We start from the raw sequence: 288,358 nt of genomic DNA on the forward strand, positions 1-288,358 counted from the left end.
AAAGAGAAAGCCTCATAGGAAAGTTTGATGACATGAAAATGGAGGATGTTGAGAATGCTACTCAATATGCCTCTAGAATGAAATAAGTGGTAAGTGCAATAAGAAGTTTGGGTGGTCATTTGGAAGATGGTATTTTTAATAGAAAATACTTAAGAACCTTGTTCCCCATTTATGCTATTAGAGTTTCAGCCATCCAAGAGCTAAGGTGTGTCCCGGGAAATTAGTTAACTTTTGAAGGAATAGTATGGAGACTTACTACATTTGAATTGTCCAATTTTGAGAACTACAGACTTAAGAATCTTGAATATTCTTTCAAGGCCAAGCTTTCATTAAAAGACACTAAGGAGGTGAAACTGAAGAAGAAGAAGAAGAAAAAGGCAAATTATGCATCCAGTGACAGTAGCATAGATGAAGAAGATGTGGAACAACTAGAAGCACTACTAGCCAGAAGATTTCACAGAGGCAAAGGTAAGCTTCCTATCATTTTTTTTAATTGCAATGAAGTAGGACATATTGCTACAAGATGTACACAAAAGAAGAATTACAGAGAAGGCAACAAGAACAAGATAAAGGCAAAAAGTGCTACATTGTTGAAAAATAAGATTTTGATGAAAATGATGATGAGGTAGTCTATGTAGCCATGAAGGATGAGTCAAATGAAGATAAGGAAACAACACTGGTAACTTGTGTAAACAAGAATGAAAAATGGATTATAGATAGTGGATGCTCACATCACATGATAGGAGACAAAAGTAACTTTATTACCTTTACTGGTACGATGGAAATAGTGTTAGATTTGGAAATGATGCTCCATGCAAAATCAAAAGAAAAGGTTCTATTAAACTTATAGAGAAAATCTCATATGATAATGCATACTATGTTGAAGGATTGAACTACAATTTACTGAGTGTGTCACAATTAGGCAATATAGGTTGCAAAGTAAATTTTGGAAACTAAACTACCAAAACCTATGATACAGATAGAAATCTGATAGGAAAAGGTGAACAATCTAGGAATAATCTTTTTTACTTAGATATGGAAGATGCAACCTATCTTATTGTAAAACTTGATGATGTTTGGTTATGGCATAAAAAGCTATGTCATGTTAACTTTGATAATTTGATTAGCATTAGCAAAAAGAAGAAAGTTAGAGGTTTGCCTAAGGTGAAGAAGCCTGAAAATACAATGTGCAAACAATGTCAACAAGGAAATATGACCATGTCAAGTTTCAAAATCAAAGTCTACACTTCCAAAGAAGTACTAGAGTTAGTGCATACTGACTTATGTGGCCCAATAGAAGTACAAAGCTCCCAAGGAGATAGATACATAATGTTGTTTGTGGATGACTACTCTAGAATGATGACTACCATGTTCTTAAAGAAAAAATCTAATGCATTTCAAATTCTTAAGTGGTATTTGGCTAGGGTTGAGAAGCAAACAGGAAAGAGTTTGAAGTGCCTGAGATCAGATAGAGGAGGAGAGTTTATATGAAAAGATTTTGAGACATTTTTCAATGGCAAAGGAATCAAGAGACAAACATCAACACCAAGAACTTCCCCATAGAATGGGATTGTAGAAAGAAGGAATAGATCAATAATAGACTATGCCAAAACCTTGATAATAGACAAACATTTTTCTCTAAAGTACTAGAGAGAAGTTGTAAGTACTATTGTGTATACCCTAAATCAAGTAAACGTCAAGAATGGTACAAATGCAACACCTTTTGAATTATGGTATGGTCACTCACCCAATGTAAAACATTTCAAAGTATTTGGTTACAAATGCTATATTCTTAAAGATTCTAGAAATGACAAGTTTGATAAAAAAGAGTGATGAAGGTGTATTCCTTGTATACTCCACTAGAAGTAAAGCATATAAGTGTTTGAATACTAACACTAAGAAGATTGTGGAGAGTGCAAATGTAAATTTTGATGAGCATGCAGAAGTCAAAGTTGATGAATGCAAGAAACTTGAAGATTATAGATCTTTTGTATACTTCTATGAAGGAATGCCTACTAAAGATGAAGTTTTCAATCGTGTTGAGAATCAGCAACAAGTTTCAATATTAGTCAAGTCATAGCCAATGAATTCCAAGTTGCATTTAGAAGCCAAGTTGCAGAATGAAGAAAATGCACATTCTAATTTTAAAATTAGTACACATGGAAGAGATGATGAAATAGTTGAAAGAGATATGCACAGTGACTCTGAAGCTGAAGGACCAAACATGAAAAGGACATAACCAAGACTATCCAAATATGTGAGAAGACATCACCCTATAGAAAAAATCATTGGTGACAATGATGCTAGACAAATGACAAGGAATAGACTAAGGAGTGAATCATGTCTGCTAACCAAGATTGAGCCCAAAATAGTGAAAGATGCACTACAAGATAATTAGCATAAAGCTATGGAATAAGAGATAGATTAAATTGAGAAGAACAAAACATGTACTCTAGTTCTTAGACTAGCTGATAAAAATGTAATTGGTACCAAATGGGTCTTTAGAAACAATCTTGATCAGAATGGTGAGATCACAAGAAATAAAGCTAGACTAGTCTGCAAAGGCTATGCACAAGAAGAAGGACTGGAGTATGGGGAAACATTTGCCCCTATTGTAAGAATGGAAGGAGTGAGAACACTACTTAGATATGCTGCTTATAAAGGTTTCAAAGTTTATCAAATGGATTTAAATTCTACTTTTTTGAATGGTATACTGGAAGAGGAAGTCTACATAGAACAAACAAAGGGATTTTTTGATGACAACAACAAGGATATGGTTTGCAAATTGCACAAAGCACTCTATGGTCTAAAGAAAATACCTAGAGTGTGGTATGAGAGACTACAAAAATATCTTATGAAGATAGGATTTGAGAGAAAAAATGAAAACTACAACCTATATATCAAGGTAGATAAAGGTAAAGACATTTTGATATTTGAAATCTTTGTTGATGATATAATATTTGGAGGAAAAGATGTCCTAGGAAAAGATTATGCTAACCAAATGAAACATGAGTTTGAGAAGTCAATGTTTGGAGAAATCAAATTATTTATTGGATTGCAAGTACATTAATTGAAGCATGGCATATTTGTAACGAATCAAAATATATTAAGTAGATACTCAAGACATTTGGCTTAGAAGACTCAAAACCAATCAGTACACCAATGGTAACAGGACATAAGTTATCTAAGTTTCATTTTTCTTTTGTGTGTTTATATCCCTAACAACATCAAAATTTTGATATTATCAAGATCATAACTTTTTTTTTAAATGAGTATGACAAGCCAAATAGGTCTATCATCAAAAATTTAGGTAAAAAATGCAACCCAAATGTACTAGTGCATGTTGCTAGTGGTTTTTTTCAAATTGGGTTTCTACATTAAATCTTAGTGTCAAACTTGTGTCAATTGTATTTATTGTATTTTACTAATTATTTTTTACATTCTATAAGTTTTTTATATTTAGGACAATGGACAACTAGTTGATGTTACTAATAGTTGACTGTAGAGACCAAGCTATGGAATGATAAGATCTAAAGTTATTTAAGTGATTGTTTGTTCAATTGGTGTATTTGGACCTTGGATAACTAATTCACCCCCTTCCACCCCATTTATTCTAAATATTCTAAAAATTAGTATCAAAGCATTGGTGCTTATAGAGTGAAGTTTGAAGGAACTCAATGCTAAATATCATGATGTACAAAAAGGAGGTACCAAAGTTGAACAAAGAGAATTTTCCTACACAAAAAATATTGATGAGGCTACATATAGTTGGTATTGGTGATATTTCACTAGAGTTTTTGGACAATTCCTATGCGAATATAAAACAATCCCTTTGACTTCTCAATAGATGAAAGAAAAGTAAGAACATAATTAGGAAAATTTTTGAGATTGCTTCAGCCCTAAGCTATGTTGAGTATGATATAAAAGAGTGCAAGAATGAAAAGGAAATGTGTGGTAAATTGAAGACCATATGTGGAGGAGATGATAATATCAGGACAGCCAAATTAGAAAGTTTGAGAGGAAAATTTGATGAAATGAGAATGACAGAAGGTGAGAATATAGTTAAGTACTGTACAAGAATCAAAGAGATTATTAATTTTATTTGAGGTACCAATGAAAAGATTGAAGATGAAATATTTATCAGCAAGGTATTGAGAACTCTATTTCCTATCTATTTTATATGGGTTTCTGCAATACAAGAACTAAGATGTACACTAGTTAATGACCTAACTCTAGAAGGTGTAATTGGTAGGCTTACTGCTTTTGAGATGTCAAATTTTGATGATTACACTCCTACTACTATTGAATCTTCTTTTAAATCACAATTGGTTCTTAGCGTGAAAGGAAAAGAAAAATTATGTGAAAAGTGATAGTCATAATTTTGATGTTGAACAAGATGAACTTGAGGCAATGGTGGATAGGAGACTTGGAAGAAGCAAAGGAAAATACAAAGGTAAACTTCCTACAATTTATTTTTCATGTAAGATATCCTAACAAAGAAGATGAGGATGAGATAAAATAAAGATAGTACAAAGGAAGAAGAGATGACCAAGATAGTAGGAAGAACAAGGATTACAAAGACAAAGGTAAGAAATCTTGTTATATTATTGAAGAAGAAATTGACACTGAATCTGAAAGTAATTATCAAGAAGTAGTCTATGTTTCTATGAAAGAAGATTATGAACATGAGAAAAATGCCTTAATATTTTATGTGAATAAAAGTTATAGTTGGATAATTGATAGTGGTTGTGCAAATAAAATGACTGGTGATCAAGGTAAATTTGACAACATTGGACCATACAAGGATGGTTGTGTTAAATTTCATAATGATGTTCCATGTCTTGTGCAAGATAAAGGATCAATAAGACTGATTGATAAGATCAAATGTGATAATTTTTATTACGTTGAAGGACTTAACTATAATATGTCGAGTGTTTCATGGTTGAAAAATCAGGTTACAAAGTTCAATTCTATTACAGAAAGGCCAAAATATTTGATGTTGATGGTAAACTGATTGGAAATTGCAATAAAATAAGAGGTAACTTATTCTATCTAGATTTATCTAATAAGACATGTTTTTTTGCACAACATGAGGATATTTGGTTATGTCATGTAAATTTTGACAATTTGGATGGCATTAGTAAAATGAAAAGAGTAATAAGTTTGCAAAACCTAAAGAAGCCTAAAAATGTTATGTGTAAACAATATCAACTAGGAAAAATGGCAAAGTCTAGTTTCATGAGAAAGACATATTCATCTGATGAAATTTTAGAATTAATTCATAATGACTTAAGTGGACCTATTGGTGTTCATAGCTATTGTGGAGACAAATAATTCATTCTTTTTGTTGATGATTACTCTAGAATGATGACTATGATCTTTCTTAAAGAAAAATATGATACTTTTTAGTTATTTAAGTGTACTTGGCTAGAATTGGAAAGGAGAGAATGAAGGTTCTAAAATGCTTGAGATCTAATAGAGGTGGTGAATTCATTTCCAATGAGTTCAATATATTCTGCAATGATAGACGAATAAAAAGATACATGTCAACACCCAGGACCCCTCTCCAAAATGGAATAGCTAAAAGATGAAATAGATCAATCATGGATTGTGCTAAAATATTAATGTTGGAGAAAAATATGTCATCAAAACACTAGAGGGAAGCTATATGTATAATTGTTTATACCCTAAAAAGAGTACAAGTCAAGAAAGGTACAAATGCTACAGCTTTTGAATTATGGCATGGATATGCACCTAATGTTATTTATTTCAATTTTTTGGAAGAAAATGTTATATACCTAAGGATAAAAGAAATGGAAAAATTGATGCTAATTATGATGAGGGAATATTCCTAGTGTTAGATTGTGGTGATTGATCAGGAAAGTATTATACATACTTCATAGATTCTTTGGAAAAAAAAATTGGGCCCTATTTTATCAAGATTTTGGGTTGACATATAATTATTAGTTCTAACCCTCAATTGATAAAAATACTTGTACAAAAGGGCTTAGGGTTAGGGATTGTTTCATACTTGTGATGGAAAATTGGTTCTTGTGGTAGTATTGAGCTATAAGGGATCACATACTGTAATCATGTTATAATCCCTAGATCATAATAATATTGGACTTGTTGTTTGGTGGACATAGCCTAGGGATTGGGCGAACCACATTAAATCTTGGTGTCTTGTGTTATTTTCTATGTGATCTATTATTTTATGTTATTGGTTATATTTGCATGTAATTTCTGTTTCTGTTCAAGGTTTAATCCTAACAAGTGGTATCAAAGCGAGGTTTTTTTTTCAGTTATCATTTTTAGGAAAATCTCATGGTTAAGTGGAAATCTCACAGTTGAGTGGAAGCAATGGGAAATGAGGGTAAGCTGAGGGTTGGCAACTTTAATAGGAAGAACTTCCAATTATGGAAGGTGCAAATAGAAGACTATCTTTATCAGAATGATTTATGGAAGCTGTTGGAAGGCAAAGCCAAGAATCAAGGATCAATGGCAAATGATGAATGGGATCTATTGGATAGAAAGGCACTCAAAATCATTCAATTATGCATGGCACCATTGATGGCATTTAATATTACAAATGCGAAGATAATAAAAGAGTTAATGAAAACCCTAGTGACATTGTATGAAAAGACCTCCACTTCAAACAAGGTATTACTCATGAAGCATTTATTTAATATGGAAATGGCTGAAGGTGGATATGTTGCAAATTATTTAAATGAATTTAATACTATTACTAGTCAATTATCTTTTGTGGGTATTAGTTTTGATGAAGAAATTAGGGCTCTCTTTATTTTTTGTTCTTTGCCTAAAAGCTAGAATGGTCTGGTAATGGTTGTGAGTAATTTTGTTCTTAGATCTAGTACGCTAAAATTTGATGGTCTGATTGATGTTATTTTGAGTGAGAAAACACATAGGAAAACCTTAGGTGGATCTACATCAGGAAGTGCTTTGAATGGACAAAGTAAGGGCAAAATGACTAAGAGAGGAAGTAATTTCAAAAATCATGAGAAATCAATAGGAAAGTCAAAGGGGAGGAGGTCTCAATTGAGAGGACCAAATGACTATTGGTATTGTTGAAAACTAGGGCATAAAAGGAAAGATCATTGGAATCAAAAGAAAAATGAAGGAGATAAACTAGATGGAGACAAGGAGACAAATGTGGTAAGTAACAAATCTGAAGAGGATGATTTGCTTCTATCTTTAGAAAGTGTTGATGATTCATGGGTTTTAGATTCTAGTGCTTCATTTCATGCTACACCCAATAGAGGTTATTTCATTAATTGTGTCCAAGGGGATTTTGGACTTGTTTATTTGGGGGATACTGAACCCTGTTAGATTGTTGGAAAGGGAAAAGTTAAGATTAAGTTTCAAAATGAGAATCATTGGCTACTACATGAGGTAAGACATCTTCCAAGGCTAAGTAGGAATTTAATTTTAGTAGGGCAACTTAGTGATGAGGGTTACGTTGTTACTTTTAATGATAAAAATTGGAAGGTTTCAAAAGGTTCCCTTGTAGTAGCTAAAGGTGTGAAAGTAGGCACCTTATATATTTGTATAGGTCATATTGTTCCTTCTACTTTAATTGTTTCTAATAAAAATGAATGTTTAGGAACAATTGTTACTATTGAGTAGGGAAAACAAATAGTTGTTGTAAATTCTAATACAACATTGTCACAAAATAGACGTGAGCACATGAGTGAGAAAGGTATGAAAGTACTTCATTCAAAGAAAGTTTTACCAGGTCTAAAATGTATTGATATGGATTTTTGTGAAAATTGTGTGTATGGAAAACAAAAGAGAGTGAATTTTGTAAAGATTGGGAAGGAAAATAAAAAGGACAAATTAGAGCTTGTGCATACTGATGTATGGGAACCGACTTAGGTATCTTCCCTTGGAGGCTTTCATTATTATGTTACATTTATTGATGATGCAACTAGAAAGGTATGGATTTATTTCCTTAGATAGAAATCTAATTGAAGACACAAAACAATAGATGATTTTTAGCCCTTTTTCTGAACATTTGTCTATATCTTGTTAAAACCTATCATCTCTTAAGCCTAGTATTTTGAACCTTTTGATGTATAAAGTATGAATTTATGGCATGAAAATGATAGTTGATATTATGTTTAAAAAGGGGTTCATTATGTTAAATCTTTCTTCATGTATGCTTAACATGGGTAGGTCTTCCTAATACTGAAAAGATTGTGTAATCATTAGTTGAATAGTTAGTGCTTTTCTTATAAATTAATAAATATGAATAGATGTTGTTAGAAGTTTTGTGTGTATCATTGATGTCCGTAGGAATTCAAGTTGAGCAAGAATCAACCGTGTTGAGGAAGCGTTGGTGTTAATGGACTTGGTGGCAAAAATAAGAAGGGAACTATTTTCATGGATGACAAGCAGGACTTGACAAAGTGGTTGAGCAGGAAAGTAAGCATTGAAGCACTCAGTTAAGCATGCATGGGGCTGTTACATATACCTAGATTCCTGGAGGATGGTTTAAGTCAGAGGAAAAAATTTAGCATCCTTTGTGCTCTATATTTGTGGGAATTCAAGGAATAGTTAATGCTTTTATGTTTGCATGTTGTAACAGACTATCCTTCAAGAGGAAGTTGTAAATTTAGGAGTTTTTTATTCCTTCTTTTTAAAAATAAGACCTTGCTTGTATTAGGAAGGTTAAGAGAGGAGAATAATAGAAGGATAGTAGATTGTTGGTTATCTATTTTTTTATGTACCACTGCATATTTGAATGAATATATGGTTTTGCTAAGTTCTTACACTTTTATTTGAGCTTATCTTTCCTTCATTCTTCTATGGGGGTCCACGTAGAAGGTGGAATTTACTTTATTCATTAGGAGTTGTTCAATTTCTAAGCTAAGTGTAGAACTGTTGTTCCTGTAGCCATTGGAAACAAAATCAATTACTATTCCTGCAGCAATAAGTGTATAGGCGAATGGCTAAGTAGTTAAAATCTCCTTCTGAGCATTTGATAACTATCTTTTCTATTGGTAAAATAGATTTCCTTAATAGCACTTGCATTCAAATTAGTAGTGACTTTTAGTGGATATTAGAGCATATACTTTGCAGACATCATCTCAACTTCATGCTCTCGGATTGATATTTAATGGAGATCAGCATAGTAATTTGGTAGTGAAGGATGTCCAATCTTGTAGCTAAAAATGTGTTATATTGGTTAGACATTTTTGGCATCATTGTTGGCGATGGTATCAATCTAGTATTCACTATAGAGTTACCTAGTTAGTTTCATTTTTAGTATTTTGCATGCATAGGAGAAGAGACCATCATGGAAGATTTCTTCCCAACTTCAATCAGGAAGATCTTTTTCCTAAAGAAAAAGAATTATTTGAGAATGTGTTTGTAGAAATACCAAATCAAGAGCACTAACCAACCACATCTGAAGAATCCCTCTATTTAAATAATCTTTTTACTGAGCCTAAATATCAAGATAATCCACTAGCTCTGATCATTTATCAACCCCCACCAGGAAATCCACAAATGACTTCCGCTCAACCTACCTTTCCATTTCCAATCCCCCCTCAACAGGGTAACCAAAATCTAAAGAATATACCCTCTACTGCATTGCCAAAATTTTATGGTCTTATTAGCAAATATCTAGAGACCTTTCTCTTCGAGTTTGACATTCTTCGTCGAAGCTATGATTACACCACAGATGCCCACAAACTAAAGTTGTTCCCATCAACTCTCAAGGAGGCTTCTTTGAGATGGTTTATGAGTCTAGGTGATGATAGACTAGCAAAAAATGAGCAATCTATTCCTTGATAAATATAAGGAATATTGTAGAGGCCATGATTTAAAAGGAGACAACATTTTTAAAATGTCACAAAGGGAGGATGAGACTTTGGAGGACTATGTTGCCCAATTCATGTTTAACTTGCAATGTAATACATAGTATTAGTTAAATGAGGAATCTCAGAAGTGTCTCTTTTTGAAGGGAGTTCATGATAGGAGTATGGAAGCCTTAGACTTGATGGCTAGAGGTGACATTACATAGAAGACATGGGCTGAAATCTAGAATATTTTCTTAAATTATTCTAGAGCAACAATAAAAAAGGTACAAGGTGTAAGAGACTTACTCCAAAAAAATCTTGGTGTAGGAGTATCCAAAATAGAATTTTCAAACCTCCTATCAGATTTCAAGCAAGACATCATTAATGATGTCACTACACAACTAGACACCATGAAAGCATGAAGAAAGGAGGATGTTGATCTTATGTTGGAAAAATATTGTCCTCACTGCAGAGAGAAGCACAACTGCCAATGCAAACCTATTGTTAGTATGGACTTATAACATGTGCCTACTAAGTTTAGGGAAATTGATGAAGATGGAGAAATCATCTATGTTGCTCAATGAAGGTTGTGGGCTCCAAAATCATGTACTCCTCAAGACCCACTTCATAATTATAGTGGTAATAGTCAATGGAAATAGCAACAGCGTAGTCATAATAATTGGCTATAGCCTAACCAAGGGTGGCAACAACCTAACCAAGGTTGGCAGTAACCTCAGCAAGGTTCACAGCAACCTCAACAAGGTTGGCAACAACCTCCTCCAGGTTCTCAAAACTGGCACAACAACATCAGCTAGCCTTGCCACAACCTCTCCAACAACAAGCTTTAATGCCTCCTATAGCCAATACAACCCCTCCCAAACAACCACAAATTCCTACATAACCTATGCCTAACCCAAATAATGTAAAAACCTCAGCCCAACAACAAAGCTATTACATCACTTTGAATGATATTCATCTACGATTTGAAACAATGCTTGCATCACCTCAGCATCCCATTATAACAAAAGTAGATGATACAAATGTTGAGTCAGTCCAAGAACCTACCAACACAATCTCTCCTATAGATAAGAAATCACCATTCCCTAGGAGGTTAGCAGAACAAGTATTTCCAAATGAGAATCAAGTTGCATCAAATTTTCTTGATCAACTCAAGCAAATGATGGTAAAAATCCCCATACTTGATGTAATAAAAGAAGTTCCCATATATTCAAATGCTATCAAGGAAGCCTATGTTAAAACTCCAAGAATGAAAAAGAAAGACCCAAAGACCATTCATGTCCTTGGCCAACTTTCTAATCTTATCCTAGATAACCCAAGGATACCCAAGTATGAAAATCTTGGAAGTCCAGTAGTAACCCGTGCTATTCAAGGAATACAAGTGCAAAATGTCTTGATATATTTAGGAACATCCATAAGTGTAATGAACAAGGAAGTGATGTGCAAGCTAAACATTATTGGTCTTAGAAAAACTCCAACAATATTGCAATTAGCAGATAGTTCTACTATTGTTCTCAATGGTATGTTGGAGGATTTCATTGTTACATTACATTCATGGGATTACCCAATTGATTTTGTAGTTATTTCTCAAAAAACAAGTATTGAGGTATATCCTATCATCTTAGGATGACCATGGTTAGCAACAGTAGATGCCTATATTGCATGTTGATTAGGAAAGATGACCAATTCAGATGGTACAAATACTAAAAACTTAATAATGTATTCTCCTGCTCAGCCTCTACTCCAAGATGACCAAGTTATCTAGCCAAACATGGCAGATCCTAAAATGGACTTGGATTCTATTAAAAAATTGATGATGATCTCAATAGAGTCATCTGTAAGCATCAAAGAAGAAGATGATGTCATTTCCTCTATCATCCTAAATGAGTATGGAGCACAACCTAAGACATCTTCTAACCATGAGTGTGATTTAGACATCATCCTGCCTTTTGCCATTTCACTCTCATTATTCTAAGTCTACATAATCACTACATTCACTCCTTCCACATGAAATAGATTCATCACCAATTGCTCACATCTCAATAGTTGAAAAAGTAGTCAGGAGGACAATTGCCCCAGGGAAAGAACTTAATTTACTTAAGTAAATCCTTATCTCAAGAACAACATCAAGATGCTTTTGTATGGGAATATATAGATATGAAAATTTTGGATGCCGCACTCTATACTCATAGAATCTATATAAGTCCTGATTGCAAACACGTAAGGCAACCTCAACATAGGATAAACCTAGCATTGCGAGATATTGTCAAAAGTGAGTTGCAAAAACTACTTAATGTTGGTTTCATATATCCTATTTTAGATAGTAAATGGGTTTCACCATTGGTTATTGTACCAAAAAAAGGAGGAAAATGGCAAGTTTGCATATATTATAGAGAACTCAACTTGGCCACCAAAAAGGATCATTTCCCATTGCCATTTGTTGACCATGTTCTTGAAAATCTTGTAAGAAAGAAATATTTTTCATTCCTAGATGGGTTCAGTGGCTATAATAAGACTCAGATAGCACGTGAGGATCAGGACAAGACTATATTCCCATGCCCATGGGGAACATTTTCTTATTTTGTCCTACCATTTGGTTCATGCAATGCACCTGCAACCTTCCACAGAGCTATCATTAGTATTTTCTTTGATATATCTATAGACTGTTTAGAGGTATATGTGGATGACTTCACTACATATGGGTAGATCTTTGAGGAAGCCAAATAAAATTTGGATAAGGTCCTACAAAGATGTAAAGACTATAACTTGTCTTCAAACAGTGAAAAGTGTTTCATAATGATGCAAGAAGGAGTGGTGCTAGGGCACTTTATTTCTCCCAAAGGGATTGAAGTGGATCCAACAAAGATAGAAGTTATTCATACATTGTCTATACCAACCAAACTAAAGGAAGTCAAGAGTTTTCTAGGGTATGCAAGGTATTATCAGTGCTTTATTAAAGATTTTAGTCAAATTGTAGCCCCTCTATACAAGTTGCTTCGAAAAGATGTTGAGTTTTTATGGGACTCTGATTGTACAAAGCCTTTCTTGCAGCTTAAAGAAGTCCTTTCGATGACACCAGCCCTCCAAGGACCAAATTGGGAGTTACCTTTCCACATACATACTAATGTCTCAGATCATGCCATTGGAGCAGTACTTGGTCAAAAGCTAGATACAATAGAACATGCAATATATTACATTAGTAAAAATCTTCAGCGAGCCAAATATAACTACATTGTAATAGAGAAAGAGATGCTTGTTGTAATTTATTCTCTAAATAAGTTCAGACATTATATTATAGGATATCAAATATTTGTAGACATAGACCACTCTGCTATCAAATATCTAATGAATAAACCAACAATCTCTGGACGATTGGCCTGATGGTTGTTATTGATGCAATAATTTGACATAACCATTATTAACAAAGAAGGTAAGGCAAATGTTGTAGCTAATTTCTTGTCTTTCCTTCAAACACCTAAGGATCCTGTAGTCATAGAAGATAGTTTTACTGATGAGCATCTCTTCCTTCTATCAACAAAAAGTCCCTAGTATGCTGACATTTATAACTATCTAACCACTGGAAGAACACCCCCATACTTCTCTATAAAGGAAAAACAATTGTTTCCAAAGAAGAGTTTTAACTTCTCATGGATCTCAGGGTTCATGTTTTATATTGGGCCAGATTAGGTGACATGTCGATGTCTCAGAGAAGATGAAACTTATGATGTTCTTTCTTCTTGTCATCATAAGCCCTATGGTGGTCACTTTGCTAACAAAAGGACTACATTAAAGATTCTAAATACATGTTATTATTGGCCCACACTTCACAAAGATCCAGCTCAATATACAAAAAGATGTGACAAATGCCAGAGAATGGGTTGACCAACAAAGACAGCCATAGATAGTAGTAGCACCATTTGATAATAGGGGGATTGAATCTATGGTCCTATTGAACCACCATCAGAAGGAAAGAGTTACATCTTGGTATGTACTGATTATGTTACTAAATGGGAAAAAGCAAAGCCTATGAAGCACTCTCATGATAACAATGTTGCAAGGTTCCTGTACGAGTGTATCTTTACTAGATATGGTGTTACAAGAGAATTGCAATCAGATCAAGGGCCTCAGTTTACATCCAATATGATAGTTGCACTTATGGAGGAGTACAAAATCTACCATGGTAAATCTTCCCCATACCATCCACAAGCCAATGGATAGGTTGAAGTGACAAACAGGGAGTTGGAAAATATACTCACTAAAATAGTGTGCTTACATAAGAAGGATTGGGCAGGTTGACTTCCTGGTGCTTTATGGGAATATCAAACAGCATGGAAATCCACTACTGGGTTTACCCCTTTTGAGCTCCTCTATGGAAAAATAGTTGTCATGACCATCGAGTTTGAACACGAGACTTTGCGAACAGCCTTAGAACTTGATATCACTCTTCCTACAACACAATAGGACCACATATTGCATCTTAATGAGTTAGATGAATGGCACAAGTCAGCTCTTCATAACATAGAATTGATACAAAGATAGAGGAAACAATGGCATGATAAATTTATTAAAGATGGAGAATTCTCAATTGGTGATTGGGCACTCCTATATGATTCACGCTATCAACACCATCAAGGAAAATTTTAGACCAGATGGCTTAGACCATATAAAATTGTTGCACATTTTAATAATGGAGCAGTTCAACTATCTACAATTGATCTAGTCAAATTCAAACTCATGGTTAATGGACATTGTCTAAAGCTATATCATAAGCTAGCCACCCATGAGGAATTTCTTCAACAGTTAAAAATAGAAAAAACATTTCTTCCTACAACCTCTACCTCTGAGTCTTCCACTCAGATGCCTACAACCCCTTGAATCTATTTCAAGGTCTTCATAGTAAAAAAATTGTATTTATGCAGAATTCATTTCTTTTTCATTTCATTCCATCTAATCTTCTTGTCTTCCCATCATCATTCTATGGTACGATATTCTCTTGAGCATGCTTCCTATTGCACTCCAAGTTGATGACACTTAACTTCTCTCCATTTATTCATTTTATTATTTATTTAGAAAGGCATAATTATTTTGATTTGTGGAACTTGCAATCTTTAAGGCCTAGTGGGACCCAATCCATGATAGGTTGGGGGGGTGGGGAATCGAAGTCATAAATAAAAATCATAAACGAAATGAAAATCTGAGAAAATCTTATGTTGGCATGAAGAATGTATGGGGTAAGATCATCTCAGGGATGACCTTGCATCACTTCGTACTTCCTTTGTATGTGTGAAGTAATTAACAAGTGCAGTCATTATTTTATGATTTCATCAGCACATAACTTCTTATTAACACCCCCCATTATGTTAATCCCACCATTTTAAAAAAAAATTAATGGGTGGAGAGCCTCAATGACATGAACCAGTGGACCATAGAGTTTTGTTGGCAGATCCCATGACATGCAATTTATTTCAACAATGAGGCTAGCTGGTATATTGTCTCAGTTTGAAGCAATTTGACCAAGAAATTGTGCTTCAATTTCAAAACATGATGAGGGATGGGTATGCTACTAAAAAGGAATTTGTATAAAATTCATAGAAGAAGTGGTTGCAGAAGTCACTAGGTTACCCACAAATGGGGAGCGATGGATAAAAGACATGGATGTGCAGGCAGCAAAAGAACAATTCTTAGTGCATGGAGATCCTCAACTGGAGGAAAATAAAAATAAAGGTACTTTGTGGTTGTTTCTTCCTCTAAAATTTATCCAGCTTGTTGAATTCATTATAAGATATTTTACTTGTGAAGGAAGATACTCTTATCTACATGCTGTGCATTTTAAAATTTTAAGTGGGTTGTGACATGGTGATCACCCTATGAATCTTCCAAGCTTTCTCTATAATGTTATCAAAAGACAAGCTTCTTATGTCTAGCAAGGTAAAGTCTAGTCAGTGTCCCACCATTTTTTAATCAGGACCATAGTTGATAGGGAATTGACTAGGTGGCACTTAGGAACATGGGAGAATTTCATTAAATTAAAGCCAATGCCACCTGTTGAATCTCCTATGTCACCTATTAATGTTGAAACTCTAGTACTTACACCTACATAGTCACCAGAGCACACAATACCTACTCCTAAACATAATAGTGATCTTGAGGAAATTTTCCAAAGACTAGTTAGTCCTATCAATATTGATAGTGATACGGATTCCTTAGAAAGAATAGTATCTAGGTTTGAGCAATGAGTGGAAGAAAATGATAGTTTACATTCAGAGGAATACCCATCGACTGCTCAAGAAATAGTTTAGGAAATTGTTGACAAATTCCAAGTTAAATTGGCTATTGTGTCTTCTCCTGTAGTTGTTGAGCCATAAGAAGAAGTTGACAATCCTATTTCTCATCAACCACCTGAGGATGACAGCACTGTCGCTGGACTGAGTGTGAATCCTTCTACTAGCCACTTTGATGATAATCATTCTATTGTTTGGCATCATACGCCACCCAATATTCTTACTCCACTATCAACCATCCTTAATGTCTATCAACAATTTTAGTGGCGAAAAGCAAATTGGGATCTAGAAAGGGAACAATTTATCAGAACCATTAAAGAACGGGCATGGAAAATTGAACACAAAGATAATAAAATTAAGGTCCTATAGCAACATGTTACTAAAGTAACAAAACTCATTCTAGAATTCTAAGTTGCAAGTCACCATCTCTTATTTATACATTGTTTTTAAAAGAGAAAATGGTCAATTTTCAACCATCTTGAATTATTTGGAGGTTGAATCATTCCTTGAACACACCATAAGATTTTTATGCAACATATAAATCAGTTCCAATGCCCCTCCAAAATCTTCTTTGTGAATTGTATGTCCATAATCTTGTAGTGCGAGATAACAAAGATTGGAATTCAGTGTTGTATGTAGGAGATCTGATGTAGGGCCACACCACCCGTACCAACTCACAACCAAGATCACAACAAGATGGAGACAAGAGATGACAAAATGCTTCATAAAGCATCCATTAATACTTGAAATTCATTACAATATTCTCCAAATGAAAGGACTCCAAATTCTTACAATTTAAGAGAGATTGCTCAGTAAGAGCTTCTACAAGAAGAGGCTATCCTTCAAGAGGTTATACTCAAAGAGCTTCTACTTCCCCAACTTCTACTTCTCAAGCTTTCTTATAAGAGATTACATTAGAAGAGCTTCATTACAAATGAACATAAGCCTTCCTTAAATAGGCACTTACCACCCAATGCATGATTTATCCACAACATTCTAGAATATCCACAACCTTCTACAATATCCACAACCTTCTAAAATTTCCACCTAAATACAACTAAGCACCACCATGTGGCCCAATTAGAAAATTACATTTGGTTTATGGATCACAACAAATATTAAATGCATGATTTAAGGAACTTTCCACAAACTTCTGAAAATCAACTAGTAATGCCCCTTGATTTATTGCTCTAATTTTCTCAAGTCGAGGAATCCTCAAAATCCATCCAATCACAAAAGTCATCTTCTTCTTTCTCTTCTCCATAATCAAGTCTTTAGAAGACAAATCTAGTGCAACACAAGAACCTTGTGCAAACTGCCTCAGAGTCGGCAATCTGTCTACACAATCAAGAACTTCTTGACAAACTTCACCCAAATCAAGGTCCTGGTGCAAACTGCCTCATGTTCAGTGATCTGTTTGCACACTTAGGAACTCCCACTCTGATACCACTGATGTAGGGCCACACCACCCATACCAACTCACAAACAAAAATGAAACAAGATGGAGACAAAGAGATGAAAAAAGGCTTCATAAAGCATCCATTAATACTTGAAACTCATTACAATATTCTCCACATGGAAGAACTCCAAATTCTTAAAATATAAGAGAGCTTCCTCACTAAGAGCTTCCAACTAGAAGAGCTTACAAAAAAAGAGAGCTTGTCTTGAAGACTTCTACTTCCGCAACTTCTACTTCTCAAGCTTTCTTACAAGAGATTACATTAGACGAGCTTCATTACAGATGAACATAAGCCTTCCTCAAATTGGCACTTACCACCCAATGCATGATTTATCCACAACATTCTAGAATATCCACAACCTTCTACAATATCCACAACCTTCTAGAATTCCACCTAAATACAACTAAGCACCACCATGTGGCCCAATTAGAAAATTACAATTGCTTTATGGATCACAACAAATATTAAATGCATGATTTAAGGAACTTTTCACAAACTTCTTAAGATGCCACCTACACACCTCAATTAATGGAATAACAACTATTTTTATTATTTTTCTATTTATGCCACCTATGCACCTTGAAAATAGAAATTTCTCTTTTCTCCTTTTCTCCTATTTTTCTATTTTTTTTTTATTTTCCTTCTATTATTGTCACTTTCACTCTCCTCCACAATTTTTTTTTATTTTTATTTTTAAATTTAATTTTTCCATGCAAGATGCTCCTACATCAGACTCCCTTGGTAGATAGAAAAGTGTGTCCCACACTTTGATGCCAAAAGAAAGATATACAACCATCTTCATCTTCACTAAAGGATTCCACTTCTTTTTTTCTTCGTTCCTGCAACTTAGCTTCTAATTCATTCACTTGCTTTTGCAAATCAACTAGCAATGCCCCTTGATTTCTTGCTCTAATTTTCTCAAGTCGAGAAATCCTTAGAATCCATCCAATCACAAAAGTCATCTTCTTCTTTCTCTTCTCCATAATCAAGTCTTTAGATGACAAATCTAGTGCACCACAAGAACCTTGTGCAAACTACCTCATAGTAAGTTATCTATCTACACAATCAAGAACTTCTTGACATACTTCACCCAACTCAAGGTCCTGGTGCAAACTGCCTAATGTTTGGCGATTTGGATGCATGCTCAGGAACTCCCTCTTTGATACCATTGATGTAGGACCACACCACCTGTACCAAATCACAACCAAGATCACAACAAGATGGAGACAAGAGATGACAAAATGCTTCATAAAGCATCCATTAATACTTGAAATTCATTACAATATTCTCCAAATGAAAGGACTCCAAATTCTTACAATATAAGAGAGATTGCTCACTAAGAGCTTCTACAAGAAGAGCCTATCTTTCAAGAGGTTATACTCTAAGAGCTTCTACTTTTGCAACTTCTACTTCTCAAGCTTTCTTACAAGAGATTACATTAGAAGATCTTCATTACAAATGAACATAAGCCTTCCTTAAATAGGCACTTACCACCCAATGCATGATTTATCCACAACATTCTAGAATATCCACAACCTTCTAAAATTTTCACCTAAATACAACTAAGCACCACCATGTGGCCCAATTAGAAAATTAAATTTTTTTTATGGATCACAACAAATATTAAATGCATGATTTAAGGAACTTTCCACAAACTTCTTAATAGTTTTCATTCCATTAATTGAGGTGTGTAGGGTGCAACTTAGAAGTTTGTGGAAAGTTCCTTAAATCATGCATTTAATATTTGTTGTGATCATAAAGGAAATGTAATTTTCTAATTGGGCCACATGGTGGTGCTTAGTTGTATTTAGGTATAAATTCTAGAAAGTTGTAGATATTGTACAAGGTTGTAAGTGAAATTCTAGAAGGTTATGGATATTCTAGAATGTTGTGGATAAATCATGCATTGGGTGGTAAGTGCCTATTTAAGGAAGGCTTATGTTCATTTTTAATCAAGCTCTTCAAATTTAATCTCTTTAAAGGAAGCGTCACACCACCCATACCAACTCACAACCAAGATCACAACAAGATGGAGACAAGAGATGACAAAATGCTTCATAAAGCATCCATTAATACTTAAAATTCATTACAATATTCTCCAAATGAAAGGACTCCAAATTCTTACAATATAAGAGAGATTTCTCACTAAGGGCTTCTACATGAAGAGTCTATCCTTCAAGAGGTTATACTCGAAGAGGTTCTACTTCCCCAACTTCTAATTCTAGAGCTTTCTTACAAGAGATTACATTAGAAGAGCTTCATTACAAATGAACATAAGCCTTCCTTAAATAGGCACTTACCACCCAATTCATGATTTATCCACATCATTCTAGAATATATACAACCTTCTAGAATTTTCACCTAAATACAACTAAGCACCACCATGTGGCCCAATTAGAAAATTACATTTGCTTTATGGATCACAACAAATATTAAATGCATGATTTAAGGAACTTTCCACAAACTTCTTAATAGTTGTCATTCCATTAATCGAGGTGTGTAGGTGGCAACTTAGAAGTTTGTGGAAAGTTCCTTAAATCATGCATTTAATATTTTTTGTGATCCATAAAGGAAATATAATTTTCTAATTGGGCCACATGGTAGTGCTTAGTTGTATTTAGCTGGAAATTCTAGAAAGTTGTAGATATTGTAGAAGGTTATAGGTGAAATTCTAAAAGGTTGTGGATATTCTAGAATTTTATGGAAAAATCATGCATTTGGTGGTAAGTGCCTATTTAAGGAAGGCTTATGTTCATTTGTAATCAAGTTCTTCGAATGTAATCTCCTTAAAAGAAGTATCACACCACCTGTACCAACTCACAACCAAGATCACAACAAGATGGAGACAAGAGATGACAAAATGCTTCATAAAGCATCCATTAATACTTGAAATTCATTACAATATTCTCCAAATGAAAGGACCCCAAATTCTTATAGTATAAGAGAGATTTCTCACTAAGAGCTTCTACAAGAAGAGCCTATCCTTCAAGAGGTTATACTCAAAGAGCTTCTACTTCCCCACTTCTACTTCTTAAGCTTTCTTACAACATATTACATTAGAAGAGCTTCATTACAAATGAACATAAGCCTTCCTTAAATAAGCACTTACCACCCAATGCATGATTTATCCACAACATTCTAGAATATCCACAACCTTCTAAAATATCCACAACCTTCTACAATTTCCACCTAAATACAACTAAGAACCACCATGTGGCCCAATTAGAAAATTACATTTGCTTTATGGATCACAACAAATATTAAATGCATGATTTAAGGAACTTTTCACAAACTTCTTAAGATGCCACCTACACACCTCGATGAATGGAATAACAACTATTTTTATTATTTTTCTATTTACACCACCTATGCACCTTGAAAATAGAAATTCATCTTTTCTCTTTTTTTCCTATTTTTCTATTTGTTATTATTTTCTTTCTATTTTCGTCACTTTCTCTCTCCTCTACAATTTTTTTTTTTAAATTTAATTTTCCCATGCAAGATGCTCCTACATTAGAATCCCCTAGTAGATAGAAAAGTGTGTCCCACACTTTGACACCAAAAGGAAGATATACAACCATCTTCATCATTTGCAGAAGCAAGTGAATGAATTAGAAGCTAAGTTGCGGAAATGAAGAGTGCATTACCATAAAAGGGATGTTGATAATTCCTTTGATGCAGAAAAGAAAGAAGATCTAGTGGAGTATCAGACATGTGGTCCAAAAGAAGAACAAGAGGATGAAGAGGAAATTATTTGTCAACCTAAAGAAGATGAACGAGAAGAGGAAGAGCATGAAGATGAAAAGATTGATGAACTTGAAATAGATCAAGATGATTTGAAGATTGCAACAATGGAAGAAAAGTATAGTGCCTTCATTGGAGATCGAGAAAGTGGAGTAGTTGCATACATTTTTGACAACATGAAAGAGGCAAGATAAGATGAGGATGTCAAACAAGTAAATTCTTAATAATCATGGGATGTTGTCTTTGACATGAGTTTGAAAGATATTGATGATGGTCTGCATGAGGATCTTGTTAGTGATGTGTCATATGTAAAGAAAGATTGGTATGGTGTTGATGGGTTTATTATAGGTGTGATTAATTCAACAATATTGGATGAAGATGATAGTTATACTTGGATAGAGTTCATTGCGAAGGATTATTTTCAGCAACAGACACTTGTTCTGACTAGGTGTTGGAAAAGAAGAAAGAAGAAAATATATCAGCACCGGATACTTGTTCCAGCTATGTGTTGGAGGAAGAGAAAATAAAATAAAATATGTCAACAATGGCTACTTCATTTTTTGAATCCATATTCAAAAAAAAATTCCTACTGTGGGAGTCGAATGCAGGAGCATCATGCATCAAGATGTGTAGTTTAGAGCTATTATGTCTTGGATGCAAAATGAAATCGGTCGAGAAAGTTAGGCTACCCCATATAGGGAAAAGGAAATGTTAGAACCATTATACATTCATCTCAAGGTGCAAAATACTCATAGAGTATTCTTTGACTGGATCTCCATTAACAATAACCCTAGCAGTGCTGCTAAAATTCATGATGCATGAGAACAGGCATTCCTAGACTGGGAATGACATTGTTCTATAATTACTCCTAAAGGTATATGAGCCTCTATTCAAAGGTGGATTCGATTATCAGAAGATCTAAAGACAAGGGAGTTGCACTCACCTCAGAACCTAGAATTGGCCACCTATAAGATGCCTAGGTATGTGACATTGGCTAGGAATCAAAAAAGCTTTTGGGTCCCTCTTCACTTTCAGCTACCTATACTACTATATCCCATGCTTGGAAAATATGAATCATTTTTTTATTATAATCTAAATCATGAGCAAAAAAAATGGGAAAGTTTGAAATAGAATCATGGATACTTCAACTATAGGGCTCACGAGTCAAGGGAGAAGATTCCCAATGATCTCATGTTATGGATGTGAATCAGGAACTTGCTAATGTTGGAGGGACCAGCATTAGGGTAGTTGGTGGGAAAATGATAGCACAGAACAATAGATGATTTTTAGCCCTTTTTATGAACATTTGTCTATATCTTGTTAAATCTTATCATCTTTTAAGCCCAGTATTTTGAACCTTTCAATGTATAAAGTGTGAACTTGTGGCATGAAAATGATAGTTGATATTATGTTTAGAGAGGGGTTCATTATGTTAAATCTTTCTTCATGTATGCTTAACATGGGTAGGTCTTCCAATAACGAAAAGATTGTGGAACTATTAGTTGAATGGTTAATGCTTTTCTTATAAATTAGTAAATATGAATAGATTTTGTTAAAGTTTGATGTTTATCATTGATGTCTACAAGAATTCAAGCCGAGTAGGAATCAACTGAATGAGCATGAAAGACTCGCGTTGAGGAAGTGTTGGTGTTAATGGACTTGGCGGAAAAAATAAGAAGGGACCTATTTTCATGGATGAAAAGCGAGATCTAACAAAGCAGTTGAGTGGGAAAGTAAGCATTGAAGTGGTTAGTTAAGCATGCATGGGGCTATTGTAGATACTTGGATTCCTGGAGGATGGTTTAAGCCAAATGAATAAATTTAGCATCCTTTGTGCTCTATATTTGTGGGAATTCAAGGAATAGTTAATGCTTTTATATTTGCATGTTGTAACAAACTATCCTTCAAGAGGAAGTCATAAATTTAGGAGTTTGTTATTTCTTCTTTTTAAAAATAAGACCTTGCATGTATTTAGAAGGTCAAGAGAGGAGAATAATAGAAGGATAGTAGAATTGTTGGTTATCTATTTTTTTTATGTACCACTTCATATTTGAATGAATATATGGTTTTTCTGAGTTCTTACACTTTTATCTGAGCTTATCTTTCCTTCATTCTTCCATGGGGGCCCACATGGAAGGTGGAGTTTACTTTAGTCATTAGGAGTTGTTTAGTTTTTTAAGCTAAGTGTAGAACTGTTGTTCCTATAGCCATTAGAAATAGAACCACTTACTATTCCTATAGCAATAGGTACATAGGTAAATGGCTAAGTAGTTAAAATCTCCTTCTAAGCATTTGATAACTATCTTTTCTATTGGTAAAATAGATTTCCTTAATAGCACTTGCATTCAAAGTAGTAGTGGCTTTTAGTAGAAATTAGAGCATATACTTTGCAGACATCATCTCAAGTTCACACTCCCAGATTGATATTTAATGGAGATTAGCATAGTACTTTGGTAGTGAAGGATGTCCAATCCTATATCTAAAAAGGTGTTATATTGGTTAGACACTAATGTATTTCAAACTTTTAGGAAATGGAAATGCTTGGTTGAAAATGTGACTAGTAAGAAATTAAAATGTCTCAGATTTGATAATGGTAGTGAGTATTGCAATCATGAATTTGAAGATTATTGCTCCACTAATGGTATTTGTAGATAGAAAACTATTCCAAGGACTGGACTGCAAAATGGAGTGGTTGAATCCATGAATAGGACTATAATGAAGTGTGCAAGGAGCATGAGGTTGCATGTTGGGTTGCCCTTATACATGTGGGTAGTGGTTGTCAATACTACTATATATTTAATTAATAGAGCTCCCTCTACTCCTTTGGGTTGTGGTATTCCATAGGAAACATGTACTAGTAAGAAGGTGAGTTATTCTTTTCTCAAAACCTTCAATTGTGAAGCTTTTTCTCACATAGATTTCTAAAATAGAACAAAGCTAGAAGCTAAGTCAAAGAAATGTGTATTTGTTGGATATGGCATTAAAGAATTTGGTTATAGGCTTTGGAATTTTGAAAATCATAAAATTGTAAGAAGTAGGGATGTCATATTCAATGAGAAAGTGTTATAAAAAGATCTGTTGCAGCAACATGAGAAGAAAGAAGATGATTATGTAGTGTTGGATGATACTCCAAAAGCTTATGGTCTAGCCATTCCTCATAATGTGCAACAATAGCAACAACAAATACCACACACACTAGTAAATATTAGATGGTCAACAAGGCAAAGTAGAACTCCAGAAAGATTTTCTCCCTCTTTGCATTCTATTTTTTTAACAGATGCTAGTGAACTTAAATATTATGATGAAGCTATGTAGGTGGATAATAAGATTCAGTGGAAATCTGCAATGAAAGAAAAAATGGACTCTTTGCTGAAAAATAAGACTTGGGATTTATGAAAATTGCTTGTAGGTAGAAAGGCTTTACAAAAAAGTGGGTTTATAGGTTAAAAGATGTAATGTCCCCTTTTTGGACATTTCCTTACTCATTTTATATTTGATAAGTTTTTGATAATAATCCGTATATGATAAAATTTAGTCTATCATTTGCTCTTCTGTTTATATATGTTATTACAAGTGGATGGTCATAGATGGTTGTAACCCTTCAAATAATTAACTACTTGTTATGGTTAGGGTTTAATAATGATTATTAACATATATTTAATAATATATATTAATATATATTATATATGTATAACATTTATTAATTATTTAAACATCCATATTCATAGTGTATCCTTGGGCTTATGGATAATATAAGCCATCTATATAACATAATAATGTTGTCACCATTATTACCATCCTTATTTATTTATTTTATATATATATATATATCATATTGTATTTATATTAATTCTTTTATCCTTATTATATTGATTAATCAATTTACTATTATTAGCTATTAATATTACATAAATTAAATATATTATAATCTTTTATTATTATAATATTTATTTATATATGTAATTCAATTACTATCGGCTAGATATATATTGCATAATTCATTTATTCATTAGCGTATATTACTAATAATGTTTATATTTACTATAATTATGAATTATGACTAATATTTATTCATATAGTGTATCAATATTATTTCTTTGTGAACAATCGATAATAGTGTATGAACTATTATTATATTTTATCCAATTATAGGATTCCCTCTTAAAGTATGATATAAGAATAGGGTAATATATATGTATTAAGGTACATATATACAAAGGCATGATATTAATATATTTAATATAATTACGTAATATTGAAGAATCATTCTAATCAATGAAATGTCAACTTGTTTGATTTTGAATATCAACTCATTTAATATTAGAATAGAGGTTGATGAATAATAATCTACAAATGATGTGATAGGTGTCCTTTTCTCTTGGAGACAAGGACATATTAAAATGTTAACTTAATGAAAAATTATATCATTAATATTAATAATTAATTTATCATAAAATCTTATAAATATGGGGACATGACCAAAGAAGAGGAAGGAGGTAAGAAAAGATTTAAAGCCATGTTAGTTGTAAAAGGATTTGCATAGAAAAAAAGAATTGATTTTAATGAGATAGTTTTTCCTATTATTAAAATGACCTCTATCCGTACTATTTTAAGTATTCTGGTTATTGAAGATTTGCATTTAGAGTAGCTTGATGTTAAAATGGCCTTTCTTCATGGAGATTTAGATGAAGAGATATATATGGCTCAACCATAGGGATTTGAGGTCAAAGTTAAGGAGAACTTAGTGTGGGTGAACCCACAATAGTGGGTTACACTTTTTCGGAGGAAGAAATTCCTCCAAACAAGCGCGGATCAAAAAAATTACCCGTATAGTTTCGATAGAAACTCTTTTTCAAAGTTTCGATCGAAACTAGTTACTTTCGATAGAAAGTAACTGTCGATCGAAACTAACCCGCGTTCATAGTTTCAATCGAAACTTAAGTAAAATTTTGATCGAAACTTTGAACATGCGTTTCCCCATGGTTTAAAAGTTTCGATCAAAACTTTACTTAAGTTTCGATCGAAACTATGAAACCCGCTAGCATAAATAGTGGCGCGATCGGATTCTCTCCTCATTATTTCGATCGAAAGTTGGAGAGAGCCTGGCATCCGCTTTATCGACCGTCTGAAAAAGGTATGAAACATTTGTTTTTTCCTTTTTTCTATTATTTTAGTTAAAATTTATATGTTTTTTCATATATTTTATTGTTTTTTATATATGTTTCTTTGTATATTTTATTTTACTATTCATGCTTAAGCCTCTAATGTTATTATGAATCTCTAAATTAGATCTAAGTATATAATATTTTCTTTTAATTTAAAATTTATTTAAAAATTTATTATTCTAGATGTTCTGAAATGTATTTAATTTATGTATTTATTACAATGTTGAATGATTAGATTAGATGTAAATTTATGGTTTAAGTTACATGTAATTTTACAAATAAATATAATTTTGACTTAGAACCATATAACCTTGACCTAGAACCATATAACCTTGACCTAAAACCATATAACCTCGACCTAAATTCATTATTTAATCTATAATCATGACCTAACCATATAGTTATGTACAATAAACCCTAAACATATATAAGTACTTAATCACATAACAACTCGCCAAGGGATCCAAACAAAAAACTTCTAATACTATTTAAAATAATTTTACTTAAATTGTATTGTACTTTGTTTCATGGATCGAAAATGGATGATGTAAACTATTTTATAAATGTATATTCTTTCAGCCTTTCATACCCTGTGACATGTACAGTGGATGATTGTGCATTCTGAATTAATTTGCCAAGTGGCATTCAGAACAAATTTATATAAATTATTCAAATGGATTGAACTGAAGTCTAGTTAATATTATTTCATGTTGATGTGTTATTTATTTTACTTTTAGTACTTATAATTATTTAAAAATGAAATGTAAATGTGCTCATTAAGGAATTTGCAATCTCTTATGTTTGTTATAATTGTAAATTATTGTATGCATGTTATTGTTTGCTTAGTAAAACTTTTGATTAGTTCTTTGGATCCCTTGGCTAGGCCTCATTTAGAATTAACTATAATGTCAGTTTGTAAATTGAATTTAAAAATAATCTAAGTATATAATTAACTATATTATAATTCAATCACATGTCTTAACTTGGGTCCAGATCCTAAATTAAATACATATATAAGAATGTCAGATATTAATTTGCATCTAGGTAAGAATATAATATACATATACATACATACTTGAAACATATATAACTTAGAATGTGTATGACCTAAAGAATACATGTTACAACCTTTAATTAATAAAAGTTAATTATAAGAACATAACTTGGTTAAATAATAAACAAGTTACATAAAAAAATGTACATCATATAATCTAATGTTCATGTAAAGATTAAATATATTTAACTTAAATTTTAAGTCTTAAGTTCCTTAATGCTAAACAGTAGCCCTAAATTATACTAAACCTAGTCATAATCCTAACTGCAAAACCCTTTAATCATAAATTATAACCCCTAACCTTAGATGCACACTTGAAACCATAAAATTTTTTTAAATCTCAATTTGAACCATAGAGGTCTAAATGATAAACCCCAACATTAAATAGTAAATCATATTAATACTTGATCCTAACTTTAATTATATAAATTTATTTAAACTATGTGTTAAAACCATAATCAAAATTTTTATTGCTAATACAAATCCTAACCCTCAGAATCATACTTCTAGTTCAAAATGATGTAAACCCATACCCTAACCCTCTAACCATACTTCTAGCAATGATCATGTACAAACCTTTAAGCTATAATTGAATAAATGTTAAACCATGACCCTAAATTATACTAAACCCTAGAATCAAGATGTATGTGTACACTAAGATCCTAAAATTTGTTAAATTTAAATGCTAAACTCTAATTTTAAAAGCTAGCTAGATATAAACTAATTTAAGTACTAAACCATTATTCTAACCCTATTTCATAAATTATAATGGTAAGTTCCCTTATCCTAGATGATAAGCCCCAACCCTTATCCTAAATTATAAGCCCTAATCATAATCCTAGATCCATAAATTTAAACCCTGATGTACAAACCATAACCCTAAAAATAATACTAATACCAATGTCAACCCATATCCTAACCCTATAAATAGTACTAATAGAAATGTAAACCCAATGTACCCTAACCCTAGAATCATAACTATAAACCTAAATCCTAAATGCTAACTTGCCTACTTTACTAACCCTAATTGATCTAGACTATAATTTCTACTCAGGTACTTGGGACCTCTGCCCACATGATCCTAACCCTTTAATCGTGGTCTCAATCCTAAATCATAGCCCTAACCATAATTCTAACTCTAACCAGGTAAACCTAAAACTAAAATTTAATTATCCAAACCCTAACCCTAACCTCAAGATCTTAAAATTTAATTTCTAAACCCTTATATTATAAATGATAATTTACGGGCTAAATCATAAGATTATATATATATAATCCATGCACATCATATCAAAAGAATCATATAGAAATGTCATTTATGACATGTCCATCATATCAAAATATCAAAAAATGAGTGATATAATAATTTAGCATTATATCTTAATATTTAACACTAAAATAAACTAACCCCTGGGTCTTGACCTTAAACCAAATTGAATATATCAAACTAGATTGAAAGGTAACCCTGGCCCTTAACTAATTAATATTATACTTATAAACCAAATTGAATTAAACCATGATCATAAATAGGTAATTATATATCCCAAGTTAATAGTAGAAGCCTTGAATTTAACCTTAAATCCTTTCCCCAACCATTAACAAAATTGAACCGTTACCCTAAGATTGAATTGAAATGTTAATTCAATTTATTAACTCTTGTCCTAATTGAAACCTAAGCATGTAAACCTAATCAAATAGTACAAACCAAATTGAACCCTAATCCTAAAACTAATTAAACATTGATATCAAGGTCTCAAAATGATACATCAATGTTATATATATGTACACAAATAGATCTATATATGCAAATAGATCTAACAAGTTTATGTGCACACATATGTCTAAAACCTTTGAACATTCAATCTAACTTAGATAGATATATTACTTGTAGACATGTAGTTCTTAAAAGGTCCCTGAGTTACAAACATTATATATATAACAACATATGTGTTTTAAAATTTAGTTTTCTTTTAAGGTATATGTTCATTTAAGTTTTAGGACTTTTATATATATGTAGACATGTACGTGCATGTTTAATTTTATTAAAACAATTTAGATACAAGTTTTTTAATTTTTTCAAATTGTACATACATATATGTTAATATAAATTTCAAGTTTATTAAATGTCATACATTTTAATTTTAATTTTCAGGTTTACACATTATACACGTACCTACATACATTGACATGGCTGATCAACAACCTTCTATCCCCCCCGAGCAGTCTGTCCCCCTCGAGCAGCCTATACTTGGGCCCGAGCAGCCTATCCTAGGCCTTGAGCAACAGCCTATACCCGAGCCCGAGTAGCCTATCCCAGGCCCTGAGCAGTAGCCTGTCCCCCCTGAGCAGCATCATGTCCCTCGTGATCAGCTATCTATCCCACCTCAGGAGCTCTATGATCGCACTAACCAGGAGATTCATAGACTCTAGGAATCCCTAACTAGTGGCACATGCTCCAGTGTTTATAGTGGTACATGCCAGACTATCTTACGCAGCCTGACATTTATTCAAGATGAGATTCATGGCGCTGCCCCATATTTTGCACATACTATATAGGTTGTCCTTGACAGTAAGAGACGAGAGGTCTCCTCTGGTCTTTCACTCTAGGAGGTGCAGGGCTTGGTGCCCAAAGATGTCCTGAAGAGGGAATGTTTCCCTCATTATCTTTCACAAAAGTATGTGAAGGGGTATTCTCCCCTTAAGTGTACAGATCCATAGATGGTTGCATTGATATACCCACACTTCCTTGCTGCCCATGGTCGTTATCCAAATAATGACCAAATTCCACTCTATTTTGCCCGATAGCTTTATGCAGAGGTTCGCTTACGCAGGGTGGTGAACTACACAGATTTACCAGGACATTTAGGACAAGGGCGTGTTAGATTTGATGATAGGTAGCCAGGTCGTCCCCCACTGGCAAATAGATCGATTGTCGTAGAGAGGGCACCTTCTATTTCCCCTGTGTTAGGTCCATCAGTTGATGAGGCCATGCGTACCACTCAGTTATGTGGGGTCCTTCAGGGAGTTGGAGAGATTGCAACAGCTGTTAGATCTATTTTGAGTGATGAGGTTGGTCAGTATTTGATGTCTCATTGGCGTTCCAGATCATCATCCTATGCTTCATCTTCAAGAGACTTGTACAGTGCAGTAGGCATCCCTTTAGTGGCTAGCTTAGAGGGTCTCACTGGAGTGTTGGCACGAGATACTATGATTGGTTTGGCTGAGGATTTATTAGATACATATAGATTTGTATCAGAGCATCTTGGCATACCCATATCAGATGTTTGAGGTCATGTCCATGGCAGTACTAGGACACATCCTTAGCCATATTCCTCTCATCAATCAGGTAGTGGTCATGGTGGTAGTGCACATGATGATCCATCTGCTAACCACTCTTTTGCTCCACAAAGACATATACATACCATAGACCCTTCAGCCAGTGTTACAGTGCAGGCTCAGAGTTCAGATGTGGGCCTTGATGATGTTGATTTGAGCTTGTTGACCACAGGGTGGATGGACTTGTTGACACGTGATGATTCTACTTCTATGCCATCTCATGTACATAGTCCACTTGGATCATCATTATTACGACATGTTCCAGTCACTAGCCATGGGGCCTGCGTAGATGCAGAGATTGAGCTTGATGCAATGCAACGAAATTTGGATGCATTAGTGGACACGATCGATGCTAGGCAGTCCGAGTATTATCAGATGCCACCATCTACACAGGTAAAAAAAATTTCAAGTTTATGTTAAAATTTCAATCATTTCAAACTAATTTAATTTAGACATGTGCATGTGTGCACATGTACATGTATATCATGCACGTAGATTCAAATGTAATCATGTAGAGAAATTTTAATTTGATGTGTTGCCCGTGCACATGGACAATGTAGGGGGATGTGCCTATTTTTACTCCAGCTTTGATGCCAGATCATGTACGTCGTCGAGACTCATTGGATGATGTTAGTAGTGGACAGGTAATGTTTATTTATGTTTTGATTAAATACATGTACATGTATTTCAATATGACTTTCTCTTGATTAAATGTATGTATGTATTGATATCACTTTCTCTTGAATTTATATATAGGGTTCAGCACATCCTAGTGAGCACCTTGATACTAGTCAGTCTTCAGAGCACGTTGTGAGGAGGTGTGGCGATGATAGTCCTGGACGTGATGATCTATAGTTTTTTTTATCTAGATGATTTGTTGTAGACTTTCATCCAGAGAGACATCCATATATGTTAGATAGACACTTTATATACACACATGATGCATGTTATATTTATATTTGATTTGATATAGATGTACCTAGATTTACATGTCTACATGTGTGCACACTATATTTATATTTGATATTATCTTCTGATAGATCTCTAGATACATACATGTTTTTGTTATTTGTTCTCGAAAATTAGTTAAAATTGAAAGCTCACATGTCAGGTAATTAGTTAAATTGAAAGCTCACATGTCCTGAAATTGAAAGCACATGTCCTAATTAGTTAAATTGAAAGCGTACATGTGTCCAAAAATTGACAAGTTAAGTGAAATAGAAAGTTAAATATAATTAATTTTACAAACTCCTAATTTCATCCTCTTAAGACAAGTGGTGTTCGAATTTCTTTCCCTCAAGGTGCACATGTCAGGTAATTAATGTACACACATGTACATATAAGTTCATAATTTCTATAATTAGTTACTTTAGAAAATTCAAAATGAAAGAGTAAAAGTTCAATTTAGAAAATTAGTTATTCCACGAAATTTCAAATTGATCAAATGATTGTTCAACCAAATTTCAAATAGTTTGAACCAAATTTCAAATTGTTCTTGAGTTACATTTCAAATTAGGAGTTGTTTCTATCTCATATGAAGTGGATCAACTCGTTCTTGGATAACATTTAATATTTTCTCATGATCATCAATATGGAGCCTCCACTTACGTATTCTAGGTCCTTTGACTGGATGAAGAGTTAGACCAGTGGCAATAACATGGTTACTATATTGATATACCTTATTGTTAGGTTGATAATCGGTGAAATGAATCCCACTTTTAAGTACTTTTATTTTCTTCAAATATGTTCCTTGTACAACAACAGAACCTGCACATGTACACATTTAAAAAATACATCAATCTTGAATTTAAGTCAAAGAATTTGAATTCATTAAAAATATAGATACTTGACATGTACATATATACATAATTCAACTATATACTAACCTATGGGAAAAACAATTTCATCACTTATTTCACTCTTTGTTAGCTTCTCTCTTTCCATGGTACAACATAATAAATAATAGCTAGCACCTTCTACATTATTCAATTCTGCTATGACTGCAAAAACATTTCCTACACAAACTTATATATGTCAAAATTCTAGATACACGTCATTTACATAAGTACATATATATAATAAAAATTAACCAAAATTATGAAAAATGTATACATGTACATGATCCAGGTATATATATAGTTCATACATACCAACTTTGATCAATCCTGAAATATGGTTATAATCACTAGAAATCAATGGAATATCATCATAGTTTTCATCCTCAAACTCATTCGTATTAATAACATCTAGTGGCACCAAAGTCCATTCACCCACATATCCACATTCCTTATTAATGCAACCACCATAGTCTTCATCAATACAATTAGGACAAAAAAATGAGTATTCTCTTGTATATAATGACCACACATTACTATTTGTACTCATGACTGAATGCAAAGATCGTGTCTTCTCTACCCTCTTGCATGCATGCATTGATCTTCTATCAACACCTGAATGTGTACACAAGGTCCATAATTTAGTTAGAGATCATCTAAGGTAACATATTAAATATAAATTTAAGATTCAATTTTAAAATATGAACAAATTAATTTATATATACCTGATACCTCCCAAAACACTCTAAATGGTATGACTCGGTCCGCTTCTGATGATGTGTTATCTATATTTGTTGGCACCGAAAAATGTGTTTTACACCACTCAACCACATCATGAGCATTATTAATGTGATATCCTTTATATTTCATTTGATACTTTCTTAAAGCACATTTGATACAAGCTCCTACACCATCATGCTCACCCTTTCCATGTCCACTCTCAAAAAAACTCCAAATGTGTGGTATATTAAGGTATCGATGATATCTACATAATGCATAAAATGGTCTAGCTGATTTAAATTGTGCTGCACATCCATCTAACCATACCAAATGTTTTTCTATTTTAATGTTTTTGTTTTTCAAATATTCAGAAAATGTCTTAAAATAATGTTCCACAAAATGTGTGTCATGTTCTTTGTCATCACTAATATAAAACTGATACTCTTTTTTAATGACTCATGCTTGATTTGTACTTTCCACACCATCCAGATCAATTTGTGCATGTCGATAAGACACTTGAACCATAATAGTAACCTGCTCTATATAGTAGTATTCTGCTTGAAGTTGTTTTTGAGATACGAAAGAGTAATTCTCTGCAAAGTCAACAACAGATAGAATTGTTCCAAGTGGGAAAGTTTCTCTTAGTGTTTGAAATTGTTCTGCTTGCCACTTAGCAAAAAATGCATGGCGTATATATGGTTGAATCAATTTACAAAAATTTGACATAAATTCTCCAGCCGATATCTCATCCTCTACATATTCTAACCTTGTTGATTCTTTTCCAGCTTTTGTTTCTGAATTTATGTACTTATATCTCTTACATTTTACCATCCTTGTCGTATTAGTATCTTCTTCTCTCAAAGGAAATTTAGTCAAGTTACCACATGTTTCACAAGTTCCTCTTATGCAATCTATTTCACAGACACAATCATTTGGTTTATCACATAAGATTGATGTTATGAATTGACTCGGTCGTTTAGGAAAAGTATTTTGAGAAGTTTCACCACTTTCTTCTATCATCTTTCAAAACCCTTCATAGTACAGATCAAATTCAACATGATATCGACAACATGTTTCAAAAGATTTATTTATCTTCACAAAATAGGGCTTCAATCTTTCAAACATTGTTTGTCCAATCTTTATGTTAGGATTTAAATTACAAAATGAGAGATACAATTCATGTTGAGTGACATCCAACCAATGTTTTGCGTGTTGAATATATTCCTTGGGCCCAATCCTCTGCTTGATGATATCTCTTCTATTTGGTGAAGGACAAGTATTATCAATCCAAAATTGAATAACTAAGTTCTTAACTGTTTGCCCAATCATGTCAGATCGAGGAGCTCTATACATTAGTGCCCAATTTCCTTCTAATGTACTATCATTCAAATTGTTTGTCCTTTTTAGATAATGTAGTACTATCTTTCGACTATACCCGAAATGAGATGATAATGAAGAGATCTGTCTATTTTGGGATGTTTTCTTATTTAAAATAGATGTTAGTATCACTCTTCATGCAATGGATTTATCTGCAGATCTAGTTTTTTTCCCAATGGAATGTAACCCTTCCTTAACACTTTCAACAATATCTTTTTCTAGTTTAGAAGTCCTCATCTTTTTTATACATGTATCTATACCCAATAGTCTCAATGGCTCTTTTAATTCATCTTTGAGAAGTGAAATTGATAATAGTTGAGTTTTCTCCACTGTTGATAGATTCTCAAATTGTGCAATTATGTCTTTAGACTTTTTATTCAATTTCCTCTTCGTAGTATGTGTAGGTTGATTAGCATATTCTCTCAATGCTTCCACATCCATTTCAATTAAATGATCTATGTTTCTATGATTAATTTTTCTCTTCAATCTTTGAGCTAAATTAACATTCTCATTTGTTGTTTGATCTCGGGCTGCACAAGAAAAAATGAAACAAAGTCTTAAGATGCAATCTAGATTTAGGGGACATATATGTATACATATATACATGTTTAACTCAAGAGTGAAATATTATGTACTTGATTAAATTATCTAACCTTCAGATGGTCCTTCTTCAATATCCATTGCTTCATCTTCAATTTCCTCATGTCCAACATTTTCATCATCTACTACAATTGCACATGCACGATATAACAAATAAAATCAAGTAAGTTTGTAAGGGGAAATATCGCTCACTAAATTTAAAAATTAAAGATATAAAGTTTGATAGAGACCTAGAATTCTAGAAAGATCTATATTATATACTTGCAAGAAATGCACATGTACCTGTTTGAACTTGGGATGAACCTTCTCCAATGTCGATAGGTTGTCCTGGTTGACTATGTCCTAAATAAATTCATTTATTTAATTTTAATCATAATCTAATAAACCTTAATGGACTATAAATTATTAACATAATTGAATAAAAAAGGTAATTCCCATGCTAAATAAATTCATAATTTAAATTTATTCATAATGTAATATTCACCCTAAGGACTAATATGGACATAATTGGATAAACCCTAATGGCCTAAATATGAACATAATTTCAAATAAACTCTTAATATTAAGTTAATCTAGTAATGCTAATTTAAGATAAATATGATATTCCTAATTGGATTTAAACCCTAATCCTAACTAAATAAACTAATTAAATACATTGGAAAAAAGATTGTGCATGTGTACCTGATCTAAGATAGTATCTTGCTAGCATTTTTTGACGATTTTCATCTTCTTGTTCCTTAGTTCTTCTTCGTGCATATTTACTTTCTCTTTTATCTTTATTGCCCATGTCGTAAATTCTTCTTCCAAAATTTGAAAATAGGTTGAAGTTTGTCAAATATTTCTTTCTACCCAATTCAAAAGCCAATAACTTGATTTCACATAAATGCAAATTGTTAAAAATGAAACTCATATTTATATACAAATTTTTTTTTTTTAAAAACCTCTTTATTAGCCGACTAGACAAAAATCCTAAGGAGCCGACTAGAAAAACACCCCTATGGTTTGCTTCTTTAAAGGGGTTAACCGGCTTTCCTAGTTTCAATCGAAACTAGGTGGATAGTTTCGATCGAAACTAGTAAAGCGGTTTGCTAACCGCGTGGTCAAGCTCCCAATAGTTTCGATAGAAACTAAGAAATTTTGTTTCTATCGAAAGTTTGTAAAATAATTTCGATAGAAACTAAGTTTCTATCGAAACTAGCTAGTTAGAAGCCCCCATGAATAGTTTGAAGTTTTTTCAATGATTTCTTTTCTTCAGAGCTGAATTACCAGGTTCAAATGGAGAACTAAAGACCTGAAATTGTACATGATTGAAGTACTCTAAATTAGCTTTCTAATGACTATGAATTTGGTGCTTTTCAAATTTTTTAGGTATATATTTTTTAACATGAATTAAATGTAGGTTTATTGTAAAAAATAAACTACGATATTCAATGCTCATGGAAAAATAGTAAATATAAAAATAAAATTTTTGAAAAATAAGTACGGTCTCTGTATTTGAGTCACCTTTCAATTAAATTTTACTTTTTAAAAATTGGGTAAATATATAATAAGTTACATGTGACAAAATCCACGTATGTCTAAATTAGTGTTATGCCAACTTTAAACTACAATAAAATATGAAATACTAATGATAAAGATATAAGACCAACTCTACAGTTTAGGTATCGATGTTAACAAACTAAGTTTAAAAGAATCACATTGATATCTATTGTAGGAAAAAAGTTATGTGTGTCAAAAACAGTGTCACTCTTTAAAAATCAGGTTTTTGATATCATACCAATTTTTGTAGGAGAAAAAATAATTCAATAAAATAAATTTTTTTTCAAAAAAAAAAAAATATATTTAGAATCTAGACACAAAATCCTAAAAGACTCTAGTTTACTTCATCTTCAAATTCCTAACCGTTAAACATGAATTTGCATTTGAAAGTGAACGTTTTCTTAAAAATTCAGAGTTCAGTGTCAGTTTAGGCAAAAAAGTGTAACCCACTATTGTGGGTTCACCCGTGTGCAAATTGAAGAAACGTTTATATGACTTGAAGCAAGCACCTCAGCAATGGTATCTTAAATCTATTAGTTTTATGCATGAACATGGATACAATAGGTGTCATTTAGGTTACTATGTTTACTTTAAGAGGTTGGATGATGACAAATACATTATTTTATGTTTATATGTTGATGATATGCTTGTAGCTAGGTCTAGCATGGATCACATTAAGGGGTTGAAACGCCAGTTAGCACATGCATTTTCTATGAAGGATTTGTGAGAAGGAAAACAAATCCTTGGTATGAAGATTTGTAGAGATAGGAAGAATAGGAAATTGATGCTATCTCAAGATGATTATGTTGAGAAGGTTTTTTCAAAATTTCTCTATGGAGAATGCTAAAGTTATCAGCATACCTTTACCTGGTCATTTGAAGTTGACTAAGGAGATGTGTCCTAAGACACAAGAAGAAGAGGATAAGATGTCCAAGGTACCCTATGGTTCAGCTGTAGAAAGCTTGACGTATTTTATGGTATGTACTAGGCTAGATATTGCACATGTAGTAAGAGTCATTAGCAGGTATATGAGTCATCCTAGAATTGAGCATTAGAATGCAATCAAATTGATTTTCAAATATTTGAGAGGAACATCCAATAAGTGTTTAAACTTAATTTATAGGGCTATGTTGACTCATATTTGGCAAGGGATATCGATACCATGTAGAGTATTATAAGTTATGTCTTTACTATTGGTGGGGTAGCTGTGAGCTAGGTTTCTAGGTTACAGAAGGTTAATGCATTATCCACTACAAAGGTAGAGTATGTTGATACTATAGAGGCATCCAAGGAGATGATATGGCTTCAATTCTTCTTGGAAGGATTGGGACATCCTCAGAAGGATAATTATTTGTTTATAGATATTCAGAGTGCCATTCATCTTGCAAAGAATCCAACTATGCATTCAAAGACCAAACACATATAGTTGCAGTACCATTTCATTCGGTTAGTTCTGGAGATGGACAGTTAAAGCTAGATAAGATACATATAGATGAAAATCTAGTGGATATTTTTACCAAGGTGGTGACAAGGGAGAAGTTGACTTCTTCTTTACCTTTGGTTGGTTTTATAGACTAAATAGCAATCAATGAATAGCATAGTCCACGGTGGTTTGATCCAGTGGGTGCCCCAAGTGGTAGTTTTATTGCTATAGGATCAGTCTCCAAGTGGGAGATCGTTGTTTAGTGTGATGACTAATTAGGAAAGTACTATACATACATCATAAATTCTTTGGAAAAAAAAAATTGGGCCCTATTTTATCAAGATTTTGGGCCAACATGTAATTATTAATCATAACCCTAAAGCAATAAAAATTCTTGTATAAAAGAGCTTAGGATTAGGGATTGTTTGATAGTTGTGATGTGAAATTTGTTCTTGTAGTGGTATTGAGCTATAGGGGATTATAGATTGTAATCAAATTATAATCACTGGATTCTAATAACATCAGACTTGCTATTTGGTGGACGTAGCCCAGGGATTGGGTGAACCACGTTAAATCTTGGTGTCTTGTGTTCTTTTCTGTGTTATCTATTATTTTTTGTTATTGGTTATATTTGAATGTAATTGTTATTTTTATCCAAGGTTTAATCCTAACACCTAGGATATTCCACTAAGAGAAAATCTTATAGGTGTTTGAACTCTAACACTAACAAATTTGTGGAAACTGCAAATGTGAAAGTTGATGAATATATAAAAAAGAATGAAGTTGAATGTAATATAGAACTTGAAGAGTACAATTCATTCATATATGTATATAATAGTGATTCAATCACTACACTTAAACAAGAAAAAAAAGTTGTAGGTCATTAGTAGAATGGGAATGTCAAGTTGCAATAGCCACTAATCGAGCAATAGACTATCGGTACAAAGCAATAGGGAAATGATGCTGAGTCATAGACAAAGGAAGCTAAACATTAGGAAGATAATCTTGAAATAAAAACTTGTGTGTGTGTGTGTGTGCGCGCGCGCGCATACGTGCATGTGTGTGTGCGTGCATGTGTGCATGCGTGTGTGCATGTGTGTGTGTGTGTGTGTGTGTGTGTGTGTGTGTGTGTGTGTGTGTGTGTGTATGTGTGTGTGTGAGAGAGAGAGAGAGAGAGAGAGAGAGAGATTGAAATAATTTTTCAAGATGAAGTTGTTGAAGAAAGAAAAATAAATTAAAAAGAGTTTTTTTTTAAAAATATGTAAGAATACATAATGCACCTAAGAAAATCATAGGAGACAAGGCATCTAATCTTATTAAAAGAAAAAGACTCAAAAGTGATAGATGCTTACTTTGTGAGTTTGAGACCAAATCTATAAAAGATGCTTTGGAGAATGAGCATTGGATACAAGCAATGAATGAAGAAATTGAGTAAATTTAAAAGAAAAAAACATGGACACTGGTACCCAAACCTAAAGACAAAAATGTTATTGGAACAAAGTGGGTATTCAAAAACAAGCTGAATGAAAATGGTGAGGTCACAAGGAACAAGGATAGACTAGTATGAAAAGGATATGCACAAGAGGAAGGTGGTGATTATGGGGAAACATTTGTTGATATAGCAAGACTAGAAGGACTTAGAACATTTCTTGCATATTCTTCTTATAAAGGGTTTAAGGTATATCAAATGGATGTTAAATCTGCATTTCTCAATGGAATACTTGAAGAACATGTATACATAGAGAGTCCTAAAGGATTTGTAGATCCTAGCAAGAAAATATGGTGTGTAAGATGCACAAAGCTTTATATAGTTTGAAATAAACCCCTAGAGCATGGTATGAAAGATTTCATAACTACTTTGTGAAGATAGGTTTTGTAAGAAAAAATGATAACAACAATCTATACTTGAAGACTTGCAAAAACAATGAGTTAATGCTATCTAAATTTTTTGTTGATGATATCATATTTGGAGGAAAGGAAGCATTATGAAAATCATTTTTTGGTGAAGTGAAGAAAGCATTTGAAATTCCAATGTTTGGTGAGACCGAATTCTTTTTTGGCTTACAATTATATCAAATCAAGCAAGGGATCTTCATTACTGAATCCAAATATATCAATGAGATACTAAAGACTTTTAGGATGAAAGATTGAAGACTAGTTAGTATAACCATTGTTACTAATCCAATATATAGATCAATGATCGGGAAAATGCAATGTGTTGTTCATAGAAGACTTGATATTGTATTAGAAGTTGGGATAGTTGCAAGACATTCTACAAGTCCTAAGGAAAACCATATGATGGTAGTGAAAAAAATACTAAGATATCTAAAAGGAATAGAAGACTATGGATCGTATTACAAGAAGAAAGATAGATTTGAACGTAAGGTATTTACTGATTCTGATTGGGTAGGAAATATTGATGATAGAAAAGCACAAGTGGAGTTACATTCTTTCTAGGAAAGAGACTAATTTCATGGACAAGTAAGAAAGAGAACTACATTTCCCAATCAATAGTTGAAGCTAAGTATGTGGCAATATAAGTAAATTGTTCAAATATCATATGGAACAAGTAATTGTTGAAAGCTATGAAGGAAAGTATTATTGATCCAGTGGTTATCTATTTTGATAACACAAGTGCTATTAATAGATCAAATAATTATGTAATGCACACAAAGACAAAACACATTTTTATCAAGTATCATTACTTGAGAGAGCTAGTCAAAGATAAAGAAGTAGAATTGGAGTATGTGAATACTAAAGAGAAAATTATAGACATATTCACTAAAGCTTTACCTAAATATGCTTATGAATATCTTAGAGGTAAAATAGAGGTGATTCCCCTACACAAAGATACTTAATAAAATATGGTTGTTTGCATCAAATGGGTATATTAGATTATCTTACAAATTGATGCAAACAGTTCTACTTTAGGAGTTTCCTAAGGTAGTAGTGAAGAAGAAGAATATAATGATGGATTAGTCATGTAAGATGATAGATGAAGAATTTAGAACTAAAATAAGGATATATACATGAAAATATGCATGTGTTGAAGGTTTCTTTGGCATTGTTGTCAAAGAGGGAGAGATTATCAAATAATTATCTAGCAGAGAGAAAGATTATTCAAAATAAGAAGATCAAAATGAATGAGGGGGGTAGTGAAAGCTGGTAGAGATATCTAAGTAAGATGGAGAAATTACTAAGAGCGAGTTCATAAGACCCACTTGAGGTGTTTCCTAATCTAATATGACAGATGAAAACTTATGCACTGCATATGATATTTATAGAAATGATAATTAGAACGAAACTAATAATATTAATTGTTGGAAATATTATGATAGGCTATGTTACTAAGAGGGGAGGGGTGAATCAATAACTTATAAAACTTCATAAAAAATTATCCTTGATTAGCAATTAATCCTTTATGTGAATTTTGATCTAACTATATGCATGAGAAATTGGAAACATGAAAGCATACACAACACTTCAATACACAAAATTTGATGGCCTGCAAACCTTCCAAATAGAAAGTAAAACTGGGGTGGGGTGATACCCACAAGCTTTAGTATTGTAGTATAAAGTTGGCTTGTTAAGGCTTACAATGATCACTTCTGATGATTTTCCTTGTTAGGAGCAATAAGGACTACTAGGTCCACCTTGCAAAAGTATATACAAACATACAATGAAGTACGCAATCAATAAATAGATTTACATAAGACTATTAGGTCTACCTTGTTAAAGGATTTGACTAATCCACCTATTAGGATGAACTAGTAGTTAATCTCTAGTTTGCAACTTGGTTTGTTGAATGAGATTCCTTTGAGTGTACAAATCACCTTGCTGTGATAGATGAATCTTTGTTGCTTCTGATACTATTGTAGCCATTTTAGTTCATTTTTCTACTCCTTTGATGATTACATTACTTCCATACATACATTTTGATGTGATATAATATATTACATATATATCAATCCAATTTGCATAATTAAAAATTCAGTCATAATACAAGTTTACAAAAATATTACAAAGTCGACCAATGTGTATAAGCTCAAGTTCTAAAGACTAACTTGGTGAGGTTCTAATATGCAACATCCACTATCAATGCTTAGCATCATCATGCACTTGGTAGATGTAGAAGCTTGGTCCATACTGATCACTGCCAAGTAGTCTCAAACTTAGTCTACACTAGTGACTCAGCAGATATTATGAAACTTGACATATAAATTGAATCACTTGATTCACACTACATAGCTCAGTCAATGCTATCAGCTTGAGCTTGGTATAAACAGAGTCACTTGGTTAACACTGAGTAGCTTAGTTAACACTAGACTCACATCACATTAACTGCAAACTTAATAAGCACTACACAACTTAGTTTTCACTAGTAAACTTGGCATACACTAAGATAACTACTCATTGCAAACTAAAATCTGTCCAAAGGACTTGATAGCAACTACAAAATTTGGTAACAACTAAAATGCATGGTTAACACTATTAACTATACAATATTCTTGGTATAAGCTTACAATTTGAATAAGTGTATGTCATTATTAACAAACATAACTAGAATGTCAACAATCTCCCCCTTTGGCATTAGTGACAAAAATACTTATCAATCAAAACTGAATTCAAGAATATTCAACAACATCTTTATCCATCACCTTATGTGTCCAACTTGGTAGAGTACACTATTTTTGAAATTTTTCAAAATTGGTTTTGTAAAGGGTACATTTATGTACATGGTAATTCTCCCCCATACATAATTTACAATATACTATACATATAATATACATTTTCTCTACAATCTACAATTTTCTTTGAATTTTCTCCCTTTTTAAATCTTATCCAATCTTCTCCCCCTTTATATGATCTTGTAGTTTCTTTTCCTTTTTGACATTAATGCCAAAGAACTATGCTATATTTACATAGTAATGCCAAAATGAGAAAAGAAATCTTGTATGTTCAGGATAAGTGCCAAAGTCTAGTCCCAATTCTCTTGCAAGACCCTACATGTCTGAAATGCAACCTGCACTTCTACTAACAATTCAATCATGTGGTTTGCAATAGAGAAATTATTGTCATGGATGAGAACTTTTGAATGTGCAATATGCATTTATAGTGCATCCATGTTAGGGAGAATTTATATTTTGAATATCTATCAAAATTGATTTGATTCTTGCTTCTTCTATGTGCAGTTCTTCCTGCATATCTATTAGAAACTTGATCCTATTAAAGTGAGCAAAGCTAGAACTCAGGTCAAGCTGCAATTGTTGTGCACTTGCCTTTAGATATTCATCAATTTTATACAATTTTTCTCTTATTTCTTTTATTAAAATTGATGTATTACATATCTTACCAAAAAGTAAAGATACATTAATGCAAGAGGTTTCTAGACAACCTAAAATAGTAGATATCTCTACTTGATGAATGACAACTTGTTGAGCAATAAGTTCTAAAACTTTATTCTCAAACTTTTTCTCGGCCTTCTATAGTAGTTTGTCCTATCCGTCCAAATCTTCATTATATTTCTAGACTACCTCTGCCAACTAATACAAAATTGGTTGAGAAGTATCAACCTTTATGCTTAGGGCCTCTACTAGAATGTTCTTTGCATCTTTAATGATCTTGAACTCTTTGTTTCTTTCTTCTCTTAGCCTCTACTGCTTGGTTTTCATTTGAATAAGTTCACCAAAACTTTGCATTTGATCAAGATTTAGATTTGGATTGTTCCATTTGGGAATGAAAATCTCCTCATCAAGATCTATATCCTCCTCATTTTCTTTGTCTTTACCAAAAAAAATTGTGCTTGGTTGAGGCTTGGTCTCAATTGTCCTTGCACTTATTGCTTGCATACTAGGAATCGAAAAAGTTTTTGAAATAGTAGGACTTGCTACAAAAATGGATAGTGCACTTATTGAAATAATGGTGGTAGGAATACCTATTATATCCAAAATTTATGTAGAGGGTAGAACTTGTAGCTTGGTAGATGAAGTGCTAGTCCCTATTATCAGTGGAGTACTAAGCTAGACTAGTGTAGAGATTGATTGAATGCTTGTTCTTGTAGTGATGATCATAGTCAATCCTACTAAGGGTGCTTGATGTTATCAATTTTCTGCTTGGAGAATGAAGAAGTGAGGCTATAACCAATGCACCAATCTTAATTGGGTCAGTTTCCTCAACATCTTTTACATCTTCCTCAGTAGCCTCCTACCCCTATTCCTCTTCACCATCTACATTATCAAACTAAGTTACTTCTTCATCATCTTTCTCTTCATCATTTTCTTCCTAATCATCATCATCCTTATCACTTATGCTTACAAAAAAAATTTCTCAATTTGTGAAGAAGATAGACATTCTTCCATGTAGTTGTGGTGTTCTTCACAACATGTTCTATTTCATTCAATAAAATAAGAAAAGTATTGAATCTTAAGGTTAAATTTTCTTCATTTTTCTTTAAAGATTATTTCACCTCCTTGTCATTCAAATTTTTCATAAGCTACCTCAAGGTCTACTCATAAATATCTTTTGTAGTTTACATTTCTTGTTCCCATCTTGGCTTGATTTTGATCATCAATGCATCTAGAATCTACTGAGTAAGTTGATCAAGTGAGTACTTCCACTTACCCATCTTGTATATCAATATATCTTCAATATTCTTTTGCTAATCAATAGTTCTAGTCTCATATTTCAATGCCTTGAAGTTTTTAATTCTAGAACTTGATTCCAATTCTTTCATTCTTTCTTCAAATGTGGGTGGAGACCTCTTGAAAATTATGTCTCCTCCTTCTTTATCTACTTTCTTTCTGGAGGATCTTCTGGTGAACAAAGTAGTGGATGTCTTTGTAGGCTTGGTAATTATTACCTTACCCTTTTTCTTTAGTGGCTCCTCTTCCTCTGATTCTTCATCCTTTTCTTCTTCATCCTCACATTTTCCTTCAATTAACAAAAGAGTAGAACTGGTTTTCAATTTGGCAATCCTCTTCTTGCCCTTGCTAATTGTCTAAGGAAGCTTGATCTCAATTTCAATTCTTTCCTTTGCCTCATCATAGGTTCCAAAGTAAGAAGCCTTGGGATCAACTGGCTCATTTATTAATTCCTTAATTATGTCTTGTGTTTTATCAATATTTACCTCGTATCCTAGAGGATTTATCCATGCAATTCTAGGCCTAACTGCCTAAATATACACCTTGTCACTATCTACCATAAAACAAACATAATCTTTATAATCCTCAACTAGTTTCCTAGGGATTTAGAATATATTATTCATTTTCTCCTTGAATGCATCAAAATAATTGTCCATGATACTTGTTTAATTCTCTCCCATTTCAGTAATGTATTCATTAATTTGATAAAGGACTGGCACATCTTTTTTCCAAATGATAGTACCTTTTAATGGAAAGAATTTCTAAACATAGAAAAATAATCATGTCAATAGTGAGCCAAACTTACATTGATTGTTCTTTGAAGTCCTGATGCTCTCCATGTTTTTGTTGAACTAATTCAATAGTAACTCGACAAGGTCAAGAGAAAAGTTATTGTTGACTACCTTGTAAGCCAAGATCACAACTTCACATGACACATTGTTCAACCTACTAGAGTTGTATATCTTGTGTGTGATGATTTAAATGCTTAACTTTAGTTCCATATCAATCACACTACTTATTTTCATTCCCTTTCCATCCCACTTGGCTAGGGTTTTCTTTTATAGTTCGACTTGACTTAGGGTTTTGGTCATTTTAGCTTTTGATAACATGGGGAGACTGATGATCATGTGGATCATCTTCTTTGTGATCAAAATTGGTTGTTCTAGCCACAACTAACCATTATGCACATTATTAAGGATGTATCTTATTCACTTAAATTTGGAAATTTCATGGTATATGTGGAATATGTGTTAAACCTTTAGCTTCTAGATGTTGGTGTTTAGTTTTCAACACATAATTCTTTCAAACATTCATCCATCTCTAGTGTACCAATATCCTAAATTGTACATTTGAAATGAGAATGTATGTCATTAATCAATAGCACCTTAGGAGGGGTTTGTGATTATGCTCTGCTCAGATCAAGGGTTTCCACAACTATAGGAGTTAACTTGAAATTTGATGCCTTCTATTCTACACCATGTGTAGACACCTAAATTTGATTACATTGCTTTGGTAATCCTATTTATTTATCTCTAAAGGCATCATTAATTAAATTCCTATTTAATTAATCCTTTGCCATCCCCTAGCTGATTAATTTAATTAATCATCTATAGTCCTAATTGATAAATCAAATAACCTATTATTTATCAATTAAATCCTATTCTTCTATCTCATTCCAAAATCCCCATTTATTAAATAAACCTATGTGATAAATAAAATCTTCAAATCTAAAAAGCCCCTAACTTATTCCTAAACCCTCTTTTTAGCCTAATCCACCCCATCCACCCATACTAACTAAGCTTAGTCACTAACTCACCCACCCTCATGAATGCCATCCACTTGCAAATCTCTAACAAGCCTAATCTAATCCTAAACCCAAGCCTAATCCACTCCATAATGTTGTCACATTCCTTAAACAAGCTTAAGACTTTCCTAAGCCAAGGAAAGTCAGCAATCTCAACTCCCCTCAAAATATCCCAACCACTAAGCTTTGAATGCTCTTACAAAAGACATAAAGACTCTTACAAGCTCTTACAAGGTCTTACAAGCCATAATGAAGGGTCTTTATGAAGATATTATCCTTTGAGCCTCCTTTGTTGACTCATCATTCCCCTTTCCTCCATCTACTCACCTTGTGACATGTGTCACTCCCTGATTGGTGCTAAACAAGCACAATCCATGTGCTCCCTTTTGAGTGCATCCTAGCCCTCCTTAAGCTTTCATCTTTCCTTAAATCTTAGCCCTCCATCTCTCAAGCCCTTAGCCTATAAATTGAATCCCCTCCCAAGCCATTTCATCACAATCTTGGAGCTAAAGTTATAATGCCCTTTTGAGAGCCAAAAACCCATCAACCATACCCTTATGATGCCAAATTGAGAGCTCACAAAGCTACCAATTTGCCATTTTTCATCTCCATTGAAGCTAGTTTTTGGGAACCTTGAGCATACATCCCAATCTTTAGACCCATCTACCAAGCAAGGAGCTAAATCCCATTGGGAGAGTCCATTCATTTGGCTCACATTTCCAATTGGGGTTTCCTCTTTAGTCTCTCATTTTATGTTATGGTTTATATGCTAGTTAATGCTTTTGTTTTTGAATAGATTAGTATTACTTGCTAACATATTTCTCATATACACCATGAACCAACATATCTGAACCTATTGTTGCCTTGTTGTTGGTAGTTGCCATCTTCACTCAGTAGGGTTTGAGATAATTTCAAAACTTTTGGTAACAATTCACTCAAATTTCTTGAATGCTCTTGAAGGTAGCCCTCAAAAATTCATAGTGAAAAAATGACTTCAAATTTATTCCTTTTATCAAATTTTTCCATAAATGCCTGGTATAAATGTTAGATCAAATTGAAAAATTGTCATCCACTTTACTTGTGTTGAATACTTGATGGAGTCTTTCATGGCTTGGTAACCACATAAGATTAAGTTATTCCTAATGTTGCTAGGTGAAGTTTGTAACCTAACCTTGCTTAGTAAGGAAGGTAACTAGGTAGTAACTAGTACCTCTTACTCGGTGATCCCTTTGCATCTTGAAAGCTAATATGGATCTTTTGTCCTATCAACTAGAACTAGTTTAGATGTCTTCTTTAGTAGCCTAGTTCCAGTTCTCCTCTAAGAAATAATGTAGAAATAGTTGAGTCACTCAATTCTTGATTGACTTGATCATCATTGTTTAGACATACATTCTTGTAGACTTTGGGACCCATTGCTGTCTCATTTGTTTTCTGATGTTATCAGCTTTTTCCTTTTTTTCATCTTCTATTCTTCCAACATTCATACAATTCTCAATAAGATGACCAAGTTCTATATAGATAAAACATCTTTTGGTAGTATCTCTTTTCCTCATGTGATGCTTTACACAATTCATTCTAGTGTGTCCAAATTCTCCACAGTAACATTTGTACCAAGTTTTATAGTCCCAACCAAATATAGCTTTCACAATTTTTTCTACTAGATTCAATATCTTAGTTTTGCATTATGATTTCTTTATTTACATTGGTGAGCCAATTAATGAAGTCTGCTTGCTGAAGGGATAAGTGTTGAATTTCATTGTTCTTTCCTTCTATCTCTTCTCTTATCTTGTTTTTCTCTTCCATGTCTTCACATAGTCTTATTGACTAAATTTCTTGGTCCCTTATTAGTTTTCTTACTTCTTCTTGAAGATTAATATTCTTTTCCAATAGTTCTTTGATTGCTTCATCATCTTCATTTCAATTTCTTGAATGAATGTCTTCAATTCTTTCTTCAATGTAGAGTGAATCATTCATGTAGATTGCAAGATATTTTCTACTTTTTAGGCATTGAGAGAGTTTCTCTTTTTCTTTCTTGAGTTGTCCAATAACCAATTCCAAATCTAGCTTCTCATTGTTAATAGCCTTGTCAAGTCTAAATACCTCCATTGTCATTGATCTTTACTCAAGCTATTAAACTTTTTACTGAGAACCACAAAGCTATCATACCAATTGTTGAAAATATTATGACAGGCTAATTTACTAAGATGGAAAGGGTGAATTATTAACTCATAAAATTTTATAAAACTTTATCCTTGATTAGCAATTAATCTTTTATGATAATTCTAATCTAACTACATGCATGAGAAATTGAAAACATGAAAGCATACACAACACTTGAACACACAAAATTTGGTGACCTAGAAACCTTCCAAATAGAAACTAAAACTAGGATGGGGATGATACCCACAAGCTTTAGTACTATAGCATAAATTTGTCTTGTTAATTCTTATAATGATCACTTCTCATGGTCTACCCTATTAGGAGCAATAAGGACTGCTAGGTCCACCTTGCAAAAGGATTTACAAACATACAATGAAGTATGTGCTTGATAAAGAGATTTACATAAGACTGTTAGATCTACCTTGTGAGATTTATGTAAGACTATTAGATCTACCTTCTTAAAGGATTTGACTAATCTAGCTATTAGGATGAAGCAGTAGCTGATCAATGATTTGCAACTTGGTTTGTTGAATGAAATTCCTCTGAGTGTACAAATCACCTTGCTATGATAGATGAATCTTTGCTATGCCTTATACTATTGTAGCCTTTTTAATTCACTTTTCTACTCTTCTCTAACGATTACATTACTTCCATACATAAATTTTGATGTGATATAAATATTACATATATATGAATCTAATTTACATAATTAAAAATTTGGCCACAATACAAGTTTACACAAATATTACAAAGTTGCCCAAAGTGTAGAAACTCAGGTTCTAAATACTAACTTGGTGAGGTTTTGATACTTAGAATCCACTATCAATTTTTGACATTGTCATGCACTTAGTAGATGTAGAAGCTTAGTCCATACTGATCACTTTCAAATAGTCTTAAACTCGGTATGTACTAGTGACTTGGTGAATACTGTAAAACTCAGCATATAAAGTGAATCAATTGATTCACACTAGATAGCTTGATCAATGTTATCACCTCGAGCTTAATATAAACTAAGTCACTTGGTTAACACTAGAATTACATCACAATAACTACAAACTCAATAAGCACTACACAACTCTGTTTGTACTAGTAAACTTAGCATACACTGAGATGCTTTGTTTACACTGTTGATCATCACCTTAGTAGTATCTACTCGATGCAAACTAAACCTATCCAAAGGACTCAGTAGCAACTGTAAAACTTGGTAACAACTAAAATGCTTGGTTAACACTATTAACTATACAATATGCTTGATATAAGCTTACAATTTGAATAAGTGTATGTCACTAATAGAAAATATGACTGGAATATCAACAATTAATGAAGGTCTAGTACATTGAGAGTGTTTCTCAAGATAGTTATGTTTTGGATTGTAGGGTAACTTCAAGTATTATTGAGGTGTTACCATTAATTTCAAAGTGGGAGATTGTAGGAAACTACAATTGTTATGTTGTCATTGATGTCAAACCTATTGGTGAGACAATTTTCTATCTAAACTAAGTGTCATATCTATTTGATTAATGAAGAGGATTTGAGAAGGTTTTCATAACAAAAGTATCTAGAGGATAGGTTGAGTTATGAAGAGGAAACTATAAATGGACACTTGATTAGCTATACTTTGACAAGATAGATTGATTTTTTAAATAATTTTGCAAGTGGAGAAGATAGTAATTTTGAATTCTTGAAGGTGTGATCATAGATAGATCAAATGCATAGGCTTGACCAAGAAATAGAGTAAAAGATAAAATAATGTGAAGTACATGTTGAGTGATGATAGTGTCAACCAAGTGCCAAAATAAGCTGAGAAAAATTAGTGTTAATCAAGCATTACAATTGATTGAGTGATAGTGTATGTGTTGAAAAGAAATTTAGTAGTGAATGAGTAACCTAGGGATGATCGAGTGTCAAAACATAGTGTTGACTAAGGAACAATATTTAAATAGTTTATGAGAAATATTAACTTCTAGCCAACTAAGTTGGTTTCTTGGAATATAGAAAGCATATTCAAGATAAGGATCAATGAGTTGGATCATTTAATATTATGAGAGGATTAGGTAAATGACCTATTGAATAAATTCCAAGAGAAGTTTCTAGAAAAGAAGAGAATAAAAAATGGTGATCCGATTCACTATATGTGATGAATATAATTTAAACCCTAGGATCTATAGTGATGTTTAAGCCGCAAAAGATCATTATTTCCTATTTAAGGAGGTACAAGGGAGAACTTACAGTACATATGTGTGTGAGATATGTTCTAGAAAGGTGAAGTAGTTTCTAATGTAATTGACTAGTGAATCTAAGAAGGAGGTTGAGAAGAGGTAAAGAAGTGAAGAGTAATTACTTGAAGGGTTACTAAGAAAATATGAAATGAAGATGACAAAGGAGGCTAGAAAATAAATAATAGTATGAGCTTAATAGATATTTATACATGCAAAGTGATTTGTACTTAATATATTAAAAAAAAAAATTGTTACTTTCTAGCCATTGTAAACAATATTTGAAATCCTTTTATCAAGATTGACCTAACAGTCATATGTAAATCCTCTAATAGGGTGACATTCTAAGGAAATGTTCTAAAGTCCTCTAACAAGATCACTCCTAATAGGGTGATTAAATCCTTTAACAAGGTCACATTTAACATTGTGTTTTGTAACCTTTAACAAGGTTGGCTCCTAACAGAGTTTGCTTTGGAAGAGTGAAAATTAGTGACATGTTGCAGGTAATTTTTCCCAAATTTAGTTTCTATGTTAAATACTGGAGTTAGACTTGTGTCAATTTTATTTATATTATTTTAATAATTATTATTTACATTCTACAAGTCTATTATATTTAGGATAGTGGACAGCTAGTTGATGTTACCAATAGTTGATTGTAGAGACTTGGATGAATTACAAGTGGTAAAGGTAAACTTTTGAGGCAAGGTGGCAGTGAATCAGGAGTTTAAACTTTCACCATTCATATATCACATTCATTAACATACTAAAATAACATGTAAAGTAAATACATTTAAAACATATAAGTAATAAAACACACACACTTGACACTAGATATGATTACCTAGAAACCCTCCAAATGAGAAGGTAAAACTGGGGTGGGGATTATACCAAAAAATCTTGACTACTATAGCAATAAAGTTAAGCCAATTAAGGTTATAACAGTTTGATAATGAATCATGATCTACTCTATGAAAGGCCTGCCCTGTTAAAGGCTTACAAAGATTGTGAAGTCTCACCTTGTTAGAGGATTTCAATACCCTATTAGAAGTGTGCATGGTTAAAGGACTTTAGGTCATTCACTTGGAATGTCACCCTATTAAAGGATTTGGTAAAGCCTATTAGGACTACTCATATTAGGAGATTTAATTGAAATCACTTGTCAAAATGTCTCAACATAGATCTTATAGTTGGCACTTGCTTGCCTAATAACAAATTGCCTCTATCCAATCTCTGACTAACCCTTTCATGATCTAATGTATCAATGTTGTATCCTCTATCCTCTATTCTTCACTTAACTAATTATACAATTCACATTTATTGCTAATTCAACTTGAATTTCTTGTCCATCCTCCAATTCAATCATTCACCCCTTTACAATGCTCTCAATTCTCTTCTCTCTCTTGAAAATTTAGGGCTTTGTCCTCCTTAAGAAGACTTCGCTGACTTAGGGTTAGGTATGAATCTACGGCCAAGATTCATCCATTTTTCTGCTTAAACCTTCCCATTTTATGATTGGCTGCATAGGTAATCTACATGTAGATTCATCCTTATCTTTAAAGAATCAAAATCTATCCTTATGTTGGCTGAAAAATGGTTTACATAGTTGTTTGTGCCATAACAAGACAATATGTCCAATCTATGTTACTCAACATATGTACTTATTGATACTCGAAATATATTGTAATTTTTCTTTTGACTCAGCACTTGAACTTCTCGGCATCTACAGTTCACTCGGCACTAGAATCACTTGGAATGGTCTATCTGCTTGGCACTTGAGTGACGTGGCACTCATTACAACTCAACATGGTATTATATTTACATTTTGTACTTGGTATGTATTACTAGTTTGGCATGAACTAAGTAAATGTCTTAAGTGCGTTAACACTCAATTGTCAAAACCAATCTAAGATAAACAATCTCCCCCTTTGACATGAGTATCAAAAATAGTTGAATATAAATAATCAATATGATATTCTTGAGTATAACATATCCATGAATCAGTTTATATACAAAACTTCAAATTTTCAAAATTTTGCAATAATCTATATACCTCAAAATATATAACTCCCCCTGAGTTAATATGTCTATTATGTATCCAAAAGCTATTCTCCATTCTAAATAGCTTTGTCTCTACTAACTGATACTCTTTGACTTCAATGCACTTATACTCTTTATGCACTACCTTAGCAGATATCTACTTTGCTCTGTTTCTATCTCTGTATTATATTTTAGAAAAAATGTATATCACTGGGTTCAAAATTGATAACTCCCATGTTGTTCATGCTTCCCTTTTTCTTACTTTATTCTCTTTCTTTGTTGCCCACTCTCTCATTTATATCTCTCCCCCTTTCTTACTTACTCCCCCTTTAATCTATCTCACCACTGGGGTTAAAATTGATAACTCCCCCTTTTTGACACTTATGCCAAAGGGGCTATAAACTTATAGTGTATTTTTCCAAGAATGATTTATGGACTTCCATGATTATTTTTAGATTTGTATCCCAATTGTCACATGGAACATCTAATGACTTAACTTGGATAGTGAGCTCTGCTACAAGGTGTACTAGGCCATCAAGTGTAGAAAGATTGGGATCTTATTTTTGCATAGCCTAATTCTTTGTGGAGGATTTCCATGTGTGGGGTGAGAGAGGGCTAAATTTGTATCAATTTATTTCTTATATTAGCCTCTTCTATTGTTAATATAGCTAATTGACCTTGTGATTGAAGCAATGTATGGAAATGCTTCTCACTCTAAGTTGGATTCTTAGGTAGTTGTGTACCTGATATTCTTAGATTCCTCTCTAAGCTTAGAATTCTATGTCTGGTGTCTTGGGTGAAGAGTATGGAATCACAAGGTTTGGTGTACAATGAGAAGATATTCTCAAGTACCTTCTTTTCACATCCTCAACCTTGGTTTCCAAAGTAACTTGTGTCAATGCTATATCACAAGATATCTTTTCATTTACTTTCCCTTGAAACTTTGTTTACAACCATTCCAAAAGTTTGGCATTTGTATCTAGGTCCTCATTATTAACCTTTTCCATAATATCTAACAATTTTTCCTAGAGTGGCTTTGTTTCTTCAGGAGTGGGCAAGTTGAATGCATCTGAAAAGATGTCTTTAATTTCTTGTAGTGCTTTCTTTTGCCCATACTCCTTCATAAGAATTTCTTGGTGCTTCTTTTTCTCTAATGCTTGTTGCAAAATGCTTATTTGATCTATATTCATTGTTTCATGGTCAAATTTTGGAATTATTATCTCTTCATCTAAAGTGATATCACCATAGTGAATTACCTTTTCAACTTTAGAAAAGCTTGATCATGGCACTGAGATCTGCAGGGGTATTGCTTCCATGCTTGGCTTTTGAAGAAGTTTTGTAGGTGAGGATCCATATGTTGGTAAAGTTACCAATGCTTGGATGGCCTCCTACTCCTTTACCTTCAATATTTTTTCTCCTTCTTCAGACTTATCCTGATCTATGACAATGACATGACTTGCATATTGTGTCTTTGCTTTAGGTATGGATGTATCTATCTATCTTGTTTGCTCTATTGCTATCTCTTTTTCTTATAATTTGGAATTATGCCTTTGCTTAATTGTATCATCTTTAACACTTGTGTCAGCCTTGCTATATGTGTCTACTATTGTTGGAATCAGAGGTTGATCACTGGTAACTAAAGAGATGGAAAAATGTGATTCTATTTGCATTATGTTGTATTTGTCATTAGTGACAACACTTATTTGATTTTGAATGGCTACTAAGCTCATCACTCAGTCCATAGTTTATATCGAGCATTCACTGGTTACCTTGTAAGTTTAGCAGTTAAGCAGTTCACATGAAAATTCCTGAAGCTACTAAGTGAATGTGTAGTTCTATAGTGTATATCGAGCTTGCAGTGTTCACCAAATAGATAATAGTTACCGAGCTTCATAGTGTCTACTGAGTTATCAGTTTGCATGACATGAAGTTACTTTCTACCAAGTGATGGATGTATAGTGTCTACCAAGTGACAAAAAGGTAAACAAAGGGTTCATTATTTACCAAGTGACACTATATCTACCGAGTCTCCAATGGTTACCGAGTTCCAAGCTATATTATGTGATTAGCATGGATAGAGCTTTTACTTCTACCGAGTGCATGATGATGCCAAGTTATGCAGTGGATGCCAACTATAAGAAGGTCACCAATTCAGCTTGAAGAGCCCAAGTTTCCTACTATTTGGCTGACTTGGTAATATTTTATTTACCTGTGTTCTAGCCAACCTTGTAATTATAATTATTGAAATGATATATATGAAATGTATTGCACCATTTTGCAATATATTATGAGTATGTAAAGGAACAAACATGTAATGTTTTGAGAAGAGTGAATGTGAATCAACAACAGAGCAGAGTATTTAGCAATGTCATTAAGGAGTAGCAAAGACATATCAGTCATAAGAGGTGATCTTTACTTCAAGATCTATTCAGCAATCAAGTTGTAACTCAGATCCACTATTTCATCCTGACAGCTAAATCAATTTTCTAAATCCTTTAATAGGGTAGACTTAATAGTCTTTTTATAAATCTCTTAACAAAGTGCATACTTCATTGTATGTTTGTAAAACCTCTAACAAGGTGGATCTAGTAGGCCAAATTGCTCTTAATAGGAAAGATCATTAGAAGTGGTCAATGTAAGCTCTAATAGGCCAAATTTATACTGTAGTAGTGAAGTTTTGTGGGTATCATCCCCATCCTAGTTTTACTTTCTATTTGGAAGGTTTTTGGTTCACTAAAATACGGTGTTAATGTGTTATGAATGTTTATCTTTTCTCATGCATGCAGTAGATTAGATGAATGAATGGTGAATAATTAATATGGTTAAGTGTTGAATTGATTTAGAAGTTTTTGAGGTTACTAATTCAACCCTCCCCTCTCAGTAACATAGCTAGTCTTGATTATTTCCAACAATTGGTATCAGAGCTTTGTGGTTCTCAAGATAAAGTTCGATAGCTTGAGAAAAGACAAAGGGCAATGGAGATATTCAAACTTGACAAAGCTATTGAGAATGAGAAGTTAGATCTGGAAATTGCCATAGCTCAACTCAAGCAAGCAAAAGAACATCTTTCCCAATACCTGAAAAGAAGGAAGGAACTTGCAAGACAGATGAATGACCATTAGTGTGTTGAAGAAAAGATTGAAGACTTTTTCCCATCAAGTAGTTCAGATGAAGCTAATGAGGCAATTAAAGAACTCCTAGCAAAGAATGGCTCTCTACAAGAAGAGGTAAGAAAATTGAAAAGAGAAGAAGAAGTTCAATCAACAAGAATGTGTGAAATCTTGGAAAAAAGGAATAAGGCAAGTGAAGACTTGGAGGCAAGTAACAATGCAAATCAAAATCAATCCTTTCAGCAAGAAAGTCTTATCAATCGGCTCTCCAATGCAAATGAGGAAATCATGAATCTAAGATCTGAAAATTAAATCTTAAGGAATGATTTAATCACTGAAAGATAGATCAATGAAAGATTGAAAGTAGATCTAATTTCTAAAAAGAAACTCAATGAAAGGATGATGAAATCTCAAGAAGATATGGATCAATCAAATCAACAAAGTGAGCAGAATCTTCATAGGCAAAAAGGTAAAGTAGGACTTGGTTACAAAGAAGAAGGTGAATCTTCCAAACAAGGTTCCCAAAGGAATCAAAGACCTACTTGCAATCATTGTGGTAAGCTAGGCCATACATCAAATAAATGTTGGAGCAATGGAAAAGAAAAATTCAATGGAAAATGCTACAATTGTAGTAAACATGACCATAAAGCTAATGAGTGCAAAGAAAAACCAAAATTTGAAGGCAAATGTCACAAATGTAAGAAACAAGGTCACAAAGCATCTGAATGCAGATCCAAACCATTCAATCCAACTGAACAAATTGTCAAAGTAATATTTGGTTTGGATTACAATACTTTGTGTAGATGTCTCCATTATGGAGAATATGGACACATTGGCATAGACTACACAAGGCATCACTTGAGAAAGAGAGATTCAACAATAAGATGTTATACATGCATTGAAATTGGTCATATAGCTAAAAATTACATGAAGATAAGAAGAGTTGAAGATGAGAAGAAAGCTAAAGCTAATAACATCATAAATCAAATGAGATAGTAATGGATTCCTAAATCTACTGAGAAGAATAGTTCAAATGATGGAAATGTCACTCAAGAAGTGGGTGACTCCACCATTTCCAATTAGATTCTTTGAAGGAGGAACTAGAACTGTATCTTCAAGCCATATCATGAGCAGTTCTAAATGGAAGAAAGAAGAAGATCCAAATCAGTATTTTAGATACAAAAGGATCACATGAGTTCAATTCATATCGAACAAGGTTAGTCATAGACTCGACTGAGCTAGGTCGAAAGAAGTAAAGTTTTGTTTGATCACCGAGTCACAAGTTTCTATCGAGCTAGTAAGTGGATGATAGTCTATCACGCACTATTTCAGTATGGTACCTAGTGTTAATGGAAAATTTTCATCAAAAAGCGTAGAATTCAACTTCATTTTCACTACATCTTTAGTATTCATAGAGCTAAGAGATTTCCTAGTGCACACAAGCAATTCCAAGGGATTTCGAGTGAATTTTCGGTGAAGAATTTTTTTGAAAATTTCCATCACTTACCAAGCAGCTATGACATCCACAAGCACCAGTAGCAACAAGGTAAAAAGAGGCTTAGAAATGTTAGTTAACGGCATGGAGTGGAAAGCTCTGAATTTCAAGCTAGTTCCAACAGTTACAGAGGCACTTCAACCTAATGGTGTGCAATCTCAAATTCCACCAAAGGTACTTCTAACTAATGATATTTGCACTCATTTCAAATATCCTATTCAAGAGATAGGAACCCTAGAAATGGATAGTTCTTTAGAGGAAATGTGTTTTGATGGTTCACTTAAACTCAAGCACAAGCACTTAGAAACAAAAGGGTCAACCCATATCACACACCTTCCAAGGAGTTTTCAAATAAAATGGATTAGATACATTCTCAGTCATATGCACAATGATCCATTATGGTTAGAGCAGCCCATGTTAATAACCAACAAGATGATTCACAAGATAATTGGCCTTTCCATGTTGAACAAAGAAAAATCTACCAAACCCCTAGGTCGGGATGAACTCCAGAAGAAAACCCTAGCCGAGTGGGATGGTAGAGGTTTGAAAATTAACACCATTTATAATGTGGAGTTAAGGTTTGGTATTAATGTAATTTCCCACAATATTTATAGCTCTAGTCATTTAAATAGCATGCCATGTGTGGCAATGGACCTAGCATTTAAGGTTGTAAAGAAAAATATGGAATTTGAGTTGTCAGAATTACTACTGAAGTAACTAAAAAATAATATGGATAGCATCTAAACATCAAAGAATAACCCTTGTAAATTTGGTTCTTTGTTGACATGTCTTTTCTTTTATGTACAAAAATTATTTCCATCTAAAGGTTCTATTGTTTGGAGAAACTATGTTCTGATTTTATATCAGATAAATGAGTTCATTGTAGAAATGGGTGTAAATTTTGACAATATTATGAAGATTTCAAGGAAAGAATGAACAAAAGGTTCAAGATTCCTCCTAAACTTGTTGAGGAATATAAAGATGATGTGTGTTTCCTGGTTAACTATGATAGAGTATACATTCAGGAAATCAAGCCCCGAGTTGCATGGGTAAAACCTCTCCCTTATGAGGTCAATATTGATGAAACTAGGGACATTATTGAAGCATTGATAAATGAGCCTATAGACCCTAAGCAACCAGTTTTTGGCACATATGATGAGGCAAAATCCAAGATTGAATTGTAAATCAAGCTACCTCAAGCAAATCAGCAAAGGAAAGAGGAAAATAGAAAAGATGAAAATTGCCACTAGCCCTCTAATGCTTACCAAGGGAAAAGGAGAGGATGAAGAAGATGAAGAAGGAGGAGAAGAAGAGCAAGAATCAAAGGAGGTAGAGCCAAACAAGAAGAAAGGGAGGATAATCATTACAAAACCTCCAAAGGCCTCCATAGCTATTTTCACTAGGAGAGGCAAAGGCAAAGGTGAAGTTATGCTCAACAAGCCCCTAATTATCTTCTAGGAAAGATTGAAATAGATGAAAGAAGGAGTTGGCATCACAAACTTCAAGGCTTTAAAGTTTGAGACAAGGACTAATGCTGAGAAGATGCCAATTGAGGAGCCAATACTTACCAAAATAGGAAAATGGAAGTATTCCCCGAACTAGATTGCTCCCCAAATCTCAAAAGAATTGTTAATGAGATTGCAACCAAGGTGGGAATCAGCTGCACAAATAGCTAAAGATATTTATGAATAATCTTTGAAGAAATTATTGCCTAATCTTATAGATGTAGAAGTGAAGGCAGCCATGAAAAATAATGAAGGTAAAATGATGATTAGATTCCATACATGTTTGATTTTAATCAAAGATATTGAGCATGTTGTTAGAGATGCAACAAACATGTTGAATAATATCTATCATCTACATAAGCCTAGTGATGATCTAATGGAGATCAAGGATGATGAAGAGGATAACACTCCATGTGTTACATTTGATGTTGAAGACTATCAAGCACTAAGGGTTGATGATGAAGAGAAAGAGGAAGAAGTTGAAGAGGAAGATAAGGAAGAAAATGAAGAAGATGATCCAATGAAAATTGTAGTAGAAGTCATTGCTTCCCTTCCTCAATCTCCACCTAAGCCAACAACATCATTAGGGTTGGAGTTAACTTTAGCTAGAATGATTGCAACTACCTTAGAAATATCATCCACACCTACTACCTCTTAGCTCCAAGTATCTACAATGGAAGTGTCTATCACTTCATCTACTAAGTTGCAACCCTCTTCATCAGCTCCCAAGAAATCTACTTCAGCAATATGCATAGTTGCCAGTTCTTGAATTGTGTCAACTTCTATTACAGCTTGTTAAGTAAGTTTGCTAGTTTGCTCTACAATTTTGTCAACTACAGCTTTAACTCCACTAGTTTTTGTTCCCGTTAGTTCTCTAGTTGGATGTGTTCTAGTTTGTACACCACCTATTGGTACTTCTTTTTTAGGAAGCACGTCAGTTTTGGATACAATTGGTACTTCTTTTAGTTTTCCTTTAGTTGGACCAATCCAAGTTTTTACTACTAGCCCAACCACTTCAACTATTGTTTCCATTTATAAGTCCAAGGAAGTAAGCACAGAAGTAAAACCAAATACTCCTCTAAAACTTGTGCTTATTGGAAAAGCAATTGATGAAGACATTGACTTGGACAAAGAAATTTGTATTCCTAAGATAGATCTAGATACTACCATAGCTAATGAAATGAGACTGGTTAGTCATCTTTTAGAGCGAAAGGCAAGGTAGGAGCAAATTAGAGATGAGAGAGACAGAGAATTTAGAATAATTGAGAATGCTAAAATTATAATTACTAAGGCTATAGGTGTTGATTTTGACTCATCTCAACACATTTTTTTACAATTAGAAGAGGTAAATAAGTCCAATGTGAACACTTCTGGCCAAGAGAAGCTCATTGAAAAGATAGAGAAGAAATTTGACAATAAGGTGCTTGAGCACATTGCTCAGCACATTGCAATAAATCAAGTAGAGATATCCACAATTTTGAGCAACCTTGAACAATCCTTCACAAATGTAACATCACTTTTTGGAAAGCTTTTTGATGTTACCAAGTATACCAAGGATATAAAGGAAAAATCAAATAAGATTGATGTGGACATGAAGGCTAGTGCTCAAAGGCTACAGCTTGACCTGAGTTCAAGCTCATCACATCACATCACATGAAGGTGAATTTTTTGTCAAAAATGTAGGTAGAGTTACTTAGAGAGGAAGCCAAGATCTGGTCTACGCTTATTGATATCCAAAATATGTTCCTTCCAGTTATGGACACAATGTAGAAACATATTGCATATTCAAAAACATTAGTCCAAGATAACAATTTTTCAACAGCAGATCATATGATTGAACTTTCTGTAGAAGTTCAAGTGGCCCTCTCCACCTACAAAATTTTGCAAGATAATTGGGATAAGACATTGGCTCTTATTCTCAAGGTACATTCCAAATTTCTCTCACATTTTGATGTCTCTATTTGAATATATTACATATACCCTTTGGTATTATTGTCAAAAAGGGGGAGGGTGAAGATAGTAAGATCACATGGGAGTAAAGAGATAGTAAGAGAATTATGGAGAAATAAGGGAGAAAATAGATTGATATATGTATCTGATAAAAGCTATGTATATATTATGCCATGTGTATGGGGGAGATATGTAAGATATGTATCTATAGCAGCTTTACAAAGATTAATTTTTAAAAATAAAAAATCAGAACATCAATGTACATAAGTTTTGCCTCATAAGTGTTTTTGTCACTAATGCCAAAAGGGGAGATTGTTGGCATTATGTTGTATTTGTCATTAGTGATAACACTCATTCGATTATGAATGGTTACCAAGCTCATCACTCAATCCAAAGTTTATACTAAGCATTCATTGGTTACCTTTTAAGTTTAGCAGTTAAGCAGCTCATACCGAGCATTCCTGAAGCTACTAAATGAATGTGCAATTCAGCAGTGTATACCAAGCATACATTGTTCACTGAATAGATAATAGTTATTGAGCTTCATAGTGTCTACCAAGTTATCAGTTTACGTGATATGAAGTAAATTTCTACCAAGTGATGGATGTGTAGTGTCTACCGAGTGACAGAAAGGTAAACAAAGGATTCAATATTTACCAAGTGACACTATATCTACCGAGTCTCCAATTGTTATTGTGTTCCAAGCTACATTGTGTGATTAGCATGGACTGAGCTTCTACTTCTACTGAGTGCATGAAGGTGTCGAGTAATGTAGTGGATGCTAAGTATCAAAAGGTCACCAAGCCAACTTGAAGAGCTCGAATTTTCTACTGTTTGGCTGACTCAATAATATTTTGTTTACTTGTGTTCTAGTCGACCATGCAATTGTAATTATTGAAATGGTATATATGAAATGTATTGCACAATTTTGGAATATATTATGAGTATGTAAAGGAATGAACATGTAATGTTTTGAGAAGAGTGAATGTGAATCAGCAGTAGAGCAAAGTATTCAGCAAGGTCATTAAGGAGAAGCAAAGACATATTAGCCAAAAGAGGTGATATGTACTTCAAGATCTATTCAGCAATCAAGTTGTAAGTCAAATCCACTATTTCATCCTGACAGCTGAATCAATTTTCTAAATCCTTTAATAGGTTAGACTTAACAGTCTTTTTATAAATCTCTTAACAAAGTGCATACTTCATTGTATGTTTGTAAAACCTCTAACAAGGTGGATCTAGTAGGCCAAATTGCTCTTAATAGGGAAGATCATCAGAAGTGGTCAATGTAAGCCCTAATAGGCCAACTTTATACTGTAGTAGTGAAGTTTTGTGGGTATCATCCCCATCTTAGTTTTACTTTCTATTTGGAAGGTTTCTGGTTCACTAAAATACGGTGTTCATGTGTTATGAATGTTTATCTTTTCTCATGCATGTAGTAGATTAGATGAATGAATGGTGAATGATTAATATGGTTAAGTGTTGAATTGATTAAAAGTTTTTGAGGTTACTAATTCACCCCTCCCCTCTCAATAACCTAGCTAGTCTTGATTATTTCCAATAGGTTCTTATGTATTCACCTTATCCCTTGTAACCTCAGTTACTACCTTTTGAAGTTATTCTACACCTATCAAAATTGAATTTGTGCATAGTTGTGCTTGTACTGTAGATTGATCTAGAATCTTCTTCAAATCTTATGTTGTTAAGTGTTAATGTTCTAAGATGATGCATCAGAGACATCCTTGACAATGATAGTTTCTGCAGGTATACTTGTGTCATGAGGAGGACTGGCACTCAGCATTTGTGTGTCTTGCACACTCTATTCCTCATGTTGTTGTTCATCTATTTCCATGTCAGTACCCATCTTTTCAATCTCCTCCTTTGTATTTCTCTCTTCCTTGCTATCTTTTTTATCATCCTCTTCTTTATCATCATTTTTACCCTCAAATGGGTCCTTCTCTCCTTGCTTCGCTATAGTTAATCCATAGATTAATTACCACATTTGAGTGGATTTCTTCACAACATCTTCAATGTCATTTTGGAGAATGCTAAAGGCTCTATACTTTGGTGTGAGTCTTCCTCCATATTTCTTATTGCCTTAGCAATTTGCCCTTTTTTAAGTTCTGGCATCACTTGGGCCAAAGTAGTTTCCCTTATTTTCTTTTCCAAATTTAAACAATAATGCCATTTTTTCTCAACTAAATCATATTATGGCTTGGGTACTGAGTTAGCAAATCCTAATGGAATATTCTTCAATTGGACATCATTTCATATAAGGCTTCTTCTACTAACCTTGTCTCCTCTTTTCCCAAATTATCAAAATTTACATTCTTAAGACCAGATAAATCTACATTATTTCTGATATTTTCACACAAATTTTCAAGATTAGAAAGTGTTGTATGATTTACCACTTTGAATTGGCTTGTATCTTTTGATTCAGTTCTTTCCTCATCTAAATTAGGTTGAGCAATGTATTTTCTTTTGTGCTTCTTCTCCACTTGGCCTCCTTGTTCTACCTACTTAGTTTTCTCCTTGGCCTTTTGTGTGGTGGCTCAAGTGCTTGCTCTGGTGGTAGGTGTTCTTGGCTTTACTGGACTTGGCTTAGCAACTTTCTTTTCTTTGGCCATAGGTTGTGCCTTGGCCTTTCTTTTCTTAGGCTCAGCATGTGTTGGTGCTTCCTCAACTTCTTCTTCCTCAACAACCTCTATTCTCTCTTCTTGTTTGTCCTCACCCATGCCTTGGGTTAATGCAAGAGGTTCTTTAGTGTGTTTATGTTCTTCCTCTTCATCCTCTTCATCTCCTTACTCTTTAGCACCCTCACCAAATTTTTCCTTAAGTGTCTTCACTAGTTTATCCTTCTTCTTTAGTGTAGAGGCTATCTTTAATTCCATTTCCACTTTTGACTTCATCACATCATAATTGCCAAAGATTTTAGCTATTTTATCAATTTCCTTAGCTAGAAGTGTAGTAATGGATGTTGAGGATTCATCAACATTGATTTCATAACCTAAGGGTCTTAGCCATCTTACCCTAGGAGTAGTAGCCTCTATATATGTGTAATCAATGTTTACAAGAAAACATATATCATTGTAGTATTTTTCAACCAAGGAAATGGGTATTCTCATCCTTTGCTTCATAGACTTCTTAAAGTATTCAAAATAGCTTGTCATGATAGTTTCAAAATTCTCACCCATCTGCTCAATGTACTCATTTATTTGAGTAGCAACTATTCTGTTTGTCTTCCATCCCATTTTTCCAAAAGATGGAAATGTATTTTGTACATAGAAAAATATGCAAATTAGAATTGATTCAAATTTTCAATGTGCACTCTTAGTCTTCCTTTCTACTCCAAGGTTTTCCATTATTTATTTTAGTTGAAGCTTAACTAGATCATAGGTATGATCTTTCTTCATAATTTTGTATCCCACATCTATTGCAATATAGGGTACATTGTTTAATTTGCTAGATTGATAAAACTTGCAAGAAATGATCCTTATTGCAAAGTTTATTTGTGGATCTATGATAGTGTCAATTGTCATTCCTTGTTTCTTCCATTTTTCTCATGTATTCTACTCTATTGCCTCTTTGGAATCACTTTGTAGAGTCTTTGGCCAATCTACGGTTGGGAAACTAGTCAGCTTGTGGATTATTATCACTGAAATCTTTTTTGGTCCTCCTTCTAGCCATAGGGATCCATTATGAATTTGGCTTAGTACTATTCTTATCTAGTTAGTTTTAAATATAGTAGGAAATTCTAGGGCACGTGTAAACCCTTCCTTTCAACAATTTTGAATTCTTCTTTCAAGACGTTGTTTTTATACAATCTATCATGGGCTTCCCTTATGTCCATGTCACCTATTCCTCCTATCTTACAGTTGTAGCATTTTTTGACATCTTGGACCATAATGACTTTTGGGGGAATCATGGACAACATGCCTAAGGGTTCTTGTTTATAAGAAACATCTAGAATTGTTTTGAAATTTGGTTGTTTTACCTCATTACTGACTAATTGGACATTCAAGACCTCTTTTCCTTCTACATTTCTTGAGCTTGATGCCATTATGACAAACTAGGGTTTTTACAAATGCAGACTGCATGGCTCAACTTGTGAATAAATACCTTCAAAATATTGTAGAATTGGTGTGAAATCATCACTAAGATCTTTTTGAATGCCTTGAACAAATTTCTAAATCACCTTCTACTCCTTTAGCTATTTCTTGAATTTGAAATGATGAGAAATGAGTGAAAAATGACCATATACCCTTCAAAAAACCCTTGCAATTAATGCTTAGTGCTTGTGTAGTTGTAAACTTGACATCAACATGATTTTAGAGTCATTTGGCATCCATTGATATTACCATCACTCGGTAGTTTCTATAAACTTGACATCAACTAGATAGTCTGGCAACTCGGCAGTAACTAGTATTCTACTCGACATCCATTTTAAAAGTTTTTCATGCTGAACAACAACATGAAAACTTAAAAGTTTAATCCTGAATTTTCAACAACATCTTGCATCTTCATTCATGCTAATGTAGTCTTTTCATTATTGACTTCTTTTGGACCTAATGTATGATATAATATTTTTAAATATCAGTCACACATACCTCTTGTTTGCTTAGTTTGATGAGGTGTGACCACTTGACCCATTGGGTGAAGTGATCCCTTCTCCATTTGATGTACTGCAACCATCTTTCTTCTTCCATGTCTTATTCATTTCATTCCTAATGTGTTTAACATCTACCTTGCCTTTGTCTTTATCAAACACACAACTTCATGCTTTTGACCTAGTTGGACAATGTTTGCTAATATGGCTAGTCTTCAAATAGCTAAAGCATGCGGTTTGACTCAACCACCTTTTGTAGTTACCACTGAAGTGAGTCCCAATACAATTCTTAGATATGTGTCTATATTCTTAGCAATAGTGGCAGATATATCTTGTATTGTAATCCAAAATATAAGAGTTTCCATAGCTTCTTACCTTTGTTGGCTTACTTGATGACCACATAGACTTGATTTGCATTCAAAGGCTCTATGTCCATACTTCTAACAATTGTAGCAATATCCTTCAAATTTTGGTGCATGCATGGTTCTAGTTCTTCATTCATGAGCCTAATGACCTTGCTTATTGCACTTATGAAAATTTCCCATGTTCTTAGGCTTGACATTTTGATTTGCATTCTTGCTCCTACACACATTATTAGTATGTCCTTTCTTTCTACAATTATGACAAGTGAGTTTGGAATTCTCACCTCTATTATTCCTTTCTTTAGTAACTTTGGATAATTCTCCTTCAATACTTTTGTAGCCTAGTTCTAAAGTATCTCTATTAGATATAGGGGATCTCAATAATTGCTCAAAGTATTTGATGGCTTCATTTGGCTTGTTGAGACTTTTAGAAAATTCCTTTTCTCTTTTTAGGCCATTTTGCACTTGTTCATTTTGCAACTTCAATTTAGTTATCTTAATGCCCTTGACATTCAACTCATGATGAGTATTCATCATTTGGCTCAAGGTGTCAAATTGCATGTTTGAGATCCTAGATAGCTCTGTTGACTTCTCTTCCAATCTATTTTCAAGAATTCTTTTGTCTTCTTCAATCATGGCTTTGTCTTCCATGGATTTCTTCTTTTGTTCAATTACTTCACATAGTAGTATAGCTTGTGATTCTTCCTCCAACTTGAGATTTCTTATTTCTTTAGCTTGGATTATATTCTTCTCCATTAGATTTGCAAGTGCTACATCAAACTCACTAGAGTTACCATCTTTAAATAGCTTTGTGGTGTTGATCTCTTTGTATTGTGTGGCATTCTCTGCAATGTCAATTTCTTTCCTTCTCTTCAAGGAACTCTTCAAAGCATCTTTGGTTTCATATAGTTGATGCAATATAAGATGTATCTCAATCTCCTAGTTCTCAATGGTCTTTCCCAATTTTTAGACTTCTATTTTAAGATCTTTCCTCTAAGCTTCAAAGCTTCTCTTTTAGAGAACTTGGTTGTGATACTAATCGTTGGAATTAAAGTGGGAAAGGTCAACTTCAAAGGTGGGGGGGGGGGGGGGTGAGGGAGGGCGGGGTGGGTTGAATCAAGAGTTTAAACTTGGACTCATAAAACTTTCACCATTCATATATCACATGTATTAAAATGCTAAAATAACATGTAAAGTAAATGCATGTAAAACATATAAGTAATAAAAAACACACACTTGACACTAGATATGATTACCCAAAAACCCTCCAAATGAGAAGGTAAAATTGGGGTGGGGATGACACCCACAAATCTTCACTAGGACAACAATAAAGTGTAGCCAATTAAGGTTACAATTGTTTGACCATAAAAGATGATCTACCCTATTAAAGGCTTACAAAGACTATTAAGTCCCACCTTGTTAGAGGATTTTAACACCCTATTAGAAGTGTGTTTGGTTAAAGGACTTTAGGTCATTCACTTGGAATGCCACCCAAGTAAAGGATTTGGTAAAGCCTATTAGGACTAGTCCACCTAGGAGATTTAACTAAAATCACCTATCAAAATATCTTAGCATAGATCTTGTAGTTGGAACTTTCTTACCTGATAACAGATCACCTCTATCCAATCTCTAACTAATCCTTTCATGATCTTTTGTGTCAATGTTGTATCCTCTATCCTCTATTCTTCACTTAACTAATTCTGCAGTTCACTCTTACTACTAAGTCACCTTGAATGCTCTACAAATTGTCTTTTTCACTCCTCTAATTTTGATCATTCATCCCTTTACAATGCTCTCAACTCTCTTATCTCTTGAAAATTTATGTCTTTTTCCTCCTTAAGAATATTGAGATAACTTAGAGTTAGGTATGAATCTATGGCTGAGATTCATCCATTTTGTCGCTTAAACCTTCCCATTTTCCAATTGGCCATGTTACCATGCTTTTAGCACCCACATTCTAAACTTTCAAGTCATTTTTTTAGAGGAAAATTTGGTTGGCTTTAATTTTTGATGATGGTTTATGAACTATGACTTGTGAAGAAAATAGTGTTGTAAAGATATGTTGAAGTTGAACCATCAAGTTCAAAACTTCAAGTTCAGCTTCAACTTCAACTTCAGGTTTGTAGAATTGAACTTGAACTTAAAATTCAAGTTCAAGTTTTAATTTGGTTTTCTTCAATTCAAAAGAGTGGATTTTGACTTTAGAGATGCATTATTTGAGGTCTCAGTTCAGAACCATTTTTAGAAGCCATCAGTTCAAAACTAGTTTAGACTCATCTTGTAAAAAATGAGATACCCATGGATATAAGGCTTGATTAGAGACTATAAAAGATCCCAATAAATTCAATGTTTTAAAGGAATCCCATTCAAAAGGTCGTAAAGGGGTTATAAACCAATTGCATATGAATCTTCACATGGGTCATTGAGAAGACATGTTACAAAGATGTCATCATTTGAAAAAGTAAAGAATATGCATGTTAGATGAAGTGCCTATGACAAAGACACTAGGTCATGATTACAACATCCAACCCTTCTAACACCTATAGATTTTAAAGACTTGAGTACGTATCAGAGCCTTAGCCTACCCAATAGAGATCTTTAGCAATGTTTGAGCTGTTTGGATAGATTGTTGGTATACAACATAGAAATGCTTGAATATTTGAATAGGGTGAAAGATCTTGTTATAAAGTCACGATGATAATTACTATTATCATAAGGAATCAAAAAGGATGGATTTTATTGGAAGATTCAAGAGATATTTGTAAAACTTAAATAGCAATGAAAAGTTTTCAAGCTAAATCAAAATATTGGGCATGTGGCCTATTGTCAAGTTGCCAAATCCCCTCAAGATAATTGACAATGTATGGGACCTATAAGCCAGCCTCAATAATCAATTGTAAAGTCTTGACACCATTACAAGATGTGTCCTTAGTGATTGAATAATCTATCAATAGAATCAAGGGTTCATAAAAGCCCATGGAGCAAATAAGTCTACAAATTTAGTTATGAGATATGAGCAGGTCACGGGGGATGCATGAGAATTGTTTATCAAATTGTTAGGATAATATATGTAATAAGTTTGGTGAAATTTCATGAGTTCATGGCATCATGTCCAAAAATACATGAGGTTTGATAGAGTGATCAAACAAAAAATGATGATGATGGAAAAAAGAGAATGCCTGAGAATTAGTTAATTTGAAGGATTGAAAGGAAAAACATGGATATATTGTGTGGTTTAAAGTAATGAAGCCCATGCAATGCAAGGGAGCTATTTTATATGGTATCAAGGTTAAATATCACCACATACTATCCATTCAATTGAATATTGATATGGTTGTGATGATGTTGAAAAATGCAAATCCTTTGACCTAGGTAATCATACTTCAGCACAATTGCCAATTTCTCTTCTTATCGGCATCTAGAATCTAGTATGAGACATAACTACCTGCAAAGATAAAAAGGCATGTTAATGGCCTAATGATGTAGATGATATTGAAAGTTTTATCAACACAGAACATTAGAATCACCTATAGTACTCATGAACTATTGGATAGAATGCTTAGCCCAAAAAAAAATGTCTTGACAAGTCTCATCCCTCTTTTCCATAAAGTCCTTGGTAAATGAAGAGAACACACACAAATTCATGTTAGATACTCGGTAGATTGCCAAGAAAATCTTCCCCAAACCTGACTCTCCAACATCAATCACTAAACACATGCTAAGATGAATCTGATGACCCAAATAGGGGATTGAATCGAGCTCTCATGTGCTACTAGTTAAAAGATGAATGAGCAGTATCGATAAATGTTTAGCCCTTTTTGGGAATAGAAAGAACACTCTTTTGCATGAAATATGTTGTCAATCAGTCAAAAAGGAATCCAAGCATCATCCCATTCTCCAATTGAGAAAGTTTAAAAGCTCCTATTCTAATGAAAATTATAAGGGGTTGAGGTTCAATTCATAGAGTACCTTTGACTCCTAGCACTTGCAAATCAACAAAAGGTCTCACTCGATAGAGATGGGGAAAAGTTATGAAAGTGTTAGTTTTCATCAATTCGATAACAAGTGTTATTAAAGCATAAATACATAGATGTACAAAAAAGAAGAAGAAGAAGCTAATTATAATAACTAAAAAGTTATAGGAAAATGAAGTGATAAATAGGCTAAAAAAAGCAAGAAAATGGGTTCTTCTTTTCCAATCTAGAAATTCTATAGCTACTAAAATAAGGGAGAAGACACTTTAGTTTTGTGATAGGGGAAGGAGATTTTTCTTATGTAGATTGGTTGTAATAGGGGGATAGAGCAATATTATTGTTGTTTTATCATGTTTCTGAAATAAAGAGGGATATGTATATGTTTGATCTTGAGGTCATGTACATTTGTATTTTCGATTTGGAAGGATTTCAAGTCCTTTTATTTCTATTTTAGATGCAGTCCTTTATTACTACATTGCATATGATATATGCAATTTTGTGGTTATGTATTCACACTTTTGCATAAAGATATTTATAGCTTTCTCCCTCTCTCATAATGTTAAAGACTTGGTAAATAGTCCTATGGCTATTTTTTGGTTTTTCTCTCATAATCAACTTAGCAATTTGATAATCACATTTGTTCCATATTGATGGATGAATGTCAGAAAACCCTTCATGTCTTCAGGTTAAAGAAATAACAAGATATCACATTTATTGAATATCTTTTATGAGGGAGTTGCACCTCTCAATTGAGAGGAAGATTATCAATAAAATGATAATCTATCCATTTGTTAGTGCATTTTGTTCTTCTTTTGAAGCATATTGAGTTGTTCTTTTCATTTCTATCCGAAGGACAAAACTATTCACTAACAGGCCACATGTAATTGCATACAGAATCTACATGTAAATTTGTCCTTATCTTTAAATAATTGAAATCTATCCTTATGTTGGCTAAAAAATGGTTTATATAGTTGTTTGAGCCATAACAAACAAATATGTCCAATCTGTGTTAGTCGGCATATGTAGTTACTAATGCTCAAAATATACTGTGATTTTTCTTTTGACTCAGCACTTGAACTCCTTGACATCTACTATTCCCTCAAAACTTGAATCACTCAACATAGTCTATCTACTTAATACTTGATTGACTCATCATGTGAGTGGCTCAGCACTCATTGCAACTTGACATGGTCTTATATTTGCATCTTGTACTTGACATGTATTACTAGTTCGGCATGAACTAGGTAAATGTCCTAAGTGTGTTGACACTCAATTGTCAAAACCAATCTGAGATCAACAAGACAAAGTTATAGAATTACAAGATAAGAAGTTGTTTAAGTGATTATTTCTTTAATTTGTACATCTAGATCTTGGATAAATGATTCACCCCCCTCCCACTCAATTATTCCAAATATTCTAATAGGTTCAAAGATCAAATAACCAAAGTGAAATTTCACGAACAAATTATTCATAAGAATAATCAAGACTACAAATGGAAGAAGATTATCATCAACTTGAATTCCCCTCAAGATTCCAGTCTCAATTGGGTCAAGATAAATACCCAAGTTCATGGAAGATCTCTTCACTACCAAAAATATCATGGAAAATAAAATTAGACTGCAAGAACAAAAAGTTTAATGAGAAGATTTATCAGAAGTTGAGGAAATTAATGAAGATGAATTGAAATTTTAGAATAATCTATCAAAATTGTTCAAACTCTAAAATATTGAATATCAAGAGATATTTCTCATTGTAAAAATATGTATCAAGTCTATGAGATAAGGATGCTAAGGTGGTAATCATTCATCTTCAACCAATCGGGAAACCCCATTTGTACATGTCTAAGCATAATCAATCAAATCAAGTTAAATCAAATTGTTGATTGATCTATCAAATCATTTTAATTTTCATATTATCCCACAAGTTGGTTCTTCATTGCATCTCAAGAAACATCTAACACTAATAATTATTATTTGGATTAGGGGATTTTTGAAAAGATATTGTCCCTTGATCTTGAACTAACCTTGGTCACCCATTGTAACGCCTCACTTAGGAGCCCAAAAGAAATAAACCTAATATGTTACAAAGTTCACTAAACTATTTTTTTTCCTGGATTTTATACAACATCAAAGTAACAATGTAGAAGCAATATACACAAATACATCATTTACACATGCTATTATAATATAGATGTCATTCCTCAAGGGTTTCGTCACATTGTGTCACATTTAAGATGTTTTATTAATTGATTAAGTCTTAAGTACAATGTCCATAATCATAAACATATAACATATTAACCTCATAAGAAAATGCACGAGTACAACTGATACAATGAAATGCATCTAATAGATAGTATATGATGCATATGTTGTAGGGTATGCACGAATAGATACAAGTACATCACCAATAAATATACCACCAGAGGAAAATAAAAAACCTATGGAGGAGACATAGGCTACATACAAGGGAGTGTCATCACATGGTCAAACTATTTGAGTTACCTTGGTCTAGTTTCTCATTAGACCTTGAACCCTCAAGTGTTGAGTTACCCTGGTGTAGACACTTAAAATTGTCCTAAATACTATATTAATTTATTAATATTTCCCTTGACATTATAACTAATTATTTATTAATTAATTATATTTTTCATATTCTTCTACTTATTTAATTAAATTTATTTAATTAAATAGGTTCATTTCCCTAATGTATTTAAATATTTACCCTCTAATGTATTAAATTCATTTAATGCATAGTGATCCATAAATCCCCTTTTAAATAAATTCTAATTTATTTAATTTACACTACTTTATTAAATTCTTTAATCTTGTGATTAAGTTAAATTTATTTAATTTGATTCTAATCCCATCCTAAAACCTAGTTTAAACTCATCACTTTCATCCTTCTAAGCCTATCCATTAATTAATCTCACTTTATTATCCTCAACCTCTTTTAATCACATCTTTAACAACTAAGTGATTGCTCACACATGTGTGAGCAACACAAGGCTCAAGGAGCCTCCTTTCATTAAACTCTCTAAAAAGGTACTCTTACACCTTTGTCCCCCACTCCTTTCCCCAAGGTTTCTCACACATGTGTGAGCACACCTTGAGCCCCTCAAACATAAAGGTTCCTTTTGAATTTTACATGGCTTTTCCTTTAGCCTATGTGTCTCACTTGTGGCACCTATGTGGATGCCACATAGATGCCACCTCCCCAAGGCCTTGACATGTCCCTCATTTGCATTGTTATCATGCTAGTATAGTTCTAGAGATTTTAGATATTTTATAGATTGTTACTAACCTTTGGTAGTTGCTAGTTCATTTGTATGTGCATTGTTAACCTAGTTTATTTCTTCCATCCACATTAAATTTTATTAAAGTGTTTTGAACATGGTTGTATCCATAGCCATTTTTTGAAACACTCTCCTCATTTCTAGTTAGCTCATACACTTTGTATTTCATTTCAAACATATTGGGATTTAATAGTTGTGTTTGGGAGAACATATTTGCATCCCTCCAATCTAAATCACACCAACAAGGCCTCGTATGGGCACCTTTGTTGAGCTACTTTGAGGTTGCATGAGGACATTTCTTTTCAATTACATTGAGTTCTAAAACTCAAGCATAGTAATAGTTGTATTTTGCTTTCTTCTGGATATTTGATATACATGTGTAACTAATTTTTTCATGTTTACATGTGCTCCTGACAAGTTATGTTTTCACATATACATTTTGGCACACCTAGTGGGACCCATGTCCCTTTAAACATTCAAATTTTAAGCTAAAAATCATTCTTTTTTTTGAAAAAATTTGTGGATTTTGAATTTTGTTCATGCACACTATTGTTTGTACAAAAGAAATGTCATTTTCATTTTTTAGTGTCCCCGCCATGTAAAGTGTCATCTCTTCTATGTAAATTGGTGTCTCCACCATGTAAACTAGCATCTGTGTTGGTAAACTATCATCCTTGCCATTGAACTGGTGTCTGTGCTGGTAAACTAGTATCTCCACTATAGACTATCATCTACATTTTCCCGGTAACCCATTGTTTTGGCATTTGTAATTTTCCAATGACTCTTAGCTTTTTTGTCTACGATATTTTTGGCAGCTACAAGTTTTGTCATTTGCATGGTTTGGCATCTTCAACCCTATTCTATTGTCTATGACTATGAAGTGTAAGTAAAAGGTATATCATATTGGTTTGTGTTTTGTCACCTACAATTTTATCATCTTTTTTGTTTGTCATCTATGCCTACATTTATGTGTATAAAAAAACAAAAAAAGTTAAAATAAATTTTCCCATAGTTAGATTTCATCTTTAGGATTTTGTTGAAGCTAATCAAGTTGTTTATTGCAGAATTACAGATGGAAGCATTTTAGAAACATCTAATTGTGGTTTCCTACAAAATTTTCTTAATATTTTATTTCTCTTGGGAATGAACTTGAATGATTAATCATTTGTCTTTGAATGAATTTTTCACTTAATGGGATAAATCAAACACACTTTTGAATGACTAAACTTAAACCAAACAAATCTAGTCTTGAATACATAATCAATTGAACAAAACCTTTCATTTGGATGAATATTTTTAAAATACAATCTTGAATGCCTTAAGTAAATTCACAAACATTTTTGTAATGAATGCTTAAATAGTTAACATACAATCTTGAATGCATAAAAGTTAAAGAACAATGCTAGGATACACATTTCAACTTGGGTTTAAAATGAATCTTATCAAATCTTGAATGCTTAAGGTTCAAAGAACATTACAATGAAAATTTTCATTTGGTGCTTAAAATGTACACACACTCAATCTTGAATGACTTAAAGGAATTGACTCTTTCCTTATCAAATTTTTTATGTTGACAATGCTCAATTTTCTTATGTTGGAAAACTCTCAATTTTTATTATGTTGATGAAATTGTCAAGTTGGAAAGAACATTATATGTTATAAATATGAGTATCTTCAACAATAGATTACAAAATCTAAAGTTTCATTGGAAAATAACAAGTGTCTTTTAAATTCCAAGGCCACTTACATATTCCCTCCTCTCGTGCCTCTAGGTGATCTTGAGTGCACAATAAATAAGTGGTCTTGTTTTCATTTTTAGGAGGCTTGCTCGAGGATTTCATCACCCCTTGGGATGACTTCAACTCTAGCATTCTGGTGGAGTATAATTATTGAGTGGTGAATCGAAAGACACCTCTCTTGAAAGAAAAATCTTGTCACTCTTGGCTAAGCCCCAAAGAACTTTATACCTTTGGGAAGTCTGGTTACCATCTCCTCCTAGCTATGTGGCATTATTTTCTTTCATCTAAAAATTTGGGCCTCATGTAACTTGCATATATTGAGGACACCCCTAACTAAGTTTCTATATCCTAGTCAAAACCTTATAGGATTGTTGGTGTGTTCAATGTGCTAAGTGTTCAAAAAACCTCTCCATTTGAAGGGGACACACCATCTAAGATTTTTCTTACATATATATTTCATTGCATTCTTTGCATGTTATGTTTCATAAAAAATCCAAAAAGATCATAAAAGTTCAAAATCCAAAAACATTTCAAAATTACAAAAGAAGCTCTTTTTTTTTCTACATCACTTCTTCTATTCATCCATTTCATCACAATTTTCAAAATCTCAAACATCATAATCATGTCCTAATCTTCTTAATTATTCAACCAAATTCCTAATCTTCATCCTAGTCATGATTCATAATCCACATCAAGATCCAATTCCCTCATCCAATGATTCATCCTCATGATTCTTAATTCAATCCCCTTGTCAAATTCATTCCTTTCTAATCAATTCTTAATTCAATCCATTTTCATCTTCATCCAAAATCATTCAATCTTTCTTCATCTATTCAGATATTATTCTAATTCAATTTTCATAAAATCTTCTACTTTGGACTTAGGAGCACCATCATAATCCTTGGACTTTAATCCTAGTTATCTTGAATAACCCAAATCTTTTCAAGGTTATCTCAAACCTTTATCCAATATCAATTCAAATCAAGTCAAATCCAATAAATATCAAGTCAAATCAAATCCAAATCAAATTAAAACAAAGTACAAAATTTCTCCTAGTCTCAAGTTCATATTTCATTTCTCATTAAATCTCTCACCACTCCTCATCTAATCTCAATCGATAAGAATTGGCTTAACCAAATGGTTGGGGACCTTCAAAGGCAATATGGAGTCACACATCTAGCAAGAACCCCATATCAAATCAATCCTCAAAATTGTATGTCCAGTCCTAATCCATCTCACAATCCTTATTATTCTACCTTTGACAATGGAAATCCACCTTATTAACCTTCAACCACATACAATTCCTCAAAAAAAAAATTCATTGCCAAAGAAATTGAAGAACTCAAGAAATATATCTTGAGCCTAGCAAATCAAAAGAAACAATCTACCTTCCAAGACATATGTCCTCTTCCTCGATGATTTGAGTACCATAATCCTCATGTCCTATTCAACCCAAATCCTCCATGTAGTTCCCCATACTTTGAGATTAATGTCCAAAACCATCATCGCAATCCCCTACCCATGCCTCAACCTCCATGCAATCCTAATCCTCAAAAATCAACATCATTACAACCTTAAAATAGGTTTATCTGACTAGAAACCTTGTCTAAGTACAAAACTAAAAATAAAGTGATCCAATCACCCAAAGTCATACACCCAATTCCATCTCAAGAACTAGTTCCAAAGCATGCCATTATGGATTCCTTTTCTCCTTTAGATATTAGCATTTTTCCATCCCACTATTCCTTTATCCCTCAAGATCCATTTATCCCTCTTAGTCCATCTCATGATCCCCTTCCTAATCAAGATCAAGACATTCCATGTACCATGCACATTACTAATTCCATTCCATCTCAAGAGTTAACATCCATTGATCCTCCACTTCATCAATATTTTCCTTCCACTTCATCCACTATGATTCCTCCATGTCAAGATGAATTACTCCATCTCATGGTTTCATTCCCTCCAGGCCATTATATGATCCTATCCCACTAGATGATCCAATAATTCCTTCCATCCCACTACATGACCCTCTTTTAAATCAAGATCAAAGAACCCCTTCATGTGCATTTCATGACCCCAATCCATATCAAGATCCTATTATCCCTCAGAATCCCCCTCATAATCCTAATCCTCCACATGAGCTTGTCACACCTATCCAATCCACTCATGAACCACATATACATGGACTCGCATCTTGTATTGAAAATGATAAGTATCCATTTGAAGAAATAATGTCTCAAGATTTTGGTACACATTCCACTCCCTCTAAACCTAAAATTCCTTCATCTAGACCTAAATATTACCATCATCCATATTCCAAGTCTATTTTGGACCCTTATATCCATATTCCCATTCCTTAATTCCATCCATTTTGGGTCCTTATGTTCCAAAGCCAAACCCTTCATCCATTTCTTCCATTTTGGATCCCTACATACATGCATCTACCATATCCAATTCTTCCACTTCATCCCTTCATATACCTATTAAAGATCAACAAAGGCACACATCCTTGAATTTCTTCCAATGTTCACCATCCATAAGCTCTCCATCCCATTTTTCCTCATGTAGTCATACCATGGCCAATGGAAGAAGATTGGATGCCAAAGATAAATTGAATAAAGCCAAATATCCAAAAAATTCCAAGGGTAAACATATCCCATCTAAAAGACATGATCAAGAAAAGAAAAATATGATCAAAAACAAAATCAGAAGGCCACAAAGGCTAACGATAAAAAGCACAAAATTTATGTGGATTCCAAAGCTACTTAATGAAGCAATGAATTTGAAAGAAAGCTTCAAAATGGCATCCAATTTTTCTAATCCAAAGGCTTCCCTCATTCATAATTCTCAAATCTTCCATTGACCAACTCTATTTTGGGTCCTTATGTTCCAAAATCCACCATCCTAAATCCATCATCTCCTTCATACATTTTGGTTCCCTATATCCCAAAATCCAAACTTTCTCCTACATATCCTCCAAAATTTTGTCCTTTTCATCACCCTTCAAGGTTTGTGTCAATGAAAATCTTTCCATCTCTTTCATTTACTCACTAACAAGTCTTCCAACCTAGCACCTATCAACCATGTCTTCCTCCCAACCACTCCACCCTCTTAATCCAAACTTTTTCAAAAGACTTGATTCTTTTTTTCACTATCCTACCAACATCTATAAGAAAATGGTCAAAATTCCTTTAAAATCAAAATAGAAATAAATATCAAGGGATACTATCCATGTATCTAGATGCTTGAGTCATCCCTTTGTATCCAATTTCTTCCAATTCCACTTATCCATCAATTCAATTTTCCTCTTCCACTTGAACTCTACACTAGGGCAAGCTCCCTCCATATTGCATTGCATTACATATCTTCCATACTTTCATCTATCATTTATAATCATTTTCCATCTTTGATCTTGAATATCCTATTTTGTTCATTCCTTCACGCTCACTTTTCATATCCATTCATTATCCTACATATTTCTAGCCACTTTCACATATTTGATCTTGACACCTTATCCATGTCTTGCATCCCATAATCCTTCGCATTTTCCTTTCCTCTATCCTCCATTTTTATGCCTACATACTTACATCCTTCTTTCATATTTCCTTATTTCATACCCTCCCTCCCATATCATTATCATTATCCCTATTTCATACTCTTCATATCATTATCCCTATTGCATACCCTCCCTCCCATATCCCTTATTCATTCCTCTTTCAAGCCTATGTTCATGATCAATCCTAGAGGCACAACAACAAAATGTTTGTATATGCTTTGGAAATACACATGCCTCCCCTTCCTCCATACAATAGCCTTCACACCATCTTTCCATGTTCATGCATCCTTTTCCACCATATTTCCTTAAATTATTCTATCCTTGGTATGAGGCATTTTAACTCCTTTGAAACATGGTCCTTGACTCCCCATTGTCCTATACTAGATCCTTTGGTACCCCATATTGTTCCACCATTTAGATATCCCTAGCCTTTGCATCCATTTTCCATTCCTTGGATCTCCCTTGTCAATGGTCTCAATCTAGTCATTTTCATCAATTCAAACAATTCATTTATCCCCTAATCTAATCAAATTCCCTTCTTCTAATCATTTCATACAGATCAATTCCATAATCAATTCCTTCATTTTTCCATCTATTTGCATATACCTTGATCAAATTTCTAGTATTCCATTTAGTAAAATTTCCTCTAGAGAGCATTTATCCCTTGCTCTCTCACATTCCCCTTCCATTCCAATTCAATTCATCCATCATCTTATCATATCATATCCAAATTCTTCTATTCATCATCTAATCTCATAATGTTGAGCTTCAACCCATCAAACTAAGCTTATCAAAATAGTGATTGCAAACAAAACTTAAACAAATTCACACTAAGACTAAATGCTTTGAGAACCTTGTTCCTTTCATAAAATTTCTAGTGAACAATCACAAACATTTCAATATAATTCAATCAAACAATCAATTTTCCTCTTATAGGATGTATCCTTCCTACACAAGCTTAACAAATTCACCATCAAAATAAAGTTCATGGAAAGAATTATTGATTGAATGACTACTTGGTCATTAAATCTCTATTGGTAGATGTCATTTTGTGTGTTAGTAATAGCCTTTTATAGTGTGCCTTGATCTTCCATATTTTTGTATCACCTAAATGGCTCCAACTAACTACATATGTCATTTTTTTGATACTTTAGTACATGTATGTTAGTTTCAAGTTATGATTATGCATTGTTCACTAGGGGCAATGGGTTAACACACTTTACACCAAAGATCCCTAAAAAGACTTTTCAGTGTGCCTAGACCTCTCCAAGGCGTATATGACATTTGTCCCATTATGACTATGCAGACTACAGCTATCATCCTAAAGTATTGATTGTGTTGAGAGTCTAGTCCATGCAAAGGAATCTTGTCATCTATGCTTCTATAGCATTTGGTGCATAACTGCTCTTGCAATATCAAACTAGGGTGTGCTCTCCCATATGAACACAACTGAATCCCATGCATTCATGTAGTTCAGATGCATTTAGATTAATCAGTATCTAATTCACCCTGCTTCATTCCAATCATACGAACAAGTCATTCAAGGCCTTCTTTTAAGCCTTTTTGTTCCCCTCTTCCTTCTCATGTCTATTTCTATGAAAATGGGACATAATATATTCCTTTTTCACCCCATTTCCTCAAGGGAGAACCCTCCTCCCTTTTCATTGCTATGTCATGACTCTTTCCACTTCCCTCCTCACTGGGGCAACCTATATTTTCTTTTTTGTGATATAATATCATCCTGACATCATATCAAAGAGGGGAAAAATGTAGACACTTAAAATTATCCTAAAAACTATATTAATTTATTAATATTTCCTTTAACATTATAATTAATTATTTATTAACTAATTATATTTTTCATATTCTTCTACTTATTTAATTAAATTTATGTAACTAAAAAGGTTCATTTCCCTAATGTATTTACATTTAATTTAAATACTTCCTCTCTAATGTATTAATTTCATTTAATGAATGGTGCTCCATAAATCCCCTTTTAAATTAAATTAAATTTAGTTAATTCCCTCCACTTTATTAAATTATTTAATCCTATGAGTAAGTTAAATTTATTTAATTTAATCCTAATCCCATCCTAAAACCTAGTCTACATCCATCACTCTCATCCTTCTAAGCCTATCCATTAATTAATCTCACTTTATTATCCTAAACCTCTTTTAATCACCTCTTTAGAAACTAAGTGGTTGCTCACACATGCATGAGAAACACAAGGCTCAAGGAGCCTCCTTTCATTAAACTCTCCAAAAAGGTACCTCTTACACCTTTATCCCCCACTCCTTTCCCCAAGGTTGCTCACACATGTGTCAGCACATCTTGAGCCTCTCAACCATAAAGGTTCTTTTTTAATTTTGCATGGCTTTTCCTTTAGTCCATGTGTCTCCCTTGTGGCACCTATGTGGATGCCACATAGATGTCACCTCCCCAAGGCCTCTCTCTAACCTATAAATAGAGCCCTTGTCTCAAGCATTTGACATCTCCCTCATTTGCATTGTTATCATGCTAGTATAGTTCTAGAGATTTTAGAGATTTTATACATTGTTACTAACCTTTGGTAGTTGCTAGTTCATTTGTATTTACATTGTTAACCTAGTTTATTTCTTGTATCCACATTCACTTTTCTTGAAGTGTTTTGAACATGGTTGTATCCATACCCATTGTTTGAAACACTCTCCTCATATCTAGTTAGTTCACACACTTTGCATTTCATTTCAAACATATTGGGATTCAATAGTTGTGTTTGGGAGAGCACATTCACATTCTTCCAATCTAAAGCACACCGACAAGGCCTCTTATGGGTGCCCTTGTTGAGCTACTTTGAGGTTGCATGAGGACGTTTCTTTTTGGTTGCATTGAGTTGTAAAAGTCAAGCATAGTGTTAGTTGTATTTTTCTTTCTTTTTTGATATTTGATATACATGTGCAACTAATGATTGCTTATTTACACATGCTCTAGACAGGTTAGTTTTTCACATATACACCTAGACTGGCCAATCTGGACCTTGGACCCTTAATGTGACATGTATGGAACCAGAATAATCTCTCATTAAGACAAGAAAAATTAGTCATACCTCTCACTAGGTATCATCCCATTGTTGAGATAATGGGTGTTGCACACATTGCATAATATTGTTATATTTTATTATTTTATTTTATTATGTAATCTTGTATCAAGGAGAACCTAGATGCACATACAACATGGAAGGATTTCCATGAGATATACTTAATGAGTTGTATTGTAACATTGTGATAATGTTTCATGTAATTATTTAATATTGGGAAAAAGAATTAAATTTCCAATATTAAATGTGGGATCAATGGTTTAGGTAGCACATGGTTTATGTAATACTACTTGGTGGTTTTGTGGGACTTGCTACTATATAAGTAGCCACAAGGGTAGTTATTGTAGCGTGAGAAGATAGAAGGGAAAAAATGGAAAGAGTCAAGTGAGACAAGGCTTCACAAGTTAGACAAGGGAGCATTTGTGAAGTTTGGAAGCATGGCATGGGATGCGTGGATTCATACTTGTTCACATGGATTACTTGGTAGTGGCTATTGTATTTTTGTTGAATAATACATGGTGATGGATGGTTTTGGGGGTTGGGTTTTTCTCTCAATGAGGGTTTCATAAGGTATATCTTGTGTCACATCGTTTTGTGAAAATGTTGTCTATTCTCTTGCATGTGGAATTTAATTTTATATTTATTTTAGATCTATAATGAATTATGTGAAAATGGTTATATCTTTTGTTGCAAGTTTCTTTACAAATGGTGCCAGAGCTATGGTTTTATTATTGTAACCCTAGATTGAATCCATCAGAATGCATGAGAGGTTAAAAGAGAGGGCAAGATATATGAGCTTTTATTGTAAATCTAAGGGTTTTGGATTTGCTATTATGATGGGATATTGGTAGATTTTGGGCATGTGAAATTGTTTGACAAAAGGATTTTTTGGATATTTCATTTAAATGAGGGTTTTAGGGGGAGCTTATAGAAATGACCTCCTAGGTAAAAAGAGACCTCACTTTTGGATCTGAGTTGACATTTTCATAAATTTTGATATATAATATGCCCTAGTTTGGCCATGTTCAAATTTAATCCACGATGGCCATCAAATTTAATCCCTTCAAAATTTTCATTGTAAAAAAAAAAACATAGTGAAAATGATAAAAAGATTGTCTTAAAATGGCCATAACTTTCTCTTAGGACATTAGATTTTGGACTTCTTATAGGTGTTGGAAAGTTATTTTACAGCACTACAACTTGGTGTAGGTTTCATTTTATGATTTTGACATTTTTTCAAGTTTTAATAGCTTGAAAGTAAGATGTTATTCATTTTAAGTGTAGATTAGGGCATAACTTGGGCATATAGAGTCAAATTTTGGACTTCGAGTAGTCAACAGAAAGCTCTTGGAGAGCTCTACACATTGGTTCAAATTTGGTAAATGTTTGGCATGGTTTATTTGGTGATGTATTAATCTGAATAGTTTATGATATATATTGACTATGGTAGCATTGTAAGTTTATGATATTGTATGTTTAGAGATTTAAGATTTGATGTTATTGTATACTCAATTCATATATCAAATTGGTCTCATGATGACATAATTATTAGTATTTGGTTTGGACATGTATGATGACTTGTTAGATTTACAAGTTGTGATGTGTTGTAAGTGGTCCATACTTACAGGTTGTATATATGGTTTGGTTATGGGTTATCTTTGCCTATTGATTTTTCATTATTGATGCATATTCAAATTGGTGGCTTGGATTTGGGTTGTCTATGTCCTAAGTCACATGATTTTTTAATTTTTCTTTATGTACAAGGGATGAGATATTGTTACCAAGTATAGTCATGGTGGAGGATTATGGTTGACTATTTTATACTAACAAGTTGGACACTTTGAGAGTTAGATGCTTGGTTCATGGATGTGATCATGGTTCCATAGATTTTGGCATGACATGATTGAATATATAGGTACATCCTTGATGTTCATTGGTTTGGATTCATGATTTTTTTACGGTGGTATATCTTCTTGGTTGAGAATCATGGTTATTTAATTTCTTTTGAGGAGCTCATGATGTGCACTTTGAGTTCTTTGATGGTTTTATGCCTTGGTTGATTCTCATGGTTAAAGTATTGTTTTTTATCATGATGTCATGGATAGCTTAGATACACAATTTAGTGGGAGCTTGTGACAGCACAGGATTAGTGTCTAGTTTGGTTTGTATCTTGTTGGTTTGAAGATCTTGGTTTCACTTGGTACTAACACTTTGGTTGTGTGAGTGTAGACCTAGACGATCTTCATGTAGGAGATGGATTTTATGATTCCATGGGTTACTTACTATCATATTAAGTGGAGGTCTTTGCATTGATATATTTATTGAGTGTTTGGAGATGTTGGAGGTTTGTCTTAGATCTTGTTGCTGCAAAAGTGTTTTTAACATTTGTAAGGTGCACTTATTATCTTCATGGTGTGTGAAGATGGTTAGATCTTGATGATTCATGAGGTTCTTAGTTATCTTCATGGTGTGTGGAGATGGTTGCATCTTGAGAAATCATAGGGTTCTTGGTAAAAGTGTGTTTTATGCTTTCATTTGGCATGATATTCTTGGTGTGAGGATGGTTTGATTATTATGTCATGATATACTCTTGATATGCATTTAGATTTTTGACATGTTATAATATATTCATGTGGAGCATGTGATCTCTTTGGTTGAGATGGTAAGATCATGTTGTCATGTTTATGTTCCTAAGGCCATGGTTGGAACTTTGACCTTGATCTCAGTTTATTTTCTTGGTATTGAGTACATTAATCATAAACTAGATACTTCATGATGTTGCTATATTGCATTTGGAGTTGGCATAGATTGATTGGTTACAAGTGCTCATGGATACTTATAGATAGTGGTGATGTTGATTTATGTTGTATTAGGGAAGTATTTGTTGGGACGATTGATGTTTTTAGTAGGAAGTCCGAGGGGAAATCACTTGATATGGACTTGAGAGGAGATTGTTCTTATATGAGTTTTGGTTGAAGACTTGGATATCTTGACAGGCATTCTCATTCCCCACTCTTGGTCTACTCAGCGGTTTGCTACTTGAGAGGTATAGCTCATCATTTCTCTTAGTTTGTCTTTCACAAATATGGATCTTGAGCTATGGTACATGAGTTAGTTCTGGAGGGTTCATTTGAGAGATAGTTTAGCATTGGTTATCTCTTTTTTCATATTTTATTATGTTGGTTGAGTTTGGGAGATGGTTTTATATTGGGCATATTCCTTAGATTAGGAATGGTTATTCCTTGGTTTAGGAATGGTTTATGAGTTTGATCTTCATGTTAGAGGCTTACATCCATGATTAGTTATATGGTATGATTTGGGTGTTGTTGAGGCTTCTTGTTGGAGTTATATGGAGGAGATCATACTTGCATAGTTTACATCTAGAGGTGTGTGTAGAAGAATATGATACAGGTTATGATTTTGCATGATTTCTCTTTGATCTTGGTTATCTTCTATGATGTTTGGTTTTACTTACATTAGATTTGAGATTGGTTAGAGATTTTGATCACTAATTTGTGTTCATGTATGTTATGCGAGAGATGACATGGTTATTTCTTTATCTCTTCCCTTTGTTGTTTGTGGAGAACTTGGGAGAGTGTTGGAGACTTGTTATGAGAGTTGTTCTTGCAAGTTATTGGTTTATGTATTGTGGATGTCCTTGAGACTACATGGATTCACTTCTTTGAGATATTGTGAGTGGATTGGTTATAGATTTGACATTATCTTTTATAGTGGGAGCTTCTTGGTATATATGTGGTAGGTATTTCTCTTGAGGCTTGTAATTGCAAGCTATAGATTGGATATGTTGATGATGTGAAATTCACTTGGTATACTTTAGGAGGTATGGATAGTTGGATGGATTTGGCACTTATTGTGGGTGTTATTTCAACTATGGATATTTTGATAACTATGGATACATGTGATTACATTTGGATCAGGTTTTTGTTCTTGGCATTTTAGTTGTTACAGAATTTTATGATCTTCTAATGCAATAGGTTGGGTGGTTTTTTCTTTGGATGGCTTCTATCTATGTCTGGTGGTAGTGGCATAATAGGAGGTGGCATCATTCATGTTTGAGATGTTGGATACTTTGATTTTGTTGTGGGTACCAAGATGGAGCAAATGGTGTACTTTGATCCATGTTGGTGGATGTGTTGGGAGCAATTTCCCTTGTTCATTTATGTGGCCATGGATTGACCCTATTTAATGTATACAACAAGTGGGAGATTGTTGAGATAATGGGTGTTGCACACATTGCATAATATTGTTATATTATTTTATTTTATTTTATTATGTAATGTTGTATCTAGGACAACCTAGATAAACATACAACATGAAAAGATTCTCATGGAATATACTTAATGAGTTGTATTGTAACATTGTGATAATGTTTCATGTAATTATTTAATATTGGAGAAAAGAATTAAATTTCCAATATTAAACATGGGGTCAATGGGTTAGATAGCACATGGTTTATGTAATTTTGTGTAATACCACTTGGTGGTTTTATGGGACTTGCTACTATATAAGGAGTCATAAGGGTAGTTGTAGTAGTGTGAGAAGATAGAAGAGAAAAAAGGAAAAGAGTCAAGCAGTACAAGGCTTGACAAATTAGCCAAGGGAGCATTTGTGAAGGTTGCAAGCATGGCATGAGATGTGTGGATTCATGCTTGTTCACATAGATTTCTTGGTAGTGGCTATGGTAGTTTTTCTTAATAATACATGGTGATGGATGTTTTGGAGGCTGGATTTTTCCCTCAATGAGAGTTTCCCAGGGTATATCTTATGTCACAATTTTTTGTGGGTATGTTATCTATTCTCTTGCATGTGGATTTTGTGTTTATTTTAGATCTATTATGGGTTTTGTGAAAATAGTTATATTTCCTTATGCCTTTTCCTATCCTTAGCCTATACAAGCACACAGGGCATGGGTGAGGCACATCTCTAATGTGTCTTTTTAATGTATCTCAAGGAAAAAGGGTTAGGCAAGATATTTTAATTACAATGTTATAACTTATTACACAAATTATAATAGGTTACCCTAGTACTGATTGCTTTGGGTCCTAGACCCCTATTGCAAGCTACTCCTAAAGACATGTACCTAAACAACCTCCTCTAAGCACATACACCATAATTGTGTCTCATACTAGAACACTCATAATGATAGAACTGAGTTCCTTAACAAGAAACCCAAAAACATATTTTTGTTCTCAAAACCCAAGTCATCATATTTTCTTGCCAAATAGATCTCATAGACATAAGCCTCAATTTTAAATCATGAAGTACATCCTAACAACTAGTCAAATAACCAACATAAAAGAAATCATAAAAGATGCCTCAAATGCACATCCAAATCCAAGTTTGGCCACCTAAATAGTTCACATAAAAGCCATCACAAACTAAAATATCACATTAATTTTTTCCAAAACCCATAACAACACAAATACAAGAGAACCTCAAATAAACACACATCAAATAATACAACGTTTCATCGAATGATTTGGATTATATTGTTTTTAGAAGTTTTGTTTGATTATATAAAGGATATATAAGTGTAGATAAATTCAATTTTTTAGTTATTAAATAATGTTAGCATTAATTATTATTATTTAAATTAATAATATTTAATAATAAAGATAAAATATTTTTAAAGTTCAAAATATTGAGTTTTTATGCATTTTCCCTATGTAAATCAGCTAGTAATTTAAATGTTATAATCTGATATGGAATGATCCAGATTTGTAACCTATATCAATGGAAAGATAATTTAAATTCTCACATTTTTCATTACTACCAGTCCTAAACAAAAGTATATTTGAATGGTGTCAAAAAATGAATCTTCATAGTAGCACTATTCATATTTGAAGGTTACCAGTTTAGAAGAAAGAGCATATCTTTTGTTTGAACCATTGGATCTTAATGAAAATCAAGAAAGGTATTCATAATAGACTTATTTACAATCACAAAGATGATATTTTGGTAAGTATATATTTTACAAAAGTTATAAATGACTGTTCATGTGTCTCTAGTTGAAGAATCAAGCTCAAATGGGCCTAGTTTTAGCATGACAGTCAATATTTGATCATGTCTCTACAAAAAAATCATATGTGTTCAATAACATCCAAATGGGTGTCTAAAAGTATCTTGAAATTTTTGAAAAAATATATTAAATAAAAGTTATAACAAAATCACATGTTTCAAACCCTCAAACTAACACACAAGTAACTGGAAACAAATTTATTCATAATTAGGAAAACAAGTAAAGATAATAATTCCAAAAAAAATCACAAAGAGTTTGTAAAACCTCTACTTTCAAACACCAGGTTGATTTGTTAAGAAGAAGAAAAAAAACTCAATTGTAGACTTTACTTCCAAGCTATGAAAAAAATCTTTTACTTCAAAATCTGAATGCATGACCTATAACTTGTCTCCTAAAATCTTCATTCTAAATGATCTTATTTTTCTCCAAAAATCTTCCCTTTCAAAATAACATAATGACCTCTTAATAAAGAAAATTAAAACATAAAACTAATAAAACTGAAGTTTCTAAAATAAGTAAACTTACAAAAGAAGGTAACTCAACTAAAATAAAATAATACTTTTTCTTTATCTTCTTATATTTTTAAAAATAAAAAAAATCACTTTATTTATTTCTAAGAAAATAAATACATAATTTCTACTTTTTTCCCTTCTTTTAATATTAAATAAATAAATATTCTAGTTATTTATTTACTTTCTTTTCACAAAATAAATTTATCTTTAATAATAAGATAAATAAATATCCTTTCTTTTAAATTAAATAATTTATTCCCCATTCAAAAAATCTTATTTTAATTTTATTAATTAGTGTATAATTAAATTGCAAATAAATAGTTTAATCATTAACAATAATTAAAGCTCACTAATTATGTGCAACTCTAATTTTATTATCATTGATTAAATATTCATGATAAATCAATATTTAGTATTTAATATTTTAATTTCTCATTTTTCCAACTTTCACATTTAGACTTTTTAATTAAGTCTTGTAAATAAATTAATAAACAAATATTTAATTAATTTAATTCCTAATTAATTAAATATCTTGATATAATAATTTTTCCTCCTATTTAAATAATTTTTAATAATTTTAATATTATGTGATTGATCTAAATACCTGAATTAAAAATTTTACCAAATAAATAATATAGTCAAATCCACATAAGCAAAACCATTTAAAATCCAAACTCAAACAACACATAGAAAGACAAACTTGTGGGTTTAAAATGGGGTAGAGAGTCAAATATGAGTCCTCCTTGGAGGACAAGTGTTTAGGCTATGGCTGGCATTGGACCTAATCATTATCTTCTTATTCTTATTGTTGAGTTATTGTGATAGGGCATGCTCGTCCTAGCAATTCAGGGAAGTTAATGCCCGCTGCTTGCAACCTCCATAAAAGAAAAGGATATATATATATATATATATATATATATATAAGCTAGACAAACAATGGCAGGGAGTGGTATATTGTGTAGATCCTGACTAGTAGGTGACTACTACTCCCTCCCTTGACCACATCAGACATGTCAAACAAAAATTAAAATAGGCACACAAACCATACACATGCAAGTATGGGGTAAGTACCATAAAGAATCACAAGTCAACTCATCAAATGCTCAAATATAACAATGCATTACTATGAATGTAAAATAGTCATCATTAAAGACATATCATCTGACATCATTATGAAAAAAATCATATTTACTAAGAATCATTAAAGAAACATTAACACGTAAGTAATCATAATCATTATACAACACGTGAAATATAATCAACTATATAATCATAAATGATTATTTTCAAGTAATAAAACAACATCATACCATATATCTCTAAAACTAACACATTTATGAAATAGGCCTAAAAGAGTTCAACATTGTTGGTGAATAGATTTGTCTTTAAATAATAGGAAATGAATGATAAATTATATGCCCACAAGCCACAAGACAAATGCAATTTCCCAACAGTTGAGGAATTTCCACTTCTTTAAGTCCTCTCTAAAATTTGGTAAGGTTCAACTTCTTTATTAGATTTTCAATCAAAACTACCTTTCAAATTAGAATTACTTTTAACTAGAAACTATTAAGGCTTCCTATCTATTCTTGGATAGGACAATAATTTGATAAACAACAATTAAATAAACAAGAACACATACAAAGGAGAGAAAACAATTTTTCTATCAACTACCTCTTGAAAAAGAAATTAAAATTAATATTCATTTGACATGAAAAGAATTATCTAGCATCAAAGGAATTTCAACAATCCAATATTGATTGAATACTAAATCAAAATATTGAGTAAATTCAAAGCATAACATCCTCGAACATTCAACCATTGCCTTTCAAAAAGAACAATACTATTCAGATACAATTCTAGAAACTTAAAACATTTGCATAACTATAAAATTCAAATAAAGTGGTCACAATATGATAACCATCAAAAACTACCAACCCTTAACATTACTAAGTTTCAAACTTAAATAGAGAGCTATCTGAGAATCTCCCTAAAAACTTAATTCTCGAATTGACAAAAGTAGTTATGAAAACCAACATAAAGGGTATGTAGACCTAGAGTTTAACTTTTAAAAACATAACCTAAAAGTCTTGGACGCAATTTAAAAGAAAAACATTAATCATGTGTCGATTGGTCAAGTGGTTCCTCTTCCTCCTTGTAGTGCCTACCCCTAGTTAACTTTTTTTTATTTTAATTCTAAACTCTTTTAGGCCAACTAATGTTTATGCTTGATGATTAGTAACATTTTTTTGTATATTATTAGTTATTGTTCTCATACTCAATTGATTATATGGTGAGACTACTTTGGTAATAGTTACTTCATGTATGCATGATTGTACTTCGATGATGATGATTTATAGTGATTTAGTTATTTGATGATGTTAGTTAAATGGATTATTTGTATGTATATTCTATGGATACTTACCCCATACTTGCATGTGTGTGTGTGTGTGTGTGTGTGTGTGTGTGTGTGTGTGTTTTCTTTATGTATGACATTTCTGATCTGGTTAAAGAAGGGAGTCATAGTCACCTACTAATTAGGATCTACACAATGCACCACTTCCTGCCATTGCCTATTTATTTTAGAATATATGTGTTTGTACATGCATGGATTTTATGCAAATTGTAGGTACCAGGTATCGACTTCCCTAAATTGCCAGGATGAGTGTACCCTATCACAATATCTCAATGGTAAGAGAGTAGAGATAAATTTTTGAGTCCAAATCCTAACCTTTAAAACCAATTATCCTAGAAAATTAGGACAAGTATCTTAGATGATTACCCTTCTAAATTCATCATATGTCATAAATTCACAATTATAACTCTTGAGTTTGATCTTGTATGTTGTATTTTTTAATGGATTTTCATATTTCGTCTTGTAGGTCTTTGGTATTTTTTTGTTAATTAAGTTAAATTAAAAGATTAATTAAGGATTTAATTTAATGAAAAATTACTAAGATAATTTCAAATTTAAGTTATATTTAATTATTTGAAAAATTAATTAAATAAAAAGAATTGAGTTTAAAGAGAAATTTCTAGTTCTAATTTTAGAGTGTAATAATATTTATCTAATTTAATAATAATATATTTAGGAGATCATTTTTAAGTAAATGCTAAATATTGTTATTACTTAATTTAATAAATATTATACTAAAAATTCTTTGAAAATTAATAAGAGGGAGTAGGCAATTATTTAGAATTGTAGAAAGCTTATGCATGAAATTAAAATATAATAAATTAATTAAAAAAAGGGAAAGCAAATAAATTTAATAAAGATATTTTATATTGCAAAAAGTGTGTATGAAAATGTAAAAGATAAGTAAATAAATAGTTAAAAGATTGTGATCAATGAGTTCCCCCGCGTGGTTGCATAATTAATGCCCTGGATTTAGGGGATAACTCCATATTAGAGATAGGGAGCTCATTTCACTATTTTTTTTGGAGAATGAATTTTTCAAAGAGAAGGTTTTGAGAGAAAATAAAGTTCTCTCACAATCTTTGGGTGGTTGCGTATTAGCATCAAATTTAGGTAGAATCTTGTGCTTTGTTTGCATAATGAATTATATTTTTTGATATTTTCTATCTACATCGTGTTTGTTGAATTGTTTTTCCAAAAAAAAATTGTGATGAATCTTTCAATCTCTCATTATGAATTACTATTATTCATATGAATTCTTCTGTATATGAGGATTGAAAATTAGGAAACCTTCGTTCCATGAATTGAATAGTTGTTGATTGAGCAGAGTTAGTTTTGAAAAGAAATCAATTTTAGATTGAAAATTTGACTAGTTGATATGGGTTTTCCTATCAGATTGAATTTTCTATGTTTATTATATATATATATATATATATATATATATATATATATATATATATATATATATATATATATATATATATATATATATATATATATATATATATATATATATATATATATATATATATATATATATATATATATATTGGGGGGGGGGGGGGGGGGGGGGGGGGTGGGTGCAGGAGGGGGGGCTTGTTTTAAAAAAATGAATTATATTCAAATATATTTTAAAAGAAAATCAAAATAAAATATGAAAGGAGGCAAGGCCACCAAACTATCACCTCCCTTCTTATCCCCTCCTCGATGGCGAATGTTGCCACAGCTACTCACAGTAGTACTGTGATAGCAACAATAGAACCTTGTATTGTTATTGCGGCCACAAGATGACTATGGCAGTAGCTGACCATTGAAGGCTAGGCCTAAAACACACATTTACTTACAGTTTTTATAAATTTGTTTTATAATTTTTATTAAAATTTAATTATTATTTTATTAATAATTACTATTAATTATTTTATTAATAAGTTTTTATTAATTATTAATTTTAATTAATTAATGAATTCTTATTATAGTTTATTTTAATTAGTTATTAATGGATTTTATTAATTTTTTTGTTAATTATTAATTAAGTAATAATTAATAATATATTAATATAGTTTCCTTTATAATTATTAGTTGAATTTAATTAAATGAAGTTTAATTAAATTTTTATTAATGATAAATATTATTGAATAACGTTTATATTTATTCATTATGTTATTATTTAATGATTTTTTATTTTTTTATAATATTGTATTTATTTTATTAAAATAATCATTAATTATTCAAATATTAATTTAAAATAATTTATTTATTAAATTATTAAAATAATGAATTATTAATTATATCATAAGATAAGGGCATTTGTGCAATATGTCCAAATATGAGAATGGGTTGAGTTGTAAGGGTAAAGTTGTAAATCTCATCTACTCAAAAACTTACATTGAAACAAAAATTTAAACCTTACTATAAACTCAGACTGTGTCTTCAAATCAAACCAAACTATGTATTACACTGTTTATTAAGTGCTTTCTTGTATGTTAGATTTGGGGAATGGACTAGAGAGTTGACTAATCCTAGGATGTTTACCAGAGGCTCGAGAGTTCTATGTTTGTGATGTCATGATGATGATTTAACCTTTTGATCTTTTTAACTCAACCATGGTAATGTGTCTAGTATGCTCTATGATGAGTTTGGATCTATTGCTCATTATTTCTTTCAGTGTCCTTCTGTGAAACTGAGATGAATGGTATGACCTATTTGACTTAACCTTTGAGTCTTTGATTAGTTATTTTCAAGATGCTTTCCAATTCCTTGTGAAGGGCTGGGGTGTTATTTTGAATTGTCTTTTGATGCTTTCCAGTCACTTGTATAGGGATAAGGTGAAATTGTGATTCTTTGATTTTTACTTTTATGAGCCTAGGGTAGGTAATATGTATGTTAAGTTGGGAAGTGGCTTGCAATGGAGGCCGAGGCCCTAAATAGGCTGACAAGTAATCCATTGTAAGTAGTTAATAAGTGAAAACACTACACTAAATAAGAATAAAATGAACCTAATAAGGGTCTTTGTCTTTCCTCACCTACACCTTGAGTACTAGTATAGACTAGGATGGGAGTAGAGAGGACACTTGGTTGTGACCATGCATCATTAGTATGTCTTGTTAGTACAAAAGGATACTAGTGCCACATAGAGTCACTAGGGGGGCGAAGGATTAAAAGACTAGCTGGGTAAGCCTAGAGTTGGTTCGTGTGATGACACTTGCCCACTAGCAGTATAGATTTCCTATGTATCTTTGTTTGCCTTTGGGTTTAGATGTTGATTTATCTTGGAACCTTTGAGTTAGATTACTTTTAGGGTTTTCCTTGACCTATGTTACTTTTGTTTTTTTGGGATTGATGTCCTATTTGGGACTTGAGACTATCTCCTCAACACGGTGGGAGTGGACCTTTTTGGGCTACAATGAGGTCAGTTGGTAGTGCTTTTTACTTTTATAATTGAGATCCATTCATAGATGTCATGACTAGAGTTTCTTGTTTTACATTTCCTTTCATTCTATCTTTGTGTATTATGATGGATGGTTATATCTATATGATGGATGATTTTACTTATTGTATTGTATTTTGTTTCATGGATCTAAAAGGGATGATGTAACCTATTTTATAAATGTGTATTCTTATAGCCTTTCATACCCTATGACATGTACAGTGGATGATTGTGCATTTTGATTATTGCCAAGTGGCATTTCGAACAAATGTATATTATTTAAATGGACTAGACTTGTAGTTATTATTTCATGTGGATATGTTATTTATTGGAATTAATATTATATAAGTTTAAATGTGATTCAACATCTTGGGATCCTTAAGGAATGTAATCTATTATGTTTTCTTATGTATTATTGTATGTTATTTCTTTCACTACTTTACAATTGTTGCTATATGTTATTGTAAAAAAAATGTTTGTTAAATTTTGTAAAACTTTAGGTTAGTTCTATTGGATCCCTTGGTGAGGTGTTACACTCCTCATCTTTAGCATCGCCCTATCCACATGCCAACTTCCATGTACTAAATGCATTCATGAATTTGGTCATGGCAATTGTATTTGGGTTTTTGATACTCAGCAGATGGTTCTTCCAGATGTCTTTATCCAGTTTCATCTTGTTCTTGATATCCATGTAACTGGGGAGTCACTGAGTGCACATTCCTAACATCACTTTGCTTTTGGCCACTTTGGACAAGTCAAATCATGTGAGATCAACTTTTCCTTTTACAAAGTTCATATGTTCTTCTTCTTGTTTGGTCATGATCTCCACATCAAAACCTCCCTCTTAAAGAGGACTAGAAAAAGTTGAGTCGATGGATTGAAAATCTCTACTTACCTCTTGACTAATGCTTTGAATTCTTTTTCACATGACTGCATCCTAGAGGTTTTAGATGTGTAATTGGATACCCTCTAGGATATATTCTTCCTTAGAACTTGAATCAGTCTTCCATCTACATGTTACAATGAGTTCTCCTTAAGGAACTTTTCTAGTCCAAAGTCTTCCACTTTTACCAATTGGGTCACCATGGTTGAGAATTTATTGACTTCTCCTTTCCAAATCTTAGATTGAACATAGGATTCATCAAGTGTGACTCCAAGCAGAGAAACAATTTCATGCAAATTTTGTGAGTATAGAAACCTTTTTTGTTACTACGCTGATCCAACCAAAAACTATAGATGTCATCATTTTTCCTTTCTTTAAATCCTCTAATAGTGGTTGATTTTCAGGAGCATTAGAATTGAAGGCAAGTTTTGATTGATTACTAGAGACTAAACTCTAACCTTTTGATAAATTTATATATTCATCCATTGCATTATTCTCAGATTTCAACTTCCTTTCAATTCTATCTTTGTATGATTGTAGCACAATTTTCTTGGTAGATGTCTCTATGTAGTGTTCTTTCATCTCACAGTTCATTACCCTCAAATCAGTGTGAGTAATTTCAAAGTTATTCTAGTAGAACTTATTGGATCCCTCCTTTTGATTGTAGGTGGTTATAGCTATACTTCTCCCCATCATACTATCAAAGGTTATCTTGGTTGTGTTGTTTGTCCTCTTAGGCTTGTGAATCTTGTCAATATATTTTCTCACAATGTCATCAATCGAGAAAGAGATTGGAACTAGACTCCTCTTCCTATTTACTGAAGCCACAAGCTAATTAGAGGTGGTAGCATCTCATTGTAATTCAATATCTTTTTAGGAGTGCCTACAACTTACACCCTCGGAGGGGATGAACCCACTATCATTTGGACTCTCTAGCTATTATCAATGATCTCACTACCTTGGTCTTTATCTAGTCCATTGCCTACCTAAATCACCTGGTGGAGCTTTACTGGTATTGAAATTTTAGTCTTCTTGTTAGAACAAACTTTCTACACAAGAGGGGGATTGTAGATCTTCTTCTTAGAGATCCTTGATGACCTTCTATTACCTGCAATTGTAAGATCAACATTAGAAACAAGGTCAATCTAGTCATTTGCACACGTATCATTTTTCATTCTCAACCAAGACTTTGTCTTTTCAATCACATTTTTTGTTCTTTCAAGAACATTATCTTCTTCTTTAGAATTCCAATCTATAACAATTGTGTTATAATTTACTGGTTCAATTTCTTGGGAAGTTGGAATGTCTATTTTGTCTTTGTCTATGTCTATAATATCTACACCCAATCCAATTGAAAAAGATGAATTTTTGCAATAGTGAACCTAGATAATCCCCTTCTTTTGACTTCTAATGCCTTTGTACAATCTTCCCAAAAATCCTCCACATTGGAGACACGTACAGTCCTTGCATAAGTGCCAACTAGGTTATGGATAATTCCTTTGTTGTTAAAATCTAGCCTAGCTTAATAGGAGCCAAAACCAAATTTAATCAAGTCAAAACTTATGCACACTACATCTTCCATGTTTTCACATGTCAATTTGGCTAGCTTAAGTGGGAAAATAATATTGCAAGCCTCTTCAACCAAGAATTTGTTTATTACGATGACTAAGTGTCTAGCTACTTTTGCAAAGACAAAGAAATCAAGGGAAAATCTAGGAAGACATATAGGTTCTTCATCAAAACCTTCTAATCTGAAATAGGTAAACCTTGGGAATTGGATGTGCAGCCCACCAAAATATTGGATGAGTTTCTCAGACTCAAGTGACAATATGTGGTGAAAGGGACTTCTCATATCAAAACATAACTTTCCAGAGAAGACATCATGGACCTTTCTAAAATCTTCCAAGACTTTATCTTTTTGCAATAAGGGACAATAATTATATGTATGATGTTCTTGGTCCAAGGTTCATGTGGAAAATGTTGCAAATATTGAGTTGTAGCTAGCATGTAAACCAAATAAGATGACATGAAAAAGTTCTTTTTCAGATTTAAAGTGCATTTCAATTGATCCCTAAGAGAGCTAGCTATTAACTCTACCTAGTCTAGAAATTGTGAACCTTTTAACACAATTTGAATATAAAACTACATCTATTCTTCAAAAATAGAGACATCAGGAGACCCACAAATTATATGCAATAGAACCATTATGTCTTGGACATAAGTGGTCATTAGGCTTTTCTTCAAGGTTTTGGGTAACCTAGAACCACCTTAATAGAAAGACTCAATCTAGCTTTTTGCTATGGTGTTCCTATAAACACATGCTTTTTCAAAAAATCTAGCCACAGCCAAGGCAGGGGTAAGGTTAGAAAACTGTTGTTCTTCCAAGTTGAATAATCTAGACTTAGTCTCCCTATCAACATTCAACAAAATACTTCCATATTTCTTCAATATATTCCCTTTAGATATATTATACATATGTATGCACTCTTGAATCAGTTTTGGGCAAGGATAAGTTGGTGGGAAAGTGGAGGCCATGAGGAAGTTAGTGTCCAACACTTTAGTGGAAAAAGGTTGGACCAGTCTCTCACACAATATTTCTATAACACTTCCCAAATCAACTCCTACAAGTATGTATTAGCTACTATAGGGGATCTACATTGTAAACTATTAGTATTCCCAAACAGGTGTTATGTGGGCTTCATGATTTAGGAGCTTTTATTTGAATTTGAAAGCAAAGAAACAACCACAAATATGCTTTTCTCAAAAAGTGGGAGAAAAATAACTAGAAAATAGAAGGATTACCTGAAGAGAGATGATCATTACAACCTATGAAAGAAGGCTTGCTTTCTTTGATTTTCCTACACCTAATTTTCTTGGGCAAGAAAAGAAAATTTATGTCCTCTTTTTAAAGGAGAAAACTTTCTTTAGTTGCATCTCAAAAAAGAGGAAAATGATCATTAATTATGCAGAGGATAGAAATAATTTTGGCATGCCACAAAGGAAAGGTGACTGGATAAATTGGGTACTAACTTTAAGCTGGGAGACAAGTACTTCAAATAATTACTCCTCTTTACATGTGCCAAATCTTTATTTCCACACCTTTTAATAAAAGCTTTAGAGTGATCATTGATGATGATCTTACTTCATTGATTAATTGCTTGTACTTACCTTAAGATCATGATATCATCAATAGTCATGCCATACATGACAAGGCATTCATTTTTTGTGTGTCCTACACATTGTGTGCATATCCTGCATGTTATTTGGGCCCACTAGAGAATATTGCTTTGAGAAACAAATGAAGCATTGAACTCGTGAACTAGTTCATTTGGTACAAAGGGTTCAAGGTAGCTTAGTGCTCTCCAAACTTGGTACAAGAGGTAAAAAAGGTTCAAGGTGCATGAGAAAATTTTCATCTTATACCAAGGGATTTTTGAACTTTAATAAGATGGTGTTTTGGAATAAATCATTCCTGATCAAGGTTTTCTAAAGGAAGGAATTGGAAAATAATTAGCTTGAGGAAAGGATTAACCAAAAGGATGAGGTTGGATAGAGATGAAAATTTCATATACCTCATCTTGTATTTGACTCTTTACAAAACCAATGGTTCAAACCAAAAACGATTGAAAATCAGAGTGAACCATAAACAAAGAATAAAAATGGTGACTCTAACAAACATATATAATATAAAGAAAACTACAGATGGGAATTACATCCATCTTAATTTTAAAAATATAAAAGGCCAAAGCCTTATTATTGTATGGGAGAGACTTTCAACATTAAAATCATTTATCTAATGCAAAGTAATTGCTAATTTATTAATTCTATTTGGCGTGATAGGGGACCCCTAGGTGTCCCATGAGTGGGTCCCTCTATTCCCTTAATGGATGCCATGATGTTCTCACATTTTATATAGAAAGGAAGTGATTTGGTGGCACCACTAGTAATACTAAATTATCATCTCTAAGTCCTTGGTGCATCAATAGTCTAAAGAAGATGTGGATTTTTATTTATTTTTTCTAGGGGGGAACATTCATGGGGTACTCTTCTTTGGAGTATTTCCTTATTTCCACATTTTCTCACTTAGATTAGGAATTTAGTTTATGTTGGTTAGAAATAGTATTTAAAGGGAAAATATTTTGGATGCATCTTTGCTAAACTTTCTTTAAAGACAAAATTACTCTAGGCTCTTTTTGATTTTATGTTTTCCTTACAATTTTTAATCTCATATTTATGAGCTTTAATTCAATTACTAATTTAATATTTATATGCATCGATGGATGTGGTCAATAGAATGGTAATAGTTTGAATAACATACATTTATCTTAGCAAATTGCACTATTTTGGTTGATCAGATGGATATGATAATTTTTGTGGAGTCACAAAGAAATTTGTGATCTCTTGCATCATAGGAGTGGAATATATTTCTAAACCATTTTATTTTATATTAACTTTCTTGGTTGAAAGTTGAAATTGTTAGCATGAATGCTAATGGTATTTGAAAGATTTGATGAGAATAAATACATAGGTCTATTAGAACACATAGATGCAAGAACTTTTCATAGAGAAGAAAAAGAAAAGAGAAGGCAAGGGTTTGGCTCTAAAAATATGCAAGAATATATGATCAAACTGAAAGAATAAATGAAAATATAGTGGATCAATCCTAATAAAGGAGATCATAAAACCATAAAAGGCGAACCCTAAGAGGTAAAAGAAATTTAATAATTAACATTTAATTATTAAATAGAAATGCATGTGCATAAAGTGAAATATTAAGTAGGCAGTAAAGGTAATTTAATAAATTAAATTAAAATAATCCTTTACTCTAACTCCCCCCCTTAAAATAAGAAACAACTCAATTACAAAAATGTAGTAAAAGAAAAGAAACTATAATGTTGTAAGCATAAATGGGTCCCAACAACATGACCTAATGAGGTAGCCATCACAACCAAATCTTTGAAAATTTAGAGAAATAGGGAAAACAATGTGGGAAAAACCCTACTCTAAAAATAGATAGAATAACCTAAAAAATAGATAAAAAGGAAGAAAGGACTCATCAATGAGACCACCCAAGGACAACTTCCTTCACCCAAGAATAGAATTTAGCTAAAGATATTGTGGGGATGCAAAAGGTTTAGTGAAGATATCTACAACCTACTCGGAAATGGGAATATACTCCAAGCTAAGAGATTTGTCCTAAATCAAATTTCTAATGAAGTGCATATGAATCTCAATGTGTTTGGTCCACTAATGCTCAAATGGGTTGTGGGAAAATGTGTATAGCACTCTGATTGTCACACTAAAGAAGGGTAAAACTAGCATGGGGAAATCCAAACTCTATCATCAACTATTGAATCCATAAAACCTCTTGACTATCTAACACAAATGCCTTGTATTTAGCTTCCATAGATGATAGTGCATGAGAATGCCACTTCTTGTAAGACCATGCCATAGGACTAGAAAAAAGATAGAAAAAAAGCCACAAGTAGACCTCCAATTATCAATATCACTAGTCTAATCTAAGTCTATATAACCAACGTCGTGAGGATCCCCTAATGTGTAGTGAATGTCATAACATGTAGTACCTCGTATGTACCTCAAGATATGTTTATAAGCTATTCAATGACTCTCATGTGGATCATGTGAGAATTTAGAAACAAATCCAACCACAAAGGATATATTAGGATATGTGTGTGTCAAGTACAACGAACTACCCACAAATTATCTATATAAAGTGGAATCTACTATAGGAATAGTGCAAGTAGTAGATAAAACAACACCCAACTAAAAAGGTGTGGGAGCATGCTTGCAATCAAGAATGTTGAATCTCTAAATCATATCAAGAGCATACTTCTTCTAGAATGTGGCTATCCCATCCAAAGACTAAACAATTTGTAGGGCCAAGAATTAGTGCAAAAGTCCAAGGTCTATCATCTCAAACTAGTCTCTCAAAGCTCATTGAACACTCTGAATCATAGAGGATGAGGTTCTTTTAATAATGAGATCATCAAATATAGAACAAGTACCAATATATTAGCACCATGATGTTGAATGTATATTATAGGATTGAAATGACACTGAGTGAAGTGTTAAGCAAACAAGAAGGAATCCATCTTCTCATACCAAGCCCAAGGGGTTTGTTTGAGACCATATAAAGACCTCCAAACTCTACATACCATAGAAGATTCTTGCACCAAAAAATGAGGTTTCTCCATATATATCTCCTCATGTAGCTCTCCATGCAAAAAGACAATTTTCATGTCCATCTAAAATATTGTCCATCCCTAAGAAGCTGCAAGAGAGAGTACAAGGCAACTAGAATTCATCTTGGTGATAGGAGAAAAGATCTTGGAGTAATAGATACCCTCAACCTGTGAAAAGCCCTTCACAACAAGATGTTCCATGTACCTATCAATAGAATCATCTACAAAGTACTTGGTAGAGTACACCCACTAGCACTGAACCAACTTTCTTCCTTTTGAAAGAGGAAAAAAATACCAAGTGTGTTTCTTCATCAGAGAAGAGTACTCATCCATAGCCCTATCCCACTCTGAGTGTCATGTTGCCTATAAAAAAATTGTGGATTATTTGAAATGACATGACTCAATAGTATAGTGCCAAATATCTTATCACAAGAGTAAGGAGAATCTAAAGAAACTAATGTCATAGGTGCAGCTACATCAACAATATTATGAGCCCACTTAGGAACTCTCTAAAAATTTGGTGGAGGTGGAGAAGGAAGATCAATATCAAGATCATCTTGAGAGGATACATAATAATGTAGAGGGGAAGAGATAGGTCTAGGTAGTGAGGGAGAAGCTGGTGATGGGGGATCCATCTAAGGATAAGGATCATCAAGCTAGACATCTTGCCAAAACAAGACCTCTCTAGAATTAGAATCAAATAACCTATATGCCTTCACATCCTCACAATAGCCAACAAAGATGAGTAGTCGACTCTTCCTCTCCATGGATTTCCTTTGAGCATCTGTAATAAATGCCCAAGCCCCACTACCAAACATGTAGAATGTAGAAACATCAGGCTTGATATGAGTCCAAGCCTCCTCAAGAGCCAAATGTTGCAATGCCTTGTGAGGCGTTCGATTCAAAATATGGTTGGCACAATTGATAACCTCAACCCAAAATGAAGAACACATAGCTCAAGACTATATCATACAATTGGCCATCTCTTGTAATGTCATGTTATTTCTCTCTATAACCCAATTCTATTGAGAAGTATGGGGAACTTTGAATTAATGTTTTAAACCATGCTTAGTGCAAAAATATCTAAAAGACTAATTCACATATTCCTTTTCATTTTAGTATGTGTATGCATGATAGAAAGACAAAATTACTTCTCTAAAAATGTCTTAAAGATTTAAAATGAATCAAAGACATCAGACTTGTACTTCAAAAAGTACACCCATGTGCATCTAGAGAATTCATCTACGAAGGTAAGCACAATTTGAGCACTTGAAAAACATAGAGTTGGGAATGACATAAGATCACTATGTGTAACACCCCAACAAGGGATCCAAAAGAATTAACCTAAATTTTAGTAAGTTTGCCAAACAATTTTTTTATTTATTTTTTACATGAAAGATAAACCATTCACATCGAAGACCTAGTAGCAGAAGCAATAACATACATACAACTAAAAGCATACATAAGCATACATAACAGGTTACATTACTTAAGGATCCCAAGACATTGAGTCACATTTAATCTAAATGAATACTAAGTCTAACAACTACCACACCACATGAAAGAATAATTAAAAGTCCATAGTCCACAATATACATTTGTTCTGAATGCCCCTTGGCAAATTAAATTCAGAATGCTCAATCATCCACTTTACATGTCATAGGGTATGAAAAGCTTAAAATAATATACATATGTAAAAATAAAGATACATCATCATCTCGAATCCATGATACAAAGTACAATAAAGTAAATGAAACTATTAACATACATGATACATCCATCCATCAATAAAGATATAACAACCATCATAAAAGATAACCATCCATCATAAAACACAACTAACTAAGTGTGTGGTTCCTCCCAACCATCAATAGCATCATTAGACCATCATGGGCCCTGGCCATCCCTCCACATGTAACATTCCAAGTCACTGAAGAGATCATCGGTATTATCATTGTAGGAATGTCACTCCTAAAACATGCTACTACATATGCATAAAGAAATCTAACATGCTACAACATACGCATAAAGAAATCTAACATGCAAGAATAAAGGATAAGATGATCCTACAAAATAGATAGCATCATCTATCACATCTTAATCAACAATATAAAGAAACATATTAGTAAATAACATCCATCATAAGATATAACATCTATCATAATGATCCAAGAATGGAATGAAGGTAAATACCAATAGAGAATGCTCTAGCCACAGTGTCTTGGATGGATCTCAAATGGTAAGAGTGAAAAAGCACTACCACCCAACCACATGGAACCTAAATGGCCCACTCCCACCACGCTGAGGAGATAGTCTCAAGTCCCAAATGGGATATCAAATCACATAACACAAGATGAAAAATCACATAACACAAGTACTCTCTAAGTCCAGGAATCCTAAAAGTATACTAACTCAAAGGTTCCAACACACAGGTCAACATCTACTCCCAGAAGTACAACAAAGACACGTAGGAAACCTACTATGTAAGCAGGAAAGTGTCATCGGATGAATCATGCTAGAGTTACCTTGGTAGTCTCTCAATAGACCCTGGCCCCCTAGTGATCCCTATGTGGCCACTAGTATCCTCTCATACTGATGAGGCATACTACAGAATGCAAGGTCATAACCAAGCATTCTCTCTACTCCCATCCTAGTCTGTACTAGCACTCGAGGCATGGACGAGAACATAAAATTCTCTTATTAGGTTCATTTTAATCCTCATTTAGTGTAAATGTTTCACTTATTAAATAACTTAAAATGAGTTACCCTGGCAGCCACTTAGGGCCCTAGCCCCCATTGCAAGCCACTTCCCAACACTACAAGTAGATAACCTACCCTAGGCTCAAGAAATCACAAATCACAAAATCACCTCAGCCCTATACAAGTGATTGGAAAGCATTATAAAGATAATCAAAATAATTACATTAGTTCTCCATGAGCAACTGAAAAGCATCCAATGATAATCATAATATCCATCGGTTTACAATGAGCAACCAAAAAGTATCTCAAAGTAATATTGATCGAAGACTGCAAAATGGTCAAGTCAAACATGTCACAACATGACATCATCAAAATCAAAACAAACACTCTAATCCTATCAAGGCAACTAGAAAGTAACCCAAGTATAATTGATCGATGACTCAAAAATGGTTAAGTCAAGTATCTCAAATACATACACCTCAACTTCACACAAGAAGACTGGAAAGCAATAACAATCAGTAAATATAAACATCTCATAGAGCATACCATCACATTACCATGGTTGGGTTTAGAAAGATTGAGATCAAAGAACATCAACATGCCATCACATTCGCATAACTCCCAAGCCTCTGGTAGATGTCCTAACTAGTCAACACTCTAGGATCACCCAAACCCAAAACATGGATAGAATAAAGAACAAGATACAAATACATATTTTAGTTTTCTTTCACAATCACATGGTTAAGCCAAATATGAGGTTTCAGTTTCCATTTCAAGTATACTTCAAGTGTATAAGATTCTTCATTTAATTTAACAGTCAACCCATTTACCTCTTTGAAAATAAACATAGAATTATCACCCCATTATTTTAAAACAATTGTCTAAAATAATCAAAAGATAATTATTTACTTGTATAAAACATTGCACTAGCACCCATTGACTTTTAATATAATTATTCACATTATTTTATTAAAATCAATGTTGCTAAATGAATAAAAATTCTCTTAATATCTAATCCAATTTCTCCTAAAATAATTAAAGGATAAGTAACCATCTAACATTTAAATTATTAAAATAATACTCTTTGAATTTCAAGAAATTCATCTTAACTCTATTAAATCAATATTACAATAATTTCAATGCTTGAATTAAACAACTTCCCTCATTAATTAATCTTAATTAAATCATATTAATTAAGTTAATTAATAATGTACATAATTTTGCAGTCCATGACTCCTTATCATTTTAATAATACTTAATTAAAACTTAATTAAATATTATTAAAATTTAAATCACTTAATTTTAATCATTATAATAATTGTTTATTATAAGTCAAATCATCACTAAACAACCATTATAATATCTAAAATTATTTATTTACATTTTATAAATCACCATCTTTTAAAATATTTAACATATATTAAATAGTATTTAATATACATAATAAGATTAACATTAAATAATATAAATTTTTATAAATTTTATACAAACTAATCTACATATAACTTAAACTTAATTACAATAATAATAAGCATTATAAATATAAACATATGTACATAAGAAATTAAAATCGCTGCCACCCATATGAAATAAAAGGCCGCCGGCTAAATTCTTTGGTCGTGCGGCTTACCTTATAGGCTCCCCTCGTGCAGTACTTAGCGACAGTCCACCGTGATTGTACTCTATGACAGTAATGATGCAGGTACACAGATTGTCGTCGCCAGGTGTGAAGGGGTAGGGTGTGGGTGTAACCCGCCCCTCCCAAAATGAATTTAATTTTTATTTTTATTTTTTATTTTATATTAACAAACATTTCATAACAAGTGTTTGTCATAAATTATATTCTTTTCAAAACATTTTTCCAATATAACAATTTTTCAATATAAACATTTCTTTCAAAATTTATTTCAAAATTAATCAACAACATATTAAATTTATATATATACATATATGTAAATATATGTGTATATATAAATTTATTTATTTTTATTATTATTATTTTTATTTTTAAATATCATTTGTAGATATAATCTGATAGAGAAATTACAACCAACCATTCAAATCTTCAACTTAGAATTTTTCATTTATCCCCTCTCAAATCTAATCTCTCCATTTCATTTTGATTCAAACCTAGAGCCAATTTAAAAACTAATTTCTTTCATCAATGGAACGAGGGTTTTCTAATTGAGTTTTCCCATGATTTCTTCACACAAAGAAAGAATCAACATGCATACCCAAAATTCCACAATATAAAATATTCAATGCAAGAATTATCCAACAGTCATTTAGCAGACACAATGAAGAGAGGAAGATAGAGAGCATAATATAATATGCAAAATAATCATGAGTGCCTACTTGGACACTAATGCTAATTCGCTACGCCTCATAAATCTGTAGAAAAATCCCTTCCTTCTCCAACATTCACAGCTCCTCCAAGAATCGAACCCCCAAGTGACTAGAAGCCTGTAGAAGCATATAGAAGCATGTAGAAGCATATGAGCATGTCGAAGCATACCAGCTTGTAGAAGCCTATGAGCATCCCATACACACTAGGAGAGCCTATATATAAAGACCTCTAAGATGCATCTAGAATGTGTCTAGAAAGACTAGAAGATAAGCATGACAACTAAGCACATAACTTCCATGATAAGAAGATAAACATGATGTGTCTAGAATGTTGTAGACATCATGTGCTCAAATAATGTGCTAACTCCTAAATGTAGACAACACGTGCATAATTAGAGTGCAAACTCATGTGTTGTCAACATGAAAACTCACAAGAGTTTGCATACTCCTATGTGAATTAAAATAATTCATGTTAATTTATTTAATTAAATTTCTTTATTTAATATTCACTTGACTCTTTTTTAAAATTAATTTATTAATTTTAAATCTCATGCACTCACTTTATTACATCCACTTGTTTTATCCTAATATATTTTAATCGCATGCACGCATCATGCAATCTAGAATCTTTTAATAATTTTAATAACTTTTCCACTTTTAAATTTATTTTTGAACTTAATTGATAAAATATGTAATAATATTATTTAGCACTTATTTAAAAATGAACTCTAAATATATTATTATTAAATTAAATAAATATTATCACGTTCCAAATTTAAACTTATAACTTTCATCTCCAAATTTAATTCTTTTATTTAATTAATTTCCCAATTAATTAAATAAAATAAATATTAAAATATAATGTTAATTTTCCATTAAATTAAATCTTTTAATTAGACTTAATTAATAGAAAATACACCAAAGACTCATAAAATAAAATACAAAAACCCATCAAAGCAAAACACATACAAAATCAAACCAAAAGGGTTAATATCACGAATTACGTCATTCAACGCATTCAGAGGGTACTCAACTCAGATACTTGTCCTGGTTTTCAATTAGGACAAATGGCTTAAAGGGTTGGGATTTGGACTTGAGAATTTATCTCCGCTCTCTTACCATTGAGATAATGCAATAGGGTACGCTCACCCTGGCAATTCAGGGAAGTCAATACTCAGTACCTACAACCTGCATAAAATTCATGCATGTACATACACAATATATACTAAGCTAAACAAGAAATGGTAGGAAGTGGTGCATCATGTAGATCCTGACTACTAGGTGACTACGACTCCCTTCCTTAACCATATCAAAAATGCCATACATAAAGAAAACAAACATGCACACCATACACATGCAAGTATGGGGTAAGTATCCATAAAAAAACAAATAGGATAATAAATCATCTAATTAATCATCATCAATAACTAAAATCACTAAATAATCATCATGCAAAAATGAAATTTAAAGTACCAAGTAATCTCATCATATATCAACTGAATCTGAAACAATATCTGATAATCTCAAAATAATGTCACTAATCATCAATATACAATTGACCTAAAAGAGTTTGGAAATGATAAGAAAATGCGACCTAGGGGTAGGCACTACACTGTGTATCAACTCCAATGGTGTCTTGGCACATGTAGATCTACTTGCTAGAAATAGATCTAAGTGATTTTTTCCATGTGCACAACCTTGACAAACACCATTAGTACAAGAGATATGAGATAGCCTAATCACTAGCTCTTGTCTACTCATCTATTGTAGATATCTATAGTCTACATGGCTAGAATGTTCATACAAAAGATTGCTCACTATGTTGGCATGTACAATAAGAGAAACACCTATAGAATTAGAGCTCTCAAAGCCATCAAATTAATACAAGAAACATTCTAATCAACACTCCCAATAGCAACAACCAAGTTTGGATCATGGAGATGTCAAATAACCACATCATGTGGTGAGAACTCAATTATCTTACCAAAGCCAAAATTACAATTTGAAAGAAACATAGGAGGTTCATAGAAATGGTCGAAACCAAGAGAACATACTATAGGGAGCAATCCTCTAAAGAGATAGTGCTTGAAATTATAACTAAAATATCTATTGAGTCACCAATTACAATTTTTTTAGTAACACCCTAAGAAAGTGAGGTAACCAAATCAAGTAAGTATGTCATATGGTGGGAAGAACCTTAATCAATAATTCAAGTAGTTAAAGAAGACTATGCTCATACAGAAAGGGCATTTCCTTTCCCTGAAGGAGGTGGTGGCTTCGAAGAAGAAATACTATGTTGTTGCATGGCCTCCTTTGAAGCCTCAATACATTTCCAATACTTCTAAATTGGATGTCCTTCCTTGCCACAAAAAATGTAGGGATCACCTATAAACTTCTTAGTCTTGGAGAAAGACTTGCCAGAATTAAGAGGTTTACCCTTTGTAGTGAATTTTTGAGCATCTAATTTAGGAGAAGGCTTGGAAGAACTCTCACTTCTTGTTGTATCTACTTTGGGCTTTGGTTTCTACTTTGGCTTCCCTGAAGATGTATGAGAAACTAATGCCTAGTTCTTTTGATCATGTAAGAGTATCCAACTATGTAAGATTCGACTACCCTCTAGTCAAACGATCATAGAATGCCTCAAAGGTGGGCATGGTAAATCTAGGACCCAAAGCACCCATAGTGGAATCGAAGGTAGAAGAGAAAATCAAAAAATTTCCATGAAGCTTTGACATAATTAGATAAATACACTCTTTATCAATATTCACTTTCCCACAATCATATAACAAAGATCTTTGTTCTTTAAACCTCATCATAAAAGCCTCACTAGAGAGAAAATAACTTGGTACAAGTGATGTAATCTTTGCCTTAATTTGAAGTGCCCTAAACTCATTAATGGTACCAAACAAGTCGTTGAACTTGGCCCACATTTCTTGAGGGGAATTTAAACCATAAAGATGAAACTACAAGTTGTCTAAGACATTCAAACAAATCAAACCCATGACCTCATCCATCTTATTCCTATGTTGCATGATCTCAAAAGGCCTCTATAAAACTAGTTGTACTTCATCTAAATAAGACCACAAACTATTTGAATGGAGAAGTCATGTCATACAAGTTGTTTATGTGTGATAGTTATGTAGGTTTAGAGGAACTAGACAAGAAGAGGTCTCAACCGTTTGTTTAGAAGGTGTTTATTTCTAAATATTTCTAGTTTACTTATGTAAATGACAAAAATAATAATATAAAACACCTCCCACAATGCAAAAAAAATGAACCCCAGATGCTAAAAATAATGTATATACAAGAAAAGAGAAAAAAAGATTCAGTTTAATATCACGTATACCTATTGAAAAATAATGACAAAAAAAATAGATAATCTGGAGTGTTCTCAAGAAGATCTTTCTAATGCTTCTTTCAAATTCAAAAGTGGAGCTAAAATGAGCAAGTTATACCTCCCAAAATGTTGAAAGGATCATCAGACTTTGACACAAAAAATAGGTACCAAACTAGAAACAAATCCAAAAAATACCTTCACCATGACATCCATCTTGGCATCACCTTTTCAAGGATATCTTTTTTTCCCAAAAGAAATATCATATGTTCAAGTTATCATGAAAAAACTACCAGGTACATTGTAATAGTAAAAATATTGCAAAAAATAAAGCTGGCACCCAAAGGCTAGCCCCCTGGATGCACACATGACTACAAGCAAGTGTTTGGGGGTTTGATGGCCTGGCCCTGGTATGCAAGTGGTAGGTGGAGCACAGGCAATGCACAGGCTTCTCTAGGGTGGCATGACCTCTGTGCAGTGACAATAGCAATGTTGCGATACTGCAATGTTGGTCCTATGATGATACCTTTTTAATAATGGGAGACTTATTTTAAAACATATAATTTATATATGTTTTTTTTTTAAACTTAAAATTTGTATCTCGATTTGGGTGACAAGAATTGTACAGCCCTAATATGTAAAAGAATTTTTTATCACCAGTCAAAGGTATTCAAAATCAAAGTATTTTATATGGAAATAATGGTTTTGACACACTCTAAATCCAACTATGATGTCTATTTGGACTAAAAGAGCTCCAAATTTTAGAAACCACCTATTTCAACAAAAGATCACTAAAAAATACTAGAATTTATCCAACAAAACCTCATTCCTACTTTCTTCAATAAACCCAAACAAGTTTTAGTAGATCTAGCTCTAATACCATGAAGGATTTGATGAGAACAAATCCATAGATCTAGTAGAACACCCTGCATGCAAGAACCTATCATAGAGAAGAAAATGACAAGAGAAGGCAAGGGTTTGGCTCTGAAAATGTGCAAGAATATATTATCCAACTTAAAGAATAAATGAAAATACAATGCATCAATAATAAAGGAGATCGTAAAACCCTAAAAGGGAAACCCTAAGAGGTAAAAGACAATTAATAATTAATATTTAATTATTAAAAGGAAATGCATGTGTATAAAGTGAAATATTAAGTAGGGAGTAAAGGGTTTTTAATAAATGAAATGAAATTAATTCTTTACTCTAACAGTATTTCTATGAGAGAGTATGTTAGCATTGTTGGAGACATGATTTGAGGATCATCTATTGCATTCATGATAGATTTTGTGATTGATGTCAACATATGTGTTATTATATGTAGTTTGCCAAAGTTATAGAGGAAGATTTTTTAGGGTATTCAATGGTCAATGACTTATGTTTTGCACTCATAGATATATATTCAAGGATACTGTAGTTAATTTCACATAAGGAAATATGAAGACAAAATAGAGCTATACTATTTTTTCTAAAGGTAGATTTCAAAGACAATTTTTGGAAAGCAGTTGTAGGTAAATCAATTATATCTTTTTATTGAGATGGAATTTAGTTTAGTGCATCTAAATGATGGTCAAAGAAATTCTTAGAATTCTATGGTTGAGATAGAGAAATTAGATATGTAGTTTATGTCAACTAATTGAAGACTGTTTAGAGTATTATTTACTGTGAGCTATCTATTGTAAAAATCATTATGAAAAAGAGCATAATTATAATGCAATTTGTAAAGTAATATCTCAAATATATCTTATATTATTATTGTAAATTTTTGAAGTCTTTTGAATGAATCAATACTAGATATTATGAATTGGTATAAAGGAAAGGTCATTTTCTTGTGCTAGTATGGCCTTTGATTAGTCAGATCATATGCAAACTTGGATGCAAATTTCTCTAAGGTCATAGTAGAGTTTCAAGATGCTAAAATGCAAGAAGGTGAATCTATAAGAGGCTACTTTGTTATATTATTAAATAGTGTTGTTGGAATCAATTATTTTGGTTTAGAATGAAGATGAAATTGTGTGGAAATTTTTGATAATATTGACACCTTCTTATCATCAAAGGGCACAAGTGATTGAACAAGTTATTCCTTGGAAACTGAACTTTACATACAAGACTCTTCTTGCAAGATTGAAAGCATCAAAATTATGGATGAAATAGAATAAAGAAATTCCAAGAGTAGAAACATCTTTTAGTGTATAGAAGGGAAGACCTATGCTAACAAGAAGTGCGAGTAAAAGTGAAGATTATGCTAGTAGTAGCCAAGCAAAAGAATTTTAAGATAAGAATATTGAAGGGCTTGCCTTGCTTATGAAGAGAGAACCTAGAGGTATCAAAATTATTCTTCTCTTTTGGACATGTAAAGAACTTCATCATTATTCTTGTAAATTTCCTAAAAGAGAGAATTTTAAGACTAAAAAACCTTACAAATCAAGAATACCTAAGGGTTATTTCTATGTTAACAAGGATGATGAACCTAATTGTAAGATGGTAAATTTTCTAGATGATAATGATGGTGAGGATGAAGAAATGGGAATTTTTGGTATTAAAGAAGAAATCCTTGAAAATGTAACAAATGAAGAAGTAAAAGAAGAAAAAGCATTAGTTTCGTAGATTGAGAAAAGAAAGTCTAATTTGATGATAGTGGTTTTTGTCATCATATGAGTGGTGATATGAATAAATTTGTGGAATTTAATAGTTATGATGGTGGAGTAGTTAGAGTTGGAAATAATGTAGCATGCCACATAAAAGGAAAAGGATCTATTACTCTTAATGGAAAGAGTAACACTGATGATGTTTATTTTTTGGATAGTCTCAAACATAATATTTTGAGTGTTGAATGACTATTTGACAAGGGACATCAATTGCAATTTACAAAGAAGACTTACATTATCAAGGATAAGAATGACACATTGATTACTAGTGATACATGAATGAGAGTTAATATATTTGATTTGAACCCTATTGAAATGACATGTTTAGTTACTAAAGTGGATGATAGTTGGTTGTGGAATTAGAGATTCTATCATATCAATATTGATAACATTTTGAAGGGTCATACTACATTTATCTTTAAAAACTTACCTAAAACTATGAAACCTTGTAACATGACACATGAAAAGAGTGTGTTGGAATTACAATAGGAAAGGTAAACTTCTAAGAGGGGGGGTGAATCAGTAGTTTAAATTTTGACCCATAAAACATTCACCACACATCCATCTCATACATTCAATAAATAATTTGAAATAACATGTAAAGCATGTACATATAAATTGTGTAAACAAGTAAGCATTCACACACACACACACACACACACACACACACACACACACACACACACACACACACACACACACACACATATGACACCAAATATGATTAGCTAGAAATCCTACAATGATAAGGTAAAACTAGGGTGGGGATGACACCCACAAATCTTCACTACTATAGTAATAAAGTGTATCTAATGAAGGTTACAATGATTGGTCATGAAACATGATCAACCATGTGAAAGTTTTACCCTATTAAAGGATTTCAACACCATGTTACTAGTGTACCTTGTTAAAGGACTTTAACTCACAATTAACTAAGCACCTTGTTAGAGGATTTCAATATATCCAGTTAGGACTACTCTGTTAAGAGATTTAACTAATTCATCTACTAGAATGACTCAACATTGATCCTATCGTTAGAATTGGTTTCTTGATAATAAATCACCTTTAAACTGATGTATTCTTGATCCTTCTTGATCAAATGTCTCTTTGTTGTATACTATTCCCTTCTTCTATTCTCTTTTAACTGATTCTAAAATGCAATTAAGTAAGCACCTTGTTAGAGGATTTCAATATAGCCAGTTAGGACTACTCTGTTAAGAGATTTAACTGATTCACCTACTAGAATGACTCAACATTGATCCTATTGTTAGAATTGGTTTCTTGATAATAGATCACCTTTAAACTAATGTATTCTTGATCTTTCTTGATCAGATGTCTCTTTGTTGTATACTATTCCCTTCCTCTATTCTCTTTTAACTGATTCTAAAATGCAATTTTAGTTCAAAATTCTGTCACCACCATGAATACTCTATTTGTGCATGCAAACTTATCTCTTCACTTCTTCCACACACATATGAAGTTTAGGGTTTTTCCTCCTTAATAAGATCTAGGTAGCTTAGGCTTAGGTATGAATAAATGTTTTTGATTCATCCATTTTACCGCTTAAACTTTTTCTTTATCTAATTGGATGCATGTAATGCATTAGGATTTAAACTTAAGATTTGTCCTTATCTCCAAAGTATCATAATTCAATCTTTAAGTCAACTCAAAAATAGTTTACATAGTTATTTGTGCCATTACAAACAACTATGAAAAAATTATGTTACTCACCATCTGAAGTCTCTGATGCTTGGCATATACTAATTTATATACTATGACTTAGCATCTGAATGACTCGGTATGCACTACTTTCTCAACTCCTATATCACTCAGCATACAGTATTTTCTTGGCACTTGAGTGACTCAAAAAATGAGTGTCTTGGCACACACTATGGATTTGGCATGTTCTATAATATACATGTTGTGCTTAGCATTTACTACTTGTTTGGCATGAACTAAGTAAATGACTTAACTGTATAGACACTCACTTGGCAAAACCAATCTGAGATCAATAGGGTGTGTGTTGGGAAAATAGAAACGTAATTCATTTCCAAGAAATAAATTTATTTCTTCAGCAAAGTTGGAGATTGTGCATACAAATCTGAGTGGTCCTACAAAAAATAAAGATTTTATAGTTAAAAATATTTAATGATTATTTTTGATGATTTAACTAGAATGATGTGGGTTGCATTTTTTAGATGTAAATCTAAATCTTTTGAGAAATTCAACATATTTATGAGTAGAGTGTAGTAGCAAAATGAGATACCAAAATGGGATAGAAAAAAGAAGGAATGGATATGCCATAGTAAATGATTAATTTCATTTCATTTATTAAATTACCTTTACTCCCTTCTTAAGATTACCCTTTATGCATATTCATTCCCATTTAATAATTAAATATTAATTATTAAATGTCTTTTACCTCTTATGGTTTCCATTTTAGGCTTTAGGATCTCCTTCTATAAATCCAAACACTTTCCTTCTCTTCTCTTTTTCTTCTTTGTGATAGGTTCTTACATGCACATGTTCTACTAGATCTGTGGATTTGTTCTCATGAAATCTTTCATAGTATCAGAGCTAGATTTGTTGTAGCTTGTTTTTATTTGAAGGAAAAGAGGAAAGAGGGTTTAACACAATAGATCTAGCATTTTTTAGGTTTTATTGGTGTAAATAGGAGGGTCTCTAAAAATTGGAGCACTTTGAGTCCAAAAAGACCTCATGGTTGGATTTTGAGCACATCAAAACAAATATTTCCATATAAAACATTTTGATTTTCAATATTGTTGACTGATGATGCAAAAAAAAAAATTTCCTTCTATAGTTGTACTGATGCAGTACAAGGTAGGAGAATCCCAAAGGAGATGTCCTAGCCCCTAGCAATAAAACCACATAGGGAAAGTTACACAATAGCAAGAAGCAACAATGCAAGATCTAATACCAAATTACAATAGTTCATTCATAAAATATAACTGATTACATGCAATATGCCTGCTTGTAAGGCCTTCTAGGTTAGGGCTAAATACAAATATCAATTACAAAATTAGTTCTACAAGATCCAACAAAATCCAACTTACAACCAATCTCAACTAGTCTAGATCTATAACATAACAACAATCTAGAAGAAAACCACCAAGGAAATCTAAACTTGTGCTCACAAACCTACCAAGAAATCTCCTTTTTTTCCAACCATAGCCCTAGCTCTTCTCTTCAAATTTACATCTATCCTTCCAACTTCCAAAGACCCCTAACTATACTAATCTAAGCCACAAGTCAATCCAAAACACAAATTAAATACAAATACATGAATTAAATGCCACAAGTTGGCCTGCAACAACAATTAAATGTCTAGAAATTGATATCTGAGTAAAATCATGATATCTCCTAGCTCTGATTGAATTAGAACTCATGCTTCAACCGTAGGTAGAAATCTAGGTCCTCTATAAATCCTTAAATATGCAAGGCCTGATTCACCAAGAAAAAGTGTAAAATCTCTCATTCATTAAGGAAAATTAGTTACACGCCTCGCAATGGGCACCCAAAAACTAGAAAAACATAGTTTCAGTAGCAAGGTTCAAACAATTCAAACTTCAACTTAATCCATCCAATATCTATGAAATCATGAGAAAAGGTTCTCGGATGTGTCTCCAATACATCCCTAATCATGAAAACATAGCTCCACCAAAATCCAAGCTCGATGCTCCTCAGCACCTAACCAAAATCCTTTCAAACATGTAGGATTATAGGAAAGCCTAGAATGCTCTTGCATCAGACACCCTAGGTTCAAAAAGATGTTCTAGTAACTAGAATAATATCTTCTAGGATTCATCACATAAATTCCAAATTGGTTCTTCATATACACTTCCTCCAAGTCTTCAACTAGAACACTCTTTCCCCTTTTTTTCTTCTTCTTCTTCTTCACATATACCATAGGTGTTCCATAAGTTTGTTTTCCATGATGATCCCCAACCCTCTTAGAATCTACCAACTCAACTCAGCTGCTAATACTTAGGTTCCTCCTACCAATCTCTTCATTCTACAAAGGAATTAGGGAAAACTTCCTACCACCTTTCTCAATAGTAAACACATTCTCGACACAATCATGCATAGCCCTGCACTCATACTGCCAAGATCTAACAAGTAATACAAGACAACTATTCATATCAACAATATCACACAACACTTGATCCTTATACTGCCCAATCTAGAAATTAACAAGGCTTTGCTCCCTCACTTCCAAAGCATGTTCACCTTGCAACCAGCCAATCCTATAAGGATAAGGATGTCTCATTCTCTTCAAACCAAGTTTTTGAACCATCTCTTCACTACCAAGGTTATCAGTACTACCACCATCCACAATTAAATTGTAGACTATACCACTAGACTTACAACAAGTTTTGAATAAACTAGTCTTCTGACAAGAATTCAATGTCTTCTCACCAATCAATACTCGTCGAGCTAGTAAACTCTTTCCTCGTTAAGGTTGACTGCCCTGGACTTCAACCTTATTCACAATAGCAATTTTCCTACTAATTAGGCATTCAAAAGATCTGTGCCCTTCTTGACTACACTTGAAACAATTACCTCTAAACCTACCTCCACCTTTCCTCTTTTTCTGATCAACAAGTTTTGGTACACCTTCTTCTTTTGGTTTAGCTTGTACTGAACTGTCTTGATTCTCCTTCCCTTGAGAACTACTTTGATTCTTCATCTTTAGCTTCTCTTCTACTCTCAAAGCATACTGATAAGCATCCTCAACCGAAGAAATATTCAGCATACCAACCTCATCCTAAATATTGAATCTTAAACCATTAATATATCAGGCTACCTTCTCTTTTGACAATTCTCTATGCCCAGACCAAATAGTCAACTTGTAGAACTCCTCTATATAATCTTTCATAGTCATATCCCTCTACTTTAGATTCTACAATTTCTTAAACAACTCAAGTTCATAATCAGTAGGAATGAACTTAGCCTTCAATTTAGTCACCATCAATTTTCATCTAGTGATCTTTATTTCACCTTCCACCAAAGAGTAGCATGTCCCTTCAAATTAGTTTGTGCCAACCTTACTCTAAGTGGATCCTCAATATCTTCAAGCTCAAAGTAGTCTTCCAATTCACCAATCCAATCAATCATGTCTTCAGGATTCAAAGTACCCAAAAAATTAGAAACCTCCATCTTATGCTTCAACTTCAATTGATATCCAGGTTAAGCAAGCTAACCAGCTCTATTTCCCATAGGTCTCTCCATATGATCAATTATGGCCTCACCACTTGATTCAAAAAATTCAAAGTCTTCAAAAGCTTCCTCATAACCATCTTTAGTACCCACATGTCTAGGTACACCACCTAAAGCACTTACAATTTTAGTAATCATGTCACTCTTTGTCAATGCAATCTTAGATCTGAATTCTGCTCTCATTTTCTCTAAGATCCATTCTTTTATAGTATCACTAAGATTAGTAATTGCCTTAGGGTACAATATTATTGGAGGAATCTTCCAAAATTTTAGCAAACCCTAAGTAATAAATCCACCAATCTAGAAGATCAATCACCAACAAGATCAACCTTCTTCAACTCAAGTCCTGGTATAGACTACCTCAGCTTCAGTGATTTGTCTACACACTCAATAACAACCTTTTCTCTTAGACAACCTAACATAGTCAAGGAAAGAGAATCCCCGAAGGAGATGTCATAGTCCCTAGCAATAAAACCACATAGTGAAAACACAACAGCAAGAAGCAACAATGTAAGATCTAATACCAAATTACAATAGTTCATTCATAAAATATAACTTATTACATCCAATATGCTTGGTTGTAAGGCCTTCCTAGTTAGGTCCAAATACAAATAGAAATTACAAAATTAATTTTGCAAGACCCAAAAAGATCTAACTTACAACCAATCTCAACTATTCTAGATCTATAACATAAAAACAATCTAGAAGAAAACCACCAAGGAAATCTAAACTTGTGCTCACAAGCCTACCAAGAAATTTTCTTGTTTTCCAGCCATAGCCCTAGCTCTGCTCTTCAAATTCACATCTATCATTCCAACTCCCAAACTCAATAATGACTAAAAGACTCCCCAAGACCCCTACTTATACTAATCTAAGCCACAAGTCATCCTAGAACACAAATTAAATACAAATACATAATTTAAATGCCACAAGTTGGCCTGCAACAATAATTAAATGTCCATAAATGATATCTGAGTAAAATTATGATATCTCCTAGCTCTAATTGAATTAGAACTCATGCTTTGAATAGTAGGTAGAAATCTTGGTCCTCTACAATCCCTTAAATATGAAATACTTGATTCACCAAGAAAAAGTGTGTAGCCTCTCATTCATTAAGGAAAATTAGTTACATGATTTGCAATAGGCACCCAGAAACCAAAAAAACACAGTTTCAGTAGCAAGGTTCAAACAATTCAAACTTCAACTTAATCCATCCAATCTCTAGGAAATCATGAGGAAAGGTTATCCAATGTGTCTCCAACACATCCCTAACCACAAAAACGTAGCTCCACCAAAATCCAAACTTAATTCTCATTAACACTTGACCAAAATCCCTCCAAACATGCAGGATTGTAGGAAAGCCTAGGATGCTCTTGCATCATGTATGACCCTTAGCATATGAATCAAGGTGAAAATTTGAAAAAATAATAATATTTTTAAAAAAGTTTTCATTTTTTTAAAACACAACATGTTTTTAAAAATGCATTGTTTTGTAGCCCAACCACTCCTCTAATACCATGGGTACCACCCAATGGCCACCATCACCTGACCTCCACCACCGCAGCCTCTACATGGCCCTTGCACCAACCAACCACCGCTCCATAGCCACCTCCACCACATCCTGCCACCACAACTCCACTCACAAGTCACTAGCCCCTATTTTTTGGTGAGCAATCCTAAATTGGCCCAAGGGGCTAAATTTTTACCTGATGAGGAATTTTTTGAGTTTTTTTTTTCCTTTTAAACCTACATGGGGTTTTCTTGCAACATCTTGAGCATACAAAGGCATTTTTTGGAAAACAATATATCATTGGAAAGTTGATTCTAAGATAGACACATTGGAGAAAAATTTAATGGTGAATGTTTATAGTATGGTACATATTTTTCTAGTCAAATCTAGATGATTGTTCTTACATTCCAGTGGGCCTATATTGTCCTTTTTTCTCAATTTTTCAATCTGGAAAAAGAATTAGAAAGATCTCTTCAAGATCTTTCCATATTCTTTATTATTTTCATCATAATTTTTCAAAGGTATACATGATTCTCATTTGAACATTTTTTCTCTTCTCATCATATAAGCTTTCTTGCTAGTTGTTGGGGTTCATTTCTTTTGCATTGTGGGGGTGTTTTATATGCTTGTTTATATCATTTACATCAGTAAGCCAAAATTATATTTAAAAAGCACCTTCTAAAAAATAGCTGAGACATCTTCTTGTCTAGTACTTTTGACCCCACATAATTAACACACATGGAGAACCCTAATGACATGGGTTCTCCATTCAAAAGGATTCTTATCTTATTTAGGCAACGTTCAACTAGCTTTGTAGAGGGGCTTTAAGGTCATGTAGTACAAGAACAAGATGGATGAGGCCATGGGGCTAATTTCTTTGTAGGAATCTAATAGTTTGTAATTTCATCTTGATGGGTGCACTACTCATCAAGATATGTAGACTATGTTGGAGGGCTTATTTGGTATAATAAATGAGTTCAATGAACATTGTATTGAAGTAGATATTACATCACATTTACCTAATGCATTTCCCTCCATTCAGGACTTTCTGATGAAGTTTAAACAACAAAGGTCTTTGTTACATGGTTGTGGTAAAGTAAAGATTGATAAGGAATGCATTTATCTAATTTTGTCGAAGCTTCATGAAGACTTTAAGATTTTTGCTTCTAATTGTTATTCCACTATGGATTCTTTGGGTCCTAGATTTAGCATTGCCACATTTGAGGTATTTTTTGATTGATTGACTATAGAGCAGGCCAAGCTTACATGGTTTAACTATCTAACAAGATCAAAGAACTAGGCATTGGTTGCTTAGACATCTACAAGGAAACCAAAGTAGAAACTGAAGCCCAAAATAGATTTAGCTAGTACTAAGAATTCCTCCAAGCCATATCCTAGATCATATTTTAAGAAATCCACTCTGAAGGGAAATCCTTCAAAGTTAGGTAAGTCTTTCTCCATGACTAATAAGTTTATAGGTGATCCTTTTTATTTTTGTGGCAAGCAAGGACATCCACTTTCCAAGTTCAGGAAACATCTTGAGGCTTTAGAGGAGACCATGCAACAATACAATATTGCTTCTCTGAATCCACCACCTCCTCCTTTAGGGAAAGGACATTCTCTCTCAGCACAATCTTTTCCTTCTTCTACTTCTTGGATCATTGATTTAGGTGCTTCCCACCATATGAAACACTCACCATATTTGGATACCTCACTTTCTCATATTATTACTACACAGATTGTAGTTGATGACTTTGCAAAAGTTTCATTTTCATGTTTTGGCACTATCTCTTTAGAGGGTGGTTCCATACAATATTTTATATTAGTTCTAGTCATTTCTATGAACCTCTTTTCTATCTATAGGTGTTTCTCTTGTTTTTCATGTAGAAATAGTGAGAAAACTTTGGCATGAGTATTTTTGCCATGTCAACTATAGATATCTATAGTAGATGAGTACATAGGAACTAATGACAAGGTTGCCCCGTATCTCTTGTACGAATGGTGTTTTTCAAGGTTGTACACTTAGAAAACATCACAGAGATCCTATTCTGACATGTAGATCCACATATTCTAAGGTACCATCAGAGTTGATGCACAATGATCTTTAAGAATTTCTCACTCTATCTTTTTTTGGTGTTGATATGTACTTACCTTCATAGATGACTTCTGAAGATAGAGATGAGTGTACTTCTTGAAGTACAAGTACAATGTCTTTAATTCTTTTTAAATATTTAAGACATTTTTGGAGAAGTAGTGTGGTCTTTTTTCCATGTGTGCATAGACTAACAATAGAAGAGAATATGTGAATCAATTCATAGTTCCCCATACCCATCAATAGAAAGGAGTTTCTGAGAGAAAGAACATAACATTATGTGAGATGGCCAATTGTATCATACAATCTCAAGATATGATACCTTCTTTTAGATTTGAGGTTATCAATTGTTCCAACTATATTTTGAATTGGATGCCTCACATTTGACTCCTAAAGAGGCTTGGACTCATGTCAACCTCAATGTTTCTACATTCTATACTTTTGGTACTGAGCCTTAGGTATCTATTCTATATGCACACTAAAAAGCCATTGAGAGGAAGATCTAACCACTCATATCTTTGACTATTGTGAGGATGTGAATGTGTACAATTTATTTAATCATGATTTCATGGAGGTCTCTTTTTAGTGAGATGTCCAATTTGATGAGTGTTATCCTCAGATGGAACCTCCATCACCAGCTTCTCCCTCACTACCTAGTGCTCCTCCTCTTCTCTATATGATTATTTATCATTTGATGATGATTTTTATTATGATCCATCCTCCCCTCCCCCCCCTAATTTTTCATGAGTACCCAAGTGGGCTCATGATACTGTCGATGCAATTGGACCTATGGAAGGAGATCCTTTAGATTCTTATTACACTCATTCTTAGACATCTAGTACTAGAATTTTGACTCATGTGATTCCAGATGATCCATAGAGTTCTTCACATGCAACAAGACACTTAGATTAGGAGAGGACTATGGATGAGAAGTACTCTTCTTTGATGAATGTTGGTGTCAATAAGAATTTACCTATTACACTTTACTTAAGTTTACTTAGGTTAATGCATTATTTTATTATATTGTATTATTTCTTAGGTGAAACACTTAGGAGTTTGCATACTCTTATGAGCTATCATGTTGACAACATTGGAGTAAGTAACTCTAAATTAGTACATGGTGTCTACAACACTAAAGTTTGCATAATTAACTAAGTTGTCATGTAGACAACACAGTTATTCACACTCCTAATTTAGCGCATGATGTTTGCAACATTATTTTTTGTGCTATGTCATTGTAGGCTTATCCTCTCATCATTGCATGTACTCCTATGCATAACGGAAGATAACTCATATTTGGTGGACATGTGTCTAGTTGTATGACTTATCATGATGTTGATTCCTATGCATTCTAGAAGCATTGTAGAGGCCTTTATATATAGGCACTCCTAGTGTACTTTCATATATTGAATGAATATTATATCATCATTCTGATCATACTCTTTTGGTCTACTATTGTGCTTGTGTTTGAGTTCCTTGGTCTTGGGTGAATTTTTTCCTAAGGCAAATTCTTACATAGTATTAGAGTTATACCAAATTCTTACATGGTATCAGAGCTAAGGGAGATTCTCTTGACATAGCCATTTGAGACCATTCTTGCTTTAGCACCTCAACCCAGATCTAGAGAATCCATTGATATTGGGAGTGTCTAGAGCCAAAGTAGACCTCACCATTGCATCTGGAATGCCAATTTGGTAAAATTTGACTATAAATTTTATTATTCAAAAATAGTCAAAATTGAGGAAATTTTTTGTTTTGCAAACCAAAACCCAATGGCCCGATTTGCAAAATTTCTATAATCATTTTAGATCTTTAAATTTAAATTTCAAATCTACATTTTTTTCATCTACATCTCTACAAATTTTTTTGGATCTACATCTACATCTCTACAAATTTTTTTGGATCTACATCATTTTTTGACAAAAAAATTGGCCATCAGGCCAATAGGAGAGATTTTTGCAGGTGAAGATTGAAGCTTGCTAGTGCAAATCAGATATTTGCATCACATTCAAAAGGTCAAAAAACCCACAAATCAGATATTTTTCATCCAAATTAGATATCTAAGGCCAAATCTAGAACCATTTGTTTTTTGGAGGCATGATAGTGGCAATTCAAGAAAAATAATTACAACAATAATTTTCAAATAGTGATATCTCCCTCATATAGATTCCTTTTTGCAAGCAATTTTTTTTTGTTTTTGGGTGGAATTTCATGATCTACACATTGGTGTAGGTGGTTTGAGATCTTTGTTCCTAAATTTTTTTGCAACTCACAAATTCCAATTTTTGCCACTTCAAATGCTTAGTATGGGCTCATTTGGACACATAATTAGGTTCCATTTTTTTTGAAAGTGCATTTTTTTTGTTTAATTTCAAGCTCTATAATTAGATTATAGGTTCTATGGAGAAAAATAGTGGTTTAGAAATAGGCCCTAAATTGGCATATAGCTATCACACTAAGTTCCAAATCATACATTGGGGGGGTTGATTGATTATTTCTATATTTTGAGGGGTCCTTACATTCACTAATCTCATGGAGGAGTTTTGCTTCACATGTCGGTTTGGAATTAGACCACCATTGACAAAAACGAACTATAAAAAATGTAGTGCTTTAGTCATTGATCATCTAAGAAGTGAGCATAAGGAAGTATTTCCTTATTTATGTTCCAATGAACTGATATTTGACATTGAAAGACAACCACCTATTAGAAAACTCTTGTATATTATTATAATGAATATGACTAATGATCCTTGGCATGTCATTAAAAAGCTCATTCACCCATATGATACGTGGATGGCTCTTTGGGAAGCATATGGAGGTCCACAAGTCCCTCCATTTTGTGAGGATATTCTATCCCCAGTCACTCTCGTTATGGTACCTCCAACTCTAGTTGAGATCCCACCTCTTGATGCTCTTCTTGCTACTACTAATCCAATTCCAGCCATAGATGCTTTTGATTTAGTGCAACAAGAAATTACATGTCTTCCTACTTTAGCTTCATGGAACAACTTCCTTCTAGACATAGAAAAGTTGTTCATGGAGTCTCACATTGAAGATGTGGGAGGCATCATTGATGATATTCATCTTCTCTTTGTTGAGGAAAATACTTCATCCATTGCCATAGTGATAGGTCTAGCATAGGAGGGTACACCTAGTCTTCTAGCTCTAGCATTAGTGGATGACTTCTTAATAGATATTTTAGGTTTGTTTGTGGACTCATACATATGAAATTTGGAAGACATCGTTGATGATATACATCTTCTCTTTGTTAGAGAAGATCCTTCTTTAGTTGTTGTGAGGGCTCACTGTGACCCTCATATCCATTCTCTACATGATCGATCTTCACAGGTTGATGTGATTATGGATCCTTATGTATAGCAGTTGTAGGAGGTCTCTTTATTAGTTAATGATATAGTAGATTCTTTGGGACAAGTTCTACATCCATCCTTGCTAGATCCAACATTGTTCTTTTTAGCAACATTAGAAGGAGCAATAGTCAATATCGGCATAGGGACAATTGAGTAGGTTTCAGAGGAATCATTAACCATCAAGATTCTTTCTACACATAGGGGAAACATCTCCTATGTACCTATGATATTGTTTATTCGAAAGGGGAGGAACATTATTCAGCAGTCTTGGATCAACTTCTACATCAGAGTAGCTATCATTGATTGGTACTCTACATTGGAAGGGGGGGGACTAAATTGTCTCTCTTCTTAACCTCTCTTTTGGGGGGAACCCTTTCCTCTTTTTGGATTATGTTGTTCTCATATTTCTCTATTATATATACTTGATGTATGTCATAATGGGGGGGAGGGGGGGTATTGATTACTCAATCCATCCATACATCTTGTCTTTTCATCTCTCTTTTTAGGGGAAGGTTTTTCCCATGAGGTTTTCCCTCTTTCTCTACTTTATGAGAGATTGCATTGCATTATGTACATGGGTTCTTAACATGGTCTAGTAGCTAGGACTCATCATGCATTTCATTTTAGCTTTCATAAACTTAAGTGCATTCCCCTAAGTTGCACTTAAGAGAGGGTGTTGGTGTAAATATGTATTTACTTATTACACTTTACTTAAGTTTACTTAGGTTAATGCATTATTTTATTATATTGCATTATTTCTTAGGTGAGACACTTAAGAGTTTGCATACTCTTATGAGTTGTCATGTTGACAACACTAGAGTAAGCAACTCTTAATCAGCACATCGTGTCTACAACACTAGAGTTTGCATAATTAACTAAGTTGTCATGTAGACAACATAGTTATTCACACTCCTAATTTAGCACATTGTGTCTACAACATTATTATGCATACTACACCATTGTAGGCTTACTCTCTCATCATCACATGTACTCATGTGCTTAATGGAGGATAACCCATATCTAGTGGATATGTGCCTAGTTGTATGAATTATCATAATGCTGATTTTTATGCATTCTAGAAACATTCTAGAGGCCTTTATATATAGGCACTCCTTGTGTACTTTCATATATTCAATGAATATTATATCAGCATTCTAATCATACTCTTTTGGTCTACTATTGTGCTTTTGTTTTAGTTCCTTGCTCTTGGGTGAATTTTTCCCGAAGGAAAATTCTTACATGGTATCAAAGCTATACCAAATTCTTATAATGAAGAACCACACTTGGTCTGAGGGTAAAAGTACAAAGTTGTGTCATGTTTCAGGATGACTTATTAGAATGATTGAATTTGAGTATTTCTATCTTTAAAAAAAATTTGTTCAAACATATGATCTTGATAAATTTATTCTAGCTAAGTTATATATGGTATCACACTTTTCGAATTGGAAATATCTATTAAATGCATATTTTATACTAGTTAGTATCTAATTATTAAAGAAATACAATTATTTCAGAAAACTAACATTTCAATAACTCTTACTATTCTTTATGATATTTTTTTAATAACATATAAACACCATTTTATAGAGCACAAAGTGAAGAATATTCTCATATAGAGTTCATACTATTTTAATTAGATATAGTATATTGTAATTAAAAAATTCTACAAGTACATATTTTAACACTCCAGAAGATGTCTATTTTGAGAAAGAAAAAATACTTATATATATATATATATATATATATATATATATGATGTTCTAGAAGAGAGAGTCCTCTTCCAGAATCTATAATTTTTCATTTGATTGGAAAATATTTATTTTGAAAAATGTGATGGGAGATGAAAACTACTGATTTGAATTTAAACTAATATTTGGATCATTAGAAAAGAGAAAATATAGGTCTAAAGCCAATTTTTGTTTTTGATTACTCTAGCTAGAGATGTTATCTATAACATAATCTAAGATTCAAGGGAAATAAGTTTATTTCCATGTAGTTTTGTGGTGGGAACTAGACCCATAATTTCTAAAATTTTTTAGCAAATTAAAGTTATCTTTAAAAAATAAGAAAATATATAATTTCTTATTCCAAATAGTTATTAAAAATTATAATCCTAAACCCCATTTCTACACATTTCATTAGTTTAGTTCATTTTCAAATTCTAAATAATAATACTAGTTTTATGTCATTGAAGGTGAACAACTATACTTTTGTTAGCCTTTTCCTTTGTAAAATGGTGACATGGGTTTGTGATTTTATCTAGGATCCATTTCCTCTTCCAAAAGGAAGAAAGTTGGTGCAAGTACAGGTGCAGGTGCAGGTGAGTGTATCATACCAAGTATGTTGTAGATGGTTCTATTGATAGGTACAAGGTATGTCTTGTTGTGAAGGGCTTGTCATGGGTGGAGGGTATTGATTACTCTAAGACATTTTCTCCTATTACCAAGATAAATTCTATTCACCTTGTACTCTCTCTTGTATCTTCTTAGGGATGGACAGTATTTCAGATGGATGTGAAGAGTGCATTTTTGCATGGAGAGCTACATGACAAGATATATATGGAGTAGCCTCTGGTTTTTTCTAAATACTCTTTTATGGTGTGAATATTTTATAGGTCCTTCTATGGTCTCAAACAAGCCTCTCAGGCTTGGTTTGAGAAGATGGATTCCTTCTTACTTGCATCACACTTCACACATTGTCATTCTTATCCTATAGTGTACATTCAATGTCATGGGACTAATCTATTGATACTTTTTCCATATGTTGATGATCTTATTATTATAGGAAGCTCACCCTCTATGATTCAAAGTGTTCAACAATCTTTGAGTGATCAGTTTGAGATTAAAAAGAATCTTTGACTTTTGCAGAAGTATGCTCTTGATATGCTTCAGAGATTCAACATGCTTGATTACAAGCATGCTCTTACACCTTTTCATTTGGATGTTGTTTTATCTACCACTCTCTCTACTCCTATAGTGGATTCCACTTTATATAGATAGCTTGTAGGTACTTTTTTGTACTTGATACACACATATCTTGATCTTTCTTTTGTGGTTGGCTATGTCTCTTGATTTCTCACATGATCCTCATGAGAGTCATTAGCAAGCTACTACATTTATTTTGAGGTACATTTGGGGTACTTCATGTTATAGAATTTACTAAACATCAAGGGAAGCTCACATTGTTGGTTATACAGACTTATATTGGACCAGTGATATTGATGATCAAAAGTCTACTTATGGCTTTGTTTCTTGTCTTGGTTCGGGTCCTTTCACATGGTCTTAAAAGAAGTAGCATGCTCACACATTATCATCTATAGAGGAAAAATACAAGGAAGCTATGTTAGCTAGTCAAGAGGTTTTATGGATTCAATAGTTGATGATAGATTTTGGATTTCCCCTTACTAGTTCCACCTTTCTTTGGTGTGAAATTCAAAGTGTTATACACATTTTCCACAACCCAGTTGAGCATCAACAGACCAAGAACATTAATATTCATATGCACTTCATCAGGCATTAGATTCAAGATGACTCTCTTATCTTGGAGTATATTCCCACTACTGAGAAGGTTGTAGACATCTTCACTAAACCATTTTCATCCCTATGGTATCTTAAGTTGCCTTCTATGCTTGAGGTGAAGGAATTTGTCATTGGAGAGTCTCAGTGATGATATCTTCTTTCTTCTTTTTTAATACTTCTTCTAACTCTTTCTAGATTAGGGTTTTTTCCACTTGGTTTTTCATATTTCTTCATTTTTTAGTGATTTGTTTGTGCTAGGTACCTCATTAGGGAATATTGTTAGGACCTATTTATGCTTTTAGCATTGTAGTTTCCTTTCTTTTTCATGCATTTTTTGTAGCTTTATCATTTCTCATCTTAAGGGGGTGTTAGAGTAAAGGATTAATTTCATTTCATTTATTAAATTACCTTTATTCCCCTCTTTAGATTTCTCTTTATGTATGTGCATTCCCATTTAATAATTAAATGTTAATTATTAAATTTATTTTACCTCTTAAGGCTTTTATTTAAGGTTTTATGATCTCCTTCTATAAGGATTGATCCATTGTATATTTTTACTCATTCTTTTAGTTTGACAATATATTCTTTCATATTTTTAGAGCCAAACTCTTGCCTTCTCTTTTCTTTTTCTTCTCTATGATAACTTCTTGCATGTAAGTGATCTACTAGATTTGTTGATTTTTTTTCATCAAATCCTTCAAGATCTATGACTAAAGTAGCTATAGCAATAATGTTTGAGAATAATGTATCACATATATTTTGGAGAGAGGTAGAAAACACCACAATATACACTATGAACAAAGTTTATATTAGACAAGACGCTAGTAAGACACCTTATGAGTTTTTTAAGCCTACTATGAAATATTTTAGAACCTTTGGAAGTAAATGCTAAATTAAGAGAGATGATGATATTGGAAAGTTTGATGCTCGAAGTGATGAAGGATTGTTTTTGTGACATTTATTGAAAAGAAATGGATATAGATATTTTAATCAGAGAGTAAAGAAAGTTTTTGAAAGTGCTAATGTGAGAGTTGATGAGAGATTCATTATTCAAGAAGGGATACTTGATTATGATTCTAATGGAGGGACTAATTAAGAACTAAGAATAAAAATATTTACAAGGAATTATTTTATGAAACTAACACTAATTTGTAGACTAAACTAAAAAAATAAAATAAAGAGAAGATGGAATTACCAAGACTTGAACCTAATGCAGAAATCAAAGTTGATAAAGTAACACCTAGTAGAAATGTGGCAAAGAATCATCTTGTTGAATAAATCCTTAGAAGTTTGAACAAAGGAATTATGAAAAGAAATATACATGTACAATTTTATTTAATTTCTCAAGTTGAACCTAAGAATGATGATGAAACTTGCAAAGATGATCATTAGATTAAAGCTACGAAAGAAGAATTAAACAAATAGAAAAAAGTAATATTTGGAATTGGTTCCTCGAACTATAGATAAAAATATTATTGGAACTAAATGGGTATTTAGAAACAAAATAAATGAACAAGGTAAAGTTGCGAGGAAAAAATGAAGATTGGTTTTTAAAGGATATTCACAACAATAAGGAATTGATTTTGAAGAAACATTTGGACCAGTAGATAGATTAGAAGAAGAGAGAATGTTTTTGATAGATGTAGCTAACAAGAGCTTTAAAGTTTATCAATTGGATATCAAGCCAACCTTTCTTAATGGGGCACTTGAAGAGGAGGTATATATTAAACAACCTAGTGGAAATTTTCATTAATAGATGAGAAGGATATGATTTGCAAATAAAAAGGGCATTATATTGACCAAAACAAGTACCTAGAGCTTGGTATACAAGATTGGATGAGCACTTGACAAATTTTGGATTTGTCAAAGGTAATACTAATAGTAATTTTTGTTTAAGAAATAATAAATAAGGATTATTAATTATTGTATTATTTGTAGATGAAATTATTTTTGGAGGTGATGATGAATTCAATAAGACAATTTCAAAAGAAATAAAGAAAGAATTTGAGATGAGTATAATTGGAGAGATGAAATACTTATTGGGATTGTAGATTGTAAAAAGGAAAGAAGAATTTTTTGTATAACACACTAAGTATCTAAGATATTTTCTATAAAGATTTGGGTTGCAAACTTATAAACATGTTAGAAGACCTATGGCTTTTAATTGGATGTAAGTTATCTAGCAAACATAAATCCCCTAGTTTTGAAAAGAAGAAATACAAATCTATGAGTGGTGGACTACAATATTTGACACATACTAGACCTAATATAGCTAATGTAGTTGGAATTGTGGCAAGATTTTAGGAATATCCTAAAGAGACACACTATGTAGCAATAAAAGGAATTTTTAGATATTTGAAAGAAACCCCTTATTATGGCCTATGGTATGATAGATCACACAATTCAAAATTATGTGTATACACTAATTTTGATTGGGTAGGAAGTTTAGATGATAGAAAGAGCGCCAATGGTGGATCATTCTTCTTGGGAGGAAGCATTGTTTCTTGGCAAAGAACAAAATAGAGTTGCATTTCAAAAAGTCTAATAGAAGAAAAGTATGTTGCAGCAATAAAAACTTGTAATCGCATTATTTGGATAAAGAAAATGTTGAAATATATTAGAATTGAGTTTAGAGATCCTATTATCATACATTGTGGTAATACAAGTATAATGAGTATGTCAAAGAATCTAGTATTACATTGAAAGAAAAAGCACATTTCAATTAAGTATCACTTTTTGAGAGAAAAGATAGAAAACAAAGAGATCAAATGTAGAAAATAGTAGATATATTCACAAAACCTTTGGTTAAGGACACATTTGAGTATTTAAGAGGTATGCTTGGGGTTATGCCCCAACCAAATTCCAAGTAGACGATGGAAAGATTGCATTAATCTAGTTGGTAGAAAATCACTGTATCTTTTTACTTGGACTAGATGCTTGATGCTTCAGCTATTGGGGAGTATCAATGTCCGAGCTAAGTCATTAATGACTCATTGTATTGGAATTTAATAGTGTCTTTGAACACTTGATCTTGAACAAATTGTTTTGGAAATGATTGAAGTTAGAAAATTGACATATTGACATAAATTTTTTAATAATTTCAATTGGAAAGAGATGTGTACATGAAAAACAAGCTTTGAGGGAGAGAATACTACATAAAGAACATTGATTGATGTAGATGCTTATGTATGGAGGGGATTAGGAATATTGGTTATTGTATGGTTGTGATTTGAACATGAAAAACTCTTTATCACCTATCTAAGTCAAACATGTATATTTACATTCATGGACAACATAAATGGGGGAGTAAAGGTAGATGAGGAAGAAATATATTTGGTATTCATGGAACTTGGTTATTTTTCATCTATGTTGTTATCAATCCCAAAGGGGGAGATTATTAGCAAGAATGTTAATGGTATTCCTATGGGGGAGTATGTTAGCATTTCTGGAGACATAATTCAATGGTTATTGTTGATGCTAAAGAAAATATTTTATTATATATTATTGAAAAATACTTAATCATTTACAAGGAAGATTTGGTTAATCAACACTATGATTGAGTCACAATAAAGGCTAAGCTACAAAGGGAAAAAGTGCACAAGTTCAATATGTGTGAAGCATATAATAGTCACCAAGAATTTAGTAGTTGTCCAATTATCTAGAAGGTAATACACGATATAAGATGAGATCCACATGAGCTAATTAATATAGAGAGGAAATAGTTTAAGCTGGGTGAAGTATATGTTGAGAATCAGTAGCAAGAATCAAGCATGATTGAGTGTCAGAGTTTATGTGTCAAGTTATGCAGTTTGTACATATGATTTTGGAATGACACAAAATATTACATAAACCATTTTTTCAAGTTGTTTTCATGATTCATGTCCCCTATATTTTTCAAACTTCTAGGATTAAGTTGAGTCAATGTGATGTCATGTCTATGTCTAGATTGTCTTTAAGAGACTTCACTTCTCATTTATTCCTTTGTGTACACCTATATGGGCATTCAAAATAAATCTAGTACATTAGTTCATATTAGCTGGTTAGGTTAAGAGGGTAAGTTTATGCATTTCCCAGATGAGAAAAAAGTTGTTCAAAAACTCTAACTCTATGATCAATTATTTCATTGAAGGCATGATACATCTGAAGGAGAAGATCACACTTACATTTAGAGTAGATGATAACTAAAAGAATTTGAATCAAAGCATAGGACCAAAGTGTAGATCACAAGAACATCATGGAAACTAGAGAATTCGAATCAAATGCAAGAGAAATAAATAAATCCTTAGAAATGATGAAAAAACTCAATCAAAGGTGGTGTGACTTTCTTTAAAATCCAATCAATGGCTTATATTTAATCCCCATGTCTATGTTACAAAATCGACAAGTCAAATGGATCAAAGAGTAAATCCAAATTTGTTAGATGAAGACCAAATCGACAAATGGCATTTTAAGATGGGATTATAAAATTAGAGATGTATCTTTCTAGCTGTCGAATCATAAAGATCAACGATCATTGCATTTTCACCAATGAATTTAAGGTAATGTAGAGTTGATATTGGGAAGTAGCGAAAACCATTATTCACAAGGTCATAGGAGGTTAAAGATGATCTAAAGTTAGTGTCGTGACAGAGTGAAAATTCATTGATTGCATAGTCATAGGTGGTTAAATGAAACCCAAAGTTAGCATAGTGAAGTAGTGAAAGCTAGTGATCACATGGTTGTGGGTGGTTAAAGATGATTTAAGGTTAGTATTTAAACCTAATAAAAGTAGTGATAGTTAAGCCAAATAGTTATCACATGGTTGCAGGTGGTTAGAAGTAATCCTGAGTTAAAGCAACAAAAGAGAAAAAGTGTGTATCCACGTTGTCACAAGGTTAAATACAAAGTTAAGATTTCAAGTTGTGACCTAGAAAATGTAGTAACAATCAACCTCAAATGGTCATTGAAAGGTCATAGGTTAGAAATGACAATTAATTTTAATGTTGCAAAAGCATGATCATGGTTAATTTTGTGGTTGCCACTAAGTCACTACATTTAGTAGAATGGATACATGTTAAGTTGCAACCCAGTGAAAATTATAATTTTGTGTGGTCATCATTATATTTTAGGTGGTTAAAGGTAGTCTAAAACTAGGGTTGTGAAGCTCAAAAAGCCAGTAATTGCATTGTCACTTTGAAGGATTTTAAACTATGAAACTACAAAGGGTACATAATAGTTAGAATCTCAAGTTGTCGCATGGTCACAAGGAGTTAAAGTTAATTTTGAGTTTAAGTGGGGAAGCTATAAATAGTAAACCAAGTTAGTCATCACATCATTGCATCAAGTCAAGTCATTGTATGAATGATAGTTGCAACGAAGTTGTTGGAAATATAAGAGTAACTAAGAGGGGAGGGGTGAATTAGTTACCACTAAAATAAATCCTAGATCCCTTAGATGTCAATGTAAATGAAAAGTTTGATTATACTATATTATGTTGTAACTTGACAAACACACATGCATTTGGCTTACACTAGAAAATGTTGCAACTCAAAAAACATTGAAATAACTTGAAAACTACTTAACATGAAAATGTATAAGATATTATCTATGATTAATCTTACTTAAATTAGTTTCATACATGTAAATGGAATAGTATGAACACAATTGACACTAAGATTTAACGTGGAAACCCAATTTTTGAAAAACCACCAATTGCAACTAGTTACTAATTTTCACTCTTCTAAAGTGAGCTCTATTAGGAGCCAACCCTCAAAAAGGTTAAAAAACACATTGTTAGGTGTGATCATGTTAGAGGATTTAATCACACTATTAGGAGTGGCATTGTTAGAGGTCTTTAGACACTTCAAATAAAAATGCCACCTTGCTAGAGGATTTATAAATAGTTGCTAAGCTAACTTGGTTAAGAGATTTAGATCATTGCTATAATGGTTAGAAAGTAGTAATGAGATTACCTAATTTCTAATGCAGTTGAATTGCTTATTATAGATCTCAATTTTGACTTGTATAGTTGAGCCCTTCCTAATCGAATGTATCTTTGTAGCTCAACAATGATATTCTACATATTCTTCCAATTCTCTTCCTCTAAGAATCTTCAAATCTTCTATTATGTTTCACACATTCAATCTTCAACTTGACCTTATATTTATATCTGACACATTGTCAAGTCAGTTTGAATACTATTGAAAATAATTGATTAATTGTGTACTATCTTTGATGTTGCAAAAAATGTCATATCATTTCTAGTAAGTGCATGCCAAGCTCACTTTGGTATTGAAAATAGTTTCCTATGGTTGTGAGCATTCCAAATTTTTCCTAGTTCAAAAGATTGTGTCTACTAAGTTCACTCAATCGTCAAAGGAAAGTTTGTAGAATTTGAGTGTTAACTGAGCTCACTCGGTTAATGGAGAAAATGTTGGATGGGACTAGTGTTAACCAAGCTCACTTGGTTACCAAAGGAACTTTGTAAATATGCAGTGTTAACCAAGTTTACCTAGTTAACATAGGAAAATCAGTTTGAGTTAGTTTCTACCAAGTAGGGTTAGCTAATGAAGGATTTTTTTGTTTTGGCATATTGAGTTCAAGTGATTTAGTTGTTGGTTCTAGTCAAATAAGGAGAAAAATATTAATTATTCTAAGAAATATATAAGTAGACTTGACAATGTGTAAGATATAATATAAGGTCAAGTTGAGGATTGAATGTATGGAACAAAAATAGAAGATTTAATGATGCTTAGAGGAAGTGAATTAAAGGATAAGCAGAATATTTTTGTTGAGCTACAAAGATACATTTGATCATGAAGAATCAAGTATACAAGCCAAAATTGAGATTTATAGTTAGTAATTCAGTTGCATTAAAAATTAGGTCATCTAATTGTTACTTTCTATCCATTGTAGTAGTGATCTAAATCTCTTAACCGATTTGGTTTAACAATTATTTGTAAAACCTCTAACAAGGTGATATTTCTAGATTGAATTGTCTAAAGACCTCTAACAAGGCCACTCCTAATAGGGTGATTAAATCCACTAATAGGGTTGCAACTAACAGTGTGTTTTGTAACCTTTAATAGGATTGGTTCCTAACAAGGCTCACTTTAGAAAACTAAAAATTAGTAACTATTTGCAATTGGTAGTTTTTCCCAAATTGGGTTTCCATGTTAAATCTCAGTGTCAATTGTGTTCATGTCATTTCTTTTACATGTATATAACTAAGTTAAGTAAGATTAATCATAGATAATATCTTAAATATTTTCATGTTAAATTAGCTACTAAGTTATTTTAATGTTTACTAAGTTACAACATTTTCTAGTGTAAGTTGAGTGCATGTGTGTTTGCCAAGTTACAACAGAATAGAGTTTAATCAGAGTTTTGATTTGTATTGACATCTAAGGGTTCTAGGATTTATTTTAGTGTTAACTGATTCACCCCTCCCATCTCAATTACTCCTCTTATATTTCCAACAATTGGTATAAGAGCTTCTTGGTGCTTACAGATAAGATTTCAAGGACCTAAGCTAAAGATCGGGATGTCTTAAAAAAGGGATATCCCAAAGTTGAATAGAGACAACTTTATAGTATGGTAGGAACTTATGAAGTTGCATCTAGAAACCATCAGTGATTTAGGTTTGAAATACTTAAACATTGCTTATAAGGCTCCTACTAGTACAATGTATGTAAAATAAATTTTTGAAAAGAAAAACAATAATATCATGATGATTGACATAGCATCGACTCTTAACTATGCCAAATTTGATGAAGTCAAAGGATGTGCTACTACTCATGAAATGTGGATGAAACTAAAAGATATCTATGGAGGTGATGATAATGTAAAAAGATCCAAGGTAGAAATCTTGAGAGGCTAGTTTAATTAGATGAAAATGAGAGAAGATGAAAACATTGCAAAATATGTTGATAGAATCAAAGCTAGTGTGAGTGCTATAAAATCCTTTTGAGTAACAATTGATGATGTAACAGTGGTAAGAAAGATACTCACCACCCTTCTTCCTATCTATGCAATCAGAGTGTCTACTATTCAAGAAATGAGGTGTGATCCAAATAACAAGATAACTTTGGATGCACTAGTTGGAAGGTTGACAACATTTGAACTAGATAATTATGATAATTACATTCCTAGTTCTAGCAATATTGAGTCTACATTTGAAGCCAAGGTATCACTCAAGAAGAAAGCCAAAAGGTCTAAAAGAAAACAATCTAAAAGTGAAGAGGAAGATAGTTCTGACAGTGATCTTAAAGCTATTGAAGCATTACTTGTAAGAAGGTATCACAAAGGCAAATTAATGTATAAAGGTAAAATTATTTTAATCTTTTTCTCTTGTGAAGAAGTTGGACACATTGTTGGTAGGTGCTCAAACAAAGAAGAAAAAGATGAAAAGAAGAACAACAAGTTCAAAGGAAGGGAGCATTTCAAAAACTACAAAGACTGCAAGGACAAAGGTAACAAATCATGTTTCATAGCTAAAGTTTAGATAGTAGTAAAGATGATGAAATGGTATATATTGTTGTAAAAGATTAATCTAATGATGCAAGAGATAAAATGGTGTTTATCTCTCATGTTAGCAAAAATGATACTTGGATTATTGATAGTGGTTGCTCACATCATATGACTAGTGATGATTAAAATTTGAACACATGGAACATTATGATGGTGGTAGTGTGAGATTTGGAAACAATTAGCCTTGTTGCATAAAGGGAAAAGGATTTATTTCACTAACCAATGAACTTAGATGTGACAATGCTTATTAGGTTGAAGGTCTAGAGCATAATCTACTAAGTATGGCATAGTTGAATAACATTGGATTCAAGGTGTAATTCATGAATGGGAAGGCCAAACTAATGGATGAGAAAGCAAATCTAGTTGGTTTTGGTAAATAAACAAAAGGTAATCTATTCTACCTAGTTCTAAGTGAAAGTTCATGATTTATTGCTCAAGTAGAAGAAATATGGTTATGGCATAAAAGGTTATGTCATGTGAACTTTGATAATCTTGTCAAGATAAGTAAAAATAGAAGAGTAAGCAGTATTCCTAGTCTAAGGAAACCTAATATGGGTCTATAAAAAAATTGTCAAATTGGAAAGATGGGAAAGACTAGTTTCAGAAACAAGAACTATGATTAAGAAGAAGGCTTGGAGTTAGTTCATATGGATATATGTGTGTATATGAGCAATGTTAGTATGCTAATAGAAACCAAATTTAAATAAAGCTTCTACAAACTAAACAAAATTCATAAACTTCAAGATAGACTAAGATGAGCTCTTAATTGAGAATATGAGCCATTAATGGACTCTCTCAATAAGAAGCTCTCTTGTTGAGTATCTTTATCTAAATGGATAGGATGTATGCTCAATATGCTTCCAAAGGCTTCAATGGATGATTGTGGATTTTTGGTGTGGATAGATGGCTTTAGAATGGATTTGGGTCTCAAAATAGCATTATAACTTTACTTCATGGATTGTGTTATTTTGTAAAGGGGAAGGATCCAATTTATAGGCAAGAGGCTTGAGGGATTGAGGGCTAAGATGCAAGGATGGGAAAAAGCTTATGGAAGGCTCAGATTGCATGAGAGGAGAGCACATGGATTGTGCTTCCTTATAGCCAATCAAGGAGTGACACATGTCACATGGTGAGAGGATGGAGGAAAGGGCAAGGATGAGTCAACAAAGGAGGCTCAAGAGATAAAATCTTCATAAAGACTCTCATAATGACTTGTAAGAGCAATAAAAGGGCTTGTAAGAGTCATTTATGACCTAGTGGACTTCATAAAGTTTTATGGTTGAGATATTTTGAGGGTGATGAGAGCAAATTTGACTTGGACTTGATTAGGAAGGTTTTAAGTTTTCTTAGGCTTGTGCAAATGATTAGAGGATGGATTAGGATGGTTTAGGATTAGCTTAGGGATAGGCAAGTGGATGGCATTTAATGAGGGTGGGTGAAGGAGGAGATATTTGTTAACTTTGGCTTGGGTTAGTAAGTCTTAACCCATGTTTAGGGAATGTGACAAGGTTAGGAGGGGATTAGGATTAGGTTTAAAGACACCTTCTAGAAGAGTGTAGATTTTGGAGGAGGATAAAGACTTTCTAGAATAGTCTAGAATTTCCTAGGATGAGGATGAAGACTTTCTAGAAGAGTCTAGAACTTCTTAGGATGAGGATAAATTAGATTTTTAGGAAATAAATAAAGTTTTATTTATTTCAAGGGTTTGGGTTGAGGAGATATTTATTAAAACTTTTTTAATAAACATGAGGATTAATATTTAATTTTAATTAAATATTTTGAGTTGGGATTAAGGGTAGGAAATGATGGGATTAGCCTTTAATCAAAATTAAAGAAGGATTAGAAGATTTTGGAAGAGGTTATTGGTCATAAGGAAATTGGCCAACTTTTGGGAAAAAAATAAATTTTTTATTTATTTTAGGATTTTTGGTCAATTTATTAATTAAATAATTAATAAATAAGGAAATAATGTTTAAATAAGATTTAAACATTTTTGGGAGGGATTCCTTAATTAAATATTTTTAATTAAGATAAAAGGATTTAATGGCATAAAAATTAATTAATTAATTAAATAATTAATTAATTAATAAATGATGATGTCATCAGGACTTTTTTAGAAAATAAAAATACTTTATTTTCTAAAGGTTTTTAGGTGTCTACATTTTGCCCCTCTTTGATGTGATGCCGCAAGTGGCATGGCATCAAAGATAAGAAAATAAGATGCCCAAGGCTAGAGCAGAAGAGGAGAGAATGGACTATGAGATGCCCCCTCAAGAAGGTAGCGAGGAGAGAAAGCGAGGCTCAATGGCTTCTTGAAAAGTACAAGAATCTGAGATGAGAAAGGAGACTCAGATTGGCAAAGAGAAGGGGCTAAATTAGCTCAAACTCTCACTATGGGAGAATGATAAAGGAGAATCAGATGCACAAGAGGAAGCAAGCTTAAGACCTTAGGGAAGGTGGAGGATGAAGGAGCAGAGCGCTATAGAAAGGAATCTAGGATAGGGATATGGATGAGGGGATTATAAAGCTGATGCAATAGGATTTCAAAGAGTTAGATTGGCGGAAGATGGGTTTCGGAGATCCCTAGGACTAGGATTGTGGATCTCGAAAGATGAGGCTTGGTGGGTTGATTTGGATTGGTGGATCCCTAAGACTAGGATTGTGGATCCCTAAAGCTAAGAGTGATGAGTGATTCAAAGAGATATTGATGCATCAGCTGGGGTAGGAGAGACGGATGCTGGATATGGATGGGGGATAATGGAGATGAAGGAAAACCATTGAAGCTTTTTGAGTGGGGGGATACTTCAAAGAGAAGTACCACCATGTAGTTGAGCACTAGATTTGCTATAGGACTATTGGTTAATTGCCAAGGTTACCAAGAACATCAAGGCCTTTTCACCAACCATCCAAAGGACTGACAAACTAACTCAAAACAAACACACAAGGATTGCCCCAGCATCACACATGAATCCTAGAGGAAGCAGCGTGGAAACGACACTGGAGAACCCACAAGCAGAAAAGAAAAACAAATGAAAGACCTGATCAAGACCTTATGCTCTAATTGCCCCATTCGCAGCATACCATGATATGGAAGATCGTGGCAACCTTGAGGAGGGAACAAGGAGATTGCTTGGAAAAGATACTTCAAGACCCAAAAGGGAAGATCCCAAATCAAAAGAAAGTGAAAATCCAAAAGAGAGCCGTTTGCCAACGAGATGGGTAGGACAAGGCACTAACGGACCAAGATCAAACATGAGGAAAGCTATATCCTGCAAGGACCTATTGGAGAGCACCGAAGCTGGTGGATTTGGATGAGTGATGCATCTGGCAAGCTAAACTAAGAAAGATAACACTTTGGTGACAGGAAATCTAGCTAAAGGATGCGTTGGAATAGCTAACCAAGATGTGTGATGGGTGCAAGATGCTGATCAAGGATGAACTGACATGAACGCTGGATAGATACAATGGTACTAAGTTAAAGAGGATGTACAAGCTGATGGACCAAGATATGTTACAAAAGTACAAGTTTGTTCATGTTTTGGTTTTTGTGAGATGGAAATGTTTGTGAAGGATGGGATGTCTATAATAGGTGATAGGTGGATAGGTAGATGGTTTGCGAAAAGCTTAAGGAAAATGGAATTCTTTGGGTGCATGTGATAGGATACAAGCTAGGATACAAGATTATCTACAATTTGGAGTATGGTACAAGCTTTGGACAAGATTTGGATATACAAGGTATGGTACAAGATTTACAAGGTATAATACAAGCTTTGGTACAAGATTTACAAGCTGTACAGGAGGTATTTACAAGCTTCATCAGATTTTGGATATTTGGTTGGAACACCAAGGGAACAAGCAAGTGTGTCTTATGGGATGGTGGGTAAATGGATGAGGGATAGGATAGTGATAGATAATAGATTAGTCTTTAGTACACAAGGCGCCTGAATTACCAGGTTTTCACCAAGGTACCTATCCAAGGTGCTTGAATTGCCAAGTTTTCACCATTGGACGCTTGTTTCTCTTTACTATTTTTTTTTCTTTTGTATTTTTCAAAAGCTTGGTATACCAAGGATCTTCAAGCATAGAACTTCTTGAGATGAATGATGTTAGTAGGATCATTCAAGAGTTCTCCTTCTGGTGTAGATAGCTGATAAGCTCCAGAGCCAAAGGAAGCAGCGACAACATAAGGACCAAGCCATGTAGGTTCAAACTTGCCTTTCTTTTCTCGATCTGCTTGGACTTTCATATTTTATTTAAGGACCATGTCACCTGGCTGAAAGTGTCATGGAAGCACCTTCTTGTTGAAATTCCTTTTGAGATGAGTTTGATAGACTGTGAGATGATCATAGGCTTGTTGTCGCTTCTCGTCTAAGAGATCTAGCTGGGTGAGCCGAGCTACTCTATATTCTTCATCTGATATTTGCCCTTGCAAAGATATGTGCAAGGAGGGAAGTTCAACCTCTATAGGTAGTACTGCTTCAGCACCATAGACTAGGGAGTATGGAGTTGTGCCTGTGGATGTACGAAAGGAAGTTCGATAGGCCCATAGGGCTGGATTTATTTGTAGGTGCCAATCACGGCCGGAATCATTGACAACTTTCTTTAGAATTTTGAGGAGGGTTTTGTTAGTTGCCTCTGCCTGGCCGTTACCTTGTGGGAAATATGGGCTAGAAAAGCGGTGATGGATGCAGAGGGAAGTGCATAATTCTTCCATGTTGAGATTTTCAAAGTTACCTCCGTGGTCAGTGAAGATGGTGGATGGGATGCCGAAGCGGCAAACAATGTGGTACAAGATGAACTTGGAGACCTGAACTCCTATAGCTGAGACTAGGGGGACTGCTTCCACCCATTTAGTGAAATAGTCTGTAGCTGTTATTATCCATTTATGTCCATCAGATGAGAGGGGTGTGATAATTCCAACTAGATCAAGGCCCCAACAAGTGAAAGGCCAAGGTGGTGCAATAGGTTGTAGATCCTGTGCTGGAGCGTGCACAAGATTTGCATGTTGCTGACATGGGAGACACTTTCTGACAAAGTCACAGGAGTCTTCTTCAATGGTAGGCCAATAGTAGCCTGCTCTAAGGATTTGTCGCGCTAGGACAATACCACTCGTGTGGGCACCGCAAAGTCCAGAGTGTACTTCCTTTAACACCATCGCGGCCTCATTTTGGTCTAAACATCGAGAGAGAGTATCGTGATAACCCTGACGATATAGGGTATTGGCTATGATAACATAGCGGGATGATTTTTGGATGAGGTTCTGGCGTTGGGTACGTGTGAGGTGAGGGGATATGATACCATCGTTAAGGTAAGCGTGAATCTCATGGTACCAAGGGGATTGGGAACCAACCAAGATACAAACACAGTTTGAATCCTCATTCGCATAGGCGGGTGTGAGGAGCTGCTCCACTAAAAAATCATACTGTGTAGCTACTTGGGGAATTTCCAAGAGCGAGCCTATAGTAGCCATAGCATCTGCTGCTTTGTTCTGTATTCGAGGCACTTGTGTAAATTGAAGCTTTGTAAAATGTTGGGTTAGCTGATCAACTAGCTCTTTGTAGGGTAATAGCTTTTCATCTTTGGTTTGATATTCATTTAGGGCTTGCTTGATGATGAGCTGAGAATCGCCAAAGATTTGTAGCTCAAAAATGTTCCATTCTACGGCTATCTTTAATCCTGCTATGAGGGCCTCATATTCAGCTATATTGTTGGTGCTAGGGAATTGTAGCTTGAAGGCTTTTGGAATGTAATCTCCTTGAGGTGTGACCAACAATATTCCTGCCCCTGATCCATGAGATGTGTATGAGCCATCAAAATAAAGTTTCCATGGGGGTTGTTCTTCAATTAGACAGATATGCTCATCTGGAAATTCTGTGATCAACGGATAAGCATCTATTAGAGGTGCATCAGCTAGGTGATCTGCTATAGCTTGCCCTTTGATTGCCTTTCTATCCACATACTGGATGTCAAATTCACTAAGGAGCATAACCCATTTGGCCAAACGGCCTGTAAGTGCTGTTCTAGAGAGCATATACTTGAGAGGGTCAATCTTGGAGACTAGTTGGATGGTATGACTTAGCATGTAATGGCGAAGCTTTTGAGTTGAGAAGACAACTGCCAAACAAGCTTTTTCCATAGGAGTGTAATTGAGTTCATAACCAACTAGGGTTCTACTGATGTAGTAGATGGCTCTTTCTCTGTTGTAGTCATCAAGCTGTGCTAGAAGTGCCCCTAGAGCAGTAGGTGTTGCTGATATGTACAAAATTAGGGGACGACCAGGAATTGGTGGAACCAAGATAGGGGGATTGATGAGATACTGCTTGAGATGGTCGAAGCTGCGCTGACATAAAGGATCCCACTTGAAGTTCTCATCCTTCTTTAGTAAATGTGAAAATGGTGTACACTTATCTGCAAGCTGGGAGATGAAGCGCCGAACAGATTGGAGCTTTCCTTGAAGAGAGCGAAGTTGTCGCAGTGTTTGGGGAGGAGGCATGTCTAAGATAGCCTTGACCTTCTTGGGGTCGATCTCTATACTTCGTTTAGAAACTATGAAGCCTAGAAGCTTGCTAGATGTGACCCCAAAGACACATTTCTTGGGATTCAGCATGAGATGATATTTGGCTAACCTATCAAAGACTTTCTCCAAGTCAGCAAGATGATCCATGAAGGTATGAGACTTGACCAAGATATCATCCACATAATCCTCCAAAATGCTATGGATGAGATCATGAAAAATGGCTGTCATAGCTCTTTGATAGGTAGCCCCAGCATTCTTTAGGCCAAAAGGCATCATGTTGTAGCAAAAGGTTCCCCAAGGGGTAGTGAATGCTGTCTTATGCTGATCCTCTTCTGCAATCTTGATTTGATTATACCCAGAAAATCCATCCATGAGGGACAAAATTTCATGTCCAGCTGTAAGATCTACAATCATATCTATGTTGGGCAAGGGAAAATCATCTTTTGGACAAGCTTTGTTAAGATCTCTAAAATCAGTGCAGATTCTGATGTCACCGGAAGGTTTAGTGACAGGGACCATGTTGGAGATCCACTCTGAGTAGTCGATAGGTCGGATAACCTTAGCAGCTAACATTCTTTCTAATTCAGCTTTGACCAATAATGCCACCTTGGGGTGCATTTTTCTAAGCTTTTGTCTGACGGGCTTGATCTTTGGATCAACTGCAAGATGATGAACTACAAGCTTTGGATCAAGTCCTGGCATGTCCTGATATGACCATGCAAATCGGCCAATATTCTCTCTTAAGACCTCAAAGAGGAGGTCAGCTTGGTCTTTTGATAGCGATGCAGCAATGTGAACAAGTCTGGGGATCTCTGAAGAACCAATGTTGACTTCTCGAGTATCCTCAATTAGAATAGAAGACACCTCTGGTCGATTATCTTGAGGAGGCAATGCTAAATCCTCATGTTCTTCTTGTGGCTCTGGATTTTCTTGCTGAGGGGTTCTCTTCGTTGCCTTAGCTAGTCTCAGATTCACCTTAGTTCCAGTTTTGGGTGTATCAGAACTAGGTTGGGGATTTTCTCCAAAATACCCCTTGGGATCTAGCTTGTAGATATAGGCAGAATCTGGCTTTGTTTTCTTGTGAGGAGTTTCAGCTCCCATGAATCTTAGAAGTGCTTCCTCTGATGTGAACTCATCGATGTGTATGACACTTGGTTGGTCCCAATCTATGAGTTGTGGATGGGCGAGTGGTAGGTCAATGAGGTGGATGGATAGTTCTTGGAGAACAGAGTCTCCGAGGGAGATTTGGTCTAGGATATCATCGTAGGCTCTCTTTTCAACTTCCTCAGGAATGTCTTCAATTTCAACAAGGTCGCGGTGAATGTTTGAAAAAGCGTGACCGTTCTCATTGGTGCCCCCAGTTGTGGGTATGCCAAAGCCAAGACCTGACTTCGATTCCCACTTGTGTGTGTCGATGGGGCACTGCATGCCTCTTTCTTCTGGTCCTAGACCACCACCTTGATAGTTCCATTTGTCAGTGATGAGCTTATTTTCTTGGGGATACTTTTGGCTGAAGTGATCAAGGCGTGCTTGATTTCTTTGAGGTGCATCCTTATGTAACCATTTGTTGATATCTAGAGTGAGCTCCTCATGAAGAGGGATTTTTGAGGATACAAAGGTTGTTGGGCCAAACTGTTTGTATCGAGGAGGTGGAATTTCCTTAGCTTTGTGATATGTCGGTCGTCCATGGGCATGTGGATCAAGTGGGAGTGCCCCGACAGCAAATGCATCTGATAGACTATACTCTCCACAACCTTTGTTATTGATCTTCACGGTAGACAGGGTAGAGGCAAGGATGGTTTCTGGGTCATTATAAGTGTGGGATGAGCTGGCGATGGATGTGCCGATATCAATTCCAGGGCAATGGTTTGTATATGAAGCTTCAACCGCATTGCAGTAAGCAAAGGGTTCTGGATCGGCGTGGATGGTTACCTCAGTGCCTTGATGCGGAAATTTGATGCACTGATGGTAAGTGGATGGAACAGCTTTCATGGCATGAATCCATGGGCGACCGAGGAGGATGTTAAATGGTAAGTTTAGATCAATAACATGGCAGAGTGTCTCTTGGATGACTGGCCCAACCTTGATTGGCAGCAAAATAGTTCCTTCTGTGGTTCTTTCCAAGTTGTCATAAGCTTTGATGGTGATAACCTCACTGATGATATCTGCCTCAGTATACCCAGCTCATTTTATGAATTTTAGGGTGCAAATATTCAAGGCTGATCCATTATCTATCATTACTCTTTTTACAGCAAAGTTGGATACCATGATGGCTATGCGAAGCGGAAGGGTGTGATCTGGGTCAACCACGGGTATGTCGGTGGATTTGAATGATAGGGCACATGAGGATGAGAGGTGTCCAACAAGATTATGAAAATTAGTAGCATTGATATCAGAAGGGACACGAGATTCTATGAGAGCACTGTCAAGGATGTTCTTGTACACAGGACTAGTGCGAAGAAGGTCTAAAATGGAGATTTGGGCTGGCATGTTCCCAAGGTGTTCCAAGATATTGTACTGGCTTTTTGATGGAGCTGATGGTGTTGGTGTAACAGGTGGGCCTGCAATGTTAAATTGCGCTCTTCGAGTGGTGACTGCACACTCATTGTTTGGTCCTTGGATATTGATAACATTGACGGAAGGCTCTTTCTCAGATATACAACCTATAAGGCTACCATAGTCTATATAGGATGAAGTGTGGTCATTGTTCTTCCCATGCTGTTGGTTTGGGTGACGGTTGTTGGTGTTGTTGTTGTTGGTTTGGATAGGTGCTTTTCCAGGATTTTGGTTGTGGTGTGGAGGAAAAGCATTTTGATAGATCTATAAGCCTGCATTGGGAGAGGTTTGGGCACCAACAGTGATTTCCTTCCGATCAATGAGGTCCTGCACATAGTCTTTCAGTTTCATGCATCTGAGGGTAGTGTGACCTTTTACCCTATGAAATTTGCAGTACTCATTATCTTTGTACCATGCAGCTTTGGATTGGCTTGGGTCAATTTGTTGGGTAGGAGGAAATTTGATGAGGTTTTCTTTGACTAATTTCTCAAAAATGACATCCAATGGCTCACCAAGGGGTGTATAGTTTCTAGGTGTAGGTTGGAATCTAGGCTTTTGTCCTGCAGCTACATTGATGGCATTAGCTTGATTGCTAGACCCTTGAAAGTTGGGTCTTGGAGTGTGGTTTTGATAGCTTTGGTTATTCTGTTGTTGGTAGTTGATAGCTTGTTGATTTTTTGGTTGATATGGTGGGTTGGACTGGTTGTGAGAAGGACCAACAATATTCACATGTCTGGTGTCAGTGACGCCATCTGTTGCAACGTGCTTGTTTTTGTTCCAATACCTAGACTTGTCATTGGAATGTGATTGATTTTGGTTGGCTTCCTTGTAAAGCTTGACCACACCATCTTTAATGAGTCCTTGCTCAAGGATCATTCCTTTCTCTTTGATATCTTTGTAGGTTTGTAAACAATTCATGGTCATGTGGTGAGCCAAGCTAGGATGGGCATTATCAATAAACATTTTCACAACATGGCGTTCTGGCAAGGTGCAGGATATGCGGGTGGTAAGGGTTTTCCATCTTTGCAGGTATTCGGCAAGGCTTTCTCCACCTTTTTGCTTGGTGTGGACAAGATCAACTATTGATAGCTCTGTTTCAACAAGATGGGCATATTGGGCTACAAATGCCTCAGATAATTCAGCAAAGTTTTTAATTGTACCATAGGGGATTCTATAAAACCATTCAAGAGCTGGTCCAGCTAAACTTTTGGAAAAAAGGCGCAAGAGGAAGACATCATTGTATGCTACATCCTGGCAGTGCATGTAAAATTCGTTGATATGTGTGACAGGGTCTCCTTTTCCTCTGAATTTGTCAAATTTGGGTACCTCAAAGTGTTTGGGAAATGGTGTCATGGTAATGGCTCTGTCAAATGGGTAAGGACACACATTCTCAAACTTGAATGTCTTCGGATCATTCCCTTCTTGGATGGCTTTCAGAGCTATCTTCATTTGCTCCCATTCTGAATTGATAGGTGATGGCTGGGGTGCCCCCAATGTAGGAGTGCCTTGAGGTAGGTATGTACTGGATGGGGCCACTGAATATGGATGGCTATGAGGGATTTGCTGATAGGGATTGTACATTGTTTGGGCAGCTGCATGGTGGATGACAGGTTGCTGAGGGGGAGGTGGCGCATATTGCTGCATGTTCTGCGAGGCTTGCTGTTGATATGGGATTTGAGGTTGGGATTGAGGAACATAAGCTGGCTGTGGGATAAATGGATTGCTTTGTGGAGGTAAGGTATAAGATGGTTGAGAGGCTTGGGGAAAGGATCGGGGGGCTTGTGGGGTTTGACCAATATATGTGGGTTGTGCCCCCATTTGGGATGGTATCTGCAAATAATTGGTGGTTGGCTGGGGTGGTGGATTACCTCCTAGAAGTGGCATTGAAAAGTAGTTGGTAATTGGAGGTAATGGATTAGTTGGTGGTGGAGGTGGTGGGAATTGAAAGCTTGGGAATGGAACTGATGGGGTTTGATAGCTTTGTGGTTGGATTTGGAAGCTTGGTAGAGTGGTGGCAGGGGCTGGGGTCACTTGGGAGCTTGGTAGAAAATTGGTAGTAGCTTGTGGGATTTGATAGCTTTGTGGAGTGAGGGTAGTAGCTTGTGGATTTGTGGCTAAAGGTATTGAGCTCCCAAGACCTAATGGAAATGATGGGATTGTGTGTTGGGCTGCAGTGAACAAGCTGGGGGTGTTGAAAGGTTGATTACTTGGCCCCATGGGTGGCATCCCTGTTGTATATTGCTGAGGTTGGCCAAAGATGCTAGCACTGATTTGGGAGATGGGTGGATTTGGAAGGCTGGGTTGGGGAGCAGCAGCAGCAATAGTGAAGGGGGTGAACGGTGAGCTGTTTTGGGTAAAGGGGGTTTGGAGCGGAGAGGTATGAACCAAGGATGGAGTGGTGGTGGCTGGGTTGGCTTGTGGCATGGAGATTTCAACTTGGGTGGATGATGGTATGTTTGGGTCTGTTGGATCATATGGATTGGCTGGAGGCTCTTCTTTTGGCATATATTGAGGATAATTTGGATCATAAGAGCCTATGGGTGGTGGTAGCTGCCCAAACAATGGGTGAGATGGATCTGATAATGGAGGGGGTCTTCCAAAGTCAAAGGTTCCTACATTTTCCCTTCGAAAATTAGCCATGATTGTCTCTTTGTTCTTGTCTATAATGGCATTTACCAATACTGCATTTCCTGGTTGGTTCATGAAAGCTTCAATGTCAGTACGTGATGGCATAGCTTTCTCTGCGCTAAAGGATGGCTGACTACTCAAGGGGGGTGAGGCTGTTCGATCCAAATGATAGGGCTCCATTGTTTCTTTCTTCTTGGCTAAGCGAGTGACGGGTGGCATAAAAAATGCTCTTAGGGATGAGATGCAATAATGCTGATGGATGCAAAAGGGGGAAGGCTTCTCTATGCAAATGATTTCCTAGGTTAAGGCAAAGCTATACGACAAAACCTAAGGAGGATTGGGTTGGAGATTCTAACTTCAAAGATATGTTGCCAAAGCACGAAAGGTCTGCTTTCCTATGTGTAAGCTTGGTGGTGATTGTGTCAACTTAAGGATAGACCGATGATCCTTTAGGAAGAACACGAGATTGACCACTTGTGGATCCCAACCTTTAGCTCAAGGTGATGAGGGATAACAAGTGACAAAGCTGGATCACCCTAGACAAAGCTCTGTCAAAGGGATAACCTTGGTGAGATTGATGGATTTGGAAGATTTTAGGAGTGGCAAACTTTTGGCAAAAGTGACAACAATTGTGAAGGCTTGGATGTGAGGTTTTGATTGCTGGCTAGATGGTTTGATTCTAAATGAGATGGATGAGCTAATAATGCTTAAGGGGATAACCTAAGATGGCTGGCTTTTCTACAAAAATGACTCTAAAGTGAAGCTTATCCAAGAAGATGTGGAGAAACAAGGGTGTCTAATCATAGAAATCATGCCTAGTTGGTAAGGCATAAGCAGGATTAACTCCTGGATGTTGGCTAAATTTGATGGTGTGCTCTAACCAGGCCTCTTGAAGTGCTTCGTCGGTAGCTTTTGCCTCTACTTTGTGGAGTTTGGCAATTCGTGGGCTTGGTGTTATTTCTTTTCTCTTGGCTGAAAGTTCTTGGTATGCTAGAGATGGTTTGAGTTTAACTTTGTGGAACTTCTGTTTGGGTTTGGGTTGCTCTGACATCAATTTCTGAATTTGCTTGGCTTTGAGAGATCTTGGTTGTTTTATTTCAACTCATTCAACTTCTGGAATAGGCAGTGACTACGCTAAGTATGCCCTAAGCTAGGATTGACCAAGTTTGGCAAACATTCATTCAACAAATAAAAGATCAAGCAATAGATAGAAACAACCAGATAGAAGTTTTTGATTCTCAGAAAGTGATACTTGTGCCAAGGAGTGTGTATGTTCTACAAATGTTTCGATCAGTCACCTCAAACACATTAACATCCTAGATGGTTGTCTACAAGGCTGACAGTTGGTTTAGCTAAGGAGTCCTCGATATACCCAAGGTACGTGAGGCCCAAATCCGTAGATGAGACCAAAAAGATGTCACACAGTCGAGAGGAGCGGTAACTCACTTCTCCTCTTTCACTTCTCAAGGGTATAAAGTTCCTTGAGGCTTAGCCCGAGTGACAAAATCTTGATCCCAAGAGAGGTGTCTTTCGATTCACCTTTCGATTCTTATACTCCGCCAGAACGCTAGAGTTGAGGTCGTCCAAGGGGTGATGAAATCCCCAAGCAGGCCTCCTAAAAAGAAACAAGGCTTTGGATCCTAATCTTATGCACCCAAGATGGCCTCGAAAGACGACAAGGGGAGAGAAGACTTGGATGACCTTGGGCTAAAAAAACACATTTGTTCTTTTACCAACTGACGCTTAAGTTTTCTGATCTAGACTTTGCAAGCACTCATGTTTAAGATACAATGTTTATTCCAACTTGAAGCGCCAACAAAAGTAAATCGATCGAAGAATGAAAACAATAAGAAGAGTTAGGGTCAAAAAAAGCAAACTCGCGCGCCCAGAGGCCCTCCACATCAAGTATCGATTAATTTTCTTTAAGGCATTCAAGATTGAGTGTGAGTTTGTTTTAAGCCCAAAACAAAAGTGTGTGAGATTCGATTTCAAGCGCGCGCCCGGAGGCTCTCCACGTCAGTTGTTGTTCAATTTTAGTGCCCAAACTTGAAGTGTGATCGATTTAATCTAGAGTTTTGATCATTTAAGAATTTTGATAAAGTTAAAGCAAAAATTCAAAGACCAAGTGAGTGAGTTAGATTGTGGAACATTTAACACCTTTTTCAAGTAGACCCATCCCCATAAATGGCGCTGAGATTGCAACCAATGGTTAATATTTGATGGGTGATTAGAAAAGAGGTGAGTCCAAGGAACTACTCAAATTGATTTTTGCAAATTTGTATTTTAACTTAACAAGTTTTCTTAAATGTCCAAAAATCAAACTTTACCTAGATTGCATGTGGAAAAGAGATTTGTTTTGTTCAATTTTTAGAAGCTCCAAATGAAGTGTTTGATATTGCAATAGTTAATTGATCCTTAGAATTCAAGATTGGATTTGTTGTTTTAACCATGCATTCAAGGAAAATTTGATTTTAATCCATGGCATTCAAGAGTGATTTTAGCAACATGCATTCAAAGAAAAGTGGTTAAACATTCAAGTGTTTTCTTTTGAGCATTCAAGATTGAGATTTTGTGTGTTGTTTTAAGAACTTTGAAGTGCTTTGTTTTAACCTTAGATCATTCAAGATTGTTTTGGACTCAAAAGTGAAAATGACTCTTTGGACTTTGGTTTTCATTCAAGATTTTGTGTTCTAGTTTGCATATTTTAAGCCCAAAAATGATATTCCTAGATTGTTTTGATGCATGAAAATCCTAAGAAACATTCAAGATTTTGCAATAAGACATTTTTTTGGAACAAATAACAAAGCTTTTAGGACAATTTTTGGCAACCATTTAGGACTCTTAGTTTTCATGAGATTTTTTAAAAGAACTTTAGTGTGCACTTAGTGTTGATTTTGAACCTTTTGAAATGGAAACTTGAAGTTCTTTTTAAATTCCCAAAAATGAAGTGTTCCTAATTTTGCATGAATGTATCTAAAACCTTGATGTTGCAAGGATGCAAATGATTAGATTGGTTTAGTTTCACTTGTTAAAAGATTTTTTCTTTTTTTGCAAATTTTTAATTTTTCAATGGATTTAAGTATGATTTGGGGGTTCATTTTAAGCACTAAAAAGAAGTGTGTATGATTTTGCTTTCTTAAAAAAAAAAATGGCCAAGATCTCCCACAAGAAGAAGAAGAAGAAGTAGATGGAATAAGAAGAATATAGACAAGAAGAAGAAGAAGAATTTCAAGTTCTTTGTCCACCTATAAGCTTGAAAAATCTGCAAACACTATGAGATAGATTATGAGTTCCTTTGTCTTCTTCATGCTCATGTGGACCTACAAAACCAATTTATACAATCCTACCAATCACAAAAACAAGAAAAATTAGCCAAAATCAGCAAATGACATACAAAACTTGACTAAAAAAGCTAATGAAGATGACCCATGCGGGGTCCCACCGGGCGTGCCAAAATGTATATGAGCAATGTTAGTATGCTAATAGAAACCAAATTTAAATAAAGCTTCTACAAACTAAACAAAATTCATAAACTTCAAGATAGACTAAGATGAGCTCTTAATTGAGAATATGAGCCATTAATGGACTCTCTCAATAAGAAGCTCTCTTGTTGAGTAGCTTTATCTAAATGGATAGGATGTATGCTCAATATGCTTCCAAAGGCTTCAATGGATGATTGTGGATTTTTGGTGTGGATAGATGGCTTTAGAATGGATTTGGGTCTCAAAATAGCATTATAACTTTACTTCATGGATTGTGTTATTTTGTAAAGGGGAAGGATCCAATTTATAGGCAAGAGGCTTGAGGGATTGAGGGCTAAGATGCAAGGATGGGAAAAAGCTTATGGAAGGCTCAGATTGCATGAGAGGAGAGCACATGGATTGTGCTTCCTTATAGCCAATCAAGGAGTGACACATGTCACATGGTGAGAGGATGGAGGAAAGGGCAAGGATGAGTCAACAAAGGAGGCTCAAGAGATAAAATCTTCATAAAGACTCTCATAATGACTTGTAAGAGCAATAAAAGGGCTTGTAAGAGTCATTTATGACCTAGTGGACTTCATAAAGTTTTATGGTTGAGATATTTTGAGGGTGATGAGAGCAAATTCGACTTGGACTTGATTAGGAAGGTTTTAAGCTTGCTTAGGCTTGTGCAAATGATTAGAGGATGGATTAGGATGGTTTAGGATTAGCTTAGGGATAGGCAAGTGGATGGCATTTAATGAGGGTGGGTGAAGGAGGAGATATTTGTTAACTTTGGCTTGAGTTAGTAAGTCTTAACCCATGTTTAGGGAATGTGACAAGGTTAGGAGGGGATTAGGATTAGGTTTAAAGACACCTTCTAGAAGAGTGTAGATTTTGGAGGAGGATAAAGACTTTCTAGAATAGTCTAGAATTTCCTAGGATGAGGATGAAGACTTTCTAGAAGAGTCTAGAACTTCTTAGGATGAGGATAAATTAGATTTTTAGGAAATAAATAAAGTTTTATTTATTTCAAGGGTTTGGGTTGAGGAGATATTTATTAAAACTTTTTTAATAAACATGAGGATTAATATTTAATTTTAATTAAATATTTTGAGTTGGGATTAAGGGTAGGAAATGATGGGATTAGCCTTTAATCAAAATTAAAGAAGGATTAGAAGATTTTGGAAGAGGTTATTGGTCATAAGGAAATTGGCCAACTTTTGGAAAAAAAATAAATTTTTTATTTATTTTAGGATTTTTGGTCAATTTATTAATTAAATAATTAATAAATAAGGAAATAATGTTTAAATAAGATTTAAACATTTTTGGGAGGGATTCCTTAATTAAATATTTTTAATTAAGATAAAAGGATTTAATGGCATAAAAATTAATTAATTAATTAAATAATTAATTAATTAATAAATGATGATGTCATCAGGACTTTTTCAGAAAATAAAAATACTTTATTTTCTAAAGGTTTTTAGGTGTCTACAATGTGGACCTATTGGAATAGAAATTTATAGAGGAGATAAGTATTTTATTCTTTTTGATGATGATTATTCTAGAATGATGACTATAATGTATCTATAAAAAAATTGGAAGCTTTTCTATAGTTTAAGTGGTATTTGGCAAGAGTAGAGAAAGAAACTAGAAAGAAACTAATTTTTTTGAGATGAGACATTGGTTGTGAATACATTTCCAATGAGTTCAATGAATTCTACATTGAAAAATGAATAAAGAGACAAGTATCAATCCCTAGCACACCTCAGTAGAATGGTATAGTTGAAAGAAGAAATAGATCCATCATGGATTGTGCAAGAACCTTAATGATAGAAAAGAGTGTTGTAATCAAATACTAGAAGGAAGTACTCAATGCTTGAGTGCATACCTTGAATAGAGTACAATTGAAGAGATACTCAAATCAAACTCCTTAAGAACTATGGTATGGCTACAAACCCAATGTAAGTTACTTGAAAGTGTTTGGTAGGAAATGTTATATCTTGAAGGAATCTAAGAAAGGTAAATTTGATGTCAAAGGTAATGAAGGTATATTCCTAAGATATTCTTGCAGAAGTATAGCATACAAGTGTTTGAATCTCACTACTCATAAGGTCATAGAAAATGCATCTGTGAGAATTGATGAATTTGGAGAAAAGAGTGAAGAGGAAAGCAATAGAGAACCTTAAAATATAGAATATTTTCTTACAATGAACCTGACATAGTGCCAAATCTATTTGGAATTCAAGAGGCCTCACCTCCCAAGTCCCCAAAATCTCCAAAAGCTATTTGTAAGAAATAATGAAATTGAAATGAACTAAAATGAAGAACAATAAATTAATATAAGAGAGTTTGTAATGAAAATAGTTACCATACTTTACATGAGTTTTCCAAGATCAACACAAGAGAGGAGACAAAAATTTTGAAAGGGGAAAGCAAAGAAAACCCCTTTTGAATTATATGAATGAGGCAAATGCCTAAGAATGAAGAAAGAGAGAGAAGGAGATAATGTGCAGCCATAGGGCTCATTACATGAACTACATCGTGATTGTGTGTTCTACAGAATGAGAGAGAAGCATCTCTTATAAAGAGATGAGAAGAGGAGTTATTTGTAACTCCCTTGTGAATGATTGCCACATTAATAAGTGTGTGCATAACAAGTGTCATAATCCTCTTAAGGAGGAATAAACTATTTTCCTTAATAAAGGAATTACAAAAAAGACTTATCCTCACATGTGGACTAGAGGACAAACAACATAAGGGATACCTTGGTTTATCCCATTTAATAAATACAACCAAGGAAAGATTACAAATTCTAACACTATTGAGTTGCAACTAGTGTAACCTGAGTCATAGTTTGAAGGACTCGAGTCATAGTCTAAAGCTACCGAGCTAGTCCTAGAGAAAATTGAGTCTGATGAACCTGAATCATAGATAGTGGGACCCAAGCTTGATATAGAAGATCATGAAGAGGTTAGTGGAACAAATTCCAAATCCAAAGCACCTATGCTAGAAAGATATATTAAAAATCACCATACACCTAATTAGATCATTGGAGACAAGTTATATGGAATAATGACAAGAAATATATTGAAAGGTACATGTTTGCTTGCTGAATTTGAACCTAGAAATGTTAAAGATGCTTTGGATAATGAAAGTTGGATTGAAGTTATGAATAAATAAATCAAATAGATAGAGAAGAATAAGACTTGGAATCTTGTTCCAAGATCCAAGGATAAAAATGTAATTGGCACAAAGTGAGTATTTAGAAATAAGCTAAATGAAGATGGAAAAGTCTCAAGAAATAAAGCAAGGTTAGTATGTAAAGGTTATTCTCAAGAAGAAGGTATTGATTATGGTGAAACTTTTTCTCTTGTTGCAAGAATAGAAGGTGTTAGAACTTTACTAGCATATGCAATACATAGAAGATTTAAATTATACTCAAATGGATGTAAAATCTCAATTCTTGAATGAAATTCTTAATGAGGAAACCTACATAGAACAACCTAAAGGTTTTGTAGATCCTAGCAAAAAGGATATGGTCTAAAAATTAAACAAAGCATTGTATGGTATCAAGCAAGCTCCTAGAGCTTGGTATGAAAGAATTCATAACTACTGATAAAGATTGGTTTTCAAAGAACAAATGATAACAATAGTCTGTATACCAAACAAGGACCAAACAAGAAGGTTGTGTTGGCAAAAATATGTGTGGATGAAAATTTACTTACAAGAAATGATGACTTATGCAAGGTATGTTAACAAGAGATGAGTAAAGAATTTGACATGTCTATATTTGGAGAGATAAAATTCTTTGTTGGATTGTAGATCTAGCAAAAGAAAGATGGTATCTACATAATGTTACAAATTAAGGAATACTAAGAGGGGGTTTTTGTTACCAACTATATATTATTAATTACTTTGAACCATTCTTAATAAAGTAAAAAAGTAATTTTGAATAGTAGGAGTAACCATGCATAAAGTAAACTCATAACACTATATTTCGTTAACTAGTGAAACCCTGGCCAAGGGAAAACCCTGGTGGGGATGATACACACAAGATGATTTACTAATATAAATGTTTCTTGTTAAAGGATGGACCCCATTAGGAGTCTATAAACTTATTTAGTACATATGAGTCCCTATTAGGAGACTTTGAATCCATTATAGGAGATTCCAACCCTGTTAGGAGTTGTGGTACAATGTGTTTAAGAAGATCTCATTGTCCAAAAAAGTAATTAAAGTTCCTCGAATACATAAGTATAGATGTTGTGCCTTCTTTCAGCTGATCTCTAACCTTAGCTTGATCTTGGATCACAAAACTAGGTTATCAAAAACTCACTTGTGCATATGATACAAAACTTTGCATTCACAGCTTTCACATGTTACTTCATAATAATCTCACAAGATGTCTTTGCATAAATACCATGCCTTTTCACAAATTTTTGCTAGGTCAGCTAGGACCAAAGTAAAATTTTCCAACTTAGAGTAAACATCTAGGATTTTGTCCCTAATTGGTCAAGTAATTATTTTGTAAACAAATTAATTCCTTTATGTTTCATTTTGATGTTCTGTAAATCTTAATTATCTCTTTTCTGTATTGTTTGTACTAATGTTTGAGGTTATACACATCATCATCAACATATGTAATTTTTTCCATATATCTTATTTCTTAAGAATAACATCATATAAATAGTTGCATATAAAACAATATACTATTGTAAACTATTTCCATACTTCGATAATTTTATGAGTACCAAAAAGTTAAGTGTCTTTATTTTTGAGGTTTTCTACAAGCATGTACATCATGTGTTGCCATTAATGACAAAATTTACATATCTACATATAGGAAATTGTCAGCAATCTCCCCCTTTGGCATTGATGGAAACAAAGTAGGAAAATTGGCTAAGTATCAAAGGCTTTACAAAAACTTACAACATTACTATACTTACCATTTATTACAAATGCTTCATCTTTATTTATTACAAGTGATCCCCCTTTTTCTATGACTAAAAAATAGATAACTTACAATTTTCTCATATAACTTATCCCCCTTTGAAAAAAATGACAAAGGTCAGAATGTTAAAAAAATAACTATCAAAAAGTTCTATCTAACTACTATCAAAAACTATCAAGATTTATGTCGTGTTGTCTCAAGCTAATATCATCTTCATACAATCTTCAAAATTTTCCTTTATACTATCCATAGCTTTCACCCATGTGTCCTTGACTACTTGGACAATAGTAAGAATTGCACATAAGGCATATGATGTAATCTCAACTACATTAAGGTCACAATATATGAAAATGGAATTAGTGTCCTTTCCTTTAACACATTCCTCCAATTGTCTCTCAATTATTGATAGTTTCATAGCTATAGAGTCTCTAAAATCTAATAATCTTCACAAAAATTTCTCTTTTTCAAGTTGCAATTTCCTAATGTTAGTGTGAACACCAGAAATTTGTCCTTTAAAATCATAAACTCTACTAGAGGGTTGTTGTAGCTAACTTGTTAGAGCTTCTAGCTCACTCTACTTCCCTTTCATCTTATTATCAAAATCTTTAGTCAACCAATGAGATAAAGTACATTTTACGTGCAATACCTTTCCATCTTGTTGACATCTTCAGAGTTCCTTTATATAAGTATCAACACTCACAAAATCATTCTTTATGTTCTAACAAATAGTGCTAAAAAGATTAGCATCATGAGAAATTTGAGCCTTAGACTCTTCAACATTCAAAAAATTATTAAATTCATCATCAAATGATTTTACTAATGTGTTGGCTCTCTAGTCAAATCTGCTTCTATATGTTTGGCTGTCATGAGCCCAAATTAAAAGGATATAAGAATATTTAAATAACATATTATATAATGATCATAATTAAGAATAATAATATTAAAGTGAAATATATTATAATCTATTATATAATAGTGATATATCTGACAATATAAAAATAAAACAATATATAAGATTATAGCATAATTGTAATGTAAAATATTATATTACAATTATAATATTAATGAGTTAAATAAATTTAATAACAAACAAATATTTTGATTATAATTGATAAACAAATATAATAATTTTTAACTAATACTATATATAATAACTGTATGGAAACAATACAATATAATATGATTAATTGATAACATTAAAAATACATTACTATTAACTATTGATATAATGATAAATAAATATATTAAGTTCATTAAGTATGATATAAGGTTATATATGTTACCATAATATAATGTAATTTTTATATATATCAAAATATTGATATAAGAATGATGTTATGTAAATATAATATAAAATAGTAATACATCCAATACTATGATGTATACTTATTTGAAAAAGAATAAATAATACATATAATCATTTACTTATATAGACATAATGGTGTTTCTCACAATTTAATAATCATTATTAAGTTAATAACAAAATAACATAAACAATAAATGTGATAAAACAAAGCGTAACAAGTGATAATACAAAACCTAGTTATATTTCCTAAAGCATTGTGTCTCTTCCATGTAAGGGCATGACCCACATACTATGCATTATATGTATAATTAATTATGAGGTTGACAAGGTATGGAGGATGGGGCATTGAATCCCATTACAAGATAAAAATTGGCAACATATGGTTTTGGAAGGAAAAAAAAGATAGTTGGATGAGCACAAAGTTCAAGATTCAGATGAGTGATATCCAAATCAAATTAATTGAGGATGGAATAGAATAAAAAAGACATTACTGATCCATATAAGACTAAAAATAAAGAAATTTGGAAATAAAGGTTTCCTCACCTTGACTGGATAAGTTGGACAAATGTTATATAAGAACCGAGCAAATCAAGGAAGAATTGCGAGTGCAATGTTAAGCTTAAGTGAGCTCTATATTCAATGTCAATGAACAAGTTGGTCAAATTCATGATAATCAATTGAATAGAGAATTACATTGGGGATAAGATATAATCACAAACAAGGAAAATTAAAGTAAGAAGATATACTTTGTAAGATTGAAGAATCTCCCCATCAAATAGGATAGAACGATTATCATTGAAAGGGAAAGAGCGCGAATAGAATACAAATACAAGACAGGTGGTTATCTGATTGAAAATATGGAAGAAGTTATTTTCTTGATGACATAGACCCCATCCAAACATCAAATGTACCAACACTACAGTGGTCTTGGTGAGACATTGTCATAGAATGAGATAATTGAAATGCTTTATCAAGTTATTAATTGACAAATGTATCTGCCTCTATAGATAAAGTTGTATGGCAGAATTGTCTTCTCGAAGATGATAGTTGTGCGGTCTCATTTCCTTTAATGGTTATAGTATACACTAATAATAGATTTGATGGTAATGCATTAGAAATTTTCAAGCCAATACAACAGGTGGTTGTAAAGACAAATTCACAACATATATCAAATTGTATAGCAAAGATGGCTCATAGGGTAATGCGCATACCTAATATTGCTAAATCAGAGAAAAGATGGCAAAGGATATAAATAAAAAGAAAAAAGTCAAAAAAAAATGAATGACCCCAAAATGGGTCATTACAAGTGGTATCAAAGCTAATTTTCCTACTAGCCTATAAGATTAGTATAAATTCACTCTTGTGTCCAATTGATAAAATCATTTTTACAGCTTGTAGTTAAGGTTGTTGTAAAAAATATGGCGGGCACTAACAAGTCCTTGTCAGGAATACACTTACTTTGTATAGTTGGTTGTTATCAAGAAGCTTTCTCATGACTTCAATATGTTTGTTGTTGGGTAGATGCCAAGATACTAGCTACATCACATTTTGAAGGATCTGATTATGAAAGAGTATTGCAGAGATGGGTTGATCATGTCTTCTATGATGAACATAGCATTTGGAGGGCACTCATTCTATATCTAATAGCTGATGCTTTACATAAAGCTTTGGAAGTTCTCCGTGATTCACATGAACTTGACATAGCAACCATGTTTCTACTTGCTTTCCATAAAATCAAAGCAAAAATCATGTCTAAAAGGTCCGCAGATGGAAGAGTTATTGCACTAAATTTTGACAATTGTCAAGGAGATGCCAAGTCCCTAGATTTGTCCAATGAAAAGAACACAATGAATTCTTCCATTTTTTTACTACTTAAACAATTTTTACTTAACATGAATAAACCCTAACTAAGAAAATAGGAACCATACAACACTCTGAAATAATAAAAGTAATTCATCATGAAATCAACAATGAATTTTTGATTACATTGATAGCATTTAAGTAATAATTTCACCAAATATCTTTTTACAAATGATTTGAACATTAAGGCTTCAAGTATAGTGAATGACACTGAATGATTCCAAATCAACAACCCAAATTATTTTAAATAAACCTAATAGGGATTTTGCCTTAATTGGCCCTTGCAAGCATTAAATGTTGACCAATGAGAAAATTGCAATGCATTGAATACATACTCTTGAGGATGGACCAATGAGAAAATTCAATGGGAAAACCATCAAATACTAGTCAAATATTAGATAAACTTAGTTGCAATAGCAATAACTAAAATCAACAATAGCAATTGATGATTTCTCTTTCAAGCTCACGAACTCAATGAAGTGACAATAGATTAATGATCACCTACCTTCTATATATTAATAGAGAATACAAAGGATTCTAGTAATTTTTTACAATTCCTAAAGGCAGTAAAGAGGAGGTTTGTACACATAATTTATGATTGTTCATGTAGTAATGGCATCATTATATGTACTCTTGAATTCAATGAGAAATGTTAAATGCACATGTTGAAATAGACATCATCTAGCAAGATGAAAACTTAAAATGAAATATTCCTTAAATAACACTAATTAACTTAAAGTTGACAAGTCAATTCATATTGCGATTCAAAAAATTTACATTCTATGAGGAATTAAGAGGCAAATGGAAACTTCAAATAGATATAAAAGAAGTAAAATAAAAATATATATAATATGTTTCACGTCTATTTATAAATACCTAATTATATGAAGTTCATAGCCATAGAAGATAAATCATAGGAGTTGTTAAATTATCATTGAATTTCCTTCACTTGAGTTGGGAAGATAAGTATAGATCTATTCAAGTTTTAGGGCTAGAGATCATCAAAGAAAGCTAAGGTCAACAAAGGTTCATACTGAGTAGTTCATTGTCTATGCTGATATTCTTGATAAGCTCCAGACTACTGCACCATGTGCCAGCTAGATTAATTGTGGATATTATGAGGAAGGTGTTGGCAACCAATAAAGCATACAAACATATTTTTATCTAGGCAAAGACTCAAAGAAAATATAAATGATTAATGGCTTTTCAAAGGCATTTGAACAAGGACCTCTTCATAGAAGGTAAGTAAGTATATTATATTATTATTATGAAATATTAATACCATCATGCCTACAATGATCTATTAACACATCTTGTATTAAAAATAGTGAACATTCAAATACCTATGATCCATGGCTATATTGGAGAATTATGTAGAATGCTAATTAGTTATGACATTAATTAATAGACAATTGTTTTCAATTATAATATTAATGTCAAAAGAAATGAAGGATTAAATAAAATTTTGTTAATGTGAAATATATTATCCTTTAAGTATTATCTATTCATTCTAGTCTCTCTCTTATTCTTTATTTTCTATTAGAATTATGTGCTTTGATCTTTTCTTTGAGAATGTTCTTGCAAGAAATGAGGGCGATTAAGATTCAAAGGGAGAATGCTGATGGTGTTATTTAGCTAACCTTGAATGAACCTGATCATATTGATTAAGAAGGTGTAAACAATGTTGAGATGGTTTCTCTAATAAGTTGTCATGGTTAAGAGGACTATGATCATGGGCCTATCCCCTATGTTTATCATGAGGAAGTGATTACTTCCAAATGATTATCACTTGTATTTGTAGAAGTTATTGAAATGTGATGATCTTTAAATTACTTATATATTATGATGGATATCATATGATGTCTATGTAGATCATGATAGATTATACTTTGCATGATAGATGTGAATATATAAACATGAAAATTAGATAAATATCAAATTAAGTGGATACATGTATAATATATTAAGATACATTCCTAAGGAATCAGGACAACATTAGGAACCTATTTTAATTATAGTATAGAGAGTCTATCTCTCGTCCAAATTACAAAATCTTAAGATAGGGAGTTGGTGGAGGGAGAGGCGAAGTAATTTCAGGCACGTCATGGATATCCTCTAGGGAACCACTTGTAGCCTATTTCACACACCCTTTGCACCATAAATCTACCATCTCAAGATGATCGTAATAAGGAGAGAGAAAGATTCATGTGCCAAATAATTATGTTCATTAGATTAACACTCATTTTCTCATCCACATTAGGATCTCTTAAGATAGGGAGTTGTGGAGGGAGAGGCAGAGTAATTTTGAGCACATGACAGATATCCTCTAGGGAATCGCTTGCAACCTATTTCACATGCCTTCTGCACTATAAATCTACCATCTCAAGATGATCATAATAAGGAGAGAGAAAGTTTTCTATGTAATATAACAAGAAATCTTTCAAATGAACTAAGTAAATTAAATTTAACACTCATCTTCTCATCCACATTATGATATCCTAAGGTAAGGAGTTGGTGGAGGGAGAGGTAGAGTAATTTCAGGAACATGACAGATATCCTCCAAGGAATTTCTTGTATCTTGTTTCATGCACCCTCTACACCATAAATCTACCATATTATGATGATTTTAATAAGGAGGGAAGGAATTACCATAAGACTCATCTTTCTTTGGAGCTATTATATGCTAATAATTATTTGTGTGTGCAAGATCCATGATCAAAAGGCATATTCAGGAAGTATATTTTAAATCCTTCCCTTTACTCTACTTCATTGTGAAAATTAAATTATAGAGAATCAACAAAGTATGCATGATGTGTCTACATCATGTATGCTTTGTGCCTTCATTACATCATCTGTCTTCATCGTGTATGCTTTATGTTTTCATGCATTCGCATGTCTACTTCGTGTTTGCTTCGTGTCTTCTTGCATTAATGTGTATACCTCATGTCTACTTTGTGTCTTCATGCATTAATGTTTATAAATTGTATATATTTATATTTCATACTTTTATTAGCATAATCATTCTTTTAATAATCTAAAGTAAAATGATCAAGGAATAGGTCATTGATTTTAAGATTATAGGTTGAGTAGAAATTAGGAATTGGTTGAGGGCAAGCAATTTGAGGAAGGGAGGACTTGTCATGAGCCCAAATTAAAAGGATATAAGAATATTCAAATCACATATTATATAATGATCATAATTAAGAATAATAATATTAAAGTAAAATATATTATAATCTATTATATAATAGTGATATATTTGACAATATAAAAATAAAACAACATATAAGATTATAGCATAATTGTAATGTAAAATATTATATTACAATTATAATATTAATGAGTTAAATAAATTTAATAACAAATAAATATTTTGATTATAATTGATAAACAAATATAATAATTGTTAAAAATACTATATATAATAATTGTATGGAAATAATACAATATAATATGATTAATTGATAATATTAAAAATACATTACTATTAACTATTGATATAATAATAAATAAATGTAATAAGTTCATGAAGTATGATATAAGGTTATATATGTTAGCATAATATAACGTAATTTTTATATATATCAACATATTGATATAATAATGATGTTATATAAATATAATAATAAATAGTAATACATCCAATACTATGATGTATACTTATTTGAAAAAGAATAAATAATACATATAATCATTTACTTATATAGACATAATGGTGTTTCACACAATTTAATAATCATTATTAAGTTAATAACAAAATAATATAAACAATAAATGTGATAAAGCAAAGTGTAAAAAGTGATAATACAAAACCTAGTTATATTTCCTAAAGCGTTGTGTCTCTTCCACATAAGGGCATGACCCATATACTGTGCATTATATGTATAATGAATTATGAGGTTGACAAGGTATGGAGGATGGGGCATCAAATCCCATTACAAGATACAAAGTGGCAACATATGGTCTTAGAAGGTAAAAAAAAGATAGTTGGATGAGCACAAATTTCAAGATTCGGATGAGTGATATCTAAATCAAATTAATTGAGGATGGAATAGAATAGAAAAGACATCAATGATCCATATAAGCCTGCAAATAAAGAAATTTGGAAATAAAGGTTTCCTCACCTCAACTGGATAAGTTGGACAAAGGTTATATAAGAACTGAGTGAATCAAGGAAGAATTGTGGGTGCAATGTTAAGCTTAAGTGAGCATTATATTCGATGTCAATGAACAAGCTAGGCAAGTGCACAATAATCAATTGAACAGAGAATTACATTGTGGATAAGATATAATCATAGACAAGGAAAATTAAAGTAAGAAGATATACTCTATAAGATTGAAGAATCTCCCCATCAAATAGGATAGAATGATTATCATTGAAAGGGAAAGAGCATGAGTAGAATACAAATACAAGATGGGTGGTTGTTTGGTTGAAAATATGGGAGAAGCTATTGTCTTGACGACACAGACCCCATCCAAACATCAAATGTACCAACACTAGAGTGGTCTTGGTGAGACATTGTCATAGAATGAGACAATCGAAATGCTTTATTGAGTTAATAATCGACAAATGTATTTGCCTCTATAGATAAAGTTGTATGGCAAAAGTGTCTTCTCAAAGATGATAGCTATGCAATCTCATTACCTTTAATGGTTATAGTATACACTAATAATGGATTTGATGGTAATGCATTAGAAATTTTCAAGCCAATACAACTGGTGGTTGTGAAGAAAAATTCATAGCATATATCAAATTGTATAGTAGAGATGGCTCGTATGACAATGTCCATACTTGATATTGCTAAATCAGAGAAAAGATGGCAAAGGATATAAATAAAAAGGAAAAAGTCAAAAAAAAAATGAATGACCCCAAAACGAGTCATTACATTGGCTACCAAAGTGTTATGTAATTTGTTAGTCACCTCCATTAATGTCCTTTGTAGACTCTTAACTTTCATTTTCTTCTCAACCAACTTGGTTAAAGATGAGATCAAATTAGATTGGTCATCATCATCACCTATAAGTTTGGCATGAGATAGTGGAGTGGATGAACTAGATGCTTTAGTCTCATCTTCCTTTTGTTTCTTCTCTATTGTCTACCTTGTTTTTCTCTCTTTTTCTTCCTTCTCTTTTTCTTTCCTTTCTTGTTCTTTCTTTTCTTGTTCTAGCTTCTTCCCTTCCACAAGAAACTTTAGCTTAGTTTCTTCAACCTTTTTATTTTCCTCTTCTAACTGCCTTTTCTCCTCCTCAATTGATTTTAACTAATCTTGAATGTTTTTAGAATTGGACTTAGGCTGATTAAAAGGATCATCTTTAGTATTAATAGTAATATTAGTTTGATCAATTTGTATTGTATCACCACTTATTGATACTTCCAAAGTTTCCTCTATAATGGTAGGTGGTGTCTTTAGCTCAATCATCATCTTGTTGATGGCTTTAGTTGTTTCACTTCTTATGACATTCTTCTCACCTCCCATAAATAGAAATGGCCCCATTTTACTTCCTAAGTAAGGTACTACATTTTTAATCATTTTCCTAATTTCTTCTTCATCATCAATTTTGCACATAGTTCTTATCATGGATTTCTAAAGTTCCATGTCTTCTTCACAAATTGGTGCCTTCTTTACTATAAGTCTATCATAGACTTACTAATTCAAAATGCTTTCAATGTCTTCAAGTTTCAAATTTTTAAGAATCATATATCTCACGGTCAATGTTCTCTTTCTCAATATCATTGTACAAATCATAAAATGTATTCATTTGTACAAAGTTCCCTTCATTGGAAATAGTTTTGTTAATCTTTTCTATCTTTGGTTTCTAGGGTTGCCTTGTTTTACCTACTAGTTGTTTAGAAATAATAATCTTTTTAGGATATTTAACTTCTTGTTCCTCTTCTTCTTCCTCACTGGAATCTACAATTGTTAACAATGCTTCCTTCCTTTTCTCAGGTTGAGTAGCTAGTTGCTTAACTCTTTTTGACTTATGAGTCTCAACTTCTACTAGCCTTTCAGGCTTTCTTTTGGGCTTACTAGGTTGCTTGGTTGACACATCAGCATATGGGATGCTCTGCTCTATAGGAGTAGTTGCAATGGATACATCTAATGCTTGACCAACTGATAAAGGTGTCACATACATCATACCTTGCTCACTAGTTTGTTTTAGTTTGTAGATAGTTTTTCTGAATTCCTATGATTCTTCATCTGGCGTACTAGCCTCAAACAATGCTTTCTTCATCATAGTCTCAACCTTCTTCTGAGATTATTTTTCTAAAGATGCCTGGTAAGATGACTAAGTTAACTCTTCATATGTTCCAAATCTATATAAAACTTGGTCCTTTCTGAAGTTCAACAATAGATCAATGTAACCAATAGCTATATCATCACTCAATTCATAACCTAAGCATTCAATAAATGTTTCCCTTGGTTCTATTTCTTCAACATAAGCTAGGTTTGTAGCTACAATAAAACATATGTCATCTTTAAATCTATCAACAATTGCTAGTGAAATTCTAAATCTTTGTTTCATTTCATTCTGGAATGTTCTCATAATCAAATTACCACTATCCAAGATTTTATGTATATGATGCCTTCTAAATACATCTTTCACTACTCATAATCTCTGTAACTAATAGAAATGGAAATCTTTTAAGTACATGAAAGAAAATATGATTAATTAGTGACTAAAATCTAAATACACCATTCTTAGTTCTCTTAATCTTCTCCATATTCTCAAGGAGTTGTACTCTCAAAATCTCACTCAAATTTACTTGTTCTTTCTCAATACAAATCTTGTAGGATGCATAGATAAAGCCTACTAAGAACTCATCACTCTTAGAACATGGACAAATAGAATATGCAATGATTCTACTTAATATTCTGACATCATGTTGTATAATGGCGTTGATAATCATTGCCTTGCCATTATAAACTACTTTATTATTGAGTTCAACTTTCTTCTTGACTAATTTCTCACCAATGGGTACACTACCTTGTTTTCTAAGACCTATAACCTCATGAATAAGGTCAAAAAAAATGTCAACTACATTGTCTCCCATCCAAAACTTCCCATTATAAATTTTCCTTAATATAATTTGAGTTCATTCATTGTTATCAAGTTCATGGTAGAAGTAATATTAAATAAATCTAAATATTTTAGATGTTTGAATCTGGGCTTCATAGACATATCATGTTTGAAAAAAATTTCCATATCCTTGTTCATAAATTTACCTCCAATAGTTTTAAACTTGCTAGACAAATAGCTTCTTATGTCTTCCAAGTAAGCGACATTTTTCAGAGTTGTCAATAGAGCTGAATTAAGGTTTCCTTTTAAGGCTTTTACAAGGACAACCTTCAATTTGGATCTCTCGATATCCTCAACATTATGGACTACTATCATATCTAGGATTTTACTAAATAGAAATTTATCAAAGAAATTATGTGTGAAAAATGATAAAATACCATATTCTGAAGTAAGGTTTTTCTCGAAATCACTTCTAAGTGCTCTAAGATTCTAAGATGATCAAAATGTAGAAATAATAAAGTTCTTATTCCATTTATTTAACCAACTCAAACATGCATTAATTGCATACTTTAGCTAAAAAAGCTCTTAATTTCATTATAAAATCAAATATCTTCTCAAAATTATTTGTCCGATCTTCAAATGCTACCCGAGGTTAACCATAGTTTCTTTTCATCGTGACAAATCTCTACTAAACTTTTCTCCATGAATTTTTTTGTAAAAACATAGATTTCATCTTCTATCATAAAATAAAAAAATTTCTGTTATAATAGTAACTTGTATTTCCTTCGTAAATTGTTTTGGTAATTTCCAAATTGCAAGCAAGCTTAGCTACAATCTAAAATCATCTAGAAACATTTTTTCTCAACCTCACTAATCATAGTTTGGTCTCTAAATGAAGTTTCAAATTTTAGTGTTGTGAACAAGCTTAATTCAACTTAGTTGAATCAAACTCAATTATTGACTTCAATTTTCCTTTCTCTGCATCATCTAACTTTTCATCAGATCCAATAGTTAATTCCTTTACAAATGTTTCATCAAGTTCTTCTCAAAGTTCATTGACTATATTTCTTTGATCTTCATTATCTTTCTTAGCTCTAAAGTTCCTTTCATGATTCCTTCTATCATTTTCAAAGTAAGTTTCTTTCATTTTTCTTTCTATCCATTCTATAGTATTTCATTATATGTCTAAAGTTGTTGCATAACTAACATACTAGGGTTATGCTTCTAGGATTCTATTGATCAATAGGTACTTGATAGTTCTGGACTATGTCCAAAGTTGTTTTACACTTATATCACATGGTCTTCTTTCTTTCTTCATAAGGTCTTCTTTCTCTTGATGTTCTCTCATTAGATCTTCTTCTATTTGGAGGTTTAGTATTTCTAGACATTCTACTATTCCTTTTATCATTATCATATTTAGGCTTCTTACAATCAATTGTATTATGACCAATACCATGACAATAATGACAATAAAAATTCTTAACATGATTAAATGACTTATTTGCACAATCTCTTTTCATATGACCTATTTTATTACATGAAAAACACTTACCTCAAAATTCATACATGGTTTCCTTAGGAGATTCCACTTGCTTAGGTTCATCCAGTTTCTCAATTCCTTGTCTTTTATAACTTCTTTAGGTTTATTAGAAGATTGACTAGATTCAATCTTTTCATCAGATTTATCTTTCTCTTTCAGATCTAATCCACTTTCAAGTTTCTTTGCAGACATGTCAAATACCAATCTTATCATAGGTAGGTCTTTATACTATCATTTGTTCATCAAGCTTTTCTCTACTAGAGTAAAACTTCTCAAGTTGTAGTTTTCTCTGAGTTAGTTCACCTTTCACAATAGGGTTGTACTTATGAAGTTCTTCATGGTCTTCTTTAATACTTCAAGTTTAGATGTCCTCTTTGCTAGATTGGTTCTAAGATCTAAATTCTCAATTTTTAAATCAAATTCAACTTTTCTAGGATCATTCCTCAAAGTCAACTTTAGATTAGTAATCTTCAATTCATGCTTCAAGATCTTGTACTCTGTTTTGAGCTTTGAATATTCATCATCATTAATTTTACATTTAGTAGATTCAAGCTTGGATTTGAGATGTTCAATCTTGTCCTTTAGTTCTCCAATGTACACTTTGGAGTCTTTATATCTATTTTTTAGCTTATCTCTTTCTTCATTAAGGAGATCAATTTGTTCAAGTGCCTCTTCAAGATTCTTCATCAACTATTCCATATCCATAGGGATCAAACTCAAGTTTTTAAGCCTCTTCTGAGGAATTGTGCTCTAATTACCAATTGTTAGAAATAGGGAATACTAAGAGGGGGGGTTGAATCAGTATTCAACAAACTTTTTGTTACCAAATGGATATTATTAATTACTTTAAACCATGCATAAGAAAGTAAACAAGTAATGTTGAATAGTAAGAGTAACTATGCATAGAGAGAACTCATAACACCATATTTTGTTAACTAGGGAAACCCTAGCCAAGGGAAAACCCCAGTGGGGATGATACCCACAAGATGATGTACTAATATAAATGTTCCTTGTAAGAGGATGGACCTTGTTAGGAGTTTATAAACTCATTTAGTATATATGAGTCCCTGTTAGGAGATTCCAACCCTATTAGGAGTTGTGCTATAATGTGTGCAAGAAGAGCTCACTACCCAAACATGCACTTTCAATTACAAGAAGAGCTCACTACCCAAACAAGTAATTAAATTTCCTCGAATATAGAAGTATAGATGGTGTTCCTTATTTCAACTAATCTCTAACCTTAGCTCAATCTCATATCACAAAATTAGGTTATCAAAAATATGCTTATGTATATGATACAAAACTTTGTATTCACAACTTTCACATGCTACTTCACAATATTCTCACAAGATGTCTTTGCATAAAAACTATGCCTTTTCACAAATTTCCACTAGGTTAGCTAAGACCAAAATAAACTTTTCCAACTTAGAGTAAACATCTAGGATGTCATCCCTAATTGGTCAAATAATTATTTTGTGAAAAAAAATTTCTTTAACTTTAATTTTTTTTTCTATAAATCTTAATTATCTCTTTTCTGTACTATCCGTACTAATGTTTGAGGTTATGCACATTAGCATCAACATGTATATTGTTCCCACATATCTTATTTCTCAAGAATAACATTGTATAAACCAGTTGCATATAAAACAATACACTTTTGTAAACCATTTCCATACTTAGACAATTTTCTAAGTACCAAAAAGTTAAGTATCTTTATTTCTGAGGTTTTTTACATGTGTTTACATCATGTGTTTCCATTAAGGACAATATTTACATATCTACGTATAGTCAATTGTCATCAAATTACTCAATCCAAATATATCAAAGAGATACTAAAGAATTTTGGAATGAAAGATTCAAAACCTATTGGAACACCTATGTCTACTAGACATAAGCTTTACAAAGATGATAATTCTAAAGAAGTAGATCAGACCACAAATAAAATAATGATTTGAAAATTATATTATGTAGTGCATATAAGGCCTGATATTACATTAGCAGTAGGTATGGTGGCAAGATTCTTAGAAAATCACAAAGAAAATAAAATCATGGTAATTAAGAGAATCATGAGGTATCTAAAAAGTACTAAAGAATATGGTTTGTGGTACAAAAAAAGAGGCAATTTGGATTTGAAACAATTCATAGATGTTGATTGGGTAGGAAGTTTTGATGACAAAAAGAGAAAAAGTGGTGGAGCATTCTTTCTCGGTAAAGACTAGTGTCTTGGACAAGAAAGAAGTAGAATTGTATTTCTCAGTCCACAATAGAGGTAGAATATATGACAGTAGTAGTTAATTTTTCAAATTTTGTTTGGTTCAAGCAACTATTGGTCAGTATGAAGATAGAGATCAAGGATCCAATGGTTATATTTTGTGATAACACTAGTGTAATTAATATATCAAAGAATCCTATAATGCATACCAAAATCAAGCACATTTCTATAAAATATCATTTTTGAGAGAATTGGTACAAGATAAAGAGGTAAGATTGGAATATGTGAATACTAAAGAGAAAATTGCAGATATATTCATTAAGACATTACCTAAAGATGTATTTTTGTATCTAAGAGATAAGTTAGGGGTTATTCCCCTATCTAAAGCTCACTAAATATAGTTTATTGATGCATTAACTAGAGCATGTTGAAGATCAGTAAGTTAATCTAGTATTGACAAAGGCACATTGCAAATGAATCAATACATTAGGTACATTGATATTCACTAAATATTGTCTTTGGCATGAGCTATCAAAGAGCTAGAATTCTTTTGTCACATCTCATAAAAATTTTATCACTTCAATAAATATTAAAGAGGGAGATATCAAAGAAGGAAAGTTTTCTATCAAGAGAAAATATTGAAGACAAAGTTTTGCTAATAAAGGGAAAAATTGGAGACAGGGGGAGTTCACACTAATAGAGGGAGTTCTCATGGATGAGAATAAGAATGGAACCAAGGATATGCTCCTTACTTTATTCTTTCTCTAAAATTTTATTGTATTATGGCATGTTGTGTCACCATCAATGTCAAAGAGGGAGATTGTTGAAAATAATTGATTAATTGTGTATTATCTTTGAAGTTACATAAAATGTCATATCATTGCCAAACAACATATGTCAAACTCACTCAAGCATTGAAGATAGTTTCCTATGTTTGCCAAGCATTCTAGAGTTTTCTTAGTTCAAAAGAATGTCTCTACTAAGTACACTCGATCATCATAGGAAAGTTTGCAAAAGTTGAGTGTTAACTAAGCTCACTCGGTTAATGAATAAAATGTTGGATGGGACTAGTGTTAACTAAGCTCACTTGGTTACCAAAGGAACTTTGTGAATATTTAGTGTTAACTAAGTTTACTTGGTTAATATAGGAAAAAAAAATTCATTTAGTGTCTATTGATCAAGGTCAGCTAACAAAGGATTTTCTTATTTTCACAAATTGAGTTCAAGTGATTTTGTTGTTGGTTCTAGCCAACTGAGGAGATGAATATTAATTATTCTAAGTTGTATTCAAGAAGAATTGACAATGTGTAAGATATAAATATAAGGTCAAGTTGAGGATTGAATGTGTGGAACAAAAATAGAAGATTTAATAATGCTTAGAGGAAGTGAAATGGAAGGATAGGCAAAATATTCTTATTGAGCTGTAAAGATACATTCAATCAGGAAGAATCAAGTATACAAGCCAGAATTGAGATCAATAATTAGAAATTTAGTTACATCATAAATCAAGTCATCAAATTGTTACTTTCTAACCATTATAGCAGTGATCTAAATCTATTAGCTGAGTTTGCTTAACAACTATTTGTAAAACCTCTAACAAGGTGGCATTTCTAGATTGAATAGTCTAAAGACCTCTAAAAAAGCCACTCCTAACAAGGTCATTAAATCCTCTTATAAGGTCACACATAACAGTGTGTTTTTTAACTTTTAACAAGGTTGGTTCCTAATAGGACTCATTCAAGAAGAACGAAAATCAGTAACTAGTTGCAATTGGTAGGTTTTCCCAAATTGGGTTTCACATTAAATCTTGGTGTCAATTGTGTTCATGATATTTATTTTACATGTATATAATTAAGTAAAGTAAGATTAATCATAGATAGTATCTTAAATATTTTCATGTTAAAGAAGTTATCAAGTTATTTCAGTGTTTACCAAGTTACAACATTTTCTAGTGTAAGCCAAGTGAATGTGTATTTACTGAGTTACAATAGAATACAATTTAATTAGTTTTTTTATTTGTATTGACATCTAAGGGATCTGGGATTTATTTTAGTGATAAATGATTCACCCCTCCCCTCTTAGTTACTCCTCTTATATTTCCAATAGAATACAACTTAGAATAATTAATATTCATCTCCTCAGTTGACTAGAATGAACATATAATTTAATTGAACTCAATATGCCAAAACAAGAAAATCCTTTGTTAGCTAACCCTGCTCAGTAGACACTAACTCAAAATGATTTTCCTATGTTAACCAAATGAACTTAGTTAACACTTCATAATAATGAAGTTCCTTTTATGATCAATTGAGCTTGGTTAACATTGGTTCCATCCAACATTTTCTTCATTAACCAAGTGATCTCAATTACCACTCAACTTCTACAAACTTTCCTTTGATGACTGAGTCAACTTGGTAGACACTATCTTATGAACTTAACAAACTTTGGAATGCTCAATAGACATAAGAAATTTTCTTCATTTCCTAAGTGAGCTTGGCATATACTAATTGGCAATGATATGACATTTTGTGAAATATCAAAGACAATACAAAATTAATCAATTGTTTTCAACAATATCCCTCTTCAAAATTTATGGCAACACAACATGTCATAATAAAATTAAATTTTAGAGCTAGAATAAATTAAGGAAAATATCCATAGTTTCATTCTAATTCTCATCCATGAGAACTCTGTCTATCAATGTGAACTCTCTTTGTCTTCAGTTTCTCCCTCTGTCAGTGAAACTCTATCTTCAATGTCTTCTTTTGATAGAAAAATTTATTTCTTTGATATCAAACAAAGTTCTCCTTCTTTTATATCTCCCTTGATGTCATCTCTTGAAGTGATAAAATTTTTGTGAGACATAATAGCAAACTTCTCTCTCTTTGACATCTCATGCAAAAGACAATATCCAGTGAATATTAATGTACCTCATGTACTGATTCATTTGCAATGTGCCTTTGTCAATATTGCATCAATTAACTGATCTTCAACATGCTTTGGTTGATTAATCACTAAACTTCTTTTAGTGAGCTTTAGATAGGGGAATGACTCTTAACTTACCTCTTAGATACAAAAATACATCCTTAGGTAATGGCTTAGTGAATATATCTACAATTTTCTCTTTAGTATTCTTATATTCCAATCTTATCTCTTTATCTTGTACTGATTCTTTCAAAAAATGATACTTTATAGAAATGTGCTTGGTTTTGGTATGCATCATAGGATTCTTTGATATATTAATTGCACAGGTATTATCACAAAAGATAACCGCTAGATCCTTGATCTCTATCTCCATACTTTCCAACAATTGCTTGAACCAAACAATATTTGAATAATTAACTGTTGCTACCGCATATTAAATATAATTTTTCTTCTTTCTTGTCCAAGACACTGGTCTTTTACCAAGAAATAATGCTCCACCACTTGTGCTCTTCTTGTCATCAACACTTCCTACCCAATCAACATTCGTGAATGCTTTCAAATCTAAATTGCCCCCTTTTTTGTACCATAAACCATATTCTTCAGTACCTTTTAGATACCTCATGATTATCTTCATTGCGATCATATGGTTTTCTTTGGGATTTGCTGAGAATCTTGCCACCATGCCAACTACTAATGCAATATCAAGACTTGTGTGCACTACATATTGTAATTTTCCAATCATTGATTTGTATGTGGCTTGATCTACTTATTTGCAATCATCATTTTTGGAAAGATTAAGTCCAGTAGACATAGGTGACCCAATAGGTTTTGAATCTTCCTTTCCAAACTTCTTTAGTATCTCCTTGATATATTTGGATTGAGTAATGTAGATACCATCTGTGTTCAGCTAGATCTACAATCCAACAAAGAACTTTATCTCTTCAAACATAGACATCTCAAATTCTTTACTCATCTCTACTAAAAATGCCTTGCATAATTCATCATTTCCTATAAATAAAGTCTCATCCACAAATATTTCTACAAAACACAATCTTCTTGTCTAGTCCTTCTTTGATATACAGACTATTGTTATCATTTGTTCTTTGAAAACCAATGTTTATCAAGTACTTATGAAGTCTTTCATACCAATCTCTAGGAGCTTGCTTGAGACTATACAACACTTTGTGTAATTTTTAGACCATATCTCTTTTGCTAGCATCTACAAAACCTTCAAGTTGTTCAATGTAGACTTCCTCATCAAGAATTCCATTCAAGAATGTAGATTTTACATCCATTTGATATAGTTTAAATCCTTTGTGTCTTGTATATGTTAGTAAAGTTATTCACACCTTCTAATCTTGCAACAAGAGAAAAATTTTCACCATAGTCAATATCTTCTTTTTAAGAATAACCTTTACATACTAACCTTTCTTTGTTTCTTGAGACTTTTCAATCTTCATTTAGCTTATTTCTAAATACCCACTTTGTGCCAATAACATTTTAATCCTTGGGTCTTGGAACAAGAATCCAAGTCTTGTTCTTCTCTATCAACTCTATTTCTTCATCCATAGCATCAATCCAACTTTCATTATCCAAATGATCCTTAACATTTCTAGGTTCAAATTTAGCAAGCAAATATGTACCTTTCAATTTGTTTCTTGTCATTGTTCCATCTGACTTGTCTCTTATGATCTAATTAGGTGCATAGTGTAGTATGACATATCTTGTTAACAAAGGTACTTTTATTTAGAATTAATTCCACTAAGCTCTTCATGATCAACCTCAGGTCCTATTGTCTATGACTTAGGTCCATCAAACTTGATTTTCTTTGGCACTAGCTCGGTAGCTTCTGACTGCAACTTGGGTCCTTTAGACTGCAACTCGAGTTGCACTAGTTGTAACTTGATAGCTTTTGGAAATTTTGGGGACTCAAGAGGTGAGGCCTCCTGAATTCCAAATAGATTTGGCATTTTATCAAGTTCACAGTAAAAAAATCTTCTATAATCCTCGAGTTCTCTGTTTCTTTCCTCTTCACTCTTTTATGCAAATTCATCAATTCTCACATGTACACTTTCTATGATCTTATGAGTAGTTAGATTAAAATACTTGTATTCTTTACTTCTACAAGAGTATCCAAGGAATATGCCTTCATAACCTTTGACATCAAATTTACCTTTCTTAGATTCCTTCAAGATATAACATTTGCTACCAAATACTTTCAAGTAACTTACATTGGGTTTGTAGCCATACCATAGTTCTTGTGGAGTTTAATTTGAGTCTTTCTTCAACTATACTCTATTCAAGGTATGCATTATAGTACTAATTGCTTCCTTCCAGTATTTGATTGCAACACATTTTTCTATCATTAAGGTTCTTGCACAATCCATGTTGGATGTGTTCCTTCTTTCAGTTATACCATTTTGCTAAGGTGTACCAAGGGCTGATACTTGTCTCTTAGTTCCTTTTTCAATGTAGAATTAATTTAGCTCATTGGAAATGAATTCATCACCTCTGTTTGATCTCAAAAATTTCAATTTCTTTCTAGTTTCTTTCTCTACTCTTGCCAAATACCACTTAAACTTTTGAAAAGCTTCAAATTTTTCTTTTAGATATATTACAGTCAGCATTCTAGAATAATCATCAACAAAAAGAATAAAATACTTATCTCCCTTATAACTCTCTATTCCAATAGGTCCACATAGGTCTGTATGAACAAACTCGAAGACTTCTTTTGAATGATAGTTCTTTCTTTTGAAACTAGTCTTTCCCATCTTTCCAATTTGATAATTTTTGCATAGACCCATATCAAGTTTCCTCAAACTAGGAATACCTCTTACTATTATGTTTTTTCTTATCTTCACCAAAGTGTCAAACTTCACATGACATAATATTAATGCCATAACCAACTTTCTTCTACTTGAGCAATAAAACATGAACTTTTATTAAGATCTAGGTAGAATAGATTGCCTTTTTTTGTTTTCCAGACCTAACCAAATTTCATTTTCCATCTAGTAGTTTGGCCTTCCCATTGGTTAATTCCACCTTGAATCCAATGTTATTCAACTATGCCACACTCAGTAGATTACTCTTTATTCCTTCAACCTAGTAAGCATTGTCACATCTAATTTCATTGGTTAGTGAGATACAACCTTTTCCCTTTATGCAACAAGGTTCATTGTTTCAAAATCTCACACTACCACCATCATAATCTTTCATGTGTTCAAATTTTTATTTATCACTAGTCATATGATGTGACCGGCCAATATCAACAATTCATGTATCATTGTTACTAACATGAGATATAAGTACCATTTTATCTCCTTCATCATCAAATTCATCTTTTATAGCAATATATATCATTTCATCATCGTCACTATTATCTAAATGTTTAGCTATGAAACAAGATTTCTTACCTTTGTCCTTGTAGTCTTTGTAATTTTTGAAATCATTCTTGCCTTTGAATTTTTTGTGTTTCTTTTCATCTTTGTCTTCTCTATTTAAGCACCTAAAAACAATGTGTCCAACTTCTTCACAAGAGAAACAGATTAAAAGAATTTTACCTTTATATTTTCCTTTGCCTTTGGGATACCTTCTTGCAAGAAATGCTTCAATGGCTTCAAGATTGTTGTCATAACTATCTTCCTCTTAACTTTTAGATTTTTTTCTTTTAGACTTTTTAGCTTTCTTCTTGAGTGATACCTTGGCTTCAAATGCAGACTCAATATTTCTAAAACTAGGAATATAATTATCATAGTTATCTAGTTCAAATGCTATCAACCTTTCAACTAGTGCATCCAAATTTATCTTGTTATTTGGATCACATCTCATTTCTTGAATAGAAGACACTCTGATTGCATAGATAGGAAGAAGGGTTTTAAGTACCTTACTTACCACTGTTACATCATCAATTATTCCTCTAGAGACTTTTACAGCACTGACACTGGCTTTAATTCTATCAATATATTTTGCAATATTTTTATCTCATCTCATTTTGATCTAATCAAACTAGCCTCTCAAGCTTTCTCCCTTGGCTCTTTCTACATTACCATCACCTCTATAGATATCCTTTAGTTTGGTCCACATTTCATGATCAATAGCATATCTCTTAACTTCATCAAATTCAGCATAGTTAAGAGCTGATGCTATGTCAATCATCATGATATAATGATTTTTATTTTCAGCAATTTCTTCTATAGACATTTTACCAGTAGGAGCCTTATAAGTACTGTTTAAGTATTTCAAACCTGAACCACTGATGGTTTCTAGATGCAACTTCATAATTTTTTTTCATGCTTCAAAGTTGTCTCTATTCAAATTTGGGATCTCCCTTCTGTAAGACATCCTAATCTTTAGCTTAGGTCCTTTAAACCTTTTCTGTAAGCACCAAGAAGATATTATACCAATTATTAAAAATATAAGAGGAGTAACTAAGAGGGGAGGGGTGAATTATTTACCACTAAAATAGATCCTAGATCTTTTAGATGTTAATACAAATCAAAACTCTAATTAAAAGTTATTCTATTGTAACTTAGCAAACACACATGCACTCAACTTACACTAGAAAATGTTGTAACTCAGTAAACACTGAAATAACTCAATAACTGCTTAACATGAAAATCTTTAAGATATTATTTGTGATCAATATTACTTAACTTATTTACATTCATGTAAATAAAATATCATGAATACAATTGACATGAACATTTAATGTGGAAACCCAATTTGGGAAAAACCACCAATTATAACTAGTTACTAATTTTCACTCTTCTAAAGTGAGACCTATTAGTAACCAACCCTATTAAAGGTTATAAAACATGTTGTTAGGTGTGACCCTATTAGAGGATTTAATCACCCTGTTAGGAGTGGCTTGATAGTGGTCTTTAGACACTTAAAATAAAAATGTCACCTTGTTAGATGATTTTTTAATAGTTGTTAAGCCAACTCGGTTAAGAGATTTAGATCATTGCTAGAATGGTTAGAAAGTAAGAATGAGATGAGTTGATTTCTAATGCAACTAAATTATTGATTATAGATTTGAATTATGGCTTGCATACTTGATTCTTCATGATTGAATGTGTCTTCACAACTCAACAAGGATATTATACTTATCCTTTCAATTCGCTTCCTCTAAGAATCATTAAATATTCTATTATGTTCCACACATTTAATCCTCAACTTGACCATATATTTATATCTTACACAATGTCAAGTCTTCTTGAATACAGTGTAGAATAATTAATATTCATCTCCTCGGTTGGCTAGAACCAACAACTAAATCACTTGAACTCAATATGACAAAACAAAAAAATCCTTTGTTAGCCAACCCTACTTGGTAGACACTAACTCAAAATGATTTTCCTGTATTAACCAAGTGAACTTTGTTTACTATGCATAATCACAAAGTTCTTTTGGTAACCAAGTGAGCTTAGTTAACACTAGTTACATCCAATATTTCCTTCATTAACCGAGTGATCTTGGTTAACACTCAACTTCTATAAGCTTTCCTTTGATGACCAAGTAAACTTGGTAGACACTGTCTTCTAAACTTGGCAAACTCTAGAATTCTTAGTAAACACGAGAAACTATCATCATTGCCTGAATGAGCTTGACATACACTAATTGGAAATGATATGACATTTTGTGTAACATCAAGGATAATACATAATTAGTCAATTATTTTCAACATAAGTGACATGATAAAAATTAAAAAGGGTTTTCATGCTTTAATCATGTATCACTGATAGGAAATTGATGATAGAGATTTAATCCTATTGTGATCATTGAGATTCAGATTATATGGATTTGGTGCCAATAGATCAAAGAAGAATATGAACCATTATGAGAGTTTCTAATTATTTTGGCTTTCATTCTCTAAATTGAATTCCAATCAATGACTATTAGATTTCTAAGTGATTCAAGTGCTCTGTTAATGTAACTAATAAATTTGTAACTAGCTAATAATGCTAAGAGGGGGCCTATATATCTAGTTTTATAAGTTAATAGAAAAGATTGGAAATTCTATCCAAATTTTCCCCCTACATTTCTATCTATGTTGAGTGAGAATCAAAGAGTTATATGGAATGAAGGATTTATCTGATGTTTACAATTAGGTAATGTGGTGTTCTGATTCCATTTAGGATTAACATGCCTAGGTTCCCTTCATTGTCTCCTTTAGTTGAGCTAACCTTGCTTCTTAGAATAGTTTCTATGGGATTGTAGGACAAATGATTTCAGAGCTAGTAATTCCTTTTTAGATTCTATTTTGGTAAAGGGTTACTAGTTAAGATGGATTCCATTTAATCTTTTATGTGCATCTTTTCTCTCTCCCTAGATTTCATTTTAGTAGGACTAATCTTCATTTATATTAGATTATGAGTAGTATTAAAAGGGCATCAAGGTAACTTGTGATATCCATTCCAATAGGTGTTATAGGTTTCCTAAATCTATTCCTAGTTTATCCTCTTTTTCTCTTCACCTAAGAGCATACCCCCCATCCCAATGATCTTTTAAAGACACAATTCATTTCATATCTTGCATATAAGGGAGTTGTGCCTTATAATTCAAAGGGCAATGATATAACACATACATTGACCTATTTGTTCATGGCATCCTTTTGTTTCCTCACATTCTGGGCATCTCAAGTCAAGGTAAAGCCAAGTTAGCAAGAGGAACAAATTGTTAACTAACACAAGTATATAATGTATTTCTATGGTCAAAGTAAAGATCAAGGAGGTCATTATGTATTTAATTTAGTATCACTAATCCCTATGCATTATAAAGAACCAATTATAAAATAGAAGAGCTTAAGTGACAAAGGGATGAATGACAACCATTCATTATGATCTAGAAGATTCTTAAGATGACTATATAATCAAAGTTTCAAGGTTGAATATGTTGTTTCAAGTTGAAGGAATGAGTGTATGAAAAGCTGAATGAGAATTAGTGAGTTTCAAGTGTTGAAGGACTAAATACTACCAAATAGTGCAATGAGTAGATAATGCAGAATAGTCACATTAAGGTGATCATATATTGGAGAGAGAAGACTCATTATCAAAAAATTAGTGTGAACCAAAGGATCAACGTACTATCACATTCCAATCAGTCTATCCAGTAAATCTCTTGACAGAGTAGTCCTAACATACCTATTGTAAATATCCTAGAAGAGTACTCACTTAGTTGTGAATTATAAATCCTATTGTAAAGGTAGACTTAATGGTCGTATATGCTTTTAGAAGAGAAGACCCCTTAAAAGATAGATCATTAGATGTGATCAAATTGTAGTCCTAAGAGAAACTATATTATTATAGTAGTGATTATTTTGTGGGTGTCATCCCCACCATAGTTTCACCTTCATAATCAAGGGTTTTTGCATTACCAAATATTGTGTCAAGTGGTGTTTACTTTCTTATGTGTTTTGATCATGTTAGTATATGTTAGATATGTTATTACATGATTGATTAAAAGGTTAAGGTAAATGAGTTGTATGGTGAATTATATTTAGTATGGTTAATGGTTGAAGTGGTAAAAAAAAATTAGAGATCCTAATTCACCCTCAATCCCCTCTTAGCATCTCACTTTTCCATTAGAATTCTAAATATTGGTATTAGAGATGAGATCTATAAGTAAGAATTCTAACCACTTGAGAATGAGAGGTCTTAGATATGGAAGCCTACAAATTGGAAAAGGTGATTGAAAATCATAAGCTTGATTTGTAGATTGCATTATAAAAAGATAAGGTAGTGAAAGAGGAACTAAGGAAATCCTTGAAAAGAAGGAAGGATATGGAAATCCAAAAAAAAGACACACAATACTAGGAAGAAAGCATTCAAGATTGTTGGCACATTTTAGGTCTCCCCATTTTAAAGCTCCTTGGTGTATTTTCAATGCAAAGTTAATATCTAGGTTCCCCCTAGGTGACTTTCTTCTCATCAATTCCATAGTGCCTTCCCTTTCTATGGTTTTCTAGGATTTCCCTACTCCATTACCCTCCCTACACCTCTATGTGGGATTTGGTAGTTTCCTCTACATCATGGTCTTTGATGTTCTAGGTTGGGTGGGTTTCTATTTAAGCATCTTCTAAAGAAGAAGAGAGTCTTTTATACAATATCATTTTATCTACAAGGAAGTGCTCCCTTTAGTTTCTAACTAGTTATGACATTGGAAAACCCCATTGATGAAGACCCCAAAGATTACAACACTAAAGGTATACACTAACATTTTCTCATGCTAAATTGAAGAGATGGTATTAGAAGAACACTAAATTAAAGGTTTGAGATTAGAAAAGTGAAGATACCAAATAAAATTCTCATTTTTTGCATCAATGCAAAGTTCCAATTGTTCATGTGTTCTTCATGTGGAAATGAAAGCACTTAGGTGTGTTTCTGAAGCTTTGGGAAAAAGAGTTTAAACTTATATTAGATCTCAAGACCCCTCCTATCTTGCTAATATGAAATTATCACACTTTACTAATCATAGGTTAATGAGAGCCATTGATCCTCCTCAATGTAAAGATAACCACCTAAGAGATAAAGAGGAAAAGCAAGTACAAATGTTGGAATTATTTCAAAGTGTTGAATTCTTTGGAGAGTATGTCCTCTAATGGTTCTTTTCTGACGAAAAGGGGTATACAAAGCTTCTCTTCCAAAGGATATAGAGGATAAAGGATCTCAAATTCATATGTGAGATTATTCTATGCTAGATTAAGGTTTCTAATGGAGAAGTATGAGGAGTACAAACTCGATAATGAGAGGGAGACATCATAAAAATGGAGAATGTATGCATTGTGTAGAAATTTTGAAATGAATCTCAATCAGTCATCTACCAAAGAGAAGGATAAACTATAATTTTGCTAAGTTTTCAAACCTTGTAAAATACTTATGTATTTTGAAGCCAAAAATAATGGATTAAGTCAAAGCCCAAGAATATACCTTTAGAGATTCTATTTTCTAGCATCTCTAAAGACAAAGGGCAATGTGAAGTATAAAGTTAAGCCTAAAACTTAATTAAAAGGACTTCAACCCAAAAGAACACATTTTATAAAGGAAGTCCTTGCTTTGAAAAATCATCCAAACTACTCCACCCCAAAGCTTAAAATAATATATTGCATTTCAGGGTTTTCTTGAAAGTGCAACGCTCCAAAACATAAAAGGATAACATAAGGAAATAGAGACTCTCAAGAAAATATCATCTCCATGTTGTTGGGTCTCCAAATGCTAAGTCTACTGGATAGGAAAATTATGACAAGATTCTAAAGATGATAAGACACTGATTCTGAAATAAAATTCATTAGTGCTAGTAAAGACCATATTTGTGAGGTTTAGAGATGATTCTCATTGGCAAAGAGGTAGTCCTTTCACTATTTGTTGGAATGATTACCTCTTGGATAAGTTCTCAACCCCAAATAATTTTTCTAGTAGGAGAATTTGCTTAACCATTTTAGATACATGAATTATTCATGGCTACAGTTGAATAGAGCATCACCTGTATCTGATCGAGCTACAGAACCTAGTAGAAAATTTGAAGTTGTAAATAAGGATAGTGAGCTGAACTCAAGCATTACCACAAAGAAAGAATGAGTGACTGATGCACAATAAGATTTTTAGACAACCTATAGTGCATAGGAGAATTAAGGATAAATATAGATGCATGTAAAGCCATTACTTTAGAATAGAAATACCAGCAAGTTGGATGTTTGGTCCTAAAGTGGAAGAATCTCATCTTCTCTACTTCTCTAAGATACTTTTCTATAATGGATATCTTTTATCATCCCACCTATTGATATTTATCTCCATTCCATCTTCTCTTTTTGGAAATACAATAGTTGACATGTAGTGACCAAGTAACAAAGGGCCTATAAATGTAACCTTATTTGAATGAATATAAATTGGTAGTTTTCTACACAATCTTCCTTTGGTAGCTAGGACTACTGAGTGAGACTCAAAGTTGTAGAGAGGTTTTATTAATAAAGGGGTTGGGAATGGTCTAAATCTTGGTAGCTTATTGGGATAAATAGTTCTAGTGATTGATTTTCCCTTTGATTATTTCATTTTCACCTTATTGTCAAGTTAGGCTTGTTAGTCTGATTGAGGATTGGAATGTGAACTGATTGGAAAGTCACTAATAGTGGCTTTCACATGGATTGGGATCAATTTAAGTTAGGAAGCATTCTAGTTTTCATTGTTTCTGCATTCACATAGTTTAGGTAAATGTAGAAGTAGATAGTAGTTCTTTTTAGGAGGGACCTTGCCTTGCCTTTCCTTAGTATCAGTTCATAATGTAACCCTCCCTTAGTGTAATGATGTAACCCTCACTTCATGATGTAAGTGAACCAGCACCAATAGGGGCCCCTAAATTAGACCATAAAATTTTAGGGTAGGGACATCTAAAATAGAATTAATCCTAAAATCTAGCTAAGTATCCTATAGTTATAGGTTACTTGGTTATTCCTCTATTTCTCTCAGGTTAAGAGTGTAACTTTAAGTTAGGACCAATCCACTACAAATCTTTCTAGAGGGGATCTATACCCATAAAATTCTAAGGTCTTTTATAAAGAAGCTACCTAGACCTAGTCTATTGGTATCAGTTTATTTCTTTAGTTTTGGGCAAAGAGTCAAGGCTAAGACCATTTTCAAAAAAAGAACATTCTATTATCCAAAAAAAATTTGTGACTCCAATAGGGATAATCTATGTGATTTTTTGGTTATTAGTTGATGATGTGTTTCTTTATTACCTAGTAATTTCAAATAGTTGATTCAAATCTAAAGGCTCCTCCCTGAGGATGGAGGATGGCAGCTCTATTTAAAGGACTTGTATCTATTGGTTTAGAAGGTCTATTTTTCACACATGACCATGGTGGTTTCTTAGCCATGACAACCCCATTTTGGTTCACTTTCTCTATCATCTTACACCACCCTACCAAAGGGATCAAGAAAGTACTTTCCTAAGTTTTTAGGAGCAAAGGATGAAGAGCCTTAAGTGTTGCATGCATAGTTCTTGGAGTTGTAGATGAAAATATGTTTGTAAGACCCTTTTTTGAGTCACTTATTGGCCTAACTACTACATGATTCCAGTACTTAGAGAATGGGAACATCATAGGATGAAAAGTGTTGGAAGGAAAAATTCTTGGTAGATTCAAACTAGTAGTAGATGTATGTGCCCTTTTGTGTAGCTTCATCCAAACAAAAAAAGGGGGAAAATGAGGTGATACAAGAATTTATGTAACATTTTTACCAAAAATTAGCTTGTATCCCTTGTACAAGTAGGCCCAACCTAGTGAATCCAATCACAATATTTATCAAAGCTATGGACCCGTAGGTTGGATACTATCTCAGATAGGATAAGGTGTGTAATCTTGAACTTTCCAAACAAGAAGCTATTAAAATTGAAGATGATTTTGTATTATCAAGATGGATAGAGGAAAATAAAAGTATTAAGATTGCTCTAGTATAAAATGTTCAAAGCTCTAACTCTCAATTCAAAAAGCATCAAAATATGAATTTGATAATCTTGTATCACTCATTTACAAAGTAGTGATATGAATGCTAACCATCGCATGGCCGAAAAATATCACTTTTCCTATAAAGAAGATACAAATGTTAAAAAAGTGAATTATGAGTATCTTTTTTCGCAATCAACTCATGTTACTCATAGAGTATTGGCAAGTGAGGAGACCACCATCAATGAAAGCCCCATTCTTGGTAATGCTTTGAGTTTCAAAAATTTCATTTCTGGTTGTGATGTTTAAATTATGGACTATGATGATCAGGAGCAAGAGGAAAGGGATGATGAAAACATAACTAGGAAGGTAGCCCCCTTTTTGTCTTATAAAGTCAAGGGTTCCATATCTGAAGATGAAAAATATCCTATCATTCTAATCTCCAGCATGGATAAGGAAGAGGATCAACATGAAGCCACTCAATCCCTTGAAGATCAATTATTGATAGGCCCATCTAAAGAGCTTGTAATCTTGAATAAGATGGATCTTTTGAGTAATGTTTACTTTCCATAAATAGAGAGTTTCAATTTTGATGAAGGAACTCATCTTATTTTAGAAAACTTGCAAGATAAAAATAATCAAGCTTGCAGCCAATCAGAATATGAGGCTTTTGGTTTCAATGAAAGTGTAATAGAAACTCCAAAGGATGGTACTTAGTTTAATAAGAATCAAGAATTAGTTGACACTCTTTTACAACCTAAATATGAAACCTTTGATGTTACTTGGGAATTTTATTCCTCAGGCTAGCCTATAGTCAAATCTAAAAGCCAAAATTTTGATTTCTTCTAGTGTAAAGTCTTTTCTAAAAATGGAGCTGATGTATTTTATATCATAGACTCTACAAGTATGGGAAAAATAGAAAGATCTAAAGCACTTACATTATTTGAAGATGAAGAGTTTATTAAGACATTGCACCTCCAAGCATCTTTAGCCCACTCAAGAGATCATTCTTTTCATAAGGGGGGAATCTTCAAGAAATCCTTGGGGGCTATCAACCAAGAAAATAAAAAATAGAAGGATTTAGGTTTGGATCTACTAGATGCATTAATGTTCGATAAAGTTTTTTAAGATTTGGTTATAATAAGTCATGATGTATATATTCCTAAATATGCTGACCCTATGATGGATGAGGTTTCTTCTTTCTCTTAAAAGGTCACAAATGTTAACAACTAGTTAAAGGGTTAGGATCTTGTGGATAGTAACTAGACCAATAGTATAATCCCCCCTCTAGTGATGGTTAAGCCAAATATTCCAAACTCATAGATTAAGAATGAATCTCCAAGTTCTTCATTAAATATTCTAAAGGGAGAGGAGGTATATGATGAAGTATGGTTGTTTGGATTGGAATGGTTATCCAAAATGTTTATGTATTGTAGTAGGCTAATTGGAGTCAGCATGCAAATGCTTGTAGGAGTTATGCTATGGAGATGGAACCCGATATTGAGAAAAGGTTCCCATTTTTCCCAATTGGTAAATGGTTTCATGTGAGTACTAATTCCTACTAGTTTTAAGGTGAGAGTTTTCCTGCCTCTATAAATAGTCATTTAGTTGGTGTGTGCTTATCTTGGCTTCTTGCTTTACATGTGTTTGTGTTGATTTCCCTTGCTTCGTACCACCTTATTACTTCTCAACACCCTATGCTAACTCATGACTTTGTAACCCAATGGATAAGGCACTAGTTTATGCCAATTCAAGGTGTGTTTATCTATATTATAGAGAAGGGTATGTTGTTGCTATTGTATTTTCTCTCTATTTTTTTCTTTGTATAGTTTTTTGCCAGACTCTTGAGAAAAATGTAGAGGTCTAGGTTCCTACTCAAGCATTCACATGCCTAAGTCTACAAGTCTAAGCCAGCTATTAGCAAATTTTAGGTTTCCCATTTTTAAGCTCCTTGCTTGGTGTATTTTTAATGTAAATTTCATGTCTAGGTTTCCCCTAGGTGACTCTCTTCTCATAAATTCCATAATGCCTTCCCTTTCTATGGTTTTCTGAGAATTCCTTTCTTTTTTTCCCTCCTTACACCTCTATCTGGGATTTGGTAGTTTCCTCTACATCATGGTCTTTCATGATCTAGGTTGGGTGGGTTTCTATCTGAGTATCTTCCCAATAAGAAGAGAGAATGTTCTACAATATCATTCTATCTACAAGCAAGTGCTCCCTTCAATTTTTGACCATTTGGTTGATCTCCCTTCACTGGTGAACCCCATTGAGGAAGATCTTGAACATTACAACACTGAAGACATTTGCAAACATTTTTAAGGCTAAATCAAAGAGAGGTTATTAGAATAATACTAAGTTAAATATTTGAAATACAAAAAGTAAAGATACAAAATCAAATTCTCATTTAGTGCATCAATGTAGAGTTCCAACTATTAGTGTGTCCCTTCTATGGAAATGAAAGCACTCAAGTGTTTTTCCAAAGCTTTGGAAAAAAATGTTTAAACTCAAATTAGATCTTATGGCCCTTTCTTTCCCACTAGTATGAAATGATCACAATTTACTAATCATGGGTTAACAAGAGTTACTAATCCCCCACAATATAAAGAGAAGCATCTAGGAGATAAAGAGGTAAAATGAGTACAAATGATGGAAATATTTATAAGTGTTGAATTATTTGGAGAGTATGTTCTCCAATGGTTCTTTTTTCTCCAAAGGGGTATTTGTGAAGCTTCCCTTCCAAAGGATATAGAGAATGAAAGATCTTGAGGTTATTATTCTATGCCAGATTGAGTTTTCTAATGGAGAAGTATATAGAGTATGAACCCCATAATGAGAGGGAGACATCATAGAAATGGAGAATGTACATATTATGTGGAAATTTTGAGATGAATCTCAATTATTGATCTACCAAAAGGAAGAATAAACTGTAATTTGGCTAAGTTATGGAACCTTGTAAAAGACCTATGTGTTTTGAAGGTAAACTTGATGGACTAAGTCAAAGCCCAAGAATATGCCTTCAATGATTCTATTTTTTGTCTTCTCTAAAGACAAAGGGCAATGTGAAGTATAAAGCCAAGCCAAAAACTTAATTAAAGGACTTTGACCCAAAAGCACACATTTTATAAAGGAGGTCCTTGCTTCAAAAAATCATCCAAACTACTCCACCCCATAGCTTAAAAGAATATAAATAATTTTGGAGTTCCCTAGAAAGTGTAGTGCTCCAAAATGTAAAAGGACAATGTATGGAAATAAAGACTCTCAAGAAAGTATCTTTTCTATTGGGACTCAAAATTGAAGCCCTGATTTTGAGTACCATTAAAAAAATCAAGTCCTAAAAATGCTTTTTGGTGCATATGTACCTAGCTATACTTGTGAGGGCTAAAAGGTGTTTAATGTTTCTAACACCTTGCATGTAGTATATCCACTCATCCCATAAAGATAAATTTCCATTTCAATCCATTCTGTGAAGTTTCATTTTTTAGCAATGTCCAAATCTGCATTTTTATTGAAGTGTCAAACAATGTATAGGAGCCCAGTTTGCCTATGAATATCTTTTACCTAGAAATGTTTCATGAAACACTACTTTGGGAGTGTTTAGTGTCCATACCAAAGAGCCTATGTTTCATATTTTGTGTTTTTTTGAATCCATTTCACTAGGTTTTGAATCCTTCAAAGTTGGTATTTTATTGTTGTCATGCTGATGTGAATTGTTCAAAATTTTGGAAGGCCCTATTTGACTTGTTATAACTTTGACCTAGTTGACAAAAATGTGAAAATCCCTTTTTTGTTGCATTCTATAGGTCAAAGACTTGCTACATTTCAATTTTGAGCTTCTGACGAATCTATTTGATCAGCTTTTAAATGTGATTCCAAAAGCAATTTATAAAGTTTCACTGGTGTCAAAAGGTGCAAATTGGTCAGTCCCCCTGTTCATCATGTTATAACTCAAAATCCATGATAGATGAGATCAAATGGATTGTACCACTACATCCTACTCTAAAAATATTTTAAGTGTGTCGATTTGCAAATTTTGATGAATCTGTCTATACACTTTCCCAAGTCCTTCCATTTGAGAAAACATTTTTCTACTAGTGTTTCCATTCTACAAATTTTGAGTATCCCACTTTCACCATTCACCAAATTTGTCATATTATTCTTCATGAGCCCTAATCCTAGATTTATATTGTCCTCATGATAGGGAACAAGTTCCCCAATTTTTGTGCCTCGAAGTGTCAATTTCCCTATTTTCAAAGCCAAAACAAAATGAGTTTTTTTGTTTTTTGACATGTTTTCTTGCAGACAATTCTAAGAGGGCAAATTTGACGGTCAATATCTTTTGACTAAGATTTTTTCATGAGATGAGATTTTATGGGGTAAGAGTACACTAAGCAGAGAATTAGTGTGTCTATTTTAGAGCCCAGTTAGGTGTTTGGATCAGTTTTCAAAGATGGTCAAAGAACCTTCTGGCATTAAATTGATAGTTTGTTGATTAAGGATAAAATGAGTTTTAATTGGTTGTTTAGTGGTCAAACTTGATTCAAATCAGTATGACAGGATCAACGGATCAGTTTGGAACATCAGCCAACCAAAAATTTAAAACAAAATTAGTTGAACCCATTTTGGGCCTAACTAAATTCATCATATTATTAAAAGGGATGGAATCTTCATGGTCAGAAGGATGTCATCAGAATGTGCACTTATCATCAAATTTTGTTTACACAAGATGTTTTGGTTTTCTCAAAAGTTTTGAAAGGATCAATGAAATCAAAAGTTTTAAAAGATAATATGCAACATCATTTAAAGAGATTAAGCAAGGGATCAAGTTGATGGAGTATTGTCCTAAAAAACGTCATCCCTATAACTAATCATGCATATTTCTTGATCCTTTTTCTTCAAGAAGATAGAATCCAACTGAATAAATATAATAAACATATTCCCATGTATTGATGTTCACATTTGCTCCCATGTGGGGGTCATTCAAAAATAATGCTGACATGGAAAATAGACATATGCAATCTCCAAAATTTGATCTGGTCATCTTAGAAGAAATTTCAATGGCTCCAAGGAAGAGAGGTGGCTCTACTACAACCTTCTAAAAATTAAAAGAAACCTAATTCAAAAGATGTTCACAAGGATACAAAGGTAGAGCAGAAAAAAAACCACCTCAAATCATGTAGAGGAAGAAAAAACCCTAGCAAAAAAGCCTAGGAGAAGTCCAAGAACTACATCTATTCCTTATGGACAAGAGGTTGGAGAAGAGGTGAAAGGTCAAGTAGTTATGGAGAATAATAATTTAGAGGATATTGGCAAGTTCGAAAGCATTCTCATTGAGCACTGTAAACAATGCTAGTATTTCAAGGTGAGGGCATTAAAGGTGAAAAAGGAGCTAAAAGGTGTTATTCCTAATGTGGAAGTAATAATCAATCTAAAAAAGCCAAGAAGAGGTTCCTTTGAGATTCATGATGGGGAAGGAAATGTATTCCTTTCTCTCTAGGACATGCCAAGACCTTTCACCAAACAGAAACAGTATGATTTAGATAGAAAATTACAAAGCTAATTGAGAAGATATAAAAGGTAGTAGAGTAGAACCCTACCAGCCCCACGAGGCATCCCACAGGTAAATGTAACTTTCAATATAGATGTCAACAACATCTTGAACATGATAGTAGAGGACAAGATGGCAGGAGTGAAGATTTAAATCACCATCACCAATGAAAAGGGGCAACATATGAAGAGGAAGACGCAAAGGCAGAGGATGATTGTCTCTTAGAATTAAAGAACACTAGAAGTGGTAGGGGAAAGTTCAAGCCAAAAATATGGAGGCCACCATTTTTTTAAATGGGGTGTTGGGAGTGATGTCTCCTTCATGATTGTGAGTAGATCAAAGTGTAATGGAATGAGAGTAGATGTCAAAAGCAAACATCCTACATATGATGTTTCCCTCGACTTTATTATGTGTCGCTACACAAAGAAAGGATCTAAAAAGATGCCAACACATGTAGTAGAGCAAGCCAAAACACTTTAGAATGGAGCCCCACATTTCAAACCAAATGTAGGCTTTTAGTAGGGTGGAGCCATTGAAATGGGTTGCTATGTATAAAGAGAGCTCAATTCTGCAATAAGGGGGTAAAAAAAAACACTCACAATGTAATAGGCAATTTTTAATTTGTTTTTATATCCAAGCACCATATAACATAGTGTCTAACAAGACATGGGCTTTTGTAAGTCACAAAGCTAGTGCATGGTAGATCCTGACCAGAGGGAAGAAAATTTTGAATGCTTGAACATGCAAACCAAACATGTTGAGATGGCAAAGCAAGAAGTAACCAAAAAATTTCCAAATTTTGGTGGTTGCCATGTCACCACTGGAAAATGGGAGGTTTCATCGATGATGACATGGTGACCTCCTAGAAAAGTAGAAATCCAGTAAAATTATGGGAGCCACTAAAAATCTAACAAGTGGCACTGTTTAAGTGGCCAAGGGAGGTATAAGGAGAATTATTTTAAAAGAACAATTATTTTATTTCTAGTTTGAGTGTTCAATTTCCAAAATTGAAAATTTTGTTTTAAACAATGAATTTTCTATAGTTTAAACTATAGAAATATTTAAATTTTTCAATTTGATTCATTTAAATTGCTATGTTCATAGTCCTGGGCTAGTTTTTCAAACGGCTACTAGGGAGGCATTTTTCACTCAAAGTATGGACTTCAATATACTATTGGAACTAGGAGGAGACAAACTTTTTGATTTTGGTGTTGCTTTTTGCATAGGTCATCACTAGTGCATGCCATAGGGGATTTTTTATTTTCAGTGGGATGCTCAATTGCAAGTAATGATTTCATCAGTGCAGTTACATAATTTAGTTGTGATACGCTTGATATGTTTGGATGGCTCAATATGTTTGAAATTTGATACATAATGATGTATTTTGCCTCTATTATTTCACAATTTGCATGCTTTTTGATGGAACCATTTGGAGATTTTTGTATTTTTCAATTATTATGTTTCTTCCATCAAGTGCTGGAGATATTTTATTCTTTTGGGAGACAAAATGAGGGAGGATTTGAGTTACAAGTTGAGGGGAGAGATTAGAGAGAATTTTTAACTTCTTGAGGAGGTTTTCCAAGTGGACACATGTTAGACACAGAATAGATCTGGGAATTCATTCTCTTCTATATCATTCTCTTTCTTTCTCATTTGTAGGTGGTTGGCAATTTTCAGTATGAGACCACATTGTTGGATCCATGACTAGGATTTTGCCAAATTCTTCAGCAGATATTTCTCTTGTATGAATAATAGTAGTGAAGAAAATATAGTTAGTTCTCATTTGTTAGGCATTTCAATATTTTAATTTCATACATATGAATGTATAGTTTCAAGGAAATGAATACAAATGAGCAAGAATCTCTTTAGTTTCATTCTAATTCTTATCTCCTATGTTTCTAATTTTCAATCTTATGCAGTTTGAGGACAAAGAACTAGGACCCATTTGCATCCCCTTAAGGTTGTATGTCTGATGTATAATTCTATTGGAACAAAGGGCCAAGTAAATGCTTGACACGTTTGACAGGGTTGCTGGTTATTTGAGAAGGATACTTCATAAGAAGGAGATCTTTATGAACACTGATATCTGATTCACAAAGTGATAAGATAGATATGATATCTGGGTGTATGGAATACATCATTGATATCACAGATGTATGTGTTTAATTTGTGGAATTTCCCAATAGATAAGGCATTGATCAACTATAGGATCAACTTGTTCTTACTGCTGCATATTTGGGGTTTTTGCTGAAATCAACATCATTAATCAATTTTTTTCCCTTTAATGCTGAAGAACCGAAAAGGAATTAACCCTCACTTTGCTTATGGGTTCATAGGTTGTGATTTTTAGCTATTTCATTCCTATTTTATTGCATAAGTATTAGAAGATATAAGGGTTTCATCTATTGTTATTTGGTTCAGATTATATACTTAACTACACTTGTACCATATACTAGAACATCAAGGTTAACTTGCCTAGGTTTTGTAGAGCCTAAAGTGAAGAAGGAGTTATGCCTTATAGTTGGCCCAAGATTGCAATCAAGTGCATCCATCATAGGAATTTTCTAGCCTTAGATGTATTGGTCTATTTTCTTGGTTAATTTCAAAATTGTTAAATCGGGAGCCAACAAAATGGTGACTCTGCTAGGACTATATTGAATCTAAATGGTATACAAACCTTGAGAATTTGAAAAGAGGAGATTCTATAAAATAGGAGAAATGCATGAAAAAAGTTGCATTAGTAAGTTATCTAATGTGTTTTCCAATTTGTTTACTCAAATATCATGCACACCAGTGATGCTTTGTTCAAGACAGTAATATCATTCAAGGTTGAATACAAATTGTATTGCTACTAGGTTTTATTTTCAATCAGTTCAGCCTGATGTTGTTTTCAAAGTACTATTGTAAATTCAAAGTTAGAATTCTTCAAAGGTGTTTTCTTTCTTCAAAGTGTTTGATGATTTGCAAGTCCCATAAGTTGAAAGGCCAGTTCAAATTTCTCATGCTATGAATCATGTTTTGAAATCTTTCTCACAAATTTTGAGTGGTGACTCTCTAAAAAGATCTATGTACTAGTGTCGATTAGTTCTATATAAATGTTTTCAAGAGTTTTTAGATGGATTATGCAGATCTACAAGTTATGATAAGGTGTAAGAAAGAACAGAGAATATATGAGTTCTTGACTGATGAGGTTTGAAGTGTTGTGTTTGATCTACTATCATAAGAAATTTGAATGTTAAGAATGAATCACAATAGTGATTTCATTTGGTTCTCCTCAAGGAGATGGTGGCTCTACTTTTTTTTAATCAGTGGTGTGAAGATTTAAAGTTTGCACCTGCACCAAATCAGAAAATTAAGGTTTATGCAACAACACATAAAGGTATTTTTCCACTTTCATGAGATTTCCCTTCCATGAAAGTAAGTTTTACAAGAAATTCTTCATCAAGTGGTATTTTTAGCACTAATTAGGAGAATGGTTTGATACATCTCAGAAGACTTTGTGAAGGATAGATTCAGAAAATGTTTTTATATTTTGAAGTATGTTTGGAGTATGAATTGGTAGAGAAGCTTTTAGATATGCTACAAGTAATAAATTCTGAAAGTAAATGTGGTGAATGAGTTTTAATTTTGTAAGAAATGGCAAATTTCTTTTCACCTAGCATGTAGTCCATGGATAAGAATTCTAGATCTATTTCTGCCAAGAGATACATGTCATTAGTTTTTTATGGCATTCATGGTTTCCCAAATACTATGTCATATGATCTTAGAAATTATTTGCCTAAGTTTAGTGGGAAAGATGAAAATTCAGCCAGTCATCATGTTCAGATGTTCAGTGATTTGATTGGTGATTTTGAGATTGTTCATGAAGATGTGCATATTAAGTTGTTTATTGAAACTTTAGAAGGTGATGGTAGGGATTGGTTTTCCTTTCTACCAGAATGTTTTATTTCATCATGGGATGAATTACTTTCAGCCTTCATGAAGCAATTCAGGGAAAGAGTAAGCATCTCTAATTATTTTGAGAAGTTCTAGAATATCCAAATTAGGAATGGTAAATTAGTTCCTAAATTTAATATCAGATTTTAAAAAGTTTTAAATGATATTCTTGAAAGTTGTAAGCCAAATGATCAAGTATGTCTAGTGGTTTATCTTGATGCATTTGACAAGAAGATGAGTTATCTATTAAGAGATAAAGAGCCTGAGACTTTCCATCAGGCATTTATGATAGTGATAGAGATTGAAAACAATGTAAAGTATGGCTTAACTAAGAGTCACTTCTCTAGGAATGTCTACTGGAAAGATGAGGTTCAAAGGAAGAATCAATGTCTTAAAGAGTGTTTGATGCTAGATCAGCAAATAGGTACCCTTGTTGTTGTAGATAATTTTGTTGAAGACTCAAAATTAAAAACATGTGAAGATGAAGTTTCTTTTTTGCAAAGAAGAGATGATTCCATTCTTGCTTAATTGAATGCACATGTTTGTAGTATTACAGTAGTAGATGACAAAGTTAGTTCACTTGATCAATTAGATATGCAAGATATAAGTCTAGTTGTCCCTTCTCCCATTGATGTATTGCATTGTATTGAGAATGTTGGTAACCTTGAAGTTGAAGGATGTTCATCTCAATATGAGGATGAAGAAGCTAAAATTTAGGTTTTAGGTGATGAAAGTAAAGTTGCTGATTTGACATATTATGAAGAAGCATCATGTGAAGAAAATGATGAGAGTTGTTACTCGAGTCAAGAGAAGGATAGTGATGATACATGTTCATCTTCATATGAGTCTGATGCAAATTGGGAAGAAGAAATCAATGATGGAAGTAAGTACTCTTATGAAAGTAAAGGTATGAGTTCTTTTTCTAAATTTGAAAGTGAAGTTCCATTTTAGAATTATACAAATCAGCTTGAGGTTGAAATTTGTGAAGAAGAGTTGTCTACACAATATGAGGATAAAGAGATCATTTATAAGGACAAATTGATTAGTTGTGAAGATGCATGTAGTAGTAATCAGCAATATGCAAATGATTATGAGATTAATGCATCAACACCTATTGATAAAATGAAGGATGATTGGTTTGTAAGACATTTGAATCATCTTAATGAAGACAATGCAAGTAACATGGATTTATATTCTACATGCTTCATTGATGGAGTGGATGGTGTATCTCCATATGATGATTTTGACTTTTCTGCTTCATATGCTAAAAGTGTTCATGATAGTGATGTTAGAAATGGTTTCAAAGTTTTCACTAATCCATTGTATGGTGAAGAGTGTAATGTTGATTAGTACATTGCTTTTCATAATTTATACAAAGGAGTTTTTCATGGAGTTGTCAACCAGCTTTTTTAAGAGCACATGGAATGTTCAGATTTAGTTGAGGATGAGTTTAATGATGATATGTTGTCTTATTGCTATAAGAGGTTAGATTGTTCTTCTTCCAGATGTGACAGTGAAAATGATGATGTTGCATCTCATGAGATTGATAATAAGGTGTTTGACAAAGTTGTTATTGAAAATTAGCATGCACCTTGTAGTAAGTTCTATGGTGAATATTCTAATGCGGTGACTAATCCATTTGTTCATTTCAAAGAACCATGGGAGGACTCCAAATTAGTTTCAAATGTTGACATTGATGAAATTTGTGAGTACAAGTCAAATTGCTCATTTGAGTACCATCCAATTATACACAAGGATACACGATTTCAAGGTATGTGTGACCTTTTTCCCCAAGTTGAGTATGAGGTTTTCATATTCAAGAGTGATAGCATGCATGATTTAGTAAATGAAGAAGATTTTGAGTTTGAGTTTGATATTTTTGAGCATATTGATCAGAACTTACATAATGAGCAAGTTGTTGAGAATGAATCTAGTTTTTATATGTATTATGAAAGCGAAGCTATAGACTATGTTTTGCCAAATGAGTTGATGCTTAATTCTAATCTAATTGGTGAAACTAATAGAAGAAATAGTTCTGCCTTAACTCATCAAAGTTTTAATGAAAATCAGATATATGAAAGAGGTAAATAAAATTTTTGAAGTTCGGTGGCCCAAGGCCATCGTTTCTACATTTTAGGAGTAGTTGCTTTTGCTTTCAATAAAGCTATTTGAGAGAAGTTCTTTTTTCTTTCAGGTTGTGGTCTACTTCTTCCAAAGATTTGAATCCTTGTCATGCCCACAAGGGACATCCATCCCTAGACAGAGCCACTATTGGGACTCAAAATCAAAGCCTTGATTTTGAGTACCACTAAAAAAATTAAGTCCTAAAAATGCTTTTTGGTGCATATGTACCCAGCTATACTTGTGAGGCCTAAAAGATGTTTAATGTTTCTAACACCTTGTATTTATTATATCCACTTATCCCATAAAGATACATTTCTATTCTGAGCCATTCCATGAAGTTTTGTTTTTAGTAATGTCCAAATCTGCATTTTTGCTCGTGTCAAACAGTATAGAGGAGCTCAGTTTGCCTTTGAATATGTTTTACCTAGAAATGTTTTATGACTCGTTCCTTTGGGAGTGTTTAGTGTCCATACCAGAGAGCCTATGTTTTAGATTTTGAGTCATTTTGAATCTGTTTGACTAGGTTTTGAATCCCTCAAAGTTGGTCTTTTATAGTTGTCATGCTAATGTGAATTGTTTAGAATTCTAAAAGGTTTTGTTTGACTTGTTATAACTTTGACCCAATTGACCAAAATAATAAAATTCCTTTTGCATTTCATTCTAAAGGTTAGAGACTTGCTACATTTAAATTTTGAGCTTCTGATGAATCTATTTGATTAGTTTTCGAACGTGATTCCAAAAGTAATTTGCAAAGTTTCACTGGTGTCAAAAGGTGCAGATTGGTTGGTCCCCTTCTTAATGATGCTATAACTCAAAATCTATGATAGATGAGATGAAATGGATTGTACCATTGCATCCTGCTCTAAAAATATTTTAAGTGTGCCAATTTGCAAGTTTTGATGAATCCATCTATACACTTTCCCAGGTCCTTTCCATTTCAGAAAAATGTTTTTCTACTAGTGTTTCTAGTCTACAAATTCTAAGTAGCCAACTATGACCATTTTCCAAATGCTTCTTTTTATTCATCATGAGCCCTAATCCAATATTTATATTTTCCTCATGATAGGGAACAAGTTCCTCATTTTTTATGCCCCCAAGTGTTAGTTTGCCCAGTTTTCAAAGCCAAAACAGAACGTGCTTTGTTGTTTTTTGACATGTCTTCTTGCAAGCAGTTCTAAGAGGGAAATTTCAATGGTCAATATATTTTGATTGATATTTTTTCATGAGATAAGGTTTGATGAGGTAAGAGTACATAGAATAGAGAATTAGTGTCTCTATTTTCAGAGCCCAGTCAGGTGTTTGGATCAGTTTTCAAAGATAGTCAAAGAACCTTCTGGCATTAAATTGATAGTTTGCTAATTAATGATAAAATGATTTTTAATTGATTTTTTAGTGGTCGAAATTGATTCAAATCAATATGATGGGATCAATTGATTAGCTTGGAACATCAACTACCTGAAAAACAATTTTTTTTTAGCTAGACCCATTTTGGGCCCGGCTAAATTCATCATATTATTAAAAGGGGTGGAATCTTCCTGGTTAGAAGGATGTCATCAGAATGTGCACTTATCATCAAATGTTATTTACATAAGATGCTTTGGTTTTCTTTAAAGTTTTGAAAGGTTCAATGAAATCAAAAGTTTTAAAAGATAATATGCAACATCATTGAAAGAGATCAAGTTTTGTTAAGCAAGGGATCAAGTTGATGGAGAGCATTTTCCTAAAGAAGGGCATCACTATGACCAATCATGCATATTGCTTAATCCTTATACTAGGGGAAGATAGAACCCAACTAAATGAATATAATAAACATATTCCCCTATATTGAAGTTCACATTATATCCCATGTGGGGATCATTCAGAAATAATGTTGACATGTAAAATAGACATTTGCAATCTCCAAAATTTGATCTGGTCATCTTAGAAGAAATTTCAATGGCTTCCAGGAAGAGAGGCGGCTCTACTAGCGTACAACCTTCTAAAAATGAAAAGAAACCCAATTCAAAAGATGTTCACAAGGAGACAGAGGTAGAGGAAAAAAAAATTAAAAAAACCACCTCGAATCATGTAGAGGAAGAAAAATCCCCAGCAAAAACACCCAAGAGAAGTCCAAGAATTACGTCTATTCCCAATGGACAAGAGGCTAGCAAAGAGGTGAAAGGTCAAGTAGTTGTGGAGAACAATATTTCGAAGGATGCTAGCAAATCCAAAAGCATTGTCATTGAGCACTATAAACAATGCTAGTGTTTCAAGTTGAGGGCATTAAAGGTGAAAAAGGAGTTGAAAGGTGCTATTCCTGATGTGGAAGTAATAATCAATCCAGAAAAGATAAGAAGAGGTTGCTTTGAGATTCGTGATGGGGAAGGAAACATATTCCTTTCTCTCTAGGACATGCCAAGACCTTTCACCAAACTAAAACAATATGAATTAGATGGAAAAATTTCAAAGATAATTGAGAAGATAGAAAAGGTAGTGGAGTGGAATCCTACTAGCACCACGGGGCATCCCTTAGGTAAATGTAATGTTCAACGTAGATTTCAACAACATCTTGAACATGTTAGTAGAGCACAATATGGTAGGAGTGAAGATTTAAATCACCATCACCAATGACAAGGGGTGGCATGTGAAGAGGAAGAAGCAGAGGCAGAGGATCGTCGCCTCTTAGAATTAAAGAACACTAGAAGTGGTAGGGGAAAGTGCAGGCCAAAAATATGGAGGTTGTTGTTTTAAAAAAAGGGTGTTGGGAGTGATGTCTCCTTCATAATTTTGAGCAGATCAAAGTGTAATAGGAGGAGAGTAGACATCAAGAGAAAACGTCCTACATATGATGTGGCCCTGACTTCATTATGTGTCACTATTACAAAGAAAGGATCTAAAAAGATGCCAATGCATGTAGTAGAGGAAGCCGTAGAATTTTAGAATGGAGCCCCACATTTCTAACCAAATGTAGGCTTTTGGTAGGGTGGAGCCATTGAAATGAGCTACCATGTATAAAGAGAGTTCAATGCCGCAGAAAGGGGGTAAAAAAAAGCACTCACAATGCAATAGCCCACATGTGTTGTATGGATTCTTTTTAATGTGTTTTTATATCCAAGCACCATATAACATAGTTTCTAACAAGACATGGGCTTTTGTAAGCTACAAAGCTAGTGTATGGTGGATCCTGGTCAGAGGGAAGAAAATTTTGAATGCCTAAACACGCAAACCAAACATGATGATGTAGAAAAGGAAGAAGTAATCGAAAAAGTTTTGGATTCCAGTGGTCGCCATGTCACCACCAAAAAATGAGATGTTTTGTCGATGACAACATGGCGACCTCCTGAAAAAGTATAAATCTGGAGAGTTGTGGGAGCCACTCAAAATCTGACAAGTGGCACTTATTAAGTGGCTAAGGGAGGTATAAGGAGAATTATTTTAAAATAATAATTATTTTATTTCTAGTTTGAGTGTTCAATTTCCAAAATTAAAAATTTTGTTTTAAAAAATGAAATTTATATAGTTTAAACTATAGAATTTTTTTTAGTTTTTTCAATTTCATTCATTTAAATTGCTTTGTTCATAGTCTTCGGCTAGTTTTTCAAATAGCTACTAGGGGTCCATTTTTTGCTCGAAATATGGACTCCAATATACTGTTGGAACCAAGAGGAGATGAACTTTTAGATTCTAGAGTTTCTTTTTGCATAGGTGATTACTGGTGCATGCTATAGGGGGTTTTGTATTTTCAGTGGGATGCTTAGTTATAGGAAATGATTTCATCAGTGCAGTTAAAAAAAAATAAAGTTGTGATATGCTTGATATGTTTGGATGGCATAGTATGTTCAAAATTTGACACATAATGATGTGTTTTGCCTCTAGTATTTCAAAATTTGCATGTTTTTTGATGGAACCTTTTAGAGATTTTTGTCTTTTACAATCAATTGGTTTTTTCCATCAAGTGTTCAAGATATTTTATGCTTTTGGGAGGCAAAATGAGGGAGGATTTGATTTACCTATTGAGGGGAGAGATTAGAGAGATGTTTTAACTTCTTGAGGAGGTTTTCCAAGTGGACACATGTCAAACACAGAATAGATCTAGGAATTCATTCTCTTCTATATCATTCTCTTTCTTTCTCATTTGTAGGTGGTTGGGAATTTTCAGTATGAGACCCATTGTTGGATCCATGACTGGGATTCCACCAAATTCTTCAGTAGATATTTCTCTTGTATTAATAGTAGTAGCAAAGATAATATAGCTAGTTATGCAAATAGAGGGGTAAAAATTTATTAAGACAGAAAGGAATACAACAAGGAGAGCTCAAAAAGGAGCTCGATCCTGAGCAACAAGATCATCAAATTCTTGCACCATCTCAAAGGATAGTTGCCCCCTATCCCTAATATTCCAACCCGGATCATGACTAGAAGCCCATTTGGCTAAACAATCAGTAGGTCTATTCCATTCTCGTGGAATATACTTGAACCTAATGAACTGAAAAGAGGAAGAGAAGAAAAGAATCTGCTTAACAACAGTGGCCAGCTGCCAACTAACATCCTCAAGCTCTTGCGAAGAAAGCATGTTCACCACCACCTGGGAATCAGACTCACAAATAATCTTACTCCATCCCCACAAGCAACACTATTCCACAGCATATAAAATAGCTTGAGCTTCCATGAGATTGTTAGTATAATCACCGTTATGAATTGAGAAGAAAAATTTAACATTCCCAGAACTACAACGAGCCACTCCGCCAATACCAACCGGACCAGGATTCCCATGAGAAGAACCATCAGTGTTAATTTTCAAAACTCCACAGGGAGGAGTCCAGTGCCAATCCCAATTAACCCGACCCTTCCTCTGATGGTGAAGCTGCCTGGACATAGAAGGAAACCTATGAGCCACAACCCCATCCTGTAGATGAAAATTGAGGCGATTACAGATAGCGAGATCAACCGGATCCATACCCCCATCAAGCTCACAGTTCACAAGAATAGTTTCCTGGAGAGAATGTGATATTTTCCACCAAAGATGAAAAACACCAAGCCGAACATCTTGGAATATGCAACAATTCCTCTCCAACTAGATATGCCAAAGCATGAAAGATGGGCTAGCAATCCAAGAAGCATGGAGAGAAGAAGACTTGGAGGGAACACTACCCAAGCGAGCCCAGAACTCAGGCAAAGAGGAAGCATGCCAACAAGAGCAACCCCAAGCGCTCCACCAAAGGTGCCATATTTGAGTAGAATAGGAGCAATGGAAGAACAGATGGGAGACAGAATCCTCTCCATTACCACACAAAACACAATAAGAGGGGCCTTGAAATCCACATTTATAAAGATTATCCCAGGTAAGAAAATGGTTGTGAGCCACTAGCCACATGAAAAAATTGCACTTGGACCAAGAAACTTTATTCCAGACTTGCTTCCACCAAGGGACCTCAGCATCCCCAAATAATTGTCTAGTTATCTCCTGATACCTAGCAGAGACATGATATTTACCAAACAAGGTACCGCCCCAAGCCAATACATCGGGACCAAGCAAAGAGGAACACTCTCTAGAGGCCAGAATTTGAGAAAGCTCCTGACGATCCATGTCTGTACCTCCAAGAGGCCAATTAGAGGAATGCTTCCATCTATAACCAACAACAGGTCCCAATTGATAAGGAGTCTTGTAATGAGCCACTTTATCCCATCCAGCGGTAAGAAAAGAGTCACAAAGAGGCTGAAGATGAGGGTATATGGATAAAATGGAAGGGAATCCATCCCAAGCATCAGACCAAAACAAAGCCTGAGAACCTCCTTTACATATCCAGAACAGACCCCTCTTCACCAACATCACACTTGTCTTCAAAGTATGCAAACCATTGAGCCACGACCTTCAAGAGGAAGTGCAGAAATAGAGCAAGGATCAGCACCATGAAAATATTTATGAGTGATAATACGAGCCCAAAGTTGATCCTGTCCAGAGCACCATCGCTAATAAAGTTTAGCAGCCAAAGCTTGTCTACTCAATAGAGCAGAACGAAGACCAAGACCACCCTCCTTTTTAGGCCTACAAACAGTTGCCCAATTAACCAAGCTCCATTTAGTACTACGCAAATTACCACTCCAAAGGAATTTTTGAGAAAGAGCATCAAACTCCTTGAGAAAGTAAATAGGTGCAGCATGAACCATGCTTCTATAAGTAGGAAGAGCTTGGTTAACATCTTGAAGAAGAGTAACTCGGGCAGCAATAGAAAGCCATCTATGAGTCCAATGATTTACCTTATCCTGAAGCTTGGTAATCAAATTTTGCCAGAAGAGACGTAGCTGCCTGGAAACAGCAATAGGAATGCCAAGATAAGTCAAAGGAAGTGAACCTATCTGAAACCGTAGGATACCAACAATCCTATGCTGAATAGAATCAGGAGTCTTAAAAAAGTAAATGAAAGATTTGTGCTCATTAACTTTCTGGCCTGAAGCTGCTAAATAAATGTCCAAAGCATGTCGAAAGGCTTCAGCTTCCTTGATCCTAGCAAGACCGGTAAGAGCAAAATCATCAACAAATTGAAGATGGGAAAGAGAAGGTAAGCCATACTCCTATCGCCAGCCTTGAATAGAATTTTGGGACACCTGATGCTTAATGAATCTGCCCAAGCCCTCAGCCATGATGATGAATAGATATGGGGAGAGAGGGTCACCCTGGTGGAGGCCTCTAGAAGCACCAAATAGTTGTGAAGGTTGACCATTAATAAGAATAGAAAAAGAGGCAGAAGTAACGCAACTCATAATCCAACTCACCCAGTCAAAGCTAAATCCAAAAGAAAGAAGAATACTCCTTAGGAAGCTCCATTTAACTCTATCGTAGGCCTTAGCCATATCCAACTTAACAAACATGGCTCTCTCCCTTGAAGTAGCCATAGAGTGAATAGCCTCAGTAGCAATAACCACCCCATCCAAAATTTGTCTTCCAGCAACAAAACCACCTTGTTCTTCTGAGATAATAATGGGAAGCCACCTTTTCAGTCTCTCAGCAATCAGCTTAGTAATAACTTTGTAGACCACATTACATAAGGAAATTGGTCTAAAAAACTCCAATTGATTAGCACCCTCTCTCTTAGGAATAAGAGTCAAGAATGTAGAGTTCAAAGCTCGAAGCATCTGCTTGCTAGCATAAGATTCTTTAACCACCTCCAACAAATCATGATTAATGATGTCCCAAAATTCCTGAAAGAATTCAACTGGAAAACCATCAGGACCAGGAGCCTTCCCCTTAGGCATGCCAAAGACCACCGCCTCCAGCTCTTCCAAAGAGATAGGACGCATGAGATAATCATTCATTTCCAGAGTGATAAGGGAAGGAATACAGGACAAAATAATATTTTCTTCATTATTAGCAGGAGGAGAGTCCTCAGAGAAGAGGGTAGAGAAGTACGAAATAGCCTCCTGGAACAAAGCTGGCAAGGAATTTTGTTGGATACCTTGAGAATTAACCAAAGAAGAGATAGTGCTCTTATTCCGGCGGGATTGCACTGTTTTATGGAAAAAGGCAGTGTTTCGATCACCCTCCTAGAGCCAATCAACTCGAGCCTTTTTCTTCCAAAAAATTTCCTCTTGAAGTTCCCATTCTTCTAGAGCTCTAGAAGCAAGGGATTCAGCCTGGCCAAGATCCTCCGAGAAACCTCGATCTCTAATCTCCCTTGTGATGACATCAAGATTTTCTTGAGCAAGCCTCTTCATAAAGTGAAGATTCCCAAAGCATTCCCTATTCCATATCTTGAGCTGCCTTTTAACATATTGAAGCCTTTTAGAAAATGAGAACATTGCAGTACCATATGTAGGGGCACCATCTTTCCACCAACAAAAAACTAAATCATGAAGAGAGGAGTCACGAAGCCACATCAACTGGAACTTAAAAGGAGGATGCTTTGGAACATAAGCCCCTATAGCGGAAAATTTTATTGGCCAATGATCTGAACCCCTCCAATCAAGGATTTCTGAAGAGATAGTAAGGGTGCCACTAAGCCAGAAGCAAGAAACAAGAAATCTATCTAGGCATTCTGAGATAGTAGCAACACCAGTCCTACAATTATTCCAGGTATAGAGGCCATTAGAAGGCTTAACATCAGAGAGATGCAAAAGAGATATGTGTTGCCAAAGAAGAGCAGAAGAAGGCCCCAATCTAGCCAAACCACCATGCTTCTCTTCCAGACTTAAAACTGAATTGAAGTCCCCTGCTAACACCCAAGGATGATAAGGATGACAATTTCTAACATATTGAATATGTTCCCAAAGTTCGTCCTTTCCCACAAGATCGACAGGTGCATACATATTAGTAACCATGATTACCTCCCCTGAGTCTAGAGCAGAAGCTACCATAGAGAGAGCTGAGCGAGAAGACATCCAGCCAAGAGGAGAAATTTTTTGAGGATCCCAAAATATAGCTAAACCACCAGCACTGCCTGTTGCCCCAACACACTGGCATTGGCCACGAGACCAAATACTAGAGGCATGTTGGACCATAGACTCCATAGAGAGCTTAGTCTCTTGGATACAAAAAACATCAGGATTATGATCAACCACCAAGTTATGAATAGCCTTTTGTCTAGGGATGCTATTCAACCCCCTTACATTCCATGAGAGAATAATCATCATTGGGTAGATTTGGGAAAATGAGAATCCAAAGGTTTCACTGAACCAGACTCAATCAATATATCTCCTATGAGTTTAATCTTCTCTTGGTCTATTTTGTGCCCACTCCTTAGAGGGGGAGAAGAAGAAGCTCGCTTAAAGGGTCGAGGTAGCAACCCCAAGGGGAGAGGAGATCCCTTTCCCTTACCTGATGGTAGCACATCCTTAACCAAGTCAGCCAAAACAACATCATCATCTTCCAACACTGTAGGAGTCACCAGAGCCGCTGTCACAGGAGCTACAGGAACCTCACAATTCTAATATACTAAAACTTGAGATGCCCCACAAGCTTCATTAGGAACAAATCTCTCATCTGGGCAAGCTGGATCAGAAGAGATAGGAGGAGGAATACCCTCCTCTAGAACCATACTATCCAGCACCACAAAACGGTTAAAACCTGAATCAGATAATCTTTCTTTCAAAGGCCTCTTTTGACCATGTCCCTTAGCTCGAGGACAAATAGGGGTAAATCCATCCTTATCCTGCATTGGAGCCTTACCCTTACCTGTAGCATCTTGTGGATTCATCCCCCTGGTAGTATTAACCATTTGAGATTCTCCTTTCCCTATAGTATCTGCCAAACCACCAGCATTTCCAGCTGTAGATCGATCCACTCCTTTGAAACTCGAGTTACGGGGGCACTTCCGCAGTAAATGACCATACTCATGAAAAATCCGGCAACGGAAAGGGAGGGATTCATAATCTAACTACTGCACCCAAGAAGAATCCCCCAGACAAATTTCCAAAGAATCTGGTAATGGGTTATTCAAATTAATTTCAACTAAAATTCTAGCAAAAGAAATAACCTTTTTATCGAGGGTTTGATGTGCGATTTCAGCTGACTTCCCCAACAAAGCAGCAATTTGTCGAAGGATGTCTTCACGCCAAAATTCCAAGGGAAGACGAGGCAAGCGAACCCAAACTGGCACTGTTGAAGGGAGATCATTAGCGGAATTAAAACCTGAATGCCAAGGTTTGACAAATAACCCCACATTGTTGTAGAAATAAGGGCCTCCTTCAAAAACATGATCACGATCAGACATGCAAGAGAATACAACAAAAAAATAACTATTCCCTGCCAACATAATCTCCATATCGCCTTCCACCTGCCAAGAGCGGCGGATCCATGCCTCAAGAGCGGATAGGGAAATTCGGATTCCAAGAAATTTGCATATCAAAGCATGCTTGGTCCAATAATCAATGTCCTCCATTACAGCCATTGGAGGAATAACCAGAACAGGGCGATCATGGCTACGTGGAAGACAACCATTAACTTTTTTCAGCTTGGAGCTCTCCCCTGAATAAAACAATTCAAATCGCATTGCATGCATAGTTGGAGAAGAACCATCTGTTCTCACCAACGGAGAAGAAATCCCAGGCCCTACCATGCAAAAAATAAAACCCCCAATCCAAAATTGACTGCAGAAGATCTCCAAAAACACCGACGCAAATTATGTCCAGTAGCTAACAATCCAAATAGAACAGAAAAATAGTAAAGATCAAACACCAAGAACAGGCTAGGGGAAAAACCCTAGCCCAGCCGGCAGCCAACGCTTCTCAAAGACTCTATCCACAACAAAGCTTTAAAGTTTGTTCCTAGTTCCAATAGTGCCAAAAAGGGTTTGTGGTAAACCTAGTGTGACTCGACAATATATATATATATATATAGCTAGTTATGATTTGTTAAGCATTTCAATGTTTTAATTTCATGCATCTGAATGTATAGTTTCAAGGAAATGAATACAAATGAGCAAGAATCTCTTTAGTTTCATTATGATTCAAGTCTCCTATCTCTGTAATCTGTAATCTTATGTGATTTGAGGACAAAGAACTAGGAACGATTTGCATCCCCTTAAGGTTGTATGTCTAATGTATTTTTTTTTTGGAACAAAGGGCTAAGTATTTACGCTTGATGTGTTTGACAGGGTTGTTGGTTATTTGAGAAGGATACTTCATAAGAATGAGATCTTTATGAACACTAATGTCTGATTCACAAAGTGATCAGATATATCTAATATCTGGGTGTATGGAATACATCATTGATATCACATATGTATGTGTTTAATTTGTGGAATTGCTTAATAGATAAGGCACTGATCAGTTACAAGATCAACTTCTTCTTACTATTGCATATTTGGGGTTTTTATTGAAATCAACATCATTAATCAAATGTTTTTCCCCTTAATGTTAAAGAACTAGAAAGAAATTAACCCTCACTTAGTTTATGGGTTCATAGGTTATGATTTGTAGCTATTTTAGATTATATACTTAACTGCACTGGTACCATATATTAGAACCTCAAGGTTAACCTGCCTAGGTTTTGCAAAGCCTAAAGTGAAGGAGTTATGCCTTATAGTTGGGCTAAGATTACAGTCAAGTGCATCCATCATAGGAATTTGCTAGCCTTAGATGTATTGGTCTGGTTTCTTGGTTAATTTTAAAACTATTAAATCAAGAGCCAACATTTTCCACCCCTTGGGCTCTCCAAATGCTAAGTCCACTGAATAGGCCAATTGTGATGGGATTCTAAAGATGGTAAGACATTGATTATGAAATAAAATTCATCAATGCTAATAAAGGCCAAATGTGTGAGGTTCAGAGGTGATTCCCATTGGCAAAGAGGTAGTGATTTCAGTATTTGTCGGAATGATTACCTCCTAGCTAAGTTCTCAACCCTAAATCAATTATGTGCCAAGAGAATGTGCTTAATCATTTCAAACACATGAATTATTCATGGTTGCATTTTAATAGAGCATCACTTGTATCCAATCAAGCTATAGAACCTAGTAAACAACTAGAAGTTGCAAATAAGGATGGTGAGATTAACTCAAGCACTATCATAGAGAAAGAATGAGTGACTCGTGCACAATCAGATTTTTAGATGACCTACAATGCATAGGAGAATTAAGGACACATATAGATGCATGCAAGACCATTACTTTAGAATAGAAATACAAGCCAGTTAGATGTCATATCCTAAAGTGGAAGAATCTCATCTTCTCTACTTTTCTATAATGGATAACCTCTGTCAGTCCACCTATCTATATTTAGATATATTCCTTCTTCTCTTTTTGGCAATACAATAATTGATGTGTAGTGGCCAAGTTTCAAAGGGCCTATAAATTTAACCTCATTTTAATGAATACAAATCAGCAATTTTCTATGCAAGCTTCCCTCGGTAGCAATTTTATAAAAATTTTGGGAGGATTTAAGTCTTGGATTCTTGAAGACCTTGAGAATTCTCTTAAAATCTAATTACTTGCTTGGTTCTTGATAATTAATGCTTTCACTTGATGATGGATCTCCTAGTTATCAAAATGAGAAGATATGGGTGTTTATATACATGTTTCATCATTTCAGGTCTTAAAAACTAAGTACACTAACCAAAGGATTGGATCTCCTCCTAAAACCTTAACATCATGCTCTAGGGTAAATCTGGACCTAGAAACCAAAGGATGGGTTCCCATTGGTAATATGTCCCATGAAGAATTAACCAAAATTTGGTATGAGTACCCAGGAAATAAGGTATATGTAGGAAATTTGAGTACAACTCATTCTAAGGTCAAGATAGCTCATGAAGGCCAAACATAATGATATCAGGCCTAGGAACTATGAAATGGATTTTTTTATTAGATATAAAATAGAAGAGAACACTTGTAAATAAGGGCCAACCTCATGTTTTGAAGGGATTGAATCAATATAAGACCTATAATGTTGATTTGAAGGTTCAATAAAGGTTAGGAGAGTGTGCAATCAATGTGGGAACCCATATATACTAAAATGTGGCTAAAAAGAGGACCTAGTTAAGGGTTCTTACTATTTAGGAGTATATTTAGTCCCTTCTTTCATGAGAGGGTGATTTCACCTCATGATTATTATAAATTAGAAGAGAGTAAGATAAAGATCATTGAAAAAACTATAAAGAGATAAGTTTAAGGATACAAGACCTTAAACTAAGGATCTTAACTTGTACATCCATATGTAAGTACACATATAACAACAACAAAAGTTTGAAGCAAGTACTAAGTCTCTAAGACAACTATTTGAAGAGATAACACTACAAAAAATGTTTCAACTACTAGCATGATGGTCAAAATGTTATTACGAAAGAACAAGTGGTCATCTAAAATGAAAGAGAGATCACACATAAAAGATAAGCCAAAGCTACATGATCTAACTCACTAACACATATATGCTCAATCAAAGAAAGAAGAGAGATGGACCATGAATCCCATAATAGAGCAAGTTTTATTATGCACTAGTTGATTTTTGAGAGAAGAAGAGGATGATAACAATAGGCAAGAAAGTCATTTTATGCTAGGTCCATAAGTGAAATTTACATTTATTTATAAATTTAAAGGATAGAGTTAAACATAATCTTGGAGGGATTTTTTTTCCTCAACATCTTAAGATTTCAATTTGAAATCCTAACATTTTCATGGCATCCAAAACCATATAAACTTCTTCAAAAAAAATACCAACTAAAAAAATCTCTAGTCCTTAAAGAAGTTTGTTGATATCCACCACAATCCCTTTAACATATTAGTTTACCCTAGGCATTCCTTTGATAACATCTATTATGAGTTTAAAATCACCTTATATAGGTTAAATCCAAATCTTGATTCAAAGGAAAAGTTTGACACCCCATGGTAAATTCACCTCAAGTAATCTTGATTATTTGTGTTTCCCTCAAGATTACTTATATAGGCTTCCACCACCTCACCAAAGTTTTTCCTTATAACCCCCTCTCCCTGTCAAAAAATTTCTATATGATCTTTTTGTAATGTTATTGATATTTACCACCCATATATACGAGGAATCTATTTAGTATCTTTCGTCCTCAATCTATTTGAATTATAAAACCTAATGTAAGAGCCATATATACTCCAATTCCTAGAAACATTGTCATCTATATGAGTAGAAGGAAATGATGGGCATGGTTGGATAGTAAAAAAGTATTTTCCATAAGCAATTTTTAGAAGGATCTAAAGACTTCTCCAAATGGATTTTCCAACCCATAGAAAATCATGTTCTTCATTTCCTTCCATATGATCCAACTAAAATGGGAGGAGGATATGCTTCCATACTTATGTAATTAGAGGGTTATGTGTAGTCCCAACAAATCAGCAGCTAACTATTAGACATCTCCATTCATAACATGAAGAGCTTCTAGCTTCCACAATATCAAACTCCATAACAATTTTGTTTAGTTACAATGGATTAGCAAGTGGGGAATATTCTCAAACTCATGTTTGCATAAAATTCAATAATTAATGAAAAATCCACACTTAATTAGATTGTCTTGTGAGCATTTATTTTTGCATTAATTTCCACCAAGAGAAATTAATGTTAAAAATTACTTGGAGGTTTCCAAACTTTCTACCAAAGTCTGTAATGGTGTCTTCCTTTTGTGATATAATGTAAGAAGTTCTAATGAAAATAACCTTTGAGATTCTTATTCAAGATTCATAAGAGGAGGGTTTAAGAATTTGTGAAGTCTAGTAATGTTGTCTTTTTAAAATGAATTGTTATTTTCAAGAATTTGTATTTCTAAAAGAAAGATCACAAGTTCCAATGTCATAAGAACTACAATGTGAACTCTTACTAATATTTAAATTACAATTAGAAGAATCTCCTCTCTAAGTGTGAATACTATATAAAATTCATTTCATTCTAAGATATTTTATCTTTGCATGCAATTTGAATAAGAAAACATTTTAATCTTTGAAATAGTTTAATATCAATAAATACATTTTATTTATTATAATATATTTTTGAAGAAGGAATTATTTCTCCTCCAATAAAATTAAGAGGCTCTTTAATTAAAAGTAGAACAAAATTATTTGAAACAAAATAAAGAAATACTTAAACAATAATTAATAGAAACTAAGTTTTCATACTAAATTATATCAATTAAATAAACTATTCAAATATATATATTGAATTTTGAGGTAGATTTTTTTGATTAATTATATGTATTGTTATTAATTATTATTGTTTATAAAGGTGGGGGGTGGGCAGAAATGTCACTTCTATTTTGGATGGTGACTCAATACAAAGATTAAAGAAGATTTCAAACATTGTTATCCGAACATTTTCAATGTGAATTGTGATAGTCATCTAAATAGTTTTAGATAAGACATTTTTTTTATTTATTAGTGGAGAGGCTCTTCAATAGCATAAAAGACCTTAAATCTCTGAAAGACCAAAAATTTGTTGAATTCCTGAAATCCGTGAAACCCAGGCAACAATTTTCAACACATTTTAATTTTCTTTTAAACTATTTTGAAAAGAGTGTAGAAATGTTAAAATAAACTAATTTTATAACCAGACACTTAACAACTTAACTATTTTCCCAATTGTATAACAATTTTCATATTGTCTTTCACAAACCAAATGATCTATTTTGTTTCTCTTGGTTATCCTATCAATAAACATCAGATTTCACACATAGTATGTGATCCGCAGATATCATATCTCTATTAAAAAATGCTAGGAATGACATACAGGTTGTTTTACAAACACTATTGTCTTTCTTTGTTTATTTGAATGCAATCATTTTGCAAGTGTAACATACAAACTATACTTATTTTTAAACAAATGCGGGTCTATTTTATGTTTTTCATATTCAGTTGATTAGTTCTTTTAGGTCTTTTTCTTTCCAACCAGAGAATCAATAATATTAGTTAACTAAAAAGAAATAAAACACACCGTGAAATATATTAACAAAATGAAACTGAGGAATGATACATCTGAAACAGCTTGATATTGTATTTAATTATTCCACATTCTATTATTTGTATCTATGATTTTGAATCTATACCAATAGAGACTATTAGATCTGAATATAGAGTTGATCAGAATAGAGCAAGGGCATTGAACAGATGATAGCTTTGAACAAGGATGATGGAGTCTCTGAGAAGCGTTGGCTGTCGGCTAGGCTAGGGTTTTTCCCCTAGCCTGTTCTTGGTGTTTGATCTTTACTATTTTTCTGTTCTATTTGGATTGTTAGCTACTGGACATAATTTACGTCGGTGTTTTTGGAGATCTTCTGCAGTCAATTTTGGATTGGTGGTTTTATTGTTTGCATGGTAGGGCCTGGGATTTCTTCTCTATTGGTGAGAACAGATGGTTCTTCTCCAACTATGCATGCAATGTGATCTGAATCATTTTATTCAGGGGAGAGCTCCAAGCTGAAAAAAGTTAATGGTTGTCTTCCGCGTAGCCATGATCGCCCTGTTCTGGTTATTCCTCCAACGGCTGTAATGGAGGACATTGATTATTGGACCAAGCATGCTTTGATATGCAAATTTCTTGGAATCCAGATCTCCCTATCTGCTCTTGAGGCATGGATCCGCCGCTCTTGGCAGGTGGAAGGCGATATGGAGATTATGTTGGCAGGGAATAGTTATTTTTTTGTTGTATTCTCTTGCATGTCTGATCGTGATCGTGTTTTTGAAGGAGGACCTTATTTCTACAACAATGTGGGGTTATTTGTCAAACCTTGGCATTCAGGTTTTAATTCTGTTGAGGATCTCCCTTCAATAGTGCCAGTTTGGGTTCTCTTGCCTCGTCTTCCCTTGGAATTTTGGCGTGAAGACATCCTTCAAAAAATTGCTACTTTGTTGGGGAAGCCAGCTGCGATTGCACATCAAACCCTCAATAAAAAGGTTATTTCTTTTGCTAGAATTTGTGTTGAAATTAATTTGAATAACCCATTACCAGATTCTTTGGAAATTTGACTGGGGGATTCTTCTTGGGTGCAGCAGTTAGATTATGAATCCCTCCCCTTCCGTTGCCGGATTTGTCATGAGTATGGTCATTTACTGCGGCAATGCCCCCATAACTCGAGTTTCAAAGGAGTGGATCGGTCTATAGCTGGAAATGCTGGTGGTTTGGTAGATACTACAGGGAAAGGACAATCTCAAATGGTTAATACTACCAAGGGGATGAATCCACAAGATGCTACAGGTAAGGGTAAGGCTCCAATGTAGGATAAGGATGGATTTACCCCTGTTTGTCCTCGAGCTAAGGAACGTGGTCAAAAGAGGCCTTTGAAAGAAAGATTATCTGATTTAGGTTTTAACCATTTTGTGGTGTTGGATAGTATGGTTCTAGAGGAGGGTATTCCTCCTCCTATCTCTTCTGATCCAGCTTGCCCAGATGAGAGATCTATTCCTAATGATTCTTGTGGGGCATCTCAAGTTGTAGTATATTAGAATTGTGAGGTTCCTGTAGCTCCTGTGACAGCGACTCTGGTGACTCCTGCAGTGTTGGAAGATGATGATGTTGTTTTGGCTGACTTGGTTAAGGATGTGCTACCATCAGGTAAGGGCAAGGGATCTCCTCTCCCCTTGGGGTTACTACCTCGACCCTTTAAGCGAGCTTCTTCTTCTTCCCCTCTAAGGAGTGGGCGCAAAACAGACCAAGAGAAGATTAAACTCACAGGAGATATATTGATTGAGTCTGGTTCAGTGAAACCTTTGGATTCTCATTTTCCCAAATCTAGCCAATGATGATTATTCTCTCATGAAATGTAAGGGGGTTGAATAGCATCCCTAGACAAAAGGCTATTCATAACTTGGTGGTTGATCATAGTCCTGATATTTTTTGTATCCAAGAGACTAAGCTCTCTATGGAGTCTATGGTCCAACATGCCTCTAGTATTTGGTCTCGTGGCCAATGCCAGTGTGTTGGGGCAACAGGCAGTGCTGGTGGTTTAGCTATATTTTGATATCCTCAAAAAATTTCTCCTCTTGGCTGGATGTCTTCTTGCTCAGCTCTCTCTATGGTAGCTTCTACTCTAGACTCAGGAGAGGTAATCATGGTTACTAATGTGTATGCACCTATTGATCTTGTGGGAAAGGAGGAACTTTGGGAACATATTCAATATGTTAGAAATTTTCATCCTTATCATCCTTGGGTTTTAGCAGGGGACTTCAATTCAGTTTTAAGTCTGGAAGAGAAGCATGGTGGTTTGGCTAGATTGGGGCCTTCTTTTGCTCTTCTTCGGCAACACAAATCTCTTTTGCATCTCTCTGATGTTAAGCCTTCTAATGGCCTCTATACCTGGAATAATCACAGGACTGGTGTTGTTACTATCTCAGAACGCCTGGATAGATTTCTTGTTTCTTACTTCTGGCTTAGTGGCACCCTTACTATCTCTTCAGAAATCCTTGATTGGAGGGATTCAAATCATTGGCCAATCAAATTTTCCGCTGTAGGGGCTTATGTTCCGAAGCATCCTCCTTTTAAGTTCCAGTTGATGTGGCTTCGTGACTCCTCTCTTCATGATTTTGTTTTTTGTTAGTGGAAAGATGGTGCCCCTGCATATGGTACTACAATGTTCTCATTTTCTAAAAGGCTTCAATATGTTAAAAGGCAGCTCAAGATATGGAATACAAAATACTTTGGGAATCTTCACTTTATGAAGAGGCTTGCTCAAGAAAATCTTGATGTCATCACAAGGGAGATTAGAGATCGAGGTTTCTCGGAGGATCTTGGCCAGGCTGAATCCCTTGCTTCTAGAGCTCTAGAAGAATGGGAACTTCAAGAGGAAATTTTTTGGAAGCAAAAGGCTCGAGTTGATTGGCTCCAGGAGGGTGATCGAAACACTACCTTTTTCCATAAAACAGTGCAATCCTGCCAGAATCAGAGCACTATCTCTTCTTTGGTTAATTCTCAAGGTATCCAACTGAATTCCTTGCCAGCTTTGTTCTAGGAGGCTATTTCATACTTCTCTACCCTCTTCTCTGAGGACTCTCCTCCTGCTGATAATGAAGAAAATATTATTTTGTCCTGTATTCCTTCCCTTATCACTCAGGAAATGAATGATTATCTCATGCGTCCTATCTCTTTGGAAGAGCTGGAGGCGGTGGTCTTTGGCATGCCTAAGGGGAAGGCTCCTGGTCCTGATGGTTTTCCAGTTGAATTCTTTCAAGAATTTTGGGACATCATTAATCATGATTTGTTGGAGGTGGTTAAAGAATCCTATGCTAGCAAGCAGATGCTTCGAGCTTTGAACTCTACATTCTTGACTCTTATTCCTAAGAGAGAGGGTGCTAATCAATTGGAGTTTTTTAGACCAATTTCCTTATGTAATGTGGTCTACAAAGTTATTACTAAGCTGATTGCTGAGAGACTGAAAAGGTGGCTTCCCATTATTATCTCAGAAGAACAAGGTGGTTTTGTTGCTGGAAGACAAATTTTGGATGGGGTGGTTATTGCTACTGAGGCTATTCACTCTATGGCTACTTCAAGGGAGAGAGCCATGTTTGTTAAGCTAGATATGGCTAAGGCCTATGATAGAGTTAAATGGAGCTTCCTAAGGAGTATTCTTCTTTCTTTTGGATTTAGCTCTGACTGGGTGAGTTGGATTATGAGTTGCGTTACTTCTGCCTCTTTTTCTATTCTTATTAATGGTCAACCTTCACAACTATTTGGTGCTTCTAGAGGCCTCCGCCAGGGTGACCCTCTCTCCCCATATCTATTCATCATCATGGCTGAGGGCTTGGGCAGATTCATTAAGCATCAGGTGTCCCAGAATTCTATTCAAGGCTGGCGGTGGGGTAATGGCTTACCTTCTCTTTCCCATCTTCAATTTGTTGATGATTCTGCTCTTGCCAGTCTTGCTAGGATCAAGGAAGCTGAAGCCTTTCGACATGCTTTGGACATTTATTTGGCAGCTTCAGGCCAGAAAGTTAATGAGCACAAATCTTTCATTTACCTTTTTAACACTCTTGATTCTATTCAGCACAGGATCATTGGTATCCTACGGTTTCAGATAGGTTCACTTCCTTTGACTTATCTTGGCATTCCTATTGTTGTTTCCGGGAAGCCACGTCTCTTCGGCAAAATTTGATTACCAAGCTTCAGGATAAGGTAAATCATTGGACTCATAGATGGCTTTCTACTGTTGCCTGGGTTACTCTTCTTCAAGCTGTTATCCAAGCTCTTCCTACTTATAGAAGCATGGTTCATGCTGCACCTATTTACTTTCTCAAGGAGTTTGATGCTCTTTCTCGACAATTCCTTTGGAGTGGTAATTTGCGTAGTACTAAATGGAGCTTGGTTAATTGGGCAATTGTTTGTAGGCCTAAAAAGGAGGGTGGTCTTGGTCTTCATTCTGCTCTATTGAGTAGACAAGCTTTGGCTGCTAAACTTTATTGGCGATGGTGCTCTGGACAGGATCAACTTTGGGCTCATATTATCACTCATAAATATTTTCATGGTGCTGATCCTTGCTCTGTTTCTGCACTTCCTCTTGAAGGTCGTGGCTCAATGGTTTGGCATACTTTGAAGACAGGTGTGATGTTGGTGAAGAGGGGTCTATTCTGGATATGTAAAGGAGGTTCTCAGGCTTTGTTTTGGTCTGATGCTTGGGATGGATTCCCTTCCATTGTATCCATATACCCTCATCTTCAGCCTCTTTGTGACTCTTTTCTTACCGCTGGATGGGATAAAGTGGCTCATTACAAGACTCCTTATCAATTGGGACCTATTGTTGGTTATAGATGGAAGCATTCCTCTGATTGGCCTCCTGGAGGTACATACATGGATCGTCAGGAGCTTTCTCAAATTCTAGCCTCTAGAGAGTGCTCCTCTTTGCTTGGTCTGGATGTATTGGCTTGGGGCGGTACCTTGTCTGGTAAATATCATGTCTCTGCTGGGTATCAAGAGATAACTAGACAATTATTTGGGGATGCTGAGGTCCCTTGGTGGAAGCAAGTCTGGAATAAAGTTTCTTGGTCCAAGTGCAATTTTTTCATGTGGCTAGTGGCTCACAACCGTTGTCTTACCTGGGATAATCTTTGTAAACGTGGATTTCAGGGCCCCTCTTATTGTGTTTTGTGTGGTAAAGGAGAGGAGTCTGTCTCCCATCTGTTCTTCCATTGCCCCTATTCTACTCAGATATGGCACCTTTGGTGGAGCGCTTGGGGTTGCTCTTGTCGGCATGCTTCCTCTTGCTTCCTCTTTGCCTGAGTTCTGGGCTCGCTTGGGTAGTACTCCCTCCAAGTCTTCTTCTCTCCATGCTGCTTGGATTGCTGGCCCATCTTTCATGCTTTGGCATATCTGGTTGGAGAGGAATCGTCGCATATTCCAAGATGTTCGGCTTGGTGTTTTGCATCTTTGGTGGAAAATATCACATTCTCTCCAGGAAACTATTCTTGTGAAGTGTGAGCTTGATGGGGGTATGGATCCGATTGATCTTGCTATCTGTAATCACCTCAATTTTCATCTGCAGGATGGGGTTGCGCCTCATAGGTTTCCTTCTATGTCCAGGCAGCTTCACCATCAGAGGAAGGGTCGGGTTAACCGGGATGGGCACTGGACTCCTCCTCCCTATGGAGTTCTGAAAATTAACATTGATGGTTCTTCTCATGGGAATCCTGGTCCGGCTGGTATTGGCAGAGTGGCTCGTTGTAGTTCTAGGAATGTTAAATTTTTCTTCTCAATTCATAAGGGTGATTATACTAACAATCTCATGGAAGCTCAGGCTATTTTATATGCTGTGGAACAGTGTTGCTTGTGGGGACGGAGTAAGATTATTTGTGAGTTTGATTCCCAGGTGGTGGTGAACATGCTTTCTTCGCAAGAGCTTGAGGATGTTAGTTGGCAGCTGGCCACTGTTGTTAAGTAGATTCTTTTCTTCTCTTCCTCTTTTCAGTTCATTAGGTTCAAGTATATTCTGCGAGAATGGAATAGACCTGCTGATTGTTTAGCCAAATGGGCTTCTAGTCATGATCCAGGTTGGAATATTAGGGATAGGGGGCAACTGTCCTTTGAGATGGTGCAAGAATTTGATGATCTTGTTGCTCAAGATCGAGCTCCTTGTTGAGCTCTCCTTGTTGTATTCCTTTGTGTCTTAATAAATTTTTACCCCTCTTTTTGCAAAAAAAAAAGAACTAAGAAGTCAAATTTATTTATCTACTATTCATGTCTTTTCCCAAAACCGTTCTCCTTCGTTTGAATTTCTGGTCTTCCTTTTAATCACTTCCTACAATTTTTATAACAATTTCTTCCTTTGCAAAATGTATTTTATGTTTGAATGTTCTAAAAATATAAGGAAAAGGATTTCTAGCTTCAAGATAGAAGGAAACAGATTCCCGCTTCAAGATTGATATCTTTCATTTTATAATCCGCTCTTAATAATTGTATTCATATTCCTCTGTATTCAAATCGGTTCAAGCTATTTGTAATATATCTATATTTTTCATATTTACAATATTATTTAATCTGACCTTAAAATTCAAAAAGAAAGAAACATGTATTTCTTCTAAAAATTCAAAAAAGTGTTTAAAATAGAAGTCTTAATAATTTTTACTTTTTTAAAAATAAACTTGATTTTAAAAATAGAAATTGAATGTTATTTTTAATTTATTTGATTTTTTAAAACAATTTTTTAAATAAATATTGATTAAAAAATTAGAAATTAAATGTTATTTTTTTTGTTTCGATCGATTGAAATTAAGACCTCCACCGTTGTGTTGTAGGCTCTTGCCTAAATGTTATTTTTAATTCATTTGATCATTTTAAAATAAATATCAAACTCTATAAAATTTATTAAGTTAGAATAATGAAGAAGTCATGTTATTCAAATAATCATGTTTGAATTATTTTTAAATGGATATCTTAACTTTTATTTCACTTTGAGATTTGATTGATAGATTTCATTCTTGTCCAATTTAGAAATTTCATCATTTTATTACAGCATTATTAATATTCGCGTTGCAGTCCTTAGAATCAAATTATAGTTGTGATTATGTTGATTTATCCTTATTTGAAACATCTATATCTTCATTTACTTTAGTAAATCTTAGTACCATTACAAATCATCTTTTGTATCATTATAAAATGCAAAAATCCTTATCTATATAATAAGAACAATGTAAATAAAAAAGATCTTTAAAATGTCAATGAACTTTTCTAAAATATATATATGTTTTATTTGTGTAGATTTTTGTATAGAAAAGTTTTAAAAAAAATTATATAATTATATCTAATTTTTCAATCAAACAAAACTTTAGATACATCAATCAAAAAATATATTTTTAATTAATTGGGCTTCATTTAATAGTAAACCATATCAATTCATAGTGGATATGAGGAAGATGGGAGAAAGTAAGAAGGGGAGGTTAAACTTAAGAGAGTAGAAAATGGAGAGGAAGAGAGGCATGAGGTAAAAGTGGATAGTAATGAGTGGAAGGGCGGGGGGGGGGGGGAAGAGAGAGAGAGAGAGGGGTTGATAGAGATGATTATAGGGGGAGGAAGATAGGAGAAGGGGAGATAAGGTGGAGAGAGGAATGACCTGGGTAAAGATATGAGATTGAAAAGAGAGATGTTAATTAGGGTATAGAATAGATGAAAATTCTAATGTGTGTGTGTGTGTGTGAGAGAGAGAGAGAGAGAGGGCGGGGGGGGGTTGGGGGGGGCGGAGGGGGGCAGGGGGAATGAGGCAAGAAGAGAAGGGAGAGAAATGGGGAAAAAAAGGTATAGGGAAAGAAGGGGAATGGGAAGATAGATAGCATATTTGATAATTAAGGAGAGGGAGAGAGGGAGAGAGGGAGAGAGGGGGGGGGAGAAATTAGGCAAGGAAATGGAGAAAAAGTGAATGGGTATAGGGAAAGATGAGGTAGGAAAAGAAGGGGAATAGGAAGATATATGGCATAGTGCTTAAGTGGATAATTAAGGCCGGAGAGAGAGAGAGAGAGAGAGAGAGAGAGAGAGAGAGAGAGAGAGAGTAGTCTAAGAGGAGTGAGTGAGAGATGGGAAAGAGAGATAGTAATTAGGGGGAATACATGGTAAGAGGAGGGTTAGAGAGTTAAATGAAGAAGGGGAAGTGGTAGAGATGGTGTAGAGAGAGAGAGAGAGAGAGAGAGAGAGAGAGAGAGAGAGATGAAGCAGGGAGAATATAAATAAGGAATAAATTATTGGACATAAAAATTACCAACAAATAATTTTTTTTGGTTCTTCATGTAGGTATGCAAGTGCTACTAGCTTACATATTATCTATAATATATATTGGCAAGGTGAGAGTTCAAGGCTATAATTTATTAATAATTGATAATAAACTATATATTATAAAAATTAAAGCCTTGATAACTCTCGACTTCCCTATATATATTATAGAATATAAGTAAGCTAGTTAATAAATAAAATATATTCTAATTTTTATTGTGTTTGGAAAAAGAAAGTCTTATTATGTGTTGTATCACTTTTTGAATCATCACATTAGTTATTAAACAAAAAAAATTCTCAACCAATCACTACAAAAATTAATAATTTTTTAGAGTTTACATGCACATACTTTAAGTTAATAAATTATGAAAATTATTTATTGATAAAGTGATTGGTTATGAAAATTTAAGTCTTATATACACAAATTCTAAAATAGAAGAAGAAACAAAAAAAAAAAAAAAATTACCAAATTTAATAATATATAATTTTTAATTAATAATAGAAAATATATTTGTTAAATTAAAGGGAAAATGTCTTATCAACTATTATTTTAATTAACAGTAACAGATTTCCACAATCCATTTGTAAAGTACTAAGCTTTCTGGATTCGATTGTGTGTGTTTATTTCATCAACGTTTCGGATCACACTACATGATCCATCATCAGGCCAGCTACTATTTGATCTAACTCAACATAAATTGAATTCTTATTCAAACCCTTCAAATACATGATCTCTACATGCATCTAATGAAAAAAAAATAAACAAAGTTATATAAGTTTGTCAAATTATTTGACAATTACCATTTTAAAAATATATGAAATATAAATCTAAAATGCCTTTAAATCTTACCCACATGTATATACTAAACATATGGGATCAGTGAGTACCTCCTCTATGGATAAGACTACTAAATATAGATCCATTCCATCCTAAACTAAAACAAGTAATCCCTAGCCATACAATTTGTAAAGTGAAATATTTAAATCTTTCACAATAGAGTGTGGTACTTTATTTGAACTGTTCAACCGTCATCTAGTCCATAATAAGAAACAATAAAACTTGGATGAACGTGTGGTTGAGGGAAAATCTCATTTAAAATAAGATTACGGCCTCACTTTAGCTTTTGGGAAATGGAAGAAAAAGCATGTGGCTCAAGAGTAGAGCCATGTTCACATTTAATTGAAGCCTTTTGTAGGAAAAGACCTCCAAACACCCTTTAGAGCGACGGTGCTTCCATTCCTAAACTATCGATTTTTTCACTAGCAGAAATGTTTTCTTATTCGATTAAGAATAAAAAAATTAAATATATAACTTAGAATATAACAAAGGAACAATAATAAGAATATGGAATTATTGTTCCTTCAAACAGACCATCCATCTAGCAAATTGAAACTATAAATCATCAAAGTACTAAATACACAGCTTGAACATTTCATTTGAATTGTTTAGCGTCTATAGATCTTGTCTTCTTTTCTCCTGTTAGAATTATAAGTTCAAATTGATGAATGATTTCATTCGTTCATATAATACAATTCGGTTTCCATTTATTTATTTTCAGACTTTTTAGATTTTCATTTATGGTTTTATAATTAAATTATGTAATCATATTGGATTATATTTAAATCAAATTAATTTAAAAAACTTTGGTATAATATTAGAGATGGAAATTTTAATGTTTTCAATTTCTAATGAGATGTTTCTAAAATCTTAATATGACGTGTATAATTATAATTGTTCTAGGTATACTTATAATTGTTGTAGGTGTAATTAAGTCTTATTATTCATTTACTTTATTTTTAAAATAATTTTTAAATGTCAATTGAATGTCTTATTTTAGAGTTGTTCAAAGTTTATTTATTGTATTTCTATTATTCATTTTCTTAATGTGTCAATTTATCAGTCTATTAGTTACGCCGAGAGGCGTTCTATACAATGGCAGCACAAATGCCCAGCACGAGAATATGCCAAGATTCCTATCAATAAAAAAGAATTGGGAGCAGTTACAAACTTCCAAATTAAATATTAAAAAAGAATTCCCGAAATAATAGCTGGCCGAAATAATAGGAAGCCAAATGGAGGCCGAAATAATAGGCCCGAAAAAGTAGGGCCCGAAAAAGTAGGACCCGAAAAAATAGGGCCCGAAAAAATAGGGGCGAAATAATTTCAATATGATTTTTTTTTTTGTTAAATATAATTTTGCATGCACATTCATGCTTTTTTTTTGCGGGGAGTGGGGGAATTTGAAACAAATTCGTGGAATGTGAAGAGACGTCTGTTGGGGGATATGAGGAGCCTCTCAGAAGTTATAAAACCAAGGCTCCTCATTTCATTTTCATTTTATGTTTTTGCAGGAAGGAAGAGGTGGAGGTTATTGGAGGATTAGATTGGAGTTTTTGAATAGGAGTAAATTGAAGTTTTGGAGTAACATTTTTGCAGGTGAGATTTCTATTTTTTATTTACATTTTCATTTAGATTTAGATGTAGATGTAAATTGAAATTCAAAATTAGTTATAATATTCTACTTTGATTTAGATTTCAATTTTAATTAATTTCAATTTGGTTGGCTCTCCTCCACAACAAACAGTGTATTGTGTATTTAATGGGTGCATTGGAATGCAGATTATCAGCCTAATGGCCAATCTCCAGTTTCCTCCACAAGCAAACCAATCTCTGGAAAGATCCCTCTTCTGAACCGAAAGGATGTGGCAGATTTCTTTCCTCCTCGGCCTCTGAAAATAGAGAAAATTCCCAATATAGTTGCTGATTTTCGAAATGCTGCCAGGAATGCAATAGATGCAGGTATGTTTTTTTATTCTGATCTATCTTGGTTTGAAGAAGAGAATGTTCCTTTTGTTGACATAATTAGTCCTTTTACGAACAGGGTTTGATGGTGTTGAGATCCATGGGGCGCATGGGTACCTTGTGGACCAGTTCATGAAGGATAGCGTGAATGATCGAACAGATGGCTATGGCGAAACATTGAAGAATCGTTGCAGATTTGCACTTGAAGTTGTGGAAGCAGTGGTGGAGGAAATCGGAGCAGAGCATGTGGGAATTCGGCTTTCTCCATTTTCGGATCATGCAGAAGCGTATGACTCAAATCCAGAGGCACTGGGACTTCACATGGCAGAGGCTCTGAATAAATATAAGATATTGTACGCTCATTTCTTTAAGCCCAAGATTGATAATTCGCAGACGACAATAGCGAGTGAAAAGAGCCTGATTCCCATAAGAACAGCATTCAAGGGAACATTTTTGGCTACAGGGGGTTATGATCGGGATGATGGTAACGAAGCTATTTCCAGTGGCAAGGCAGATTTGATTGCTTATGGCCGACTATTCTTGCTAACTGATATTTCTATTGTATATTCTCATGCCCAGCACGGAAAGTTTTAATCTATATAGTTTATTTTGTGCATTTAGTGCACAAAATAAAGAATGCATATGCAATCAATTTTTTTATCAATCTTTATGATAGCTTTTTTTTTTTAAATAGAAAATAAAAAATAGAAAATAGAAATTATTCTTTTATGTATGTAGAAAAAAATTAGAAAGATTTTATGTATGTAAAAAATTAAAAGAATTCTATATACATCTAGATTTTTTGAAAAGAATTCTATTTACATCTAGATATTTTGATTGAAATAACCATAATGTAAAAAAAAAATATAATATAGAAATGTTAATATATGTATGTAGAAAAAATTAGAAAGATTGCATGCATCTAAAAAAATTCTATTTACATCTAGATTTTTTTAGAATGGAAAAAAATGGATAATAGAAATATCAGTTGCATGTTTGTAGAAATAAATTAGAAAAACATGTATCTAGAAATTAAAAAGATTCTATATGTGTCTAATTTTTAGATTTTACTTTATTCTAAACTAATTATTGATGGAAATATATTTTAAAAATATTTATGTAGTTTAAAGTTTAGATTTTAATTAATTTGTATGCAAATAGGAAAAAGAATAAATATTTTATATATATGTAGATTAATTTCTATTTTTAAAATTTACAAGTAAATGTGTACTTTATTCATTTAAAGTAAACAAGTTTTTAAGTAATATATTTTTATTTTAGAAATATATTAATCATAATGTTCATTTATTATTACTTATTTAATATACTTACTCTCAAATCTAAGACAATAGAAATGATATTTTATTAACTTTGAAATGGGGAAGTGTTAAGCAAGTTCGTTTACAAAAATACCAAAAATATATTTGGTCTTTGATCAAATTGGAGTTAATATTAGAAATATAAATATGATCATTAACAATTAAGCTAAATTCAGTTCAAAACAATAATATTATTTAAATTTAAATAAATCTTTTTGAAAAGAATTCTATTTACATCTACATATTTTGATTGAAATAACCATAATGTAAAAACAAAATATAAAATAGAAATGTTAATATATGTATGTAGAAAAAATTAGAAAGATTGCATGCATCTAAAAAAATTCTATTTACATCTAGATTTTTTTTAAATGGAAAAAACTGGATAATAGAAATATCAATTGCATGTTTGTAGAAATAAATTAGAAAAACATGTATATAGAAATTAAAAAGATTCTATATGTGTCTAATTTTTAGATTTGACTTTATTCTAAACTATTTATTGATGGATATATATTTTAAAAATATTTATGTAGATTAAAGTTTAGATTTTAATTAATTTGTATGCAAATAGGAAAAAGAATAAATATTTTATATATATGTAGATTAATTTCTATTTTTAAAATTTACAAGTAAATGAGTACTTTATTCATTTAAAGTAAACAAGTTTTTAAGTAATATATTTTTATTTTAGAAATATATTAATCATAATGTTCATTTATTATTACTTATTTAATATACTTACTCTCAAATCTAAGACAATAGAAATGATATTTTATTAACTTTGAAATAGGGAAGTGTTAAGCAAGTTTGTTTACAAAAATACCAAAAATATATTTGGTCTTTGATCAAATTGGAGTTAATATTAGAAATATAAATATGATCATTAACAATTAAGCTAAATTCAATTCAAAACAATAATATTATTTAAATTTAAATAAAATAAGCCATGTTTACTTTGAAACATCAAACAACTAATTAACTAATACAATAATTAAAATAAATGAATCTATTATGACATAGAAAAATATTTTCGAAGTATAATTTCTTTGTTTTTGAATCAATATGAGTTTTTTTTTCTACTTGAAAAGATAAACCATCCTAATTGTCATCCTTAGTTAACCCTAACAACAACCCCTACCTTAGCCCTAGCCCCAACAATGATGTACAATATAACTATAATCCAACATTAAACTATAATTATAGCACTAAAACATATCCCTATTGATATTCTAAACTCTAATCATAACGAAAATCTTAGTCCAAACCATAATCTAAACCAAAAACCTACACACTAACATTGGTTATAGTTCTAACCCTAAAATCTAACCCTTAACCATAATGTAAAAACAAACTCCAAAATATTGATCAAAATCCTAAACCTACCTATATGGATAACCATGATATTAAACTCTAAATCCAGTCCCAAGGTCCTAACCATGGTGTAAACCTATAACCGAACTCTTAAAAAATTTACTAATCCCTGATCCTAATCACATTCCCAACTTTAAACTTGAACCATAAACCATAGTTGTAACCATAATCATAAACTTAAACAAAACCCTAACCCTAAAGGTACAATCATAAAATTAATAATAGCTTAGACCCTAATCCTAGCACAAACCACAATCATGACCAAATATAAATCTTCACCTTACCCCTAATCATAATTTCAATGTTAACCCTAACATTAGTTTCAATCCTACCATGATATGAACCCTAATATAGACTTCACCTTGATCCTCACCCTAATCTTAAGTCTAATTAAACCCTGACTAAAACCTAATCTAAATGATATATCTAACTATAATCCTAACTTTAATTATCATACAATCCAATGCTAACCCTCATGTATATTTAATCCCTAATCTTAACTCTAAATATTCTATAAACTCTAGAATTGACCTTGATTCTAACCATAACCCTAAAATCTAAATTGTAACCATAGCACAAAAGGTGGGGACCCCCACTACATGGCACAATTCTGGGTCTTGGAGCCTCGCGAAAGCACTACAGAGTGAGGAAATGTCAGAAAGGTGACATGTAGTAGCATGACACAATTTTGGGCTTTAGAGCATTGCAGAAACAATGCAGCGTAAGGAGGCGCTAGAATGGAGACTCATGGAAAGAAGAGGAAAGACATTCATGTTGCTAGCAAAAAACTATGAAAAGAGATAACATGATGTCTTAACCTTCCACAAAAAATGCAAGGTTGATCCCAAGGGGGAATTTGGTTCCCCAAAAATGAATGATGGTCATCGATGAAGGTCTTCCTCTCGAAATAGATGGCATAGATGCATCGTGAATCCTCACCAATGAAGGATTAAATCACAACCGTCGATGTAGATTCTCCCCTCAAAAAGGATGACTGAGATGCAACAAGGAAACTCCTCCCAATGAAGGATTAAATCACATTCGTCGATCAAGATTGGCTTTATTTCCAATGGATGATTAAGATGTAGTGAAGAGATTCCTTCCAACAAACGAAGAAGATAGCACAAAAGGTGTGAACCCCCTCCATGTGGCACAATTTTGGGTCTCAAAGACTCATGAAAGAATTGTGGAGTGAGGAAATGTTGGAAAGGCAATGCGTGGTAGCATGATGCAATTTTGGGCTTCAGAGAATTGAAGAAACAATGTAGCATGACGATGCATCAGAATGGAGATGCATGGTAGCATCTTGTGCAATTCTAGGCTTTAGAGTGTTTCGAAGACACTAGCGTATAAAGAAAAGTTAGAATGGGAATGCATGGCAACATCTTGCACTTTTGGGAAGATGGGAAGATAGCTCGCGAAGAAATAAGAGTTATCGAATCTCGCAGCATGAATCAACCCAACCAAGAAAAAATGATCCAGCGTGGTCAATGAAGAAATCGAGCCAACACAAAATGTTAGCCGCCAAATTTAGCGATGTTAACCCTCTGCAAAGAACCTATCCCATTTAAGGTCTCTCAGATCAGACATCAGTGATGGGTTGAATAGGGGAAAAAATAGCACACAATGCCCTTCTAAATGAAATTCTAAATGTAACACTAATAACCATGGTCCTACTTCTTTCCCTAACCTTATCCATGAGCGTGGGAATATACATATTATTATATAGGGCACCTTATATAATAATAAATATAATCTAAAATCCCAACCCTTACTCCCCTCCTAAATATAACTGTGACCATAAGAAAACTTCTAAATATAACCCTTCCTCTAACTCTAGCCTTAACCATGAGCATAACCCTAGCCTTAACCATGAGCATAACTCTAACTCTAGATCTGACTCTACCATAATTGGACACTAACCCTAACCCTAACCTTAATTTTGATCCTAACCCAAACCCTAACCCTAACTCTAACCTTAACCTTGATTCAAACCTTAACCCTAACCCTAACCCTGGCCTTACTATAACCCTAACCCTAATCATAACCATAACCATAACTCTAACCCTAACCTTAACCATGGCCATAACTCTAACCCTAACCTTAACCATAAACATAACTCTAATCTGAACCTTAACCATAACTCTAATGATAACCATAACCATAATTCTATCCTTGACCTTAACCATAGCTCAAACCCTAACCCTAACTCCAACCCTAACCCTAATGCTAAGCCTAACCCTAATTCTATCCCTGAGGTTAACATTAACTGTAATGTTAACTTTGTCCCTAACCATATATCTATGTATGACTATAACATTTTACATTACAATATCCCAAAAAAAAAAATTTTTTTATCTAAATTAAATTCCTTATATTAAATTAAAAGATATATTTGACTCAAACCCTATCCCTAACCCTATCCCCACTATAACCCTAACCATAACCATAATGATGACTCTAACCCTAACCTTAACCATGAGCATTACTCTAAACCTAACATTAACCATAAGCATAACTCTACCCCTAACTCTAACCCTAATTCTAACTCTACCATAATTGGATTCTAACCCTATCCCTAACCCTAACTATAAGCATAAGTCTGACCCTAGCCTTAACCTTGAGCATAACTCTAACTTTGGATTTGACTCTACCATAATTGGACTCTAACCTTAACCCTAACCTTAATTTTGATCCTAACTCAAACCCTAACCCTTTAAACTCTAACCTTAACCTTGACTCAAACCTTAACCCTAACCCTAACATTAGCCTTACTATAACCCTAACACTAACCCTAATCATAACCATAACTCTAACCCTAACCTTAACCATGACCATAACATTAACCCTAACCTTAAGCATAAACATAACTCTAATCTAAACCATAACCATAACTCTAGCAATAACCATAACCATAACTCTATCCCTAACCTTAACCATAGCTCAAACCCTAACCCTAACTCCAACCCTAACTCTAATGCTAACCCTAACCCTAATTCTATCCCTAAGGTTAACATTAACTATAATGGTAACTTTGTCCCTAACCATATATCTATGTATGACTATAACATTTTACATTACAATATCCCAAAAATAAAAAATATATTTTTAATCTATATTAAACTCCTTGTATTAAATTTTTAAAAATATTTTGAAGCATAATTTTATACTAACTTCATACAACTCTAATTAAAAATTAATTAACAATTTTATAGTAACCTTATCAAAATAAAAAATAAAAAGTAAATATTTTTCCTATTGCGTCGCGACTGCCACTAGCTATATATACCTCTATATATATATTACGCCGAGATTAATCGTTCTCAAGGTGCCTATTTTTATTTTCATTAATCCCAACTTCGATTAAAATAACTTTGGGATTAAATAAAAATAGGCGCCTCGAGAACGATTAATCTCGGCGTAATATATATAGAGGTATATATAGCTAGTTTTATTAGAGCTGTGTTAATGATTATAATTTGGACCTCATTTTTCACTAAAGAATTATTAGATTATTTTCATTTGACTTCAATATATATAATTTTTTCTTTTATGTTCATTTTTAATAATTTAATATTAAAAAAATACCATATTTTTCATACATTGATAATAATTTTACAGAAGTGTAGCTGTAAACATCTTAATTCTTTTTTAATTTGAAAGAACTTTATATTTCTTTTACAACTAATAATCAATTATGATATAATTATGATATTTCAACAATCAATTATGATATGACTATGATATAATAATTGAAATGACTTAAACTCTTATTTTTTTAAAAGTAAAATCATTACTTCTACTTTAATCTTTTTATATGAACTTTATTACTAATAGTTAAAAATATAATAATAAAGTTGAAGTGACCTTAATATTTAAAAATAAGCTAAGAAAGATTGAGCTATGACATACAAATAGTTTAATCACAATTATTTCTTTAAAAATGATTAATTTGTTTTAAATGATTATCTTTGAGACTACTTTATTCCTTACACCTTGACATTCAAATGATTAAATAAGAATAATTTATTTTTAAATGATTAACTTTGAAATTAATCTATCTTTAAATTACAATTTAATTGAAGTCATATAAATATGATTTCCTTAAAAAATATTAATCATCTTCAATTTAATTTTATCAATCATAATAGATTTTTAATAGTCATTAATTTAAAACTTTTTAATCATAATAGATTTTTAATAGTCATTAATTTAAAACTTTTTGTATTATTATATGTTTTTTTATTCAACTAAACTCTAATTAAATATTTTAAATATAATAATTTATTATAAAATATTTTTTTCCTTGTTTACAAACATAGTAATTAATAATTAATTGCAATAAATTATAAATCAAATATATGATTGTCTGAACTATATTTTAAGATGATTTGAAACATTTTTAAAGTTGGTGTATGACTGGACATAATTTGCGTCGGTGTTTTTGTAAATCTTCTGCAGTCAATTTTGGATTGGGGTTTTATTGTTTGCATGGCAGGGCCTGGGATTTCTTCTTCGTTGGTGAGAACAGATGGTTCTTCTCCAACTATGCATGCAATGCGATCTGAATCATTTTATTCAGGGGAGAGCTCCAAGCTGAAAAAAGTTAATGGTTGTTTTCTGCGTAGCCATGATCGCCCTGTTCCGGTTATTCCTCCAACGGCTGTAATGGAGGACATTGATTATTGGACCAAGCATGCTTTGATATGCAAATTTCTTGGAATCCGGATTTCCCTATCCGCTCTTGAGGCATGGATCCGCCACTCATGGCAGGTGGAAGGCGATATGGAGATTATGTTGGCGGGGAATAGTTTTTTTTAGTTGTATTCTCTTGCATGTCTGATCAGGATCATGTTTTTGAAGGAGGCCCTTATTTCTACAACCATGTGGGGTTATTTGTCAAACCTTGGCATTCAGGTTTTAATTCTGTTGAGGATCTCCCTTCAACAGTGCCAGTTTGGGTTCGCTTGCCTCGTCTTCCCTTGGAATTTTGGTGTGAAGACATCCTTCGACAAATTGCTGCTTTGTTGGGGAAGCCAGCTGCGATCGCACATCAACCCCTCGATAAAAAGGTTATTTCTTATGCTAGAATTTGTGTTGAAATTAATTTAAATAACCCATTACCAGATTCTTTGGAAATTTGTATGGGGGATTTTTCTTGGGTGCAGCAGTTAGATTATGAATCTCTCCCTTTTAGTTGCCGGATTTGTCATGAGTATGGTCATTTACTGCGTCAGTGCCCCCGTAACTCAAGTTTCAAAGGAGTGGATGGTTCTATAGCTGGCAATACTGGTGGCTTGGCAGATACTACAGGGAAAGGACAATCTCAAATGGCTAATACTACCAAGGGGATGAATCCACAAGATGCTACAAGTAAGGGTAAGGCTCAAATGTAGGATAAGGATGAATTTACGCCTGTTCGCCCTCGTGCTAAGGGTCGTGGTCAAAAGAGGCCTTTGAAAGAAAGATTATCTGATTCAGGTTTTAACCGCTTTGAGGTGTTGGATAGTATGGTTCTAGAGGAGGGTATTCCTCCTCCTATCTTTTCTGATCTAGTTTGCCCAGATGAGAGATCTGTTCCTAATGATGCTTGTGGGGCATCCCAAGTTGTAGTATATCAGAATTGTGAGGTCCCTATAGCTCCTGTTGTAGACACCTAAATTTGATTACACTATTTTAGTAATCCTATTTAGTTATCTAAAAAGGCATTATTAATTAAATTCTTATTTAATTAACCCTTTGCCATCCCCTAGTTGATTAATTTAATTAATCATCTATAGTCCTAATTGATAAATCAAATAATCTATTATTTATCAATTAAATCCTATTCTTCTATCTAATTCCAAAAATCCCCATTTATTAAATAAATCTATTTGATAAATGAAATCCTCAAATTCAAAAACCCCTAACCTATCTCTAATCCTCCATTTAGCCTAATCCACCCCATCCACCCATACTAACCAAGCTTAGCCACTAACTCACCCACCCTCATTAATGCCATCCACTTGCACATCTCTAACATCCCTAATCTAATCCTAAACCCAAGCCTAATCCACCCCCTAATGTTGTCACATTCCTTAAACAAGTTTAAGACTTTCCTAATCCAAACCAAAGTCTCCCCTCAAAAAAACCCAACCACCAAGTCATGAGTGCTCTTACAAAACATAAAGACTTTTACAAGCCCACTCATGACTCTTACACCCATCTTCCACACTCTTCCCTCTTCCACACTCATTCCTCTTACATCCCTCTTACATACTCAACCCCACTCATCATGCCCTTAACCAACCCTTAACCCTACCCTCTCACACTCATCCTCCTTGTGACAAGTGTCACCTTCCCATTGGTGCTAAACAAGCACAATCCATGTGCTCCCCTTTGAGTGCATCTTAGCCCTCCTTAAGCCTTCATCCATCCTTGCATCTAAGCCCTCCATCCCTCTACCCCTTAGCCTATAAATTGAATCCCATCCCAAGCCATTTCATCAACAATCTTTGAGCTAAAGTTACCATGCTATTTTGAGAACCAAAGCCATCAATAGTACCCTTATAATGCCAAATTGAGAGCTCACAAAGCTACCAATTTTCCATTACCCATCTCCATTGAAGCAACTTTTGAGCATCTTGAGCATACATCCACAGCAAAAGGACACATCTACAGAATCAAGAAAGCATGGATTGTTTTCTCTTGTGAGGTTTGCACTTCTTGTTTGCTTTCTTTGTCTAAGCATATATGTGAATTTAGTTTTTGGTTTGTGAATGTTTACTTTATTTGTTAATGTTCTTTGCACACTGATTCTGGTTCTACACATGTGACAGAGGCTCTAGTGACTCCTACAGTGTTGGAGGATAATGATGTTGTTTTAGCTGATTTGGTTAAGGATGTGCTACCATCAGGTAAGGGCAAGGGTTCTCCTCTCCCCTTGGGGTTGATGTCTCGACCCTTTAAGCAGGCTTCTTCTACTCCTCCTCTAAGGAGTGGGCGCAAAACAAACCAAGAGAAGATTAAACTCACAGGAGATATATTGATTGAGTTTGGTTCAGTGAAACCTTTGGATTCTCATTTTTCCAATTCTACCCAATGATGATTATTCTCTCATGGAATGTAAGGGGGTTGAATAGCATCCCTAGACAAAAGGCTATTCATAACTTGGTGGTTGATCATAGCCCTGATGTTTTTTGTATCCAAGAGACTAAGCTCTCTATGGAGTCTATGGTCCAACATGCCTCTAGTATTTGGTCTTGTGGCCAATGCCAGTGTGTTGTGGCAATAGGCAGTGCGGGTGGTTTAGCTATATTTTGGGATCCTCAAAAAATTTCTCCACTTGGCTGGATGTCTTCTCGCTCAGCTCTCTCTATGGTAGCTTCTGCTCTAGACTTAGAAGAGGTAATCATGGTTACTAATGTGTATGCACCTGTTGATCTTGTGGGAAAGGAGGAACTTTGGGAACATATTCAATATGTTAGAAATTGTCATCCTTATCATTCTTGGGTGTTAGCAGGGGACTTCAATTCAGTTTTAAGTCTAGAGGAGAAGCATGGTGGTTTGGCTAGATTGGGGCCTTCTTTTGCTCTTCTTCGGCAACATATATCTCTTTTGCATCTCTCTAATGTTAAGCCTTCTAATGGTCTCTATACCTGGAATAATCGCAGGACTGGTGTTGCTGCTATCTCAGAACGTTTGGATAGATTTCTTGTTTCTTGCTTCTGGGTTAGTGGCACCCTTACTATCTCTTCAGAAATCCTTGATTGGAGGGGTTCAGATCATTGGCCAATCAAATTTTTCACTATAGGGGCTTATGTTCCGAAGCATCCTCCTTTTAAGTTCCAGTTGATGTGGCTTCGAGACTCCTCTCTTCATGATTATGTTTTTTGTTGGTGGAAAGATGGTGCTCCTGCATATGGTACTGCAATGTTCTCATTTTCTAAAAGGCTTCAATATGTTAAAAGGCAGCTCAAGATATGGAATAGGGAATGCTTTGGGAACCTTCACTTTATGAAGAGGCTTGCTCAAAGAGATCTTGATGTCATCACAAGGGAGATTAGAGATCGAGGTTTCTCAGAGGATCTTGGCAAGGCTGAATCCCTTGCTTCTAGAGCTCTAGAAGAATGGGAACTTCAAGAGGAAATTTTTTGGAAGCAAAAGGCTAGAGTTGATTGGCTCTAGGAAGGTGATCGTAACACTGCCTTTTTTCATAAAACAGTGTAATCTCGCCGGAATCAGAGCACTATCTCTTCTTTGGTTAATTCTCAAGGTATCCAACTGAATTCCTTGCCAGCTTTGTTCCAGGAGGCTATTTGGTACTTCTCTACCCTCTTCTTTGAGGACTCTCCTCCTGCTGATAATGAAGAAAATCTTATTTTGTCCTGTATTCCTTCCCTTATCACTCAAGAAATGAATGATTATCTCATGCGTCCTATTTCTTTGGAAGAGCTGGAGGAGGTGGTCTTTGGCATGCCTAAGGGGAAGGCTCCTGGTCCTGATGGCTTTCCAGTTGAATTCTTTCAGGAATTTTGGGACATCATTAATCATGATTTGTTGGAGGTGGTTAAAGAATCCTATGCTAGCAAGCAGATGCTTCGAGCTTTGAACTCTACATTCTTGACTCTTATTCCTAAGAGAGAGGGTGCTAATCAATTGGAGTTTTTTAGACCAATTGCCTTATGTAATGTGGTTTACAAAGTTATTACTAAGTTGATTGCTGAGAGATTGAAAAGGTGGCTTCCCATTATTATCTCAAAAGAACAAGGTGGTTTTGTTGCTGGTAGACAAATTTTGGATGGGGTGGTTATTGCTATTGAGGCTATTCACTCTATGGCTACTTCAAGGGAGAGAGCCATGTTTGTTAAGCTGGATATGGCTAAGGCCTATGATAGAGTTAAATGGAGCTTCCTAAGGAGTATTCTTCTTTCTTTTGGATTTAGCTCTGATTGGGTGAGTTAGATTATGAGTTGTGTTACTTCTGCCTCTTTTTTTGTTCTTATTAATGGTCAACCTTCTCAACTATTTGGTGCTTCTAGAGGCCTCCGCCAGGGTGACCCTCTCTCCCCATATCTATTCATCATCATGGCTGAAGGCTTGGGTAGATTCATTAAGCATCAGGTGTCCCAGAATTCTATTCAAGGCTAGCGGTGGGGTAATGGCTTACCTTCTCTTTCCCATCTTCAATTTGTTGATGATTCTGCTCTTGTTGGTCTTGCTAGGATCAAGGAAGCTGAAGCCTTTCGACATGCTTTGGACGTTTATTTGGTAGCTTCAGGCCAGAAAGTTAATGAGCACAAATCTTCCATTTACTTTTTTAACACTCTTGATTCTATTCAGCACAGGATTGTTGGTATCCTACGGTTTCAGATAGGATCACTTCCTTTGACTTATCTTGGCATCCCTATTGCCGTTTCTAGGCAGCCGCGTCTCTTCTGGCAAAATTTGATTACCAAGCTTTAGGATAAGGTAAATCATTGGACTCATAGATGGCTTTCTACTGCTAGCCAGGTTACTCTTCTTCAAGCTGTTATCCAAGCTCTTCCTACTTATCGAAGCATGGTTCACGTTGCACCTATTTACTTTCTCAAGGAGTTTGATGCTCTTTCTCGACAATTCCTTTGGAGTGGTAATTTGCATAGTACTAAATGGAGCTTGGTTAATTGAGCAACTGTTTGTAGGCCTAAAAAGGAGGGTGGTCTTGGTCTTCGATCTGCTCTATTGAGTAGTAAATTTATTGGCGATGGTGCTCTGGACAACATCAACTTTGGGCTCGTATTATCACTCATAAATATTTTCATGGTGTTGATCCTTGCTCTGTTTCTGCACTTCCTCTTGAAGGTCGTGGCTCAATGGTTTGGCATACTTTGAAGACAGGTGCGATGTTGGTAAAGAGGGGTCTGTTTTGGATATGTAAAGGAGGTTCTCAGGCTTTGTTTTGGTCTGATGCTTGGGATGGATTCCCTTCCATTTTATCTATATACCCTCATCTTCAGCCTCTTTGTGACTCTTTTCTTGCCGCTGGATGGGATAAAGTGGCTCATTACAAGACTCCTTATCAATTGGGACCTGTTGTTGGTTACAGATGGAAGCATTCTTCTGATTGGCCTCTTGGAGGTACAGACATGGATCGTCAGGAGCTTTCTCAAATTCTGGCCTCTAGAGAGTGTTCTTCTTTGCTTGGTCCAGATGTTTTGGCTTGGGGCGGTACCTTGTTTGGTAAATATCATGTCTCTGCTGGGTATCAGGAGATAACTAGACAATTATTTGGGGATGTTGAGGTCCCTTGGTAGAAGCAAGTTTGGAATAAAGTTTCTTGGTCCAAGTGCAATTTTTTCATGTGGCTAGTGGCTCACAACCGTTGTCTTACCTGGGATAATCTTTGTAAACGTGGATTTCAGGGCCCCTCTTATTGTGTTTTGTGTGGTAATGGAGAGGAGTCTGTCCCCCATCTGTTCTTCCATTGCTCCTATTCTACTCAGATATGGCACCTTTGGTGGCGCACTTGGGGTTGCTCTTGTTGGCATGCTTCCTCTTTGCCTGAGTTCTGGGCCCGCTTGGGTACTGCTCCCTCCAAGTCTTCTTTTCTCCATGCTGCTTGGATTGCTGACCCATCTTTCATGCTTTGGCATATTTGGTTGGAGAGGAATCGTCGCATATTCCAAGATGTTCGGCTTGGTGTTTTGCATCTTTGGTGGAAAATATCACATTCTCTTCAGGAAACTATTCTTGTGAAGTGTGAGCTTGATGGGGGTATGGATCCGGTTGATCTTGCTATTTGTAATCGCCTCAATTTTCATCTACAGGATGGGGCTGCAGCTCATAGGTTTCCTTCTATGTCCAGGCAACTTCATCATCAAAGGAAGGGTCGGGTTAACCGGGATGGGCATTGGACTCCTCCTCCTTGTGGAGTTCTAAAAATTAACACTGATGGTTCTTCCCGTGGGAATCCTAGTCCGGATGGTATTGGCGGAGTGGCTCGTTGTAGTTCTGGGGATGTTAAATTTTTCTTCTCAGTTCATAAGGGTGATTATACTAACAATCTCATGGAAGCTCAGGCTATTTTATATGTTGTGGAACAATGTTGCTTGCGGGGATGGAGTAAGATTATCTGTGAGTCTGATTCCCAGGTAGTGGTGAACATGCTTTCTTCGCAAGAGCTTGAGGATGTTAGTTGGCAGCTGGCTATTGTTGTTAAGAAAATTCTATTCTTCTCTTCCTCTTTTCAGTTCATCAGGTTCACGTATATTCCTCGTGAATGGAATAGAACTGTTGATTGTTTAGCCAAATGGGCATCTAGTCATGATCCGGGTTGGACTATTAGGGATAGGAGGCAACTGTCCTTTGAGATGGTGCAAGAATTTGATGATCTTGTTGCTCAGGATCGAGCTCCTTGTTGAGCTCTCCTTGTTGTATTCCTTTCTGTCTTAATAAAATTTTACCCCTCTTTTTGCAAAGTTGGTGTATGCTTCCAATAATTGACTAGAACCTATTACAAATTAAATATGTGTTTATTTAAAATATTTTGTTTTCGTTTTGTTTTGTCTACTTACTTCACTTCTTCCATAAACAATTCTAAACTTATTTGTAAAATATATATCAAATTCGTCATAGTTAATAAAAATGAATATAATTAAATATAATATTTTTAAAATAACTTTAAGATCTTCATAAATAATAATTTTAATATTTAATATTTTATTTATTTTATATAATTAAATAAAAAATTAATTAAGATTTATTGTATGTTATATATTTAAATAGAGATAGGCAAAAACCTACAACTGTGAGCCTCTCATGTGGGAGGTCTTGGATTCAAATCTACCTTCACTTAACATATAATAATAATTAATTTCAACAAATAATAATTAATCTACGCTTCGACCGTTTACGATAAAAAAAAATATTTTTTAATATATAGTTCTTATCATTTTGTTCATTTCACTAGAATATATAATGATAAAATAATTTTAATTATTATTAATACACAATTTTAATTTTATCAATTATAAATAATATATTGAAGCACTCAAATAACCATCTTCAATAATTGTACTCCATTAAACACCGTTTTTCTTAACAATTTTTAACATAAAGCAATATATGACTAAAAATAGATTTTGAACAATAAAATAAAATTAATATCTACTTTTGTAAAGCAAATGAGGTGCAATTTAATAATTTTAATAACATCTACCATTTTTCAATATAAAGGAATGTAATTTGACCATATTTTGGCATCAAGCATTTGATGTTCGTCATATTTATAATGAAATATTTGTATAGAAATATTCTAAGATACGATTTTAATATTATGTACATTTTAAATAGATTAGAATATGATAAAATAAGTTTTCAATTCTTGGGAATATACAGTTTATTTTTATCAATTGCGAATGACATTTTATCAATTGTGAATAATATATTTAAGTCTCCCTCATTGATTTATAGCTCCAATCAAAATGTTACCCCTCTTTTCGAATATATACATATCCAATTTTGTAATCCAACTGAAGCATAATTTGCCAAGTTTGATAGCATTTACCATTTTCCAACATAAAGGATTGCAATCTGACCATGTTTTGACATAAAGCATTTCATGTTTTAATATTGAATTAATCATTATGGGTGCGAGTGGCACTTAATATTTTCAGCTTTTAAACAAATAAATAAATGCTCGAAAGAGTCCAATATAGATCCCAAATGGCAGAACCATCTTCATTATAATCTTTTACCAACCATATGTACACCAATAATAATTAATTGTTGGGATTCATTCCTTTGTGAATGCTAGGAAGCGAAAGGAACCAAATCTTCTGCAAAAACATACGAGACTGTGTCTACAACCCATGACGGAGATTCACGGCATTCATCTTCACACTCATCAAATTCAGGCATTAGAGAAGATCGGCAGAGAGGGCACGTATTCTGATCATGATCAAGCCACTTGTCCAAACAATCCCTGTGAAAAATGTGACGGCAATTGCAGAGCTCTCTGATCTCATCATCGCACTCAAATGCACACAAACATACGGCACACATGAAATCCTCCTCAACTGCACAAAATCTCTTCGAGACCTCACCAAACATGGCAACAGGCAAGTGCTCTCTTATGACTTCTGCCGGAAAAGAAGAGCCGGAAGAACTCTCACCGGGGTCGGAGGTCTCAGGTTCGAAGATCTCAGCGAGCCCTACGTATTTCAAAGCACAAAAGAAGACATTTTTCAAAATCGTCAGCAGAAATGCCGCGTGCACAAGCAATCTGGGGATCACAAGAATATACTCTCCTGCGAGGAATCCCATGATCAAAGAACCTCGCAGAAAACAAAAAGGACAACTTCTCCCAGGGAATCGAGCCCGAGACCTGGGCCGACGGAAACCCTAGGGAAAAAGGACCGATCCAGTCAAAATCTTGGCAGAGTGTACTCAAACAAAAGCTCAGCAGCATGAAACCCTAACCCTAACAGCATCAAAACCAGCAAGCTGAGCGCCGTAGACAAGAAAATCCACACTCTATTTTACAAAACCCTAACTCTAACCGTGCAATAACTCTGCAAAAACACTCCAAAACTTCAGCAGTAGGATCTAAATTTAATCTGACCAGAATTTCTTCTTTTTTTTATCTAAATCTAATCTGGCCAGATAGTCTTCTTCTTCTTCTTTAATCTAAATAATTTGACCAGAATTTCTTCTTCTTTGATCTAAATCTAATCTGACCAGAAATTCTTCATCGTCCTTAGAGAGATCAAATGAACGAAGCGGGGGGAAGCTGAAGGAGAATTTCTGCGCAATTTAAAGGCGATCGGAGGCTTCCATGCCAGCTAAGACTTCTCGTATCATCCCCACAAAATATAATTTTTTAAAACCTAACAGCTGTTTACATGTGAAGCTCGCTATTACAAGTAAAACTGTGAACTCCACTCACGGATTTTAAAATACATTCTTTGTCAGTTTATATTTTGTAGTGCCAGCTCAGAGCAATGAGCGTTCGACGCGTATGCAGTGTCCGTGCTGGCAGGCACCAGCAGGGCGGGCCCACCTTCAGGAAAGTTGGAATGGCGACTTTTTTTTGGGAAAAAATATTTAGGAGTTGTCAGTTTTGAAGAGAAAAGAAGGGTCCTTTGCTTAGTGCTGTCCCAAAGTATATTCTTTGTGCCTTTTGGATACTCATGTGTCCCTTCTCACACTCTCTCTCACAAGCCGGCCAAGGGATTTGTGATGTTAAAAACTTAAAAGCAAAGGCAAGCCCCTAGGAGGTTCACTAGGACCCCACATCATTTTCAACTTCATAAAGAACGGTAGAGAATTTCATTGTTTATGGAAAGTTTTCTACTAATGTGGAAACAACTACTTTTGAATCAATGAGCATAGTTTTGACATAAGCTTTTTCTCAACTCTACCATAGTTCTCGAGGGGTTTACCACGCTAAATCTAATTATTGTGAGGATATTTTAAGACTTAACTTGTTTGATCCAATTATTACAAAGGATAAGCTAATATTTTTCATTTTTTTAGTACAGGCAATTGAATTTGTTAAAAGCGATGGTTTGTATTATGTTTTTAAAAAGTTGTTCTATTTTGTTATAGAGGTGATGCCTACAATACTATAACAACACTACAGTGATGTTAATAGAATGAAATTCCACACAAGTTCACTATGATCCCACTTCATTTTCAACTTCATAATGAACGATAGAGAATTTCATTATTTAATATAAGTTTTCCACTAATATGGGAGTAATTGTTTTTCAATCAAGCAACATAGCCTCTACCTTTTCAGGATCCATTTTCAAAGTGCCCTTTGAGGTGACAAAGCCCAAGAATGTCAATTATGTCAGCATAAATGAACATTTTTCAAGATTTATTAATAACTTCTTTTCATGTAGCCTTTGAAGGACTTGTTCCAAATGCTTGATATGTTCTTCCTTTGTTCTGTTAAAGATCAGTATGTCATCTAGATAGACCAATACAAACTTACCTATGAAGTCATGAAACACTTCATTCATCAGCCTCATGAAGGTGCTAGGGACATTTCGTCAACCAAATGGCATGACAAGTCATTCACATAATGTTGCAAGCATGAATGTTGATGATATTCCTATTGGGGAGTATTGTAGGTATATTACTATGATGATATGTTACATTCATGACTGAGTTTGTCATTGATGTCAACATAGCAGTTTTATGTGGTGTTTGACAGAAGAACAACGGAAAGATCAAGTTGGTACGGATAGCTAGCTGAGTATTATAACTATCTAAGGTTATGGGAAATACATCTAAGTATCTAGTATATGTAGTTAACGTCGGGAGAAGAAATGATAAGTTTGGAAGAAGTTATGTAAGTTTTGGTGATGTTTGTTTTGAGATAGAATTTATAGAGGCATGTTGTAGTAAACTTGTCATATCTCTTAGCAAAGTTGTTATTCTGAGAATCAAGGTTGAGGACATGAAGAAGACATGTTGACGATGGTATGGTTGAGATTGCTCGTCATAATATTGCATGTACAGAAAGTTATTTAAGTTGCAAGATGGAAGATTTATGTTATCGTTAAGTGTAACGTGTTCTTAATATGGTCCTATAATAATCAATTGAGAAGGTCTACAACCAACTCAAGGAATTGTTTTGAGGATTCAGTATAAAGGAAGGACATTTTCCTTTATCAAGTATGACATGGAAAAGTAATTGTGTAAGCAATACAAGTGCAGAATACGAAGTTGAGCATAGCAGAGCGGAAGTGAAGGAAACTTCATTGTTGAGGTTTTGTTGAGTGATCCGAGGTTTGATATTTGGATCTAAGGTTCGTGACCTAGTCTACAAGGTCTGATGGTGATTGGTTTGATTGACAGAACAAAGGAAAGAAGAACATAATAGTAAATTACATGTTTGAGTAGTGAGCTCTTCTTGTAGTTAAAATTGCATGTTTGGGTAGTGGGCTCATCTTGCATACATTGTACTACAACTCCTAATATGGTTGGCACAACTTCTATTAGGGTTGGAATCTGCTAACAGGGATTCAAAGTCTCCTAACAGGGACTCTATATACTAAATGTTGTAATAGACTCCTAACAGGGTCCATCCTCTAACAAAGAATACTTATATTAGTACATCATCTTGTGGGCATCATTCCCACCAGGGTTTTCCCTTTGATCAAGGGTTTCCCTGGTCAACATATCTAGTGTAATTGTCTATGTGCATCTTATTATGGTTGTTGTTTACTTTGGTTGAATGGATAAGTTTGTTTAAAGAAGATAAATATTTTAATTGTTAGATAACTAATTCACCCCTTCCCCCTCTCAGTTATCTTGGTGGACTATTGTTTCTAACAATTAGTATTAGAGCATCAGGTCCTTGAAGATAAAGTCTAACAACTTTGGGAGATCCATGGTGAGCATGTTTAGGAAAGATAGTCCTGAATCTAACAGAGGAAATTTTGACACTCGAATGGTGGAAATTCTTGGTGAGTTATTAGAATTGTGTAAAGAGAAAAGTATTGAGTTTTCAAATCTAGAATCCTTTTGTTGTATACAAAAGAATAGAAGCCCAAACAAAGATAGATCCAAATCCAAAGAAGACATAAAGATAGAGGAAGGTATTGATCTACTTACAAAGAGAGAACTACAAGATATGAAAATTTTTGCTTGTTGGACATGTAATGAGTTTGGTCATTTCTCATCTACATGCCCTAAGAGGGTAAGGGAAACTAGAAAGAGTTCACTTTCTGATGAAGATGAAGAATTTAAAGCAAGTATGAAAAGATTCTTGAATGATTGTGATAAAGATAATGAGCTTAAATTAATTAAAGAAAAGAAAGTAGTAGAAGAGATAACTTTGGTAGCTATTGTTGATCCTAAGGCTAACCATGAAAGTGTGGAAATCATCATTAATGATATGCAGAATGGGTATCAGATTGAAGAATTGGGATCTGATCCTAGAGAAGAAGAAAGAGTTGAGTTGAAGGCTCCTGAATAGAATGGCATTGTGAAGAGAAGGAACGAGTCAGTTATAGAAGCAACAAGAACTATGTTATCTAAGAATGTATGTATCCAAGACATTTTGAAGAGAAGCTATAAATACAACAGTCTACACTATGAACATATTGTAGATCAAGAAAGACACAAACAAGAACCCTTATTAAATATGGTTTACTCACTCATCTACAGTTAAGTATTTCAAAAAATTTGGGAGTAAGTGTTATATCAAAAGAGATGATGATATTGGAAAGTTTGATGCTAGAAGTGATGAAGTTATGTTTCTTGGTTATTAATTGAAAAGAAAGGCTTATAGATGTTATAATAAGAGAATTAAGACTATTATGGAAATTGCAAATGTGAGAATTGATGAGAAATTAAGGATACAAGAGAATATTTGACTACAATTCAGATGATGATGTTGTCACTATGCTAAGGAATGATGAGATATTTCTTGAGACTAACAATGATTTGCAAAATGAAGGAGAGCCAAGGCAAGAACAAAGTTGAGAACCTTCAGTGGAGCTAAGAGTTGAGATAGAAAATCCTACTTTAGGAAAGAATATGATAAAGAATCACCTATCTGAGTAGATCATCAGAAGCAAAGACAAATGTGTGATGACAAGAAGCAGAGTCAATGAAGAACTATGTTTGATATCTCAAGTTGAACAAAAGAATGCAGATGAAGCATGCAAAGATGATTATTGGAAACAAGCTATGAAAGAAGAATTGGATCAGATAATAAAGAATGAGACATGGGAATCAGTTTCCAGACTAGCAAACAAGAATGTGATAGGAACTAAATGGGTATTCAAAAAGAAGATGAATGAAAAAAGTGAATTTGTAAGGAACAAAGTAAGATTGGCATGTAAAGGCTACTCACATCAAGAAGGGATAGATTATGAAGAAACATATGCTCTAGTGGCTAGAATAGAAGTAGTAAGATTATTCTTAGCCTATGTAGCACAAAATAAATTCAAAGTGTATCAAATGGATGTCAAATCAACATTTCTGAATGGAGAACTTGAAGAAGAAGTGTACATTGAGTAGCCTGAAGGATGTCCTTTCATAGAAGACAAGGACATAGTATGCAGACTGAAGAAAGCATTGTGTGGCTTAAAGCAAGCACCCAAAACTTGGTATGCAAGGTTGGACAAGCATTTGACAAAGCTTGGATATAGAAAAGGTATGATAGATAGTAATCTCTATTGGAAAGAAATCAATAATGGTTGGATGATTTTGGTAATATTTGTTGATGATATCATATTTGGAGGAAGATTGGTTTCTCGGCTAAGCAAGAAGCATAATTGCACATTACAAAGTACAATAGAAGCAAAATATGTGGCAGTAGCAAACAATTGCAATCAAGTTGTTTGGATGAAGTAGATGCTAAAGGATATAAGGATAGAAATTAGTGAAATTGTTGTCATAAACTATGACAACACAAGCATGATAAATATGTCTAAGAATCTAGTATTACATTTGAAGACTAAGCACATTTCAATTAAGTATCACATGTTGAGAGAGAAAGTTGCAGAAAAAGAAATTAGACTAGAGTATGTAAGCACTAAAGAGTAGATTGTAGATATATTCACTAAGCCTCTTCCCAAAGAGACTTTTGAGTATTTGTGAGGTATGCTTGGGGTTATGCCCCTTCCTACATCAGAGTAGAAGATGCAAGAGTGCATTAGTCCAGTGTAACAAAGAACTATTGTTGTCTAGATTGAATGTTGATGCTTCTTGCATGGGGGAGTATCTGTGATGGACAGAGTCATCTAGGACTCTTCTTGGATGTTATTTTGAATAGTGTCTTTGGACACTTGAGCTAAGTAAGAATCAATTGTTGTAGAATTTGATGTAGTAAAGTTGGTTATTGAAACCTTTGACATTGATGTCAATGAGGGAGAAGTATTGCATGAAAAACATCATGACATCATGAGGGAGAAGATCATGAGGAAGAACATCATGGGAATAAAGAAAAGAAGTACAACATGGAACGATAGCTTGATAGAAAGAACATCAAGGTAATATCAATAAGGGAGAATGATTGATGAAGAGGATTTGAAAAGATGATGAACAGTCTTCTGTTATAGTCTTGAAACTAGATGTTTTTCATCTATGTTACCATCAATGCCAAAGAATGAATGTTGATTAAATTCCTATGGGGGAGTATTGTAGATGTGTTACTATGATGATATGTTGCATTCATGACTGAGTTTTTCATTGATGTCCACATAGCAATTTTTTGTGGTATCTGATAGAAGAATAGTGGAAAGATCAAGTTGGTAAAGAGAGCTAGTTGAGTATTATAACTATCTGAAGTTATGAGAGATACATCTAAGTATCTAGTATATGTAGTTAATGTCACAAGAAGAAATGATAATTCTAGAAGAAGTTATGTAAATTTTGGTGATGTCTATTTTGAGATAGAGTTTACAGAGGCATGTTCTAGAAAACTTTGTTATATCTCTTAACAAAGTTATTATTCTAAGAATTGAGGTTGAGGACATGAAGAAGACATGTTTATGATGACATGGCTAAGATCGGTCATCATAATATTGCTTTTACAGAAAGATATTTAAGTTGGAAGATGGAAGATTTATGTTATTGCTTAGTGTAATGTGTTCTTAATATAGCCCTATAATAATTAATTGAGAAGGTCTAATAGCCAATTTGGGGAATTTTTTTGAAGACTTTGTATAAAGGAATGACATTTTCCTTTATTGAGTATGACACGAAAAAGTAATTGTGTAAGTAGTACAAGTGCATAATTAGAAGTTGAGTAGAATAGAGTAGAAGTGAAGGAAACTTCATTGTCGAGGTTTTGCTGAGTGATCTGACATTTGATATTTGGATTTGAGGTTCGTGACCTAGTCTACAAGGTCTGACAGTGATTTGTTTGGTTGATAGAACAAAGGAAAGAAGAACTAATAGTATGTTGCATGTTTGAGAAGTGAGCTCTTCTTGTAGTTGAAATAGCATGTTTGGGTAGTGGGCTCATCTTGCATACATTGTACTACAACTCCTAACAAGGTTGGAATCTCCTAATAGAGATTCAAAGTCTCCTAACAAGGACTCTATGTACTAAATGTTGTAATAGATTCCTAACAAGGTTCATCCTCTAACAAGGATTATTTATATTAGTACATCATCTTGTGGGCATCATTCCATCAGGGTTTTTCCTCTGATCAAGGGTTTCCCTAGTCAACATATCTAGTGTAATTGCCTATTTGCATCTTATTATGGTTGGCTTTTACTTTAGTTGAATGGATAAGTTTGTTTAAAGAAGATAAATGTTTTAATTGTTAGATAATTGATTCACACCCCCACCCACCCACCCCCTCCCCCACCACCTCCCCCCCCCCCCTATCTTGGTGGGCTATTGTTTCTAACACATAATCCTTTAGTGGTTTTAAATGTTTTTTTCCACTCATCTCTAGGCCTAATCCTTATATAATGATAGCCTAATTTAAGGTCTATTTTAGAAAAGTAGCATGCTCCTCCAAGTTGGTCTAGTAGATCTACAATCCTTGGTATAGGGAACCTACACCTTATAGTTATTTTTTTTATTTCCCTAGAGTCAGTGCAAAGTCTCCATTTTCCATCTATTTTAGGGGCCAACTTATTAGGGACTGCACAAGGGCCATTTTTGAGTCCTTTTTCCAACAAATCACTGATCTATCTGGCCACCTCTGCATTTTGATCATGGGTGAGTTTGTATGTAGCCTTGTTGGCAAAAGAAGTGCCTGGGATGAAGTTTATCTGATGTGAGATGTCCCTCAATGGTGAGAGTTCATGTGGTGTGTCCAATGAAAGTATTCCTTTTTACTTCTATAGTAGACCATCTACTTCTTTAGGCACTTCTTTAGAGACTGCTTTCATCTTAGGTTTGAGGACTAGGGCATACCCTATCTTAGAGTCTTGGATAGTATGCATCATTTCTTGTTCTTCTTCCATAATGACTAACTACTCTTTATGTTTCTGTTGGTGAGGGTCAGGGTTAGGGTGAAGGTTGTCCTTATGACCATCTTTACTGATTTGGTACTTGTTTCTAACACCATCATGTTTGTTCTTAAGGTCATATTGTCATGGATACCCTAGAAAAAGATGACAAATGTCCATGTCTACAATGTCACAAAGGACTTTATCCTTGTAGTCTTTTATTGAAAAATCTACCCAATCCTATTCATTTATAAAGGTTTGTTGTCCTTTAGTCAACCAATATACATGAGAGGGATTTGGGTGGGTTATGTTCTCTAGATTTAGTTTATCTACCATTTCTTTAGATACAAGATTTTCAGTAGAACTAGAATTGATGACTACCTTGCATACCTTTCCATGGCTTTTGCATTTGGTTCTAAAGAGAGTCTTTCTTTGAGGAGGCTCCACTGGCATAGGTTCTTGAATCAATATCCTCTTCATCATGAGGGTGGCCCTTTCTTCACTAGTACAATCTCTTAAACTTTAACCATCATCATCTTGGACAAGATTTATCCTTCTCTCTCCTTATCTATTTTTCTTCTCAGGACACTTGTTAGTATAGTGACCCATCTAGTTACAATTGTAGCATTTGATCTACCCATTGTTTCTTCCACCATTTTTGCCTCTCATTCCTTTGTAACCACCTCTTGAACAAATTTCTCCTTGGGTGTTTTCCTTATTAGAACCTCCTTGTGGTCTATTATTTTGTATTCCTCTTCCTCCATGATTTCCTCTTCCTCTATCATTCTTTCCTTTTTTTTTACCACTTTGTTCATTCCTCCTTTTGAACTTCTCTGAAACCTTAAGTGTCAATTGGTATCACTAATTTATTGTGGTAGGACTTGTTAAACTTAGTTTATCTTGAATAGAAATCCTTAGTCCTTGCATGTATCTAGAAAGTTTCACACTTTTAGGTTCAACAAGTTTAGACTTCATTACTAAATTTTGGAATTCTTCGGTCTAGGTAGAGTTGTCAATCTCTTTCTATCTCAAACTCATTCTCTTCTTCTAAATTTGAACTTCATATTCCTCAAGGGCATAGGTCTCTTTGAGTAGGGTCACCATCTTCTTTCATGTGGTGACTAGATTCTTGTTACTTTTCACCTTGTCATCTTGAGTGAAGTTCCACCATGTGAGCGCAGGGCCCTTGAGCCTTGACTTGGCAATCTTTTCCCTTTGATTCTCATGAATGTCTTCATAGTCAAAGAAACTAGTTAGGGAATCTACCCAATCCATTGTAGCCTTTGGGTCCATCTTCCCATTGTATGTAGGAAAATCAAGCTTAGCATCCATGGTTCTCCTCTCCATACATTTCAGAGTCCTTAAAAATAGCCTTTGGTTAGTAGAGCATTCTTCTTCCTCCTGATCAAGGGGTTCTTCATCACTCCCTTGTCCGACTTCTTCAGATTTTTCACCATGTTTGTTATAAAGCTCTTCCTTAAGCTTTTCCATCTCTTGCCTCATCAACTGCATCTCCTTGTTCCTTTTCTCAACTTCCCTTGATTTTTGGTCTCTAAGGTATTTCACTATCTTTACATTGGTCATCCCTGTAGATAACCCTCCTTCATCAACTCCTTCCATGGTGTTAATAGATCTTTTATCCTAAGGGATCTTAGGTTGCTTTGATACCACTTGATGTAGAGCTCTCCCTTATATAGGAAACTAGGTTGTGGTGTGGCCTTATGGCTTCTTCAATACCCCAAAATGGGACCAAGAGAGGGCTTTACACCTTTGAACGATCTTGCACAAAAATATTAACTATGTACTGAAAATAGTACAACTAGACCTCTAAGGAAAATACCACTAAACACTAGGGATTTTCTTGAAATGGGAACCTATATGTTCAAAGGGGAATGAAAATGTTCTTGAACATTTAACAAACTCAACTTGATGGGTTAGAATAGCCTAACTTATGCCCAATAGTCTCAAATAGAAAAACTCAATTTTAGGCATAGGAGCCCCAATTAGCCCTACCAAAGAGGAAATGAGAACTTGGTTTGAAATTTTTCCAAAAGACATGGAAAAAAAATTGATATTCTTACACCCTTTTGGAAGAGGCTTCAGACCCCAAGGTTTTAGACTCCCAAATGATTAGATGACCACTGAACAAAAAATGCAACAATTAGCCCTTTTAGACCTAATTGATTGGGTTTGTGAAAGAAGTATTTACTAGACCATTGATCAAGCTTAGCCACCAACTAAGAAATGAGGAGGGATCTATTATAGATCATATCCCACTATTAGAAAGGTTTTTTCCATCCCCTTGTTAGAATTAATAGTCCACCAATATAACTAAGAGGTTGGGGGGGGGGGGTTTGTGCGCGATAATCAGTTATGTGACAATTAAAATAGTTATCCTCTTTAAACAATCCTAATCAAACAACCAATGTAAACAATAATCATAAAGAGATGCTCATACATAATTACACTAGATATGTTGACTAGGGAAACCCTTAATTAGAGGGAAAACCTCGGTGGGAATGATGCCCACAAAATGATGTACTAATATGAATGTTCCTTGTTAGAGGATGGACTCTGTTAGGATTCTATTACAATATTTAGTACAAGATCCCTTATTAGGAGACTTTGAATCCCCGTTAGGAGATTCCAACTCTGTTAGGAGTTGTGCCAACCTTATTAGGAGTTATGGAAGGTAGCTAAACTCACTGCCCAAATAGCTTCAGGATTAGATCAACAAACCCACTATCCAATTGACCTCAGTACTATTCCTTTCAGAATAAAAGATGTGTAATAGGATTTTACTTCTTTCTTTGTCTAGTACGTTAAATTCTTTCACCTTCAGATTATGCAATGAAATCTGGAATTTTGTGATTGGTAATAGTAACCCTTATGGTCATTTACATGCATTAGTAAATCACTATGCTCTGTTGCTTAGTAATTCACAATTCTTCTCCTTATCCTCATGTCTAAAACATGGAAAACATCTTTCCTTTATACCATGCTCAATCATAGATCATTGAGTTAGCTTAATACTTTATTATTGTACATTCATTAAATGAAATACTCATTTAATTAATGCTACTAGATCTCAATTTTACAAAAACTTTCACACATGTGACTTCCATACATGTGCACTCTCTAGCATCATCAGTAGTCAGGATACTACCTCTAGTCAATTGTGCAACCCTTCATTTCAAATGTAATGAGCTATATCAATCATTCAATAGGAACTGCTTTCCTAATGCTCTATTTTCATGTGGTTCTTTGTATATCAACAATATATTCTGTACATTGTCAATTTAGGTTCTACACACTTTCCCAAGTAACAAATACATATTGTAGTATGTGTTGGTAACTATGCATAAGTAGATAAGTAATATAATGTCCTCAATACAAAGATCATAGTCTTCTGATTTGTTAGTCTTTTACAAACTTATTACTATGTTTTCATCAATAACAAACACAGTTATAAATACATCATAACAATGTTCTGTAATGCACCCCCATAGCATCAACATTCATGTTAACAATCTCCCCCTTTGGCATTGATGGCAACATAGATGAAAAACATCTAGTTCCAAGAATACCAACAAATCTCTTCATCAATCAAATCTTGCTTCATGCAAATCCTTTATTGCAACACTTCTCCCCCATAGTACAATGTTTTTCATGCCATACTTCTCCCCCATTGACATCAATGTCAATGATAGTACACAAATGGTTCAATTTTCTTGAACATCTAATCATCATGACCACAAGCTGGTTTGCTACTTTACAATTTTGTGTATAAATCTATAAACAACTCAAGTGTCAAAAGACACTGTTGTATACCAATTACTAATTACCAAGAGCCCTTTGTATACTCTATTCACTACAGACACTCCCCCATTGACGAAGCATCAAGATTCAATCTAGTCTAACAATGATGTTATGTACCTTGGACTGATGCACGTTTGCATCTTTTATTCTAAAATAGGCAGGGGTATAACCCCAAGCATATCTCTTAGGTACTCAAATGTATCCTTTGGTAAGGCCTTTGTGAAAATGTCTACAATCTATTCCTTAGTGTTAATGTACTCCAATTTGATTTCTTTCTCTACAAATTTCTCTTTGAACACATGATACTTTATAGAGATGTGCTTATTCTTAGAATGCAAAACAAGATTCTTAGACATGTTAACTATGCATGTATTATCACAATAAATGATGAAAGGTTCTTTGAATGTAATTCCAATATCCTTCACCATCTACTTCATCCATATGACTTGATTACAGTTGTTTGCTACTGCAACATATTTTTCCTCTGCAATGCTTTGTAAGATGCAATCTTGCTTCTTGTTGAGCCAAGAAACCAATCTTCCACCAAGAAAGAATGCTCTTTCATTGGTGATTTTTCTATCATCCCTATCTCTGACCCGATCAACATTAGTATAAGTGCAAAGAGTAAAATCATTACTTCTATCATACCAAATGCCATAATTAGATGTCCCTTTCAAATATCTAAATATCCTTTTTACTGTTACATAGTGATATTCTTTGGGATAAGCTTGAAATCTTGCCACAATTCTAACTACATTTGCTATATCAGGTCTACTATGAGTCAAATACTGCAATCCTCCAATCATAGATCTATACTTCTTTTGTTCAACAGTAGGTGTCTCATCCTTTCTTGATAACTTGTGACTAGTTACCATAGGAGTTCCAACAGGTTTTTAGTTTTCTAGACCAAATCATTTTAGAAAATATTTTAAATACTTTGTCTGAGAAATAAAGGCTCCTTCTTTGTTTTGAATAATTTTTCAATTCGAAGAAAAATTTCATTTCCCTTATCATGCTCATCTCAAACTCATTCTTCATATCTTTTGAGAATTTGTTACTGGCTTCATCATTTCCTCTAAAAATGATATCATCAACAAATACAATAATTATTAGCAAAACATCTTCTATTTCTTTCAATTATAAGTTACTATCTGTTGTTCCTTTAGCAAATCCAAGCTTTGCTAAGTATTTATCCAACCTTGCATACCAGGTTCTAGGTGCTTGCTTTAATCCATACAAGGCTTTCTTTAATCTGTAAATAATATCCTTCTCTTTTGTCAAAGAAAAACCTTCTGGCTGCTCAATGTAATCTTCTTCTTCAAGTTCTCAATTCAAGAATGTTAATTTAACATCCATCTGATATACCTTGAAATTTTTATTTGCTGCATATGCCAAGAACATTCCAACTACTTCCATTCTTGCTATAGGTGCATATGTTTCCTCATAGTCAATTCCTTCTTGTTGAGAGTAACCTTTGCATACTAGTCTTGCTTTGTTTTTTATTACTTCTCCTTGTTCATTCATTTTATTTCTAAATACCTTTTTTGTGCCAATCACATTTTTATCCTTGGGTCTAGGAACCAATTCCCATGTGTCATTTTTTATTATCTATTGAAGTTCTTCTTCCATTGCTTTCATCCAATGATCATCCTTGATTGCTTCATCTGTGCTTTTTGGTTCTACTTGAGATATTAGACATAGTTCTTCATTGATTTTGCTTCTTGTCATTACTCCTTTTTCTTTACTTCCTATTATTTGATTAGTAGGATGATTTCTTATCATATTCTTATTTAGGGTAGGAGTTTCCACTTCAACTCTTATTTCAAGTACTATGCTCTATTCTTCTCTTACTTCTTTAGTTTGCACATTATTCTGCAAGCCATTGTTAGTCTTGAGAAATAGTTCATTACATCTGTTGGTCATCCTAGAATAATAATCTCCATCAGAGTTATAATCCACCATCTTTTCCTTAGTGCCAAAATTTTTATCTATTTTTACATAGTTTTTGTTCTATAGTTGAAACATCTGTAAGCTTTACTTTTTAATGAATAGCCAAGAAACATACCTTCATTGTTCCTTGGATCAAACTTACCGATATCATCATCTCTTTTGATGTAGCATTTGCTTCCAAATATCTTGAAGTATTTGACTGATGGTGAATGCAATGTTTTCTCATACCTTTTCTAATCTATACTTTGTTTAGTGTATATACTATAATATTGACTACTTCTCACCAAAAGGTTTTTGGTACATCATTCTTGAATAACATAGCTCCTACTACTTCAAGAATTGATCTATTTCTTCTTTCAACAATCCCATTCTGCTCAGGTTTATGGGGTGAGGATGGCTATCTCCTGATACCATGCTCTTTCTTCATAGTAGATATTGAATGCTCTAGAAGTGAATTCTCCTCCTTTATCTGATCTTAAGCTTTTGATTTTAACTCTAGATTCATTCTCTACTTTTTTCTTGAATATCTTGAATTTCTCAAATGCTTCTAACTTTTCCTTAAGAAAAGCTACCCACATCATTCTAGTAAAATCATCAACAAAAATCATAAAATACCTTTCTCCATAGAATCCTCTTGTTCTTGTAGGACCACTCAGATTTGTATGAACCAATTCTAGCTTTTGTGTTGTACCAAACTACTTGCTAGGAAATGAGAATTTCTTTTGCTTAGCCAAGAAACATTCCTTACAAATAATGTTTGTGGGCTTAGTGATCTTAGGTAAATCTCTCACAGCAAGTGTATTACTGGCTTTCACAATGTTATCAAAGTTGATGTGAAAAAATCTTCTGTGCTATAACCAACTATTGTCAACTTTAGCTACCAAACATGTTTTTTTAGTGGAGTTTAACTAAAATGCATTACCTCTAGTTCTTGTACTAGTACCAAGTAGTTTTTCTTCCTTATTCTTGATAATGCATGTGTCATTACCAAACTGCAATTGGTAACCTTTGTCCATAAGTTATCCTACACTTAACAAGTTATGTTTCAATCCATCAACAAAATAAACATCATCAATATTTTTTTTACCATCTAATGTGATAGATCCAATTCTTGTAATGTGGCAGGCTACATTATTTCCTACTCTAATAATTCCTCCATCATGGCTTCAAAATTTGACAAATTTTATCATATCACCAGTCATGTGATGTGAACAACCACTATCAATGATCCAATCTTTTCTTTTAACTTGTGAGATCAGTGCACTTTCTTCACTTCTTTCTCTATCAAGATCATCCTCCTTTATAGCTACAAATCCTAATTCATCTTTACTTTGCTTTGATTAGATTCTTCTTCTTCTTCTTCTTCATTGGCATATAAACAATTTCTAGGTCTTCTAGATTTGAATCTTCCCTTATACTTTCTTTCTCTTTAAGGACACTTAGATGCATAATGACTATATTCATTATATTTCCAACATTTAAAGATATTCTTGCCATCATTTTCTCTTTCCACAAGAAGAGTCACAACTTGGATCTTTTCCTCAATAGACTTGCTGATGCTAGCAATGTCTCCTTGCACTTTTGTGTTCCTTGATAGACCAAGTTTAATGTTAAATAAACTAAATTTTGTCTCAACTTTTGCTAATTCTCCAAATTGTTTTAGATTGAATTCTTTAGCTTCTAATCTACCAAGCAATGTTTCTTTGGCAAAATTAGTGGTACAAGGTAACATTACTAGAATCATTTAATGTTATTGTCTTCAAAGGTGGTGTCATAATTTTCAAGATCTTCCATATTAATTCATCATCAAATTTCTTTCCACCAAGAGATGTGATTCTTGTAACAATCTCAGATATTCTACCAATATAGGTTCTCATAGATTCATCTTCCATCATCTTAGCATCTTGGAATGCAAAATACAGATTTTGTAATCTAACCCTTTTTGCATGTGTATCACCCTCATAGTTAGCTTCTAAGGTCTTCCAAATTTCATGAGATGTTTTGAGTTGTTTTACCTAGCTATACTCACTTTCAGGTAGAGCAAATAGTATTGCTTCTCTTGCCCTTATGTTGTGCATGAATACTTCTCTTTGTTCATTGGTACAACTTTCAAGATTGTCTTCTTCTATAATGTTTTTAGATGCCTTGGTTACAAGCCAATATCCTGGACCCATGCACAAGATATGAGTCTTTATTTTATCCTTCCAGCTATCATAGTTTGTTCCATCGAATCTTGGACTTCCCTTTCTGAACAAATTTTCCATGGATCTCCCATAGTTGTTAAACATTTTCTTCAAGGACTTGAAGCTCTGATACCAATTGTTAGAATTAATAGTCTACCAATATAATTGAGAGGGGGGGGGGGGGTTTGAATTAGTTATGTGACAAATAAAACAATTATCCTCTTTAAACAATCCTAATCAAATAACCAATATAAAAAATAATCATAAAGAGATGCTCATACACAATTACACCATATATGCTGACTACAAAAACCCTTAATCAGAGGGAAAAACTTGGTGGGATTGATGCCCAAAAAATGATGTACTAATATGAATGTTCCTTATTAGAGGATGGACCCTATTAGGAGTCTATTACAATATGTAGTACAAGAGTCCCTATTAGGAAACTTTGAATCCCTATTAGGAGATTCCAACCCTATTAGGAGTTGTGGAAGGCAGTTGAACCCACTATCCAAATAACTTCAAGATCAAATCAATGAACCCATTGTCCAATTGACCTCAGTACTACTCCTTTTGGAATAATAGACATGTAATAGGCTTCTACTTGTTTCTTTGTCCAGTATATCAAACTCCTTCACCTTCAGATCATGCAATTAGATCTGGAATTCTATGATTAATAATAGTAACCCTTAAGGTCACTTACATGCATTAGTAAATCCCTTTTCTCTGCTACTTAGTGATTCACAAGTCTTCTCCTTATCCTCATGTCTAAAACACACAAAACATCTTTCCTTTATACCATGCTCAATCATAAATCCTTGAGTCAGCTTCACACTTTATTATTATATGTTAATGAAATACTCTTTTAATTAATGTTCTCAGCTCACAATTATACACAAAATTTCACACATTCAACTTCTGCACATACACACTCTCTTACGTCATTAGTAGTTGGTATACTACCTTTAGTTAACTGTGAAACCCTTCATTTCAAATGCAATGAGTTGTATCAATCATTTAATAGGAACTGCTTTTCTAATGCTCTATTTTCATGTAGTTCTTTGTATATCAATAATATCTTCCATAAATTGTCAATTTAGGTTCTGCACACTTTTGCAAGTAAAAAATACATACTGTAAGATGTGTTGGTAACTACACATAAGTAGGTAAGTAATATAATGTACTCAATACAAAAATCACAGTCTGCTACTTTGTCAATCTTTTACAAACTTATTACTATGTTGTCATCAATGAATTTTTTTTTATAAATACATCATAGCAATGTTTTGCAATGCTCCCCCATAGCATCAGGATTCATCCTAACACCTCTAAGTGTCTTTGGCACTTCAATACCTATTATCCTTAACCAAACACATAGAGATATTTGGCCTAGTGCTGGGTTGCAAAATTAGATAACTTGCTCCCCATCTCCCATCCTTTTGAGATCTTATAGTAAACCCTCCTAACTTGAATTTTCCTAAGTGGCATGAAATTCCCATGGTGGAAAAGCAAGTTAGGGCATTTTTGCCAAAATTTGTTAATCAAACAAGGGTTTTGGTGCACCCAAGGAAGAATGTGGAATATCTTTTGGTGCTGATCACTTCAATCCTTCAAAATAATTTCATTCTTCTCCTACAACATTCAAGATTCATATTAAAAAAATCATTTTCTTCTATCAATCCATACCAATTTGTACACTCACATGTTACAACTAATTATAGGGGAAATGGGGGATTTTATTGATTTCAAATTATAAAAGTACATATTTTTTCTTCCACCCTCCTGAAAGGGATATTTGAAGACTTCCTGCAACCAATTCAACTGATTTTCAAAAGTTGTGACCATTGGGGAGAAATTATGCAAAAGTTGTCAAGCAACCTTTGTTGTAAAGTGCATTTTTTTGCATTTTTTGCAAAATGCACACTATGACCCCATGAGTACCTTACTCTTGTTCCATAGGTGCCTACAACATGTTAGGAAGCCTAGAAACACACCTAACATATCCTAAGACTCATATGTTCCCTATGACCATAGTTAAAATCCATGGTTTATAGAACACCAATAGTGACTAGGCCATAAAAGTAGGCTTCTTTGAAACTAGAAAACTACTACTCATTACAAATGACTCTTAGGAATCACTTACCTTGAGTAGAACTCATGAAGATTTTGATGTAGTAGATGATTTGGAGAGTGGAGGAATAGGTGCTGCTACACCAAAAACCTTGAAATGAAACTTGCCAAATCAAACTCACCTCTCATGCTTATCGAAGGGAAAGGTAATGATATACAAGAGGAAAATGAAGAGGAAGGTGATCAAGAAGAAGATGATACAAAGGAACATCCTAAGAATAAGGTGAAGACTCCATAAAAGACATAATCAAAGAAACCAACAAGGTCTTCTACCCCTCTAATCATTGCTACCAAGCCTAGGAGGCCAAGAAAGAAATTGAGGCTTGAGGATTAGGATGATGATGATGATGAAGATGAACAAAAAACTCCAAACATATCTCTAAATAAGTCACCACCTACCATTGAATAAAGAGTGAAAGTATTAAGGGAAGGTAGTCAAATGGTAGATTTTAGATATCTAAAATATGAAACCATAAGTAAAGAAGAGTAGAAGAAAATTGAAGATGCATTGGTTGAGAAGATGGAAAAGTGGAAGTATGAGCCTTATGAAATTAAAGGGAAAACCTTGGAAGCCATACTAAAGGTTTTCTCTCATCATTGGGCTAATGTAATCAATATAGAGAAAGATATTAGAAAGAAAACTATAAGGAAAACAATTTCAAATCTCTTTGATAAGGAAATAAAGGAGGACATGTATAATCATGAAAGAAGGCAGATTCCTAGATTTAAATCTTTTCAAATTTTGTCAAATAAGATAGAATATATTGTGTAGTCCACATCCACTATGTGGAAAAGAAAATTGATATTAAGGAAGAGGGATACCTACCCAAGGTTCAAATAATTGAAGAGTTTGATTCTAAGAATATTGGAGTAGAGGTCATGACATCTCTCCTAACCACTCCTCCTAAGATAAAAACTGAGCTACAGTCTACAAAGTTGAACCTAGCTCAACCAAGGAGTAAAGTGAAGAATATTAAATCTTCACTCAGTTCTCTTCCAGTGGTAACTGAGCAATAGGCTCCCAATTTATTAGCTGAGAATAAGCCAAAGAATGATTTGATTGAAAAAAGAAAGGAGATCATACCTTGATCAGTTATCAAGGGAAAAGTAAATGGTAAGGTTGTTGATGACATTGATCTAGATGAATATTTTTTAATCATAAATTGGGACCAATATAATTTTACTGCTAAGAAAATGGACATACTAGGAGAATTATGGAAGAAAAGAGAAAATCAATAGATGTTGAGGGTAGAAAGGAACAAAGGAAAAGTCCTAGAGGATATCAATGATATATTCATGGATGCACTATCTATCGAGGTAAATGAAAAATCCAAAAATTAATTGAAATTGTAGATAAGTTCAATAGAGACACAGGTGGGTAGGACAAACTCCTTGAGAAAGCTGAAAGGAAGTTTGAGAATAAAGTGCTAGAAAATATAGCAAGGAAGATAGCAATTGATCAAGTAGAATTATATACTTTAGTTTCTTATTTAGAAAACTTTGTGAATAATGTTGCATCTCTATTTGTAAAGTTGAGTGATACAACCAATTTTACTAAGGAAATAAAAGATAAATTGGTTAAGATCAATATGGACTTGAAGGCTAGTGCTAGTCAGTTGGCACTCAACCCAAGTTCCAATTCAAATCATTTTGCAAAAGTCAAATTTTTGACAGATCTTTAGGTAGAGCTATTATGAGAAGAGGCTAGAATAAGGAAAACCTTGGTAGATATATAGAGTATGATGCTTCCCCACATGAAAATTATGCAGAAGAGAATGGATCATACAAGCACACTAGTTAAGGACACAAATCTTTCAATGGCAGATCACATGTTAGAGTTATCAACATAGCTTTATATTGATCTACACATACTAAAGGTATTACAAGAGAACTAGGATAAGACTATGTCTTTGATTTTGAAGGTACATCATGATTTTATGTCTCATTTTGGCATAGCCTTCTAATTTTTTTGCCATTTGTAACAAAAGCAAGGGAGAAAGTATATAGTGGAAATAATATATTTACAAAGCTAGATATGTATAGAATGGAGGAAATATGTACAACAAAAGATATGTGAAGGAATTAAAAAAAAACAATTTTGAAGAAAAATAAAAAATAGAGTTTTGAGTTGAAATTAAGTTATAGAGTATTTAGTGCAAACCAAGCTATAGACATTCAAAGGGGGAGTTTGACTAAAGAATTTTGATTTCATATTGTGTGCATGATAAGTGTTTTTGTCACTAGTTCCAAAGGGGGAGATTGTAAATCCTATGGCATGACATATTGTTAATAAGTGCTAAAATACTTAGTCATTATGAGAAGTCAGTAGTATCGAGCTACTAGATAGAAGTGTTAAAAAAAAGATCTTGTGTGAATAAAGTGAACAATGTCAATCGAGTTGATAGTATCCATCGTGCTCTAGTATAAATAAAGTCAGTAAAGCATTGTTGTTTTAGGAAGATAACCAAGCAGGAAGAGCAGTGTAAACCAAGTCAACTAAGTTTGTTGAGTGATTATTATGGACTGAGCATCTAGTATCAGTCAAGTGCTAGAATTTTTCAAGTTGACAATGTTGCTTGAGTGTTTGCAATATCACCCAAATAACGTATTGGACTTGAGTATCAACACTGATCTAACTTAGTAATTATTTTTGAAACTATTGAAGGTATAGCCGACCTATTAATGTAATTATTTGGATGAATATAAATATAAGCTACTATGATTATCCAAATGATTTACTATGAGTTGAAAAACATTGCATACAAGTGAATATGAAAGAGAAGAGTATTTAGAAGGGTAAAAGTAGCATAAAGAAAGGGTAAAGACTCATCTATCATAGTCAGGTGATGAGTTTACATCAAAGGATCTTCATCAAAAAACAAACTTACACATGAGAGATCAATCCATTAATTCATCCTAATAGGTCCATCAGTCCCAAATCCTTTAACAAGGTGGACCTATTAGTCCTTCTTACTCTAAACCAAGTAGATCACTAGAAGTGATCAATTTTATTACTACAGTAGTGAAGCATTGTGGGTGTCATTCCCACCTCAGTTTTACCTTATACTTGAAAGGTTTTTGGGTCACCAATCTTGTGTCAAAGTGTTATGATGATGTTACTTTATTATTTTATGTTTCATGCATGCAAGTAAATTAGACAATATGATAAAGTGGATTAAAGAGGAAAATTTTTAAGTGGTTCCTTAGGCACCCCCACCCCCCACTCTCAGTCAGCTAGCTTGCATTAAATTCCCAACAAATTTCTACATAGCCCTTATTCCATTTTTCATTTACCATCTCCAAAACTTTTGAATTTCTAGCTTGACAACTAGATCAATTAGACCTTTAATATGTGGAAAATGTGGTCCTTCTTCAAGATATTATGTGCTATATACACTTCTTTTTGAATTATATCCAAATGTGGTAACAAATGAAATTGAATTAATGTTAACTTATTCCTTATTTCACTATCTTTATCCATGATCTCGACAAACCGTGCTAACCAAATGTCAACTTATTGTATGAGAGGTAGCTTGAACTTGCATCCTTTCCCAATGAAATAACACTTGCGTACATATTAGCATGTAATATGTCAATAGAAAATTGATTTTACACTATAAAAGACTCAACATTACATATCTTCATATATAATGAATGGATAGTCTTCAAAATTTCTTCTAATTGTGTGACTAAATTGGAAAGCCCTGCTTGTCTATTTACAAGTTCATGAGAGACTTTCTCCAATGCTTTATGCTCAAATATTCTCTTAGATCATTGAATCAATTTTTTTTTATGATGAATTTTGTTGATACTGTATTGGGGGAGTATCCCAAGCATTGGAGAGTATTGATATGTTTCATTCATGACTATGTATGTCACTACTATCAACATAGTAGTAATTCTATGAAGATTGGTTGAGTAGTAGAGAGAGATCTTATATGTACGGACAAGGTTTTTCTTGTTTTGTGACGTGTGGTCATGGACATGTTATGCACTATGTCCCAATGATGAGGTTTGATGCACACCACATAAGTCAAAGACATATGGAAGTTGTACTTGATTTATTGAGAGAAGTATAGAAAGAGTGCTTGGAAAGAAGTTTATGATGTTTGTATCATATCTTTGATCTAAAATGTAATAAGAACATGCATGGTTAGTGAGTAATAGAGGATAGTCTAATGATAACATTAGTGGATGTGCAAGCCCTAGAATCACACGTGCGATAAGTTGTGTAGACTGTGATTTGACAATGCTATTATAATTGTAACTAATTAATTATCTTATTATAATTAATTTGGAAAGCCTCAAGGCCAACTAAAGGAATTATTTTGAAGATATGGTATAAAGGAAAGATGGTTTCCTTGTTTGTAATGTGTTGTGATAATTATATGAAGTGTGAAGTGCAAAAAGGAGCAGAGTGTTTACTGAATATGAGGAAGTGATCCAAGGGATTATAGGATGCAAGTTTTGTGATTTGGTTACAAGATTAGAAGGAGTAGAGGCCCATTTGATAGGATAGAGGAAGGAAGTACTATTCATTTATATTATTCTACAAGAAATAATACAAAGATCATTTGGATACTGGGTTCATTAGTTGTGCCCTTGAAATTGTTTGGGCAGTGGATCCAACTGTCTTCCACAACTCCTAACAAGGTTGGCACAACTCCTAATAGGTTTGGAATCTATTAACAGGGATTCAAAACCTCCTAACAGGGACTAATATGCACTAAATGTTGTTAAAGACTCTTAATAGGGACTAATATGTACTAAATGTTGCTATAGAATCCTAACAGGGTCCATCCTCTAAAAAGGAATTATATTTATATTAGTACATCATTCTATGGGTACCATCCTCACTAGGGTTTTGCCTTTGATCAAGGGTTTCCCTAGTTAACATTTATAGTGTTATTGTGCATGAGCATCTTGTTTTGTTTTCTAATTTTTTTTTCATATGGTTAAGTTTGTTTAAGGGTTATAATCATGATAATAGTTGGATAACTAATTCACCTCCCCCACAACCCCTCTCAATTATATTGGTGCACTATATATTCTAACAATTGGTATCAAAGAATCAGGTCCTTAAAGGATGGGAGATTTATGGTGAATCTTTTCAGAAAGGATAGTCCTAGATTTGATGTGGCCAACTATGACAGTTGGACGAAGAAGATGAAGACCCATCTATTATGCATGGGTCATGGTTATTGGCTCTTGACAAAGATTGAGAAGACAATTTTGAAAGAGAAAAAGCTTGAAGAATGTAGTGAGGTAGAGAGAGATCTATTCATGTGTTACATGAGAGCCAAAAATGCTTTACTATTTGCTCTTACAAAGAATGAATATAGTCAAGTAAAATCACTTCAAACATCTCTTGCAATTTGTAAAGCATTAGAATCTATTTTTGAAGGTGATACACATACAAAGAGAGTAAGATTATATAATTGGATATGTGCATTTCAAAATGCTAAAATCATGGAATATGAATCTATAAGAAACTATATTTGTAGGATATCAAAGATTTTTGTAGGAATCAAGTCACATTGTGCAACCAAGGAAGAAGATGTGGTTGTGTGGAAGATCTTGAAAACTTTGACACCACCATTCAAGCATGTTGCTTAGATGATTTAGTTACTAATACCCTGCACTAAGGAGTTTACCAGGGAAACATTGCTTGGAATATTGGAAGCAACATAAGTGGATCTGAGAAAATTTGGACAATTAACAAGAGTGGAGATAGTTTTCAGTGCCTTGAATATTCAAACAAGCCTATCTCAAAGTGTAAGCACTCATGGAGATTTTTCTAGTAGCAACACAACTAGATCTCATGAAGACAAGAATATTGAAGAAGGTATATCACTTCTCATGAGAAGAGAAAAAGATGGTAAGAATATCTTTAAATGTTGGACATGTAATGAGTTTGGTCATTATGCATCTAAATGTCCTAAAATAGAGAAAATGTATAAACGATAGTTTAAGCCTATGAGAGATAGAAAATTTTTATATGCTAAAGAAGATGAGGAATCTGATGAAATAGTTCAAAGTGAAAGTGATGATGAGATAGGATTTGTAGCTATTAAGGAAGATGATCTTGATAAAGAAATTGGAGAAGAAAAGGCTCTAGTTTCCCAAGTTGAAAATAAATCTTATTGGATAATAGACAATGGTTGTACACATCACATGACTAGTGATATGAATAATTTTTTAAAATTAGAAACTATGATGGAGGTATTGTTAGAGTTGGTAACAATGCAACCTGTCATATTATAGGAATTGGATCCATTACTTTAGGTAGAAGAACTAACATTGATGATGTTTATTTTTTTGATGGATTGAAGCATAATTTTTTGAGTGTTAGATAGTTGGTGGACAAAGAGTATCAATTGTAATTCACAGGAAAGGCTTGTACTATCAAGGATAAGGATGGGAAGATGATTGGACCTAGAACTAGGTCTAGAGAAGAAGATATATTTTCCTAGTAAGAAGTTCACATCCATAGAGAAGCTGGAGTTCACATGGATTTGAGTGGTCCCTTTAGAACAAAAAGATTCTATGGTGAAAGGTATTTCATGATTTTTTTTGATGATTTCACTAGAATGATGTGGGTAGAATTTCTTAAAGAGAAGTTTGAAGCTTTTAAGAAGTTTAAGATATTTAAGAATAGAGTTGAGAATGAATTTGGTGTTAAGATAAAGTGTTTGAGATTAGATAGAGAAGGATAATTCAACTCTAGAGAATTTAACATGTTTTGTGAAGAGAATGGAATCAAAAGATAGTTATCTTTACCTAGGACACCCAAACAAAATGGGATTGTAGAAAGAGGAAACATATTAGTAGTAGAGGCAACAAGAGAAATGTTGTTTGAGAATGATTTATCCTGTTAGAAATTCTTTAGAATAACAATGTTGGGGGGTGGGGGGAGAGGGGGTTGAATCAATTATTCAAGGTCAAAATGTCCTATTCAAACTTTTTAGCAAGTAAAGTGTGCCCATCAATCTTATTCATTCATCCAAGCTTTAACTTTCCTATTCAATAAGTTATTGTAAATCAACATGAAAGCATAACACATAAAATGTTCAACACATAACATAGTGATTTATGTGGAAACACAATTTGAGAAAAACCACCAGTAACATGCTACTCAATTCTCACTCTTTTGAAGTGATGCCCTGTGAAAGGCCTGCCCTGTTAAAGGCTACAACACACTATTAAATGTGACCTAGTTAAAGGATTTAACCACCCTATCAAAAGTGGGTCTGGTTAGATGACTTTAGAACATTCACTTGGAATGTCACCATGTTAAAGGATTTACAAATGGTTGTTAGACCAACCTAAGTCCATAGGATTTTCTTTTACCCTAACTGATACAATTGCTAGAGAGTAACAATAAGGGGTTTTGACCTAATTACAGAATAGAACTCAACTTGTAGATCTCAAATCTCTTCTCAGCTCATAAGATTGCCTGGCTTTTAGTCTCTATAGCTCTGACAACTTTCCCTCCTTTCACGCTTAGTCTTCTTGAGTCTCCATGCTCAATGTACCAATGCAATCCTCTCTTTTTGACCATTTTTCAAAGTAGAGTCTCTGTGCTCTATTCTTCCTTCTTCTAGATGCCTTCTCTTTGACACATTTTCAACCACTTCACAATTTGGCACACTAGAAGATCTTGCTTCTTGGTCTATGAATCCTTAAATAGAAATATGGAATTTCTTTTTCCGCTCAATTCTTCCCCCTTTAATTTCAATTTTTATGGATTAGGTAGAATTCATTGAATCTAACCCATATTTTGTTTCTTCCAGAAGATCATGAAGAATCCTCTTGAATTCACTCAAAAATGATTTTCATAAAATTCTGTGCCACCAGCTCATCATCCTTATCTTCCAACTAGTTCATAAAATTCAAGGTAAAAACTTTATTAGCTAAGATTTGATGGATCTTTGACATTTCCAATAATGTAGCAGCTCAACACTATTGAAATTTTGATGCTCAACACATACTATGTTACTCGATATCAACTGTGTTTTACTGATGCTTGACACCTAAAGTTTACTTAGCACCTACTAATATTTTTTGATGCTTGGCACCTCTTACTTTTCTTGGCACTTAAACTTTACTCGGCACCTAAAGTTCACTCAGCACACACTAGATTTTCTATCTGCTCAGCTCCAACTAAAAATTTGCTTAGCCTAAACTAGCTTGCTCGGCACCCACTAATGAACTTAGTTTAAGCTTTGCAGTCAACCTTGTTCCAACTTATGCTTCTAATGTTTCTAAGTGTGACCAACCTTTGTATCCTCAAGTATGTTATCAATACATCATTCAACTACTGTCTGAGCTGATCATTGCACTTCATTACAAAACCATAACTCAACCTTTCCCTTAGGTACTCTTTTTACATCTTGTTGATTAAATTCTCTTCATCAATCAACTAAGTGATAGTACTTAGATATTATAAGAAATTGTCATTCCTAAAAATATCATGTTTGACATCAATGAAAAAAAAATGATTGAAAACATTCTTTTAACAACAATCTCCCTCTTTCAATCAATCTTCTCCATCAAAGATCATTTCAATCAAATTTCCAACAATCTCACTCTTTGGCATTGATGGAAAACCAAACTAATCAACCATCAGACCAAACTATTCAACCATGTTATCAAAGTGCTAACTAGGTTAGAATAGTAAGTCAAATGCCAAAAGAAATTTGGGTTACCATCAATCGTCTCATCTCCTTTTCTTGATCTACTCTCCTGATTGCTTTACTTCTATTTCTCCCTCTTAGGGGTTGTATCCTCTCTCTCTCTCTCTCTCTCTCTCTCTCTCTCTCTCTCTCTCTCTCTCTCTCTCTATGCATTTCTCATCATCTGCTATTTCTCTCTTTGTCCATATTTTTTGAATAACTTTCTCATCTTCTCCCTCAGCTGTTGATTAGGTTTTGATATTTCTCCCTCTTTGACAACAATGCCAAAGACATAATATCTTGATATAGTATTTGTAGTTTTTTTCAATTTCTCCCTTTGTCACCTTGCTTGTGATTGATTTGGAACTTCATCACTTTAATTACTTTAAGCATAAATCCTAAAGTAAATATCCTATGCCTCAATGTGTAATATTTCAACAATCAATTCATTTGATGCAGGGGAGTCTTACCTTTTCTTAAGTATCCTTGGCTAGGGGTATCACCCCTAACTTACCTCTAAGATACTCAAAAGCATCTTTAGGTAGTGCTTTTGTGAAGATGTCAGTAATCTATTTCTTTGAGCTAACATATTCCATCTTCACTTGTTTGTCTTCCACCAATTCTCTTACATAATGATACTTGATTGCAATGTGCTTGGTTTTGGCATGCATTACATGGTTCTTTGATATGTTGATGGCACTTGTATTATCATAATAAAGTATCATAGGCTCATTTACCTCTTCCTTCATACCTTGCAATAGGGGTTTGATCCATACAATTTTAGTGCAATTTATAGCAGCAACAACATATTCAACTTCTGTAGTGGACTGTGAGGTACAACTTTGCTTTTTGATGGTCCATGTAATCAATATTATTCCCAAGAAAAGTGCTCCACCACTAGTGCTTTTTCTATCATCAGTATTACCTCCCTCATCTGCATCAGTCTAGGCTCTTAGTTCAAAATTTTTACTTCTCTTGTAGTACAAACCAAATTCATTAGTTCCTTTTAGCTACCTCAATATTCTCTTTACTACCATTAGATGATTTTCTCTTGGATTTGTAGAAAATCTTGCCACTATTCCAACAACTAATGCAATGTCTATTCTACTATGTAAAACATACTACAACTTTCCGTACATTGATCTATACATTTTCTAATTCACTTGAGTTGACTCATCATTCTTTGGTAACTTATGTCCTATCACCATTGGTGTGCTAACTGGTTTTGAGTCTTCTAATCCAAATGTCTTGAGTATCTCCTTGATGTATTTTGATTGGGTCACAAATATGCCATGCTTCAATTGATGTACTTATAATCCAACAAAGAATTTGATTTCTCCGAAAATTGACATTTCAAACTCATGTTTCATTTATGTTGTCACAAAGGTTTGCACCCTTGTCCAAAGTTTTTAGCTAAGGACAACCTTGTTAAACATGGAAACAACCTCCAAGATGTGGGACTTGAACTATGAGGTTGAGTCTTTGGAGAAGGTCAGCTTCCTTTACTATCAGGGTGCACCTAACTACTCTTGGAGAGGAAAAGGGAGAAGGAATGTGTGAAAGCAAATCTACCTACTCTAACTTAAGGGGGTGATGCACCAAAATAGAGTGTTCAAACCAATCTCTACCCATACATGCACTATTGAACCATCATGACACCAAAAGATATACACATTTAGACTTTCTTTAATCCAACAATCACATGCAGATTAGAAAACCCAAATAAATGACACAAGGAAAGAGAGGATTCACTTATATACCATTCATAGGCCAAAAGAGATACAGTCATGCAAGATTGCAAATCTCTATGATACACCAATGAGAGGCAAATAGTTCTTGCACTTCACATCAATGGTTGAAGGAGATAAGAATGTCATATAGTTCAGAGGCAAAGAGAATTTATACTGAAATTACAGAGCAATATTAGAGAAGTCAGAGAAGAGTCGACCAGTACAAAATCTACAAAAATTGCCTTTATAGCTCAGACATAACTAAGATATTTTCTAACTAAAATTAATCCACAACCACCGTCATTAACTCTTGATAAAAATTTGGAGAAAATCTGATCTGGGTACAAATTCAAATACAATGAAACCTAATATTTTGTTGAAATAGAGCCCTAATAGAAACGATGCCATTAAACCATTCTAACCAAGTAGATGGATAAACTAGGGTGGTGGAGTGTTTTCCTACTATTTACTAGGTTCAACATTCATTTGAGAGTGGTTGGAATTGATCGTGAGGATCAAGTCGTGCAACAAAACTCTATCCCCTCCATTTCTAGCTCGTGAATCAGCAAAGTCAGCAAGTCAACTGAACTCTGCCACTAGGATGAGCCATGTGGGCCAATAATCTTTCAATTTTTTGCCACCTTGCAAAGTCTCCACATGGTTGACCACATCTAACTGACTAACCGAGCCACCTTTTCAAAACCATGTCTACAATGTCTTCCAACAGCTAGCCTTAATTGCCAATGTTAACTACAGTGTTATCTCTCTGGGTCTGCAAGGACATGTGTCCTTAAGGTGCTTCCCCACAATGTTTAACTTCCTCACATCTCCATATTGTGGGAAAGCGTTGATCGTTGACCTTCGTAAGATCAATTATCGCAAAAGATCCTCCATTATACTGCGCCTACCTACTAAATTTTTTGGGCCCATGAACCACTCAACATAACCTGACATCCAACTCAGTGACCTGACACCACCTTGGTATCACCCTGCGGCATATGGAACAAACCTGACCCCATAAGGACACATGGTAGCGAGGTGCTTGCTCGCATTCCTTAACATCCTTGCATCGTCATATTGTGAGCAAGCACCAACCCTCGATCTCATTGCATCGGATGGTGTTCATAACATGTGCCCTCTGAACCTACGTGAATATCCTCTATGATGTCACTAGGACATGTGTCACCAGGGTGCTTGCCCACATTGTCAAAAAGTCTAACAAAAGACAAAATGTGGGAAAGCGGACGCCAATCAAACTACTAGCTCACCAGTAGCTCATTCCCTCTATGGCCCACAAGAAGAAGATGGACCCACCTGCCACACATCATGAAGGGGCTTCCCCACATTATGTAAAGGTCATGCATCTTGAGGATGCAAGAAAGCATCCACCATAGATCATGAAAGATCTGACGGCATGAAAAGTTGTGGGCCAGCAAGAATAACTTAGGGAAATAGGAAATACCATAGAGTTTTAAATGTTTTATTTTTTGATATTTCCATGCATTTAAAATAATATAAAAGGTGGTAAGTGGCCATTGGGAGGGCTCAAGTGTTTGAATTGAAATTTTGGCGGGAGGCAAAATAGGTAACAATTTGATCAGCAAAATCTTTGCATAGAACATCTTTTCCTCCAAATATTATATCCTCAACAAAGATTTTAGATATCAAAATGTCTTTACCTTTTTTTGCCTTGATGTACAAGTTGTTAATGTCATCTGTTTTCTCAAATCCTATCTTCACAAGATATTTGTGTAATCTCTCATACCATGCTCTAGGTGCTTGCTTCAAACCATAAAGTGCCTTATGCAATTTACAAACCATATCCTTGTTGTTGTTATCAAAAAATCCCTCTAATTGTTCTATATAGACTTCCTCTCCCAGTATACCATTTAGAAAGACAAACTTTGCATCCATTTGGTAGACTTTGAAACCTTTGTACACAACATATGCAAGTAGTGCTCTTACTCCTTCCATTCTTGCAATAGGGGAAAATGTTTCCCCATAATCTAGTCCTTCTTCTTATGCATAGCCTTAGTAAACTAGTCTAGCTTTGTTTCTAGTTATCTCACCATTCTCATCAAGTTTGTTTCTGAAAACTCATTTGGTACCAATTACATTCTTATCAGCTAGTCTAGGAACTAGTGTCCAGGTTTTGTTCTTCTCAATCTGGTCTATCTCTTCTTCCATAGCTTTATACCAATCATCATCTTGAAGTGATATTGGAATGTTCAAAATGGAAAGAGTACTTTTGAGAGGGAGGGGGGGTGAATTAGAAGTGCCACACTTTTAAACTTTTTTAATTCTTAAACATATAACTAAAAAGTAAATTTTATGCATATAAACATATGAATGAACATTAAGTAGACACATGCAATAACACATAACAATAGATTTGGTAACCCAAAAACCCTCTAGGAATAAGAAGGTAAAACTGGGATGGGGTTGATACCCACAAAAATTACTGCAGCAATAAATGTTTGACCACTTCTAATGGTCTGCCTTGTGAAAGGCCTGTATATGAGCAATGTTAGTATGCTAATAGAAACCAAATTTAAATAAAGCTTCTACAAACTAAACAAAATTCATAAACTTCAAGATAGACTAAGATGAGCTCTCAATTGAGAATATGAGCCATTAATGGACTCTCTCAATAAGAAGCTCTCTTGTTGAGTAGCTTTATCTAAATGGATAGGATGTATGCTCAATATGCTTCCAAAGGCTTCAATGGATGATTGTGGATTTTTGGTGTGGATAGATGGCTTTAGTATGGATTTGGCTCTCAAAATAGCATTATAACTTTACTTCATGGATTGTCTTATTTTGCAAAGGGGAAGGATCCAATTTATAGGCAAGAGGCTTGAGGGTTTGAGGGCTAAGATGCAAGGATGGGAAAAAGCTTATGGAGGGCTCAGATTGCATGAGAGGAGAGCACATGGATTGTGCTTCCTTATAGCCAATCAAGGAGTGACACATGTCACATGGTGAGAGGATGGAGGAAAGGGGAAGGATGAGTCAACAAAGGAGGCTCAAGGGATAAAATCTTCATAAAGACCCTCATAATGACTTGTAAGAGCAATAAAAGGGCTTGTAAGAGTCATTTATGACCTAGTGGACTTCATAAAGTTTTATGGTTGAGATATTTTGAGGGTGATGAGAGCAATTTCGACTTGGACTTGATTAGGAAGGTTCTAAGCTTTCTTAGGCTTGTGCAAATGATTAGAGGATGGATTAGGATGGTTTAGGATTAGCTTAGGGATAGGCAAGTGGATGGCATTTAATGAGGGTGGGTGAAGGAGGAGATATTTGTTAACTTTGGCTTGAGTTAGAAAGTCTTAACCCATGTTTAGGGAATGTGACAAGGTTAGGAGGGGATTAGGATTAGGGTTAAAGACATCTTCTAGAAGAGTCTAGGCTTTGGATGAGGATGAAGACTTTCTAGAAGAGTCTAGAACTTCCTAGGATAAGATTTTATGAAATAAATAAAGTTTTATTTATTTCAAGGGTTTGGGTTGAGGAGATATTTATTAAAATATTTTTAATAAACATGAGGATTAATATTTAATCTTGATTAAATATTTTGAGTTGGGATTAGGGGTAGGAAATGATGGGATTAGCCTTTAATCAAAATTAAAGAAGGATTAGAAGATTTTGGAAGAGGTTAGTGGTCTTAAGAAAATTGGCCAAGTTTTGGGCAAAAAATAAATTTTTTATTTATTTTAGGATTTTTGGTCAATTTATTAATTAAATAATTAATAAATAAGGAAATAATGTTTAAATAAGATCTAAACATTTTTGGGAGGGATTCCTTAATTAAATATTTTTAATTAAGATAAAGGGATTTAATGGCATAAAAATTAATTAATTAAATAATTAATTAATAAATGATGATGTCATCAGGGATTTTTTCAAAAAATAAAAATACTTTATTTTTTAAAGGATTTTTAGGTGTCTACAAGGCCTACCCTGTTAAAGGCTTTACACTGTGTCAATAGTGACCTAGTTAGAGGATTTAGAAAACACTTTACATGAAGTGTCACCCTATTAAAGGATTTACAATAGGCTTTTAAATCCACCTAATACAATAGGATTTTCAATCACCTTGTCCAAAGGTTCTCCTACCTAGCTATTAAGCTAACCTATCAATATAGGATTTTGAATTTCTAATTCAATGGCAAGAAGGTATTAGGAATATTTGACCTAATTATATACAATCTTCAATTGCTAATTTCAGGCACTTTTTTAGCTCCTTCTAACCTTGATCCTCTAAGATTTGATATCTAGTCATGTCTCTTGTCCCTTATACTGTTATGATCAACTGGATGTATAATTGTTGCTATGTTCCTCTAAGTCTTCTACACTTTCACTCTGAATTTTTGCTATAATCTCCCCATACATTGTTCTCATCTGCACATGTAATGGAGTTTTTGACCTCATTTTAAAGATTGTGAAGACTTAGGGTTAGATATGGATCTATGATCCATATTGAATCTCAAATTCTTGCTCATACCTTGCATTTTTACCATTGGTTGCATGCCTACTCCATTTTTCAAATTGGCTGCATGTTGATCACATAGGGAATGTAAAAGATTCATTCTGATCCTTTTTTTCCTTTGAAATCTCTCTATGTTAGCTCCAAAAATGGTTTAAATCTAAGTTTGTGAGGGCACAAACTCATATGTTGATTTTGCGTTACACGGCACATACTGAACTACTAGTGCTCGACACACATACTATCCTGGATTGCTCGACACCTATTACACTCTATCTTGCTCAGAACATATATGATTTTGGCTCACTTAGCATATGAAACATTCTAATTTGCTCAGCATCAACTGTGACTCAACACTTGTATGTCACTCGGCTTCAATGTAGAAAGTGATTAAGTGTATTGACACTCAAATGTCAAAACCATCTAAGGACTAACAATCTCCCCCTTTGACATGAGTGTCATAAACACTTAACTAGACATTACTAGCTTGACCTTATGAATACCCTATCCAAAAAATTTCAAAATTGATCAAAAGTTTGTTCAAAATACCTTAACTCTGCCTGAGCTGATTATGCCTTGACATTCTTGCAACCAAAATTTTGTGCTGAATGTGCCTGATATTCTGTTGCCTTCTTCCCTGTACCTATATTCTATACCTATGTCTCTTTATCTGATTTATCAAAGCTTATGGAATATTTGCATTTTGTATCAAAGCTACTTTTCATATGATTTCCAAAATTTTGTATCTCCCACTCTTGACTATCCAAATTGTATTCTCCCTTTCTATTATCTCCTCCTACCTTATTATCTCCCCCTTTTTGACACTTATGTCAAAGGATTCTAAGGATTAATACCATACTTAGCCAAAAAATTACTATTTATCTCCATTATTATTTTCAAAGCTGCATCCCAATTCTCCAAAGTAATATCAAGTGACTTATGATGGATGGTAGTCTCTGCAGCAAGGTGTACGAGTCCATCAAGTGTAGAAAGATTTGGATCTTTCTTCAAATCTATTTCAGCATATAGTTGCTCCTTGTGGGGGACTTCTAAATTAGGGGTCATGGAGGACTGAATGTGCATCAATTTAGCCTTAATATTGGCTTCCTCTACTATAAGTATAGCTAACTCCCTTTGTGTGTGAAGCAATTGTGCAAAATGCTTCTCGCTTTGAACTGGATCTCTAGATAATTGCATGCTTGAGATTTTCAATTTTCTTTCCAAGCTCATTATTCTTTGGTTCATTTCTTGTGTGAAATTAGAAAAATCACACAACTTCCTGTACAATGAAAAAATCTTTTTAAAGACAATTTTGACCTTATCAATTTTCGTGGCCAACTCTACCTATTCAAGTGTAATGTCACTTGATATCTTTTGATCCACCTTTCCTTGAAATTTTCTCTCTGACCATTCCATGAGTTTAACATTGGTGTCTTGGTCTTCACTAGTCACTTGATCAACTATATTACACAATTTTTCCATTATGGGCTTTGACTCATCTGGAAACTACAAGCTGAAGGCATCCATAAAGATGTCCTTAATCTCATGAAGTGTTTGCTTATGTTTATACTCTTTCCTGAGTATTTCCTACCTCATCCTTCTATCTAATGCATTTTGAATTTCATTCATTTGTGCCATTGTAATGGTCTTTGAGTCATAAGAAGGAATGATTATTTCTTCATCTAACTCAAGGTCTCCATAGTGAAGTACCTTGACTAGGGGTTGAGAATTGCAAAGGAATGGCTTTAGTGCTCAACTTCTAAATGGTCTTTGTAGTAGTGTCAGTCTTTGGTAATTCTACCAATGTCTATTTTGCAACCTACTCTTTTTATTTTAAGGTATCCTCCTTCTTATTTGATTCCCCTTCTTCTATGCTTGGCTTATGAATGTTTTCACCTACTGTTTGAGGTGGTGGAAGCATCAAGTCTTTAGTATGAGTAGCTGTGTAAGTGAAAGGTGGTTCTTGTGTTTTCACCTTTTCCCTTTGTGGTTCTGCGATTGCCTTTTGTAATTCATCTATATTTACCAATACAAGGCTTGTGCATAATTGTGCCTATAGAGTGGATTGATGAAGGATGTTGGAAAGATCCTCTATAGTTAGGGGATTAATGTTCTAGGTTGAATTTTCAGGAACATCCTTGATAGTTATTGTATCTGCAGGTGTGATGATTACCTGTGGTGGGCCATGAGGTGGTATTTGTGTTTCTTGCACACTTTATTCTCTTCTATTTTCTTTTCCTCTATCTTTTCTTCTTCTTCTTTCTTCTTTTCTTCTTCAGTTCTTGTTGTTGCTTCCTCTTGCTTCTCTTCTTCTCCTTTCTTCTCTTCTATTTTCTTTTCCTCTATCTTTTCCTTGGCACTAGTCTCTACCTTATTTTCCTCTTCATCAGTTATCTTATAAATTATTTTCCATATTTGTGTGGATTTATTTACTACATCCTCTATCTTGTTTTGCAAGATGCTAAAGGTTCTATACTCTAGTGCAAATTTTCCATAGTCTTTCTTATTTTCCTTTATTATTTGACTCTTTGTCATGTCAAGCTTTACTTGAGCCAAGGTAGATTCTTTGATCTCATTTTCCATTTTCAGACAATAATGCCATTTATTTTCAATTATCTCATATAGCTCCTTGGGCATAGTATTGTCAATTTCTAGAGGTGTGTTTTTTAATTCTGCCATTATGGCATACACAAATTCTTCTATTTTATCTTGCTCTTCTCTACTTAGCTTGTTAAAATCAAGATTTGTGAAATCATTCAAATATGCATTCTGCATATTCTCACAAAGTTTGTCAATTGCAGACTTAGGGGGATTGCTTACCACTCTAAATTGGCAGATATCTTCTGATCCTATTCTTTCTTCATCATCTATATCTGGCTGTGCCACATACCTTCTTCTCTTCTTTGGTTCTTTAGTAGGCTATTCAATGGATTTCTTCTTTGCTTTTGATGCCTCTTAAGCCTTTTGAGTAGATGCTCTTGGAGTGGCCCTTGTTGCTGGAGATGGTTTGGTAACCTTTTTAGGATTGGGATGTGCTGTAGACTGAATTTTTTCCTTTCTCTTCTTTTACTTGGCAGGTTTAGGTGCTTACTTGGCTTCTTCTCCCTCAACACCTTCCTCCTTGTCTTCTCCTTGGCCTTGTGTCAACTCAACTAAGTCTTGTCCTTGCTCTTCTTCTTCCTCACTCTCTCCTTCTACTTCTTCTACTTCTCCACCCACTTCTTCCTCAATGCTTACTCCAAAAGTCTTCTTTATCTTCCTTACCATTTTATCTTTCTTTTTGATAATAGAAGTAGTCTTTAATTCAGTTACAAATTTGGATTTGACAACATCATATGTGCCAAAATGAGGAGCATCCTTATCAATCTCTTCTGCAAGTAGTGCTGTGATTGGTGCTAAGGTTTCAACTACATCAAGTTCGTAATCAAATGGCCTTAGCCATCTTAGTCTTGATCTTGCTACCTAGATATAGGTATTTTCAATGTCAACCAAAAAAAATATATCATTGATGTGTTTTTCCACTGGGGAAACTGGTATCCTAACCCTTTGCTTCATGGATTTCTTAAAATCTTCAAAATAACCTGTCATTTATGCCTCAAATTTATCACCCATCTGATCAATGAACTCATTGATTTGTGTAATTGTGGTTTGGTTAGGATTCCAATTCACTTTTCCAATAGATGGAAACTCTTCCATGACATAAAAGAATATGCACATAAGAACTGAACCAAACTTGCATTGGGCACCTTTTGATCTTCTTATTGCTCCTAGGTTTTCATTTATTTTCTGCAAGATCAGTTCTGACAGATCAAATATGTGATCTCTCTACATAAGCTTATAGGTTACATCCACAACAATACATGGTACACTATTTAATCTACTGGATTGGTAGAACTTGTGAGAAATGACTCTCACAACAAATTCTAGAAGAAGATCTGTGATCATGTCAATTGACATGCCTCTTTTATTCCATTTAACCCTTGTGTTCTTTTCAATTATCTCTTTAGAGTCACTTCACAAGGTTTTGGGCCATTCTAGGGTTGGAAAACCTGTAACCCTATGTACTATCCTTTTTGTAATTTTTATAGGTCCTATCTCTAGCCACAAGCATCCATTATGAATTCTGCTTAAAACAATCTGTATCCATTCAATTTTGAAACTAGTTGGGTATACTAGGGCATTTGTTAATCCCTTCCTTTCAATTATTTGAGATTCATCCTTTAGAATTTTGTTTTCACATAGTTTTTCATAGGCTTGAAATATTTCAAGATCACTCACTGCTCCTATTTTACAATTATAACACTTTCTTACATCTTGTAGCATAACAACATTTGGTGGGATAATGGACAATGCACCAACATGGTCGTTCCTATAGGTGACTTTGAGAATTGGCCTAAACTTAGGTTGTTTGAGCTCATTACTAACTAACTAGACCTCATGAGTCTCCTTTCCTTTGGGGTTCCTTGAACTAGAAGCCATTATACCAAACTAGGGTTTACTATATTAAAAAACTTTAATATTGCGTAGCTTGGCACTTGATAAATACCTTAGATCATCAAAATGTATGCTAAATTGATGTTGAGATCAATGTAAATGGCCTCAATATTGTTGAATGATTTCCCCTACACTCTTCTTATTCTTCATCTATGTTCGTATGATGTGAAACTAAGAAAAATTTGATCTTATACCTTTCCAAACCTAGCATTAAATGCTTAGTATGAACAATTGTATACTTGGCACTTGAAGATTTCTCCATGACTCAGCTCTCATTTTATTTTGTTTACTTGGCCTCCACTAGACTTCTACTTTACTTGGCTTCAACTATCAACTCAATCGCTATTAGAAATTCGACATCTGTTGGAGCTTTATTCAGCATCTTCTTCAAAGTTTTGAATTGGCATCTTCACTCATGCTGATTTCTTCTTTACAACACTTCTCTATCTTGGAACTGATGTATGATATAACTTTGTGTATCAATCCCATACATCTTTCTTTTGCTTAGTTGGATGATGTGTGATCACTTGACCTCTTGGGTGAAGTGATCTCTCCATTTAATGTGCTGCACTCACCTTTCTTCTTCCAATTTTTATTCATTTGTCCTCTTATTTGTTCAATGTCAACCTTCTATTTTCCTTTGTTGACTTTTATCTTGGGTACTTTTGACTTTGTTAAGCAATTCCTACTGATATGTCTAGTTTTCAAGCAACTGAGACATGTAATTTGACTTAACCATCTGCTATAACTCCCTCTAAAATGTGTCCTTATGCAATTTTAAGGAATTTTTCCATACTCTTGACAATAATGACAACTATAACTAGTATTGTAATCCCAGTTGTAGTAATGTGCATGGTTGGTTCCTCTTGCAGGCTGATTAGGTGTCCACATAGGCTTTGATTTGCACTAAAATGCTCTATGTCCATATTTTTTGTAGTTGTAGCAGTGACCTTAAAATTTTGATCTCCTCACAGTCTTGGTTCTACATTCATGTGCTTGATGTCCTTGTTTCTTGCACTTATGACAAAAACTTGCATTGGTAGGATTATTATGCTGATAACTGTTCTTGCTACTACACACATTAGAGGTATGCCCCTTTTTATCACAAAAATGACAAGTAGGTTTAGTGTTCTTACCTTTGTTACTCCTTTCTTCTATAGTCTTGGATGATTTTCCTTGTTCAGTGCTAGTGTAACCAAGTCCTGAAGTGTCATTACTAGCCCTTGGTGATTTTAGTAGTTGCTCAAAGTAATTGATAGCCTCATTAGGTTTTTTGTAGCTTTCTGCTATCTCCTTTTCTCTCTTTAATTCAATCTACAATTGTTATTCTATTTCTTTAGAGTGGAAATCTCAATGTCCTTCATGTTTAGCTCATGATGAGCATTCATCATCTGGCTTAAGGTGTCTAGCTACATGATTGAAATCTTTTCAAATTCAAATGTCTTCTCCTCTACTCTATTGGTAAGATTTCTCTTGTCATCTTCTATCATCTTCTTGTCTTCAATGGCTCTCTTCTTTTTTTTAGTTACTTCACAAAGCATTATGGCTTGTGATTCTTGTTCAAGCTTGAGTAATCTAATTTCTTCTACTTGTACTCTATTTTTCTCCATCAGTTCTGCTATTGCTGCATCAAATTCCTTGGAATCTCCTTTGGAAAACACTTGTGTGGTATCAATCTCCTTGTAGTGTATGTCATTTTCAGCTATGGCTATATCCTTCCTTCTTTTTAAAGATTTTATCAATTCTTCTCTAGCTTCTTCCACTTTGTATAGAGCTAGGTACACATCAATCACTTGATTTTCTATGATCTTCCCAAGTTTGAAGACTTCCATCTTCATATCTTTTCTCTAAGCTATTACACTTCTCTTTGTGAGAACCTCGGCTTTGATACCAATTGTTGGAATGTTCAAAATGGGAAGAGTACTTCTCAGAGGGGGGGAGGGGGTGAATCAGAAGTGCCACACTTTTAACCTTTTTCAATCCTTTAAACATACAACTAAAAAGTAAATTGCATGCATATAAACATATGAATTAACATTAAGTAGACACATGCAATATAACATAACACCAGATTTGGTAACCCAGAAACCCTCCAGGAATAAGAAAGTAAAACTAGGGTGGGGATGATACCAACAAAAATTACTACAAAAATAAATGTTTGACCAATTTTGATGGTCTACCCTATGAAAGGCCTGCCCTATTCAAGGCTTTACATTGTGTCAATAGTGACCTAGTTATAGGATTTACAAAACACTTTACATGAAGTGTCACCCTATTAAAGAATTTACAATAGGTTATTAAACACACCTAATACAATAGGATTTTCAATCACCTTCTCCAAAGGTCCTCTTACCTAGCTATTAAGCTAACCTATCAATATAGGATTTTGAATTTCTAATACAATGGCAAGAAAGTATTAGGAATCTTTGACCTAATTATATACAATCTTCAATTGCTACTCCATTCCTCTAAATATTTTACACTTTCACTCTGAATTTTGCTATATTCTCCCCATACACTATTCTCATCCGCACATGTAGCAGAGTTTTTGACCTCCTTTTAAAGATTGTGAAGGCTTAGGGTTAGATATGGATCTATGATCCATATTGAATCTCAAATTCCCACTCATACCTTGCATTTTTTCCATTGGTTGCATGCCTATTCCATTTTTCTGATTGGCTGCATGCTGATCACATAGGGAATGTAAAAGATTCATTCATATCCTTTTTCTCCTTTGAAGTCTCTCTATGTTGGCTCCAAAAATGGTTTGCATCTAAGTTTGTGAGGGCACAAACTCATATGCTAATTCTGTGTTACTCAAAACATACTAAACTACTGGTGCTTGGCACAGATACTATCCTGGATTGCTCAAAACCTATTACACTCTATCTTGCTTGGCACATATATGATTTTGGCTCTCTTGGCATATGAAGCATTTTGACTTGCTTGACATCAACTGTGAATTTCCACCTGTATGTCACTTGGCTTCAATGTAGAAAGTGATTAAGTTTATTGACATTTAAATGTCAAAATCATCTAAGGACTAGCAAGTGCATCTTTCACTATTTTGGGCTTAACCTTGCTCATCAGACATGATTCATTTCTTAGTCTATTCTTTGTCATTGGTCTTGCATCCTCGTCACCAATGATTTGATCTATAGGGTGATGTCTTCTCACATTCTTGGCTAACCTTGGTTCTGCCCTTCTTTCCATGTTTAATCTTTAGCTTTAGAGTCATTTTGTTCTTCTTCATCTAGCACTTCATCATTTCTTTCATGTATACTATTTTTAGGACTAGAATGTGCATTTTCTTCATTTTGCAACTCAGCTTCTGAATGCAAATCAGCATTCATTGGTTGTGAGTCAGTTGATACTGAGATTTGTTGTTGATTCCCAATTTGATTAGCAGTATTATCTTCAATAGTCATTCCATCACAGTAGTATACGAAAGATCTAGAATCTTTTGATTACCTAGACTCATCAACTTGGACTTCTACATGCTCATCAAAATTTATATTTTCACTCTCCACAATCTTGTTAGTGTTAGTATTCAAACACTTATATGCTTTGCTTTTGGTGGAGTATCCAAGGAATATGCCTTCATCACTTTTTGCATCAAACTTGTCATTTCTAGTGTCTTTAAGAATATAACATTTACAACCAAAGACTTTGAATTTTTTTACATTAGGTGAGTGACCATACCACAATTAAAAATGTGTTACATTTATACCTTTCTTGACTTGGACTCTATTCAAGGTGTAAACAACAATACTGACAACTTCTCTCTAGTAATTTAGAGCAACATTTTTCTCCATCATCAAGGTTCTAGTACAATCTATTACTGATCTATTCCTTCTCTCAACAATACCATTTTGAGGTGGAGTTCTTGATGCTGATGTTTTCCTTTTGATACCTTTTTCATTGTAGGATATCTCAAATTCCTTTGATGTAAACTCTTCTCCTCTGTTTGATGTTAGGTATTTCAGACTCTTACCTATTTCCTTCTCAACTCTAGCCAAATACCACTTGAACATTTGAAATGCATTAGATTTTTGCTTCAAAAACATGGCAGTCATCATCCTAGAATAGTCATCTACAAATAGAATTATGTATTTGTCTTCTCGGTAACTTTTCACTTCTATTGGACCACATAAGTCTGTATGGACTAACTCTAGTACTTCTTTGGCAGTGTATGTTTTTCTTTTGAAACTAGACTTAGACATCTTCCCTAGTTGACATTGTTTGCACATTGTATTTTCAGGCTTCTTTAGTTAAGACAAACCTCTAACTTTATCCTTTTTGCCGATACTAATCAAATTGTCAAAGTTAACATGACACAATCTCTTATGCCATAACCACACATCATCAAGTCTAACAAAAAGACAAATTGCATCTTCCATATCTAGATAAAATAGGTTACTCCTAGTTTGTTCACCTTTTCCTATCAGATTTCCATTAGTGTCATAGATCTTGGTAGTTTTTTTTTCCAAATTCTACTTTGCAACCTATAGTCCCTAACTGTGATACACTCAACAAATTGTAGTTTAGTCCTTCAACATAGTATGCATTGTCACATGAAATTTTCTCTATAAGTTTAATTGAGCCTTTTCCTTTGATTTTACATGGAGCATCATTACCAAATCTAACACTTTTTCCATTATATTGAGTAAAGGTAATAAGCTTACTTTTGTCTCTTGTCATGTGATGTGAGCAACCACTATCTATGATCCACTTGTCATTCTCGTTCACATAGTTTACCAGTACTATTGCTTCATCTTCATGTAATTCATCCTTCATGGCTACATACATTACTTCATCATCATTCTCATCAGAATCTTTGTCAACAATGTAGCATCTTTTTCCTTGGTCCTTGCAATCTCTACTATCATCTTCTCTCTTATTCTTGTACTTGTTTCCTTCTTTGCAGTTCTTCTTCTGTGTACACCTTGTAGCAATATGACCTACTTCGTTGCAATTAAAAAAAATGATAGGCATCTTTCCTTTGAATTTACCTTTGCCTCTATGGAATCTTCTAGCTAGTAGTGCTTCTAACTGTTCCACATCTTCCTCATCTATGCTACTATCATTGGATGCATGTTTTCCTTTTCTACTCTTCTTCTTTGATGTCACCTCCTCAATGTCTTTCAATATTAGCTTGGCCTTGAAAGAAGATTCAAAGTTCTCAAGTTTGTAGTTATCAAAATTTGATAGTTCAAATGTAGTAAGTCTTCCTACTATTTTTTCAAGGGTTAGTGTGTTTCCTTGTACACACCTTAGCTCTTGGATGGTTTAAACTCTAATAGCATATATGGGGAGTAGGGTTCTCAAGTATTTTCTATTGACAATCTCTTCTTCCAAATGAACACCTAGACTTCTTATTGTACTAATGACTTCTTTCATTCTAGGAGTATATTGAGCACCATTTTCACCTTCTTCCATTTTCATGTCATCAAACTTTCCTCTAAGGCTTTCTCTCTTTGCTCTCTAGACATTTTAATCTCATCCATTGATATCTAACAAGGCTTTCCACATCTTGAATTTAGTTTCACATCCTTTGATGTCATCAAATTCAGCATAACTGTGTATAGACGCAATCTCCAACATTGCTTGATTGTGCTCCTTCCTTTTGTTCAAATCATCTATAGTAAGAGGTCCAGTTGGGTCTACATGTTCTATTCCAATTGATGTTTTTGAATAATCATCTATTGATCCAAGGTGCAATTTCATCAGACTTTTCCATGCAACAAAGTTTTGTTTATTGAGGTTGGGAACTTCTCTCTTGGACATCTTGATCTTCCTACTTCGAGTACCTTAAAAATAAATCAATAGATGGCTCTAATACCAATTGTTAGAAATGCTTTAAAATAACAAGGGGGGAGGGGGGGGGGTGTGAATTAGTTATTGAAGGTCCAAATGTCTTATTCAAATTTTTAAACAAGTAAAGTGTGCCCATCAAACTTATTCATTCATCCAAGCTTTAACTTTTTTATTTAGCAAGTTACTTTAAATCAACATGCAATCATAACACATAAATAGTTCAACACATAACACAATGATTTACATGGAAACCCAACTTAGAAAAAACCACTAGTAACATGCTACTCAATTCTCACTCTTCTAAAGTGATGCCGTATGAAAGGCCTACCTTGTTAAAGGCTACAACACATTGTTAAATGTGACCTAGTTAAAGGATTTACAAATGGTTGTTAGACCAACCTATGTCCATAGGATTTTCTTTTACCCTAACAAATACAATTGCTAGAGAGTAACAATAAGGGGTTTTGACCTGATTACAGAATACAACTCAACTTGTAGATCTTAGATCTCTTCTTAGCTCATAAGATTGCCTGGCTTTTAGTCTCTATAGCTTTGATAGCTTGCCCTCCTTTCAAGCTTAGTCTTCTTGAGTCTCCATGCTCAATATACCAATGCAATCCTCTCTTTTTGACCACTTGTCAAAGTAGAGTCTTCGTGCTCTATTCTTCCTTCTCCTAGATGCCTTCTCTTTGACACCTTTTCAACCACTTCACAATTTGGCACACTAGTAGCTCTTGCTTCTTGGTCTGTAACTCCTTAAATAGAAATCTAGAATTTATTTTCCTACTCTATTCTTCCCTCCTTTAATTTCAATTTATAAGGATTAGGTAGGATTCATTGAATCTAACCCATATTTTTTTTCTTCCAGAAACATCATGAGGAATCCTCTTGAATTCACTCAAAAATGGTTTACATAAAATTTTGTGCCACCAGCTCATCATCCTTATCTTCTAACTAGTTCAAAAAATTCAAGGTAACAACTTTTTTAGCTCATATTTAGTGAATCTTTGACATTTCTGATAATACAGTAGCTCGACACTATTAAAATTTTGATGCTTGGCACATACTATGTTACTCAGCATCAACTATGTTTTATTGATGCTCAGCACCTGCAGTTTACTTGGCACCTACTAAGATTTTCTAATGCTCAACACCTATTACTTTTCTTGGTACTTGAACTTTACTCGGCACCTGAAGTTCACTTGGCACACACTAGATTTTTTATCTTCTTGGCTCCAACTAAAAATTTGCTCGGCTTAAACTAGCTTGCTTGGCACCCACTAATGAACTTAGTTTAAGCTTTGCAATCAATCTTGTTCCAACTTATCCTTCTAATGTTTCTAAGTGTGACCAACCTTTATATCTTCAAGTATGTTATCAACATATCATTTAACCATTGTCTTAGCTGATCCTTGCACTTCATTAAAAAACCATAACTCAACTTTTCCCTTTGGTACTATTGTTACATCTTATTGATTAAATCCTCTTCATCAAACAACTAAGTGATAGTAATTAGATCTTATAAGAAACTGTCATTCCTACAAATAGCATGTTTGACATCAATGGCAAAATAATGATTGAAAATATTCTTTTAATAAAAATTTCCCTCTTTCAATCAATCTTCTTCATCAATGATCTTTTCAATCAGATTTCCAACATATCCAAGACATTTTGAAGAAAAGAAGTCAATACAATAGTGTATACTATGAACACATCAAAAAAGTTATGAGCAAGACACCTTATGAGCTAGGTCATTAACCATCAGTTACACATAATGCTGATTTTTTTTTGAGACTAACAATGATCTATAGAATGATGTGTTGACTATTGAGCAAAGAGGATAGTAGAGCTCTAAAATTAGAAATGTGATAAGAGTTGAGATGTAAACTTCTACCCTAATAGGAATTTGATAAAGAATAACTCTCTTGAGAAGATAATTCGAAGCAAAGACAAAGGTATGATGACAAGAAACAAAGTTAATGAAGAGATATGTTTGATTTATCAAGTTGAAGCTAAAAGTGTAGATGGAGCATATAAAGATGATCATTGGATTGGAGTAATGAAGGAAGAATTAGATTAGATTATGAAGAATGAAACATGAGAGTTAGTTCATAGACCTAAAGACAATAATGTGAGAGGAACCAAATGGGTATTCAGAGACAAGATGAATGAGCAAGGCAAAGTTGTGAGAAAACAAGGCTAGAGTTGTATGCAAAGGTTACTTACAGTAAGAAGGCATAGACTATGAGGAGACATATACCCTTGTAGCCAACATAGAAGCAATAAGAATTTTCTTGCCTTATGTAGTAAATAAGAAGTTCAAAGTGGTCTACCTCACAATAGGTGTATCATAGTCATGCTCTGGGCCATGCTTAGGAATAATATATTCAAACTAAGAAATATTTTTCCCACTACGAGGTGCATTTAATCTTATTAACCTAGGGACATAATTAAAATGGTCGGCATAGTATGTGCACTAGGTCTCTTAATGAGTCACTAAGCTTATGCTACAAGAAAGTCAAAATGCAAGGAAAAGGACTTACATTATTGCTGCATGGAACTAACACACTTGACTCTATGAATATTGGAAATACAATGAAAGGCTAAAAAATATTCCAACTCAGTTTATCCACTACAACTATTCTTACATATGCTGCAAGAACATTCATGAAGTGTGATGCTATAGGAAGGAACTTACAACTTCTACTTACAATACTAAGAATGCTTGGAAACAAATCTATTCTATCCTAATCTAATCCACCTTCCAAGTGGGCCCTCTCGGTTGGATTCACTAAACTACTAACACAAAATAGAAGCCAAAATAATCTTTCATTACATTTCAAAAATTCATTACATAACAAAACTATAAAAACACAACTATAAAAGTTAACAATATGTTCTCATAAACTCTTTCTTCTAACTGGCTAAACTAACACACTTGGGTCAATTCCTATATATAGGAGATTGACACTTAATAGAAAAGTAAATGACCTAGCTTTAAATCTGTAGGAGAGAAAGAAGAAGAATAACAACTCAAGGTGAGAAGAAATAATTGCTTAAGGTAGGAATTATAAAGTCTAAACATCTGCTCACCATAGGAATAAATGCAGAGAATACAATAAGTTTTCATAGCTCCTCCATACTCACTGTCATGCCTTTTGGAACCATTACAACTTTCCTCCACCATGGCTACATTTCAGCATTCTTTTCTCCTTAAATGCTATTGGTCCTCATCTTTGAATTATTCCAATCACCTTTTAGTCTTTATTGCTAACAGGTTAGTTATAATATAGAGACATGTTTGCAAATAAACATTTATCAAATTAAATTCAAATATAAGAACACCCATTTTGATAACTATATGAAATACTACATAATATATATTATACCAGCAAAAGATGGCATAATATCTACCCATAGGTTTATCATAGGTTTGGTAAACATAGGTGCAGAAATATTTTGACAAAAATAAAATAGAGTATCAACAAAGTGTCATACAAAGGCCATAGCAGCATTGGAGGCTACATGGTTAGGGGATACCATAATTCTATTTTGGCCTGCTTCCCTAACTCTAAATATTTTGGAACCCTATGAAGTGTTGCCTCCAAGTTGATGGGAGTATGTGGTTCTAACTTTTTAAGAGATTTTGGAAATCTGGCCCATCTACTCCTAGCACTAGTCATAGCTCTCTAGAAAGCAAAGCAGGAGAAAATTCTCATAATTAGCATAAACCTTAGCTCTAGTAGAAAAGATCCTATCCGTTACTTCTAGATTATTCTTTCCATAAGTTAATGCGAACCAATCCCTAAGAACTTTATTTTCCTTGCTACTCTCTGCTCTTAAAGGCAAGGGTTGTGTCATTTCCTCATCCCTATAATTCAGCTACCTATCATAGTTTGCTTTATTGGACATCTAGGACATGAGGGCTCTTAAATATATATCCCCTATATAGAGAAAGGGATTCCATTGAGTATCTAAAGGGATAAAAAAATTATGAACATATAATTCACAAAGTAAATTCTACTACCAGGGTGGCAGAGTCTGATATAGTCCATAAAATTCTTGTGCTGATTTGAACTCTACATTGATATTCTTAAGAGTTAACATTAATTGGAACATAAGAAATTGTTCTTTTAAATAGAGAGCATAAACTCTTGGTGGTGGTCTACAAGAAAGGCCCTGATTAGCTAACTTGAGGGCATGATCCATTCATTACTTTTGACTTGCTAATTGTTCCTTTAAATCTACAATATCTTCACCTTGAGATGCTATGATTTTATTCATCTTTTTCCTCTCTTCTTCCCACAAGGCCTCAACAAATAGATGCTATCCATACAACTAAAAAAGGAGTTTCTATAGTCTGATAGAACTACTGTCTTCTTCATGATTTCTTTTCCTCTTTCTTTGTTCCTGGCATAAATGTTCTACAAAACTAGTAATCCATGTTGTTTTATGAGTAACTAGGGTAGTGTTTGGATCAACTTGCTTAGGAACTATTTCATCCCTATAGCTAGAAGTACCTAGTTGGTTTGCTGGGGTATCATCTAGACTTTCTTTGATTTCATCCCTACATTTCTTAGTAGGATTTTTGGGAATGCTTGTAATCTCATGATGAGGAGGAGAGTGATCAGAGATAATTTACATAGGGGATTCCTTAGTAGATATTTTGGACAAAGTAGAATCTTTAGAAACTTTCCCTCTCTATTGGAATTATGGTATATTTATCATTAGTCACAACACTTATTTGATTCTGAATGCTTACCGAGCTCATCACCTAGTTCACATCGAGCATTCAACGGTTACCTTATAAATTTTGCAGGCAAATAGTTGATACCGAGCATTCCTTTGGAAATCGAGCATACGGGCAGTTCAACAGTATTTACCAAGTTCATAGTGGTTACCATGTAGAATAGTGGTTACCGAGCAGAATAATGTTCTCTAAGCAGTTAGTGGTTACCGAGCAAAACAATGTTCCCCAAGCAATCAGTGCTCACTGAGTCATCAAAGAACTTAGTGTTTACCGAGTGATCAAGGTAAACAAAGAACTTGGTGTTTACTGAGTGATCAAGGTAAACAAAGAACTTACTGTTTACCGAGTGATCAAGGTAAACAAAGGAATCAATGATTACCGAGTAAACAAGGTGAATGAAGGAATCAATGATTACCGAGTAAACTAGGTAAAGGAAGGAATCAATATTTACCAAGTGAAGAAGGTTATCAATGGATTCAATTTTTATCGAGTGACACAATATTCATCGAGTCACCAATGGTTACCGAGTTCCAAGCTACTTAGAATGATTAGTATGGACCATGCCTCTACTCTTACTGAGTCCATGATGATGTAGTGTATTTTAGTGGATGCCGAGTATCAGAAGGTCACCGAGTCAGTTTGTGGAACCCAAGTTTTCTACAACCTGGCCGACTCAGTAATGCTTGTTCACTTGTGTTTGGCCGACCTTGCCAGTGTAAATATTGGAAAGGTATATATCATTTGAAATAATGAGATGTTGACAGTTAGTTAGTTGTGATGTGTTGCAATAATTTGAGAAGAGGGAAAGAGAATCACTAGTAGAACAAAGGAATACAAAAAGGTCAACATTAATGCAGAAAGGATATATCTATCAAATCAGGTGATCAGAACACAAAGGATCTTATCAAAAATTAGTTGCAATCAGATCCACTACTTCATCCTAATAGGTGAATCAGTTTACTAAATCCTTTAACAAGGTAGACTTAATAGTCTTTTGTAAATCTCCTAACAGAGTGCATACTTCATTGTATGTTTGCTAAATCCTTTAACAAGGTGGATCTAGCAATCCTACTTGCTCCTAACAGGGCAAATCATCAGAAGTGATCATTGTAAGCCTTAACCGGCCAACTTTATACTGTAGTATTGAAGTTTTGTGGGTATCATCCCCACCCCAGTTTTACTTTCTATTTGGAAGGTTTCTGGGTCACCAAATCTGTGTGTTCATGTGTTACAAATGTTTATCTTTTCTTGCATACAGTAGATTAGCTGGATGAATGGTAAATATGTTATTTAAGTAGAAATGGATTAAAGTTTTAGAGTTACTGATTCACCCCTCCCCTCTTAGTAACCTTATCACTCTTGATTATTTTCAACAATTGGTATCAGAGCATTGTGGTTCTTAGGATAAAAGTTTGACAGCTTGAGCAAAGATCAAGGAAAATGGAGATATTCAAACTTGACAAATCTATTGAGAATGAAAAGCTAGATTTGGAAATGGCCATGACTTAACTCAATGAAGCAAAGGAGCATCTTCCTCAATCCCTGAAAAGAAGGAAGGAACTTGCAAGACAAATGAATGATCATCAGTATATTGAAGAAAGGATTGAAGACCTTTTACCATCAAGCAGTTCAAATGAAGCTAATGAAGCAATCAAGGAACTCCTAGCGAAGA

General features: G+C 33.8%; 2 pseudogenes across 1 annotated transcript; one reads left to right on the plus strand and one right to left on the minus strand.

Moving 5' to 3' along the window:
- The first annotated feature begins 57,920 nt into the window (after positions 1-57,920).
- LOC149531580 (putative 12-oxophytodienoate reductase 11 pseudogene) lies at positions 57,921-223,658 on the plus strand (annotated as a pseudogene).
- Positions 223,659-238,431: 14,773 nt separating this feature from the next.
- On the minus strand, positions 238,432-239,610 carry LOC149531581 (brassinosteroid-responsive RING protein 1 pseudogene; annotated as a pseudogene). The gene has a single exon (XR_016359073.1). The product of XR_016359073.1 is annotated as a brassinosteroid-responsive RING protein 1 pseudogene (transcript).
- Between the last annotated feature and the right edge of the window lie 48,748 nt (positions 239,611-288,358).

Source organism: Cupressus sempervirens, chromosome 11, assembly GCF_028749045.1.
Source record: "Cupressus sempervirens isolate cs-2001-9-10 chromosome 11, ASM2874904v1, whole genome shotgun sequence".
Classification (NCBI taxonomy): Eukaryota; Viridiplantae; Streptophyta; class Pinopsida; order Cupressales; family Cupressaceae; genus Cupressus; species Cupressus sempervirens.